At 38.4% G+C, this 288358-nt stretch overlaps 6 protein-coding genes, 1 long non-coding RNA gene and 1 pseudogene across 18 annotated transcripts; 4 read left to right on the top strand and 4 right to left on the bottom strand.

Moving 5' to 3' along the window:
* Positions 1-3481: 3481 nt before the first annotated feature.
* On the bottom strand, positions 3482-4240 carry LOC104610860 (uncharacterized). Its single transcript, XM_010277682.1, has one exon. It carries the CDS (start codon positions 4238-4240, stop codon positions 3482-3484), a length of 759 nt encoding a protein of 252 aa, XP_010275984.1.
* Positions 4241-8321: 4081 nt separating this feature from the next.
* LOC104610782 (Tetratricopeptide repeat (TPR)-like superfamily protein) lies at positions 8322-18854 on the top strand. 4 transcript variants are annotated; one of them, XM_088886570.1, is made up of 3 exons: positions 8322-10200; positions 10300-10377; positions 18554-18854. In XM_088886570.1, the coding sequence occupies exon 1, from the start codon at positions 8418-8420 to the stop codon at positions 10056-10058; it is 1641 nt and encodes a 546-aa protein (XP_088742696.1). In that variant the 5' UTR covers positions 8322-8417; the 3' UTR covers positions 10059-10200; positions 10300-10377; positions 18554-18854. The 4 variants fall into 4 exon arrangements, with proteins under 4 accessions (XP_088742696.1, XP_010275861.1, XP_088742695.1 ...); XM_010277559.3 differs by having other exon boundaries at positions 18226-18854; XM_088886569.1 differs by having other exon boundaries at positions 12655-18854.
* Positions 18855-27406: 8552 nt separating this feature from the next.
* Positions 27407-34375, top strand: LOC104610780 (glycolate oxidase). 5 transcript variants are annotated; one of them, XM_088903567.1, is made up of 13 exons: positions 27407-27832; positions 29007-29048; positions 29139-29275; positions 29604-29728; positions 30436-30482; positions 32081-32158; positions 32270-32394; positions 32527-32593; positions 32685-32747; positions 33353-33422; positions 33528-33628; positions 33716-33820; positions 33910-34375. In XM_088903567.1, the coding sequence occupies exons 2-13, from the start codon at positions 29028-29030 to the stop codon at positions 34108-34110; spliced, it is 1140 nt and encodes a 379-aa protein (XP_088759693.1). In that variant the 5' UTR covers positions 27407-27832; positions 29007-29027; the 3' UTR covers positions 34111-34375. The 5 variants fall into 5 exon arrangements, with proteins under 5 accessions (XP_088759693.1, XP_088759692.1, XP_010275858.1 ...); XM_088903566.1 differs by having other exon boundaries at positions 28972-29048; XM_010277556.3 differs by lacking the exon at positions 29007-29048 and having other exon boundaries at positions 27411-27832; positions 29094-29275.
* A 27875-nt stretch (positions 34376-62250) lies between these two features.
* JAZ8 (jasmonate-zim-domain protein 8) lies at positions 62251-63533 on the bottom strand. The gene is made up of 3 exons (XM_010277553.3): positions 63260-63533; positions 63048-63165; positions 62251-62603 (listed from the first exon to the last, which is right to left on the bottom strand). The coding sequence occupies exons 1-3, from the start codon at positions 63364-63366 to the stop codon at positions 62415-62417; spliced, it is 414 nt and encodes a 137-aa protein (XP_010275855.1). The 5' UTR covers positions 63367-63533; the 3' UTR covers positions 62251-62414.
* Positions 63534-89614: 26081 nt separating this feature from the next.
* On the top strand, positions 89615-92042 carry LOC104610778 (Tetratricopeptide repeat (TPR)-like superfamily protein). The gene is made up of 2 exons (XM_010277552.3): positions 89615-91488; positions 91664-92042. The coding sequence occupies exon 1, from the start codon at positions 90038-90040 to the stop codon at positions 91322-91324; it is 1287 nt and encodes a 428-aa protein (XP_010275854.1). The 5' UTR covers positions 89615-90037; the 3' UTR covers positions 91325-91488; positions 91664-92042.
* Positions 92043-93957: 1915 nt separating this feature from the next.
* On the bottom strand, positions 93958-168380 carry LOC104610858 (DUF1365 family protein). 4 transcript variants are annotated; one of them, XM_088904235.1, is made up of 5 exons: positions 168142-168380; positions 166699-166810; positions 129088-129180; positions 118904-119104; positions 93958-94379 (listed from the first exon to the last, which is right to left on the bottom strand). In XM_088904235.1, the coding sequence occupies exons 1-5, from the start codon at positions 168144-168146 to the stop codon at positions 94146-94148; spliced, it is 645 nt and encodes a 214-aa protein (XP_088760361.1). In that variant the 5' UTR covers positions 168147-168380; the 3' UTR covers positions 93958-94145. The 4 variants fall into 4 exon arrangements, with proteins under 4 accessions (XP_088760361.1, XP_088760358.1, XP_088760359.1 ...); XM_088904232.1 differs by lacking the exon at positions 168142-168380 and adding an exon at positions 167428-168038; XM_088904234.1 differs by lacking the exons at positions 93958-94379; positions 168142-168380 and adding exons at positions 94950-95077; positions 167428-168051.
* A 25863-nt stretch (positions 168381-194243) lies between these two features.
* Positions 194244-234329, top strand: LOC104590615 (uncharacterized). The gene is made up of 2 exons (XR_734132.2): positions 194244-194807; positions 233684-234329. It is a non-coding gene; the product is annotated as an uncharacterized LOC104590615 (long non-coding RNA).
* Positions 234330-257172: 22843 nt separating this feature from the next.
* On the bottom strand, positions 257173-260059 carry LOC104590616 (9-cis-epoxycarotenoid dioxygenase NCED2, chloroplastic pseudogene; annotated as a pseudogene). The gene has a single exon (XR_016085154.1). The product of XR_016085154.1 is annotated as a 9-cis-epoxycarotenoid dioxygenase NCED2, chloroplastic pseudogene (transcript).
* Between the last annotated feature and the right edge of the window lie 28299 nt (positions 260060-288358).

Genomic DNA, 288358 nt, shown 5'->3' with positions numbered 1-288358 from the left:
ATTATAAGCTAGTAGATGGGCATATGAGTTTGACAGTCTAGATATAGCATGTACATACTCAAAACATTATCATAAAAGTTGTACCTCCTATCAACATCTTCTTCTCTTTGGCATTCCATATCAGTCTTATTAAAATTAGAAACTTTTCCAATAACAGTTGTACCTCCTACCTTTGGTAGGTGAGATAATTTAATAAAAAGAACTTATTGGTTGAGGTTGATGGGGATCCGAACGGGATCTTTCACCTGCATATCCTACATTTATGTCTTTATCACACTAGCCCAAGTTGTTGATATGCTAAGTTTGCTTCAATACCAAATAACTAACATTTCATCTTATAGACTAATTTCAAATACAATCCATCTACAAACAACCGAGTATTAGGTTATGAAAGTTAATTTGATATGTTAATGGATATCATTCAATGCAATTCATATACATGCTTGTTGTACTTTATTTTGTGCTTTGCTGAATTATGTACTAATTCATTTCTCTGTATTAGTTGTAAATAAAGATTGAGAATTGGTTTCAGCTGCTCATATATTGATGCTAATCAATTTTTATTGGTCACAGGTGGTGGTGCTCTTTGGAATGTATCAAGTGATTTGGAAATGGAGCTTCAACATATCTACAAAACTTTGTTCTTCTCGATGGAAGTGGAACCAAAAGCAATATCATACTTTCAGATGTAACATTTATTTTGATCTCTCTTAATGGCGAATAAAGATAATGTTCGGTGTTTTTTGGACAGGCATATCATATCTACTAGGGATGATTTGTTGAATTTATTTTGCTAAATTCATATGTATAGTAATTACTGTAAATACCAAAAAAATTGTCATAAGGACTATTATGGTGTTGGTTAAATATTTTTGGACGATGGAGTTATTACTCACTTGGAGTGTTTTCGACAATGGCGTGATTGTTAATTCCACATTAGACTATGATTCAATATTGGCTTGATAGGCTAAAATGCCCAACTTAATATATATTTATGTAGATGGATGTGAAATGTTGAATGAAAAAAGTAAGACATGAGACCTTGTTCACCACTTCCTAAATGAACATTTATCAAACAATGAGGTTATGTAGGTGGATGTGACAGTTTGATGGGCTAAAATGCCAAACTTCATTCACGTAATGGTCATACATCCTTAACAACCACCTTAGTAAAGATTTACCAAGATGGAATTCGAGGTGTTGGTTAAGTTTATCTGAGAGAACATATCATCCGCAATTGGAACATCTGTTTCATATGAATTAACTAATAACAAATGGTGAAATAGTGTATTATTATGTGTTTACCCTTTCTTTAATGGCCATTTTCCAAGGACCCCATATTATTGAAATTTACTAGGTTGGCTCACATGACCATAAGTTGCCAAATAGCCATCTAGCAACAGATGTTGATCATTGGATCAACTACTCCCATCTCCCAGTGGTCACGAAGAAGAGTACTTAAATAATTTTGCTGATAGTGCCCCATCCTAGTTATCCTAATCCCATTCAATGAAAAGAAAGCTTTGCTAAATGTTGGGGAGGAAGTGGTTAAATTCACCATAGTGGAAACAAAGGAAGGCACTATGGTGAACGAAAACTGGCTCTTAAGGTGCAACCATTTGATTATATTCCATTTTACTGACTTCTATTGCAATAAGCAAGAAAGGTAAGCAAAAAACAAGCTTATATAGTTGAACTACAATTTTGATTTCAAAAAGAAATTAGAATTTGACATAAAAATTGTGGTCTAATTTTGGTGTTCTACAACGTGAATGTTTTTTCTTTCACTTGTTTTTGAAATTGACACATTGGCAAAAAACCAAACACTAGTTGTTGAACCTTGTCTTTATTTGGAAAAGCAAGAACAAGTTGGTTTTGTTCCAAAAACAATTCATATTTTTGAAATCATCAAAATACTGGTTTTTAGACAAACAACTCTTGGAATACAGATATTGTATAATTTATAAGATATACTTTTTAAATCTCTTGATTTTTTAAGGCAAAAAAGATCATTCTATTAACTTATGAACGTGACATACATGAAGACTCATATTCAGTGCATATGGCCCTTTCAGCCCTTTGACAAGTTGCATAAGCTAGAGTATGGGATAGTTGGTTCTTTTCTCTATTGACACATAATATTTGCATCCAAAAAAATACTTAACTAGTATATACTCTACAATATGTTTATATTGCCAGAAGAATCATGCCTGAGGATGATGGATTGATTTGACTACTAATGAGGCATCAGAATAGGGCAAAATAATGTTGAGTTTTTTATTTTTAGACTGCATCATATTTAGATTCCTAATGAGGAAAAGCACAAAACTACATAAATGGCGTTAGGCTCCTGGATTTATTTTCCTCCAGGTTGATGGTTCTAAAAGTATCTTGACTTTTAAGGAATAAACCTCCATTTACTAGCATCCAAGAAGATGCAAGCTTTGAGTGATAGGTGATTCAATGTTTAATTTATACTATAGATTATGTTGTTTGCAGATTCTTAGTAACAGCTTTATGTTATCCAAATACCCGTGCTATCAAATTGATGATGGGATTGAATATCCTATTACTTAGTTAAAATTAACTTTTAAGAGATCAACCCAAAAGTTGGTGCAAGTTTCTCACCTGGTGGCACAATAGGTATTTTTCTAAAGAAATATCAAAATCAAAGGTACAAGAGGGTTCTAAAAGCTGGTGTTTTCACTACTAATTCCAAGTTCTATTTTTGGCACAAGTTGCAAAATATTACTCCACTACTTACAAAAAATACAATTACTACACAAAAAATTTAAAGTGTAAGACATTTACAGTACCAAAAGACAAGACAAAAACCTGTACCTGTGCTTATAATACTTGGGAATGCATCCCACTAATCGATTGCAGCTCGACAGGTGCGTCGGTAGTGACCACTTTCTCCACACCGACTACAATGGATTTCCCTCATTTCAATTGGTTGTGATTCAATTCTTTTAGTCCTAGGTCGATCAGGTTGACGTTTTTGCTTTGGTGGCAACAAGTTCACAATATTATGATTAACACCACTGCTCATAGAAGAAACTGACTCATTACTGAAATCATGCATATCTGAATTAGGCATCGCATGTATGTGCTCGGAGTAAATTGCCTGTTGAGTTTCTTTCAAATAACACTATTCTACAAAATCATAAATGTTTAGGCCTAATAGACCAATGGCACGACATGCATGCACACATGGTAATCCAACCATTTGCCATGCCTTACATGAACAACTTCTAGAAGTCAGGTGCACCATTTCTTGTTTTCCCTTATAGCGAATTTTAAATTCATTATCCCCACATTGTGTGGATCTTAAATTTATGGACTTTGATATGTTAAACTTAAGAAAATCCTCTATATTAAGGCTCACTAACTGTTTTTATCCCTTAGCTTCACATTGCCTCTTAAATGTCAACTCTGTCATTTTCAATCGAATTATGTTGACTAAGGACATGATAGGTTGTTATCGTGCCTCTAACACCCATGCATTAAATGACTCTGCAAGATTAGATGTAAACTTATCATGTCGTCTACCCTTGAATAGAGAATTTGCCCAATGTGGCGGATCACTATCCAGTATCCAACCATAGATATCCAAATTCTGATTATGTATTTTACTGAGATAGAGATCAAACTTCACGGTATCCCTTGTATAAATTAATTGATTCACATAATCCTCGATTACCTCTTTTTTAGCCTTTAATAAGCGTAGACGGCGCATGCATCCCTTAAGGTTCTCCATCAAATGTCTTGAACAAAAAGCATGATATTCAGAGTCAAACACAATTTCTACTGCATGTCGAATGCTAGTGTTACGGTCAGAAACAATTACTACCTTTCGATCATCATTCAATTTAATTTTCAAATTCTCTAAAAACCAAGTCCAATCTGGAATTGACTTAGATGAAACAACTGCGAACGCAACTGGAAACCTTTGATTATTCGCATCATATGCATTGGTAGCTAATAATTGACCTTGATAGTTACCCTTTAAATGGGCCGCATCAATGAATAGCATTGGACAACAACCAACTCGAAAGCCATGTAAGGATGAGTTGAAAGCAACAAATAATTGATTAAACATACCTGAATCATCAACGGTAAAGGTAGCAACTGCTCCTGGATTAGTCTCAACCAACTTTTTGCACAACCAAGGAATAAGCTTATATGAATCATTTGCAAACCCATTAAGCAAAATCTTTAGCTCTCTTTCCCCTGCCATGTTTGTTTATGAGTCAGTGAAATGGCATGATCACAACTAAAATCCTTTATTATATCTGATGGAAGATACTTAAGAGAATCACGAATCTTTTCCAACAAAACAACACTTATGAATTTATTTGATATACGAAATTGACAACTTGATTCATTACCATCTGAATGTGTATGTACGAGACTATACTTATACACCCTGTATGTTGGCCCGCCACTAACTGCACTTGCTCGCATTTCCCATCCACAAGTGTTGACAGCACATCTACATTGTATGTATTCTCTACCATTCTTTAGAAACTTATATGCAAATCTTCTAGCAATGGAAAATTTATTTAGTGCATCCCAAAAATCATCTCCACTGTCAAATGTTTGCCCCACTCCAATTATCTCATGCTCCCAAACTGCTAACAAATTGGCATGATTGCAGATGTTAAGATCACTTGTTGATTGTCTAGAAGATGTTGCCAAATCATGTACAATATGTGCATGAGGAGACTTGGCTGAGTTTCAACATTAATTTGCTCTATGCCCTTCCAAAACACATGCACCTTTGCACTCTCATTATTAAACTCCAACAGATTTGAAAGGTCATGTGGCCCATTTAATGGCAAGAAGAATGTTTTGTATAATGTAAGCTCACGCTATTAGCATGAACCTTCAAACCACCACACACTTCATCAATAAATTCATTAAAATCTATTTGACTGTCAACACGAACCCCAATTATATTATCCTCAAAAGTGCAATAATATAATAAGATCTTGCGTGGAGTTATTGCCATTTCTACACAATAAACAATATGAAAACCTTGTCATAAATCAGAATAAAGACATGAACATATAAATTTAAATAAAGAGGCTATGCGATCTTGTAAATATTACGAATTGTGTATCTAATTTTATCACTGTGAATTATTCAACCCATATTAATCTTTTATCCCATTTAAATAAAGACATGAATATACTCTGCATTTCAGCATTTGTTTTTTTTCAAATATGATTTCTAAGGTAGATAATTTATAAATTTGAAAGGAAAAGCACTATCATCATTTCTTTCATTTCTTTAATATATAATTTATACATACTCTGTATTTCACCATTTACACTCTCTTTAATATATAATTTATACATACTCTGTACCATGTGACAATAAAAGAATGTTTAGAAGACAAACAATATCTTTTGACTTTTGAAAACAAACAATAAAGACATCCGAAAGCCTTTGGAAACAAACAATGTCTTTTGACAATAAAATAATACCTTGGTTTGTATTATCGGACAGCGATGGATGTTCTTTGGAGAAAAAAAATTATCAGATTTTGCCAGAGACTGGGCCAAATGTACCAACCTGGTAAGCATCATCTAACTTGGTAAAATTTTACCAGGATAGAATTAAAATGACAATTTGAAATATAATGGCATGCAAAAGCCATAGAAAAGAAGCAAGATCTTGTAACAATAAAAGAATATTTTGGTTTGTTGCTTGGGCTGCGATAGAGGTTGTTTAGAGAAAATATGATAAGATTTTTCCATTCGATTCTACGGGTATTAGTATGGGATCCATGAGATTAAGGTTGAACTTTTGGAATTCTTTATGGATTATCACCATCCTAATGTATTTTCTCCTAATGAATTTTATCTTATTCTTCAACAAAAAAAAAAACAAATCTTATTGGCCCCTTGGCAAATAAGGTGCAAAATGTGCCAACCCAATAACCATCACCTAACTTGGTAAAAATTTACCAAGATAGAGTTAAAATGACTATTTTTAATATAAAGACATCCGAAAGCCTTTGGAAACAAATAATGTCTTTTGACAACAAAATAATACATTGGTTTGTATTATCGGACTGTGATGGAGGTTCTTTGGAGAAAAAAGATTATCAGATTTTGCCATTCAGTTCTAGGGGTATTAGTATGGGACCAGTGAGATCAAAATTGGGTGATGACTTATCACCTTGCTAATGTGTTCTTTTTCCTAATGAATTTTATGTTATTCTTCAAAAAAATCTACATAACCCCTTGGAAAATGTAGAGAAAAATGTGCCAACTTGGTAAGCATCATCTAACTTGGTAAAAAATTATCAAGATGCAATTAAAATGACAAATTTTAACATAAGGAGCTGCAAAAGTCATTGCAAACAAGGATTATCAGTTGGCAATAAAGGAATATCTCAATTCGTTTTAACATAAGGAGCTACAAAACCCATTAATCATCATCTTTGATATTATTTCATTTACTTTGTGGAAAATCTAGGTCGAAGAAATGATTGAGCTTAAGAGTTGCTGCTTAATCCAAGCCATTGAATATATTTGTATGAGAGGGCCATTAGCGGTGCACTGGTAATGTCCAAGAATGCCAGGCAAGATAATGTTGGTTTCAGTTTTGTCCAAAACTGCCAAAGATTAGGACTTAATTCCGGATTGCCAATCCTTGGGATCATTGTAAGGTAAAGTCCCTTTATTGGATGATTGGATAAGAACTTATGTCTGGAATACGAAAACCAGGATTCAATTCAATGTAATATACACTGCAGTACTCTCTCTTATTTAGTTCTCTTGTGACAATAAATGAATATTTTGGTTTGTTTCTTGGACTGTGATAGAGGTTGTTTAGAGAAAATATGATAAGATTTTGTCATTCGGTTCTACAGGTATTAGTATGGGATTTGTGAGATCAAAGTTAGGCTTTTGGAAATTTTTATGGATTTTCACCATCCTAATGTATTTTTTCCTAATGAATTTTATCTTATTTTTCAACAAAAAAAAAACAAATCTTATTGGCCCCTTGGCAAATAAACTGTGAAATGTGCCAACCTAGTAACCATCACCTAATTACTATCTTTGATTTGAGGACATTCAACGTACAAACTAATGTTTCTCATTAACTAAATTTGGCTCTTTATAAGAGGAATTTGAATAGCATGCTGAGAAGGCAAACACCCTCCTAGAGTCTACAACAAAACAATATGTGATTATTAATGTTTGTTATGAGTGATTATCACTAAACTATCATCTTAATTTTGGAGAGACATTTTTATAACCAAAGTAAATTGACCCTCCATACAATAAATTTTACAAACACACACTTGCTTGATATTCTTTTCCATGTGTAAACTAATGTATACTCGTTCTCCAATGCACATTCAACAGGAATGAATCAACATCAAACACAACTTAACAATTTTTTTTTTATATAAAAACAACAACCTATTTACTGTGATAGAAATGTAAAGAGAACAAAAAATCAAATTTATTTGAAATGACTTTTTGATTGAGTATAACAAATTAAAATATCATATAAAGAGATTGTCAAAATACCTGTTAGTGGCACAAGTGTTCAAAATGATAATTTCCTCCGGTTAGGGAAGGCCTCTGGTTAAGATGGGCCTTCACTTGGTATAAATTGAGACAGGAATAGAAGTGAAAAAATCACAATGCTACCTAAAAATTTATAGGTAGAGGGAGAACGAGACAAAGGGAGAGCAGGAGAGCGATAGATGGGAGGGGAGACTGGGAGAGAGAGAGAGAGAGAGAATGGGGGCAAAAAGGGGGAGCAAGACTGAGGGGGGCGAGAACGGGAGAAAGTGGGGGCGACAGAGGGAGAGCAGGAGAGCGATAGAGGGGGAGGGAGCCCGGGAGAGAGAGAGAGAGAATGGCGGCGAGACAGAGGGAGAACGAGAGAGACTGATAAAGGGAGAGCGAGGAGGGAGAACAAGAGAGAGGGAGAGCAACCGAAGTTCAGTCATCTGCAGTCGAAGAGAAGAGAGTTGCGAGTGTGAGAGAACGAAAGAGAGAGAGAACAGGGAGGGCGGGAGAGAACAATGATCGTGGGCCTTAAGAGGATCATTTTAGTCTTTGCAATTTAAGGATAAATTTCAAAATAAAATTTTAAATAAATGTTATTGTGACATGTAATCGAAGTTGGATTGCCACATCACATGAAAAGCTTAAGTAGAAGTGTGATGCTTACATGGCATGGCTTATAATTTCAAAAGTTGAATTAGAGAGTAATTGTAGATTCTGTATGGGCCGGCCTGGTGTTCAGATTTCTACAAAGGGCCTTCTCGTATTTTCCGAAAAAAACCTTAAACCTTCTTATTCTCTTTCCTTGGAGTTCGCTAAAACCCTAACTATTTATAGATTTTGAGCTTCTATTCTCATGATTCAACTCATGCGTATCTTATGACCAGAAAAGTTCTGGAATTCTTCAGTGGACTAAGAAGAAACGCAAGATTTCCTGATTCATGGACTTGCAACAAGTTGCTTCACCAGATCATCACCTCGAACTGCGGCGATTTATCTTTGAAGATTCTGTTCGATATGATCTCCAGAGGATATACTCCTCATCTCTCTTCCTGCAATTCGATAGTCGGGTTGTTCTGCAAAATGGGTAATCTGAAATCGGCTGAATGGCTTATGAAATTGATGCCAAGTATCCGTTGTGTCCCCGATATTGTTAGTTACAACTGTTTAGTTGATGGGTACTCTCGCGTTGGGGATTTAGAGGGAGCTTCTTTGATCATGAACCGGATTCGAAGAGGTGGGTGTAAGCCTGACTTGGTTACTTTTAACATTTTTATTAATGGGTTCTGTAAACTTGGAATGCAGAAAGAGGCTTTTGTTTATCTGGGTTTAATGTGGAAATGCTACTTACCAAGTGTGACTACTTATAGTACATTGATTGATATGTTCTGTAAATTAGGGAATTTAGATATGGGCTATGCAGTGTTTAGGGATATGACTAATTCCGAAATATCTCCCAATTTGGTTACTTTTACATGTTTAATTGATGGGCATTGCAAAAATGGCAGTTTGGAAATTGCATTTGAGTTGTATGAGAAAATGTTCAAGTTGTCACTTACTCCAAATGTTGTTACTTACACTGCAATGATTGATGGACTTTGTAAGTGTGGGATGCTAGAAAGAGCTGATCGTTTGTTTGAAAGGATGTTGGAGGATGGTATTCGACCCAATCCAGCAACTTATACCTCGATGATAGATGGACACTTCAAGAAAGGGAGTATGGATTCAGCCATGAAATATGTAGCCCGGATGCATGAACAGGGGATTAGACTTGATGTAGCAGCATATGGAGTAGTCATCTGGGGCATGTGCAGTAAGGGTCGGTTGGGTGATGCAATAGAGATTAAGGAAAAGATGGAGAGGAAAGGGTTGAAACCAGATGAGATAATTCTAACCACATTTATAGATGCATATTTTAAATGTGGGAATGTGAAAGCAGCATTAGATATATATAGGGAAATGGTGGATCGGGGATTTGATCTGGATGTTGTAACTGCTTCAACATTGATGGATGGGCTATCCAAGCAAGGTTTTTTCCAAGAAGCAAGAGGATATTTCAGCAAAGAGAAGGCAAACAAAATTACATACACTGTGCTAATTGATGGGCTGTGCAAGCAAGGGAATTTAGATGAAGTGGAGGTGGTCTTTAGAGAGATGTCAGAGGCAGGATTCCTTCCGGACAAATATACATACACTTCTTGGATTGCTGAGCTCTGCAAGCAAGGGAATTTGGTGGAAGCATTTAGGCTAAAGAACATAATGGTTCAAAAGGGTATTAGTCCTGATCTATTCACTTTTAGCTCCCTTATTTGGGGTTTGGCTAATAAGGGGCTAATGATTGAAGCAAAACAGGTGTTTGAGGACATGCTGAAAAGAGGAATAATTCCTGACTTGGCTGTTTGTCAGGTTCTTATCAAGGGATACCTGAAGGAAAATAATAAGGCTGCAATTTCAGGCCTGTATGATGAGATGAGAAAGAGAGGAGTTAAAGTAACAAAAGCTGTAGATGAAGCTGAATGATTGTGACACCAGAACTGGAAGTTGGAGGTTTTTCACTACCTGAATCCTCTTTGAAGATCTTTGGTTGAGGCTACCTTATGAGTTATCTCCTTCACATTAAAAGATCATAAAACTATTAAAATACAATGTTGATTCCTCCCAGGTTATATTCCAAATTTAAGGTCTTATGTTCTTTTTTGTTTTATTTTCATCTAAGCATTAAACCGTTATTAGGTGTCTGACTAGTTTTCATTTGTCACAGGATATGAATTGGATCTTCAGTTTGGACTTTTTGATGGACTGGTCTGAGTGTTACTACAGTTCTGGTGAGAAAAAAGAGGTGATGCTCATGTCTCTTCACTTGTCTATTTGATATGATAATTATGTGGTATTGGATAAAGCTATTAAGTATGAAGATGAACAACATATCCTTGAATTTTGGTCAGCATAATGTCTTATTTTTCTATGAGATGCCAAGATATGTAGTGGTGAAGTCTCTGGAAATTTTATTTGTAATCCCTGTATATATTTTGATCATAAGATATCCATATGTATTCTTTTATTTTTACGTACTCAGTTTCATATTTCTTTTGAAACTTTGTTTGTATGCTTATAAACACTCAATAAGACTTCACCAAAAAAATCCAAAGTTATTGTTAAACAGTGGATTAGGAGATCTCAAGTGTATTTGGGGATTATATCTGTGATTGGTGAATGAATTGTAAATCTGAATAATTAGATTTTGGGTTAGGTATCATTGCTACTTGCTAGCCTAAATTATGGTTTGTAAAGCATGTATTATATTATATAATACACTTCCTTTAATAATAAAAGTTTCAGTTACTAATAAGAAAAAAGAGTAATGGTGCTTTATTGATATTCTATTTATGTTACACCTGCACCAAAAGATCAAATCCTTTGAATTTAGAACTATTGGTGTGTGTAAATTCATATATGCAAATGTTAATAGACATGATGGGTTTGGGTTGTGTTGATGATTGGTGTGGCTCAGTAATTCAACAATCCACAAATTGCTCCACACCTTTCATCTTGCTGAAATTTAGGGATCATGTTCCCATTTTCTTCTCTATAAAAGGAGCTTCCAGGGAGAGATCAAATGGTGTGGTGAGCATCAGAGAGCTCTTATATGGAGAGAGTAAAATTGAGAGAGCCACAGTTTTTTGAGTGATAAACGCATTGTCCCTTTTATTGATCGGTGTTTATTAGTAGTGCGTCAAGGCTTCGTTAAAAGCATCTCGGCACTATTAAGGTGGCCAGTTTGTAGTACTCTCATCAAGGGCATCAATAAAACAAGTTCTCCCTCTCCCGTGGATGTAGGTCACTTTGACCGAACCACGCAAATCTGGTGTCATCTTTACCTTCCGCTTTTGCTTTTATGATATGCTTTATAATTCGCATATTTCTCAATTGTTTTTTGAGTTTGCTTCCTGATCGCCATACTAATTAATCGGTAATTCGGAGTATTAATCCTAACAGGTTGGATTGGGTTGCTTAAGGGCTCAACCCTAACCCCAACCTGACCTTCAATCTAACCCAACTTTTTTTCTGAATACAAAGTAGATGCTACAAGTGTCAATACTGGTGTTAATACCTTCTCACATACTTTTGAAAGTTGATCTACCCTGGCCAATCTAGTGATACCCCAACCTGCTAATTTTTTTTGATCAATACCCCAACCTGCTAATTACTACAATAAATTGCATGGTGCCAACTTTCCTGAATGAAGTAGTCAGTAAAAATATATATTGAAAGATGAGGGAAGCTGGTCTGTCTCATTAGAAAAACTAAAGCATCTGTTGTCAAGGATCTATGTTATAACAAATGGGAGGAGTATTTGACCATGATGCCTTTGGATACTTGTTTCATGTAAAAATGGATTAGTTGGTATTTCTTATTTTTGGGTTTTGCCACTAAGATTTGGAAAAGAGCTATTAAGACATAATTATGACAAATATATGTTGTTAGGATTTACCTATTGCACAAATAAGTTACTACTTTTTTGTTGCCAGTAAGGGTGAGCATATTCTAGTTGAGACTAAAAAACTGAACCAAAAATTTTGGTTTCTTGTTTTTTTGGTTGAGTTATTTTGGTTTTAGGATATTTTGGTTATGGGTTTTAGTTCTCAAATTTGAAAATTTGGTTAACCAAAAAGGCAAAAAAAAATGACTAAACTGAATTTCATTGTGGAATAATATATAATGAAATTCGGCTTGGTTATTTCAGTATCTCCTTAATTCGGTTTTGATTTTTATTTTTTTTAACCAAATAAACCAAACGCTCACCCCTAGTTGCCGGGGGGAGAGGGAGCAAAGCTTTTCTTACTAAATCTCAAATTACCTAAGTGGTAAGAGCTTGATCACTATTAAGTTGTTGCTTAGAAGGATCCAGGAGATGCTAAGTGGCACTATACTCTCAATGAACAAAATTGGGCGTTTGAATTTCTGAGTATGAAATAAATGTTTGGAATGAGGTGGAACACTTAGTCTTTAAGTGGTGTTTGGTAAATCTGAAGTCTGAAGTCTGAAAAGCAAAAGAAAAAACCTTTGAAAAATTGTGAAAGTAATCTGTGGAAAATTTGCTTTTCTACTTTTGCAGGTGTTTGAATGTAGTGGAGTTCGACAATCTCAATGTTGTGATGTCTGAAAATTTTGCATTTTACAAATTTACCTCTGAAATTGTTATTTAAATAACAACAAATGAAAATGATTAAAAATATAAAAACAAAATTTTAAGAAATGATAAAATAAAGAAATTAAAAATAATAATAAATAATATTAATAAAAATTAAGCAATAATGTTAAAAAATATTAAATAGTAAAAATTGTTATAAAATAAAATAAAATGTTAAAAATAATAAAAAGATTAATAAAATATAAAATATTATATAATATTATCACTAGTCATTATTTTCCTTTGAACACCATCATCTAACAAGCAGAGTGACTACTGGTGCCCCCATTTCTCCTCTCCTTCTAGTACCACCAAGGACTGAATATAAATCTATGTGATAAGAGAACAACAGCAAGATTGATCACCACCCCATCCCACTGAACTCAGTTAGTAATGTCACTACTGTCCATTGACTGCTGCAACCCAAACCCACTGAAACAGAGCACCATCATCAACTCCTCTGTTCATCGACAGTGAGGAAGAGATGAGGGAGCACAAGCACCATACTCACTGGCATCTCCATTGTTCAAACCGGTTGGGTAGTTTCAGGTTTTTCAAATTAATAAAGGGGCAAGGGCGAAACCATCTCTTGTCCGCAACCTCCGAATGTGCTCAGAGGTAGTTTGAGTGCTTGACTACTGAACATTTGAGAGGCCTTTTTTGGCATTTGTAGGTGCAACCAAACAATCTCTTTCAGCGGCCGGAGGTCGATTCAGCACTACTGAATGCTGCCCCCCTAGTGAAACGTATGCTTTGGTTCTAGATGATAAGTCAAGAAGTATTGCAATGATAGCTTCCTATGAGTATTATACTATGGTGTTCTTGGGCATAATTAAACAGCATTGGCTTCATGCCCACTTCCAATCATACTCTAAGTTCTCAGATCCTAAATAAAAGACAACAATCAGGAAAAAAAGTCACATAACATTTTACTTATCAATAAAAAGTTGCATAACACTTTAATTGTTTATTAAAAGAACTAACACAAAGGAGATTAGTGGTATTCATTTTTTTGGGGGTATTTGGTGATATGCACCAAACTAATAACCCCCCCCCAAAAGTCGGTGGTTGTGGGAATCGATTCCGCTATACCAACTGAGCCACCCCTCAGTTGGCAGATAGTGGTTTAGGAACTTGGAGAACAGAAGAAAGAGGAATTTTATCTTTCACCCTTCCTTTTTGTATTAGTGTTGAAGGTTTTATGTATAATGCTGAAACTTGGAGAGCGGCACATTTTATTGATGGTTTTTAAGACAGAAGTGGGATTGGCTATCTCAGTGATTTAAAAGGTGTGCCTAGGCGAACAGGCGAGGCGCATTTTTTAAAACATTTATTTTAAAATTTAAGTTTATATTTTTATTAATATTATTTTTTTTTTGAAAAGGTAAAGTAAAGATTTATTGATCAGAAGAAAGCAACCAAACTGCTCACTGTTCAAGAGAGAAGTACAAATGAGGACAGCTTAAAAAACTCAGAAAAAATTAACAGCCCCTCAAGAAGCCATAATATCCCCCTTGAAAAGCAAATTGGAGCTCAGCCACCCTCTAAGTTCATCAACAATTAAATTTTTCACTCTTTCAACCTGAAGCTGTTTCTGATCGAAGATCCTCCTGTTTCTTTCCTTCCAAATCGACCACAGCACTGCTAGAGGGATTGCTTTCCACAGGATCCTTCCCTTTCTATTCATTCCCCCCACTTTCCGGCCTTCTAAGAGAGCCTTTACTGAATTAGGCAAGCATGTAGAACAATGAATTACTTTGAGAAAATGGGCCCAGGTTGTTGCAGAAAAATCACAATGAAGAAACAAGTGGTTTGAAGTTTCTTCACCCCTCCTGCACAGCATACAGGTTACATCTGATTGCACTACTCCTTTTCTAGCCAGCATAACCTTCGTCAGACGCTTTCCTTCAGCAGCCACCCAAACAAAAAACTTTACTTTAGAGGGGGCTACACTACCCCACACTAAAGGACTGGGAAAAGAGCTAGAGGACTCAGGCACCAGACTGGAGTAGAAGGATTTTACTGAGAAAACTTTAGTCTTTGATCATTTATCAAAAAAAAAAAAACTTTAGTCTTTGACCACCCCCAAAAACACTGTTCTGGAACTAGAGGAATTAGCCTGCATCTCTGTAACCTTGAGAACAGCTCCATAATCTGCGGGATCTCCCAATCATTGAAATCTCTTCTAAAAGAGGGAGACCAGACTGAAGAGTTTCCTGAACCAACATAGCAATCCACCACCAAGGCATCTTTATCCGAAGCCAGCTGGAATAAGACGGGAAACAACTCTTTCAAAGGAGGATCAGAGCACCAAGGATCAGACCATAACTTCAAACTTACTCCATTCCCTAACTTGAACTTCAAACCTTTCTGAAAAAGAGGATAGGCTTTGTAAATCCCTTTTCCACACCCCACAACCATAAGAGAGGTTAGGCTTTGCTAGAACCCACCCATTGCTATGGAATCCATATTTCTGCACAATAACTTGACTCCATAACTCATTAGGCTCCTGCAGAATCCTCCAAAACCACTTCCCAAGAAGGGCCATGTTGAAATTCTTCACATTTCTGACTCCCAAGCTGCCAGAATTGAAAGGTTTACAGATCTGATCCTAGCTGACCAGATGAAACTTTCTGGAATCTTTCCACCCAACCCACAAGAAACCTCTCATGATTTTTTCCAATCTTAAAGCTACCTCTGCCGGTAAAGGGAACAGAGACATGAAATACACAGGAATACTGGCCAAAACACTTTTCAACAGAACTATCTTGCCACCCTTAGACAGACACCTTGCCTTCCACGAAGCTAACTTGCTGGTCATTCTTTCCACCACCGGAGACCAAATGCTTTTGGAGGTACACTTGGCCCCTAAGGGCAGTCCCAAATAGGAAGAAGGTAGAGCCCCCACCCTACAGCCCAACAAATCAGCTAGGGGTTGCAAATTACTGACCTCTCCAACAGCTATCATTTCACTCTTAGCTAGGATAACCTTTAAACCTGAAACCACTTCAAACCAATAGAGGATATTCCTGAAAGCCAAAATCTGATCAGCTTTAGCCCCACAGAAAAACAGGGTGTCATCAGCGAATTGGAGAAGAGGAATTTCTTCCCCATTAGGAAATATTTCAAAGCCTGCTAAACATCCCCCCTCCACAGTCCTAGCAGTCATCCTACCCAATCCTTCCATAACAAAAAGGAATAAAAGGGGGGAGAGGGGGTCTCCCTGCCGCAAGCCCCTATAACTTTTAAAATTGCCTTTTGCCTGCCCGTTTAACAGGATTGAGAATCTAGGAGTAATAACACACCTTCATCCAGTTCCTCCACTTTTGCCCAAAGTGCATCCTCTTTAGCATGTAGTCTAGGAAAGCCCAGTTAACATAGTCGTAGGCTTTTTCCAAATCAATTTTGCACACCAGCCCCTTCTTCCCACTTCTTTTCTTTGAGTCAATTCATTAGCTATAAGAACACCATCTCGGATATGTTTATTATGGATAAAAGCCCCTTGAGACAAAGAAATAAGGGGATCCATCACCCTTCCCAGCCTTAAAGCCAACAATTTTGCAATAATTTTATACACGCTACTCAGAAGACTGATTCTTTTAGATCAGATGCCCCTTTCTTTTTTATAATATTATGTTTAATGTTTTTTTTTGCTTTTATTAAATTTTTTTGGCTTTTTTTGAATTTTCTGACTTTTTTTTTGTGTTTTTGTGCCTTATTTCAAAAAGGCGTGTGCCTCGCCTTCCACCTTGCTTCTTGGGCGCAAATTGGCCCCTACGCCTTTTTTGCGCCTTGCGCTTTTAAAACACTAGGTTATCTTGCACATTCTATATGTAGATCACACTAAGTTTTGTAAGTTTTTGTCAGGCAGAAATGAGGTTTATTTGGGGTTGGATCTAATAATAAGATCAAGAAACTGGAGAAGGTAGACAAGAGAAATACACATCAAAATAAATAAATAAATAAATAAATAAAGAGGTCTACTAGAGAAATAGAGGGGACTTTGATCAAGCCAATGGAGTTGAGCAAGGATCAAACTATCAGTAGGATACACCCGATACCATAGTTGTCAAGGCGACGCCTAGGCGACAAGACGCCCTTGGAGGCTCGCCTCGCCTAGTCGCCTAGCAGTTTTGTGTACTGTCTTATAAAATACTTTTACATTGTTACTTTTTTGAGATTATAATTATAAGATAGACATTATTGAACAAAAATATCATTTTTTGTGTTTATAAAATAGTTTCTTTTTATTATTTTCTTATTTGTTAGGGTTTAATCAACACAAACATTGCTAACTGCTGTATTGAACCCTAAAAGACTTCAGAATTTGAACCAATAAGCAAGGTAAAAACTTAATGTTTTGTCTAATCAACACATTTCTTCCTCCACATCTTCTTCTTCTTCCACCTCTTCTTTTCTTCTTTTCCTATAATAAAAATAGGGGTTCAGTCCCCATATTTTTTGAATTTTCTTTTCTTTTTTCTTTTTCTTTTCATAAATATGTTGATTTTCTAGACATAAACATGAAGTTTATAATTTTCCTATGAAAGTTATGGATAGTTATTAAGGAAAGATGGTTATGGAACCTAGGGAACTACCTAGGATATGTATTTTTCACTAAAAAAAATCCATCGCCTAGGCGACTAGGCGGCAAGGTGCCCCCCAGTTGCCTAGCCTCGCCTTGGCGCCTTGAAAACTATATCTGATACAGGATACCATATCAGTGGACCTGGAAACGCTTGGACTCCCACAAGGAGTTTTGAAATTTTGGCTGTTTGGTATGATAGAGGGAGGACATCCCTCTCATGCTGTTAAAATAAAAAAGGTAAAAGAAATAAAGAAAACAAGGGTGTGGATTTGGGGTGTGTATCGTATCAGTCATAATCAGTCATATCGACATGCATCGATACCCACTTTTGGGTATCAAACATATCAATATTTTGATCCTTGGAGTTGAGGTTAGGGGGTTGTGGATTTTGGGGGTGAGGAGTTGTCTCTCTATCCAGATCTAGGATTGGATCTAAGTTTTTGGGTAGGGAGGTGTGGGTTGTTCGGTTGTTGTCTGTCATCATTGTTTTATATTTTGTGTTGGTGCATTGCTTTTGTCTTTTGGGGTGGGTGTTTCGGTGATGGGGATTTTGATTGTTTAAGATATTGCTTCTTTCCCCAGCGTGATTCATTATCCTCTTTCTTGTACCTTCTTTTTTTTTTGATAAATAAAATCATCTTCCATTAATTCAATTATTGGTTACATGAAAATCCCCTTAAAGGCGCAAGGTGCCGCCTCTCCAAACAGCAAATACATAAACTACAACAGAGATTACATGAATGTTGATGTTAAACAAGAGTTACAGTTGCGCCCAGAATAATGTTTCCCTATTTGTCCCTTGTTTTGCCAAGACATCGACAAATGCATTAGCTGATCTCCTAACCCACTGTATTGTTATAGACATATTTCTTGTTAGCCATTTGAATTTCTTTAACTCATTTTTGTAGCTCCAAGTGACATCCTCCAGATAATCCCCTTCAACCAGTAGCTACTCCACACCCACTTCTTTATTTTTTCTTTAAATAAATTTTCTTTTACTATAAAAAAATTCCTTCGTGGAGCAAGAAGTTTGGAGGTGTTTCTACTCCAACTGTGAGAAACGACATTTGCTTCAGTGTCCCCACAAGGATTGAGTTTGTTGAGTGTTGTAAAATAAATCTATCTGCATATGCCTTTCGTAGCCACCCTTTGGCACAACTTTGTTCCATATGCCACAGTCAATCACAATGGTGCTGCAGTGACAACTTCGATCCCTGGGTTGCTTGCCCCCGGCAGGTTCAGGCATTTTCATGGGAGAAATTAGGAGAGGCCTTATGATCAGACTCCATCGCTTCCTTCTCTACTGTCCTATGGCACAACTAGGAGGGGCATTTTCATGGGAACCAATATGGCATATGCAGGTATTAATATTTTTGTTCCTGTTGTAAGGAGTTTACGGTTGTGCATCTCAGCCTTCTCAGACATGTGTTTGATTTAGAAACAAATTCATAATTCTATATTTATATAATGAACTCAAATTCGCCCCTGATTATACAAAATTCAAATATAATGAGAGCCTGGAAATTGTCATGATTAACATTTTGATTTTTGCTTAGGAAGTATTTACATTTTAAATATTTCAATGTTCTCTAGTACCTTTTTTGCCTGACCCCATATTATTGGGATAAGTATTTGGAATTTACAACTGTGCCCCACAGAAGGCGCCCCACAAACGCCCCACATGCACATCTCAGCATGCATTGGGAACATCTCCCGAAGTTGTCAGTGGGAGATGTTTCCAATACATGGTTGGGATATGCTGTGGGGGTTTGTGGGGCGCAGATGTGAATTCAAGTATTTATTGGGAAATTTTCCTAACAAGAGATGTGAGAATTTTATAGGTTGGTTATCTTTCTTCCATTTGTATTATCTGAATTTGTTTGATAGTTTTACTACACGACTTAGTATGGTTAATGGACATGCCAGATAGGCATAGCTAGAAAGTAATCTGATTGGATGTTAATATTGGAACTAGGTGTATTACCAAATCTGTGAATGCAGTGCAAGAGAAAGGAACCAAATATCATATAGCATAATGAACAATTTAACAAATAAACATGGAAACAATGTTCAAAATATCAATATGCCTGATACGCTGCAGTATCGGTTGTTTTTTTTTTTTCAAAGTCGGTTCAGAGGGGCTGGTTTAAGGTCTGTCCACCCCTGAACTGGTCAAAACCCCGATATGCCCTCTGTAGAGGCGTATCGGAAGCTCCTGATATAATATGTATTGGCTGACACTTGCACTGCATTCACAAATTTGGTATATACAAGATTCAAAGTATTCAAAATCATTTCTATTGGTAAGCTTGGATATAGATATGTATGATGATACGCTTTGGGTATGTATGAATATGGCCGAAAGAAATGGATACACGAGATACATTGGGGAAACTCTTATAAATCTTACAAATACATAAATAATAATAAATTTAAAGTTTAAATAATTATGAATAAGTTATAAACACATAAGAAATGTAAATTTCCATTGTCTATACAAAGAGATACATTACAATCTTCCATGGTCTATATAAAGAGATACATTACTATCAACAATACCGTGAGTATAAAACATATACTTATCATAAAATAATTTTATCAATAATCCATCTTATAGAATATAAGATAGTTCTTCCTTACCAAAAAAACATTTAGAATATATAAAATAAATGATTTTTATTGTTTAAAATTATCTTAAAATTAAAAACAAAATTATTTTTGCAACAAATTATTATTAGATCATTGAGCTTAAAAGATCATTGATAGATCCCTTTATTGTTATTTCTTGTAATGAAAATATTTAAAACATATAAAGAATCATTTATAATTTTCTATGGTTGTGAGAGTTTATAGAAATTGTCAAAAAATTCAGAAGAATCATCAATTATTGATTTATGTCGATGGTTATCATCTATGACTGCCAACATAGGTTGTATCGTTTTCATTGTGTTCCACGTATCCATACCTTTTTATACAGACATGATATGATACATCCTATATGGTATATCAGACTCCGGATCTCCTGCCCACAAGAACTCTGCTCATGCCTACCCACAATACACTACCCCCCGTGAATAGGAAACATCTCCCCTTGCATGATACTATCCAGAGGATGAGATGTTTTCCATGTGTGGTTGCGATAAACATGGGCAGAATTCTCGTGGACAAGTGATCCGAACTCTATATATCAAACATATTGTATCAATATTTTAAACTTTCACATACACCCATTTTCAATATTAACATCATTGCCTTTGTAACCTTTTTTATTCTTTGGTAAATTGGTTTTGATTAGCTCATACTTCAAAGGGCCAAATCCGAAGGCATTTAAAACGAGGTTTTTTGAAGACCGCAAAGGCAGACTACTATTAAAATTGCAAAGAAACCTTTGTTTTTCATATCTTGATTAAGGCTGCAAGTGGATCAGATCAAATTGGTCCAATTTGCATTGATCGATATTTGAATTCAAATTGAATCTTATTTGGTGGATTACAATGGAATGCTAAATAGCATTAATAAATTAGACAATTGATCAAAATATTATATTTTATTAACGAAATGAACTAAAAATAAATTTGATATTATGTATTATGAACAGAATGAATTGAAAATAACTTATCCAAACTACTAGATACTATATAAATTTTAAGTGTATACAAGCAAATCGGATGATATTTTATCCGATTGGATAGGGATAGACATTTGATTTAATTATAAATGGATCAAATTTGGATAGGGGAAGACATTTGTAGCACTAAAACTGCTTAAACTCATAATAAACTAAAGGAAAATTGTCTAAAATTCACCATGAGTTTTTAGCATTTCTCTTAAACTCGCCATAACTTTTCAAAATGTCTAAAACTCACCATGTCACTAACTTGATGTTAAACAGACTAACCGGTGTCAATATATTATCATTTTAACCTTCATAGAAAAATATAAAATATATACAACATAAATTAACGGGTGTTAATATATTACTATTTTAATATTTAGACATGAAAAAAGGAAAAAAGTTCAAAAAAATATTTTCAAATATAAAATACATACAAACATAGAAATTACAAAAAATTAAAAAATTATAGATATTGAAAACAAAATAAAAAATTATTTTCAAATTATAGAAACTATAGAAATTGAAAAACAAAATCAGAAAATAAAAATTGTAGAAAAAAACACAAAAAATTATAGAAAAACTCAAAAATTGTAAATAAATAACAAAAATACAAGAAAATTTATAGATTGTAGAAAATAGAAAAATGTAAAAAAACAGAAATTATGAAAAAATATTGAACATTATAATAAAACACAAAAAATGCAAAAAAAAAAACAAGAAAATTGAAAACTGAAAAGACCATTTTTCCTCTAACTCTCCATTCAAGGGTAATTTGGTCATGACAATTTTTATTTATGCTGACATGGACACCTCTGTTAAGAAGCTTTAGCGGTACACTAACGAAAGGTGAGTCTTGGAAAATAAAAACTTATTGACATGGTGAGTTTTAGTTATTTTGAAAAGTTGTGAAGAGAAATGTTAAAAACTCGTGGTGAGTTTTAGACAATTTCCCTAAACTAAATAAATTCATAAAAAAATACTTTATATATTAAAAGATTTTTCTTCTTTCTAGTACTGCAAGGTTATAGATATTTTTTTTGGGTAAATTCCCGATTAGTACCTTGTTATTTATAGTGCCACTTTGGTCTTTGAACTTTAAAATGCAACAATCCAGGTACCTAAATGTTCAAAATGTGCCAATTTAGTACCTACCATTAACCACCTATCAGTTATGTGTATCACCTAACATATTTTGTAACTTAAAACTTTTGATAATGTCAAAATTACCCTTAGAAATAAAACATTTCTTATCATCTTCCTCGAGAAAATGAAACAGAGGCGTAATCCCATCCATATGTTTTCCTGCCCAAGTTCTTTCTTGAAAGCGTCTCAAATCCTCAGATGTGTTTTTCGTAGTTGTTCAATTGAACTAATTTCAATTGCGTTCATCCGTGTGGCTCTATTTCTTGGTGACGGTATCAGGCTTGAAATTACTGATTCCGTAAAGCAGGTTGGTTGGGTGAACTCTTGGATCATACTTCATTGGTTGCCTATTGATTCGCCCTTTTTTTTATGAAGCATGCATTCCAGTGCTATGAACTGAAATGAAAGGATTTCATTATAGTTAGAAATGCAGGGAAATGATCCTCAAACTTTGCTTGGTCAAGACTAGGGGTATAAATGGATCGAATTCGAATCGGATCAGGCAATATCCGAATTCGAATCCAATTAAATATTTGAATATTCAATTCGATTAATTAATTATTTTAAATAATTAATAAATATATAAATTATTTATATAACTTAATTATTATATATGAATTATATAAAATATTTTATATATTATATATAAGAATTAAATAATCGGTCGAATTCGGATATTTATCGAATCGAATTAGGTCATATTTGAATTCGAATCCGATTAACTATTCGGTAAGAATAGGATATCTGAATTCGATTGATTAGATATTCAAATTATCTGAAGTCGATTCGATTATGTCGAATATCAAATTTGAAATCGGATTTTCGAATACCCTTGACACCCCTAGTCAAGAATCACATTACATGAGAATCTTGTAAAATCAACCTACACATGGATCGGTGCTTTGCTTCTCCATCTAAGCTTGAGCATCATTGTTTATGCTCGAGTACCTCCATGGTAATATTGGGTTCCAAAACACTCCAATGAGAAGGACTCGTTCCAGTACGGGTTGTCACTGGTTGATGGGATTTCTTCATTGCTAAGTCAGACTTCCCAGTTGTTTCCAGTAGAGAGATAAAATCTCACAGAGGTTTCTAGTCGATATGAAATCAAGATTTTTTATTCTTATATGATTCTTAGTAGTTGAGCCAAGAAAGATTTTGAGGGGCAACCATGGGGCTGAGAGAGAGAGAGCACTACTGAAACAATGCTTTATTACTACTACTGTTAGATTGTACCATTAGATGGTTGTAAAAGAAGATTTGATGACATTCGAAGGGCATTTATGTCTTTTTAAATGCCACTTAATGGCTAGTTAACGACATGTACTAGATTGGCACATTTTGAAAGTTAAGGTACTGAATTATCACATTGTAAAGTTGGGAGACCAAAGTGGTACTAGGTCCAAAGTAAAAGGTACTAATCAGGTATTTCCCTTTTTTTGACCAAAATCCAAAGTATGCATTAAAATATTAAGAAAAGTCTCATAAAATTCTAATGGGAAAGATTCAATGCACTCTCATGTATAGAACACCCCTTACAGCCTTGCATTGAGAATACCTCCGTACTTGTTAGGAGAGGTTGTTCAAACACTGTGAGCATGGGCTTGAACTGACTGAAACCGGGCTTGTTTCTGAAGTCCAATCCAATGGTCCATAAGATGAGCATGCGAGTACATCTCATTTTAAAATGATCACATAAAGATAAAAGCCAAAGGTACATTTTTCAAATCAAAAGATAAATGTGCACTCAATATGTCTGGTTTATCATCATCATAATCATCATTATATAGCCTTGCCTCAATCAAGTATACAGAGATCATGTTTTGCCATTCTGTGTAAGTAGTGTATCGGGATATTCTGCCAAGACAAGTATGCGACATGACTAAGCACAAGTGAACACGACAGTGTTCTATACACATGGGACTGTAGGTTCTTTGGAACACTGGCATGTTTACTCGTAATTGGTCATGTTGCCTGATTCACACACAGGTATTGGCAGCAGAACCCATGTCCTATTTAGTACCTGTTTAGGAGGGCTTTGGCCTTAGAGCAGCAGCGTCTGGCTTTGCAAGTTAAGCTCCACACAAAGCCTAAAAGCTATATTTGATTAACAATTTGAAAAGTTAGAATATACTTTAATTTAGTTAATAACTACTAAACATAATCATAAAGTTCAGTCAATGCAGTTCAATCAAAACTGAAGCCCAAGGCCCTCCCAAACAAATTCATAGGAGATTGTTTGATAATAGCTGAAGATATTGAACTGAAAAACTTGCTGTTTTATAGTTCAGTGATGTGATCTCCTTAATAGTTGAAACTTGAAACTAAGTTTGGGTAACTCATTACATCCTTGAAAATTTTATTATTTAAATATTTTAACAATTAAAAGTCAAAGCAATAAGTCTCAGTTCAGCAGCTTCAGCCATTATCAAATGGCCCCTTTGTGTCATATATGAGCGCTTAATATCATTTCTTAGTGCAATCCTTGTCTCTTCTCCTACTCCTTTCCTTTTATGTTTGGTTTATTAAAAATTAAATTAAAAATCTAACCCAAATATTTCATTCCATGATACCTCGGATTCCGGTGATTGGATGGTCAAATGTTTCTAAAATTGCACAATGCATTAGTCCTTCAGGTTTGGTCATACAATAGGATTCGCCGATTCGGTCCATGGGGTTGATCCAGAAAATTGATATCTTTTACGTATGAGCTTGGGCTGCAAGTTGGGCCGGGTTAAGTTGGGTTGAGGTCAACCCTAGCTCAATCCTAAATTTTAAACCCCAAACCTTAACCCTAATCTAATCCGACCTTCAACCTGATTTATCCAACCCTAATCTTAACCTAAACTAAATTCCTTCAACCCTAACCTAACCTAGGCCCAACCCAACCTTCTTCCCATCCCTTAAAATCTTGTAGAACTTCTTAATTTTAGATCTTAACTCAACTTTCATTACATATATTAATCTTATGTTTTATTAGTATTTGTTTACTGATGTTTTTATTGGTTCTTTAGGCTGTGTTTGGTTGCAATACAATTTTATTTGCACTAATACAAATGCATGGGAGTGCAAATGAAAAAAAAATACAAATTCTTATTTAATTTTGTTTTGGGTTTTACTTTATTCTGCTTCATGCCTTAATTTATTTCATTTGTAATGCAATCAAACAAATGAACTATGACCGTGAGACAAAGATCCCCCTTGATCGTTAAATCAGATGACGGAATGCGTTAAATTACCAAAATACCCCACTAAACTTTTTATATTTTCTTTATTTTTTTGCCCTATTTCTCTTAAAACCTATTTAATCTATTGTTTTTCCGTTCTTCTCTTCTTTTCCCCTCCCTCACCATCTTCTCTCATTCTTTCTCTCTCCCAATTCTCCGAAATGAAAAGATTGAAGAAACCCATTTCTCATCTTTCCATCTTCAATCTCATCTCTATAGCTGTTGCCGACAATGCCACAATCATAGGAAACTTCAATGCTTGATAGCCCAACAACAGATGCCTGCCCATATCACGGAGAAGATCGCCCAACTTCAAGCTCTTAGAAAACTTAGCCTACACGACAACGTTATCACAGACATGATTCCTACCTCTCTTGGGTTCCTCCCCAATCTGAGAGGTGTTTATCTCTTCAACAACCGACTTTCAGGTTCAATTCCTCCTTCAATCGCTGTCGATTGCCCCAGACTCTTGACGGTAGAACAGTAAAAAACGCATGCTAACAACAAAATTATATGAATGGTGCAGATGCCATCGATTCCTGTCCATTCCTCCAGACTCGAAGGAATGCCTGTCCATTCCTACGTTCTGGGCTAATTCTGCGATGGAATCACCTTGAAGCTCTGAAGATCATACCTATGGCTGCAGTTTCTGGTTTAGATCAAACTATTACTTGGTAATTCATAAGAATCTATCCTCTGTCGGGTTTATCCGATTATTCCACTCAACTAGAATGTTTCTTTCAATCTCTATCGCTTCTCCAGTGGTTTATGGTAATTGCAAGCTTGTTCAGACCGTGCATCTAGAACTCCTTCCCTTTTTCGCTTTCCTCTAATCTGTGTTTGATTACAGTAAAAATTTGTGCTTATATAAATGCATGGAAGTGCAAATGGGCGGTGTGTAAATTCTGGTTTAGTTATTCCCTTTTTACTTTTTTGGATGGAGCTTCTGATTAGGAATTGACAGGAACGAGAAATGACTGGATTCCCAACTCTGGCACGCCTGCACCGGAGGAGTGGTGCAGATGCCATCGGTCAACTCCATCATTTCAGTTTTCACCAACAGCTTCGCTGCCGTTCCATATGGCTCCTCTTCGCTTACAACAACATTATCCACCTATTCAAATCATTCACCTGCAAGGACCGGAAAGTAGAGGAAATTGTGAAGAAGAAAGGGGAGGAGAGAAAGGGGAAGGGGAAGAAGAGAGAGAGGGAAGACTTCGGAAGTCCGCTGCTGCTGCAACAGCTATCACCCCTGTTGTTCGTGTATCTTGAGGCTAGGGAAGATGAACACTATTTTTTTCATGAAAGATTAATGGAAGAGGGTGTCTTTGTTGCAAAAAAAAGTATGGGGGGCCTTTATAATTTACAGTGTTTGAAATGATTAGGACCTATAGTTTATAAAGAATTAGACTTATAATAGATCTTTTATACGCTGGGTGGCAAATAATAGAGAGAAGATAAAGAAATAAATGTATGATATAATTTAGTATTTCCAATTAGTATTAAGTGAATTGATTATCTTAAAAGAATTAAATGATAATACGTAATGATGGCTATGCAACTGTCATGCATCTAAACAAATTAATGTATGATATAATTATAAATATATATAAAGTCAGGTTTGAATTGGGTCAGATTGCTGAAGGGGTCAACCTAATCTTACCCGAAATAAAGTCAGGTTCATAAATTTCAACTCTAATCCTAACCTTTTTCGAATTTGATTTGAACCCCGCCCAATTTGCAGCCTTATTATGAGCCAAGACAAAATGGATTTTCTTACTTCTGAGTTCGAGATTTCCTGACTTCTGAGTTCGAGCGGCTTTCTTCTAAACAACCATGGTGGCAGGGTTGCACTCCCAGCCCCACTTTTTTGGCCCAATAAGTTCTTTCCAAGTGGCACTCAACCTTTTCCCTGTTTTTTCAGTGGACCTGCTCTGTCGGAAAAATGTTTGGATAAACCGTGTCATAACTGTAAGTGGCATATATGGTCTGGATTTGCCACTTCTGAAGCACAAAAACCGTCCAGACAAGTTATATGGACGACGACAACCCATAGTAAATCCCTTGAATTGCAATTCTCTGCTATTCAAAACATTCTGGAGAAGGTTTGTCATGATAATACTCTCTCTCTCTCTCTCTTTGAGCAAAGATAAGACAAAACTTCATACCCATATCAATTATAGGAGAGAGAGAGAGAGAGAGAGACGTTTCGTATTTTGAAAAATTTCATTTATTTTTTTCATTTTTCTTGGATGGGCTTGATGATTAACCAATGCTCTCGAACACACGAACAGTATGTGGTTGAGAGAAGACCCATTGGCATGAAAGGATGCGGTATCAAATGCACACCTCGAAAAACTGATCCACAAAACTGTAAATTCCTCTCAATAATCCCAACCGATTTGTCTTCACGTGTCCTTTTCCTTTAGCTCCCCCACCTTAGTTGTTTGTATTGTTCTAATTCCTCTCTTCAATATTATCTGCTCTTGTTTGCTTCATGCACACTTCTGCTTAGTCGACGAAGTCAAGGTTTGCTCTTCTTCTTCCTACTGTTTACATTTAGTTTATATTTCAGGTTGTTTATGTGGTAGGATTTGAATGATCAAAAGCTTTTGATTTCAGGCTTTCTGCTTATGTTTTTATTTTCTTTTTCTGTGCATATGAAAATTGTGAAAATTTGATCATTGTTTATTGCTTGGGTCTATGTTTTCTTGTATGTAAAAGAGTCTTGGTTTTTTTTTTCCAATCCAAGTTGTATTATTCTGCGATTGGGTTTTACCTCGATTTGATTACAGACAACCCAGTTGAATTTTTTCTCTAATGGGGTTTATCTGGGATTAAGCTCATCACTTACTGTTAGAGAAATGGGATTAACTGGAATTTGAATCAGACTGTTTTTCTCCTCTGGGGCTATCTGAAATTGATTGGTGTCTGTCTAAATGTGGTGTTTTTATGTTTCTAAGTTACTAGAACTTTTCCTGGAATCCAATCATGACCCTTTAACTGAGATCATGAATCCGAGCATACTTTGAATCTTATATAACTTTATCTAGGATTCTCCTTTTCAGTGTTTCAAGTGAATTCTTTTCTAATGTGATCCGAGATACAGGATTCCTATTTCCTTGCGGGAATGTGTAGATTTTCAGTAAACAATTGTATGTGGCTTTATCTGCGGTTTCTGTGAGCTTTAGCAGAAATTGATCCCAGAATGTGCTTTCTTTTTCTACAAGCTGCTTTTGCAAGAACCTAAGTTTAACCTGAGATCCATCATCTCTAATACCCACCTAGTAGATTAGTTCAGATCGATACAAGGTTGTGTGTTCCTGTTTGTATTATTTATGAGATTTATCTGAATTTGGTCTGCTTGTGTTGTTCTCTATATAGGTTTTATCAGTCTGATGTTATTCTTGTTGTATATGATACATTCCTTTGAACTTTCCTTAAATTTTAATTTTTATATTTGTGTGGACTGTGCATGTTGTTAATTCTCTCTCTCTCTCTCTCTCTCTCTCTCTCTCTCTCTTATTTGTTGTTACCTCCATTTCTTTTATTACCTGGACATTGATCCTGAATGTATACTTCTCTTATTTTTTCTGTTTATTGCATTTACAAATTCTTGCCTGCTCCATCTCTGTAAATTGGCTCAACAACTATTCTGTCCAAGATAGTAAATCAGAATTTGGTTTCAATCATTTTTCCTCAGTCTGTGCAAAGGTTGATCACTATGTCTAGGCTCTTGTTTCATGTGAGTATGTGTGGATCTGATTTAATTGAATTATATTGATTTTAGGTTATTGAAGAGCGAAGTTTTTTTTTTTTTTTTTCATTTGAGAAGATGGAGATAACCAACGTTATGGAGTATGAGGCCATTGCAAAGGAAAAACTTCCAAAGATGGTATATGACTACTATGCATCAGGTGCAGAGGACCAATGGACTCTTAAGGAGAACAGACATGCATTCTCAAGGATCCTGTAAGTGTTCATTATTTCTTTATGATCACCAAGAACCCAACTTTGGTAATAGGTAATGCTCTAAATTCGATTTCTCAATATTGGGAAAACTCCCGTGTTGGCATGTATTTTTTTATATGTCAGGTGCCTGTTGAGGAGAGAGGGGTTCTGGTTTTCTTTTCGTTTTGATGATTTGTGTGCATTTTTATTCTAACACTCAGTTCCATTCTTTACCATTTTTCTTTAAGTCTAGTTTCTATTCTCCGAATTATATTTTCCTTTAACAAAACATGCAGTAGAGTTCATGTGGGTGATTACTACTGATATCCTTGTTTGATTGCATAAATAGGTTTCGACCTCGTATTCTTATTGATGTAAGCAAGATAGACATGAGTACCACTGTCTTGGGCTACAAGATATTGATGCCTATCATGATTGCTCCCACTGCTATGCAAAAAATGGCTCACCCTGAGGGTAAACCAAACTTGAAACTGAGCTATGTACTTAAGAGATACTGTTTTAGGGTTTGGTTGATTTATACAATTGATTCTACTAGGCTTTGGTTATCTCAATTAGATACATATATTTGAAGTGCTTGTTTGGGTTTTCAAACAGTAGTTTTGAACTAAAACTTGGTGAAAAAAATCCATATTACATTTTGGGTGATGCAAGTTGATCCCCAACTCAGTTGACAACTTCAAATTAAGTTTTTGAAGTGAAATATTTTCAACATTTTCTTGAACCATAACACGGAATTTGAAAAATGTTGTTTATCTTTTCTATGTTTTAAAGAAATTTGGTCACTCAAGTATGCCCTAATCAAACTCTTGGTATTGAATCAATATGTAGAACTTTTCCTTGTACCAAGTTCCAAGGGATATTTTCAATTATAACTTCCACCACAATTAACAAATTTCTAATGTCTGAATTGAATCTAGAATCTTTTTTTTTTGTAGTTCAGTTGAATCTTGTGATACTTGATGAAGATATTTGCTTGTTTGGATGTGTTTCTGAACCCTGAGTATCTAGTATGGATAATATTTTTTAAGGCTTTTAGGAAGTTGAAAAACCCTGACTGGCATTGAAAAGGGATTCATTTAATTAATTGAATATTGTTAACCCTATCTTTTGACCAAGAAGGAATCAAAACATGTCTGAACCCAGGTTTAATTCTTATGCAGGAGAGTATGCAACAGCAAGAGCAGCATCAGCAGCTGGCACTATTATGGTTTGGTTCCTCACCTTTCATGTTTTACAAATTTTTAAAGCTAACCAACAACTATCAGCCCACAAATTTCAAAGTCAACATGTATTTCAATATTGTCAATTTTTTTTTTAAAGGGCCTTCATACATTATTGGTCCCAGCAATCTGGAGTCCTGGGAGGGGTAGACTGGATAACTGGATATGGACCTAACCTTTCGTTTATATCAGCACTGTCAATTTAAGCCAGAAAAAAAAGAGCAAATAGTTTCTAAGAGATTCAGGTCAAGGGTATTCCACATCTATTGGAAGTTCTATATATTTGATACATCACTTATAAGATCCCAAAGACGGGCTAATTTCTTTTTGGTTAGTGATGATCACCAAAGAGAATGTTAACAAAATAATGAATCAAACAACTTTTGTCCATAAAACATTTTTATTTAGGCCATGTTTGGTTCAGTTTTCATTCTTACCCAAGATGAAATTTTAAAATGGACAAGAATGGACAAAAATAGGTAGAATGAGAAAATATTGCTATGAACCAAGCACTTTTTTCCTAAAAATGAATTCTTTTCAGACTAACAAGTGTCCTATGTTGTTTGTTTTCATTCTTCAAAAAAAAAAAAAAAAGTGCCGGTATTCATAAACCGCCAGTCTCGGTCTCCAACAGTCAATGTTTACCAATTGGCATAGATGTTTTGTAAAAGCACTTTCACAAAATTGCTTTTATAAAAGTACTTTCGTATAAGTGCTTTCATAAAGTACTTCCGTAAAAGTGATTTTAGAAAAGCAATTTCATAAAAGTACTTCCATAAAGTGATTTTATACAAGTACTTCTATAAAAGTGTTTTTATAAAAGTGCTTTGATAAAAGTGCTTTCGCAAAAGTATTTTTATTAAAGTGCTTTCATAAAAGTATTTTTATAAAAGCGCTTTTTAAGTGCTTTCATAAAAGTGCTTTAATGTAAAAGTACTTTCATAAAAGTGTTTTAATGTGAGTTTTTTATAAAAGTGCTTTTGTAAAAGTACCTTTTTTACAAGTGCTTTCATAAATGTACTTTTATAAAAGTGATTTTGTGTAAAAGTACTTTCATAAAAGTGATTTCGTTAAAAATACTTTTGTAAAAGTGTTTTTGCAAAAGTAAACATCTATGGCAACAGTTTTGTAGGCATAGTTTCTTCAAAGAATGACAATGAGCAAGATGGGGCATGATTATTTTTCATGCTGCAGGCTGCTCAATTTTTGTGCTACGGGGCTGATTTTTCATTCTATAAAGATGTGGCCCATGGAAAAAATTTTGTAACCAAACACTCTAATGTTATTCATTCTTGCCCATTCTTGCCTAAAATGAGCAAGAATTAAAAGAATGAGGCCCAGAGCAGTGAACCGAACATGGCCTTAGTTTACAACTGATCTTTTAAACTTCAAATACTTGTAGAAATTCATCCTGAAATATAAAGTTTGCAGCATCTCTATGCAAACATGTTTGTGTTCTGATTTTCAAGGATACATTTTCAAATTGGTATTCAGTACAAACATTTTTTCCATTCATTTTGTGTTGCCTCATGGTTGCTACTTGACTGATGCATGTTTTTCACTCTATGCATTACCTGTTATCCAGACATTATCATCATGGGCTACTTCTAGTGTTGAAGAGGTTGCTTCAACAGGACCTGGCATTCGCTTTTTCCAGCTCTATGTAAGCTTCAATGATCCTTCTGTTGTCTATTTTTTAGTGATCTTCTTGTTGAGGTGTGCATTTCATTTTGTATTCTCCATCAGGTAAATGATTGTCCTGCCACTTGTTCAGGTGTACAAAGACAGAAATGTAGTTGCACAGCTTGTGAGAAGAGCAGAAAGGGCTGGCTTTAAGGCAATTGCCCTCACTGTTGATACTCCAAGACTGGGACGCAGGGAAGCTGACATCAAGAACAGGTGAGCCTAAAATTTGTTTATGCATAAAAGTTTCTTTGAGAATCAGGATGAACCATTTGCTGTTTTTAATGAGTAAACTTAGTTCTGCTATTTATTAAGAATCTACTTTCTTTTTCATTGGCCACTCAACAGATTTACTTTACCTCCATTCTTGACATTGAAGAATTTTGAGGGATTGGACCTTGGAAAGATGGATATGGTGAGTCTAAAACATACTGATGACTGATTAATTTATATCTATTGTTTACATGTCTTTCACTACATGGTTTCTTTTCTGGGGCCAAACACAGACAAATGATTCTGGACTTGCCTCATATGTTGCTGGACAAATTGATCGATCCCTAAGCTGGAAGGTATGTTTGGTGGAACTCAGTGATTCAGGTTCTTCAGATGGCAGAACATATTTTTTGTAGATCAATAAAGATGGATATTTGGTTCTTACTGTTACTCGAATTCTAAAGAATGTGTGGTTCTGAAACATAGGGGTGCCATGGGGTATTTTTTGAAACTGAACTGGTACTACCGGTTTTTGAAAATCCCTGAACCGAAACTGAACTGAATCAACCAGTTGATCGGTTTCGGTTTTTGACCAGTCCGGTTCTTCAGTTTCTCAGTTTTTTATATTTATAATATATATTTTATAAATAATTGTATAAATATTTAATATATAATATTGTATATATTATATATTATAAAATAGAATATATTTATATATAATATTATGATATATATTAAAAATTTATATATAGTACATATATATATATATATATATATATATATATATATATATATATATATACCGGTCGGTTCAGTTAACCATTGGTTTTTTAGGTTAACTGAAAACCGAACTGGTCCTTCAGTTTTTCAAAAATACTGAACCCAATCAGTTCGGAATGCTTTTTCGGTTTTCAGTTTTTATGAGCACCCCTACTGAAACATTACTGATGGATTTGGACAGGATGTGAAGTGGCTCCAGACAATCACCAACTTGCCAATTCTAGTGAAGGGTGTAATCACTGCTGAGGATAGTAAGTAATAAAATTTAAATTACTGCCTACTTCTCTAATTTTAGATGTCTAGCTGTGTACTCTCCAACAATGTTCTATATGTAACCCCCTATATTGACCATGCAGCAAGGCTAGCCATACAAGCAGGAGCAGCAGGAATCATTGTGTCAAATCATGGAGCTCGTCAACTTGATTATGTCCCTGCCACTATCATGGCTCTAGAAGAGGTACATTGCCTTAATGCTACCTTATATTTATTCAGATCATATCATATGGTATGTTAACAATAATTGGTTTTGTTGGATTAACTTTAGGTTGTCAAAGCTGCACAAGGCCGAGTTCCTGTTTTCCTGGATGGTGGTGTCCGGCGTGGGACTGATGTCTTTAAAGCATTGGCCCTTGGAGCCTCTGGCATATTTGTAAGTATATCTACATCATCATGTTGGCAAACCCCTTTATACTCTTTTTCGTTACCAATTTAACTATTTGTTCCTTGTCTCAATTTCAGATTGGAAGGCCTGTGGTATTCTCTTTGGCTGCTGAAGGTGAGGCTGGTGTAAGAAAGGTACTCCAGATGCTCCGTGATGAGTTTGAGCTAACTATGGCATTAAGTGGATGTCGCTCACTCAAGGAGATCACTCGTGATCACATTGTTACTGACTGGGACCAACCTCATCCTCTCCCTCCTCTCCCTTCAGCCAGGCTATAAACAGGCTTGAATTTCACCAACAGACAATCATACAAAAGAGTAGGTTAATAAGGTTAATCTATTTATGAGCCTGTTGTCATTGGAAGAGCTTTTTTTTTCTGATTTTTTGAGCCCAGAAATAGTTAAGAGAACTTAAGCTTTTGTGATGATTAATGGCACTTCATGAGAATGGCCTTTCTTTGTATATTCTTTCTTTAGACCAGGTTCTTGTTTAAAATGTTATACTTTCAACAGTTAAAAGAATACTGGTTCTACTTAGAAAATATAGAAGTGTGAGCTGGTAGTTGATACCTGAATTACAATAGCACCACCCAGAGAAAAGCTGAAAATAATCTAAAAATTAACATCTTTCATAAGTGGAAACCTTACAAAAGGAAGCCAGAATTAGAAATGTAGAGCTCTTTCTGTATGCACTGTGAAGTTCTCATTCTCAATAAGGGAGTGTGTATTTATCAAACGAACTGTGATAATAATGTCTGGGTAGACTAACATTATAGCAAGTCTTGATGATCTGTGCAATTATGTTTCGTTATTCCCAAACTTGGAGAGAAAATACCCAATAGTCAGTCAGTCTTAAGAGCTTTGAGCTCACATAAACTGTAGTTTGGGGAAAACTATTGGATTTTCTTGCATTTTTCACTAATGCATTGGTCATGATACCCTGTAGCCATTGGACCATGAAACTACCAAGTTCAGCTTGAGTTGGCATTAGAAGGGGTAATGTGTCACGGTCTGACACTGGCTTAGCCTTGCCTACGCTTGGCAGGCTTACGTTAAGGGACATCACCGTCATTTTCGCCTGTAAGATTTTTAGGAGAATTGATGCTATCTTTAGGCAGACCTCCAAAAGCTTAACGTACTCTTTGAGGAGGGGTGGTCGACCTCCTTGGGTGCCTAACCTTGGCACTCCTAGACCTTCATCCCTTGTGGGGCGGCCCTGGTTAATGGCTAGCATGGCTACCAGGGTTCCTCATGGGTGCACACATGCTCATGGGGATAGTGCATGGACCGGCATTGCACCACCGACACTCAAGGGAGGCTTGGCATGCGGGCCTGGCTCAAGTATGACCCTTCACCACACCAACTCCTTGCCCAAGCTGAATGAGCTATCCCGTTGCCCATAGTGCACGGGTGTGTTCCGGCCCAGCGGTTGCATATCATCATCGGCATACAGGAGACCCTTCACATCGGCACCAAGTCGCCTCTCATCATGACCATCCCCCTTTAGCACGTAAGTGGCGCCTCCCATGGACCGGCAAGAACCAGCCGAGTGCCCCGGCCATGAGCCTTAAGGTCATGATCCAACACTATTGACCATGGTGGAGCCATCTCATCGGGCAACTCCTAGCCTCCAAGCACACTTAAGGCTTGTCCTGGCCTGCCTTGGCCAAGACACCGCACGGGTTTCTTCTGCTGCAGAACTACCCCCGTGACAGTTGGTATCAGAGCGAGCTAGTCAATTGTTGCCACAGTTGTCAAAGCAGATTAGCACAGAGCCAATTGAAGCGGTCATCTCGACAAGTAGCACATCATGGGGTGCGGTCCCTAGGAACTTCCACTCGGGTTCAAGCAAGAATTCATATCAGGCCTGGTAAGAGGCATTCATCGTGTCCCCATTCCAATGACCCTAAAACAGCGCCCTGGGGGCAGACGCATGAGCCATTACATGGAAGGCATATTGTGGTGGTTTGAGTGGGGGAGTGCCATGCTTCCTCACAGACATCAGTTGCTATTCATTTTAGTGAGTTATGGGCGGTGTGTCTACATCTTGGTTTCATGATGGATGAACCATTGTTCCGTAGCTTTGTTTGAGGCACTACTAAGGCGGGGACAACAGTTCGAAATTGGTTGGTGTCGATGGTTGGTCAAGGAATATCACTGAATTGTCAGTTTTGCACAAAAATGGGTCATCAGTTGAAGCCACAATATTGGAATGATAGGAATGTGGGTACACTGGCCGTTGGAGCATGGCGGCCCTGCATCGGAAAGGTATCAGGAGGACATGCTCAGCTCAATAGGCGGAACACTTGCAGCAGCAACAACTCATCACAAGGCGAGTGCATGTTCGGCAACATCATGGGTAAAAGTTGCCACACTCGCGCACATTGTGGTCAGATCTCCTTGAGGCAGTAACACATTGGGGCCCCCTCGGAGCGAAGATGTAGCCCAAACCGACGAGGTGAAGTGTAGTTTCGAGGGCCAACAGAGCATAAGCCATGACTAGGTTTGAGTAACCTGCACATGGCGAGGTGAAGACCGCAAGCCAGCATGGTGAAAGGGTACACTCACGACACATAGCCAACAGCAGGAGTAGACCTATCACATCGTGTTCGGTAGCACCACCAAAAGCTACCAAGAAGAGGGTCGAAGCCTTGAGGTAAAGATGATACATGGGGCGGACCTCCGCGAAGCACCACACAATTTCTTCGAGGGCCCTTCTCACACATTTCAACGGCATAGACATTGCGTGGTTTGAGTAACATCAATATAGGGGGTGAAGTCCAGGCAGGCTGGCATGGTGAAATGGTTCCGTCCCCATAAATGGACACCAACATAGGCGAGACCCGGGTTGGCCAAGCGAGCCCAGGACTGGCAGTCAAGTGGATGGTGCGGGACATAGATGCCCATTCACAAGAAGAGCCATTGTCGAGGACGACAATGGATTGAGTGGGGGAGCCTGTCACGGTCTGACACAGTCTTAGCCTTGCCTACGCTTGACAGGCTTACATTAAGGGACATCGCCATCATTTTCGTCTGTAAGATTTTTGGGAGAATTGATGTTATCTTCAGGCAGACCTCCAAAAGCTTAATGTACTCTTTGAGGAGGGGTGGTCGACCTCCTTGGGTGCCTAACCTTGGCACTCCTAGACCTTCATCCCTTGCGGGGCGGCCCTGGTTAATGGCTAGCATGGCTACCGGGGTTCCTCATGGGCGCACACATGCTCATGGGAACAGTGCATGGACCGGCACTGCGCCACCAACACTCAAGGGAGGCTTGGCATGCAGACCTGGCTCAAGTATGACCCTTCACCACACCAGCCCCTTGCCCAAGCTGAATGAAATATCCCATTGCCCATAGCGCACGGGTGTGTTCCGGCCCAGCGGTTGCATATCATCATCGGCATACAGGAGACCCTTCACATCGGCGCCAAGTCGCCTCTCATCATGGCCATCCCCCTTTAGCACGTAAGTGGCGCCTCCCATGGACCGACAGGAGCCAACCGAGTGCCCCGGCCATGAGCCTTGAGGTCATGATCCAGTGCTATTGACCTTGGTGGAGCCATCTCATCTGGCAACTCCTAGCCTCCAAGCACACTTAAGGCTTGTCCTGGCCTGCCTTGGCCTAGACGCCGCACGGGTTTCTTCCGCTGCAGAACTGCCCCCATGACAAGTGGGCAATAGTAGTTCTTAAAACATGCAATGCAAAATGCAAATTAAGGTATCTTCGATTGTGTGAGCACTGCACACTAGTTTGGAATGAAAAGTAGAGTCACCATCCAGTATGAATATAATGGGTTCCATTTAAAAAACTTAAATTTTTATGCATTTCTTGAATTGATATGGATTTCTCTAGTCCGGGTTGTTTTTAACCCGGATAAGCAATTGGGGACTCAACAGAGGGGGGAAGCAATAGAGAACAAATCTGATTCCACTGTAAGAGATTGGGATGAAAACGTTGAGAGGAAGGTGATGAAATCAGGAAGCATCTCCTTGGAGAAAGCAGCTAAAGAAGATGTAGAGATTGGCAAAAGCTTGGGTCTATTTTTCTGGGGTGGCAAGGATTGCTAGGAAACCCTTCAAAGAGTTCGAGAGGAAGAAGAGAGAAGAAACTCTGAAGAAAAAGGAAAATGGAGGTGGGAGGTGAAATGAAGATGTCAACGGTCAGGAGGTGTTTGAAGGGGAAGATTAGGGCCCTGGTTCCACTAGGTTTGCTGATATTCGTAGCGTAGTCTTATCAGTTGTGAAGCTGTTTGGTTTCTTGATCCTAGAGGTGTTATAATTCCTTTTTGCTTTTAGGGAAATTGTCTAAAACTCACCATGAGTTTTCAGCATTTCTCTTAAACTCACAACTTTTCAAAATGTCTAAAACTCACCATGGTAGTAAGTTTTTATTTTCCAAAACTTACCTTTTGTTAGTGCACCATTAATGCTTCTTAACAGAGGTATCCACATCAGCATAAATAACAATTCTCATGACCAAATTACCCTTGGATGGCGAGTTAGAGGAAAAAGGGTCTTTTTCAGTTTTCAATTTTCATGTCTTTTTGCATTTTTAGTGTTTTGTTATAATTTCCAATGTTTTTTTTCTAATTTTTGTTTTTTTACAATTTTCTATTTTCTAAAATCTATAAATTTTCCTATATTTTTTGTTATTTATTTTCAATTTTTGTGTTTTTTCTACAATTTTATTTTTTGATTTTGATTTTCAATTTCTATAGTTTCTCTAATTTGAAAATAATTTTTTATTCTGTTTGCACTTTCTATAATTTTTTATATTTTTTGAAATTTCTGTGTTTTTATGTATTTTATATTTGAATTTTTTTTGAATTTTTCCTATTTTTCATGTGTAATTATTAAAACATATGTATATATTTTGTATTTTTCTATGAATGTGAAAATGGTAATATATTAACACCTGTTAGTTTGTTTAGCGTCAAGTTAGGGACATGGTGAGTTTTAGACATTTTGAAAAGTTGTGGTGAGTTTAAGAGAAATGCTGAAAACTCAGGGTGAGTTTTAGACAATTTCCCCTGTTTTCAAGTCTTATAGTTGGTGGAAGTTTTAAGTCGGTAGTCATGTTATCTCTCGGATGATAGCTTATCACCTTCCTTATGTATTCTTCTTTTTATTTTAATGAATTCTTATTTCACTTTATAAAAAAATATTATCTATGTTGTATCCAAGAATTTCTAGAATTGATATGATCCATTTATCACCTTCATTTTTTTTTCTTTCTGTTTAATTTATTTTGTTGCTATGTTCATTTGTTCTCTGTTGAGTTTCTCTTTTCATTCTATTCGTTGCCCTCTGTTTAATTTCTTTTTGTTTCTCTCTTCGTTCTGTTCGTTTTCCCTCTGTTCATTCTGTCCGCTTTGTTCTCTATTTGTTCTCCTTTTAGTTCTCCCCTATTCCCTTCTGTTCTCCCCAAGTTCCCATCTGTCAGTCTGTTTGATCTTTCTGCGGGCGTTTTGATTGGGAGTTTCTTCTCTAGAATCCTTTCTGCATTAACCACCAGTGGAAGCTGCCACTTGCATTGCCGTTCCTAGCGTTTTGGAAGGTAGCTTTAGTTCTCCGGCGTCTAGGACGGCAATAACAGTTCTTCCGGTATGCTGGTTGACAGTTATAGTTTTGCCTTCTTGGCGGATTGGTTTGGAGTGGGCGGAAGTTACAGATCTTGGCTTATGGCTTTGGAAGCCTGCCTTGTCAGTTATGCTCGCCATGTTATGGTGGTTTGGAGATGTACTTATCCACTTCTGTTGGTGATTTAAGTCACCTTGCTTCAATAGCAGGTTGCAAAAGTTCTTTTGATTCTCCTTCATCCATCTTTTTATTTTGTTCTTCTTGAGATTTGTCTTTGCACTTTAATTGACCTTGTTGGCATCTCTTTGTATCAATCTCTTGAATGAATGAAATATTTTAAGATTTAAAAAAAAAAGAAGTCTCTTCTCCACATTGTAGCATTCTTAAGCGCATGGGCCCTATCTATAAGGCGTATCAATTGACCCAATTTGGTCTTTGTTAGTCATTGTTGGTCCACTTTCAAATTGGTCTATTTGTGACCCAGTTTCGATGTCAACAATATAGGCATTTTAATTGATCCATTGAGGTCAATTGGTGTTCTGTTTTGGCCCATAGATTTTCCCTTTTTAGTTACCAACTTATGAACCACTTAAGATATGCTGCCAACAAATTGTTGCCAGATGTATTGGGATTTGGTAACATCTCCCATGAATAACAAGGGAGATATTGTCAATGTGCAGCAGTAATGTCCTGTGGGTACGGATGTAGGAACAGCTTGTGAATAGCAGATCGAACTCCCTCTCTCTCTTAAAGCAAGAGGATAAAAAGAATGCAATATTGTAGCCTTAAATTTGGGGAAAAAGATGAAAGTTAGGAGTCAAAATTTGTGGCAGAGATTTGCTTTCAATGAACTGGTTTCCAATTGTTGAACGTGGTTTAAGGTCTACTAATCACAAATAAGTTGATTCTTCTTTAGATGAAAAACAAAAGTGGTCGAATTCTGAAGGTTTAAAAACAAATGGGTTCTGTGAAGTGTGAATTTTTTTAAATTCTTAAGGCTCTGTGTTAGGTCCCAGTCAAAGCTAGAGCTGAAAAAAAGTATTCTGCTTAGGGTGAAAATAAACCACCAGATTTTATTGAACTTTCAACTGCCCTTCCATGCTGGTTGGGTGGTGTTTACATACAAGAAAATTCTCAACTTCCTTCCACTAACATAGCCACCGATTAAGGGATTAGCTTCTCTACCTATTCTTAAGTAATAACTGCTTAACCAAATTGACTGCTTCCTAAGGGGCCAACACCTTGGCTTTATTGACCTATTCCTACGTACCGATAACAAGGAAATAGAACAGAAATAGACTAACAAGAAAATGAAGCAGAAAAGGAAGGAAATCCGCTACGCTTTTCCAGATGCCACGTCACGCCTTGCATGGGCCATGCATGGTACGTTAATCGACGTATTTGGGATTCTTCATAGGTGTTCTCAGCGACCTTCGTGGCTTATCAATACCCCCCCTTTGGCTAGAACCTTGTCCTCAAGGTTCATGAATCTGTCCTTTATTTCTTGCGTGTTTTCCCATGTAGTGTCCTCTAGTGGAAGTTGTCTCCATTTGGTCAAGCTTTCCTCTATAATTTTAGACCCCTTTTTGATCCAACGGGTGTCCAGTATTTCCTCTAGTTCAATAGTCAAGTCACCATCGGTTAGTGGAGGTATTTCGTTACTAGCAACAATTGTGTTTCCCCATTTTTTCTTGAGAAGGGACACATGGAATACTAGTTGAATGCGTGAACCTTAAGGAAGCTTCAGTTTGTAGGCCATCTTCCCAAGTTTTTCTTCAATTTGATATGGTCCATAGAACTTACATGCAAGCTTTTGATAGGCACATTTAAACATAGAGTGTTGACGATAAGGATGAAGTTTCAAAAACACAAAATCGTCCACTTGATATTCAACGTCCCGTCATTTGGAATCTGCGAGTTGCTTCATCCGATTGTTTGCTGCATGCAAATTCTCCTTAAGCTGTCATAACAAGGCATCCCGAGATGCTAAGCTACGGTCCACTTCATTTACCGGACAAGAACCTTCATCGTAATGTGGGATTGTCGGTGGAGGCCTTCTATATAGAGCTTGGAAGGGGGTCATTCTGGTAGATGCATGATAGGTAGTATTGTACTAGAATTCAGCCCATGGGAGGAAGGAGTGCCATTTACGGGGCTGCTGGTACGCAAAGCACCAGAGATATTGATCAAGACAACGATTGACCACCTCCGTTGTCCATCCGCCTATGGGTGGTATGCGGAGCTCATCTTCAATTGTTTGCCTGATAATTTGAAGAACTTTTGCCAAAAATGACTGATGAATACCAGGTCTCGATCGCTTATGATGGATCGCAGCATACCATGAAGTTTCACAACTCCTTCAGTGAATTTTTCGGCCACCAATTTTGTTGTATACGGGTGGGTGAGAGCCAAAAAGTGTGCTGATTTGCTCAGCCTATCAACCATAATAAGAATTGAATTCTTACCATTTGAAGGTGAGAGGCCATCGATGAAGTCTATAGTGACATCATCCCATACTTGACAAGGGATTGGAAGTGGTTGTAGGAGTCCGGCAGGTGATAAGGTCTCATTTTTAGTGCGTTGGCACACTTCACAAGAAGCAACATAATTCTTCACCGCTTGGTGCATTGATGGCTAATAAAATTGTTGCGCTAGTCTCTTGTATGTCCGTAGTACATCTGAATGTCCACCCATTGGAGAGTCATGGTATTGTCGCAAGAGTTGTTGGGTGATGTGGGAATGAGGAGGCACCACTACTCGTTTTTTGTAGCAAACTAACCCGTTGCATCAGCTGTAAGGAACGCCCAGGTTTTCGGTTGCTTGTTGGCTAATTCTTTTCATGTAAGGGTTGTCACTAGCTTCGGCTTTGATTGTATCCCATAATGGAGTTTGAGACACAAACAAGGCATCCAGACTAGGACTGCCAGCCACCCGTGATAGTGCATCAGCTGCATTGTTCTCCTGGCCTGGCCTGTATTGGATCTCATAATCATAGCCAAGCAGTTTAGTTACCCATTTTTGTTGCTCGGGTGTGGCTACTCGTTGCTCCAACAAGTATTCGAGACTGCGCTGATCTGTTTGGATGTAGAATTTCTGGCCCAGCAAATATGGTCTCCATGTTTGAATGGCGTGAATGATTGCTAGCATTTCTTTTGCATAAACCGACCATGAGCATTTGGTGGCGCCCAAGGCGCAACTCATGAACGCAATAGGCCTTCCTTGTTGTGACGGAACTGCCCCTATGCCGTCCCTCGAAGCATCTGACTCAATGATAAATGGCTCATTTAAGTTTGGCATTGCGAGTGTTGGGGTAGTGGTCATTGCTTTCTTGAGTTCCTAGAAAGCATTTTCTGCCTCATCTAGCCACCCGAACTGCCCCTTTTTAGGAGATTGGTGAGAGGGCGTGCTATGATGCCATAGTTACAGACAAATTTCCAGTAATAACCTGTAAGTCCTAGGAACCCACGCAATTCAGAGATATTAGTAGGCTTAGGCCTATTCAGCATAGTTTGGATTTTGCCTTGGTCCACCTTAACCCCTTGAGGAGTTACAATATGGCCTAAGTATTCAAATTCTTGTACCCCGAAGGCACATTTGCTGAATTTGACAAAAATTGATGCTGCCTTAGTATTTCCAAAGCCTTTTGAACATGTTCAAGGTGCATGTTCCAGTTGGGGCTATAGGTCAAAATGTCATAAAAGAAAACAAGCATAAATTTACGGAGGTACGAGCGAAATATTGAATTCATGATTGCTTGAAAGGTAGATGGAGCATTACAAAGACCAAAGGGCATAACTAAGTATTCATAGTGACCATTATGAGTGCGAAAAGCAGTTTTATGAATGTCTAGGGGATGCACTTGAACCTGGTGGTATCCTGCCCGTAAGTCCAGTTTAGTGAAATAAGTAGCTCCATGGAGCTCATCAAGCATGTCATCTACTGTGGGAATTGGAAATCTATCTTTGATGGTTACGACATTAAGAGCTCTATAATCAGTGCAAAAATGCCATGAACCATCCTTCTTTTTAACCAACAAAACAGGAGATGAGAAAGGACTAGTGCTAGATCTTATAAGCCCTAACTTTAACATATCATGAACTTGCTTTTCAATTTCGGCTTTTTGGAAATGGGCATACCTGTATGGTCTCACATTGACGGGCTCGGTTCCTTCCTTTAGATTGATATGATGGTCGATTTCCCGTGTGGGCAGGAGGTGCGTCGGTTCTTGGAACACATCTTCGAATTTCTCCAGTAGTTGTTGCATCTCCGGGTTGACATCCTGTGATGTTGGCTCGGCTGCGGCTTGAAGGAAAATAGAAAACATTGAACTCCCTTTCCGTATGTCTTTGGAGATAGCTTTGACTGATGCGGTTTGAATTGATTACGCATCGATCCCTTGTAGTTTCTGAGTTTGGTTGCTCCATTGGAACTCCATCGTTAGTTGCTTCCAGTTGCACACTATCGTTCCCAGTTGTTCCAACCAATGGACACCTAAGACCAAATCCAGTCCCATTAGCGGTAAAGCGTATAAAGTGAGGATAAAAGGGATACCTTGAAGGAGAACTTGGACATTTTCGAATCTGCCTTGGCATTTCAACGACCTCCTACTTGCCACCTTGACATTGAACGGTTCGGTTGGTACTACGGGCAGCCGTAGCATATTGGCTACTCTTTCACTAATGAAGTTATGAGTAGAGCCACTATCAATTAATACAACCACCTCATAGGGTCCAATTTTTGCCATTACCTGCATTGTTTTATAGGCTGTCCATCCTGAGAGTGCATGGAGTGATATCTCGGGTTGTGGTTCCATTAGGCCGTCAGTTTCCTCCTCCTCTGAATAGTCGTCGCTGCCTTCTAACAGCAAGAGTTGTGATCCTTTACACTGGTGAGTCAGTGTAAACTTCTCATTACAGTTGAAGCATAGCCCTTGTGCCCTTCGTTTCTGCATCTTGTCCCAAGTGAGCCTCTTCATAGGTAGAGTCGTCTTGAACTTCGTTGGGGAAGGGGAGTCAACGATGGGTTGGTTGAAAGGCTGAGTGGCTTTCTGTTGGCGCATCAGTTGCTCGTCTCTCATCCGTGCAAGGCTGGTAACTTCTTTCAGTGACCTTGGTTTGAACATCCAGATGTTGTCAGCTATGTCTGGCTTGAGACCTCCCATGAACGTCCCGACTAAGGCTTTTTGTGTCCAACCGTGTACCCAGTTACCCAGCCGCTCAAACTCTTTTTGATAGTCATGTAAGGAGCCTACCTGTTGGATTTTTGACAATGCTTCGTCAAAGTCCTCACAATTGGTAGGACCAAACCGTGCCCAAAGTTCCTCTTGAAACATCTCCCATGTCACCTCCTTGCCTTCTTTCTGTTAGGATCTGCGCAACCATTGCCACCATTGGTTAGCCTCGCCTTCCAAATGGAAGGAGGCCAAGGACACCTTGTGAGATTCAAGGGTGCCTTGATATTCAAAAAATTGATCCACTCTTGTGAACCATTCGGTGGGGTCATCTCCGGCAAACCGAGGAAACTCCAACTTGGCTAATTTGGAAGAGAACAGCTGCCGTCCGACTTCGGAGTTGTCTCGAGATTCTTCTCTCACGTTGCGAGAACGTTCCGTAGGAGAGTTTGTCTTAAGTTCGAAGCTGTTGTTAGTCGATGCAACTCGGTTGGAGAGTAGGGCTTCCGATAATTTGTTGATGGCATCTTCTAACTGATGAAACTTATCAGATACGCCCACCTCCATACGACTAAAGTGATCTTGGAATCTTCCAAGTCCAGCCTCTAACCTCTCAATTCTCTCCTTGTTAGTAGCCATGGTACCTAGCTCTGATACCAAATGTTAGGTCCCAGTCAAAGCTAGAGCTGAAAAAAAGTATTTTGCTTAGGGTGAGAACAAACCACCAGATTTTATTGAACTTTCAACTGCCCTTCCATACTGGTTGGGTGGTGTTTAAATACAAGAAAATTCTCAACTTCCTTCCACTAACATAGCCACTGATTAAGGGATTAGCTTCTCTATTAGCTAGCCAATCCCTAAGCCATAGGAACATAACCACTTAACCACTAACAACCTGACCTATTTTTAAGTAATAACTGCTTAACCAAATTGACCGCTTCCTAAGGGGCCAACACCTTGGCTTTATTGACCTATTCCTACGTACTGATAACAAGGAAATAGAATAGAAATAGACTAACAAGAAAATGAAGCAGAAAAGGAAGGAAATCCGTTGCGCTTCTCCAGATGCCACGTCACGCCTTGCATGGGCCATGCATGGTACGTTAATCAACGTATTTGGGATTCCTCACGGGTGTTCTCAGCGACCTTCATGGCTTATCACTCTGTTTGTTTCTAGTCTTGCATCTATTCATTTGTAACTATGATTTGCACTCCTATTCGATGTAAAATTTGTCTGTCTCATTTGTACTTGTTAGCAGTGTAAATTTTTATCTTAAAAAAAAACTGATGCAAAATTTGCACTACCTTCCTCCTACCTTAATTCTCTCTCATATAAAGTGAGGACCACATCATTTTGCTTCCTATCTCACTCCTAAGTAAATAACCATTTTCAACCTCCATTCTCAGGCATACAATATGAGACTACCGACCACACCATTTTATTTCTCACAATCAAGGTCAAATTCTCTTGCTTAGTTCCATTAGACGTTGGTGGTGTTCAAAATTATACTTTATTGATTGTAATATCTTTCGCAATAGGGTTGAAACTAATTTAAGGACTGTTCGTGAATGTTTTTTTCCACTATTTTTGAAAGAGCAAATCTCTTAAAGTATTCCTAAGTTTTAGGAAATTGATACATATATATGATACATAGAATTTTTTAAAATCTCAATATTATCCTCTGTGGTCAATTTTATCCATTATTCTTCAAATTTTCAAAATAAAACTCAATAGATCCAGATTTTCAACATTACCTCTACTCTATATCTTCTCCGAGCTAAATCACAACCCTTGAAATCTTATGGGAAATCCATTTCCAATCAATGAACACTAATTTGACGCAACAAGATTAACAAACCATTCCCAAATCCTTGGCAGATCTCAGCAGAACCACTGCTCCACCAAACATAGAAGAATGGGTATGGACCCACCATAAGTTCAGAAGCTTAGGCTTCAAATGAGTTCAAATCAGCCCCTCACAAAATTACGGCCCCCCCCATAATGTCTCACAGTACATCCCAGCCGTGTATTGGGAACATCTCCCGATGATATACTAGAAGTTATGATGTCATCACCTGAAGAAGTTACCAATACACGGTAGGGATGTGCTGTGGGACGTTGTGGGGAGCAATCTTGTGGGGGGCTGATTTGATCTCGCTTCAAATGGATTGATCAAGTTACCGACAACATTCACTTTCCTATCCATGAGTTGATTGAGTTACTATAATGCCTTGGAAAGTATGAATAAACCAAAGAAGGCAGAAGAACAAGGAAAGCATTTGTCTCTATAGCTGGCTATGTACTTAACAATTTAAATAAAGGGTATCAATTGAACTGGATTTGGTCCAATCCAATCCGGTCCAATATGAGTCCATTACAATTGGACCAGGTCAAATCCAATACAATAAATATTTTGGACCAATCCAATTTAATGTCTGAATTGTCTAATCTTTCAATTTGGTTTTAATTTAGATTTGTTCCAATCTAAACCTGGTACATTGATACCTATATTCTTATTTTCTAACAATAGACTGGATGTTGGTGCAATCTGACCCAGTCCAGTATAAATCCACAATGGATGGATCAGGTCCAATCCAATCCAATAAATATTTGGACCATTGACACCCCTATTAAACATGATTCTCCTTTCAAGTGTTCAAAACCAGACAGGGATTCATCCATCTAATCTAAAAAGTCTTCGCTGCATTTTGGCATTCCTTATTTTAACGATTTATCTCCTTTTTGCAGTTAAAAGCTCAATATTCATAGCAGAGTTTTAACTGCAAAAATGAGGTAAGTCCTTAAAATAAGGAATTTCAAATGCAGGCTTAGTGTTTTCTGAGTCCACTATGATTTACGGTATTTTCCACCCCCAATTTCGTTTGATTTTGACCCAAAAAGATCTTGTCTTGAATCACCACCTTTCCAAGGTGAATTTGGGGCTTGAAAGTCCATTCTTCATTAATGACAGGAGGAAAAAATAAATCCATTCAAGATACCTAATTCTTGAATTGAGATTGGAGACAATCTGATCCAACGAATCAAACCGAGGTTGATGAGGCAGCAGAGACTGTGGAGGATTACCCATAAGAATGACGTTGGAGGTTTAAAAACGTTGTCGACAGAAAAGTCAAGCAGACTGGTTGTCTTGAATCACCACTTTTAAATGTTGTAAGTTTATTCAAATGTTTCATTTTAAATGATGGATAAAATAATCTTTTCTATCTTTCTTTCTGTTAGTGAACACTGACGTCAAGGGAGGATTTAGTCAATTATCAGAAAACTTGGGATACTTTAGACAATTTCCAAACAGTATGGGTAGAGTAAGTCAACTTCTTAAAACTTAGGGGTATTCTAAGAAATTTACCTTTTAAATGTTGTAATTGGGACTGTTGCCTCCACCTAAGCGTTTTTCAATGCCACATCAGCAAACCATGCTTTTCCTAATTTCCAATGCATGGTATGAGGAAACATTTTTTTTTTTGGAAAAACACCCAACAAACAGGTGATGTTTTCCCCCGTACGAAATTTCCTATGTGGCACTGTTTCCTGGAAAATGGCATTGGTTTTAAACATGGCCAAAAACACATTCTTGAACTGTGTTCTTTGTTTCAAAAAGCAAACAAGTTGGTTTTATTTCAAAAAATAAATCAAATTTTTAAAACCATCAAAATAATTAGAGAAATTGTCTAAAAGTCACCATGACTTTTCAGCTAATATTTCTCTTAAACTCATCATACCTTTTTAAAATGTCCAGGGAAGCCCATGTCATTAAGTTGACCTTAAATAAACTAACAGATGTTGATAGATTACTATTTTACCTTTTGCTCTATTGAAAATGGGAAATAAAGCAAAGCTTTGATAAAAAAAAAACAAAAATATATTTCAAATATTTCAGTCAAAAAATTGTCGTGCCCATTTTACATATATATTTAAGTAAAATGGGAGCTTCAAATAAAAAAAAAAATGCTTTGACTCAAATCAAACTCATCTAATGCTCCACATCTACTTGCACAGCACAACTGCCACTTTATCTTTTTTAATTTCAAATGCAACAAGAACCGAGATCAAGAAAAGATCTATAGTCAAGAAGAGGACATGTGGATTTATAGGATCCAATGTCCACTTCTATAGATGTTAGTTAGAACAAACTGTATTGAATAAAAAATATGTTTAATAAGGCTGGCCCGACATGTCATTCAGGGGCAGTTTGGTCGTAAAAATTGCACTATGCTGATTTAGACAATTTCTGTCAATGAATACTAACGGTGCTCTAACAGATGACGAGTTTTGGAAAACAAAATTTCACTGACATGGGGTTCCCTAATCGTTTTGAAAAATTAGGTGAATTTAAGAGAAATACTGAAAAATCATAGTAAGTTTTAGATAATTTCTCAAATAATTATAGTTTTCAAAACAAAAGCACTGACAATAAAAAGGTGATTAAATTCGTTAATTTCAAAACCTTGGCCATAATCAGGTGATTCAAATTATGTGAGTTGTGAAATTTGCCATTCCTAATATTTTATTATCAAAATGTGCATAAACATTAGCTCAACCTTTCATTTATGATAATTATATTAATGCAAATTTATTATATATAATAGACGTGAAGCGAATGGAAGTTCACCATCCAAACTCAGGCCATCTTGTCTGGTGGGCCTCTGTCTGTTGTTTTCCGAATGACTTTGAAGGGATAGATGGTTTTGGCACTTACTAACTTGAGGAAGAAATGATAAAAGGAGTCCGGAACATCTCTAGTATTTATATTTATTATATATGAAGAGATGTTCCCAATACGTTGTGGGATCGGTGTGCGACGCGCTAAATGAGGAGCGGATTCTAATTCTGTTAAAAGTGCTTTTTCCTCAATTTTTAAATGCAATTTAATTAGCTGCCAAAAAAAGTGGCTATTCTAAAAAACGTGTTGTTTTATATAGTAGTTTGCTTTTAAGCATGTGGATTTATTTGGCTAGAAATTTACAACATATGCTTGGAATCACTTTCTTTCAAAATTCAAATCATCACATTATTAATAATTTAATATCCATTTCCATCCTTTAGTTACCTAAATTATTCTCCAGAGAACATTGATTTCTTCGTGGAAACTTCAAAGAAAGTGTCCAAGGGAACATGCTAAAGTCTTAATTAATTATAAAAGCATGCCGTGTTTGGTCTTGTTTTTGTTTTCTTTTGTTGATTTTTATACCTATTGCAATGAAAAAATGCTTAAAATAAAACATGCATATGATATGGCTAAAAAGTGGTGGGATCTGAGGATTTTGGAATCCTTAAATGTGACCAGCTCATGTTCACATGGATCATTAATTCTTTTATGGGATTTAAAAAACAGCTCCCATCCTAGGGTATTAAGAAAGAGATTAGAGTTTAGAGATATCTCAATGACAATTGAACATTTTCAATTATACCCATTTGTGTCTTCACCTTTGTTTTCTGAATTAGGTAGGGAAGTGGCTGTATAGGATTTATATATGACATTTTTCAAGCCCAAGACTAGAAAAGGACATGAATTATTATTATTATTATTATTAAACCTAATTTTATCTACATATAAGCATAAATTTAAATGTTTAATACCATCAAATCTTGAAGGGAACAAAACATATCAGATAATAGGACTGGGGTAGACCCATATGTTTGATCCTGTTGTAATGGTCTAATGGATCAGAATTGGATTTTGATCAGATTCGATTTGAATTTGAGATTGGACAAATGGACACCATTTGCGGCCCTACCACCTGCGATGGATCAGTACTCTGAAAAATCTATTGGACAGGCAGGTGGTCAGACCACTAAATTTTGGCTCGGTTTACATTTTGGACCTCAAAATATTTTAAGAATAGCACACGAAGAATGGTTTGAGTGTAAAATTCATTTGAACTTAAGGAAAAAGAAAGTTATTTCTTCTATAAATGCATATAGGTTTTCACTTAGGTTATGTTTGGTTTAAAGAAAAAAGTAAGGGAAATGTAAGAAAACTTTTACAAACCTTGTATAGGTTTCCCTATCTTTTCCTTCCTTTCCCTATTTTTTCCTTCAAACCAAACACAATAAGTAAAAAGTTAAAAAGAAATATGTAAAATCTTGATCTTTGACTTTGAGACAAGTGAAATTGAAATCAGCAGATTTTATGATAAAAAAAGTTGGCCAATATTTCATTGTTTTTTGTCTAACTTTTAATGTTTCTCAAGTAAGTATTTAGTCAAGATTAATGACTAAATTAAAAAGGATAAATTATAGATAGACAGATGTATTTTAACTTAAACATTTTAGAAAACTTTAAAAGATAAAAACAGAGAAAAATATGTAACCAAAATTTCAAAAAAAAAATGAATGAAGTATTAAAGTTGTGAGAAAATTCATTTCATTCATTTTTTTTGGTAGTAAAAGAAAATTCATTTCATTCAATCTGGATGAAATGCTGGACTTTCTCACAGTTAAAAACCTTGATATATATGATGCAAAAAAAAAAAAAAAACAAAACAAAACAAAAACAAAAACCTTGGTATATACATGAACACATATAAATTAGAATTTTCTTTAAATGACCATCACTATTTCTGCCTTATAAGGGAAAAATGCTGCCAACTCAGACCATCTATTGGATGGTGAACCCTCTAAATTTTCCAAATGTACACCCTCTTTGACCACATCGATATTATACCCCACATTGCATTGGACAAGTTTCTGCAATGTTGTATAAATTACTCCCTTAATATTTAACTAAATATTCTCAAGTTACTTAATTATATATTTGCAAAAAATACATAAAATTTACTAGGCTTTAGAAAAAAAAAAAGAAAAAGAGTTCATCTCTCATGACATAAAAGTGAATTACATTTAGGCATAATTGAACTTATTTCTTTTTTTTTTGGTAAATATTGAACTTATTTCTTTGAAATATAACTTTTAACTTTTTGGTTGCCCTATAGTAAACAACGCATAAAATAAAATCCTTTTCAGTTGTCCAAACGTGAACCCTACTTTTCGGCCCGGCATGAGCCCTTCCCTCTTCCCCTTTCAATCACAAAAATAGAAAACAGGATAAAAATAAAATAAATGATGCCACCTAATAATAATATTAAAAGAATATAAGACAATTAATTAATATTTTATTAATGTATTAATATTAATAACATATATTTATACCATGGGCGTTCATCTTTTAGATTTAGAGAGGGGGAAAGTCACTCAATGAGATTATGCCAATATTGTTTTTTAGGATTTATATGTGGGATTCACAGAAAATTCATTCTCCCTACATTTATCGGGTGATAAATAACTTTCTCAGAGAAAGTTGTCAACACTTGCATTGAACAAAATTGTCCCTTTTAATAATTTTTTATAGCTAAAATGACATTTCTCATTTAGCAAGAAAATAAAAGAATATGAGTAAATTTACTTACCTGGGTATGTGTTTAGGGTTGTTAATGGATTGGGTTTGGACCAGGACCAATTAGAATCGAAACTGACCTAACATGAAATATTGAGGACCTGGAACCAAACCAGACCCGATAGGGTCTATAATTTGTAGACCCAAAACCGAACTGATCGGTTCTTGGGAATATTGGGTCTGGCCCAACGACCTGTATAATAAATAAATACATTTTATATATATTAAATATTATATATATTATACATTATATATTATATGTATATTATATATATAATTTATTTAATATTATATGTATATAGTTCAGGTCGAGTGTGAATTGATTCGTGATTGGGTGGAACCGATTCCAGACCGATAATAATTGAGATATTATATTAGAACCCAAAACCAATTTATCGATTTTAGTTCCTAGAACCAGAACCGGCCCAATAGATTTAAATCCATCGGGTCAAATACGACCCGTTGACAGCCCTATATATGTTTCGTAAGAAACATGTACCAGGTAAGTGCATTTACCGGTGGATTCCCAAAAAAGTAAAACAAACGGGGCCTACGTGTACCTTGTAACAAATAAGATTGTCATGCTAGAAAAAGAAGGGAGGTACTCTACGTTGATATCATAGCTCTTAAAATGTCATTTCTTACATATTTAAACTTGAGTGCAACATATGAGGATGATTATATAATTATAAACAACGCTGGCAAGCTTAAGATGCGGTTAGGACTAGGATTTCATTTAAGTGTGAAAGAATGAAACGGGGAGTGGGAGGAGCATAATACATTATATCATGGTTTTTGAATCGTCGTTGATTCGGATGGTCGAATCGTTTGGCCTGGGAAGTATCTAGGCAATCGGTTCTATTTTATCTTAAATTCAGTCCCTGGTAAAAAACCATTGAATCGGTTAATAATTATTGATTCGGGCAGTTGAATTGTCGACTCATCGACCTGTTCAACGGTTTTTTGTTATTTTTATTTTTAATTATTTTTTTTAACTTTTGTTATTAGAACAAGCTATTCATTCAAATCAAATGGTCGAACCGTCGACCCAGAAACAGATGGCCAGAATGGTTTCATTTCTGAGTCCTTTTTTTAAAACCATGCATTATAACAATCTTAACCTCTCAACCCCTCCCACTATGTATAATACATTAGAACTAGGATTTCATTCTTTCACACTTAACAATACCAATCCCACTCTTTATTACTTGTCAAAACAAGTTTGGTTGAGAGGTTAGGACTAATAAAAGGAGTGAAATGTTAGCTTGCTGAACTCAACTAGATGGGCTTCAGTCCTATTTCACGGGTAGAATTCATCATGGTCTTTAACATCCACTTGCAAATACCTAGTCCACCAAAGCTTAATCCAATCCCACCACCCCTCAAGAGAAGAAAGTAATTAATAGAAACCTAATAAAAAATCCCTGAGGTGGACTAAATTTTAAGGGACTGTTTGGTTTACAGTGAAAATCAGAACTGGAATGTTTATTTCTTTTGCCTATTTGGTTCAGTTTAGAATTGGAATCAGAATTAGTTGGAATGGATTTTCATTCCAAGGGGTGGGGGAGGTAATGGACATTCCCTCATATGGAGAATGTCATTCCAAGAATGGAGAATGGAAATGGGATTACAATTCTATCCAACCAAACAGTAGGAATCGGAATAGATGATTCTGATTCCAGACCCCTATTCCCACGAACCAAATGGACCCTAAATTTTCCAAAAAGAAAGGTGTGGGAATGAATCAAAATTCAAGGGGTAGTGAATTATAGGTGGAGCTCTTGGTAAATAAAACCCAAAAACTTAATAAAAATATCTGAGGTGGATTGAACTCTAAATTTCCAAAAAAAAAAAAAAGACTGTTTTAGGAGTAGGCCTGCCAATGATACCCAAAAATCTGAGGCCTGATCTGGCATCCAATCCAATTATCTCGGATTTGGATGATGTGTTTATGTAATCAGATTAAATTCAGATTTAGTAATCTACGTCTGATTAATAATTGGATTAGATTCAAATTTGATTCCATTTGATCCAACTAAAATTTGAATTCAATTATATTTATTGATTGATTTTAATATAAATTTTGTATGATTATATTTAAAATTATAAAAGATATATTTTATATATTATATTATATATGAATATATATAATAAATTCAGTATGTATATTTTCATTAATTTATTAATATATAAAAGAGTAATTAACTTTTTAATTTTTTATCTTAAAAAATTTAAAGCGGAGTCGGATTAAATGCAAATCCATTATGATTCAAATTCGAATCCAAGGTATTTAAATATGATCGGATTTCAGATCAAATTTAGATGCAATCTTTCTGTAATCGAATCGGGGACGGATTTTGTTGAATCTGATTACAGCCCTATTTACGAGTCATTCATCTAAATCTTCGGCTCAATTTGTAAGCAGTACAAATATAAATATATAGAGTGCAAAACCTTATATTTTTCATATATTTGTACTGTACGTATTTGTATTTGTACTCTTAAGTTAAGCCTTTATTGCCTTGTTTTTTACACGTTCCCCTTTGCTTTCTAGTAATACAACAGTAATTCTTGTCAATTATTTATTCCAAAGCCATAATTACTTTATTAATATACTGTCATCCATAAACAATTTTCAACTAACAAGATATTAAGTTTCACTTTACTGGATACTAATCAAGTACGACCAAACAAGAAGCTGGTTCATGTAGGGCCTTCCAACCTGTTTATAACGTCACTAAAATCTCAAGGTTCAAAATTTTGCAACATACCGACTCATGTTAATCATTTTGTATAATTTCGATAAAGACCCGAAGGTTCAAAATGATTAATCATGTTAATCATTTTGCAACATACCGACTCATGTCCCTGTATCCCTGGACCTACCAGCCTGTAAGGTTCAAAATTTTGCAACATATCAACTTATATTAGTCGATATATATCATTTCAATAAAGACCCAATATACGAAACGTATATATATATATATCGATATAGATACAGACCCGATACAAGTCGATATTCTAATGTATTGACAAATAGATTACCTATTAACTCTCCTTTTTATTATTGCTAATTTTTTAATTAATTACTATCCCTCTCATTAATTACTTTAATTACTCCTTTTCTCTCACTAATCTTTCTTTTATTGTTAATCCTTCTAATTAATTACTCTCTCTCATTAATTACTCCCTTTCTCTCATTAAATTGCTAATTCTAATCACTCTTCCTCTCTCATTAATTAGTTTAGTTATTGGGTTTCTAACAAATAAAGGCAATGTTTTGCCTTTAATATAAAAAAAAAGATAATAATTTTACATAATAACTAAAATAGGGTAATTAAAAAAAAATAGCAAGAAAGAGCACTACTCGTCTTCCTCCTCTCGCTCTGTATCCGTGAGTGGTTAAGGTCGCCGGTGACAACTATACCCGCGGACGAAACAATAGAAAACGGAAACCTAAAAGCAAAGCTCTACGGCCATGGCGGACGAGAAAACGGAAACCCAAAACAATGCCAGGGTGGCCATACTGGAGCTCACCAACATCATCAGCGTCCCAATGTCCCACAATGCCATCGTCCGCCTCAAGGTCGCCAACGCCATCCAGCAAGGTAGTTCCAACGTCCCTCTCTCTGCCTCCGATATTTTAGCACGTGTTCTACTAACTGGCGATTCCGAAAACCTCCAGTGCATCCTTTGAATGCTCACCAGCTACGACGTCTTCTCGGAGCACATCGCTGATGGCTCCTCGGAGCTAATGCAGAAGGCCATGTCGGGGGTATCCGTGCCGTTCGTGCCTTTCATGAAGGCGATATTAGAGGGCTACGATGGGTTCAAAGGGGTGGAACGCCAGAATGTTAGAAACATTCACATGAATAGAGAGCAGAGGAAGAAGACGAACAACAATGCTCTTTTTTTATATTATTTCAAAAACATTTACCCTATTTTAGTTATTATATAAAAATATTACTTTTTATTGATATTAAAGGCAAAAAGTTGCCTCTAGTTATTTCCTTTTTCTCATTAATCTTTCCCTTCTCTTCGGAGGTTTTGAATTTGAATTTCAAATTTGGCACGTCATTGTAATGCCTAATGCACATAATTTTGAGTGTAGAAACTAAAGTACAATTTCCTAGTTGAATCAGGCTAAGATGTTCACCCCTAGATGTTTGTCAATAAATGCTAAAATTAATTATTAAAATTACAAATTATATTGATTTTTGCAAATCAAAGTATATATATAAAATCAACCCGAAAAATAAACCGGTTAGGGGTCTGGTTCTCGGGTTGAACGGTCCAACCATTCGCACCGAACGGTCAGCCTGTTTTGGTAAAAAAATTAAAAAATTACAAACGGTCAGAACCGTTCGAATGGTTAACCGCCCGAGTTAACGGTTCGTTGACCAAAATCAACGGTTTTTGGGAAAAATCCAGTTTTGGAGAAAAACGAAACCGGTCACCTAACCAGTTCCCAGTTTTTCTAGTCCAATCGTCCAATTTTGAAAACCATGTATATATATATATAGAATATGTGTGTGTATTCATAGTGTATCTATGTGTATTCAAAGTGTATCCCAATATGTCTCTAAAAACTATCTTTCTAATACTTTGAACCTTAGTCACCCCCACCAACTAAACGGTGTAGATCAAGTCATAGGTGGGACATGTATGATGCATTCCATCAAGACTTAAGATCCATTGAACAAGGACCAAATATTGGTACCATGTATCATATTAGACATCTAGAATATTGATATGGATACTGATGCTTTTGGAAATGCAGGGATATGGACAAAAGGTATGGAAATACTTGGATATATTAGAAAAAGAAATGCAAATTACATAAATACATTAATAACATTAAATCTGAAGCTGAATTGCTTTTTGGGTCTAGTCCCAACAGTTTGGGTGATTCTTGAGCTGGCCTAAGGGTGCCACATGGCAGACTCCGTGGCCGCCCTCTTTGGGTTGCATCAACATCAACTGCGTAATGGGAGAGCACAACCAAGAAGGAGTGTCCCACATGGACAAGGAAGTAGACTCCGTCGAGGAAGAGGGAACTCCTTGAAGACCTCGACAGACAACCCTGGAAGCCCTCTTTGACCAGAACACGGATATTCAACTATAAAATAGGCATTCCCCACTCAAGGTAAGGGACTTCTTGGAGCTCTTCACTCATTACCTCTTTGCACTATCTCTTTGGCTTGGAAACAACATTGTCTCAACCTGCTCATCCTGGCCAACCCTTTTTACCCTACTAACTTGAGCGTCGGAGTGCCTACCTGAGGAATAACTCCTCGGGCCTCTGACCCTTCCTGTGGTTGTAGATCTTGGTGTGCGACTTTGTCCTTCCACCCCAACATCGTCTAGTTGGCAGGACTATTTGACTGCAGTCTTGATTCAAAACACCTTGGATTAGACAACATCAGATTGGCACTGTTTGTTGGAACCGTACAAAAAGCCAATCCCCTAACCTCTTATCGTACACCAAACTCAACAATGCCAAGGAACGCATCCGACTGCTCTATAGATCGCTCACCGTCTTGAGGATCCCATTTGTTCCGTATGCCTCCACCTTGAGAACCTCAGCCTCAAACAACGGTCGACCCTACCTAGTTTCAAGCCATGCAATAGAAGATCAATCGTATCCTAGCCATGATGGAAACACTAGGACAGCCGGCAGGCTCCCCTAGTCACTCACCTCGTCATGCATGCGCCTACCATGACCGATCCTCAAACTGATGACCCCAAAAGGCACCATGCAGACCAACAAAGGACCCAACCAAATTATGCGCGCCACCAGCCATCCTAGAAGTCTGATTCCCCATCACGGCATCACGCACACGATGCCCATAGCAGATCTCACCACTAAGACGTCACAATTCCAGCCCGAGAATAGCTTGATGAGCACCTGCAGTAGTCCCTAATCTCGATATCCAAATATAGCTTGGTTCGAGACCGTCATGCAACTCCGAAAGTAGAGAAGACCATGAATGCAGCCCCAATCGATCAGGAAGCTAAGATCTAGGACCTACGAGAAAGATTAATTGAACTGGAACGCAGCCAAGCAGACCACAGAGTGGCTCCTCCAACAACTAGACCAGCAGAACTACAATGCGGCCAACATTGGCCAGCCTCATGCAGGTGCGCCAGAAAAGAGGAGAGACTCTATGGGACTATTTGGCGAGATTCAATGTTGATGCCCTTCAAGTCTGAGCCCTAAACCAATCGGTGGCCATGGCCACCATCATGAATGGGCTATGCTCATCAATGTTCAACATCTCTCTATAGAAGAATCCTCCACCCACTCTAGCCGCGCTCATGAACCATGCACAAAAATACATGAACGCCGAAGAAGTTCAAGCGTTGTGCAGGGACGAGGAGCACCAGCACGACCAAAAGTTGAGAGGCCACAACGGTCAAAAGCCAGACCGAGAAAGTAAGAGATAGGACAATTGAGTTGATTGCAGGCTGAGAACCCCGTCGCCGATGTATCGTAACTTCACTCCACTCAATGCATTGCGAGCCGAGATATTTGGCGAGATTCAACGTTGAAGCCCTTCAAGTCTGAGCCTAAACTAATCGGTGGCCATGGCCGCCATCATGAATGGGCTATGCTCATCAATGTTCAGCATCTCTCTATAGAAGAATCCTCCACCCACTCTAGCCGCGCTCATGAACCATGCACAAAAATACATGAAGGCTGAAGAAGCTCAAGCGTTGTGCAGGGATGAGGAGGGCCAGCACGATCAAAAGTGGAGAGACCACAACGGTCGAAAGCCAAACCGAGAAAGTAAGAGATAGGACAATTGAGTTGATTGCAGGCTGAGAACCCCGTCGTCGATGTATCGTAACTTCACTCCACTCAATGCATTGCGAGCCGAGATATTGATGCAAATATGTAATAACAACTTCATTAGGTGGCCTGAAAAGATAAAAACCTTGGGCAACAAGAAAGATCAAGATAGGTAATGCGAATTCCACTGGGACCATGACCACGAAACTTAAAGTTGTCACGACCTTCGCCACCACCTGGAAGACCTCATCTGACACGGATACCTCCATGGTTTCACCGACATCAAAGTGCATAAGCCTAGAGAGAAGGCATGCCACGCCGGTGCGCCCCCAACCCGAGCTCTCCCCTTCAGGGTCACCGCCATCATCTCAGGTGGGATGGCCTCCGGGGTAGAGAACAGCTAGGCATGGAGGGCCCACATCGAGGAGTTTGAATGTCGAGAACTTAGAATAGCATTGTACAAAGTGTTGAAAACAACCCACTCCAAGCTCTAACGACGACCGGATAGCATTGTACAAAAATAAATAAAAGATTTTTCTTCGAAGCGTGAACGAGCAAATGCCAACACAGAGTTTGACCAAACTCTAAATGGCCTGAGAACACTGATCCATTGCACACGTGCTAGCCAGACCGAGCTCCAACGGCCAAGGCTGCTGACCTAGTGCGCGCATGGCACCTTGTGCGGACACCACACGCACTGACCAACCACGAAGAGGCAACAACCTTGTCAACGACCCAGCTGACCTCAAACAGTCAAGGCCTGACAATCACCACACAAGAGACCTGATTGGCCATAAACGGTCGAGGCCAAGACAAGCCCCCAATGGGCGCCACAAGAATGACGTCCCCGCCACAATGGCACGAGGATGGCCATCGAACTTCGCACACCCAATCGACTGACAGTTGGAGCAGAGTTAGTCGAGGACCACGGCTACCCCAATCAACGAGCGTAAGGCTCTCTAAGACCATGTGCCACCGAGCTCCCTAACAACATTGAGAGCTCGAAAGCACCTCAGCCAACATGAGACTGAGGCCATGAAGCCGAAGGCCCCAACCATCTAGCGTCAAGCCCAAGACCTTGGCCAACATGAGGTCAAGGCCACGAAGTTGAAGACCCCAGCCATCTAGCGTTAAGCCCAAGGCCTTGGCCAACATGAGACGTAGGCCACGAAGCTGAAGACCCCGGCCATCTAGCGTCAAGCCCAAGACCTTGGCCAACATCAAAATGAGGCCACAAAGCCATTCACCCCAGCCATATAGCATCAAATCCGAGACCCCGACTAGCCTAAGAACAAGTCAACATGGACCGTAGCCTCCCCCACCAAGATCGAGACCTTGCCCTGCCCAAGGGCCACCCAACCATGAAGACTGACACTAAAGAGGTAAAGCCCCTTGACGACCGACCCGCCAAACAACAAGTATAGAAGTAGGCCCATGGACCCTACCGACCAACCTAATTCTAAAGCGGAGCAACTTATAAAAGGATAAACAACACAGAACATTCTCGGCAAGAAGAGTAAACTTTCATTAATCGAAAGGATGATACAATGATTATAAGCCCGACATCTTGAACTGTGTACAACAAAAAAAAGAAGAACATCAGTCCAGGCCAACCGTACTATCTATAGGGTTCACCTCCTCAGGGGTGGTTGCATTGTCTTTTGGGGTAGGCTGCTCAGCTGGCGGTGCCTTAGCATCAAGGGGACTGTATTGCTCCACGGCCACGGTGATCTCAGGGTGCCCACGCATGACCCTCCTCTGGTAGTGAGCAAAGCTGGTTTGCTAAGAGTCCGTAGTGAAACCATCGAGGGCAATTTGGAACTCCTCGAACTCCTTGTACTTGGAGACCACCTCCTCCTCGGTCACCTTCTACGCCTTGTCGCGATTCTCCTTGAGCTCACATACGTGGCTCTTTAACCACCGCAACTCCTCATCTTTGGTCGTTGTCGCCTGCAAACGTGAGAACTCGCCCTCTTGAGCCTCAGCTATCTGACGAAGGGCATGCATCTTATCGACCAACATCGTCACTGCGTAGGCAGCCTAAAAACACAAAATCAATGAGTACGTCAAATCGAACCAACGAATAGAAAGGGCGGTGTTGATGCCTTACCGCGACAAACTCCCGAATGATCGTGCTCTCTAGCACCCTGCTTGTGTGGTCACTGGTCTCTCTATGGATCCCAGGAAATAAAATGCCCTTGGCCAGCTGCTCGGGCACACCTTCAACCTCCAAGGTGTCCTTCGGTCAGACACTCCAATTCGGCTTGTACATTTTGGCCCCTTCTTCTGCCAGACCCGAAGAGGGTGGGACCTCGAGACCTCCTCGGAGCACAGACCATGGTCGAACACATTGTGGTGGAGACCCATAAGAGCTAACGTCAACCACGTCGCCCTCCACCAATCTCAACCTCTTATGCAGCCAAGGAGTGGTGACGTCGGAGGGGATAAATAGGAGTTATTATATAATTTTTTGAGAATACTTAAATAATTCTTAATTTTTTTTTATTCGAACTTTCTTTAGATAGATAGATAAAAAGTAGGGGAGGGGATAAATAGGAGTTAAAGATAATTCAGGAGAGAAACTCTCTACTAAATTAGAGATGATTTTGGAGATAAATAAGAATTAAAAATAATTTAGAAGATAAATAGGAATTAGAGATAATTTTGGAGAAAGTGAGGGAAGTAGTTTAGGAGAAATTTTAGGAGAAGCGATTATTTAGGTTATCGGGAAAGTGCATCCCATTGGTTGTTTTGAAAATTACATGGAATCAAGGTTCAAAATATTGATATGCCTGATACGCCGGTAGGGACGTATCGAGCGTTTCGATACTCGTTGTTTTACTTTTTTTTATTTGTTTTCAAAACTGGTTCAGGGGAGATGGTCTAGGACCCTTCTATTCCCTGAACCGATCAGACCCCCGATACACCCACTGTAGGGGCGTATCGGAAGGGTCCCGGAACGATACATATGAGTCAATACATAACGATACTTTGAACCTTGCATAGAATAAAAAAAAATAAAAAATGAGAATTTCTTGACGACTTCATTTTAATATATATATATATATATATATATATATATATATATATATATATGTATATATATATAGAGAGAGAGAGATTTGTACTCCTTCCAAAGTCAGCCGAACGTAATAAAGTTTTGGATTGTAGAAGCAAAATGAATTTGGATTTTGAATCCTAGTATTCAAATGACCAATCCTGGGACGAATTTGAATTCCACTCACATGAAGTTCGCGGAATCTTTTCTATATTTCTCTGAATTCCTTTACATCAAAAAGTTCATTTTCAGACACAGATTCCAGCGATCCCCAACAAATCCAATCTGCCCATATTCCAAATCCACACTAATCAATTAGAAAAAGAAATCCACCCTACTCCAAACGCAACTGAAGTAGATTGGAATTGAATTCCATATTAATCAAGTTAAAAAACCAAAAATGGGAAAAAAAGGACAAAAAATTATAGTATTTTACTCTTTATCCATTCTCGGCACTACATAATTTACAAAACTATACTGCGATGAAGCAGTCATAGCAAAAAACTACAAGAATCTGATTCAGTCGAACACCTCTGTGATGATACCACCAAATGCAAATTAACCTGGTTAATGCTTGTAAGGCGATGCATCTTGCATTCTGTTCTTCCTCTTCTGCAGGAACCGTTGCAGAGATCGCTTCATCGACAGCCCCGGTAGGCTCTGGAGCTGAGATTGCAGAGGTGGAGAGAGAGGAGATCGAGGGGTGGTCATTCTTTCCCCCATTTCTCGCCTCGCGATGCAGATGATAGCTCTTGCCTGCATTTAGTTACAAGAAAAACACAACTTAGTAACAGTAGTTCTTATGTTCTAATCAGATTCAATAAAACCTGATCTGGGCTTAACTAGAGGGAAATGAAGGGTCACCATTACCTGCGACACCACCACGTTGGTGTGATGAAAGGCAAGTGATTTGGAATCTGTAACAATCAAGAATCCAAATCTAGAGACGTGGTAGGTTTTGGGTTGACTGAATTGAATAAAGTTCTTACCTACCCAATAAAGAAATCAAAACGTTTTCCTTCTGTTTTTTCCTCTGAGTTTTTTCTCATTTGAACGAGTCAAAACTGGGCGCCCTTCTACTATTCGACCCAACTCACCGGAGTTCGGTGTGGCAAAGGGGTAGCTCAACTCGATCTAATTGGGTGGTTACAGACTTACAGTTACAGATCAGTGGATGTAGAAGAAAGAACTAGAGCATACCTGAAGATCGGTTACATCGCAGACGCAAACCCGCCCGTTGTAAAATATGGTTAGTTGCTGCTGCTTCTGCTGTTGTGCTTGTTCTTGTTGTCGTTGGGTTCTAATGGATGCTTCCGACCTTCGATTAAGAAAAGAAAAGAAAGAAATGTTAATAAAACCTTGAAACTGATGTACAGCTGAGAACAGAATAAGAAGAAGAAGAGTGAACTTACAGGGAAGAGTTGTCGGAATCGGATGAAGGACGAGAACCCAGAGGGAAAAGACAGAGGTCTAGATTGCAGTTCCTCCTCAAAGCCAACGGCAGAGTAGACTTTGCCATCTCCAATGGAATACGGAGAGCTGGAACTCCGCTCGGAGAAGAAGGAGGAGAGAGGATGAAGGGTTGTAACTTGTAAGAGAGAGGAGAGTGTGATCCGATTTATAAAAGTAAGATGTTTGATTAAATTCCACAAAGGCAAAGGCAAATATTACTCAAACGTCACACAAGCGGACATGTGAATCGGCGGGAGAAATTTAATAGAGTAAAATGGCACGTTGATCACGTTATGATCTTATGGAAGAAAACCCACGTTTCGAAACAAAACTCCGCTGTTCCGTCCCCACACTCTCTCTCTCTCTCTCTTTTCTTTTATTCTTTATTTTCACGTGCCGAAGTCGATTAGGCATTTCCCCTTGGCAGTTTCACTTGACTCTTGTTTCTACAAAGTGGATGGAATTGAAATTATGCCCTTGATCTTTGCATAATTTCTCCACAAAAAAAAAAATGAACTTGGAAATTTGAGTGGGTCGCATGTTGGGTAACCACCGCTAGATGGGATTCGACGTAAGAAAAAGGGTAAAATATAAAAACCTCTCCTCATGTTCTATTTTAACAACAATCCCCTCTATTCCCGGCCAACTCCATCATTCTTTCGGCCTTTGGTGTTACCTTTTTTTAAGGTGAACGATAAATATCTCGGTGGGCCCTTGTTTATGAAGCTAAAGTATTGGAATGGAAATTCTTAGTCGAAAAACTAAAGTCTAAACTGGCGGGTTGGAAGAAGCGTACTCTCTCTCATGCTGGCAGATTTGTTCTTATTAAGTCCACTCTTCAAGCTGCTCCTCAATATATCATGCAGACCTATCTCCTTCCAAAGCAAACATGTTCGGAGCTGAATAATATGTGCAGAAATTTCTGGTGGTCTGACTCTGAGAATGTTGGTCACTGTTTTGTAGACCAAAAGCCTCTGGCGGGCTGGGCTTTCGTGATTTTGAGTTAGCCAATAAAGCCCATATCATGAAATTGGGTTGGAGATTACTTAAGTTCCCTTCAGCTTTGTGGGTTAAAGTCCTCCATGCTAAATACTTCAGGTCCTCCAACTTCTAGGAATTAAAATCAAAATCGGGGATATCCTACATATGGCGAGGTATTCTTGCTTGTAGATCTCATCTTCGCAAAGGGTGCCGTTGGATAATTGGTAATGGGTGGAGCGTTGATGCCTTATCCGATCCCTGGCTCTCTAATGTTGTGGATCTTTCTGTCCGGCCCCATAGAAACCCTCCTCTGAAAGTGGCGGATTTTATCAATCATCAATCAATGACCTAGAACCAAGCTCTGATTAGCCACATCTTTCAGCCACAAGCTGCACAAGAGATTCTCTCCTTGGCTCTCTCATTACATAGTAATGTCATGGAGGATCAACTTATTTGGTCTCTTACTCCCCATGGGCAGTTCACCACCTCTTCAGCATATAGACTTCTGTCTTCGAACCTGCCTTGTTCCTCTAATGTAAACTTTCTATATGGTGAATGCGAATGGCCAACATTTTGGAAAATCAAATGGATCCGCCCCAAGATCATGATCTTTATCTGGAGGGCCTTAAATGATGCGATCCCCACAAGGAATAAATTAAAGTTGTGGAGGCCCAAATTTGACTCTTGTTGCCCATTTTGCTTGTTTGACAAGGAATCAGTCGATCACTTATTCATATTCTGCCCAATTGCACAAGCAGTCTAGTTTGGTTCTGATTTGGGTGTCCATTCTGATCTATTCAAGCATTTCCTTGAGCTGATCTCTTTCTGGATTTTCCTGGGATCAACTTCTCTCTCCCCTCATCCCCCTTACCCACTGGCATTCTCAATCATTTGGCATCTTTGGTTGGCTCGCAATGCAGTTATTTTTCGCGGAGTTGTATGGCCTCCTGAACTAATTATCTGTAAAGCCTAGGAATCCTCTGTTGGGTTTTTGGATGATGTCTGTCCAACTTCTCATAACCTTTTGAATATTCTTGCCCCAGTCCCTCCTTGTAGATGGAGTAAGCCTCCGGCTGGTCTGGTGAAGATTAATTTTGATGGTGCAACCTCTCCTGTATGCGTAAGTGCTGACTGTATCATCAGGGACCATTGTGGAAACTTGATCTATGCTCGCGTGGTCCTTTCTTGCTCGTGTTCTGCTCTGGAATCTGAAGCCCATGCTGTGCTGGAAAGTCTCCTTTTTGCTATATCCTATGGAATTTCCAAAGTTGTTTTTGAGGGTGATTGTGCTACTTTGATCAACTTCTTGTTGGAGGATAATGGTATCCCTCCGAGGAGTGTGACTAAACTCTTTCTCAGTTGCAAGAATATCCTTAATCATCACCTGGAGTTCTCAGTAGCCTTCTCTCCTAGATTGGCTAACAGGGCGGCTCATGCATTGGCACGGTTTGGTTTGTCATGTAATTCATCCTTTACCTGGTCCTCTGCTCCCTTGTTTTTAAAGAAGATTGTACTTGTTGATTCTGCTTAGTAGACCCCTTTGTTATAGTCTCCCTCAAAATGTTCAAAATAGCCATACAATTACTATTGAGGCTGGTTCCTACTTAAAAACAATAACACTAGTAATGAAAGAGAATTTAAAGTTGCAGCTTTACCTTTAACGATTGATATGAAAGGTAAACTTAGAAAATAAATCAATTTCAAAAAAGAGATTGGAAGGGTTTGAGCTAACAATTCATATGAAGAGAAACTATAAAAGATAAGCATTTTGGTGAAGAGTAACTGTATGGGTATTTTGGACATTTTCATGCCTCTTTTTAGACGATTTTAACAAAAGGAGGCCTATTTGCAACCATATCACAAAGTTCAGGGGAGGTGATTGCAACTATCAAACTTCAAGGGAGGTTCTGGCAACAACCAAAAACTTCAGGGGGGTTCTATTAATTTATCCTTTTGAAAAAAAAAACCCTGCATTTTCCACTTACCTCCCTTCTATTATTGTCAACGCTCATTACCAAAAAAACATTATTGTCTCCATAATAGAGACTTTAAAGTTACAAAATTGTCCTTACTACTTGTTAGAGAATCTTTAATCAAAATGCCAGATGTACCTTTTTAAACTTCACTCAATCATAACAGTTTACAAAATGAAATTATTTTACTCTTTTTAATCTAACCTAGGGAATTTCACACACACATACACACGTTTCTACCACTTGGAGGGATTTTTTGGCTGATTAACACAAACCATTGGATTGATCTTTTTTTTTGGTGAAACATTGGATTGATCATATGCTTATACCAGTCTATATCAATGGACTACACAACAAGGGTATCCCTCTCTTAACCCCCAATCCCTAGTGAAGGCAGGATTGAATCCCTAAGTCTCCATTACAACCAGTCAAAAACCTTACAAGTAAACTAGCTGGAACCTTCAGATTTCCCAATTTTATTAGTGGTTTTAATTGCCAATATAAAAATTATTGGTGAAAATGGGCTTATTTTACAAACATGCAAGGTGTTTTAAGCCAAAGTATTTTTGTCTAAAAATAGAGTGAGAAGAAAAATTAAGACTCCTTTTGCATCATTAGGATTGCAACTCGAATTTAATGTAGCTCAAGTAGGATTCGGAAATTTGTTTAACCATTTAATCAGATTGGATTTAAAAATGTGATCCATTTATTAATCAAATTGAAGAAGCCAGGCCCAAGTTCATATTCCATGCCCTGTGGTTCAGATTGGACCCCTGCCTTGGATATGCCCCCTTATCGTAGTAAAGAATGATAACACGTAGATCTGTTCATGGGCCAGGCTCAAAATTTGAACGGGAAGTCCAATCCCAGAGTAGCGTAAAATGTTTATGGACTGAGCCCAAAGCCCCGCCCTGAATGGGTGGGGTGGGGAGCTGTCAGCACATTAACATGTTTTTTGCTGGCCACAAGTGCCGTCACCTAATCCCATAGGGATTAGACCACATGGTAAAGAAATAACCACACAAATAAGAGTTTGGATCTCCTACCTATACCTCATTATAGTTGTATATTGAGAATATCTCCCATATTTGTATGTTATCATTCATGAACAGATGTTCCTAATATACGATTGTAATGTCATTGTCATGTGGGTAGGCTTGGATAGAAATCTTGTGGGTTGTGGGTAGGAGATCTGAATTCCAAAAATAAGGGGTTGCGTTGACATTTCATCCCTCCTTTCGTCTTACCTAAACTGGTTCAGAGTTCACAAGAAATGATTTCCAAAGGGTGGATTCATTTTGTTTGGATCCATAGAATTCCTTTAAAAGCTTTCCCTCAATTTTATGTTTCTCTTTTATTTTTTTTTAAACCAAACATATAGCCTATGCATGTGTCTTTGATTATAGGGATATATTTTCGATGAAATCGCACTTTCCCTTACTTACCATTGATACCAAACTAAGCATCAAAGCCTAAAAACATGGGAAATTTCATCTTTTTTTTTTGTGACAGAATGAGAAATTTCAATTGAACCATCATAGTTTTGTGTTTCTTCCTTTTTAGAGAGTGGTTTGGATTTATATTTAGCTCATATATTTAGTGAGTGAACATATATTGGATTCTTTTGAAAGATTGGATAAGGATAAGATAGAATCTGATATAAATTCAATGGATAAGATTCGATTTAAATCCAAATACAAATGATATCCAATTTTGATTCATTTGTATTGGATAAAATCTTATCCACTAAATTTATAGCAGATTCTAATTGAATTTGGATTGCAAATTAATATTTAATGATATTAAAATCTTGAACAAAAAATTATCAAAATATTATATATTATTAATAAAATGAACTAAAAACGACCAATATTATATATCATTAATAAAACATATTCGAAATAACTTTTACCTAACTTGAACCAGTGACTTTTCAGTAAAAAACACAGCATTCAAACTAGTATAAATTTCAAATATACAATCATATATTCAAACTAGTATAAATTTCAAATATATAATCATGTATCTAATCGAATTTGTGTCACCCTTTAACTGGATCAAATTAGAATTCAGATAAACCGGTTACCATTTTGGGGGCGTTCTTTTTCTGGATTTTGAAAGGGGGAAAAGTTGGTCAATGGGATTTTGATTCCCATTGACCAAGAATTCCATGTTTTTTTTTTCAGATTTATGTGGGGACCAGGAAAAATTTATTTTCTTGGGTAGGTGGGTAAATAACTTTCCCACCTGAGGAAAAATTGCCAACACTTGAATGGGACAAAAATGCCCTTTTAATAATAGATTTTTATGGCTAAAATGGTCATTGCCTTATTTATATGGAAAATCAAAAAACATGGGTAAATGCACTTACCCAGGTAAGTCTTTCCTGGGAAATACTTACCCGACTAAGTACATTTATCCGGATAAGTAACTTAAAAAATGATTTATTATGTTTGTGAGCTTTTGATAAGATTTTTCTAGATGTTTTATACTAGTTATGTGTATTTTTCCACAAAAGAATATATGAAGTTATCATTTCAATAGTTCTCTCCTTTTCTGTTACTGGAAATTCTAACCCACCACGAGTTTATTGAGCTATCTCATTTTGAAAGGCCTAGCTAGTTATACCATGGTTTTTAAAATCAGACCGGAAAAACCGGTAACCGGTCAGGTTCCTGGGTCCGGTTACACTAAAAATCGGAAATCTTTAAAAAATGTTAAAAATTCAAAAAACCGTTTGACCCAAGTAGCGGTTCGTGAGTTCTCTTTTTTATTTTCAATGTTTTAAATAAAATAAAATAAAAAAAAAAAACAAAAAATAAAATTCCTTTAATATCCTCATCCCAAATCAATTAATCGAATGTAGGGTTAGAACCCCATTTTCGTCCTTCCCTCCTCTCAGCCCTCACACCCAACCGACCACCTACGACGGCCAGCACCTCCGACGTTCGACGGCGATACATACCGACCGACGGTGATTAACGGCGACGGCAAGTTTGCAACGGCGGCCAACATTTTTTGCGATTTACAGCATTTCCAGGCTTTGCAACAGGTGAGCAATAATGGCCATCCCTCACACCCAACCGACCCCCTACGGCGACCAGCACCGCCGGTGTTCGATGGCAAAACACAATGACCGACCGCGACTAACGGCGACTGGCGACAGTGGGTTTGTAGCGGCGGCCAACGTTTTTTGCGATTTGCATCACTTCTAGGCTTTGCAGTAGGCGAGTTTGCAGCGGTGGCCATCCCTCACACCCAACCGATCACCTGCAACGGCCAGCACCTCCGGTGTTCGACGGCGACCGGCAATGGCTAGCATTTTTTGCAATTTGCAGCACTTCCGGGCTTTACGGTAGGCAAATTTGCAGCACTTCCAAGTAAAAATTAGTGTAACTTTTTTTATCAATTAGGTAAAATTAATGTATATTGAAGTTTTTTACAGATCAATCTTGGTTAGCTGGTTGCATAGCAATCTAGCATTCTAGAGTGAATGCTCATATTTCTCTCCTTTTATTTTGGTGCCAGAGGAATCTATCTCTATGAATCTTGATTTTAGGTCAAGGATTTTTGCATTTTAGGACTTAACATTCTAGAGTTTTTTTTTCTGTATTATTTGTTTTATTTTTCTGTTTTTTTTTTCTGAATTTTTATGTGCTTTTTCTGTATTTTTTAGAATTTTTTTGTATTTTATTTTTATATTTTTTTATGTATTTTGTACTGTATTATTTTTTATTTAGATAGTTTTATTTTCTGTATTTTTTTGTTTTTTATTTAATTTTATGCTATTTTTTATTATTTATAAATATTTTTTTAATTTATTTATGACATCACGGGTTGAACTGTTCGACCCGGATGGTTGAACCATTTAACCGGAAACCGGTTCCTCGACCAGTTCTATTTCCGGTTCATTTTTAAAGACCATGAGTTATACTGTATAAGCATCCAAATTTATGAAAATTTTCACGTTTGGTGGTGCCCAGGGAGGAAGAGAGTCCTTTTCAAATTTTGTGGTTTTTCTGAATCTTTCAAATGAAACCAAAAAAAATATCAAACATGATGATGATATTATTTAAAATTCAACAACAACAATAATAACAATAACAATAACAATAACAATAACAATAACAACAACAACAACAACAAAAACAACAACAACAACAACAACAATAATAATAATAATAATAATAATAATAATAATAATAATAATAATAATAATAATAATAATAATAATAATAATAATAATACCCACTCACAGTCAATACAATTTCTCTTTTATAGTAAATCCTACCCACATCTATCATAGGATACTATAATTGTACATGGGGAGCATCTTAATATGAATGGTAACATATAAATATAGGAGATGTTCTGTAATGATAGGTGGGTAGGAAATCCGATTACTTTATAATTGGGTATCTTTCAACGTCAATCCCTGCATTGCTTAAATTTCTTTTGATTATATAGGTCCATTGTTGTTTCTATTTAAAAAGTTTTGAGTTGATCAATACACTAGTGAGAGATGCTTTTGTCACATGTAGACCCGTCATGAGCCGGATATCCCATTGCGCTTGCCTACAGGCTTGGGCTCAGGCTGTAAGTATTAGTCCTGCTTATTTTTCAAGTTGAGTTCGGGCTTTTTAAATAAGCCCAGTACGAACCTGGCCCAACAATATTATAAATAATAAAAATAGATATTAGGTAATAATTTGTATTTAGTGTGTGATTTTTAATTTTGTTTGAACTTATGTATATAATTGTATTTTGAGTAGTAATATGGAATTAGATAAAACTAAGATATTATATAACATATATTGGTTTGGGGCTTTGTATTAGGGCCAGGCTCAAGTCAATTTGTATTGTTTCAACTATAAAATGATCAATTTTTAAGGTATGCTATTGATACCAATGAATTCCTAAGGATGGGTCCATTTTGATTTCCAAGTGTAAGAGTGTAACAAATAGGCTATATGCTATTGCTATGTTTGGTTTGATAGAATAAATTCCTTTAAAACTTTACCAACTTTCTTTTTTGGTAACAGATGGGAGATTTCAATTGAACTATATTGGTTTTATTCTTCTTACATATGTTTCTTCCTTTTTAGGGGGTAATTGAGAGTATGTTTAGCTTAGGACTGTAATCAGATCCGATTCAAGTTAGGTTTAGCTACACTTGAATCCAATCCGAAATCCAAATGATCAGTCATGGATCTGATTCGAATTTAATTTGGCTCCACTTATATATCAAATCTAATTATTAAACTAATGTGAGTTTTAACATCCAAATTGGGTATCAGATTTTTTGACCCAATTGACAATCCTGATTTAGCGCATGTATTTATTATTTAGCGAACGTAAGGCTGCAAACATATTGAATCAAATTGGATAAGGTAGATCCCTATTTGATTCATTTATATTTAGATTTGAATGGAATCTAAAAAGTAAACAAAAATGTTCAAAATATTATATATTATTAATAAAATAAACTAAAAATGATTTTGATATTGTACATCATAAATAAAATATATCACAAATAAATTCTAATTCTATTAGACATTAACCAATGATATAAACATTCAAACCAATTTCACTAATAGATAGAATATAAATTTTAAGTATACATACTATACATTTAAATGAGATTATATTAGATGAGATAGGGGTCGATTCATATGCGACCCAATTATAAAGAATTGAATTTGTATCACCCTTATTAACCGGATCAAATTCGAATTGGGATAAATCGGATAACGTTTGCAGCCCTAGATGAACATTGTTTAGGTGTCTTCTATTGTGTTTATGCGCTTTGTTAAGATAGTTTATATAATTTTTATTTTCCAACATAGCACATAGGAAGGTATGAGTTCAGATTTAATTTCCTCCTCTTGCATCCACACATAGGGAATATCTCTGTACTTGAATGTTTTTATTTTTGGGGAGATGTTTCGATGCATGGCTATAAATGCTATGAGAGAAAATCCAGATTAACAAGGGAATTACTTTTTCAATGATCCCCAATGTGCGGCTGCAAGTGATATGAGATGGGTGTGAAGACCATGAACCCGGTTTGGCTGAAAACAAAATCATTCACTCCAGACTGGCTTACCTATCATGATTGAACACACCAGCATTCAGTATAGATGGGGCCCACATTGGCATGTTCAATGGTGATAGGTAACGGAGACCGGATCTGCTCCTCACAGAAGACGCCTCACACGCGCCTTACAAGCACATCCTACCATGCATTGGGAACATCTTCCGTACTTTTATATTATTATTTATGGGAGATATTCCCAATGCACGTGAGGAGCAGATCCCGTCTGCTCCTTTTACATGGTTGTATCGTTTTTCTTTTCCTTTTTATAGGAAATTCTGATCCACTGTGTTTTAATCGAGATATTCCTTTTTAAAGGGCCTTGTAGCTATATTCAATAAGCATCCAAATTTAATGTGCAATAATAAACTTTTCAGAGAATTTGACAAAAAAAAGAAGATGAGAGAAAGAAAATAAATGGATTAAAATTTTCACATGGGTTGCCGGAAATGCAAGAGGGTCCCTTTCAAATTTTGTGGTTTTTCTTTAAGCCTTTGAAAAATAGATAAACATCAAACATGATGATAATATTTTTTAAATTCATCCAAAACTTGCAGTGAAATAATAATAATAATAATAATAATAATAATAAAATCCACCTAAAACCAATTCAGTTTCCCTTTTATAACATGGGCATCTTTCCCACTTTCCTACAATGCGAAAGCTAAGGTTTTTCTCACAAGTAAATAATGTGGTAAAGAACACATGAATAAACAAGAAGGGTGCTTCCGTCTTTGGCCTAGCTGTGTTTTATGGCTGTTTGTGTTTTTCAAACATGTATATATGGAAAAGAAATCACATGGTGTTTATTGAAACACCTTTTTGATGTTTCCACAAACAAGTGCACACTGATGTTGTGTTCAGAAAAGTGAGCTGTCTGACCGCTTTTCTGATAGGGCAGGAAAAGTGAGCTGTCAAAACTCATTTCTGAGTTGTCACGTGCAAAAATTTTGAATAATAGAAATAAAGCACTTTAACAACACGTCAGCATTTTGTTTTGCATGCATGTTTCTACCATAAACATCACATGGCATGTATGATGTTACATTGCTGATTGAGGCAAATTAGAAACACAATAAAAGACAGCAATTCTAATTTTGATAGACGATCAAAATTAGCCACACAATTGCTTACATGCTTCAAAGAAAGAAGATTCATATAAATATGATATTGTTTGAGCTGAGTAGGATGAGTAGTAGATGAAGTGTCTTTGATGAGTTGTGAACTTGTAAAGGATTCAATGACCTATGTAGAAACTCCATGTTTTACCATTCAAGCTTTCTGCATCACTTTAAACTTTAAGTATACTTCAACTAATCTCTTAGTTGAATCGGAAATATTTTTGGCATTTCATAAAAGTTTGAATTTCAAATTTTAACATATAAGGTGCGTAGAGCCAAAAAATTCAAATCTGACAATACCAAAATCATCTAAAGCTAACACCACTTACCCCTTCATCTTAAGACCCAATGTTAAAACTCCGATAATCTAGTCAGGGTCATTTTGATTTTGAACATTAATTCACGTCAAATAAAAAATCCGAGACTTTTCTAATTGCTTCTATAAATATTTATAGAAGGGGGGTATTTAGGATACATCTTAACTCACGTCAAATCACCCAAACCTAACACCACTTACCCCTTTATGAGGTATGATAGTTGCTTTTTTTACCATTCAGCCAATTTAGTTCATCTTTTTATTTCATTTTTATATTTAATTTTTTTTTATTCTTATAAGTAGTGTAGGATTGGTTCATCAGCCTTCCAACGATGAATAGCATGTCTTTCATATTGTTTACATTGTAGTAGATTCATCTTTCGTTCAAGTATTTATTTATTTCTCTCCCTTTCTCTCTTACAATTAGATTCGATCATCATGTACTTAGCTTCTTGCATCATGCATAATTAAGCTAGCTAAATTCATGTCTTTGAATAGGATAAACACATGCCATTTTTCTTAAATAAATTTCAGACCTGTTAAGCATTTAGGTAGGTCATTAGCCAAAAATAAATAAACATTTAGGTAGGTCCTTTTTGTACTCTTTAAAAAGTGGTCAGCTCACACCGTTGCACCTTTTATACTTGATTTCAATTAAGAGTGGTTTTATTAGATCATTAGGAGTTCCTTTAATTTCTAACTATTTTTTAGCTAGTTCTTAATCTTATTCTTTAATCTTTTGTTCATCAATTTTGATAGTCATAATTTACTTTTTTTTATCTCTTAGTTTAATGTTTTATTTTTCTATTAATGATTAGATTATAGCTAGTTTTTTGTTAATTTAATAGTGTGATGTTTGTTACTTATTCAAGCCCAAAATTATTAAATATTTCTTAGAACATTGGTGAAGTAGAGGCCTGTTTAACTGGACATGTATGGGCTGCCTAACACCTTCCCACACCGTACCTTGGTCCCCGGACCCTAAAAATCACTATCTCATTGGGAAACAAGATACTAATAAAACAAATTATTTTTCTTGAAAAATCCTGGGTTTTCCTCAATTCCCATTTCCTAAAAATTTAGGTGATGACTCCATATTCCCTCATCTCCTTCTAGGTCATGTAGCCACAACCTGCACACACAAAGAGCCAAAGGCCTTGAGAGGTAGATCCTTGGGGAGGAGCACTTCGACATTCAAATCAGTGAAAGGATGAGAGGTCAACTAGGTCGAGCTAGGCTAGTGTTACGAGTTAAAGAGCTTAAGAAAGCAAGTGGGGTAGGAGTGGGCTAGCAATACAAGTGAAAGAGCTTAAGAAAGCAAGTGCAGTAGGAGTGTTATGGTAACAAGAGTGCAAAAAAACCCTCACCTTGGGTAATGTGCCCTTATATAGGTGCCAAGGAGTGCCATTGTGCTCCTCGTTCATGGGACATGTGTCAAAATGGTCCACCCAGAGTGGGATGAAGAGTTTGGGGAGGTATGCATCGACCTTGGTGGTTGATTGGCCTTGGCTAACATTCGCCACGTGTCCCACCTTGCACGGGACTTGTGGTGTGCATTAACATTGGTCCATTGGTCATATGGATGGATAGCACATCAAGCTCCTCAGCTCATTTGATCTTTTCTCTACATGCATGGCAATCCTCAACTTGGACAACTAGGGTGAGCATGGGTTGGTTTGTTTCTGTTCCAGGCAAAACCTAGAACCTATTCTTTAGGGGTTGGTTCCAGGTTTTTGGAAGTAGAACCTACCATGTAGGGGTTGGTTCCAAGTTTTTGGAACCATAAACTATCCTATGAAGATTAGTTCCAAGGTCAGTTCTAGCCTTGGTGGTTCTAGACTCTACCCGTGGAACCTATTCTTTCTTTACACCCCCCCCCTTCATAAAGCATGTCCTTTAAAAACTTGATTTTCAATAATGATAATATATAGTTTAAAACTTATATTGATTAAATTAAGTGATTTGATATGTAGATTATCATAATATATTAATATATGGTTCAAAATTTGTGATTATAATTTAAATTTTTTAAATACTACCTTTTACATTATTTATTATACACATTCAAATATTAAAATGAAAACAAATGATTAAATCATTTTAACTCAATGATTAAGTGAAACCATGGATTTTGTAACCATAAGTGCTTGGGTTCAAATCTTCACCAAGGCTATTTTGAGGTTTATTTTAAGACAAGTTCGGTTCCAAGGCCAAGCAAAATTTACAACCACATCACTTGTGCCTAAAGCCATAGTTTTAAGGATAAGGTATGGGGGTGCCCGGGAGTACTAGTCGTTACTAGGTTAGGTTGGCTGGTCAATCCTATTTTCCGATTTAGTCCATGCATTAATTACTAATGATTGGTGTGCATGTGCAAGAAATGAGATTTGGATTGGAAATTTAAACTCTGGGTCTTTCAAGTCATGGCATTTTTATTTCAAGCTAACCATTAGGCACTGACATGTGGCTAAGTGTAGGAAAGAAAAGACAAAGGAACATAATCTAGACTATCAAATCATGTTCAATTTAAGTTGTTGGTCATCCCTATAAAAGCAAAACACCATAGAAAGGTGCTTTCACCATTTAAGTGAAAGCGTCTAGTGGTGTTAAGTCAAAGTCTTCATCTAGGGTTCTTGGCTATGGATTTAAGGTCTTCTATATAGTAAGCTCTTGTCTTTCTGCTTAAAGTTATGTCTTCGCCTTCCTATTCATCTTCTTCATCTTTTGGGGAGAGCAATTCTGGCTCCAATAACAAGTTGGATAGTTTATCCTCCCAACACAAGGTGGTTAGGGTAAATGCTCCCGAAACCAACACCAATGGGGACAAAGTTGAAGTAGACATTTTGGGGTCGAGTCCAAGGAGGGTGAGGTCCAAGTGAAAGTCAATGAGGCTAGTGCCCCTCCAGTTGAAGTCAAGGTCTGCAAGGGTTAATGAGAAGAAGATGTCAAGGATGATCTTCTAGCCTTGTCTAAGTGGAGTTTGGTGATGTTCCATGCACCTTGTCTAAGGAGGACATGGTTAGAATTAGGGCATAGTACCACATTTATTCAGAGTTTAGGATTAGGTGTCTAGGAAGGGGGGATTAAGCCTGTCCACCTTGCCTAGGAAAGCTCTCTGTGTGTGACGACAACATTATGGATGGCCTCATGCTACCCTTGGATTAACAAGTAGCTGAGGTATTGAAGTTCCATAGAGTGCTCCTTGCTCAGTTGGTATCAAACTCCTTCAGGTACCATGGTCAAGTTGTTGTACTTTGCAACCCTTCAAAGGATTAACCTAACCTTTTGTTGTTCCACACCTTGCTCTTTCTGAAGAAGAATTCAAAACAAAGGGAGGACAACTACTTCTCAGCTCGCTCAAACTTAAAAGTCATATATGGGCCTTGTCCTCAATCCATGGATAGAAGGAGATGTTCTTATTCATCTCCTCTAGGAATTAGTGGCCCTTCCATACTGATCTCACTATCCCAAGGACCAAAGTGAAAACATCAGTGTTAGGCACTTTGTCCAACAAGGAGAAGAGTGACTTAGAAAAGAGGGCCATGATCAAGGTCAATGTCAAGGAGTACACCTTTGATTTGTTTAAGTACTGACTTTCATTGATCTTGTAGATTTTAACATGGCTTCCAAAGAGGAAAGAATGAGAAGGTTCACAAAGGTGGCAATAATGAAGAAGAAGACTACCTCTGGTCCTAAAGGAGGCATGAGCAATGGGAGTTTGGCTACAATCCCACCACGGCCCAAGAAGAAGGCCCACACCAAAGAAAGCAACATAGTGCTAGTTGTTGGCCCTATGTGTCTTTTTGATAATAAACTCATTGAATGTATTAATGACTGATGCTAATTGTAGCTATACCAAGCTAGAATGAAATTCTTTGGAAGCTATTACTCAACTTGTGATTCTCTAAAGAAGAAGAATTTCTCCCAAGACTTAGAAGCATCAAATTTCAGTGTTCTACACTATGTATCATGTTTTTAGTACTTGATATAAATCATTTGCATTAAATGCACTCTATGGGCTTAAACTTGACCAAATTTGGTTGACCTAACCTTAGAGATCAAGCTAAACTTGCGACCACATCAAAATCAATTCAAACTTTAGCATGGTCCTACCCAAGGTTCGAAGTCTCAAGACACCCGATATGCATGAACATGTGTATTGGGTGTTTCATACCCTAATAATTTTTTCATTTTAATTTAAAAAAATGGTCAAGGGTCAATCTTAGGCATAGGGCTAAAATAGAATGACCTAAGAGATCAAGTTGGTTTCAATTTGAATATATGTAAACTGACCAAAAACCGAATTGACCCACCATATTAATAATAATAAATTCCAGCTATATTTAGCTCTTTACTATTGCCTAAAATAGTTAGTCTTTTAATGCAATGGAAGAAATGGAAACATCCTTCACCTCCTCATTTTAATGAAAATTTTCTCTCTCTCTCTCATGCCACATGTCCTAATTCCATATTCCCAATATCTCATTAATCAATTATAATATTTTGACAATAGACTTTCCTACTTTTTCCTAGTTTCCAAAATAGTGACACAACCTGCAATGCTCTAGTCTAGAGATAAGAGTTTATTCCTCTCCGAGACTTCAATAGGAATAAGGAATAAAAAGACAAATTAAAAGAAGAAAGAACTCTATATTTTCTATGGTTGATCACCAGACCAAACTAAACCAAACCAACCAAAACCGATTCATCATGTTTGGATTGGTTTTCAAGAATGTTTAGTCAGTTTCAGGTGGTGTAATCCTCAATCCAAGTAGGTCGGTTCAGCTGGGTACGTTGAATGTAACTGAACTAAACCCATTGAAAATGGGATAAACCCCAAAAGGCCTTTATTTGTAATATTAGAAACCTGATGATACAATAGAATACACCTAATATGGGTTATATCATGTTGAAACTTTGAACCTTGGTCCTACCATAATTTCTCATTTTTTGTACTCTTTTTGCTTTATTTTATTTTTAATTTAAAACTTTGAATTACTAATTTTGTTTTCCATTTGATAGAAAATAAGAGAGAAACAAAATGAACCTGATGAATAATTGGAAGCTTGTCTCTTGTTGGTTCAATCATTTTAAGTTTCTCTTTCACCTCTTCCTGGGTTAGTGCTAGCTAGTAGCTATCTAATTTTGTAATGAATCAAATCAATCTAATAGTCCACCATAAAATCAAAGGGAAAAAAGACTTGGGAAACAAAAAAAAAACTTACTCAATAAAGTTGTATTTGATAAATGCTTGTACCTCCAAGGATAGTTTGTCATATACTGCTAATATTAATCTTTTGTTGTGATTAGTTCTCTAGCAAACTCAAGAAGAATCTGAGGTATATGAAAATGGTGAGCAAAAGATGTTGATTAGAGAAGAAGAAGAGTTTGAAATGTTAGGAAAATTGGTGATAGTGATTGGTTTTCATGGAAGAAGAAGAAGAAGAAGAAGAAGAAGAAGAAGAATCTAAAACGAAAACTCTTAAGTTTCTGAAGAGATTTAAGAAAATGGATAGCAAAGAAGAATGGTTTCACACCAACAAAAGGTTGAGTATGAGTGAGCTCTGAAACTATAAGCAAGTTGCTTAGGGTTAAAGGTTAGTCTTAATCGAATGCTAGGAGGAGATGGAGAAAGGCATTGCATATTTACCCTATTAGTCTTAATCGAATATATGTTTATATATTCATAATCATTGATATTATAACCCAATCATTGGATTAGGTTGAGCTACAATCGAGTTCAATCCAATTTTTAATCAGATTTCATTTGCCCCATCCATTTCTAATCCCACTAGATAATTGGTACATCCAACTTTGATATTATCAATTTGGATTTTGGATCGACCTACGGATTTTTAGGTATCGTACATTGACAAGCCCACTCCCGAACAAGTATTTAAGGGCATGTCACCCTAGATACAACTACTTTCACATTTTTTCAAAGCATTGGGAACTCTTCTGGGTTCTTGCATTTTTGCTCATCTACTCGACTACAACTAGGGGAATTACCTCAGGACTTCTAACATTTTGTTCTGTCATGTCGTTGAATCCAGCTCAACTCATCCAGCTCACAAAGATAATTTATTTGTTGTTTGCCTACCTCAGTTCAAACAGATTAGCACCACTAGGCACCAAACCAACTTTGGCACCAACTGCACTAGTAGCACCCTATGATGCCTCAATATTACAACCACTGCATGATTAAAGAGAAACCAGAGCCGTGCACCTAAGCTATCCTCACATACATAGAAATCTCCAAGACGATGAGAGCATGCTTAGTCAGTTTGGTTGGAACATCTAAGCCTGAATTTTGAAGGGATATTCTATTTTAATTGGATCTTCTACATATCACTCTCCTTCAAGGTGAACTCCTCATCTCCTGCACTGACTAAGGGCATAACACCCTCTTCAAGGTTTGACTCATTCTCAACGGTCACCCTGATCTCCTCATCCTCATCAGCCCCTCTGAGGACACCTCTACTTCAGCTATGGATTAAGTCCCAACTTCATCAACTTCATCACCGAGGACATCAACCTCAACCTTGGTACCAATACCCCTACTAACTTTTGTAACCTTAGACCTGTTCGACCTCTATCGAGGGTGACAAGCTACCCAACTCACTATTTGAGCCAAAGGCACTAGACTTTGAAAAGGAATTCGGATCAAAAGACACCGAACTAAAATAAGGGAAAAGTCAAGGACAAAGGTTCTAGACGAGGATGAAGACCCTAGCTGTTTTCAATTGAAGACTCAACGATGAATTGGAAAGTCTCATCCTTGCAAACCTTTTTTGTTTTATAGGGTGTGTTGATTGTGGTGTAAGAGACCTAAAAAAATCGGACCTTGATGGTGGAAGCATGGAATTTCAATATTTTTTCCAATCCAAATAAGATGGAATCAAATTACCAAGGAGAAAATAGTTTTCTCTTGGATCAATCTAGGATAATCAACCAATTTGATTAACAAAACATGGGGAAAATGTTACCAGATATGAATGCTATAAATGCAACTTCCAAGATGGTGTAGCATGCCCAAGGAATCACCCAAACTTGAGCTCTAAGCTGAAGATAGTGCAACTCAATTCAAGAACTCGATGTAGGTCTACTATGTGGGTATCAAACCTTGTTGAATTGCACTCTATAGAGAATATGGGTCAAATGGCCTATAGCCCACAGTTCTACTTTTAATTTTATGTTTATATTCTATTTTGTTAATGGGCCTGTTAACTTTAGTTTCTTTTATGTTTAATTTACTTGTAATTTCTGATTATTAGTGATTATTCTTTAATGAAAAAGATTAGGAAAATGAAGATATGTGTGAACAACTCTTCCCTTTCACCCTTTCTTCTCAATCATTCCCTTCCTCTTCTTCTCTTCTTCCTGTCTTCTTTTATTCCTCCTTTTTAATCTAATTTCTTATTTCTTTTGGGACTGTTTTTCTTCTTGGTACCAGAGCATGCCCCTCTTTTCTTTGTCTTCCTTTTTTATAATTCCCTACACATTGTGTATGGAGAATTGAATCAATAATTGATTGAAGAAGATATTCAGCCCAGTTGGTAGTGGTTTCTTGGAGAAAAGAAAATAATATGTTACATTTCAAGCAATTTTTGGAATTTTGCCCAAAAACCCTAATCAACTGGAGATTTTGTATTGCGGGTCCCATAAGAGGTTTTACCTTGGCACTTAGTTGTTGAAGGAGTCCTTGTTGATTACCTTAAATATCGATCCAAGCATAGCTCAGTTCTGTGAAGCCTACAAGGAGCGAGTACTATTTCTCTATTTCTCCTAGGTACCAGGTAAGGCGTAGTTGTGCTGATAGGGAACTGTGAAGGTTGGTACTTGGTGTTTGTATTTTCTATCGTCATTATTTGTCACTTGAAAATTTTTTTGGGATTTTTTGAGGAAGATAGATGTTTCTAAAGTTGAAAATATGTTGGTCTCAGGGTTCGAACAAATTTTGGGAGAACTTGTAGACTCTTTATCGGTTGTGACCATAGTCAAACTTGATGGGATTAACTATCTAGCATGGTCGCAATTAGTAATTGTACATGTTTGTAGTAGAGGCAAGTGGGGATATATTTCCGATAACAAGAAAGCACAAAAGGAAGATTACCCTTCTTATGAGAAATTGTTGTAAGATAATTACATTGTTATTGGGTGATTGGTGAATTCAATGCAACCCCAAATTAGTCAAAACTATCTATGGATGAATTTTGCCCAAAAACCCTAATCAACTGGAGATTTTTTATTGCGAGTCCCATAAGAGGTTTTACCTTGGCACTTAGTTGTTAAAGGAATCCTTGTTGATTACCTTAAATATCGATCCAAGCATAGCTCAGTTCTGTGAAGCCTACAAGGAGCGAGTACTATTTCTCTATTTCTCCTAGGTATCAGGTAAGGTGTAGTTGTGCTGATAGGGAACTGTAAAGGTTGGTACTTGGTGTTTGTATTTTCTATCGTCCTTATTTGTCACTTGAAAATTGTTTTGGGATTTTTTGAGGAAGATGGATGTTTCTAAAGTTGAAAATAAGTTGGTCTCAGGGTTCAGACAAGTTTCGGGAGAACTTGTAGACTCTTTATCGATTGTGACCATAGTCAAACTTGATGGGATTAACTATCTAGCATGGTCGCAATTAGTAAAGGTACATGTTTGTAGTAGAGGCAAGTGGGGATATATTTCCGATAACAAGAAAGCACAAAAGGAAGATTACCCTTCTTATGAGAAATTGTTGCAAGATAATTACATTGTTATTGGGTGATTGGTGAATTCAATGCAACCCCAAATTAGTCAACACTATCTATGGATGAATTTTGCTAAGGAAATATGGGATAGTGTTGTTGAAACCTATTCACAAAAATTGAATCTGGCTAAGGCAAGGGGATAAACCTAAGTAGTATATTTCTCAACGCTGAAATCCTTACGGCAAGAGATAGATCTCATGGAAGTTGATGTCTAGGAAAGTACAAACAATACAAAAACATATAGGAAATTAGTTAAGAGGAATAGAGTCTTTGAATTCCCGATAGGGTTTAATCCAGAAATTTAACATTACTAGGCAAAATATCCTATCTAAAGACAATGTATCTTTGTCTCAGGCTTATGCCATGATGAGCAGTGAGGAGAGTAGGAAATTGATTCATGTTCAATGGGCTATTCCGGTTGACCATTTTGCTAATATGGGGGTAAAACCTAAGGTTACTGCAGGGAAGGAGGTTATATGTGAATATTGCAAGCAAGGTTCAAAGTATCGATACAATACGCATTTCGGACGTATCGTATTGGTACTTAGAAATGGCCGAAATACCTTTTTTTTTAGTTTTTTTTTCAAAGTTTGGTTTTTTGGGAAGCTTAAAATGTGTTTTTTATTATTAAAAAAAGTTAGGGGTCCAAAACACCTAGAAACAAGCATTTTGGACCATATCTTTTTCAAAAGATACGATACGATACGCCCGACACGGGGCACGGGCGTATTGTATTGATACTTTAAACCATGATTGCAAGAAATCAAGACATACCAAGGATACATGTTGGAGGCTACATGTAGACTTTTTTCCATCTCACTTTAAAAAGAAAGCTGAAAATGGGAAGACTAGTAAAGCCAATGCAGCCATAGTTTCATCATAGTTTTAGATAATGACAGGAGTGCAACTGATGAGAAAGCCGCTAGTGAGTAGTTAGCTGTTATGAAGGCAGAGTATGAGAAATATGGAAGGATCATCAGTCATCTTGAGAGTGCAGCCACCCCCTTCAACTCTTCAGGCAATCCAACTACTTCTGCATTTTCTCATTTAGGTTTACGTGCTACTGCCAACCATGCAGCCATTTCAATTAATCGTAGGATCCCTTTAATTATAGATTCTAGTGCTTCTGATCAAATGGCAAACATTTCTACCATATTTAGTTCTTATGACTTACTTTCCAGCCGTGATAAGATTACCTTAGTCGATGGATCTCTTGTTCCTATCTCTAGCAAGGGAGTCATCAAGGCCACTGACTCCCTTTCCCTTACTTCTTTCCTTCATGTTCCTAAGTTGCATATGAATTTGATGTCAGTGACTAGCCTAACTAAATCCTTAAACTAGAGTATAACATTTTTCCATCTTATTATGTTTTTTAGAACCTGAAATCTCAGAAAGTGATTGGGAGTGGCCATAAGGTGAATGGAATATATCTGTTAGATACTCTTGGACAAAACCAATGACAGCTTGAGAGAGTTGCTTTTGGGTCTATTTCTTTACAGTCCTTTAGTGATGTCATTTTATGTCATTTCCATTTGGGTCATTTACTATTTTCTGCTTTTAGTCATTTACTCCAAAAGTTGTTTAAGGGAATTAACTTGTCTAGTCTTCATTGTGAGTCATGTGAATTATCAAAACATTGTAAAAGCACTTATCATTGAGTAATAAGATATTCACTTTTCCTTTTGATATTATGCACTCTGATGTGTGGGGTCCATACCACTTGCCTTCTAAGGGTGGCTTTTGATACTTTATCTTGTTCATTGACGATGTTTTCTTAGTATACTTGGTTATTTTTTATGAGATATCGCAATGAAATTCCCAATCTTGTGAGATAATTCCATGAATTTGTTCTTATCTAGTTTGATACAAGAACCAGGATATTTTGGTCCGACAATGCAAAAGAATATTTTAAGAAAAACCTCACTTCTTATCTCACTAATTTTGTAGTTATCCACCAGAGCTCATGTGTTCGTACTCTGGAACAAAATGGAGTAGCCGAGAGGAAGAATTGTCACTCCTAATCAATCGTATGCCATCCAGAGTTTTGGGATTTAAGTCTCCTTTTAATCTTTTTATCCAAATAAGGAGATTTTTTCTCTTCCCCTTTGGGTCTTTGGCTGCACCTATAATGTACAAATTTATAGTACCTAGATGCATAAGTTTGAACCAAAGGCCCATAAGTGCATTTTCCTTGTTTATGCTTCCACACAGACATGTTGTTGTTTTGATCTTAGTAGTGGGACTCATTATGTTTCAATGGATGCCACTTTTGATGAGTCTACTCCTTTTTGGTTCTTCTCAAGGGAGCATCATTCACAGGGGGAGTGTTTGTCATAGTTGTTTGCACTTCCCCTTTTGGTTTTTGTTGAGTTTTTTTCACTTGAGTCTTTTTCTATTGAGTCTAGAAGGGAACAATCATCTCCTAGTTCCTCCACTATTCATGTTTCTCCACCATTGCCACCTCGCCATCCTCTTATTCACAGGTGGTACTAATGGCAAAAGACTAGGAGTGAGCATATTGTTTCTCTTACACCACATGAGCCTCCTACACTTCCAGTTGCTGAAGAAACAATAGGTGCTGAGGTCACACCCTTGCAGCCTCCCTTCCCAAATCTTGATGTCTCTATTGTCATAAGAAAAGGTAAACAAAAATGTACTACACATTTCATTTCTAAACATCTTTCTTATGGTCTTATTTCTCCTTCATAGTAGTCCTTTCTTACATCTATTTCTCACCCTATACCTAGGTCTGTATCAGAAGAACTCTCTACTCTAAAATGGAGGGATGCTATGAGAACTGAGATAGAGGCATTGTACAAGAATGCCACATAGGAAGTGGTTGATTTTCTTGAAGGAAAGGAGCCAGTGGACTGTAAGTGGGTGTATACCATCAAATATCATGTTGATGGCTCTATTGAGAGGTACAAAGACTGATTAGTTGCAAATGACTATACTCAGACGTATGGGATTGACTACCTGAAGACCTTTGCCCTTGTTGCGAAGATGACCTCTATGAGGGTCCTACTATCTTTGGCAGCTCATTCAGATTGACCCCTCTATCAGCTAGATGTGAAAAATGCCTTCTTTAGGAGGTGTATATATCTTTCGCACTAGGGATGTATGGCTCATACATGGGGGGTAAGGTGTGCAAGCTGAAGAAGTTTCTCTATTGGCTCAGACAGTCTCCTAGAGTTTGGTTTGAGAAGTTTAGGGTTGCTCTTGTTAACATTGGTTACACACAGACTCAGTCTAATCATATACTCTTTGTGAAGAGGAGAGGTTCATTGGTGGTATATCTTATAGTCTATGTGGATGACATTGTAGTGACTGACAAGACTAGCACTGATGTGACAAGGATTGATGACCTTAAAGCCTTCCTCCATGCAGAGTTTGAGATCAAAGATCTAGGAGAATTGAGGTATTTTTTAGGTATTGAAGTGGCTCGGTCTGAAGATGGAATCTTCATATCCCAACGCAAGTATGTGCTAGAGTTGTTCATTGAAACAGGTAAAATGGGTGCAAGACCGGTGGCTACCCCTATTGATACGAGGCACAAGCTTTCTACTTCTGATGGAGAACTGTTGAAGGATAGGGAGTGTTCCAAAGGTTATTAGGGAAACTCCTATATCTATGTATACTCACCATGACATTGCATATGTTGTTAGTTGCATTTAGACCTGTTCATGGGTCGGGCTGGGCTTTCACTCTGTATTAACAGAATTTTATAAGGCCCAAGCCTGGGCTTGGGCCCGAGCCCGAAATTTAGCCCATACTATTAGCGGCTGAATAGAGAGAGAGATTATAAAGAAAAGAATAAAAAATGTATATATTAAATTATAAATATATATTTTAATAAATATTATATTATTTATATATTTTATATAATATATAAAATACATATTATATATTTTATAAAATATATAATGTTGAGTCGGGCCGGGCTTTTTTGACAAATCCCGAGCCCGGCCCGAAACACAGTCGGGCTTACTATGTTAGGCCCGAGGTCAGGCCCGCGGGCCTAATTACATGACCAAGCCCGACCGGGGTGCGGGCCAGGCCGGGCCGGGCCATCGGGCTACTCAGCCCATGAACAGGTCTAGTTGCATTAGCCAGTTCATGCACACCCCCAGAGATGCACATATGGCAGCAGTGGAGATGATTTTATGTTACTTTAATAGTACTCCAGGGAAAGGTATTCTTTTTGCTAAACATGGCCATATAAATTGGAAGCCTATACAGATGCTGATGGGGCAATCAACATTTATGATAGGAGGTCGAATTCAGGGTATTGTAGTATGGTGGTAGGTAATATTGTTTCTTGAAGAAGTAAGAAACAATCTATGGTTGCTAGATCTTCAGTTGAAGCAAAGTAGAGAGCTATGGCTCATTGAATTGCTTTGGCTTCGATCCTTGATGGAGAAATTAGGTGTTGAGTATGACAGACCACTAATGTTGTATTGTGGCAATCAGGCTGTCATTAACAGTTCCCACAATCCTGTACAACACGATAGAACCAAGCACATTGAAGTTAATAGGCATTTCATCAGAAAAAGAGTGGCTTCTAGAGAAATTTGTCTGTCCTTCATTACATCTGAAAAACAATTAGTTGATATTCTTAACAAGGGAGTCTCCAAGGCCAAGCTACAACATGATGCATGCAAGCTGGGCATGATTGACATCTATGCTCAACTTGAGGGGGAGTGTAGAGAAGATTGACCAAATGGCCCATAGCCCATAGTTGTGCTTTTAATTTTATGTTTATATTCTATTTTCTTAATAGCTCATAACTTTAGTTTCTCGTATGTTTAATTAGCTAGCCACCCCACTAAGGACTTACTTGTTATTACTAAGAATTTACTTGTAATTTTTTATTATTAGTGATTATTCTTTCATGAAAAAGATTAGGGAAAGGAAGAAATATGAACAACTCTTCTCTTTCACCCTTTCTTCTCAATCGTTCCCTTTCTCTTCTCTATTTGTTGTCTTCTCCTTTTTAATCTGATTTCTTATATCTTTTGGGACTGTTTTTCTTCTCACTCCATTGGGTTGATCGAATCTCCAATGATTTGCATATGTTAATCACTTTAAGAGTGTAGATCTTTTGTTGGAAAAACTTAAAAGTAAAGAAAGAAAAAAGAGCTTCCTTTCAACCTTAGTCAAACTAGGGTTTTAGGATAAATATTCTTTAATATATCTTATTCTCTCATCTCTCCTACACTCTATATAGAGCTGGACTCTAAGAATCCTAGAATCCTAAAAGGAGTTTCCTAATAGTTTCCAACTATTTTAAAGGGTTTTTAATTGGAATAAGCTCTAAAATTGTTTCCTAATAGCCAAGAATCCCAACAACTTAACCTCCTAATCAAACTAGTTAAGTTGCTTGTCAAACTTGCCTTATTGGGATATTATCAAAGCTTTCAAGCAAATGTTTATCCTCACATGACCGTCCAACCACCTTAACTTCTTCCTTATATGGTGTGGGACCCATCAAGCTCCCAAATTTGTCCGACATTGGTTCGGACCATATGTTGAAACACATGGGCCGAATTCACTAAGTGATACTTAGTGAACCGCCCTCACTCTAATTGAACTTCAACCCAACACTTTATTTCAAGAGGGATTTGAGTTTCAGCCACCCTATGAACCCAGATCCAATGGTTTAACCTGTCAAGAAGATACAGTGTCATACCCTTACGAAGTCTGATTGTTGAAGGTTTTTCCGGTATCATACACTTCTGACATCATTTATTAATTGTCCTTTTATGAGTAACTTGTTAACAAAATGTACTCATAAGATTACTATGTATGTTATAGATCTATGGATAATCTTTTAAATTCATAGAGTAATTGGAATTTCTTTTTCAATAATTATTTTTTTATATTTTAGAATTAAAAATAAATAAATAACAATTAATTATATTTTATGATCTAATCACAAGGATTGAATATATTGTAGATCTATGGATGACTTATCGTATCCATAGAATAATTCAAATTTCTTCTTCAATAATTATTTTTTGAATATATTATACAATTTTTTTATTTTTTATTTTTTATTTTTTGCATTTTTGGAATTAAAAAATATATAGTAATTATTTAAATAAAAAATAATTATTAATTATATTTTTACTTAGAAGTTATGACAATGCATGTCTTATGGTTGGATAGGATAGTTAGAACTTAAGAATTATAATTTATAAATTATAGTTAAGCATAGGGTTCCATATGTCTTTTAGCAATATGTGAGTCAGGTTTAGCCTAATACCATTCCCTACCCATACTCTTATGGGACTGTAAAATCCCAAAACCTATATTAAACCAAAAAACCTTTCCTATTGGGGCGGGTAAAGCAAGTACCCACCCAATGGGGTATTAATTGTCATCCCCAGTAGAGTATCAATTGTCCCAAGATGTTGTTTAATTAGCTTTAATAGTTTCTGGTCTGGTTGGGGAGGGGTTGTTTTCTCTTTTATTTCTCGTGGTTGTGAATTGGACTTCTACTTCTTGTTTGTGATTAGCCACTTATATCATTTGGATTCCCTATATGTAGAGGTGTAAATCGGGCTGTGCTGGGCTACCATGGGTGGCCCGTGCTTTTGACAAGCCAGACCAATCCATGAGAAGTATATTTTAAAAAAAAACTTGAAAAGAATAATAAAATAAATTAACAAGATAGACAAAAAAAATTGAAAAAATCTTAAATTTTATTTTATATGAATTTTGATGTATACAATTATTTATATGTAAAATAATAAAATGAAATTAAAAAAATTACGATTGAAATAAAATAGTATAATAAAATTGAAAACATATATATATATATAATTATTATTACATATGCATATACATGTAAATATAAATACGTATATAATTATATAATAGTCAGGCTAGGCCATGCCGGGTCACAGGCCCATGCCAACATGGCCCGCACTATCGTGCCAGCCAGTGGGCTTGAAAAGTCAAACCCAATACAGCCCTTACCTTCATGCCATGCTTAGCATGGCCCAATTTACAGTTCTAGCTATATGGAGAACATCGTGGAGATGTTTCCAATGTATAACTGTAATATCATGTGAGTAGGGTTATCTGAACTGGATCTGAATTGGTTGAAGAGAATTGGGATCTGCCCTCACTGAGCGATCCTCACACTAACTTTACAGCCACATCCCACCCTGTATGGGAAACATCTCAGTCGGTATGAGGAGCGCTTCGTGAGGACTCGATCGAAGAACCCTAAATAGTTAGTTAAAATAACTTTAACGGTCATCCAGACTTGGACGGATTACCGACTGTTTACCCGCCAAAACTCTTGAATGAAAAGGGCAACGTGGCATGCGCTTTCGTCGGGAATTCCTGCGGAGAATGGGCAGCCAAAATTTTCTCGTCAGTTAGATTCTTGGAGTTGACCAGCCACTAGAGAGCAGGGACTCAGAGAGTCGTCGACTCGTCGACAGTAGGAGGGATTGGGGAAGCAAGTTTTGTAAATTGCAGGTTGGTAAGGAATTAGTTACATGGGATCCCTTTCCTCCGGCCGTCAACGCTTGCTTTCTCACACCAAGCTGTTGGCCTCTCACGTAAACCAAGGCCGCTACGAGCAAGCCCTCGCCCTTTTTCATGTCATGCACACCTCTCCTCATCTCGCTCTCGACGCTTTTGTCTTTCCCCTTGCTCTCAAGTCTTGCGCTGCCCTCCACCGCCCACAACTCGGCGCCACCATCCATGCCCACACTACCAAGGCCGCCTCCGTCTCCAATCCCTTCATAGTCTGTGCCCTGGTCGACATGTACGGGAAGTGCGTCTCAATCTCTGCCGCTCGCCAGTTGTTCGATGAAGCTCCTCAACGGAATGTTGTCGTTTGGAACGCAATCATTTCACTCTACTCCGGCTCCAAGGATGTCGCCTCCGCACTCAAGTTGTTTGATCTTATGGATATTACACCCAATGCGTCAACTTTCAATTCGATCATTGCCGCATTGTCTGAATTGAGAAGTGGTTCTCCTGAAGCACTTGCCTTTTATAGGAGAATGCAGGTGTCAGGTGTAAAACCAAATTTAATAACAGTTCTTGCTCTCCTACCCGCTTGCGTTGGTGTGGCCGCTTTGAACCTTGTTAAAGAGATTCATGGCTACTCGATTAGGAATGGCATTGACCCACATCCCCAGTTAAGCAGTGGTTTTGTCGAAGCCTATGGCCGATGTGGGTGTCTTGTCAGCGCATGTTGGGTTTTTGAACGGATGTACGAAAGAGATGTAGTTGCATGGAGCGCCATGGTCTCTGCTTATGCACTACACGGGAAGGCTGAAGCTGCGCTGGCAACCTTCAAAAAAATGGAATTGGCAAAAGTAGAGCCCGATGGAATTGCATTTCTTGGAGTGCTGAAAGCTTGTAGTCACGCAGGATTGGCCGATGAGGCCTTGGGGTACTTCACACGAATGCGCACGCACTATAATGTTAAAGCTGATAGCAACCACTATGCATGTTTGGTGGATGTTTTGAGTCGGGCAGGGAGGCTTCACGAAGCTTACAAGGTCATATGTGCAATGCCAATGGAGGCGACAGCCAAAGCCTGGGGAGCTCTTCTTGGGGCATGCCGGACTTATGGAGAAGTGGAACTTGCGGAAATTGCTGCGCAGGTTTTGTTCGATATAGAGCCAGATAATGCTTCAAATTTCATACTCTTGGCAAACATCTATGCAAGTGTAGGCAGATTAGAGGAAGCAGAGAGACTGAAGAGGGAGATGAATGAAAGGGGTGTGAAGACAATGCCTGGTAGTAGCTGGGTTATTTGTCATGACTAACTCAATCAGGGATTGCTCTATGTCTGCATTGCTCAAATTTGACCTTTGGGGGTATATATCTTTGAAATCCATCCCATTCTTTTCGGTGGTTGAAGCTCTTGCCATCTTAACCATCTGAACAATGGACCAAGAAGGATGTCTCAACAACACCATGATAAGCACAGGTTGGTATTATTTATAAAAAAAGCACAGGTTGGTAGGCCGGATGTAGGCTGGGCTTAAGACAATTACTCATGAATCTGAAAAGTTTAGAACACCCATATTTATTTCTTTTTCATAAACTTAAGAATCAAATTTATCAAACAAATTCCTCTAATGTTCTAGATGGTTTGTATTCAGGACCTATTGATCAAGGTGACCCAGTGAGAGCTGAATTTTATGGCTTCTATTTCTGGGGTGCAAAAAGATAAGGATATGGGAATTACTAGGCTGATTGTTGAAGGGGACTCAAATATAGTGGTTGGCTGGTTGAAAAAAAAGGAGAAAGGGTTCTATGGAAATTCAGATATGATATCAAGAAATATGCAAATCCAAGTAAGATGGATTAGGAGGTGTGTGGGCGGGTGGATTAGCTAAGCAAAGAATTCATAGGCAGCATTTGTTCTGGGCTCAATGTTAATTGTGTGGCGGGATTTTTGATGTAAAGGGTCTGTGCCCTAACAACTTCTTGTTGTACCCTTTTGTTCTTTAAGTTGCTGATGAAAAAAAAAAAAAAAGAGTATTGACATAGTTTTAATTAAAAGGGCATGAAATTTTTTAACCAAGTTTGTTCAAACTTATAGAATTGACAGTCTAATAATGGAGAAAGAGAGATTGGTAATGGCAATGGGGGAACATTTGAATGGATCAGTAATTTGCCAGATGGCATTCTTCAATGCACCTTTTTTTCTGATCAGTACATTCTTCAATACATCCTCTCTGAGTTGTTGACCAGAGCTTCTGCAAGTACATTTATGAAGTGACATGGAGACCATAAGATGAAGAGTTTCTTGGGTTACTTCTCTCCTGATGAAAAGTATTTCCTCTATCCATCAAATGGATATAAGTTGCTGTTATGAAAGGTATGCAAAAGATTGATCTTGTCTTGAATACAGAATCTAAGTGTGACTTGATCCACCTAACGTAGGGACCATTTGATAACAGTTGAGGTGGCTGAACTGAAAAACTTATTACTTTGTCTTTTAGTGAATAAATTTTTAGGAGATTGTGGGCTCCTTAATGGCTGAATCTGAGGTTGGGTAGATTACTATATCCTTGAATATTTTATGTAATTGTTTTTATCCATTAAAAGACAAAGCGGTAAGTCATTCAGTTCAGCAACTTAAGCCATTATGAAATGGCCCCTTTGTCATTCAATATGGCTCAATTTTGGTGATGCTCGAGTTTCAAGGTCATACTCCCTTTAAACTCATCTTAATGTCATATAATGGATGGTTTACTCTCTTGCTTACTTTTTGAATACCAGTATCCTTAGATCTTATACCTGATAGACCATCATCAATTGAAGCATCTGAACATTTCTGATCCAGTCCATTATAGTATGATGGTGTTGGATGGTTCATTCTTTATATACACCACATGGGACAAGTGAAGCAGGAACTCTTTCTGGATTCAAGAATCCAACTGCCCCAGGAACACAGTATTTCTCTCTACCAAACATGACTTTTTGAACATTAAAATTCAACCACCTATGCAGGGCCTACATGGAATAGAAATGGGAAGTCACATCGTAGTCACATCGTAGTACCAATCACTCTCTTAGTAGCATGGCAAAAGACGTCTAAGCAACAGAAGATGTATGGTGTAGAGCTACCTCAAGACTTGTGTAGCCGAATTTTCTCTTATTAATGGCTCTCTACTCCACCTGCCCAATCAAAGCAACATCTCTTCTTTCTTGATCGTGGAAAACGACTCAGTTATTAGACCATTTGCAAGTATTCCTCTTAGATATATAATTTTTTCTAGAGACTAAAAACCTATTCAAGGACCTCACCTAACAGTTTAAGCTTTTAGGTTGAATGGTTCCTTGAGATGATATCAGAGCCTGTTTGACCAAGTGGTCTAGTGTTTGATCCCCACAGCCCCCATTATAATTAATTTAATTTCAGCACAAGGTATGGGTTGAACTGTGCTTATCCATGCTTCAAGCCCAATAGGATTTCGCTTGAGGGGGTGTGTTAGAGACTAGGAACCTATTCAAGGATCTCGCCTAACAGAGTAACAGATTAAGCTTTTAGCTTGAAAATTCCTTGATAATTTCATTCTTTTTCTCATCTTCTGTAATCTCTTTGAAGTATAACACCACACTTGACTAAGGAGAGAAACTTCTCTGCACCTGGCACTTAAGAGAAGAGTTGTCATCATCACCCTAAAAGCATGCCAGACATTAAATCTTCTTATTTTGGTAAGTTAGACACTAAATCTTTTTAAGAGCAACATTTAGTGAATGAAAGAGGCATTTCAATGATCCACCATGATGAAAAAGATGGAAAATAAAAGGACTGACAACAAAACCCCACTGTTCATGAATCAACACCTAGAGCCATTTCAGAGGAAATAACAGTCACAAGAATTTCATTCCAATTATCTTCAGGGATAATGCAATTTGTAGGATTGTCAAGGACACAGTAGACTTGAAAGAATTCGAAATTAAGTCAAGCTAATATCTTAATAGGAAACATGAAGATGTTTGAATCCAAGAACAGCAAAAATATCTTTTTGTCACTTCATTTTGTCCCCGTAAGATATTACTATTGGAAATAGATGAAAAGTTACAGATCTTACAAAATGAAACCCAATGGAGTAATTGATAACAACGTCTTTATCCCCACGGCCATTGAGCATCTCTCCAAACACACCAACGATCCTTGATGCTACTCTGATTCATAATACTAGAGTAACTGCTATCAAAGTTCAGATGACTGTTATCATCCTGTCCACTAATCTGACAGAATTGAAGTTTCCGGTTTCGGATGGAAGCTTCCTCTCTATATGATGGATTGGTATATCGTGGATGTTGTATGAATGGAACATTTTTCCACCAGAGCTTGAGAGCCTACATAAAATCATAGTGAAGAATAAAAAGATTAGTTCAATGCTAAACACTCAGACCATATCCCAGGACCCAGAAACAATCATCTGAACTCTGAGTTTGACTAGGTAAGCCATTAAAAGACATCAGTGGTACCAAAAAATGGTCCAAACAAATCATTCATTGTGCTCTATTTTCACAAAATCAGGGTCAAGAGAGTGATTCACTGAGTTTAAAGTCAATCACTAAGTTCTCTAACATTAGTTTACTCTTTAACAAGACCACTAGTAGGATAACAGGACTCATAAGTTTTATGAACTCAGAACATGACTACAATTGGTCAAAATAAATCCTGCACTATGCTCTTTTTTCACAAAACCAGGGTCAAGAGAGTTTTTCACTGAGTTCAAAGTTAATCAATATGTTCTCCAACAGCAAACGATGAACCTCCGTGGATACTCTGATTCTTAGCAACAGAAGCTGAATATCTAGAAAGCTACCTGAATTACTCATTCAGGTTGATGCCTAGGTCTGTAAATGGGCTGGCAGATTCCTTAGCAAAAGCAGGGGCAACAAGGCAAGAACTTGAATGGGGTTTACCAGGGCTGGGGAATGATTTGTAATATGTATACCAATCATGTATTAGTCTGTCAGCTGAATGTTGTTGTATTGCCTACACTGTCTGTCTTGGGAAAGTGTGGTTCATTATTTGTTCTTCAGTCCTGTTGATTATCAAAATAAAACATTAGTTTACCCCTAAGGAGATCACTAGTAGGATACAAGGATTTCATAAAGTGTTATGAACTAAAACTCGACTAAAGTTAAATTAAAACCCAACTCTAAATCAACTTCAAAACCAAGCCATCAGGGTTTCTAAATTCAGACAGCTTATCCTGCAGACTGATTTTTCAAGCTTTTACTTGCTTGGTTCAATCAAGTATCTATGGTTGTGAAGGAATTCTCTTAATTTGTTATTTCACCAAAATAAAATGGAAAAAAAATAATTTGCTGACTTTATGACTTGAACATCTCGACTTTGGAAAGAGAGAATTTTGAAAACTGATATCATTAAGGCTGTTGAATATAGCCCCCAAGAGGGGGCAAAAGCCCAGGTAAGCCCCCTAGCTCCCCAGATTCTTCAACTCCATCTTCTATCTAATTCTGATAATTTGGTCTCTTGAACATATGACCAAGTCTGGCCTTTCTTTCCTAATGGCGCTCCTTATAATTCACACTTCTTAAACCTCTCATTAAGGTTTAAAATGTTGATGCTGGTGGAAATGTCAATCGTCCAAATATAAGAAAATGTCAGACATGTCGAAAATATCTTATGGAAATATATTAAAAATTATAGTCATGGTGGAATCATTGTAAAATATGCAAAATATAGAATGATATTTTATGAAATGATAAAAGATGCATAGATACACCTTTTTAAATTATTATTTTGTTCCAAATGATTAAACAAAGCTAAGAAACTATGGTTGTAGACAAAAGAATATGTTTTGAAGTTGCCATGCAAACCTTAAGATTCAAAGCTTCATGATAGAATGAGTTAAAGCAAAATTTAAACTCATAGAAAATATAAGTGGTTGTAATAGATAAACCAAACAATATATTACACAAACAAAAACTAATATTTAATTTCATGTTTGAATTTAATATTGAGCTAGCTCAAAGTGGTAATCATGTAAGTTTGGTGGGCAATAACATTGTTATTCCGCATATCTACAATATTGTCACTAACTTATGTTATAATACTATCTCTTGTACTCCACATAGTGCCAGTAGTGCTCACTGGGGAATATGTCAATTGCAGTAAAATTTATGTCACTACCCATGGAAGTGGGAATGGAAATATGTCGTGGGAACTATCTCTTATACTCCACAAAGTGTTGATAGTGTTCATTGAGGAATATGTCAATTTTGGTAAAATTTCATGTCACTACCCATGGAAATGGAAATGTCGTGGAAATATTAGGGAAATTAGGGGGATTTTAAACCATCCCCTCACATTCCAACTTAGGATCTTCATTGAGTCAAACTAAAAGGCCCTGAAAATTTCCTTTAATTTCAGCAATCCCTTTTCCTTCTTTCCTTTCTTCTACTTTCCTCCTTTTCATAGGCTATTCCACATTTAAGTTTTTCGATCTCAGCCTCTTCCTTTTACTCTGTTTTCCTCCTTAACTTGAGTACACTTATGTTTCCCCTAAATTCTTTTCAACTTTCTTTCCTGCCCTTTTCTCTTGACACCCTTCTTGTTCAATTGGATCAGCTCTCTACATAACAAGAGAAATTGCTCAACCGGTGTTCTGCACTTGTAGAACAAACAAGGTGACTTACCCCAACCCCTTCTAATTTCTTCTCAACAACCAAGGTTGATAAGCTTTCTAAGATTAGATTCATTATTTTGCCCTCTTTCTTTCTCTAGGTCCTCAAAATCATACTTTTTCCCACCCCAATCAAAGTGGCACTTGAATTGAGAGCATTCTGGATTGTCTTCACTGCTACCATCAAAGTTGAGTTTAATGATGCTACTAGAGTTTAATGAAAGCTTATCAAAAGTTGACAAGCTTTCTAAGATTAGATTCATTATTTTGCCCTCTTTCTTTCTCTAGGTCCTCAAAATCATACTTTTTCCCACCCCAATCAAAGTGGCACTTGAATTGAGAGAATTCTGGATTGTCTTCAATGCTACTATCAAAGTTGAGTTTAATGATGCTACTAGAGGGTGGGAACCAAACAGGCCTAACCACCTCCTTATCTGGAGCAAAATCAGCTATCCCTCTCCACTTTTTCATCACTTCAATGCTATGAACATCTTTAAAAATATCCAATGACTTAACCCACTAAATCACCTTGGTGGTGATAGATTCAACGACAACTTCTCTGTTTCTTGCTTTTTCAAGTCTTTGGTTCCTCTCCTCCCAAATTGTCTAACACAGCACTGCCCTTGTGCATCTCCATAGTAGTCTTCCCCTCTTCTTTGACCAGCTTAGAAAAGTAGAAGCAAATAAGCTTTGTACATTAGGGGGGGTCCACCTACACCGAAACAAAGAAAAGAACCATTCGCAAAATGGAAGAAGAAAAAAGGCAGGAAACTAACAAGTGATAGCAATTCTCACCATTACCTTTGCATAGGGAACACCAGTGAGGGGAAAGGCACCAACTAGGTCTTTTTTCTTTGCAGTAACTCACAAGTATTAATTCTTTCCAAACACATTTCCTAGCATAAATCACCCACCCTAGGTGGAATAGGTTTACTCCAAATCTCATTAGAAGGAAAGGAAGACTCCTAGCTTTCACTCGGTCGAATAAAGGCTGAAGAAAAAAAGACCCACAAGAGAAGGTACCTAAAGGTGATGGGGTCATATTCCTCTTACCCACTTCCAAACACATCCCATCCAATTTTTGCAGGAGGCTAATGACATTGTTCATTTCACAATCATGAAGCCCTCTTCTAAAACCCAAATCCCAATTACACCTTTTTTTTTATCAATAACAGAAACTTTTATTAATAAAGGAGAAGGAAGAAGATACAACAGGAGAGGGGTCAAAACTCTTACCCCACCCTAAAAGAAAAACATCAAATTACAATACAGCCCAAAAGAAACTAGCTCTTCCCACCCCTTGTTTAGCTAAACAGTCTGCAAAAGAATTAGCACTCCTCTTTAACCATTGAAACTGAATTTGCATGTCTTGAGAGAGCTTGTAGATTTTCTTTTTTTCATTCGAGAATTTCCACATACTAACATCTTCCTTTTGCAGCCAATTAATAGTTAATTTAGAGTCCCCCTCCACCAGCAACTTCCTAATATTCATCTGTTTGGCTCTTTTTATTCCTTCTAATACTGCTGAAATTTCAGCTCTCAAAGAATCCCCCCAACCTATAGGTAGGGGTGAACAAAAAAAACCGAACCGACTGAAAAAACCTACAAAAACCGAACCGAATAATCGGTTAACTTCGGTGTTTTTAAAAAACTGAAGGTACTGGTTTGGTTTCGGTTAACCAATTTAAAAAACCGATGGTTAACCGAACCGACCGGTATACATGTTTTTCTATATATTTTCTATATATTTATGTATATTATATATATATTTTATATATTATAAATTAATAAATATACATTATATATATAAATATATATTTATAATATATTATTTATTATTTAAAATATAATATTTTATATATATGTATATTTATAATTTTTTATAATATTTATATATGTTTTTATAATAAATATTATAAAGTCAAAAAACCGAAAAACCGACGAACCGAACCGTCGGTTAACCGACTAGTTTCGGTTCGGTTCCAATTACCAGTTTTCCGAAAACTGGTACTACCAGTTCGGTTCACAAAAAAGGCCCATGGTTTGGTTACCCGAACCGTGAGCACCCCTACCTATAGGTCCTGAAAACATGGCCAAAACTCGACCACCTTCGTCCCTAAACACTCCACCTATACCTGAAGGGCCTGGATTTTATTCGCTGCTGCCATCAAAGTTCAATTTTGTGAACCCCAAAGTTGGAGGAGACCAAGTTGGAGCTAGGGAATTAATCAACTGAGCGGACCAGGCAACTTCTTTCCAATTTCTAATGATATCTCCTGCTGAGAATCCTTCAAATAGCTTCATAGACTTGACCCAGTGAATCACCCTTACATAGATTAAGTCAATGATGGCTTCTTTGTTCTTTTCTTTATCATGGAAAGTACGTTGGTTCCTTTCCTCCTAGACTGTCCAGCATACAACTGCTCTTACACATCTCCACAAGATTTTACCTCTCTTTTTTAAACCCCTCACTGAAGTAGAAATAAACAAACTTTACACACTTGGAGGAGTGGGGCACTTGCAACCAAAGAGAGAGAAAAACCAACACCAGATTTCTGAAACAAAAGGACAGGAAACTAATAAGTGATAACAGCTCTCACCTACTATTTGGATTAAACAAAGCCAAAAGGCAAGAAATAGGTGCTTCTCTACGGTTAGAAACTGTATAAAGTGAAGGGAATTGTGTTTGTAGTGATTCAATGCCCACCCAAACATGCTCCCGGAATTAAACAAAATTTCAAAGACTAGGGATATACCTGATATGAACTTCCAAGGTGAAGCTCTTGTAGCCCTAATAGAAATTCCGAAATCCCACCCATCCACCGCAAGACCATAAATGCTAACCATTGCCCTTGTCCACAACTTATCTCCATCCATCAGCAATCTCCAAAGCCATTTTCCCAAAAGCGCCATGTTCCTTTCTTGAATGTTCCCTAGTACTAAGCTTCCATATTCCTTGCTTCTACAAACTATCTCCCAGCTAACCCCATGGTCATTCTTTTCCTCCCCTGGTTTCCACAAAAAATCTCTCATCAACTTCTCTATGCTTCTACTTACCCCAATCTGGATTCCACGAGGCCAACATCTTAGTGAACCATTCTACCACAAGATCCCGAAACCTACATTCTTGGATTATACCCTAATGGTAAACCCAAATAAGTCATAGGCCATTAGGAGACAGTAAATCCCAAAATTTCTACACTTTTCGAAATCTCACTCTCCTCCATATTCACTCTTACCAAGCAACTCTTCTCCAAATTAATTTTCAAATTGGACATTCTGTCAAAAGTTTGCACCACCAATCTAAAGTTCCTTACTTTGCTAATTTCACCCTTCTCACAAAATAAGATACTACCATCAACAAACTACAACTGAGCTATTTGTACTTGTTTTCTTCCCACTCTCCAACCCTTTATTAAATTTCTCAAATCTTCCCTTTCAACGAGTCTCCCAGATATGTCAGCAATCAATGTGAAAAGGATGTGAAAAGGAAAGGAGAGAGTGGGTCCCCTTGCCTAATTCCTCTAAGGGCTGGAAAATGATTTATCACTGTCCCATTAACCAGTATAGAGTAATAATGACAAGTCTTAAAGCAACCCAAAATCCACCTACACCACCTGCTACCAAATCCAAAACTTTTCAAAACATCCTCCAAAAAGCCCCAATCCACTAAATCATACACCTTATCCAATTCCAACTTACAAACAAAACCTTCCTTCCCATATCTCTTCATATCCTCCACACTTTCATTAATAATCAGAATCCGATCAATTATTTGTCTCTCCCTAACAAAATCCCCTTGTTTTTGTAAAATTATGGAGGGAAGTACAGCCCCAATCCTTCGAAAAAAACACCTTAGTAATGATCGTGTAGAGGCTATGCACCAATCTAATTGGTCGAAAATCCTTAGGATGCATTGCCTCCACTTTCTTTGTATCAAAACAATGAAAGTTGAATTTTGACCTAGATTAATCACCCCTCTCAAGAAATTCCTCAAAAACTTTCAAAATGTCATCTTTTAAGATCCGCCAACAATCTTGGTATAAAGCCATGGTGAACCTGTCAAGATAACCCAAATCCCAAGTATAGACACCTCCGAGGTATATGCCTCAAGTGCAAGAGGTGTTCGCCTCTGTTTAGGATTAAAAATATATAATGTAAAGAAAAAAGGCTTGAGGGGCCAGATTTGACAGCTGGCTCACTTCACATTAATTAAAATTTAATTTATTATGAGGGGAGTTAAGCAACCACCCCACGTATGAAGAGTGGGGAGGTTGCTCTAACCTCCCTACCCATAACTCTCATCTATACAAGGGAGAGAAGAGAAGAAAAAATGGGCGGCAGATAGAGAAAAGGGAGAAGAGAAAGAGATAAAAGAGAAAGAGTAAAAGAAGATAAGAGAAAGGAAGAGAAGAAATAGAGGGAACTTTAGTTCTGCTGATTGAGGTGATTAAGGATAAATGTACACAGGTATAGATCTTATCTTTTTCTTCTATCCCTTTAAATTTTATCTATTTCAATCCTTACCTTCTCTTCTCTCTCTCTAGAGTTCTGTTAGAACTCAAAATCTTATTTCAATTTATATATATATATATATGGTGGATTCTATCCACCAAAAAAATGTGATAAAAACAGATAAAAAGAAAAGAGACTAGTACTTGGGGACTAACTATTGTTATGTTCGGTGGATCCTATCCACCTCAAAAGAACTTTCAATGGATTAATCCAATATTATAATAGATAAAAGAATCAATTGATAAATCTTTGGGTCCCACTGTCAGGATCTTATCCACTTAAAAAGGGGACAAATGTACTACTGATTTGCCACTTGTAAATGGCAAACCTTTGGGACCCAGTATCAGCGGATCTTACCCACCTGAAAAGGGGACAGATGTGCTGGTTTGCCACCTGTAACAACACATGTTGCCACTTGTTACTGATAAATTTTTGGGACCCACTGTTTTCAGTTTGCTGTCAACTATTACAAAGGGACCCACTATCATATGATGTGAATCTTATCCACCTTTACCACCTGAATAAAAACTAAAATAGTTTAGACTCAATTGGTGGATCCTATCAGCCTCAGTTATAAAATATATACATATATATATATATATGGATAAATAAAATATAATATGCTGTGAATTATCATGAGTACTGTTAAAACATTTAAGTTTAAAATAAGTCATGCTCACTATTTAAACATCATATATCAGTGGGGCCCACTATTTAAATATTCTAGTTCAGAATAATGGGTCCCACTTGTCAACGGGGCCACTGTTAAACTATTCAGTATAAAACATTAAAGTGGACCATGCCCATTATCAAACCAACCTAGTGGGTCCCACCTGTCAGTGGGGCCCACTGTTAAAATATTCAGTATAAAACATTAAAGTGGGCCACACCTGCTACCAAATCAACCTAGTGGGTCTCACTTGTCATAGGGGCCCACTATTAAAATATTTAGTATAAAACATTAAAGTGGGCCACGCCCACTACCAAATCAACCTAGTGGATCCCACTTGTTATAGGGGCTTGCTGTTAAAATATTTAAGTTTAAAACATTAAAGTGGGCCACGCACACTATCAAATCAACCTAGTGGGTCCCACCTGTCAGTGGGGCCCATTGTTAAAATATTTAGTATAAAACATTAAAGTGGGCCATGCCCACTATCAAATCAACCTAGTGGGCCCCACCTGTCAGCGGGGCCCACCATTAAAATATTCAAGTTTAAAACATTAAAGTGGGCCATGCTCATTATCAAATCAACCTAGTGGGTCCCACCTGTTAGTGGGGCCCACTATTAAAATATTCAGTATAAAATATTAAAGTAGACCACACCCACTATCAAATCAACCTAGTGGGTCCCACCTATCAAAAGTGGGCTATACCCACGATTAAGTCATCATAGTGGCCCCACCAATCAGCGGGGCCCACTATTAAAATATTCAAGTTTAAAAAATTAAGGTGGGCCACACACACCAGCATGTCATCATAGTGGATCCCACCCATCAGTGGTGCCCACTGTTAAAATAATTAAATGTCAAATGTCAAATTAAGTCACATCCACTATCATATTAGTATAGTGGGCCCCATTTATTTGTGGGGCCCACTATTAAAATATTAAAGTGGACCATGCCCACTACCAAATCAGTATGGTGGGTCCCACTTTTTACCGATTAATGGGACTCGCTGTTAAGATGTAAAAGTTTAAAATACACAAGTACACAATGGTGTATGGGTCCTATGACCTATCTACCAATTGTGGTCTCACTCATGGGTATAACCCACTAAGAATCCAAGCTGATGGGATTGCTTATACCTGCTATTGGGTTTAACCCTTACAAAGTAGCAAACATAGTGTATACTTGTACACCCTAATTCTACTCAAGTTCTTTTTTTTTTTGTGAATTATGATCAAAACAGCCTCATGTGCCAATTTTTTTCTTTTTTTTTTGTGTGTATGTGTGTTAAGGGGGGGTCTTGTAAAAGATTTTTATTTAAAATAAAGAAAAATGAGATTCTCCTTCCTTGTTTTCCTCCTCCCCCTCCTCTTAAGGAGGCTTATGCTTCTTACGTTCTAAGCTACGCCTCACACCTCTAAGTAGTATAATGCCTCATGTCACACCTCCACATTTTAAGACATTGAATAGAAATTCCATCCGCAAAGGCTCATCATCCAACATCTTACAAGCTTTGGTGGAGTCAAGACTACATATACTAGAAGGCTGATTCACCTCAAGGTCTTCTTCCAAATGCAAATCCTCCCAATCACTCTCTACGTCTAAGTCTTCTCGTACGTCTCTAAAGAACTTTGGATTAGGTTTATTCGGTGTCATATTATTTTCTCTCCCCATAGGCTTCCAAGCTAACGTACAACTGGAGTTCCCCCAAGAACATTTCTTCCAGGCTTTTGCAAGGGCATCTTTGAGCTCTGCTTCTCCATAGCACCAGAATGGGAGAGTTCCAGGGTTCATGTTGGACAATGATAGACCGACTAAATCATCCCCTAGTGGTCAAGTCCCACCAACTATCTGATCACTTAAAAGGTCATGTGACCTATTGGTTTTAGCTTTAGAAAGCACATCAGTTTTCCTGGTCTCAACCAGCAGTTTAGTAATTGCTGCCTTTTCGGAAAACTTGTTACACGATTTCCTTCTGATACCACCTTAGTAAAACTCTTGAAAGTAACCCTACAATGCACATTTAACAGTTCGGATATCACCACCTCTTTGGAAACCTGTCCAAGTGCTTTCAGAGGAGGGAATGGTTGGGTTTCCTTCTCTAAATTCAAAATTCATTTTTTCCTCTTGAACCAAGCCATCATGAGTGATGGCCAGCTTCCACGTCATCGTCATCTTCTTCCTTCAACACCCCCTTCTAGAGATGAGCTTCCATCGACAACAACAGCCAAACCTTGTGAATGGCATTTTCAGCATTCAACTAGCCATTCAATTTGAGGTGAAGGATCTAGGTCCCCTACAGTACTTCCTTGGAATTGAAGTGGCCCGCTCACAAAAGGGGATCTTCATTTCTCAAAGGAAATACATCCTAGATCTGTTACAGGATTCTGGAAAACTAAGGGTTAAGCCAGCTAACTCTCCCATTGATCCAAATCACAAACCAGGTAACTGTTGTGTTGAGGTTATCAAGGATGTAAAGCAATTCTAGAGACTTGTGGGAAGGCTCCTGTATTTTTCCATGACCCAACCAGACATTGCTTATGCCATAGGTGTTCTTAGTCAATTCATGCATCCTCCTAAGACCACACACTTAGAGGCAGCCAAGAGAATCCTCAGATATCTAAAGAAATTTCCAAGAGCTGGTTTGCTATTCCACAAGAATGGGCAATTGAAGATTTAAGTGTATACAAATGCTGATTGGGCTAGATCAGTTGATGAAAGAAAGTCCACTAGTGGTTATTGTTCTTTTGTGGGAGGAAACCTAGTCACATGGAGAAGCAAGAAACAAAGTGTGGTGGCTAGGTCTAGTGCTGAAGCTAAGTATAGAGCACTGTCCCATGGAGTGGTTGAAGCCATGTGGATAAAGAATTTGTTGAGCGAACTGGGTTTTCCAATTGATAGCCCCATGTCTTTGTATTGTGATAACAAGGCTAACATCAACATTGCATCCAACCCAGTTCTTCATGATAGAACTAAACATATTGAGGTTGGCAAATACTTTATCAGGGAGAAAATTGTTAATGGGGAAGTGTGCACCCCATATGTTAGTTCTAAGGAGCAACTTGCAGATATATTTACAAAAGGCTTACATCATTTGCAACATGATGACTTATGTGACAAGTTGGGCATGATTGATATCTATGTCCCAACTTGAGGGGGAGTGTTGAATAAGCTAGTCTTACTTTAGTTTAGACAAGGGCACATATGTAATTTTACATTGTTTTATTATTTGAGTGGTCACCCTAATATAAATATCAAAAAGGTTGGCGCCACCAACTGATGTTTTTTCTCTCCAAAACCTTTTTTCTCTTTTCTCTCTTCTCTCTTCTCCCTCATCTTCTCTCACTATTCTGAGATCCTTCTGTGTGTTTACCAAGAAAACAATATCCGAACCTAGACTCAAATAATCACATACCAATGATATCCCTAGTCTTTACCACGACAAGAACCCATAGATGGAGTGCTAACCACCCACTCTATCACCTCCCATCTAATTTCCATCAAGAAGGTTGCTTCTTCCCAATGTCAGAAAAATAATGAACAAAGAAAATGAAAGGATTGAAGTAATTTATTTGATATATAAGATGAGATTTTAATTGACTTTAAGATAAGACTTTACAAGAATCCCTTAGAGAGGCACAAGATGCTACCTCTCTATAAAAAGCAAAGAGCAAAGAAAATTACAATGGAACCCAAAACAATACATCCCTATTCACCCCTTGCTTAACCAAAGCATCAGCCATCCCATTTGCAAATCTCCTCACCCACTGTATCCTAAGATTCATATTCCTAGTAAGCCATTTAAACCTCTTCATTTCATTTCTGTAGCACCAGGTTATAGAGTCCGGGTCCTTTAGCCAGCCCACCACCACTTTTGAATCCCCTTCTATCACCAAATTTGCTAAATGTAACTCATTGGCAATCTACACCCCTTGTAGTGCTGCCAGCAACTTTGCTTTGAGAGAGTCACCCAAACCCGTGGGGCTGGAAAACAAGGCTATAAGTTTACCTTCTGAATCTCTCAATACCCCTCCTATACCTGAGGGGCCTGGATTTCCTTGGCTGCTCGCGTCGAAATTCAGTTTAACAAAGCCTTCCATTGGAGGTGACCATTGCATCCCAATTCCTCCAAACATCACCAATGGAGAATTGGGAGAACAACTCCAAAGTCATCACCCAATGGACCACCTTGACCATTGTACAATCCCTAATAGCTTCTTTGCTTCTCTCTTTTCCTAAGAAGATCCTAGCATTCCTTTCTTCCCATAGACACACCACAACTGCTCTAACACATCTCCACATTATTCTTCCCCTTCTTTTGGGCCACGAAAACAAAGAAGGTTTGAATAGCATATTGACCTCCGGTGGTGAAGTCCACCTACACCCAAACAAATCCAAATCTCTACAGCAAAAGAACAAGAGATCAGTAGGTGATAGCAACTCTCATTATTGGATTTACACAGTATGCACCAATTAGGAGAGAGACAAGAATTAGGCCTTCTCTTTTGTAATATATCTAGAGTATTAATCTTCCCATGCACTACTTCCCAACAAAAAGCTCTTACTTTGTAAGGAATGGGTTTACACCAGAATTCTTTAAAGGGAAAGGACAGAGGGTCTGAAGATATGCACAAAGTCTTAGACAAAGAGACACAAGAGAACAAACCCTTAGGGTGGGGGGCCCAAATACGCTTATCAGATTTATCAAGGTCTAAACTGACATTTTGAAGTAATTGTAAAAGGTACAAACAAGCTGAAACTTCACTGTCTCTTGGACCTCTCTGAAAGCCAAAGTCCCAATTGGGGCCCACAGGGAGTAAGGGAAGAACAATAAATTTAGACACATTCATTTTTATACAGGGATACCAAATATAAGGTAGAAAAGAGATCCTTCAGCGGACTACAGCCAACCCAAGTATCCTCCCAAAATTTAACAGAAGCCCCAGAGCAAACATCATACCTGACAAACCGAAGTTGAAAAGGTAAAGTGCGATGAATGACTTTCCATGAAGAGGCCAATGTGGCCCTGTTAGATACTCCTGCATCCAACCTCCCATTTATGCTTGCTATTATTTTTATGCCACAAACAATCTCTTTCCTTTAACCATCTCCAAATCCATTTTCCTAATAGAGCTTTGTTCTTTTATCTATATTTCCAATGCCTAAGCCACCCTCTTGTAGACTTCTACACAGAACCTCCCATTTGATCAAATGATCTTCTTTCCATCACCCGGCTCCCATAGGAAATCTCCCATTACCTTCTCAATTTTTTTAGCCTCCTTTTGGGGAATCCTGACAGAAAATAAATTGGTAGATTGGCAAGAGTGGATTTAACCAAAGTAATTCTTCCTCCCAAAGACACATAACTTTTCTTCCAAGCTGCCAACATTTTTGCACACCTCTCAATAATTGAATTCCAAAACCTGCTTTCTCTAGGGTTTGTTCCTAAAGGGAGGCCAAGGTTGGTCAAGGGCCAGCTAACTATGGGATGAAGCTCCTCAATCTCTCACTTGTTATAAATTAATGAACCTGATATAATTCAGGTCTGCCTTAGAGTTCGGCCTGACTGAGTTCAGTTATGTAGAAGAAGAAAGAGTGATAAAGAAAGAGAGAAAGAGAGAAAGAGAGAAAGAGAGAAAGAGAGAAGAGAGAATTCTGGTTCGAACTGAAAGAGTCAACTTGACTTCTCCCAGTCAGCTAGTAAGTATTTATACTATTATTAAAACATAACTGAAAAGACCTATGTGCCCTTACTTAAGTTAAGAGCACATGTTTCAACACAACATTACAGATCAGCAACATCAATCAAGGTATAAAGACAGAAATACCCCTACGCTAACACTCCCCCTCAAGCTGGTGAGTATATATCATATACTCCCAGCTTGTTACATATGTAGTCCACTCTTCCCCGACTCAAGCCTTTTGTAAATAAGTCAGCCCACTGATTTCCTGTATTAACATGTGTAGTGTCTAGCTCTCCATTCAGCACCTTCTCCCTCACAAAGTGACAGTCAACCTCAATGTGCTTGGTTCTTTCATGAAACACTAGATTAGAGGAGATATGAACTGCAGCCTGATTATCACAATAGAGCTTCATTGGAGTGTTAATGTTGTACCCTACTTCCTGTAGAAGGTTCCTTAGCCACACTAATTCACAAGTGGTATGCGCCATAGCCCTATTCTGCTTTTGCACTGCTTCTTGCCACAACCGTCTGCTTCTTACTTTTCCATGTCACCAGGTTACCTCCCAGAAACGTGCAATAGCCTGTAGTAGACCGCCTATCAGACATAGAACTGGCCCAATCAACATCAGAATACCCTTTTATTTCAAGTTTTCCCCCACTCTTGTATATCAGACCGCGACCCAGGGCCCCTTTTAGATACTTCACAATTCTCAGAACCGCATTCCAATGAGGAATCAGAGGTTTTTGCATGAACTGGCTTACCACACTAACTGCAAATGAGATGTCTGGTCTGGTAATGGTTAGGTAGTTCAGTTTGCCCACAAGTCGTCGGTATCTGCCAGGGTCTTCAAACACTTCACCCATATCACTGCTTAGCTTGGTATTTGTGTCCATGGGTGTTTCAGCTGGTTTGGCACCCAACAAGCCTGTTTCTTCCAACAAATTAAGCACATACTTCCTCTGGCACAGGTTAATCCCATACTTGGATCTCGCTACCTCTATCCCTAAGAAGTATTTCAGTTTACCCAGATCCTTTGTCTGAAAGTGATCCTGCAGATAAGTCTTCAGCCTGTCAATACCAATGCTATCATTCCCAGTAATAACAATATCATCTACATACACCACCAACAGTATTTTTCCTCCCGGAGAGTCATGACTAAATACAGAATGGTCAACTTTGCACTGTTTCATGCCAAACTTCTTTACCACCTCACTGAACCTACCAAACCATGCTCGAGGAGACTGTTTAAGCCCATATATAGCCTTCCTTAGTCTACACACCTTACCATCCTCCCCCTGAGCAACAAACCCTGGAGGTTGCTCCATGTAGACCTCCTCGAGTAAGTCACCATGCAAAAAGGCATTCTTGATATCAAGCTGATATAGTGGCCACTCATACATGGCTGCAAGAGAGATCACAACACGAACTGACCCTATCTTAGCAACCGCTGAGAAGGTCTCTGTGTAGTCAATGCCATATGTTTGGGAGTACCCTTTTGCAACTAATCGCGCTTTCAGGCGTTCAACACTACCATCAGGCATATACTTAACCGTATAAACCCACTTACAACCAACAGCTTGCTACCCAGGAGGAAGAGCAGTGAGGTCCCAATTATGATTATGATGAAGGGCTAAGAGTTCTTCTTCCATGGCACAACACCACCCTGGAGAGGCAAGGGCTTCCTGGACATCTTTAGGAACAATAACTGATGATAACAAGGTAACAAACTGGCGATGGGAAGCGGAAAGGTGATTAAGAGAAACATAATTAGAAATGGGATGAAGGGTGCAAGTACGTTTACCTTTCCACAAAGCAATGGGTAGATCAATCTCAGATGCTAAGTGGGGGTCTGGTGTCGGATCCATCGACGGAGATGTAGCCGGAGGAGTAGTAGCTGGTGCACGTGGGCGATGTGTATATACATGACGAATAGGTGGGCATTCAACAGGTGGTGGCACCGGAGGCAAGGATTTGGTCACGACTGGAACAAAGGGAGGAGGATCGACAACGGGAAGTGGAAGAGGAGGAGGTGATGAGAAGGATGAAGCATCACCAGACCCCAAAAAGAACGGAGTAGACTCAAAGAAACTGACATCAGCACACACAAAGGACCGTCGAGAACCAGGATGGTAACACCTATACCCTTTCTGGGTCCGAGAATAGCCAAGGAAGATGCACTTGAGAGAACGGGCATCAAACTTGTCGTTCCCGAGACCCAGATTATGGACAAAACAGACACACCCAAAAACTCTCGGCGTAAGAGGAAACAGAGACAAAGTGGGAAACAAGACCTGAAACGGAGACTGACCATCAAGGATGAACGTGGGCATCCGATTAATCAGAAAACAAGAGGTAAGCACTGCATCACTCCAAAAAGGTTTGGGAACATGCATGTGATGCATTAGGGATCTTGATGTTTCAAGGAAATGGCGATTCTTTCTCTCAGCCACCCCGTTTTGTTGTGGGGTGTAGGTACACGAGGTCTGATGTATAATGTCGTGTTGGTCTAGGTATTCCTGAAATGATGAGGATAAATATTTGCGGCCATTATCAGAACGAAAAACTTTGATGTGGGTACCAAATTGGTTACGAATTTCAGCATAAAATTTTTGAAAAATGGTAAACAATTCACTTCTTTCTTTCATTAAATAGAGCCACGTCATCCTTGAAAAATCATCCACAAAAATGACAAAATATTTGTATCCATTATGTGACATTACTTTATAAGGACCCCAAACATCTGAATGAACTAAAGAAAAAGGACTCGACACACGGTTATCAACCCTAGAACTAAAGGGAACATGATGGTGTTTCCCAAGAGAGCTGTTGAAGTTCTACCACCACCACCGTCAAGATAATACAGTCCACCTGCTTCATGCCCCCACCAATCTTCATCCCCGTCTTGAGATCCTGAAAGACACACATAGAAGGATAAAAGGTAATGGAGCAGTTAAGTAATTTGGTCAGCTTACTAACAGACATAAGGTTAAAAGGCAATTTAGGAACATACAGAACTGATGAGAGGGATACAAGATCTAGGTAAACATTACCAACACCACAAATTGAGGATGTGGAACCATTAGCAAGGGTAACAGATTGTGATGTTGAGCAATGAGATAAGGAGGAAAACACACCTGGAGTTCCAGTCATGTGATCGGAGGCTCCAGAGTCAATGATCTAGGGATTGGGTGTAGATGCTAGACAAGCCATACCTGAGTGAGCAAAAGTCGCCGTGTTCTGCTGTGATTGGATAAACCTCTCATATTCATCACGGGGAACACTCACCATCTCCTTCATGGGACCATCTGTGGATGTAGGAGGAAACTGGTCAGATGAATGATTCTCCTGTCTAAAGCTGGAACTTGAGTCACTGGTCGCGGCATGATTGGCCCAGGTTGAGGGAGGACCATGTAAATCATAACAATAGTTGATGGTATGTCCATCCATACCACAATGAGTGCACTTCCTCGGGCCTGAGCTATGTCCTCTACCACGGGCTCCCCCTGAATCTCTGCTCCCAGTACGACCACCACCACGATTATAAGTAGACCCACCATTGCCACTTCGGCCATATGTAGAACCACTACCAACACCACGGCCAGACTGAGCTCCCTGAGCTCCACCTCTACCACCACGGCCTCTCGATGCAGCAAAGGCAGATCTATCTGAGATATTAGAGTTCTCAGTAGATCCGATAGAAATCCTCCGAAGTTGAGCAAATACCTCTTCTAGGGACGGAAGAGCTGATCCCCCTAATATCTAAGCCCGTACTGGTTCATATTCAGACTTTAGTCCCACCAAAAATCTAGTCACATCAAGTTGTTCTCTCTGTTGTTGCTGAATCTTGACATCAGAAGTGAGAGGATGATAGACATTCAACTCATTACGTATGTTCCTCATGTTGGCATAGTACTCCTCAAGACTCTGATTGCCCTGTTGCAGATTAAAGTACTCTTGATAAAGCTGATAAACTCTGGTTGTATTGTCCTGCCCCGAATACAATTTCTTCGCATGGTCCCACACATCTTTGGCAGTATCAAGGAACATGAAGTTCACACTAATCCTGGGTTCCATACTGTTCCACAACCATGTGATGATCTGAGCATCCTCTTGCTCCCAGTCTTCATACTCGTGAGAGTCAGAGGAGGGTTTCTCCTCTCTAATGTGTTTTACCTTCTTCTTTGCCTTCAGAAAAACTTCAATGGATTTAGCCCAAGGCACATAATTCTCTCCATTTAACTTAATGGAGGTCATCTGAACATTCAGGTAGTTTGTAGGCACCATCACACTAGGTTTATAATCATTATTGTCTCCCATTATGTTGTCACCAATTCTGCACACTTGCTGACTTCTATTATCACTGAGATCTGCACACTCCACACCACTAGGTCACACCTGTCACACTGATTGCAGCACTAATTGTTGCTGGAATGTGTACTCTTTACACCACAAACCCTAAATCACACCTGTCACACTAATTTCAGCACTTGTTGTTGCTGAAAAGTGTGCTCACACCACAAACCCTACTCCTACAACTACCTGAAATCTCACCACTATATGATCATATCTCTTCCTTCAAAATGCACAAAGAAACCAGCATAAACCTTGATACTTACTGGCCGAAACCCTAGCAAATGGTCTGAAACACACCTTCTATTTAATCCATAACAGATACCATGCACTGAAGTCTCTTACCTTATTGCTGAAGTAACACCCATGCGAGTAGGAGAGCAGTCCACACACAACAGCCGCTTCACACACAACAGCCACACACAGTTCGGCCCTCTATTCTTCCTCTACTAGGAGAGGGCAATCTCAGAAATCACAGCAACCGACCACATACGACCTGACTGGAGGCATAGAGACCCCCAAGGGAAGAGGGCGATCACTCCTTTTCAGCCCTTTCCCTTATCTCCAGTCGAACACAGAAAAAAAAAAAAAAAAGAAAACCCTAGATAGGGTGCGCAGAGAATGAACCCTAGGCAAGCAGAAATCTAGGCAGATTTAACCTAGCTCTGATACCATGATATAATTCAGGTCTGCCTTAGAGTTCGGCCTGACTGAGTTCAGTTATGTAGAAGAAGAAAGAGTGAAAAAGAAAGAGAGAAAGAGAGAAAGAGAGAAAGAGAGAAGAGAGAACTCTGGTTCGAACCGAAAGAGTCAACTTGACTTCTCCCAGTCGGCCAGTAAGTATTTATACTATTATTAAAACATAACTGAAAAGACCTATGTGCCCTTACTTAAGTTAAGAGCACATGTTTCAACACAACATTACAGATCAGCAACATCAATCAAGGTATAAAGACAGAAATACCCCTACGCTAACAGAACCAAGGTACAAGAAAAGGTCAAATTGCATTATCTGTTGGTCTCCAATCCTAAGTGTATCCTGATTTGCACTCCTACAATTATTTCATTTTGTTGAGTTGGGCCTAGTTGTTTTTATTCTTATTTTAAGTTATTTAGTTAGGAAGTTGTTGGGCTTTAGGCCCATTAGTTTATGTTTTTAAGTTGTGACTGTTCAGCTACTTTAGTAGTCGCCCTACTAAGGGCATTCTTGTAATATCTCATCCTTTAAGTTAAGTATAAATTATAATGAGGGGTTGGCGGCTAGGGTTAATCTAAGAATCCTGGTTGACTTCCTACTCTTTTCTTCTCTACTGCTGAAATCTCCATCTTCTTCTTCTTTCCCTTCACAAGGAATTCAACTAAATCTGCAATCAGTGATTTCTACTTGGTATCAGATCAGGCTGAAGGTTCCTTGAGTTGTTTTCTCATGCAGCCCTAGATCGGCCGACTGGATGGTGATTTAAGAGGCTGATCGAAGATCTCAGGTAAGCCCAGTTTTTGGATTTTTTGGTGGATCTGTTTGCCCTATAGCTGGTCTAGGGTTTCTCATCAAAATCAGGAAAAACTGGAGAAAGGGGAAGAGTCATGTTTCTGTTGGACTCTTCAATTTTGACCTAGGAAGTGGCGCCCTAATTTTTTAGGGTTCCTTGGAGTTTTCTGTAGGGGGTGGTTCAAGTCCTGCCTGATTTGGAGGCTTCTAGAGAGAGCAACTACCTCTTCTCTCTCTTCTCCTGTCCTGCAAAAAAGGAATCCTTTGTGGGAAGACAATCTAGGACACCAGAAAGGTGTTGTTGGTTCCAGAAGTGTTTCGTTTGATCTTCTTGCATATTTCAATTATTTTCTTTACACTTTTTGAGAAGCATGGAGGGTCACGGAGTTGAAAATAAGCCCGGGAGTGAAATGGGAGTAGTGAAAAGAGGTGTTGGAGACCTTTTCGGGATTGGGACCATTACTACAGTTAGGTTGGATGGTGCATATTACTTAGAATGGTCACAATCTACAAAGATGGCCATTGGTGCTCGTGGGAAATTAGGGTATATCACTGGTGAATAAGTGAAACCCGAAACTAGCAACTCCCAGTGGGTACAGGAGAATTATATGGTGATGACTTGGTTGTGTAACTCCATGTTGCCCCATATAAGTAAAAACTTTTTATGGACAAATACAACAAAGGAAATATGGGATGGGGTTGCAGAAACCTATTCACAGAGGGAGAATGTTGCTAGGGCTTATCAGTTGAGAAATCAGATTATTTCTACAATGTAGGGAGATAGACCTATTGCAGCCTATTTTTCACTGTTAAAACACTATGGCAGGAGATTGACCATTTAGAGACATTTGCTTGGGAAACCACTAAGGATGCAGCTACTATCAGAAACATCTAGAGAAGTATAGGGCGTTTGAATTTCTTGCTGGCCTTAATCCTGAGTATGATATTGCAAGACAACATCTTCTTTCCAGGGACAGTGTTACTCTCTCCCAGGCATATGCCTTTGTGTTAGGGGAGGAGAGTAGGAGAGATGTGATGATAAAAAATCCTGTTTTTAATCAGTTTGCCATGGTGAGTACTGTGAAACTTAAACAAAGTAGAGATCGGGGTGGCAGTGAAATCAAGGAAGATAAAAGAGATTTGATCTGTGACTACTGTAAGAAGCCTAAACGCACAAGAGATACTTGTTGGAAGCTTCACCCACATCTTGGGCCGAATAGACTGAAAAATAAAAAGGTAAATGCTCACATGGAAGTTACTGGTGACATTCTGGCCCCTCCTACTACAGCTGCTCTGGAGTCTGTTGCAGCTGCTGCAGTAAGGGCCGAACTTTAGAGGTATGGGCAACTTCTGAACCAGCGGGATACAACCAGTTCCAGTCAGCAGCAAGCAGACAACAAGGTACAGGTGGTACTGGTGGAGTCTACTCTACTTCCTTTGCTCATACATGTAGTTCACATGTCACTACAAATTATGTTTCTACTTCAAGTAAGGAGGGACCTCCTTGGATTATAGATTCTGAAGCCTCAGAGCACATGATCCATAGCTCTACTATTTTTTCCTCTTACCAGCTCTGTTCTGGCAGAGATAGGGTCTCTACAGCTAATAGATCCCATGTTCCCATTGCTGGGAAGGGATCTGTCAAGATTAGTGATTCTATTTCCCTTCCCTTTGTCCTTCATGTTCCTAGATTGAGCACTAATTTGTTATCTGTTAGTAGTTTGATTAAGAAACCTGAACTGTTAAGTAATTTTTTCTCCTAGTCATTGTATTTTGCAAGATCTGGATTCAAAGAGGACGATTGGGAGTGGTCATGAAGTGAATGGAATCTACCTCCTGGATGTGCTTCCTCCTCATCAGAGTCATCATGTCAACAAGGATAGTGAGTCAGGGTCTGTGGGTCAAATTATGCTTTAGTATAATCGTTTGGGTTATTTACCTTTTTCTTCTTTGAGTCTTTTGTTTCCAAACTTTTTGAGTATGTTAGTTTGTCAAGTCTGGAGTGTGAAGGTTGTCAACTTGGAAAGCATTGTAGACATTCATCTAAACCTAGTAATAAAAGGTGTTCTTCTTCTTTTGATGTTATTCATTCTGATGTGTGAGGACCTTACCATGTTCCTTCTAAGGGAGGCTATCGATATTTTCTCTTATTTGTGGATGATTTCTCACGATACTCTTGGATTTACCTGATGAGATCCCGTGATGAAGTACCATCCTTGGTGAGGCAATTTCATCAAATGGTGCTAACACAGTTTGGAACAAGAATAAAGGTGTTAAAATCAGACAATGCCAGGGTATATTTTGAAAAACACCTTGCCTCATATCTGTTAGAATATGGTGTTGTCCATCAGAGCAGTTGTCCCTACAATCCATAGCAGAATGGTGTTGTAGAAAGGAAGAACAAACACATTGTTGAAATTGCAAGAAGCATGATGATCACATCTACAGTTCCAGTTTGGTTTTGGGGTGATGCAGTTCTCAAAGCAGTATATCTAATTAATAGGGTGCCCTCTCGTATACTTGGATTCAGCACCCCATTCAGTCTCATTTTTCCTGAGGGGAAGATGTTTCATACTCCTCTCAAGGTGTTTGGGTGTGTCTGCTTTGCACATATCCTTGGTCCTCACCGCTCGAAGCTTGATCCCAAGGCAAAGAAGTGTGTCTTCCTTGAATATGCAGAAAATCAGAAAGGGTATTGCTGCTATGATCCAATCTCTGGGAGCCGGTATGTTACCATGGATGTCACCTTTTTTTAATCCATATACTTCTTCTCAAAGAATCCTTCTCAGGGGGAGTGTTTTGGGGAAGTGAGTCAGCAATCTATTCCTCTCCCAGTTCCAGTCCCTGTGACTACTCCTGTGCTTGACCCTCCTGTGTCACCTACCTTACCACCTCCTTTGTGTCCTGCTTCTCAGCATTACTCACGACAGAGACTTCACAGGGAGGTTGGTTCAACTACAGCAAAACTCACATCACTTCCTGTTGGTTCCTTGGAGACTCCAGATTCAGCTGACATGGGTTCAAGTATTCCTCTTGATCCCCCTACTGTTTTAGTTCCCATTGATTCTACTAACCCTGTTACAGATAACCTCGATCTTCCTATTGCTCTCAAAAAAGGGAAGAGAAAGTGTATTGCTCATTGTATTTCACAGTACTTGTCCTACAATGGACTTTTTCTTCATATCGTGCTTTTCTTTCCTCTCTTGACTTTGTGTCTATACCCAAGAGTGTTACTGAGGCTCTCTCCAAACCTAAGTGGAAGACAGCTATGCAGGAAGAGATGAAGGCTTTGATTAAGAATCAGACATGGAACATTGTGGATCTACCAGAGGGAAGGAGACAATTGGATGTAGATGGGTTTACACGGTAAAATATAAGGCAGATGGAAGTATAGAAAGGTACAAGGCCAGACTTGTTGCAAAAGGGTACACACAAACCTATGGCATTGATTACTTAGAGACCTTTGCACTAATTGCAAAGATGACCTCTGTTCGGATACTTCTTTCTCTTGCTACCACATACTCTTGGCCCTTGTTTCAACTTGATGTGAAGAATGCTTTTCTAAATGGGGATCCGCAAGAGGAAGTGTATATGGATCTTCCTGGTGGCTTCTACAGTGATGCTAAAAAGGGAAAGGTATTCAGGCTTAAGAAGTCACTTTATGGCTTGAAACAATCTCCCAGAGCATGGTTTGACAGATTCAGAAAGGCCTTGATTGCTTTTGGCTACACTCAGACTCAATCCGATCATACCTTGTTTGTGAAGCGAAGGGGATCTTCGGTGTCAATCCTAATTGTTTATGTGGATGATATTGTTGTTCATTAACCATAGAATTTAGTGAGCGGCACCAAATCTTTCTATAGATTGCTTCTTTTGCCTCTTTCGCCATTACAAGGAATGACCCAAGTGAGATTGATTGTCTGAAAAGGAATCTACATAAAGAATTTGAAATTAAGGATCTTAGAGAATTGCGATACTTCTTAGGCATTGAAATTGCAAGATCAAAACATGGAATTTTTATCTCTCAAAGGATGTCTTGGATCTTCTTTAAGAAACAGGGAAGCTTGGAACGAAGGCAATTAGTACCCCTATTGATCAGAACCGTAGAATCAATGCATCAGAAGGTGAGCCAGTAAAGGACATTAGGAGATATCAGAGACTTGTGGGTCGGCTGCTATACTTGTGTATGACAAGACCAGACATTTCCTATGCAGTAAGTGTGGTAAGTCAATACATGCATGCTCCACGAGTCTAGCATTGGGAGGCAGTTGACAAGATTCTTGCTTATCTGAAGGGACAACCGGGCAGAGGCATATTGTTTACTGATCATGGATAGTTGAAACTAAAGGCTTACACAAGTGCAGATTGGGTAGGATGCCTTGATGACAGGAGATCAACTTCAGGAGTGTGCACCCTTTTTGGGGGTAACCCTTTCTCGTAGAAGAGTAAGAAACAAACAGTGGTGGCAAGATCAAGTGCTGAAGCTGAATACAGGGCCATGACACATGGAGTTTCAGAACTTCTCTGGATCCGTTCCCTATTAGAAGAAATTGGTGTACAGGCAGAAGAACCTATGATGTACTGTGATAACCAGGCAACAACTAACATTGTCCATAACCCAGTCCAACATGACCAAACTAAGCACATTGAAGTGGATAGACATTTTATCAGAGAAAGAGTGACTTCTAGAGAATTTGTCTTCCATACATTGCTTCTGATCTGTAGCTCGTTAATGTTCTCACAAAAGGTGTTGCAAAGAACAAGCTAGAGCATGACCTATGCAAGTTGGGAATGTGTGACATTTACTCCCAACTTGAGGGGGAGTGTTGAGTTGGGCCTAATTGTTTTTATTCTTATTTCAAGTTATTTAGTTAGGAAGTTGTCGGGCTTTAGGCCCATTAGTTTATGTTTTTAAGTTGTGACTGTTCAGCTACTTTAGTAGCCGCCCTACTAAGGGCATTCTTGTAATATCTCATCCTTTAAGTTAAGTATAAATTATAATGAGGGGTTGGCAGCTAGGGTTAATCTAAGAATCCTGGTTGACTTCCTACTCTTTTCTTCTCTACTGCTGAAATCTTCATCTTCTTCGTCTTTCCCTTCACAAGGAATTCAACTAAATCTGCAATCAGTGATTTCTACTCATTTACATAGCATATATTATGTTTTAATCCTACTAATTATAAAACCTCTTGCTTCTAAGGTATTTGTCCACAGTTAATTTTACATTTAATCTTTCATTAGTTTCATCAATTAAAACAATGAAATCAACAAACAGCATGCACCTCCTCCTAGATATGTTTAGTCCATTCAGCTTTGATCAGTGCAAATAAAAAAGGGCCAAGTGCTGAACCTTAGTAAAGACCCATTGTAACCATAAAATCTGATCTCTCCTACAGCTGTTCTAACTTCCAACATTGGTTTTAACTATCTTTCATGCAGTACAATTCTATCTACTTCTGCTCACTAGGTTCTATTTAAAGAAAAGGGCATGAAACCTCAATACCACTTACGTGCCAGTATATCCACAGAGCAACTTTTTGAGGCATCAACCAGAAGAACATTTCCAGATCATTCACCATAGAAGAAGAGATGCGCTGGGCTGTTAAAGTAGCTGTGAAATAGTCACCAAGATTGGGATGTTGAACTGAAATTGTTATGAAGATATTAGCCCCAGGTTCATTTGCTTTCATTTTCCAGTTTCCAAGCATATCCTGCATTTATTCCCCATAGTTTTCGTTCCAAAAATATCTCAGTAAGAGTGCATATGCAGCAACAAGCAGCAAATGATGGAATAAAAAACAACAAATTCCATAAAGCCATGCATACAAAAAATACCTTTTTGATCAGTAAAGGAAACTAATGTGAAAAAACTATATATCCCAAAGAAGAAAGATCCTTCGTTTGACTACCCTCTGTTTCAGGTGGTTCCTGGGGAAAACTGAGGTTTTCAAACATGGGGACTTACAAGGCTCTTGCAGGTCCAACTGACTAGACAATCTTAAGAGGAGGTTCTAATTAACAAATTGATGTTATCGAGGATTGATTGGATAAGTAATTTAAAAATGAAGAAACGTAGGGATCCTAGTAAATCTCTTGTTTGAAAGGGGGGGCTGATTGGAACTGGTCCTTCAAACAAATATAAGAGGGTGTATGGAAGAAGAGGGCTGAGCAAGAAATCTATTAACCAGAAGAATTTTTGTGGGGATGGTGATGACAGTCCAAATGTTTCTGCAGAGCGGGTGCTTGAAGGGGAGTTCAAGAGGTTGGGAGATTCTAAGGAAACAGGAAAAGAAGAGGAAGAATGCAAAGTCTTAGGGAGAGATGAAAAGAATTCTGCAGTTCTGGAGAAAGATTTTGGTGGTGGAATGGATGTGAAGAGGCTTGCGGATAGAGACATTAAAATTCTTAAAGATTTGGGATTTTTTTTGGGGGGATAGAGAGGCTTTTACTAGAAGAGCTTTCAAAGAATTTCAAGAAAGGAGTACGGAGGAGGAGAGGCGCAAGAAGACCACTTTGTAGGAAGAAGGGGAGGCATGGGATGAGGGAGAAGATCTGGATGAGGATTTTGTTGGGGAGGAATAATGTTGGTTTTGCGAGGAATTCTTCTTTTTGTTTGGGATTCGGGTTGGACACAAGTGTATTGATTTTGCTGTTTGGGATTTTCTTTCTCTCTCGAGTGATTCCTTATGATCTTCCTCTTTTAATTTTTTTATTATCAAGAAAAAGTCATTTGAAAGTACATAGTTTCCAAGTTTTTCTGGATCTGGAAAGGTGTTTAATTAATTTTACAACACACCCCCCCCTAAAAAAAAAAAAAAAATTGAGAAGAATTGGGTGACTCACCCAATGGCAAGCAAATGATGTATAAAATTTGCAAAATGGCAAGACATGTAAAGAAGAGGCTGAAATACAAAAGTCAAAATGGCAAAAAATGATATGCATAAAGAAGACAATATGGCTAAAAGACCAAAACTGTAAAAGGGAGACACATAAAAATACCTATTTAAGCCTTAATCTTCTCTTATTTGATTTATATAGTTGTTTGCTATTGTTTTTTAGCCTAAAATGTGCAATTATACTTCTAAAGATTCCTTGAAAGTTTATTAACTAACTCCATATTTTTTAAAAACTTTCCTATTTTTTTTTCAATTTCCTCAATATCTTAACAAAATATCCCCACCTCTACATGGAAAAGTGTCCAATGATATCAAAATTACAAACCATGCTCTTGTTAATTATTATTCTCTTCTTCTATTCTCTGAGATCTTTCCTCTTACTATTAGTTTTATCTTTCCTTCTATTCTACTAAGAAAATTTTCTAATTGTTTCTCTTAATTACCAATCTTTCTACGCTCTCTACATTCAGAAATTTCTACAGCCAAAAATCTAATATACATCAGCTTTTCTTCTAACTTCCAGACCAGAAATCTCTATCTAAATTCATCCTTTGGACCTATCTATCCATATCTTAAATCATTTTCTGATCACTCCTAGCTCACTGCTGCTAAATCTATAGGACTCTTCCCTTCATATCCAAAAACACATTTTCTAACTCAAATGCATACTTCTAAGAAGTTTCATCTCTCTCTCTCTCTTATATATATATTGCATCGTGGAGAGAGGCTGAGGTGCAGCCTCACTCTAAAAGAAAGAACAGCATAAAAATTACAATTGAGCCCAGTACAACTGTTCCCTAATTACCCTTAGCTAAAGAATCAGCCAATGCATTGGCCTCCCTCCACACCCATTGGACAACCAGATTCATATGTTGTGTTAACCATTCGTACTTCTTCATTTCATCCCTGTAACACCATATCACCGAATCCAGATCTTTTAGCCAGCCCACCACCTTGGAGTCCTCCCCTTCAACCACTAGATTGTCCAAGATCAGTTCTTTTGCAATCTTAATACCTTGTAGGACTGCATAAGTTCAGCCCTTTAAAGAGTCTCCACTACCCACCGGTCCTGAGTAAAGTGCTACTACATTCCCTTCCTTGATCTCTAATGGCCCCTCCAATTCCAGATGGGTCTGGTTTGCCTTCACTGCTCCCATCAAAATTTAATTTCAGAAAACCTTCAATGGGAGGTGCCCAATTCACATGTATCTTATCCTTCTATACTGAACTAGAAGCCACTGAATACCAGTTCCTCCAAATATCATCAAAGGATAACTGTCGAAACAAATCCAAGATTAAGAGCCAATGTATAACCATGGTCATTACAGTCATAATTTGTTGTTTGCTTCTCTCTCTTGGAAGATTCTAGCATTTCTTTCTTCCCATAAAGTCCAAATAACTGCTGCTCTAGTACACCTTCACATTATACACACACACACACTTATGGAGATCCCTTTTTTTTGAAGCCTGATAGGCAAATTTCATTAATAAATGCTCATATTACAAAGTAAAAACAATCAGCAAGAAAAGTGAAAATACAACACTGGAAAAGTGCACTAAATTTGCCTAGCAAAGGAGGTAACCATGAGCACTGGGAGAGGACAGCTTGAGAAAACCTCTACAAATTATTTATGTTCACTTATGCAGGATGCATTAGCTATGTGATTTAGAGATTAAAACTTGAATTTTCTTCTATTGGAATGATGATAGAAAAGGACATGAGACATATAACCTAAATAGAGATTATCCCATCAAAATGCATCTAGAGATGAATTACAATGCAAATAGTGATCAATGCTTAAAAAAAAACAAAAAAGTGAAGCTTTTGAATAAATTAAAAGTTCTACAAATAATATTAAACATTAAAAGAAACAGTATGTAGTGAAGATGGGTCAAATGGCCCATAGCCCACAGTTATGCTTTATATCTTGTCTGTTAGTTAATGGGCCTTTTTTCTTATGGGCCTGTAGAGGTGTAAAGTGCCATGCCGAGCCAGCATGGCTCGGCTTGTGGGCAGCCCGCGCAAAGTGTGGGCCGTGCCGTGCTGCCCCGCGGGCCGTCGCGAGCCGTGCCGCCCTCCCTGGTGAAAATTTTGGGGGTGGGCCTGGCACAGCCCACGGCCCGGGCCCGTGCCGTGCTGTGCCATGCCGCGGGCCGGGCTGGCCCATGGGCTGAGCCTTGGGCCAGGTTGGGCCGTGTATCGGGCCAAAGCTACTTATTTAAAAAAAAATAGACAAAAAACTTAAAATTTTAATTTTATATGAATTTTGTGTATAAAAATGCTTATATATGCAATAATTAAATAAATTAGTATAATAAAATTAAAAAAATATTTATTTTATTAATACATTATATACTATATGTTATTATATAATTATTATTTATATAATAATATATAACTATATATAAAATATATATGGGCTGTGTCGAGCCGTGCAGGCCCGTGGACCTAAAACCCCAGGCCCAGCACGGCCCATGGACCGTCATGCTGGGCCACGCCGGGCTGCAAGCAGCACGGCCCAATTTACACCTCTATGGACTTGTTTAGTATTAGCTTTATTTTGTCTTATTTTAATCAGCCAACCACCCCACTAAGGGCTTACTTGTAATTTACTGTTATTTAGTGATTAACTAAATTAATGAAAAGATTAGGGAAGGGAGAGAGTACGAATAACTCATCTCTTTCATCCCTTTTTCTTCCATCGCCTTCTTCTCTTCTCTTCTCTCTTGTTGTCTTCTCTTCTCTTTTCTTTTCTCTTCTCCTCTCTTTATCAGTTTTGTTTATTTTGGGGGTTGTTTTCTTCTTGGTATCAGAGTGGGCTCCTCTTTTCTTCTTTTTTCTTTTTCTTTTAATCCCATACACAATGTGTATAGAGAACTGAATCATTGATTGAAGAAGATATTCAGCCCAGTTGGAAGTGGTTTCTAGGAGAAAAGAAGATATTCTATTTACTCTTCAAAACAGGTATTTGAAATTTTGCCTAAAACCCTAGACAACTGGAGATTTCTGATTGTGGGTCCCACAAGAAGTTTCACTTTGGTGCTCAGTGGTTGAAGGGGTCCTTTGTAGTTTTCTTGAAGATCAATCCAAGTAGAGATTGATTCTGTGAAGTCTACAAGGAGCGGTTGCCAGTTCTCAGTTTCTGGCTGTGATAAGATTACCTTGGCTGATGGCTCTCTTGCTCCTATCTTTGGCAAGGGAGTCATCAAGGCCACCGACTCCCTTTCACTTACTTAAGCCCTTCATGTCCCTAAGTTGCACACTAATTTGATGTCAGTGAGCAACCTAACCAAATCATTAAACTGCAGTATAACATTTTTTTCCCTTCTTACTGTGTTTTTCAGGACCTAAAGTCTCAGAAAGTAATTGGGAGTGGCCATGAGGCGAATGGAATATATCTACTAGATACTCCTAGACAAAGCCAATGACAGCCTGAGAGAGTTGCTTTTGGGTCTTCTTCTTCAAAGTCGTTTAGTCGTATTATGTTATGTCATTTACATTTGGGTCATTTATCCTTTTCTGCTTTGAGTCATGTATTTCCAAAATTGTTCAAAGGAATAAATATGTCCTGTCTTCATTGTGAGTCGTGTGAGTTATCAATACATTGTAGAAATACTTATTCCTTAAGTAATAAAAGATCAAATTTTCCTTTTCCATATTGTGCAATCCAATGTGTGGGGGTCATACCACTTACCTTCTATGTGTGGCTATTTATATTTTATCTTGTTCATTGGCGATTTTTCTCGATATACCTGGTTATTTTTTATGAGATCTTGTGATGAGGTTCCCAAACTTGTGAAACAATTCCATGAATTTGTTCTTATCCAGTTTGATATAAGAATCAAGATATTTCAATCCGACAATGCAAAATAATATTTTGAGAAAAACCTCACTTCGTATCTCACTGACTTTGGAGTTATCCACCAAAGCTCTTGTGTTCATACTCCATAATAAAATGAAGTAGCTAAGAGGAAGAATCGTCATGTAATTGAAGTTGCAAGGAGCATTTTGTTTGCTTCACATGTTCCTACAAAGTTTTGGGGGATGTTGTTCTCACAGCAACATACCTAATCAATCATATGCCATCTAGAGTCTTGGGTTTTAAGTCTCCTTTTAATCCTATTTATCCAAATAAGGAGATATTTTCTCTTCCCCCTTCGAGTCTTTGGCTGTACCTGCTATGTACAAATTTCTAGTACACAAAGACATAAGTTTGAACCAAAGGCATGTAAATGCATCTTCCTTGGTTATGCCTCCACACAAAAGGGTTATTGCTGCTTTGATCCTAGTAGTGGTACTCGTTTTGCCTCAATGGATGTCACTTTTGCTGATTCTACTCCCTTCTGTGGTTCATCTCCGGGGAAGCATCATTCACAGGGAGAGTAGTCTTCACAGTTGTTTGCACTCCCCCTTTCGGTTCCTATTGAGTCTTCTTCTGTTGAGTTCAGAGGGGAACACTCATCCTCCAGTCCCTCCACTATTCTTGTTCCTCCACCATTACCTCCTCATCCTCCTACTATTCACAAGTGGTACCAACGGCAAAGGGCCAAGAGTGAGCAAATTGTTTCTCCTACATCACATGAGTCTCCCACACTTCTAGTTGCTGAAGAGACAACAAGTGCTGAGGTCACACCCTTGCAGCTTCCCTTTCCAAACTAGATGCCCCTATTGCCATAAGCAAAGGTAAACGGAAATGTACTGCACATTGCATTTCTAAACATCTTTCTTATAGTCTTATTTCTTTTTTTTTTTTGTTAATTGAAAGAAATTTATTTCAGCAATGATATATAGTACAATGTCCCCAAGGAGAGGCACGAGATGCAACCTCTCTAAGATAGTTAAGTACAACTTTCCAATATAATAGAACAAGTTACAATGTAGCACAAAAAAGATCTTCCCTGAAAACCCCCTGTTTGGCCAAAGAATCAGCCATAGTATTAGCTGATATGCTTACCCATTTTACCTCAACTCTCATATTACTAGTTAACCACTTTTCTTTTTTGATGAGGTCTTTGTAGCCCCAAATGGTAGCATCCAGGTTTAGAAGCCACCTTGTTACTATTAAGTCCTTAAGTTTGCTGGACTGGGAGCAGGTTATTAAGATACTCCCAAACACAGATTATTAATAATAATAATAATAATAATACTAAAGAAAAAGGGCTTTCTTATAAGCCCAGACAATCTTATTGATGGGCTGAAACTTTTTAGTAAAGAAAGGGGCCTACAATCTGGTTTAGTGAACAACAGGCCTCATGTTAATTGGACTTGTTTGTAATTCAATAAGCATTTAATGGGCCTACAGTAGAGCCCATTTAATGGAACAACAGGCTCTAAAAGAATAAATCCATATTAATTAATTTATTGTGAGGTGTCCCACTTATTTACAAGGGGATGCAACTTGTCTTATTCTAACAAGAAGGCTATTTTCCCTCCTTTAACCACTTGGAGTGGGGGACACATGTCACCCTAGGGGAGAGAGTTATTTTCCCTCCTCTAACCACTTTAAATGGGGGGACACATGCCATCCTAGGGGAGAGAGTTTTCTTCTCCCTCCTTAACCCACTAAGTGGGGGGACACTTGTCATCTTAAGAAGGAAGAGTTTTCTTTTCCCTCCTTAACCCATTTTAAGTGAGGTGACACTTGACACTCTAAGAAGAGGAGTGGGGAGTTACTTAACCACCTCCCTTCTCTATATAAACCCTTCTCCTACAAGGAGAAGGGGCTAATGCCATTTTTGTTGGCTAATTCTATTCAGTTGATAAAATTTACAGCAACAAGAGATAAACCAAAAGAGAAAGAAGAGAAAATTGTGGTGTGGAAGAAAAGGGAGAAGAGGAGAAAGAAGAAGGTAGGGATTGCAGTATTCCTCCTCCACCTCTTCATTATGATACTCCTACAACTTCCTCTATTAGACTTATCTCTTTCCTTATACTCCTTTTACACACTTTCCTTCTTTGTTGTTATGATTTCCTTTTTCTTCTTCTCCTTGTCTCATTTTAATCATATGTGAGGGAGACAACCATCTACAACCTTGTTCATGAAACTTGGTTGATTATGGTTCCTCACAACCTATTAACCTATGTGTGAAGGGAAAAACCATCTACAACCTTGTTCATGAAACTTGGTTGATTATGGTTCCTCATACCATGATAAATGCACATAACCACAATTTAAAGGCCTTTGCAGCATTATTGATGAAATATGACTTTTTATGATACCTATTTACTTGTTATGTATAAAAGTTTGTTTATTTATTTGCTTGTTTTCTCTCAAACAAAGAGGGAATATATACCAGAATTTTCAAAGGAAAATTTTGTAGAAAAATAATATTTAGTTTAGTCTCTATTCATTGGTACTTGAATCAGAATCAAAAGGTTTTCTCTACCCCTAGCAGAGATGTAATTAAGGGAATATCTACGTGATTTCTCGAATGGGGATTACCCAAATAACAAAAAAAAAACCTAGTTATTAGTCTAATTGGGTGAATTATGCTCCACCCCAAGCTGGTTAGCGATCTGAATTCCTTGTACAACAACTAGTTTTTCCACCTTTGTAGAGTCCCCCACTCCCACCTGTCCTGAGAGGAGATGATGTTGCTATCCTTATTCCTCAAGACACCCCCCCATACCTGAAGGCCCAGGGTTACCTTGGTTGCTCCCATCAAAATTTAACTTGATGACACCTTCTAGAGGCGGATCCCATTCTAACAAACTTCTATTTTTCTTTGTAGAAGTATTAGCTATTACTAACCAATTTCTCCTTCATATTATTCATTTCTTTCCTTTGTTTCTTCTCACCCTATACCCAGGTCTATATCAAAAGCACTCTCTACCCCATAATGAAGGTATGCTATGAGAACCGAGATAGAGGCACTACACAAGAATGATACATGGAAAGTGGTTGATTTGCCTAAAGGGAAGGAGATAGTGGGTTGTAAATGGGTTTATACCATCAAATATCATGTTAATGGTTCAATTGAGAGGTACAAAACCCGGTTGGTTGCAAAAGGTTATAAATAGACGTATGGGATTGACTACTTGGAGACCTTTGCCCCTGTTGCAAAAGGTACAAAACCCCTATTGCAAAAGCTCATACAGATTGGCCCCTCCATCAGCTAGACGTGAAAAATACCTTCTTGAATGGAGAATTACATGAGGAGGAGGTTTATATGTCTCTCCCACCAGGGATGTATGGGCCAAATATGCAGGGTAAGGTGTGTAAGTTGAAAAGTCTCTCTATGGGCTCAAACAGTCACCTAGAGTCTAGTTTGAGAAGTTCACAGCTGCCCTTGTTACATTTGGTTGCCAACAAACACAGTCTAATCATATCCTCTTTATGAAGAGGAGAGGTTCATTAGTAGTATACCTTATAGTCTATGTGGATGACATTGTGGGGACTGGCACTAATGTGACAGGGATTGATAACGTTAAAGCATTCCTCAATGCAGAGTTTGAGATCAAAGATCTAGGGGAATTGAGGTATTTCTTGGGAATCAAAGTGGCTCGGTCTAATGAGAGCATTTTCATATCTCAACACAAGTATGTACTTGACTTTTTTCACTGAAACAAGTAAATTGGGAGCAAGACCAGTAGCTACCCCTATTGATACAAGTCACAAGCTTTCTGCTTCCGATGGAGAACTGTTAAAGGATAGGGGAGTGTTTCAGAGGTTGCTAGGGAAACTGTTGTATTTATGTATGACTCGTCCTAACATTGCATATGTTGTAAGTAGCATTAGCCAGTTCATGCATGCACTTAGAGATACATATGGCAATAGCAGAGAGGATTTTATGTTACTTGAAGAGTACTCCAGGGAAAGATATTCCTTTTGCTAAGCATGAACTGAAAGCCTATACAGATGCTGACTAGGCAGGTAACATTGATGATAGGAGGTCAACTTCGGGGTATTGTAGTATGGTTGTAGGTAATATTGTTTCTTGGAGGAGCAAGAAACAATCAGTGGTTGCTAGATCTTCAACTAAGGTAAAGTACAAAGTTATGGCCCATAGAATTTCTGAATTGCTATGGCTACGGTCCTTGATGGAGGAATTGGGTGTTGCATATGACAAGACACTGATGCTGTACTGCATTGCTCACAACCCTATACAACATTATAAAACAAAGCATATTGAAATTGATAGGCATTTCATCAAAGAAAGAGTGGCTACTAGAGAAGTTTGTCTACCTCATTGCATCTGAAAAACAGTTAGCCGATGTTCTTACTAAAGGAGTCTCTAAGGCGAAGCTACAACATGATACAAGCAAAGTGGGCATGATTGACATCTATGCTCAGCTTGAGGGGGAGTGTAGTGAAGATGGGCCAAATGGCCCATAATCCACAGTTAGGATTTATATTTTGTCGGCTAGTTAATGGGCCTGTTTAGTATTAGCTTTATTGTCTTTTTTAATCAGTCAGCCACCCCACTAAGGGCTTACTTGTAATTTACTGTTATTTAGTGATTAACCAAATTAATTAAAAGATTAGGGAAGGGAGAGAGTACGAACAACTCATCTCTTTCATCCCTTTCTCTTCCATTGTCTTCTTCTTCTTCTCTTCTCTCTTCTCTCTTCTCTCTTCTCTCTTCTCTCTTTACTAGTTTTGTTTATTTTGGGGGCTGTTTTCTTCTCAATAGAAAATAACTAATATTACAGGACCACAGAAAACCAAGGATACAAAATTCTTGAATAAGTGTAAACTATAAGTACGAAATGAATGACAGCACTTTAGGACAATGAAACCAACCAAAGACCCAAGATTACCTGAACCAAAGAAAAAAATGAAAGTAAATAAACATACCATAAAAGGACTGACATGTAATGGTTTTGCCACTAAATCTGAGTCTGGGTTGAAAATAAATGACACCCTTTCACCCCATGGTGTATTTGTTACCTAAAAGTAAAACAGAAATAATCAGTGAGCAAATATTACTAGCTTTACAGAACAAAGTCTTATTAAATAGAAATTGTCAGTAAGTGAAAAAACATTATTAATAGTAATTATAAACAGTTCCTTTCATCAGTAAAATAATGCTTATACAAGCAAACTTATTCTCCTTTTACATTATACGATTGAGTACACGTGTACCAACATAAAGAGATAAATGATGCTCCTATACCTTATACTAACTCCTCACCCAGAATTTAAAAAGAAAAAATCTAAAAGAAAAACCATTCAAACATTGAACTGCCTATTGAAGGAAAAATAACCAAATTATCTAGCAAACCTAAACCTACTAGATAGCCCAAGTTATGAAATAAATCTAAACCACAGCTAGAAAAGGAAAGCCATTAGCAGTCTGGGAAAAATACCTACTCATAACAAGCAGATAAAACAGTTGGTAAGAAATTTTAGTTGCACCAAAAACATGTGCCCAGTTAACGAGTCCAGGCATCAACTTGTTAGACAGTTGTATGCCCTTAGCTTCAATCAGAAATATGTACATTATGAATTTATTGTAAATGAATAAAGTACACATTTGATTCATGTTCCTGTGGTGTGTTTCTGTGTAATACCCTTAAATTGGACACTTAATGAGACTTGTGTTAGTTTAGAATGTTCACAGCCATTGGGTAAATCTGGGGAGACTGACACTGGTGTGCTGCCAACTGTTGGGGTGGCTTCAGCTACCAGGGTGAGACCCGAAGCACATGCAGTGTAGGATTAATAGAAACTTTGAACCGGACCAGATTTCCAGTATTGTCCTAGACCTTGGAGATAGATGGGCAAAACTGGAAAATTACACCTAACCCCTAGACTCGATTATGATACTACACTAGGTGTCGGATTGGGTTGTCTTTGATGTACCAATCAGTGAGATCCTTAGCGGGGGTCAAAACCTGGGTATGTTGGGACAGTCCGAGAATTCATCTGAGTGGGTGATCATAGTGACAGGATCAGCCCCTTTGTCGGACAAAGGTAATGATCGGGGATGCACTCTCTCTGATGGAAACCAAGACTGCCGGCAGCCGATTTCAATTGTTGAGATTTTATTTTGCAAAATATAATTATATAAAGATATATATATGTTATGGTTTCGAAATGATTTGCAAAAGGTTTTAATTCCCGGGATCCATGTAAGCAGAGAGTGCAACACTGTTCCTTGCAGTCAAGGGAGAGGTCCTCCCTTGTCGGGCAATGTTTGATCATTATGGGCTGAGAGGTTAAGTGTAAGACCATTGAGGATAATACCTGATGAGCTAATCTTGCATCTGCCCACAATCCCTGGGTGTTACAATGTGGCTTGGCCCAGGGACCACTTAGGGTAAGTGTTGGGCCCATAGAGCCCATAAGATGGGTTTCAGGGGGTGCACTGTCCATAACAGTGTATTCGGCCAGGCCTTGTAACAAAGGCTGGGCTGAACCCATGTGGCTGATGTGTAGATCAATGTTTGGGTCCCACGCCATACAAGGAAGCCCAACTGGGCAGCAGTTTGGAAGGCTAAGTGAGTACATAACCTTAAATGGGCCTTAAGCCCATTTCGAACTGGGCTGATTTGATCAGTCAATTAAAGGGGGCGAATTCTGAGATGAATCAGCTGATAGGATTGGGCCTAGACCCCATCCACTTAGAGAGTCCAAGATCTAAATAAGATTTAGATCTGGAAGCCTCCTAATTAGATTAGGAGATGGCTGATCTGATCTGCAGATAAGATAAGGGTTCTCCCTTATCACTTAAAGGGACTTCTAATCCAAATATATATTGGATCAGCAGCTCCTAATAGGATTAGGAGCTGATCCCTTTAAATCTATAAAAGGAGGAGGGGGCGGCAGCCTTTATATATGCAACCTAACACTCTTGTCTTCAGAGCTGAAATCACAGAAGAGAGATTTTTGCAACCTCTACAAAATCTCTCTTGTCGCCTCCTTCTTGCCGCCACCATTACCATTAGTTCAATCTCCAGTTCTTGGGAGAAATCAAGATCTGATCTTGATACCAATCTTTTGGGAAAAGATTGATTGGAATTGTACTCACAAACCATCTAGTTGATTCTTGCAAAGGGTCAAGTTCTTTTGAAGAACATTGCTAATTCTACTCCATCCTGCACTGCGCCATCTTCAGTGGGAGCAGTCTTTGGATCCTTCCTTGGGCGTGAACACCTCCATTGGGAGATACTAATTCTCCGTATCAGGTATATCCTCCCTCTTGCTCCTTTTGGTTCAGATCTGGTTTGGTTCATGGTTCAAGATTGATCCTTGAAAAATATGTTTTTCTAAAATAGGGAATTCGATTCCCTGCAAAGATGGGAGAAATTTTTTGAAATTCGCCCAGTCCATTCTGCAAGACTTGGGCGTCCATGTGACGGATATCCCATCCTTCAAGTGGTATCAGAGTCAGGTTCAAATCTTGAATCAATTTAATTCAGATTTGAACCTGCGCAAATGGGCAGAAAGTGTTCTACCCAATTTGCGCAAATAAGTGTTTTTGGGAATTTACTCCCAAAATTATGGGCGAATAATCTGAAATTAAATTTTATATAAATCTGATTATTGTTTAGAATAGTTCTTTATGATTTTATTGATTTATGGGTTGTTCGTACAAGAGGAGATCGAATTCTTGGTTTGCGCAAGGAACCTGCAAGATTTGCAGTTTCTTGATTTACTCATTACATTTGGTCTGTAAATATTTTTTTTTATTTTTTTAGACTCAATGTATTAGGTATTCGATCTGATGTAATTATAATAGAAATTAGGTTTTCTATTTTTTTTTTTGATCGAAGATGGCGGCGCAAGGAAGGAGATTTCGCAGATGGGACATTCGCTACCTGCGATTTGCAGTTTGTGAAACTGCATTCTATGATCTAACCTCTGTTTTGCATGATGGATTGTACGAACAGCCCTAGATTGACTGATTTTTGTTTCATCAGTTCTTTAATTTCAGATTATTTTTTTGAATTAAAGACCAAACCTTAGACCCATTCGAACCAAGATTGGTTCAAATTGTTTGGACCGAATCTAGGGTTCGATCAAGGCTGAATATCAGCCCTATTTTTTTTAATGGGCCTAAGGATTGATAATTAATTGGATATTTAATTCGGCCCAACCTGTAAGGCCCAGTTTTAAATTGTTAAAACTGCCAAAAAACCACTTCAAAGGATAAAGCTATATGGGCCGAACTAGGTAACCCTAATTCAGCCCATATACCTAGATGATATTAATTGTTAATATTATGGATTAAAATGGGCTTCAAATGGGTTTTTACAGATAATTAATTGATTGGATCAATTCCTCCCTACATGTGATGTATGGATGTGTGATGTGCTACGTTCATGGGCCATAAGTGCTTAGCCCATGCAGATTCGATAGTGGCTCTTGCGCACACCATGGCTGAATGCACATCATTGCCAAGGTGTCCCCTAAGGTCATTGGATGACCTCCCTCAATGGTGGACCCCAAACCTCCTGAAGAGGTTACGTGCGGAACCCTAGCCGATTTAGGCCCACCAAAATCTGGCTTTATGAAAGTCAGTGAGAGCCACTTTGGTTTGACCTAAAATAAACTAGGGCGTAATTCTTGTTCCCTCCAGTAAATATGAGTGCACGTGATAGGGAGATTCATATGATGAACTCTCTAAAGGCCTTCCATCATTAGCATGAGGATGGGTCCTTCAGTAATGAGGAAACGCACCAGAAAATGGGCTATCCATTTGCTGATGGGCTTGTCCAAGTGTTTCATAAGATGATAGCGGCGTCATAGACCGATGTGGGAGGGGCTTCACCAAAAAATGGGAACTCTCTCACGAATATGATGGGTGAGCACTCACTGGACAGAAAGGTTTACCTGAAAACGGCTCTGAACCTTGTCTGACAGAGGCCAAAGGGAAAACTCATATAATGAGTGGATATGATCCTTTACAGAAAGGTGGTGGGGTTTTGCAGCTGAAACAGTTGGTTCCATGCACCCTATGTGGTTTCCCACATTTCCAGAGACAAGTCGCTGTCTCCGTCCCTAAGAAGGAGGGAAAACTCAGAGATGAACAAATGGGAATGGAACATAGATTAAAATCCATGTCTGTGATATGGACATGAATCAAATAAGGTTGTGGACTGATATTTGCTGTTTTATCAGAAAATGGCAAACGGACAATTTGCAAAGCTTCTTGACGACAACAAGCTTAAGGGCCCAAACTATCTCGACTGGTACCGTAACCTAATGCTGGTTTTAACATCTGAAAAATTGGACAAGGTAGTCAAGTCTCCTGCCCCGGAGCGTTCGGGTGATAGGGCTTCTGAAGCCCGTAAGAGAGAATTCCAAGATTGGGAGGATAAAAACTCCCTAGCCCGCTGCTATGTCGTTGCTTCTTTGGACAACTCAATACAGAGACAGTTCGATCAGATCGAACTCGCTAAGGACATATTGGACAGTCTGAAAACAATGTACGAAGAGCAGAATCGTTCTACTCGGCAGAAGGTCTTGAAAATGTTCATGACCGCTCAAATGTCCAAGGGGCAGAAAGTTCACGACCATTGTCTTCGGATGATGGGATACATTAACGAGCTGGAAGCCCTTGGATCCGGGCTAGATCTTGGTACTCAAGTGGATGCCATTCTGAACTCCTTGCCCTCTTCCTTCAATAAGTTCATATTAAACTACAATATGAACAAGCTGAATGTCAGCGTCCAAGAGCTCAGCAATATGTTGCAAAGGGCCGAGGACTTACTTAAGAAGGATGAGCCTGTGGTGATGCTTGTTGAAACTAACAAAACGGGCAAGAAAAAGAGGAAGGCAAAGAAGTCTCAGAAGAAGACTACCAAGCCCAAGAAGCAGAAAAAGGACAGGACAGCAGATGCATGCCACTTCTGCAAACAAACCGGCCACTGGAAGAGGAACTGTCCTCAGTACCTGGAATCCAAGAAAGGTAATTTCGAATCTTGTGTCACAGAAACCAACTTATTGGTGGCTTCTGCTTCCTGGTGTATTGACTCCGGGGCTTCAACTCATGCGTGTAACTCACTGTAGGGGTTCAAGGTAAGCAGAAGGCTGAATGATGGAGAAGTGATGCTCTACTTGGGGACTTCTACAAACGTTGCAGCTACGGCAATAGGCACCATAGAATTAAAATTTAGAGAAGGAAATATTGTATTTAAAAATTGTCTTTTTGTGCAAAATCTAAGAAGAAATTTGATTTCTGTCTCAAAACTGTGTGCGGATGGATATTCTGTCTTTTTCAGTAATACGATTACTATTAAAAGAAACAATAAATTCATCGCATATGGGGAACTGGAGAACGGTCTCTATGTTCTACATCCTTCTCTAGAAACTAACATAGCCGAAACTACGTCGGCTGAAATCCCCAAGAAAAGAGCACGTGATACAATTAATCCCACGTGCCTGTGGCATTACAGACTTGGCCATATCGGTATTGACCGAATCACAAGACTGGTAAAGGATGATCCTTTGGATTTTCTAACTGTAGAAGATCTTCCCACTTGTGAGCCTTGCCTTCAGGGTAAGATGACAAAGAGGCCATTTAACGGTAAGCCTGAAAGATGTACAGGCACGCTTGACCTTATACATACTGATGTATGTGGTCCCCTGAGTGTTAGAACCCGTAACCAGCACGTGTATTTCATTACATTCACCGATGACTATTCTCAGTATGGTTACGTGTACCTAATGAGACATAAGTCTAAATCCTTTGAAAAGTTCAAAGAGTTCAAACAAGAGATCGATAAACAGTTAGGGAGAGAAATTAAGTCCCTTCGATCAGATCGAGGCGGCGAATATCTCTCTGACGAATTCAGGGACTACTTAAGGTAAACGGGATAGTATCACAGTTAACTCCTGCTACACCATAACTTAACGGTGTTTCAGAGAGGAGGAATAGGACCCTATTAGATATGGTCCGGTCACTTCTCATCAATTCAGAGTTACCCATATCTTTTTGGGGATACGCATTAGAAACTGCGATATACGTGCTGAACCGGGTTCCAACCAAATCGGTTCCTAAGACTCCCTATGAGCTTTGGACCGGAAAGAAACCAAGTATACGACACTTGAAGATTTGGGGTTGTCCGGCTCACGTTAAAAGAATGAATCCGGACAAATTGGAATCCAAGACCAGCCGTTGCCTATTCGTAGGCTACCCAAAGGGCTCAGTGGGCTACTTATTCTATGATCCAAGTGAGCAGAAGGTGTTCTGTAGTCGGAATGCACAATTCTTGGAAAATGACTACATCCTAGACAATCTTCGTCAGGAAATTGTTCTTGATGAGGAGAGCTCAGATGCCCGGGTGTCCAGGCCACCGGTCCGTTTTGGTTACGATCAGGATAGTTACCTGGTTGAAACCTTGACTAGTGAAGAGGATCCCATGACTTATACGGAAGCTATGTTGGACATAGACTCCCTTAAATGGGTAGATGCCATGAGAGTTGAGATGGACTCAATGGAGACCAATGGAGTCTGGACTCTAGTGGATCCGCCCTCTAGGGTAAAAGCAATTGGTTGCAAATGGATCTACAAGAGAAAGAAGAGCCCCGATGGCAGGGTTGAGACCTATAAAGCTCGTCTAGTGGCGAAAGGATACACTCAGAAAGAAGGCATCGATTATGAGGAAACCTTTTCGCCCGTGGCCATGCTTAAATCCATTAGGATCCTGCTAGATGTAGCAGCTTACTATGACTATGAGATTTGGCAAATGGATGTCAAAACTGCGTTCCTGAATGGAGATCTTGCTGAAGATATCTATATGCAGCAACCGCAAGGTTTTGTAGCTGCGGGTCAGGAACACATGGTCTGTAAGTTGAATAGATCCATATATGGACTCAAGCAAGCTTCTAGAAGTTGGAACATCCGATTTGACTCTACGGTCAAAAAGTTTGATTTTGAGCAGAATCCAGATGAACCTTGTGTTTACAGGAAGACCAGTGGTGACAAGGTTACGTTTCTGGTTTTGTATGTAGATGACATTCTACTCATTGGGAATGATGTAGGAATGTTAACTACGATAAAAGTATGGCTATCACAGCAATTCTCCATGAAAGACCTTGGAGAAGCCTCCTATATACTGGGTCTTCAACTCTATAGAGATAGATCGAAGCGGATAATAGGATTATCCCAATCTGCTTATATTGACAAAATAGTCAAGAGATACAGCATGGAAAACTCCAAGAAAGGAAATATTCCTTTCAGGCATGGAGTCAATCTCTCCAAGAAGATGTCTCCAAAGGCCTCTGAGGAGATCGAGAGCATGAAAGACATTCCCTATGCCTCAGCCGTAGGGAGCATCATGTATGCCAGGCTGTGCACTCGTCCTGACATCGCCCAGGCAATGAGTGTAGTAAGTAGATTCCAGGCCAACCCAGGGCAGGAGCATTGGATTGCTGTGGAATGCATACTTAAGTACCTTCGAAAGACAAAAGAGTTTTGTCTGGTATTCGATGGTAGTTCACTACAGATCCAAGGGTATACAGATGCGGATTTTCAGTCGGATCCGGATGATAGAAAGTCTACATCTGGATATGTTTTCACGATAGGATCGTGTGCTGTTTGCTGGAAAAGCAACAAACAGGAGTCCACAGCAGACTCCACAACCGAGGCCGAATACATTGCTGCAAGTGAAGCTGCCAAGGAAGCCGTGTGGATGAAGAAGTTCGTTCACGAATTGGGAGTAGTTTCGTTCAGCACATCACCCATCCCATCGTTGTGTGACAACAATAGAGCGATTGCTCAGGCTAAGGAGCCACGAGCCCACTCGAAGTCGAAACACATCGAGAGAAGTACCACGTACTCCAGGAGATTGTTGGTAGAGGGGAAATCTTGATACAGAAGGTAGCATCAGCGGAGAATATAGCAAAGCCATTGACTAAGCCACTGACACAGAAAGTGTTCGAGAAACACGTGGAAAGTATGGGACTCCGACTTATACCAGATTGGACCTAAGTGCAAGTGGGAGCTGTTAGACAGTTGTATGCCCTTAGCTTCAATCAGAAATATGTACATTATGAATTTATTGTAAATGAATAACGTACACATTTGATTCATGTTCCTGTGGTGTGTTTCTGTGTAATACCCTTAAACTGGACACTTAATGAGACTTGTGTTAGTTTAGAATGTTCACAGCCATTGGGTAAGTCTGGGGAGATTTATCCTGCCAAAGCTGACACTGGTGTGCTGCCAACTGTTGGGGTGGCTTATCTCAGCTACCAAGGTGAGACCCGAAGCACATGCAGTGTAGGATTAATAGAAACTTTGAACCGGACCAAATTTCCAGTATTGCCCTAGACCTTGGAGATAGATGGGCAAAACTGGAAAATTACACCTAACCCCTAGACTCGATTATGATACTACACTAGGTGTCGGATTGGGCTGTCTTTAATGTACCAATCAGTGAGATCCTTAGCGGGGGTCAAAACCTGGGTATGTTGGGACAGTCCGAGAATTCATCTGAGTGGGTGATCATAGTGACAGGATCAGCCCCTTTGTCGAACAAAGGTAATGATCGGGGATGCACTCTCTCTGATGGAAACCAAGACTGCCGGCAGCCAATTTCAATTGTTGAGATTTTATTTTGCAAAATATAATTATATAAAGATATATATATGTTATGGTTTCAAAATGATTTGCAACATTGTTCCTTGCAGTCGAGGGAGAGGTCCTCCCTTGTCGGGCAATGTTTGATCATTATGGGCTGAGAGGTTAAGTGTAAGACCATTGAGAATAATACCTGATGGGCTAATCTTGCATCTGCCCACAATCCCTGGGTGTTACAATGTGGCTTGGCCCAGGGACTACTTAGGGTAAGTGTTGGGCCCATAGAGCCCATAAGATGGGTTTCAGGGGGTGCACTGTCCATAACAGTGTATTCGGCCAGGCCTTGTAACAAAGGCTGGGCTGAACCCATGTGGCTGATGTGTAGATCAATGTTTGGGTCCCACGCCATACAAGGAAGCCCAACTGGGCAGCAGTTTGGAAGGCTAAGTGAGTACATAACCTTAAATGGGCCTTAAGCCCATTTCGAACTGGGCTGATTTGATCAGTCAATTAAAGGGGGCGAATTCTGAGATGAATCAGCTGATAGGATTGGGCCTAGACCCTATCCACTTAGAGAGTCCAAGATCTAAATAAGATTTAGATCTGGAAGCCTCCTAATTAGATTAGGAGATGGCTGATCTGATCTGCAGATAAGATAAGGGTTCTCCCTTATCACTTAAAGGGACTTCTAATCCAAATATATATTGGATCAGCAGCTCCTAATAGGATTAGGAGCTGATCCCTTTAAATCTATAAAAGGAGGAGGGGGCGGCAGCCTTTATATATGCAACCTAACACTCTTGTCTTCAGAGCTGAAATCACAGAAGAGAGATTTTTGCAACCTCTGCAAAATCTCTCTTGCCGCCGCATTTACCATTAGTTCGATCTCCAGTTCTTGGGAGAAATCAAGATCTGATCTTGATACCAATCTTTTGGGAAAAGATTGATTGGAGTTGTACTCACAAACCATTCAGTTGATTCTTGCGAAGGGTCAAGTTCTTTTGAAGAACATTGTTGATTCTACTACATCCTGCACTGCGCCATTTTCAGTGGGAGCAGTCTTTGGATCCTTCCTTGGGCGTGAACACCTCCATTGGGAGATACTAATTCTCCATATCAGGTACATCCTCCCTCCTACTCCTTTTGGTTCAGATCTGGTTTGGTTCATGGTTCAAGATTGATCCTTGAAAAATATGTTTTTCTAAAATAGGGAATTCGATTCCCTGCAAAGATGGGAGAAATTTTTTGAAATTCGCCCAGTCCATTCCGCAAGACATGGGCGTCCATGTGATGGATATCTCATCCTTCACAACTAACATAGTACTCTTAAATTTCACCCACCCTGCTACATCTCCAGATCTCTATGTTTTGGTCACTTAGATCCAGATTGATGAGAATATGAGCAATAAGGGTGCTCAAGAAAAACCAAAAAACGGAGCAAAAAAGTGTGGATAGCCAAACCAATCGATTAAGTTTCGATTTGGTTTTTGTAGAGATACATCTATTTAGTGTGTGGTCCAATACAAATCTGGCATCATTGATTACTGTCAACTTGGTAGCTGTTGACAGGTGTACTATATGTATTGTACACAGGTTTAGTACCAGCAAGGGTATTTTTGTAATTTTACAGTCCTATAGTGTAGTACGGCCAATATAGTATAAATACAATGCTTCACTCGACTGAAGTAAAACTCTTGAGGCCTCAGCTCTGTTGCCTCTTCTTTTTCTTCTTCTTCTTCTTCTTCCTTCCTCCTTTCTTCTTCTCCTTCTTCTACTCAACATGGTATCAGAGCAGGACTGTCCAGGCTTGGAAAACAACCAGCCGAGGTCTCTCTCCACTGCTGCGTAGAAGCTTAGTCCTGATGCTCGAAGACAAGGAAGAGGAAGTATTCTCTAGTGCTGCTGCTAGTCTCCACTGTCGAGTAGGGTTCTGCTACAAGAAAGCTGACTGTTCAACTTCCTAGCGCAGAAAAAGGGTTCTGCTACAAGTTTTTTCTTCTTCTTCCTTCATCCTTCAGCCTTAGGTGCTGGTAACTGGAGTTGCTCGGCTAAGAAGACTATAGAAAACCATCCCAGATGTACGAGGGAAAGTTCTGATTTGAAGAGATGTTCGAGTCCTTGACTATATTGCCTATTCACAGTTCGGGTGACCTAGGTACTGAACTGTTCTTTTCTATTTATGGTTCTCTTCTTGTACGACTGTTAAAGTTCCAAAATCTGAGTAGGGACTGTCCCCCTTCCTCTGATTGTGTGTTGCCCTATTCTGCTCTCTAAGGGACTATTGATGAACCCTAGACCCAAAGTGACTGTTCGGCTGCCCTGGAAAGTGGATATCAGTCGATTAGGTGTGGTGAACCACAACTCATATTGCTGTTCCTACTGAGTTTTTTTTTCAGCTGAGAAGTTGTATTAAAGTTGTAAAACTGTAGGTCATTCAGACCTGGTTACACTGCAAGTGCAGTTCGTATATTGTTCAGTGGACTCCTACAGAGTGTAGGTCATACAACCTGTACTGTTGCTGCAGTGTTTGTGCTTGGTTCCCTGTGAAACCGAAAATCTGCAAGTGCCTTGTTGTGGGCTCAAGATCTACCTAAGAAGCAAGGCTCAGATGTAATTATAAGACCCGGGCAACAAGGTACCAAGAAACACCACATGGCCAATATGGTTACTCGGGAGAATCAGCCCTCCACTTCTACTGTGACTCAAACACCACATGGCCAACATAACTACTCTGTATCTGACCCAAGGGAGGATATTGTAAACTCCTTCTATGACCATTTGGACCTTTATGGTAGAGCTATTCGCTAGATGGATGCTCCTCCCACCACCTCTTTTGCATCCACATCAGGTAATCCTGCCACAGCTTTCCATGTTGCTTCTCACGACCTTGACTCTCCATGGATCATTGATTCTGGGGCGTCAAAACGCATGACTGGTATGTCTTCTTACTTTCAAACTTATCACCCTCTTTCCGGAAGAGATAAAGTGAGACTAGCTGATGGATCATACACTTCCATAGCTGGTCAAGGAACTCTCTCTCTTACCCTCGGCCTTACTCTTTCTAATGTTCTTCATGTTCCAAAATTCCCTATGAATTTGTTTTCAGTCAGTAGTGTTACAAATTCCTTAAACTGTTTTGTGACCTTTTTCCCTTCCTATTGTGTAATTCAGGATCTGGCCTCGGGGAGGACGATTGGTAGGGGGCTTATGGTTGATGAACTCTATATGCTGGAGAATACGGCTGGCCTTCATGTTACAGAGTCTATGAGTCAGTTCAGAAAGAGTAAAATGTATTTGTGGCATTGTCGTCTGGGTCATTTGTCTTTTGAGTCCCTGAAAGTTGTTTTCCCAGAACTGTGTAAGTCCATGTCTGTTTCTAATTTTTCTTGTCAAACGTGTCAATTAAGCAAGCATTGTAGAACTCAATTTCCTCAAAGAAATAGTAAATCTGAGTTTCCTTTTCACATTGTGCATTCTGATGTGTGGGGCCCTGTTACTTTACCTTCTGAGAGTGGCTACAAGTACTTCATTACCTTCATTGGCGATTATTCCAGATACACTTGGGTATATCCAATGCGAACCCGTGAGGAAGTACCAAAAATTATCCAAGATTTTCAACGGATGGTCTTCACCCAATTTCAGACCGAAATCTAAATATTTCAATCAGACAATGCAAAAGAATTTTTTCATAGTGACCTCACGGAATTCTTTGCTTCACATGGCTCACTTCATCGGAGCTCTTGTGCCCGCACGCCACAACAAAATAGTGTGGCTGAACGGAAGAACCGTCACCTTCTTGAAGTGGCACGAGGTTTACTACTCCACATGAATGTTCCCAAACGATTTTGGCTTGAGGCTGTCATTTGTTCTACATACCTCATTAACTGAATGCCCTCTCGTTGGTTAGAGTACAAAGCCCCACATCAGCTTCTCTTTCCTAAGGCCCCTCTTCTTTCTATTCCTCCTCGTGTTTTTGGTTGTCGGTGCTTTGTCCAAAACCTATCTCCCACCAAGGGGAAATTGGATTCTCGTGCTATCCCGTGCATATTTCTTGGCTACTCATTCCCTCAAAAAGGGTATCGTTGCTTTGATCCTGTTTCTCGGAAATTCTATGTCTCCATGGATGTTACCGTTTTTGAAGATGAGCCCTTCTTTCCTATTTCTCCTCAGGGGGAGTGTAGGCATGAGAAACTAGTTCAACTGCCGCTTTTTCATACTCCTTCTCCCCCTTCTCCTTCTGATCCTCCACCTTTCCGTGTTTTTTCTTGTCGTCGTAAAGGCCAACCAGGTTCAAGTGCTGTGGAGAATCCAGAAGTCGTACCTCAAATGCCATCAAATTCCTTGGAGGAAGATCATACTCACTCAGGTAACTTGACTCCCAACCTCCCTGTTGCTAATGATCTTGACCTTCCCATTGCCCACAGGAAAGGTGTTAGCTCGTGCACCACTAAACACCCCATTTCCAACTTTGCTTCCTATGAGAAAATCTCACCTTCATTTTGTGCTTTTCTTTCCTCCATTGACATTATCCCTATTCCCAAGAATGTGGCAGAAGCTCTCTCAGTCCCAGAATGGACGAAGGCCATGAAGGAAGAAATTGATCCTCTTCATAAGAATGGCACGTGGGAACTTGTTGATCTCCCTAAGGGAAAGAATCCAGTTGGATGTAAATGGGTGTTCACTGTTAAGCATGGGGCTGATGGAACCGTGGAGAGGTATAAAGCTCGTTTAGTGGCAAAGGGTTTTACTCAAGTGTATAGGGTTGATTATGCTGAAAACTTTGGCCTTGTTGCCAAAATGAATTCTATTGAGCAGGAGACCAAGGAGAAGAAGAAAAGAAGAAGAAAGAAAAAGGAGAAGAAGAAGAAGAACAAGAGGTAACTGAGTTAAGGCCTCCACAAAACTTAGCTTCAGTCGAGTGAAGCATTGTATTTAAACTATTCTGGTCGTACATAACAATATGTCTACAGAATTACAAAAATACCCCTGCGGGTACTAAGCTTGTGTACAGTACATATAATACACTTGTTAACACTCCCCCTCAAGTTGGGGCATAGATATCAATCATCCCCAACTTGTCACAGAGACCTTGATGTCTGGAATGGTTTAGCCCTTTTGTAAATAAGTCTGCTAGTTGGTCTTCAGAGCGGATGTATGGAGTGCATACTTCGCCTGTAATGATTTTCTCTCTAATAAAATGCTTGTCAACTTCAATGTGCTTTGTTCTATCATGTAGTACCGGGTTGGCAGCAAAACTGATAGCTGCCTTGTTGTCACAGAGTAGAGTCATGAGTTTACCAACTAGAAAACCCAACTCTCCCAATAGATTCTTTATCCACATACCTTCGGCTACTCTGTGTGCCATTGCACGGTACTCAGCTTCAGCACTGGATCTAGCTACCACAGTTTGCTTCTTACTCCTCCAAGTAACAAGGTTCCCTCCTACAAAGGTGCAGTAACCACTAGTAGACCTTCTATCACTTTGAGATCCAACCCAATCCGCATCTGTGTAAATTTCAACTCTCAAATGTCCATGTTTCTAGAATAATAAGCCAGCACCCGGGAACTTCTTAAGATACCGCAGTATTCTCTCCGCTGCTTCAAGATGAGTGGACCTAGGTGCATGCATGAACTGGCTGAGGACACCAACAGCATATGCTATGTCTAGACAAGTCATAGAGAGGTACAACAGTCTCCCTACAAGCCTCTGAAATTGCTTCACATCCTTAAGAGGTTCACCTTGGCTGTCACTTAACTTGTGGTTGGGGTCAATGGGAGAGTCAGCTGGTTTAGCCCCAATCTTTCCAGTGTCCTTAAGCAAATCTAGGACATATTTCCTTTGGGAGATGAAGATACCCCTTTTTGATCAGGCAACCTCAATCCCAAGGAAGTATTTGGCGGGACCTAGATCTTTCACCTCGAACTGAGTGGCAAGGAAGCCCTTCAAACTTTGAATTTCATCCTTCCAGTCACCAGTAACAATTATGTCATCCACGTATACTATTACGGCAGCCATTTTACCTTCTACTCTTTTTACAAACAGTGTGTGATCTGACTGGCATTGCTTGTATCCCCTCTTCTGGACTGCAGTATGAAATCTGCTGAACAAAGCCCTTGGTGATTACTTCAGCCCATAAAAAGACTTCTTCAACTTGCACACCTTTTGTTCACTTCCTTTAGCAAAAAAACCAGGGGGTTGAACCATATAAACTTCCTCTTCAAAGTCACCATTCAAGAAGGCATTCTTGATGTTGAACTGATGTAGATCCCAATTCAGATTGGCAGCAAGAGAGAAAAGGACTCTAATAGAGTTCATTTTGGCAATAGGTGCAAAGGTTTATGCATAATCAACCCCATATACTTGAGTGAAACCCTTTGCCACTAAACGAGCTTTATAAATCTCCACGGTTCCATCAGCCCCATGCTTAACAGTGAACACCCATTTAAATCCAATTGGATCCTTTCCCTTAGGGAGATCAACAAGTTCCCATGTGCCATTGTTATGAAGAGCATCAATTTCTTCCTTCATGGCCTTCAACCATTCTGGTACTGAGAGAGCTTTTGCCACATTCTTGGGAATAGGGATACTGTCAATGGAGGTAAGAAAAGCACGAAATGAAGGTGAGAATTTCTCATAGGAAACAAAGTTGAAAATGGGGTGTTTGGTGGTGCATGACCTAACACCTTTCCTGTGGGCAATGGGAAGGTCAAGATCATTAGCAACAGGGAGGTTGGGAGTCAAATTACCTAAGTGAGTATGATCTTCCCCCAAGGAATCTGATGGCATTTGAGGTACGGCTTCTGGATTCTCCTCAGCTCTTGAACCTGATTGGCCTTTACGACGACAAGAAAAAACACGGAAAGGTGGAGGATCAGAAGGAGAAAGGGGAGAAGGAGAAGGAGTAGGAAGAGGAGGAAGTTGAACCAGTTTCTCCTCGTACCTACACTCCCCCTGAGGAGAAACAGGAAAGAAGGGCTCATCCTCACAAAAGGTAACATCCATGGACATAGAATTTCCATGAAACAAGAAAAAAGCAACGATAACCTTTCTAAGAGAATGAGTAGCTAAGAAATATGCACGGGATAGCACGAGAGTCCAATTTTCCCCGGGTGGGGGATAGGTTTTGGACAAAACACCAACAACCAAAAACACGAGGAGGAATAAAAAGAAGAGGGGCCTTAGGAAAGAAAAGCTGATGTGGAGCTTTATACTCTAACCAACGAGAGGGCATTCGGTTAATGAGGTATGTAGAACAAAGGACGGCCTCAAGCCAAAAACGTTTGGGAACATTCATGTGGAGTAGTAAACCCCGTGCCACTTCAAGAAGGTGACGGTTCTTCCGTTCAACCACACCATTTTGTTGTGGCGTGCGGGCACAAGAGCTCCGGTGAAGTGAGCCATGTGAAGCAAAGAACTCCGTGAGGTTACTATGAAAAAATTCTTTTGCATTGTCTGATTGAAATATTTGAATTTCGGTCTGAAATTGAGTGAAGACCATCCGCTGAAAATCTTGGATAATTTTTGGTACTTCCTCACAGGTTCACATTGGATATACCCAAGTGTATCTGGAATAATCGTCAATGAAGGTAATGAAGTACTTGTACCCAGTCTCAGAAGGTAAAGTAACAGGGCCCCACACATCAGAATGCACAATGTGAAAAGGAAACTCAGATTTACTATTTCTTTGAGGAAATTGAGTTCTACAATGCTTGCTTAACTGACACGTTTGACAAGAAAAATTAGAAACAGACATGGACTTACACAGTTCTGGGAAAACAACTTTCAAGGACTCAAAAGACAAGTGACTCAAACGACAATGCCATAAATACATTTTACTCTTTCTGAACAGACTCACAGACTCGGTAACAAGAAGGCCAGCCGTATTCTCCAGCATATAGAGTCCATCAACCATACGACCCCTACCAATCGTCCTCCCTGAGGCCAGATCCTGAATCACAAGAGGAAGGAAAAAAAGTCACGGAACAGTTTAAGGAATTTGTAACACTGTGACTGAAAACAAATTCATAGAAAATTTTGGAACATGAAGAACATTAGAAAGAGTAAGGCCAAGGGGAAGAGAGAGTTCCTTGACCAGCTATGGGAGAGTATGATCCATCAGCTAGTCTCACTTTATCTCTTCCGGAAAGAAGGTGATAAGTTTGAAAAAAAAAGGACATACCAGTCATGTGTTTTGACGCTCCAGAATCAATGATCCATGGAGAGTCAAGGTCGTGAGAAGCAACATGGAAAGTTGTGGCAGAATTACCTGATGTGGATGCAAAAGAGGTGGTGGGAGGAGCATCCATCTGGCGAATTGATCTACCATAAAGCTCCAAATGGTCACGGAAGGAGTTTACAATATCCTCCCTTGGGTCGGATCCAGAGTAGTTATGTTGGCCATGTGGTGGTTGAGTCACAGTGGAGGTGGAGGGCTAATTCTCCCGAGTAACCATATTGGCCATGTGGTGTTTCTTGGTACCTTGCTGCTCGGGTCTTCTAATAACATCTGAGCCTTGCTTCTTAGGTAAATCCTGAGCCCACTTCGGTTTCCCATGGAGATCCCAACAAGTATCTTTGGTGTGTTGGGGCTTCTAACCACAATATTTCCTTATCTTTTGCTTTCTTCTGGAGATCCCCTCTCTTGAAAGAAGGTCCACCACTAGTAGAGAGACCCCCCTTTGCCGCCAACACAATTGCATCCCCTCCGGTGCTGTTCATCAAGTTCCTTCTGCTCTCTTCAGACTGGACAAGAGCATAGACTTCCTGAATTGAAGGAAGATCATTAGAACTTAGAATTTGTACCCTGATGGGTTCATAGGTAGGATTGAGACCATGTAAAAAGGCAAACACCCTTTGCTGTGAGACAAGTTTCTTATACAATTTTGCATCTTCCTCACACTTCCACTCAATATTCTGGTAATGGTCCAACTCCTTCCAAACAATTGTCAAGTCAGAGTAATAAACTGATAAATTCCTCTCCCCTTGTATACAAATAGACGAAGTTGTTTGCAGTTGATAAATCTTGGCATAGTGTCGAAATTCAGAATATGTGGACTTTGCCTGATCCCAGATCTCATTTGCAGTTTCAGCCCACATGAAGTTCTTCCTTATTTGCGATTGCATGGAGATCAAAAGCCATGACATAACCATATTGTTCTCTTGATCCCATCTATCATGTTCTGCATTTCCAGAAGGTGGTTCTTTGATTCTTCCATTTATGTAGCCTATTTTTCCCCTTGTAGTTATGTATAGCTTGATCCCCCTTGACCACTCTAGGTAGTTTAACCCGTCAAGAGGAACAACAGCCATAAGGAATGATAGGTCACTGTTCCCACTCATTCCATTCAGCATTGTGGATATTCCGAATGTAGCTGAATCTTCACTACTCATGATTCTAAATTTAAAAGTACACAAAACCAAAGCACGGTCTTATAGAGCTGCAATAGTCCACAACTAGACACTTGCTGATTTTCGGGCTCACAGAGAACCAAGCACAAACACTGCAGCTGCAGTACTAGGGTGTATGACCTACATTGTGTAGGACTTCACAGAACAATATATGAACTGCACATGCAGTGTAACCAGGTCTGAATGACCTACAGTTCGCAACTTTGATACAGCTTCTCAGCCCCCAAAAAAAAAACACAGTAGGAACAGCAATATGAGTGGTGATTCACCACACCTAATCGGCTGATATCCACTTTCCAGGGCAGCCGAACAGTCACTCAAGTTCTAGGGTTCATCAACAGCCCCTTAGAGAGCTGACTAGGGCAACATACAATCGAAGGAAGGGGAACAGTCCCTACTCAGATTTTGGGACATTAACAGTCGTGCAAGAAGAGAACCATAAACAGGAAAAAAATCAGTTTAGTACCTAGGTCACCCGAACTGTGAATAGGCAGTACAGTCATGGACTCGAACTTCCCTTCAGGTCAGAGCTTTCCTTCGAACATCTGGGATGATTTTCTAGAGTCCTCTTAGCCGAAGCAACCCCAATTACCAACAAAAATAAATGTAGCCAAACCCTTTTTTTGCACTAGGAAGTTGAACAGTCAGCTTACTTGTAGCAGAGCCCTACTCGGCAGTGGAGATTGACCGCAGCACTAGAAAAGCTTCCTCTTCCTTGTCTTCAAGTATCAGGACTATAGATCCTACGCAGCAGTGGAGAGAGACCTCAGCTAGTTGTTTTCTAGGCCTGGACGGTCCTGCTCTGATACCATGTTGAGCAGGAGACCAAGGAGAAGAAGAAAAGAAGAAGAAAAAAGGAGAAGAAGAACAACAACAAGAGGCAACTGAGTTAAGGCCTCAACAAAACTTAGCTTCAGTCGAGTGAAGCATTGTATTCATACTATTTTGGCCGTACATAACAATATGTCTACAGAATTACAAAAATACCCTGCGGGTACTAAGCCTGTGTACAGTACATATAATACACCCGTTAACAAACTCTATTAGAGTCCTTTTTCCTCTTGCTGCCAATCTGAATTGGGATCTACATCAGCTTGACATCAAGAATGCCTTCTTGAATGGTGACCTTGAAGAGGAAGTTTATATGGTTCAACCCCCCGGTTTTTTGGCTCAAGGAAGTGAACAAAAGGTGTGCAAATTGAAAAGTCTTTATATGGGCTGAAGCAATCTCCAAGAGCTTGGTTCAGCAGATTTCATACTACAGTTCAACAGAGGGGATACAAGCAATGTCAGTCAGATCACACACTGTTTGTAAAAAGAGTAGAAGGTAAAATAGCTGCCCTAATAGTATATGTGGATGACATAATTGTTACTGGTGACTGGAAGGATGAAATTCAAAGTTTGAAGGACTTTCCTTGCCACTCAATTCGAAGTGAAAGATCTAGGACCCGCAAAATACTTCCTTGGAATTGAGGTTGCCCGATCAAAAAAGGGTATCTTCATCTCCCAAAGGAAATATGTCCTAGATTTGCTTAAGGACACAGGAAAGATTGGGGCTAAACCAGCTGACTCTCCCATTGACCCCAACCACAAGTTAAGTGACAGCCAAGGTGAACCTCTTAAGGATGTGAAGCAATTTCAGAGACTTGTAGGGAGATTGTTGTACCTCTCTATGACTCGTCCAGACATAGCATATGTTGTTGGTGTCCTTAGCCAGTTCATGCATGCACCTAGGTCCACTCATCTTGAAGCAGCGGAGAGAATACTGTGGTATTTTAAGAAGTTCCCGGGTGCTAGCTTATTATTCCAGAAACATGGACATTTGAGAGTTGAAATTTACATAGATGTGGATTGGGCTGGATCTCAAAGTGACAGAAGGTCTACTAGTGGTTACTGCACCTTTGTAGGAGGGAACCTTGTTACTTGGAGGAGTAAGAAGCAAACCGTTGTAGCTAGGTCCAGTGCTGAAGCTGAGTACCGTGCAATGGCACACAGAGTAGCCGAAGGTATGTGGATAAGGAATTTATTGGGAGAGTTGGGTTTTCAAGTTGGTAAACCCATGACTCTGCTTTGTGACAACAAGGCAGCTATAAGTATCGCTGCCAACCCGGTACTACATGATAGAACAAAGCACATTGAAGTTGACAAGCACTTTATCAGAGAGAAAATCATCATAGGCGAAGTATGCACTCCATACATCAGCTCTGAAGACCAACTAGCAGACATCTTTACAAAAGGGCTAAACCATTCCAGACACCAAGGTCTCTGTGACAAGTTGGGCATGATTGATATCTATGCCCCAACTTGAGCGGGAGTGTTGACAGGTGTACTATATGTACTGTACACAAGTTTAGTACCCGCAAGGGTATTTTTGTAATTTTACAGTCCTATTGTGTTGTACGGCCAGTATAGTATAAATACAATGCTTCACTCGACTAAAGTAGAACTTTTGAGGCCTCAACTCTGTTGCCTCTTCTTCTTCTTCTTCTTCTTCTTCTTCTTCTTCTTCTTCTTCTTCTTCCTTCCTCCTTTCTTCTTCTCCTTCTTCTCCTGCTCAACAGTAGCAGAGCCAAGTCTAAAATTGATTTTGTAGAGAAGATAGGCCGAATGGCCCATAGGCTGTTTATTCTTTTATTCTTTCTTACTATTTATGTTCTTGTCTATAATGGGCCTTACTCTGGGCCCATCCTTTCTATGTTATGTTCTGTGTAAATTCTTGCCCAACTAAGGGCCTCCTTGTAATTATTCAATGTTTATCTTAATAAAATGGTGTTAGGGTGTTAGAGAGAGAGAAATGTTTGAAACTCTCATTCTCTAAACCCTCATTGCCGAACTCTCAAGGTTTGTTTTCTTCATGGTATCAGAGCAGGCCTGAACTTCAGTATTCTAGGGCTGGAAGCTTCAGCTCGTGTTGCCTGATTCTTGGAGGTCATTGGAAGTTGCCAGGAAGAATCAGAGAAAAAAGGGGAAACAGCTCGGTTCCTGATTTGAAGCTTAAATATTGTAAGTTGTGCTCAGACTTCTGGGTTATTTTTTTTCTTGTTCTAGACTGTTAATCTCCGAAGTTCCTTTGGAAACAGTACAGATATTCAGGTATCCTCTGATCAGGTTTAATCTAGAGATTTCTGGGTAGTTTTCATTTCTTTTTTGGACTGTCAAGTAGTCAAAATACCTCTGAAATCAGTACTGCTGTTTATTGTCCTTTTTGGATTGTTTTTGGGCCCCTGTACGGACTGTTCTTTGGGGCTGTTTTCATCTTTGACAGTGTGGGCTTCTCTACTGCCCACTCTGTGTTTGTAAAAAGGTCTCTTCGACAGTAGGGACTGTTCTCTTCCCTTGTGGGGTACAGTTTGGAAAGTACCTAAATTTTTTGTTTAGAAAAAGAGCTTGGACTAGGTACACAGTGTTTGGTAGTTTTCTGATTTATTCTTGAAGGCCGAACCAAGTTTGTTGGTGTCTCGTGCTGTCAACAAAGTGCTGCCTCTGTTTTTGGGGCTCTCACAGCTTAGGTGTGACTCAGCTTTGTGTATTGCTGCTTGAGGCTGGTTTAATACAGCCCTCGTTCATCCTCATCCGGTGTTGTTTGGTTGAAGTTTGCTGAATCTTATTTGAAGTGGTTAAAAGGATGGACTCATTAGAGATTGAAAACAAGAATGTGGCTGAATTCGGACAGGTTCCGGGAGCTCCTGTTGACTCTATTGACGGTGACCACAGTCAAGCTAGATGGAACTAATTATCTAGCATGGTCACAATCGGTAAAGATTTATATATGTAGTAGAGGAAAGTGGGGGTTTATCTCGGGGAGCAAGAAGGCTCCCCCAGAAAATGATCCATTTCATGAGAAGTGGATCCAAGAGAACTACACTGTTATTGGGTGGCTTGTGAACTCAATGCAGCCACAGATCAGCCAGCACTATCTATGGATGAATTCAGCAAAGGAAATCTGGGATAGTGTTGCTGAAACCTATTCCCAAAAACTAAATGTGGCTAGAGCCTACAAGTTGAGAAGTGATGTGAAGAATTTGAGACAGGGGGAGAAACCATTATCTGTATACTTCTCAACCTTGAAGTCTTTGTGGCAAGAAATAGACTTGATAGAAGCTGTAACCTGGGACACCACTAATGATGCAGAGACCTACAGGAAACTGGTTGAAAGAAACAGGGTGTTTGAGTTCTTAACCGGACTAAACCCAAAATACGATATCACAAAGCAGAATATTCTATCCAAGGAGAGTGTCACATTGTCACAAGCTTATGCATTGGTGAGCAGTGAAGAGAGCAGGAGGGCTGTCCAGGTTCAAGGGGCTGGTTTTAGTGATCACTGTGCAAATATGGGGATTAAATCTGAAAGGGTTGCTGGGACTACTAGTGGCTCTGGAAAGAAAGAAGTGGTATGTGAGTACTGCAAGAAGCCGAAGCACACCAAAGATAAGTGCTGGAAGTTACATCCTGATCTTGTTCCAATTCGGTTTCAAAAAAAACATGATAGTAAAGGGACAGGAAGTGCAAATGTGGCTGCTGAGCCAGATAGTGATAAGTACTATACTGAAGAAATGTCTGTGTGTGCACAGTTGGCAGCCATGAAAGCAGAATATGAAAAGTTTGGAAAGATGATCAGTCATCTAGAGGATGTGACTTCTTCCAACCCTTCAAGAAATTCAGCTCATTCTGTGTTTGCTCATTCAGGTACAAGGGCATTTGCCAATCATGCAACCACTTCAGGTAATCTTAAGATCCCTTGGATTATTGACTCAGGTGCTTCTGATCATATGACCAACCTCTGTACCCTGTTTGTTTCATATGACTTGCTTCCTGGACGTGATAAAATCACTTTAGCCGATGGTTCACTTCCCCTATTTCTGGCAAGGGAACCATCAAGGCTACAGATTCCTTGTTCTTACCTTCTGCACTTCATGTACCTAGACTAAATACAAATTTATTGTTTGTAAGTAGTCTAACCAAGTCACTCAACTGTTGTGTAACCTTCTTTCCTTCCTACTGTGTTTTTCAGGATCTGGAGTCTCGGAAGGTGATTGGGAGTGGCCATGAGGTGAACGGAATATACCTGTTCGATACTCCGGGACAATGCACTGATCATCCTGGGAATGTTGCTTTTGGGTCTGTTTCTTCAGAGTCTATTAGTCGGATTATGTTGTGTCATCGTCGTTTGGGTCATCTGTCTTTTTCTGCCTTGAGTCATCTATTCCCTGAACTGTTTAAGGGAATTAGTTTGTCCAGTCTTCATTGTGAGTCTTGTGAGTTATCAAAACATTATAGAAACAATTATCTTTTGAGTAATAAAAGATCTTCTTTTCCTTTTAATATTGTGCATTCTGATGTGTGGGGGCCTTACCACTTACCCTCCATGGGTGCTACAAATATTTTATCTTGTTTATTGATGACTTTTCTCGGTTCACTTGGATATTCCTAATGAAATCCCGTGATAAAGTTCCAAGACTTGTAAGACAATTCCATGAATTTGTTCTAATCCAATTTGATACCAGGATTAAAATCTTCAGATCTAACAATGCAAAAGAATACTTTGAGAAGAACCTATCCTGCTATCTCTCAGACATGAGGGTTATTCATCAAAGCTCATGTGCTAGGACCCCAGAACAGAATGGAGTTGCTGAGAGGAAAAATAGGCATATTTTTGAAGTTGCAAGAAGTATCTTATTTGCCTCCCATGTTCCTACAAGGTTTTGGGGTGATGTCGTTCTCACTGCTACCTACATTATAAACCGTATGCCATCCAGGGTTTTAGGGTTTAAGTCTCCCTTCAATCTCCTTCATCCGGACAAGGACCTTTTTCCTATTCCTCTTCGTGCCTTTGGCTGCACCTGTTATGTACATGTTCCAAGTGTCCAAAGGCATAAATTTGAACCAAAAGCCCACAACTGTATCTTCCTTGGTTATTCCCCCACACAGAAGGGTTACTGTTGTTTTGATCCAAAGACTGGCACTTGGTATGTCTCAATGGATGTCACCTTTAATGAGTTTTCTCCCTTTTATGGTTCCTCTCGGGAAGGACATTGTCCACAGGGGGAGGATTTGTCACAGGTGTTTGCTCTTCCTCTTCCTGTTCCAGTTGAGTCTTTTGACAAGTCTGCTTCTCTTTCAAATGAATCAAGGGTGGATAATTCGTTCCATTCTCCCTGTCCCAGTGTTCTTCCTCCTTTACCTCCTCATCCTATCCTCAATCCCAAGGTGTATCAAAGGCAAAGATCCAGAAATGGGCAGGTTGTTTCTCCCACAACACATGAGCCTCATATGCTTCCAGTCACAGATGAGACAACAAGTACTGTTTCAGCACCCTTGGAGTCATCCTTCCCTGACCTTGATATTCCCATTGCTGTTAGGAAAGGAAAACGGAAGTGCACTGCTCACTGCATTTCCAAGCACCTTTCTTACAGGTTGCTTTCTCCTTCATGTTTGCCTATCTATCTTCTGTTGCTTCTAACCCTATTCCCAGGTCTGTGTCATAAGCTCTTAATATTTCAGAATGGAGGGATGCTATGAGGTCTGAAATTGATGCCCTACACAAGAATGACACATGGGAAGTGGTTGATTTGCCTGAAGGGAAGGATTTAGTCGGTTGCAAATGGGTCTTTACTATCAAATATCGAGCTAATGGCACCATTGAAAGGTACAAGGCCAGGCTGGTTGCAAAAGGCTATACACAGACATATGGGATTGATTATCTAGAGACCTTTGCACCTGTTGCCAAGATGACATCTGTGAGGGTTCTTCTATCTTTAGCTGCTCACTTTGACTGGCCCCTTTATCAATTGGATGTGAAGAATGCATTTCTGAATGGTGAATTACATGAGGAGGTTTATATGTCTCTTCCTCCAGGGATGTATGGAACTGATATGCAAGGAAAGGTATGCAGACTGAAGAAATCACTTTATGGACTAAAACAGTCCCCTAGAGCATGGTTTGAGAGATTTAGAACAGCACTTGTTAACTTTGGTTATGTGCAGACACAGTCTGATCATACTCTTTTTGTGAAGAGGAGTGGACCTCAGGCAGTATACCTCATTGTGTATGTAGATGACATTGTAGTGACTGGTAATGATGTTTCAGGAATTCATGATCTCAAATCTTTCCTCCATACCGAGTTTGAGATTAAAGATTTGGGGGAACTAAAATACTTCCTTGGCATAGAAGTTGCTCGATCAATGATGGATTCTTATCTCCCAAAGGAAGTATGTTCTTGACTTGCTCTCTGAAACTGGGAAGATGGGTGCTAGACCAGTTGCTACTCCTATTGATATGAGTCATAAACTCTTTGCCCCAGATGGGACATTATTAGAAGACAAAGGAATCTTCCAGAGGCTTCTTAGGAAACTTATGTACCTATGCATGACTCGGCCAGATATTGCATATGCAGTCAGTTGCATTAGCCAATTCATGCATGCTCCTCGAGACACTCACATGGCAGCAGCAGAGCGAATCCTGTGTTATTTGAAGGGCTCCCCAGGAAAGGGAATTCTGTTTGCCAAGCATGGTCACATGAAACTTGAAGCCTACACCGATGCTGACTGGGCCGGAAACATTGATGACAGAAAATCTACTTCTGGGTATTGCAGCTTGGTGGTTGGTAATGTTGTTTCTTGGAGAAGCAAGAAACAATCAGTTGTTGCTCGGTCTTCAGCTAAAGCAGAATACAGGGCCGTGGCACATGGAGTCTCTAAACTTTTATGGCTAAAATCATTGATGGAGGAACTTGGGGTTGAGCATGACAAGCTAATGATGTTGTACTGTGATAATCAGGCTGCCATCAACATTGCTCACAACCCAATGAAACATGATAGAACTAAGCATATTGAAGTTGATCGACACTTCATTAGAGAAAGGGTCTCTTCGGGTGAAGTATGTCTTCCTTTCATCACATCTGAAGGACAGTTGGCAGATTTTCTCACCAAAGGCATTCCCAAGGCAAAACTTCAGCATGATACTGCCAAGCTTGGCATGATTGACATCTATGCTCAGCTTGAGGGGGAGTGTAGAGAAGATGGGCCGAATGGCCCATAGGCTGTTTATTCTTTTATTCTTTCTTATTGTTTATGTTCTTGTCTGTAATGGGATGTTATGTTATGTGTAAATTCTTGCCCAACTAAGGGCCTCCTTGTAATTATTCAAAGTTTATCTTAATAAAATGGTGTTAGGGTGTTAGAGAGAGAGAAATGTTCGAAACTCTCATTCTCTAAACCCTCATTGCCGAGCTCTCAAGGTCTGTTTTCTTCAGATTTGGATTCTCATGTAGTCTTGATCCAGTCGGTTACATGAGAATTCTCTAGGGCTGGAGTTTTTGGCTTCTATTGCCTGATGCTTGAAGGTCATTGGAGTTTATAGGAGGTGCCCAAGGTGTGAGATCTTGGAGATTGCCCGATGACCAGGAAGAGTCAAAGAAAACAGGTCAGCTTCAAGTTTAGGGTTTAAACAATTGATTAACGATGGTGTTCAGTTTTTTTCTGGGTAGTTTTTACCAACGTTTTAAAACGCGGAAGCGTGACGTGAGGCGTTCCACTACCTAGAGGTGTGAGGCGTAAGCCTCCTTAAGAGGAGGGGGTTATGAGGAGGATGAAAAGGAAAGGGGGATCTCATTTTTTCTTTATTTTTAATAAAAAACTTTTATATTAATAATCCAATGGAGAGAGCGGATATCTGTTTTACACTTTCTCCAAGGCTGATTCTAGGGTTTTGTCTGGGACTTCTTCTCTTGGACTGTTTCTTGTGGATCCTTTTTTTTTGTTTTGTTTTGGGACTGTTGGACAGTTCTTGGAGGGACTGGTTTGTGTAGAAGAGGAGATTTGTGAAGTTTCTCTCGACTTGTGGATCAATTGAGGTTTTTCCAACATGGAGACAACTAGGAATGAATCCAAATCACATGGGAAAGGACTTATGGGGAATAGAAGTGTTAATGACAATAACTCTTTTCAGATTACCATAGTAAAATTTGATGGAACAAATTATTTGGAGTGGACTCAATCAACCATGATGGCCATTGGAGGAAGAGGAAAACTAGGATATGAGACAGGATATACTAAGAAACCAGCAAAAGAACATGCTAAGTGGGTGCAAGAAAACTATCATTTTATGGCTCGGTTGTGTAATTCCATGCAGTCTCATATTAGTAGAAACCCTTTGGGCAGCAAAGGATATTTGGGAGAATATCAAGAAAGCCTATACTCAGCCCCTCAATGTTGCTAAAGCTTATGAGCTGAAAAGTGAGGTGAACAACCTCAAACAAGAGGAGAAACCTGTATCAATTTTTCTCCATTCTGAAATCTTTATGGCATGGGATTGATCACTCGGAGACAATGGAGTGGGAGAGCCAAAAGGATGCAACATCATATAGGAAGCTTGTTGAGACAAATAGGATGTTTGAATTCTTAACTAGACTGAATTCAAATCATGATATTCTGAGACAACTTATTAGAGATAGTGTCACCTTATCTCAGGCCTACTTACTAGTACGCAGGAGAAAGTGGGAGGAAGGTTATTTTGCAATTTTCACCTATGGAATCAGTGTTAGCAGCTCTAAAGCCATAGTGTAGAGATGATAAGAGGAGGTGAAGGAGGAAAGAGATAGGTGATTTGTGACTATTGTAAGAAGAAAATACATACCAAGGACTATTGTTGGAAGCTTAATTCTCATCTTATTCCAACAAGGCTCAGGAATAAGAAAGGGAATGCCAATGCAGCTGCTACTACAGAGCTTCTATCCACGACCAACACTAGAGCTAGTACCCTAGATGCCTTGGCTGTAGTCAAAGCTGCTTTAAATCAGTTGGAGAGTGATGTTGGCATTATTGGACAGTTTCAGACAGCTTTTTTTTTATCAATAACACCAGCTTCATTAAATTAAGAGAAAAGAGGGAGTATGTATACAAGAGGGGAGATAAAATATCTTAGCTCCCCAAATACAGAATACAAAGAGAATACAGAGAGAAAAAATTAAAAACTAGCCCAAAATACAGACTCCCTATTCACCCCTTGCTTGGCCAACCCATCCGCAAATGAGTTGGCACTCCTCTTCACCCAGTTGTATTGGATCTCAATGTCCCTACACATCCATAAGAACTGCTTCTTTTCATTGTTAAAGTTCCACAAACCACTGTCTTCTTTCTTCAACCAGTTAACCACCACCTTCGAATCACCTTCCAGGATCAATTGGCTGACATTTAATTCCTTTGCTCTTCGAATTCCTTCAAGCGCTGCAAGGATCTCAGCCCTAAGAGAGTCACCTTCTCCAATAGGGCCAGAAAATAGAGCAATAACAACCCCTTCCTCATTCCTGAAAACTCCTCCAATCCCAGAGGATCCTAGATTCCTTACACTGCTGCCATCAAAGTTCAACTTAATGAAACCCAAGGGGGGAGGGTACCAAGAGGGACAAAGAGTCCTCTTGCATCTAGCAATGGAAGCAATCTCTTTCCAGTTTCTTAGCAAGTCATCCATAGGAAAGTCTAAAAACAAATCCAAAGATTTCAGCCAGTGGGCAGCCCTTAAAAGGAGTCTAACAGTTCTTCCAGTGTTCTTTCCTCGTCTAAAAAAATACATGAATTTCTTTCTTCCCACAATGACCAGCACACTGCTGCCCTAATATTCCTCCACATAGTCTTCCCTTGCTTCTTAGGCCATCTAAAAAAATGAGAGAACAACCTTTGGACACTCTCCGGAGGAAACCAATAACACCCAAAGCAACACTAGCCTTTTTTGGATTGTAGATTCGGGTGCCTCTAACTATACAAACAATTTGTCTTCTTTATTCACCTCTTATTAATTGTCCTCTAGTAGAGACAAAGTATCCATTGTCGATGGCTCACTTGATCCTATTTTTGGCAAGGGGGGACACATCAAAGTGTCTAATGCCATTTCTTTGTCCTCAAACTTGCATGCTCCTAAGCTTAGTACTAACCCACTTTCAATTAATAGTGTTACTAAAAGTCAAAATTGTTTAGTGACATTTTTCCCAATCATTGTGTCTTCCAAGATTTTTTTATCAATAACAGAAATCAATTTATTGATGGATAATAAATTTACAAATCCGGGTAGAGGTAAAGAGGCTTAGCTCTCCTGAAAAAGAAAAAAATCAAAGAGGATTACAATAAAGCCTAAAACATATGTTCCCTTCCCACCCCTTGTTTTGCCAATGTATCCACAAAAGCATTTGCAGTCCTCTTCACCCATTGAAATTGAACCTCCATCCCCCTAATTAACCATTTAGCTTCTCATCTTTCATTTGCATATTTCCGCAATCCATTGTCCTTCTGTAACGAGCTTTAAGTCTCCTTCAACAATTAGCTTATTAATACTCATCTCGTTTGTTTTTCGTAAACCTTCCATTAAAGCACATATGCCAGCTCTGAGAGAGTCACCATTCTAAATGAGGCCTGAAAACAAAGCAATCACCTTTCCATTCTCATCTCTGAACACCCCACCAACACCCGAGGGCCCAGGATTGCCTTCACTACTTCCATCAAAATTTAATTTTACACACCCTGGGCCTGGTGGAGACCATAAGGGAGAGGTAACTGATGAAAGAGGAGCAGAATTTGCCACTTCCATCCAGCTATTCAAGAGCATAACTGTAGAGACATCAACAAACATATCCAAAGACTTCAGCCAATGCATCACCCTAACCAATGTTACCTCAATGATACCTTCTTTGTTCCTTTCCTTATCAGAAAATGTCCTAGAGTTCCTCTCTTCCCATATAGTCCAGCAAATGGCAGCCCTCACACACCTTCACATAAGCCTACCCCTTTTCTTAGGCCATCTAAGGAAAGAGGTGGTAAACAAGCTTCATATATCCGGTGGAAAGGTCCACCTGCAACCAAATAAAGAAATAAACCATTCCCATATATCAAAAACAAAAGGACAGGAAATTAGTAAGTGGTAGGAGCTTTCACCATTAGCCTTGCAGAGGGTGCACCAAATTGGGGACAAACACCAATTTGGCCTTTTCTTCTAGAGTATCACATGTGTTACATCTTTCCAGGAATGCCTCTCAACAAAAAACTCCAATCCTTGGAGGGATCAACTTACCCCATATTTCCTTAATTGGGATATACTGGATAGAATTGTTGGTCTGTTGTGCCAAGGACTTAAAGAAAGAAGCACAAGAAAAAGCCCTAGAGGGGGACAAAGTCCAAATTCTACTATCCCTTTTTGAAGGGTCCAAAACCACCCCATTCAAAATCTGAATTAAATCCACAACAATACCCAATTATGACTCACTAAGGCCTCTCCTAATGTAAAGAGACTGGCCCGAATGGGCCTTAACAGCCTTTCGTGTGATATCCTTTATTTTATCTTTTATTTTATGTTGATGGGCCTCACTTAATGGGCCTGTTATTTGCTCTTATTTTATTTTCTTTATCTAACTGCCAAGTTGGCCGCCCACTTAAGGGTATACTTGTCACCATCAATTTTTTCGAGATTAATAAAATAGGGTTAGAGGAGAAGGGTGATTAATTTGACTTCTTCTTCTCTTACCTCTTCTCTTCGCCATCTTCATCTCTTATACAGTTATTCAGATCTGTTCTATTCTACTAATCACTAAGTTTAATCTTGATATTAGATGATTGATTTACATCTTGGTATCAGAGCAGGTTCAGTTCCTCTTCCTTCTTTTTTCTTTGTTCCTGTACACTCTAAAATCAAGAGAGTGTATGGAGAGATAGGTTCTCTATAGTAAAGAGAATCACTTGCCTAGTTGGTAGAAGGGTTTGGAGAGTTTAGTTCTGGCTAGATTTTGCCAAGAAATGATGTTGTTTTGCTGCTGCCCAAAACCCCCAAAACCCTAGCCGACTAGAGATTTTCGAGGTTACCAGGAAAGGTGAAGCTTGGGTGTGGCGCTCTGTGCTTGGAAGGTGTCTTGTGACTGCTAAAGGAGGGCGGTTCAGGTTTGGAAGAGTTTGGGTTAGTCTAGTGGGTGCGGCAGTGTCTTCTCTCTTCCTCCCATCTACTAGACGGAGCAAAACCCTAGTTTTTCAAGCACCCAAGTTCTGGTTTGACTTCAAGTAAGTTTGCATAGTCAAAATTTTATGTTCTTTTGATTTCCGTTTGATTAATGGAGGCATACGAAAGTGAGTTCAAGCAGATGCCAGTTTCTGGACCTGCTTCAGTAGATTCCATTTTGACTGGTGTTACCACAATTAAGCTAGATGGGACGAACTATGTTGCTTGGGCACAGTCTATAAAAATCTATGTTTGTAGTAGAGGAAAACTCGGGTATCTCATAAGCAGCAAGGTGAAACCCGAAGAGACAGACCCTGAATTTGAAAGATGGATGCAAGAGAACTATACTATTATAGGATGGTTAGTCAACTCTATGCAACCCCATATAAGCCAGCATTATCTCTGGATGTCTTCGGCTAAGGAGATATGGGACAGTGTAACTGAGACCTATTCACAGAAACTGAATGTAGCCAGAGCATACAAATTGAAAAGTGATGTGAAGAACCTGAGACAGGGAGAGAAGAGTGTGGCAATCTACTACTCTATACTAAAATCCCTATGGCAGGAAATTGATGTTATGGAGACAGTGGTATGGGAGAGTAAAAATGATGTTGAAATGTATAGAAAACTAGTGGAGAGAAATAGGGTGTTTAAGTTTCTCACTGGACTCAACCCTGAGTTTGATATTATCAAACAGAACATTTTGGCCAGGGATGAGGTTACTCTTTCACAAGCATATGCTATGATAAATAGTGAGGAGAGTAGGCGGCAGGTGCAGTTGCAGAGTCCATCTACAGAACATTTTGCACATGCGGGAATGAAACCGAAGGGCCCTACTGAGAAAAGAGAGCAGATGTGTGAATATTGCAAGAAACCACGGCATACAAAGGACACCTACTGGAAGGTTCATCCTGAACTTCTTCCTGATAGGTTTAAGAACAATAATAACCCTAAGAAGGGCAGTCAAGTGGGAAAATCCAAGACTGCTAATGCTACTACAGTGCCTGAAGGGAGAAGGAAAGCGAAGAAAAATCAACTATTGAGCAGTTGGCTGCAATGAAGCTGGATTTTGAGAAGTATGGGAGGCTCCTAAATCACCTAGAAGCTACGGTTTCTTCAACTCACCCTTCCAATAGTACATCATCTTCATCGGCTTTTGCTCACTCAGGTACTCGTGCTTCTACGAATCATGCTTCAGCCTCAGGTAATCATAAAATCCCTTGGATTATTGATTCCGGTGCATCAAACCATATGACCAGTCTATCTAACCTGTTTTGCTCATATGGTCCCTCTCTGGGAAAGAGAAAATATCCCTTGCCCCCATCTCTAATAAAGGTGATATAAAGACCTCTGACACCCTGTTCTTATCTTCTATTCTTCATGTCCCTAAGCTTAACACAAACCTCTTATATGTTAGTAGCTTAACAAAGTCAATGAATTGCAGCATAACTTTCTTTCTCACTCATTGTGTTTTTCAGGACCTGCAGTCTCGGAGGATGATTGGGAGTGGCCATGAGGCGAACGGAATATACTTGTTGGACACACCAGATCAAGCTTTGGGACCACCTCATGAAGTTGCCTTAGAGTCAATCGTGTCAGAGCCTATTAACAAAATTTTATTATGTCATTTTCAGTTTGGTCACTTGTCCTTTTCTGCTTTGAGTCATCTATTCCTAGATATGTTTAAAGGAGTGTCTTTATCGAGTCTTCATTGTGAATCATGTGAACTGGCAAAGCATTGTAGACATTCCTATTCAATTAGCAATAAAAGATCATTTTCTCCTTTCCATATTGTTCACTCCGATGTGTGGGGGCCATATCACATGCCAACCATGGGGGGTTATAGGCACTTTATCCTTTTTATTAATGATTATTCATGTTACACTTGGATTTATCTCATAAAATCCAGGGATGAAGTACCAGCTATTGTGAAAATTTTTCATGAACTCATCCTCACCCGGTTTAATACCCGTATCAAAATATTCCGCTCTGACAATGCTAAGGAGTATTTTGAGAGAACCCTCTCCACCTATCTTGAAACTTTTGGGGTTATTCATCAAAGTTCTTGTTCCTACACTCCACAACAAAACGGGGTGGCAGAAAGAAACAACAGGCATGTGGTTGAGGTTGCCAGATCCCTCTTATTTGCATCCCATGTTCCTATAAAGTTTTGGGGAGATATTGTTCTTACTGCTACCTTTCCGATCAACCGTATGCCCTCTTGGGTCCTTGGCTTTAAAACCCCTTTTAGTCTTCTCTTCTCGGATGAGGATTTCTTTTCTCTTCCTCTCCGTGTGTTTGGGTGTACTTGCTATGTGATATTCATAGTCACCAAAGGCACAAGTTTGAACCTAAGGCTCATAAGTGCGTGTTTTTGGGATATGCTTCCACACATAAGGGTTATTGCTGTTTTGATCCAGTTCGTGGCACCCGTTTTGTATCTCGGGATGTCACCTTTGCAGAGTTGACTCCCTTCTTTAGTATTCCTCCTGAGGGGGAGAAATCTGATGAGTACTTTGCTATGTCTCCAGCTGTTCCTCTTCCCATCCCTTGTGAGTCCGATTATGGGGTGTCCACCTCTTCCACTGGACCTACCCCTGATGTCCCTGCTCCCCCTCCTGCTTCTGCTCCTGCTCTCCAAAGGTGGTACCAAAGGCAGAGATTCAAACATGTGCAGGTTGTTTCCACTCCTTCAGAAGAGCATCTTGCCACTCCCATCATTCTTGAGGAAACAGGTCAGCCCTCTACTGACCCATCTCAGACTGTTCCAGACCTTGACCTTCCTATTGCTCTTCGCAAGGGCAAGCGGAAGTGTACAGCCCATTGTATCTCCAAACACTTATCTTACAGCCTTCTCTCCCCTTCCTACTACTCTTTTCTTGCCTCTGTTTCTTCCCATGTGAAACCCAGGTCTGTACCGGAAGCTTTATCTCAAGTTGAATGGAAGGAAGCTATGATGACCGAACTTGATGCATTGCATAAGAATCATACCTGGGATATTGTGGACTTTCCGGAAGGGAAGGAACCAATGGGTTGTAAATGGGTGTTTACTATTAAATATCACTCTGATGGCTCTGTTGAGAGGTTTAAGACTCAGTTGGTTGCTAAGGGTTACACCCAAATGTATGGCATTGACTATCTTGAGACATTTGCTCCTGTAGCTAAGATGACTTCAGTCAGGGTTTTACTATCTCTAGCAGCTACTTTTGACTGGCCCCTACACCAGTTCGATGTTAAAAATGTCTTCTTGAATGGAGAACTGCATGAAGAGGTCTATATGTCTCTACCTCCAGGAGTGTATGGGAAAGAAGTGAAAGGCAAGGTGTGTAAACTACACAAATCTATTTATGGTCTCAAACAATCTCCTCGGGCTTGGTTTGAGATATTTCAGGCTGTTTTTGTCTCTTTTGGCTACATTCAAACACAATCTGATCATACACTGTTCTTGAAGAGAAATGACTCTCTGGTGACCTTCTTGATTGTTTATGTTGATGATATTGTGGTCATGGTAATGACATTGAAGAGGCCAATAAACTAAAAGGATTTCTCAACTCTGAATTTGAAATCAAAGATTTGAGAGATCTTCGGTATTTCCTGGGCATTGAAGTTGCTCGATCTAAGGATGGTATATTCATATCTCAGCACAAATATGTCCTTGATCTTCTTGCTAAAACTGGTAAACTTGGAGCTAAACCCATCTCCACTCCCATTGATCCTAATCATAAGCTTTCTGCCACAGATGGTGAACTTTTGTCTTATAAGGGAATGTTTCAGAGACTACTTGGGAAGTTGTTATACCTTTGCATGACTCGGCCAGATATTTCCTATGCAGACAGTGTTATCAATCAGTTTATGCATTCTCCCAGAAATACTCATCTAGCTGCTGCAGAAAGGGTTCTGTGCTACTTGAAAGGTACTCCAAGGAAAGGTATTCTATTTGCTAAGCATGGTCACATGAAGCTGGAAGCCTTTACTAATGCAGATTGGATAGGATGTATTGATGACAGAAGGTCCACCTCTGGTTATTGTGCTCTGGTTGCTAGGAATATTGTGTCTTGGAGGAGTAAGAAACAATCAGTAGTTGCTAGATCTTCAACTGAAGGAGAATACAGGGCAATGGCTCATGGTGTGTCAGAATTACTATGGCTACGATCCCTTCTAGAGGAATTGAGGGTGGACTACGAAAAACCAATGATGCTCTATTGTGACAACCAAGCTGCTATCAACATTGCACATAATCCTGTTCAACATGACAGAACTAAGCACATTGAGGTTGATAGGCATTTCATAAGGGAATGAGTCTCTTCAGGAGAAGTTTGTTTACCATTTATCACATCAGAAGAACAACTGGCTGATATCTTGACCAAGGGAGTTCCCAGGGGGAAATTGACACACTATATAAGCAAGCTGGGCATGATTGACATCTATGCTCAGCTTGAGGGGGAGTGTAAAGAGACTGGGCCAAATGGGCCCTAACAGCCTTTCGTGTGATATCCTTTATTTTATGTTGATGGGCCTCACTTAATGGACCTATTATTTGTTCTTATTTTATTTTCTTTATGTAACTGCCAAGCTGGCCGCCCACTTAAGGGTATACTTGTCATCATCAATTTTTTAGAGATTAATAAAATAGGGTTAGAGGAGAAGGGTGATTAATTTGACTTCTTCTCTTACCTCTTCTCTTCACCATCTTCCTCTCTTATACAATTATTCAGATCTGTTCTATTCTGCTAATCACTAAGTTTAATCTTGACATTAGAGGACTGATTTACATCTGAACCAAATCCCAATCATACCCAAATTTGACCTAGAAGGGACCAAAAGATCATACACACACTGGCTTTGAAACGGGATAGGGAGAATAAAGAGGGAAATTGGTCCTTCAGGGGTACCTCCCCCACCCACAAATGTTCCCAAAATTTAACCTAATTACCAGAGCAAAAATCATACCTGATGTATTGTAGAAACGAGGGAAGAATGACATGTATGCATTTCCAATGAGAGACCATGTTAGTCCTTGCCACAAGCCCAGAGTCCCAGCCATCATCTGCCTATCCATGAATACTCAATATTTCCTTAGTCCACAACTTATCCCTATCCCCTCCAAACCTCCACAACCATTTCCCCAACAGGGCTTCATTTTTCTTCCGGATATTGCCCAATCCCAAGCCACCCTCCTCTCTACACTTGGAGACTATCTCCCAACTCACTCTATGATCTTTCCTTTCCTCCCCTGGCTCCCATAAGGAATCTCTCATCAACTTTTTCAGCGCTACTTATTTTTCCTGGGATTCTAAACACAGATAAGTAATACACCGGCAAGCTAACCAATGTAGACTTAATCAGAATGATTCTACCACCCAGAGATAAATAATTCTTCTTCCAAGAGGCTAGCCTTTTCATAAACCTATCAATTAATAGGCTTCAAAAATTGTTATTCTTCGGGTTATCCCCTAAAGGCATCCCAAGTATATCATAGTCCACTGTGACACCTCACAACCCAAAATCTCAACCCTTTCCCTCATCTCCCCTTCTTCCATGTTCACCTCTACCACACAACTCTTCAAATTTCTGACCCATCTCACATCCTCCCCTTCATAGAATAGGATTGTATCATCAGCAAATTGTAGATGTGTGATAGGTAACCTGTCTCTTCCAACCCTCCACCCCCTAACTAGGTTCCTCGAATCTGCCCTCTCAATTAACTTCCCCAACACTTCTACTATCAAAGTAAAGAGAAATGGGAAAAGGGGGTCCCCTTGTCTAATTCCCCCAGTGGCTAGGAAATGATCCACTATAGACCCATTCACTAGGATTGAGTAATGACAAGTCTCAATACATCCCAAGATCCATTTGCACCATTTTACTCCGAAGCCAAAGCAGCCCAACACTTGCATTAAGAACGAAAGTGAAGGGTATTCCATTCCTTAATTTTTGCTCCTTCAATTTCCAATGAAATTTCATACCCTCCCCATTGGCCCTTGGGGCACTCCCATTCCACCAATCCTTAACTAGCTCCTTAAAACCCGGGTGGGACAACCACATATTCTCAAATCTGAAAGGTGATGGCCCTCTATTGCCAATATTCCCCCTCATTAAAACAATGAGCCAATGATCTAAGGTTACCCTAGGCAGAGTTCTAGATGTAACCCCCCCCCAGTGCTCCTCCCAATCTGTTGTCAATAAGATTCTATCCAAGGGATTGGCCTACAATTAGCAGTTGGAATCCTTGTGGTTTAAGAATATAATAGGTTTAGATATAGTAGCATGGATTTGATTTGCAGCCAATCCAAGGGATAGGCCTACAATTTAGACTACTCAACTTGATGAAGATAAACGGCTTTTTCACATTGATCATTTCTCACTTCCTACGACTATATATGATATTCTTGGTTAGACAGACCAACCTCCAAGCTCATGTATTTTGGATTGTTGACCTATATGAAGGATGACCTAACATTTTAACAAAATTGAATGTAATATTTTATTATTTCAAATGTCCTCATTGACAAATACACTCAAAGACAACTAAGAAAAGAGTATCAAAGTTCCCTACCTCAGCAATGCACCTCTTCAACTGGGGGGTTGTGCCTTCGAGATCATAACAATAATATACACTTAATGGATTTTGATCATATCCCGCACTAGAAGGTATTGTCAAAAGGAACCTACAAAAGAAATGTACAAGACATTGAGTCAAGTTCCAAAAATAGAATTGTCTAAAAAAGGGAAAGGAAACTTAAAAACCAAAAAGAAGGCACATAAATTTTGCAACTGGATCAAAATATCCTAACTTGTTTTCAAAGGGGGATAAGTAAAAAGGGGGAAGGCAATAAATAAATGAATTACAGTTCCGCACTTCTAAACTGGTATATAGATCATTTTCAATCTGAAAGTAGCAAAAACAGCTAAGGAGATAGGTAGAGGCTATCAGATAAATAAAACGTCTTAATTCATTCCTAGTTCCAGACTTCCGGTTACATATTACAGTTCTTTCCCACCACCTGCATCGGTTTTATTTGTTGATAAATAGTAAGTTCATTTTAATCTGGTTGAAATCCGGTTACTTTTCCGGCTTAAATTCCACATTTCGCCAAAAATCACTCAACTTAAGCATGTAAAATTGAAATCTAAAGCTAATCCACCTAAGTCACTGCAGCCAAACCGAGAAATCTAACCCAAAGTATATGATAGAATACATGTTCTTCAGTAACGAGCAAGCCTTTCTGCGTATTAGTTTAGCTGCTGACACTGTATAGAGAGAGAGAGGGACTAGAGAGGTTACGCTGGTCCGGTGGTGCCGGTGATTTGCCGGGCTTGGTGGGCGGAGAGGTGATTACGAAGATTGCCGGGTTGCGCGCGGTCGAGGTCGATGAGGGCATACCGAACTGGGTATCGAAATGCGTGGTGGACGGGATGTCTGCGCTCGTGCCACACCGTGCCTTGGTAGAGAGTTACTGCTTCAGCTCCGAGGGAGTAAAAGCAACTTCGTCGCCGAAGGAGGAAGGAACGGAAGAAGAGAAGAAGAGAGAGAACGGAGGATGTCACAGAGTTGTAGATGACGGAGAACAGCAGATACAGTACCTCCATCTCTCTCTCCCTCTCATCTCTCTGTCTCGAAGTTAAGTCCACATAATTGTGTGCAACGTTACGTGTTAGCTTACGTCTATTGGAACGGCCTTTAATTAATATGGATGTAATTTTTAACTAATATTTTTTTAAATAAAATTAAAGCGAACCAAACTCCTCCTCCGTTGTTCTCCCTCGCTGTAATTTATTAGCTGATTCCCATCGATCTAGCCAGTCAAACTTGAAGACGCAAAACCTGATCTATATATCAAAACCCCCTGTATTAAATTTCCATCTTTTGGATTCCTTGTTCGTTTCTTTAAGCCACAATCGGTCCCTCGCAGAGGAGGAATTAAGTGGATAAGAACAAATCAATCGGATGCAAAATAACTAATTAGATCTTGTATTTCTACGAGTGATTTGAAGATACCGCATCGGTGGTGAGGTCAAAATGGAGAGGAACAAAGTAATGGCGTACACGTACAAGGACTCCGTTCTCGAGCCATGGAAATGCCTGTCCCACACAAATCAACGAGGGTCCTATTCAAGTTTTAATAAAACTCTGAGCGGAAGATGATGATGACGATCAAGGTCCTCCCATTACTCGGACAAGAGCTCGAGGTGAGTTAGAGAACCCGGGTGATATCTTGGGCTTGAAACTCGACATTGAAATCGATAGGGTCATGCTGTACGACGTGCAATAAATGGGAGCTCACATCGTCTGTCCCCTGGTGAGCGACTCCTACGGCATCACAACACGCCGCGTGTCCTCTCAAAGCTTTAGCTGTTGAGAAAATTTGTGGAAATGCCGCGTTAACTTGAGAAAGGATAAATTAATAATTATATCTTAATTTATTTTGACTAAAGGGCGTGTCTTCTCAACGGTCTATGCCGTTGGGCCCCAACAGCCAAAGTTAATCCCCACACACGGGCGCCTCTGCCTTATGTGGAGCTAATGAGTCGGCCATTAGTTTCCATTACGCCCAAAAAGTGAGTTTGAACTCATCTTTCACTCCTCTCTTTCGAATATCTCACTCTATCACTTGAACTCTCGACTTATGCTCTTTGAAACCCGCCGGAGCTTGTCGAGTTCGAGTTCCCTCTTTAGATGTCGACGATCATTCTGACATATATATCAAAGGTATATTTTTCTCTTTCTTAGTTCTGATCTCAATCTCTCACTCCACTATCTTGACCTACACACTCTGGAACTCAAATCACCCAATCTGCTTCCCCGTTGGTAGATGCAAGTGTGGTTTTCTTAGGCTTTATGTTTTTTAGGGAAAATTCCACTTTAATACTTGAACTTTGGGGGTAGTGTTAAATTAGTATCCAAATTTTCAAACATGTCACTACAGTATTTAAACTTTCAAAAGTGTCAATTTGGTCCCTACCATTAACCGATCATCAATTATTTATTGAAAATGTCAAAAACACCTTTCAAAGACACTGTTCATTGTCTTCTACTATGAAACTGAACAATTATCTTCAAAGAAAAAGAGAGAAAAAACATGAAATATGATAGAGGAAAATAATAACTGAATGCAAAGAAAAAACTAAACAAAAATGCATTTCAAATCTAAAGCTAGAAGACAATGACCTCATTAGTCTTGAATCTCAAACACCTTAGCCAGTTCAATTTCAAAGTAGAAGGCAATGAATAGTGTCTTCTTTTGAATGGTAGTTTTGATATTTTCAATAGATAATTGATGATTGGTTAACGGTAGGGACCAAGGTTTAAAATTTCGATACGATACACCCAATACGGGGCATTATCGTATCGTATCTTTTAAAAACAGATACAAGATGCGCATGGAAATCGAACGTCTTGTCTTTTTTTCATGCATATCTGACCGTATTGGAGAGTATCAGAGGCATATCGGGGGTGTATCAGAATGTACTGGTAGCGTATCGACAACAAAGAGAGCCAAAAACTAAAAAAAAAAGGGAAAAGCAAGCTTATTTTCTTGAAATAAGCCTTCTTTCACCCCCAAATGACTCTAAAACTCCAAACCTCATTCCTAGAGTGCTAGATTTGCAAAAAAAAAAATGCAAGAAACAATGGTGAATCGTTAATTTTTTAAAAAAAATTTCAAATTTTGAAAAAATATGGCAAAAAATAGGTAATTTTTTTATAATATATTGTGATTTCTTTTTTTCTTGAATGTTTAAATTTATGTTGATCTGCATTTCTTACATTCAAAATCTTTTTTTGTGTGTATTATAAATAAATTTATGGAAATTTCATGGAGATATTTGGGGAAAATATAAATTAATAAAAAATTTGAAAATGTAAATTTTCTCTGCCTATAAAGACCAAATATGCTTTACATCTATGGATTTATCTATAATACCCATAGAGCAATTGAAATTTCTTCTTTAGTATTTTTTTATCTTTTATATTTTTAGAATTAAAAAAATAATATAATTAATTATATTTTATCATTTGATCACAACAATTGAATATATTATAATTTTGTGGATGATCTTTCATATCCATAAACCAATTGAAATTTCTTATTTAATAATTATATATTTATTTTATATTCTTAGAATTAAAAAATAAATAGTTAATTAATTATATTTTATCATTTGATCACAATGATTGAATATATTATAATTCTATGGATGATCTATCATATCCACAAAGCAATTGAAATTTCTTCTTTAATAACTATTTTCTGAAATATATTATATAATGTTAATTTATTTTTTATAATTTTTGAAAATAAATAATAAATAATTATTGATTATATTTTCACTTAAAAATTGTGTCAATGCATGTTTTTGTTATGGACACACCGCCCGGTAGCACACTGCGAAGCAGTCACAGGCAGCGGCACGCACAGCAGCACGCACCACCCGGCAGCGCGCAGCACGCACCGCACGACAGCGGCACACACCACACGGTAGCAACACTGTGAGACGCGCGCGTCGCCCGACAGTAGCGGTAGGGCGGGGCCCACACGACAGATCATCAGGGTGGGCCCACACTTATCTTGCCACATCAGCTCTACTCGCCAATGCGCCACCAGCTATACCAATCCTTATCTTTATCTTATCTTACCTTAAGTAAGAGTTATGTTACCATTAGGAGTAAGTAATTAGGAGTTTGAGTTCAAGTTCGAGTTTGAGTTTAATTAGGAATTTCCTTTTGTAATCTCCTATTTAAGGAGCCACAAATTGAAGAAAAGGCATTGAATTTTCGATCAAGAAAAGCGCTTAGGAGAGTTAGGGTGATCTCTTGGACAAATCACCCCCTAGTTCGCCACAATAGGGTCAGCAGGCAAAGGGAAGGGCAAGGGAAGGCTAGGAGTTTTCCCCGTGGACCACCCCGTGACGAGATCCTACGCGCGGGCCCATAATAGTTTTATGGTTGGATAGGAGAATTGAGTTTTTTCCATCCCATAAAACATTAAAACTTAAGAATTATAATTAAGCATAGGATTTTTAATGAAATTATAATTACCTACAATGTATTTCTTCATAAAACCATTAAAATATATTAATTTAATGTATATACACTTCATTGATGTATATTTAATGTTATTGATGTATTTTTATGATTTGTTAAAGTATTTATAGTATTTCCAAGTGTATCTTAGTTTTTCTCCGATACGCATGCATATCCAAGGCATATCCCGATACGTCTCTTAAAATTGCCTTTCTGATACTTTGAACCTTGGTAGGGACCAACTTGACACTTTTTAAAAGTTTAGGTACTGCAATGACACGTTTGAAAGTTTGGGTACTAACTTGACACTATCCCCAAAGTTCAAGGTACTAAAGTGGAATTTTCCCTTTTTCTATTTGTACTTAACCCACTCCCCTTTTCTATGTTGTCAAGCATACAACATTAGGGTTTTACTGTTCATATTGAATTTTTTCAGCCCGATTTTAGTTGTTACATTATGAGAAAATTCCCGATTTGCACCATGTACTTTGGGCCTAGTGCCGCTTTGGTCCCCAAACTTTTAAATGTGACAATTCAGCACCCAAACTTTCAAAATGTGACAATTCAATACCTGTCGTTAACTAATTGATAAGTGGCATTTGAAAAAAGACACAAATGCCCTTTAAGTGTCATCTAATTTTCTTTATCAACCATCTAAACATTGACAAAAAATCAACAGTCCCAAATCCTTACCTCTTATATTCAAGAAAGTTGGGATCACTAGAATGCCCGCTCAAACATGACCCCAACTATATTGAATGGAAGAGGCAAGGGTTTGGGACTATTAAATTTTTGACAATGTTTAGATAGTTTATAAAGAAAATTAGATGACACTTAAAGGGCATTTGTGTCTTTTTCAAATGCCACTTAAACGGTAGGTTAACATTTGATTAACGATAGATACTGGATTGTAACGTTTTGAAAGTTCGGGTATTGAATATTCACATTTTAAAGTTTGGGGCCCAAAGTACAGGGAACTAATTGGGAATTTCCCTTGCATTCTATCACAAATACAATTTTAATACCTGAAACCTAGAATGCAGAGGTGGAAAAAGAATACTACACTTAGACTTTTGATGAGGGGGAAGGACGCTAGATGATCCAACTAAGCTCCTTTAAGGGACTCCATCAAATGGTGCAGTTACATGTCATGATTTTGTGCTTTCTATATATCACAAGTCAAAACAAAGCTCATGATTTTGTGCTTCCAAACCTTAAACCCCAATTCAATGTTCCACTCATATTTTCTGTCAAACAAGCATAGCCTAAAAGAATAAATTCTTTACTATGAGGTATCCAATTACAAGTGGTGGAACTCTACCGGAATGATCGTCCGTGTCAAAAGAGGAAACAATGGTTCGTATCAAACGGACTCAAATGTGTATTACCTTGTATCGCATTGTATCGGTTGATACGCACGATACACCCTCCATCCATTCAGTAATCTCCATAAAAATGTGAATGAGGTGATTCAAACTCAGGTCACCTCATACAATTTAGAATTCACTATGTTTCCAAACTATTAGCCACGATTCATTTCATGATATAAAGTAAAATAAAAAATTTTATTAACTTTTTCTGTTCACATGCAATTTAAATAAAAACACATATTTATATTTAACAACTCTAACTAAAAATTAAAAAATAATAGTTAAAAATAGTATTTTATAAACTAATAGAATAAATAATGTATCAAATCCACATTTATATAAAAAAAGATGATTTTTAATATCAATAAATTTATACAAATAGAATAATTATTTTAATACTTAAATTTTATAAATTTGCACATGGTATAAATCTTAAAATTTTTATACACTTTTATTAGTGTTGAGATGTAAATTTTGGACCCAATATGAAATGGAATTGAATAACAAAATTTGGGACTAAGAAAGATTTGGATGGGACCTCATGTGAAGTATAATTAGAAAATGGGCCCCCTAATGTATTCCCACAAAAAGAATTGAGTGGAGAGGTACCATTAAATCCAAACCCAAGAGTGTATTGGGTAGGGCCCATTATAAATCAAATTGAATAAGAGCAATGAATACCTACCACGTAAATGCTTGAATTTTGAGACAAAGCCCACCATTAATGGCAATTAGAAAGATTTTCTTAAAATCAATTAGAGAGATTTTCTCTAATCAATTTTAGTGAGGCCCAATTGATTGGCAACCATTAACAATTTAGTTAAAAGGAAAATTTTATTGGCTGATTCAAGGAAGATTAGCTTAACACAATTAATGGATTTCCTTCTTTACGTGGGCTCTAATTTCTTGACAAGTGGAAAACCTCTTCCAATCAACCTTATTTATACAAAGATCACCAATTTGGTAATTGGAGATCTCAAACCAGCAAGCCTACAAAATAATACAATCCTTAATTGAGAGAATCCCATTTAAAAAGGAATTCACACTATAGGATCCTTCATGGATTAGCCGAATTTGGAAGTCAAATTTGGCCAAATAAATCAAGAGTTGTATGAACCCAACCCCCTTTTGCCAAGTGGCACTTGGCTTTAAATAGGAGGGGGACAAATCCAACCCCTTTCCTTATAAGCTTTTAAATAAGATCACCAATCGATCCTTAAATATTAAATCAGCAAGATTGTGGGTCCCCCCAAATTAAATGCATGGTTCATATCTGAATGAATAATTGGGTGGGCTTTTCACTATAAAAGGGGATGGGGGTTTTTTAGTTCGGGGGGTCTTTCTCTCATTCGGCTCCCCCTTTAACCACCGAGTTCGTCTCCGACTGCTGCCGCTCTTTTTGAAGAAGGAAAAGAAACAGGCTGCACCAAGATCAAGGAAGGAAGAAAAAAGACTCCAACTCTTCAACTATTGAAGTATCAAACTTGTTATCACATCAACCCGTGAAGTTCTGATCTTCAAATTCCTGTGATCCAAAAGGCTTCCGTCAAATCTACAAGCAAGGACATTGCTTTCAACTGTTCACATCATTGATTGTGCGTGAGTAAATTTTAGTTTGCATAAGTTTGAGCGTTACTTGCTTCTCCTAATTGCAAGTTCTAGTTGCGGTTTCAGATTTCATACAAGACGAGAATCAGATGATCTTCTTTGCCAAGAAAAAAGAGAGTTTGTATCCCACTTAAATTTCTGCAAAAAATATTAAATTAAATTCCTTTGAATTTGTCTACATTTTTCTTTGTGCTCCAAATCTACAAGCAAGGACATTGCTTTCAACTGTTCACATCATTGATTGTGCGTGAGTAAATTTTAGTTTGCATAAGTTTGAGCGTTACTTGCTTCTCTTAATTGCAAGTTCTAGTTGCGGTTTCGGATTTCATACAAGACGAGAATCAGATGATCTTCTTTGCCAAGAAAAAAGAGAGTTTGTATCCCACTTAAATTTCTGCAAAAAATATTAAATTAAATTCCTTTGATTTTGTCTACATTTTTCATTGTGCTCCAAATTTAGCATGAAATTTGTGTTGACAATTAGTTATTAACTAATATTTTAATTTAAATTAATAAGTAATAACAACATATTTATTATTTACAAAAAATAAAAATATTATACACAAAATATTAAAGAATATAATATTAAATCGAATCTATCAAATCCACTAATCTACATTTATTTCAAAAAATGATTTTTTATTTCATAAATTAATATAAATAAAAATATTAATAATGGAATAATTATTTTAGTAATTAAAAACTATGAATTTGTATATGATATGCATCTTAGAAATTTTTAATTTAAGATTATATTTTTATAAATTAATAGTTGATATTTTAATTTGCACTTGAAATTTTAATATTTAATTGAATTTTTCTTAATGTAAAAAAATTAAAATAGCAAAATAAAAAATAATTGATATAATAATTAAAATATAATAGGTGCATATGTTTAGTGTCTTGGACTCTTGATTGATGCACTATTACTAAAATTATGCATCCCGGTTCATTAATCATAATATATTTCTTCATATATATCCTTAATATTTACATTTTTATGTATTTATATATTAGTTTGTGATCATTTTGATCTTAAATTTAGTATTGTCAATATATTTATGAAATTAGTATGTATTTCCCTAACGTATTAATATATTTATGAAATTTGTATGTATTTCCCTACCGTATCCATGTGTTTCCATCTTTTTCATCCATATCCATGTGTTTCCAAAGCATATTTGCATCCGTATCCATATCCAAGTTGTCTGATACGATACCCGATACCAATACTTTAATCATTTGATCTGAGTTTTAGAGAGTGCAGGTCGAAATAGAGGAGTGAGATACTAAGATCATAACTGAGAGTAAAGAGGAGAACATACCTCCGGTGTATCTCCCGGAATGGTTGTCAACATCAAAAGAGGGAACTCGAACTCGGCAAGCTCCGACAGGTTTTAGAGAGCACAAGTCAAGAGTTCGAGTGAGAGACTGAGATTCAAGAGAGAGGAGTGAGAGATGAGTTCAAACTCACTTTTTGGGCAAAAAATGGGATCCCATTAGCTCCGCACGAGGCAGAGGTGCCTGCGTGTGGGAGGACACACGGTGTCTTGTGATGCCATGGGACGTTTTTATTGCGCAAGTTTGTGGGGGGCAAATTCGAACTAGTGATAGAAAAATTTTTGTCCCATTCAATCTAATTCATATACATCGCCTTCACCACCTCAATTTGAAACTAATAGACGAAAGGCTCTAATGGCAAGATTGATGCCAAACTTTATGAAAAATAATTAATCCTAGCCAAATATCCTTTCTGCGCTCTCTTCCCCTCCCTCCCCACCACAGATATTGTTGCAGTAACATGGAAATTTAAATATCAAAGAAAACCTTACAACTCTAAGCTTAACTAGCATAGTTTAAGCTCTCTTCTTGTCTTCTTTTCGAGTGAGCCGTCATGTTCTAAGCCTTTTCATTTTTAGTTTCGGGAAAATGATTGATCAGCCCAGGGTCAAAATTTGTAGGCTCAAAGTACTGTCAGGGTAGGTGCCAGCTCGGAATTGATGCCAATTCACAGGCAGGCGTTGGTGCATAGAATGTGGGTTATTGTCCATTTGAATGTTTATAACTCTGTAGTGTAAATCTGCATTGGGCAAATCCATACTTCTCTGATTAGTTTTCTTTAATTGTGTTAAGTTTGAGAGAGAGCGAGGTGAACCTCGAGATAAGGAAAGAGTCATGCGCATAAAGGAGGAAGAGCTCCCAGACTCAACCTCCTCTGAGTATAGGGAGTTAGTTCAACAAACATTAGCTGCCAAGGAGACTTTTACTCCCACCCAGTTAACTATAGCTGACCTACAACACATCAGAGCTGAGTATAATATCCTAAAGTCATTTAGGTTCAAACTTCCTACTATAGTGGGAATGAAGTTTGTGTTTATGAGCCAACTTTCGAGGGTAGGCTAAGGTTCCCCATTCTAACCCTCATTACCAACATTTTAAACCACTATCTGATAACTTTAGGGTAGCTCTCCGTTAAAACCTTTAGGATAGCTATAGGTGCGGCCTCCATTGGCAAGCAACATGACCTCTCAATGGACATCAGCACATTCAAGTCTTTATGTTTCATTAAACATCACCCCAATCAAACCAAACACTACTTCTCCTTATGACCTTTTTCGAAAAATCATTGGAGGATCTTCCATCCAAGGTCCCAAAATGGAAGTCAAGTATTTCTTTGTAGTACAAGAGAGGGCCTTGCCTTTTATAAACAAGTGGAGTACTACTGTAGGAGACTAGACGGTGATGCACTAACCAAAGAAGCGCAACAGGTTAGGGATTAAATTAAACTAGATTTGAAGGCCCCAAACTACTTAATTGAGGCTACACTGGTGAGAGTGGGTTTGAGCCCAAGTCCGCAAGGTAGCTCGCTCCCCTACCCCCCGGTTTTCTTTAGTTCCTTTTTATTAAGAGGGTGTTTGGTTCCGTTTACGTTTATTCAATAAATGTTTATTGATGGTGCCACATAGGCACCATTTCAGCATTTTCTCTCTCTTGCTCTTCTGCATACATCGAAAATGTAAAAAGTGAACTTTGGTTTATGTGCATGCCAACTGTTTGTAGAAGTTATTTTTTGAAGCTTCCACAAATGGCTAGGTGTTTATTGACTGTTACGCAGAAGTGGCGTCTAGTTGTCATAAACAACTGCAATTATTGCATTTCTCAATTTTACCAGCAAATAAAGTACAAATGTTTATTCAATAAATGTAAACGGAACCAAACACATACTAGGTTATCTTACCTGGTTCCATGTTGTGCTTTGCTATCAAGTGACATGGTTGGAGACTATATAGTTGGGGTCCTTGCTGCAACAAAGTCGGAGAAGCGAAAGTTGACCAAGGGTGGATCCTCTCGAGTTGCTGAGAAACAAGCTCCCATAGTCGCAACTCCGATGGTTTCCAAGGTCATTCCTATAGATGTCAATGAACCAATGGTCCTAGGGTCTAAGGTGACGTTTGGTACCGTTTACCTTTATTTAGTAAATGTTTAGTATGTGTTTGGTACCGTTTATATTTATTGAATAAACATAGAGAAATGCAATAATTGCAACCGTTTATGACAACCGGGCGCCACTAGGCACCAATTCAGTGTAACAGTGAATAAATGCCTGGCCATTTGTGGAAGCTTCAAAAAATAACTTCTACAAATGGCTGGCATGCACAAAAACCAAAGTTCACTTTTTACATTTTCAATGTATACAAAAGAGCAAGCGAGAGAAAATGCTGAGATGGCGCCTATGTGGAAACATTAATAAACGCTAAATGAATAAACATAAATGGTACCAAACATCACCTTATTGATGATGCCACATAGGCACCATCTCAACATTTTCTCTCTCTTGTTCTTTTGTATACATCGAAAATGTGAAAAGTGAACTTTGGTTTATGTGCATGCCAGCCGTTTGTAGAAGTTATTTTTTGAAGCTTCCACAAACGGCCAGGCATTTATTCACTGTTACGCTGAAGTGGCGCCTAATGGCACCTAGTGGTGCCCAGTTGTCATAAACCGTAGCAATTATTGCATTTCTTGGTTTTACCAGCATATAAAGTACAAACGTTTATTCAATAAACATAAACATTACCAAACACATACTAAGTAAGTGTCAAGGACCGAAGTTGCCCCAAGGATTGATCAAGTAGCTTCTTCTACGACTCAAGGTGTTAAGGCTCAGTCGTCCACCTCTCCTTCAAATGAAGTTGGGTCTTCCACAGCTCGAGCTGAGGAGATGGTCTATTTTCCCACCAAGAAGACACCTATCTAGAACCCCTGATGGAAAGTTCAGAGTGGTGATCATGTTTGAATCACAAGGTGGCCTATCAACTGAGCAAGGGTACAGTCATCTCCCAACCGAAGATGGAGATGAGGAACCTTCCCCTAAAGGTCCTTTGTAATTTACTATTTTTCTTATTTGTGAGGGACATAATTGTTTGTTAACACTTTTTAGAGTTAATATAATTTGTTCTTTTTAGGCAAGTAAACATACACACCCAATTCAAATAAGTGTTGTTTAAACTACTCTAACTTGGTATCAAAGCAAGTTCAATATCACTTCCTTTAAACACAAAATTCATTATTGGTTTTTAAGACTTCTGGAGTTATTATAAGTTTCTCTTTGTGATTGTTTCGATTAATACAAGGTGAACTACATTTTCTAGGAAAAACGGCCTTTAAATCATTGTTCTTGCTCTCTCTCTCTCTCTGTCTTAATCAACTTATCTGTTAGGGCTGAGATTTTGCATCTTGAGTCGCCTTAAATTCATTGTTACACCTATAAAATCTCGTGGAGTTTAGATTTTTCTTGAAGGAGTTTTGGTCTAAATAAGAGGAGTCAATTTTTGCTAGAATAGGATGCCCTTGGACTAGTAATCTTGTGTTTTTTTTTTCATTTAGATGAACTTTTAGGGCAGAAACTAGATATTTTGTGACACCCTTAAATTTCCCTTCCTCTTAAGTCTTGTGGTGAATTTAGGAAAGTAATGCATTTATAAATGGAAATAAGGGCTAGAGTATGAATTTATTAGGGAAAGTACCCCATCTCTTGATGCCATCCTTGGTGAATTGTTGAGAAAAGAAACCTATCTAGTTACTTAGTTGACTATTGGTGGAAAGCTAGATTCTATGATGGAGTTAGTTATTCTTGCCAATAAGATGAAACATAAGTGCAATGAATGTAAAGAATATGGACATGTTGCTTCTAGTTGCGAAAAAAGGAACATGTATACTTATTGCAAACTGCATATATAGACATTACTTGATGTCCTACCAAGCCACCTAAGGGCCAAAATCAGGGTCACAAGAAAAGTTTGCTGAAATAAGTGTTTAAAAAATAGGACTGGACTATCTTATTGAACTTATTGAACCATGACCTGAGGCCTTTGCTGGTTTGGTCACACCTCAAGAACCGTAATGTTTAAAAACCCTATGAAAACTGGATGATCGTTCGGTTTAACGAAAAAACTGGTGAACTATTCCTGATTTCATGAAATTACCTGGGCCACTAATTAAGTAATTGAAATTCTAAAATGAGTGTAAGAAGACTTAAAATCATGACCTCTTATTTTCATATATTACTTGATTACCATTAATCCACCTCTTTATTATGCTATTTAATGACTATTTATTGCATATATTATTTTATTGTACACACATTTTAAAGAAAATGTAAATTAAGAGACTTGAACTGTAGTGAAAATTGGCTGAATGGGCCTTAGTGTTCTTTATTTCTTTTAAGTAGTATTTAAAAGTCATGTTTCTTAGTTATAGGCCTTCTTTTATTTTATTTATTTTATTTCTTTAGTGTTGGCCACCCCATTAAGGGCAACCAAGTAATTGTCCTCGGACAAAGAATTATTAATAAAAGTGATGAAAGGGGGTTAGAGTAGAGGTGTAAATCGGGTCGTGCCATTTGCGACATGGCACAATGGCACGCGGGCCATTCTAGGCCCGATACGATGCTCTGTGCCGTATTGGGCCTGGGGTTTGGAGACCATGGGTTGGCATGACCCATCACGACATGGCCCACGGGCCCGTAGCAGGCCGTGCTCAACTTACCTAAGAACTAGCTTAGGGACCCCCCCAAACGACTAGTTTCAGCTTTTTGGGTTTTTTTTTATAGAATTACCCCTCAACAACTATATAGGGGGTATTTATGTATTTTGGTTATAGGGGATAAAAAATGACACAAATGCCCCCCAACAGCTATATAACAGCTAGTTTAAGGGGCATTTTGTGTAAAGTGATAAATAACTTTACAATAACCAAAATACCCCTCCTAACAACTAAAAAATGACTAGTTTTTAGGGTATTTTGGGCAATTGAATTATTTTCATTTCCTATAAATAGTTATATCCTCCACCATTCTCATCACACCAATTCAACATTCTTTGAAATCTGAAGTGATATGAACTCTGATTGGTTGATTCTCCAATTCTCAACTTTATTGAAGTTTCAATAAGAATAAGGCTTGCTCAACCAGCTCAAGTATCTTAAGTTAGCAATTTGCGAGGCTTGGACTATTGGAATTGAAAGGCTTCAATCGTTGAAATCAAATTGGGATTCCAAACCAGCAATCCAGGTAAGTCCAATTAAATTAATTTTTATTTTTTTTAGAATTTAATAAAATGGGCGGCTCCTCTCGAAACCAATTCCCCAACATGTTCAATGTTGATGATATCCAGTCGCATCATGATAGTGTTAGCACTGATATGGAAACTATTGATATTGATGGAACTTCCACCCCTAGTACTGATACTAAGGGAAAGAAAAAGAAACCCTTTAAATTGATTAGCCCGGTTTGGAAAATATTTAAAGTAAAAGATGTTGGGTGGAATGGAAAAAGAGTTGTTTGCCAAAAATGTAGGAAAGACTTTAGCTATTGTAGTAAGGGTGGTATTGGCCATTTGAGCAGACATTTGTTCACCCATGAAGAAGAAGAAGAAGAAGAAAGAAGAAGAAGAAGAAAAAGAAGAAGAAGAAAAAGAAGAAGGAAAGAAACAACACACACACAAATTGGGCAAGGGGTTTTGGTATATTTAAATATTCTCATGAAAAAATGAGGCAAGAATTAGCAAAATACATTGTACATGCTGAACAACCATTTTTGTTAGCTGAAAATACTAAACGTGAAAAGTGGTTACATAATTCTGTAAATCCACAATATAAAAAAGTTTCTGCGAATACTATTAGATCAGATGATTTAAAATTTTTTTATTCATATAAGCAAAATTTAATTTATATGTTATCAAATCTTAATTCTAAAGTTGTAATTACTTTTGATATTTAGACTTCTAAATTTAACATAAATTATATTTGTGTTACCAATCATTTTATTGATAAAAATTGCCTTTTAAATAAAAGAATTTTAAGTTTTATTAGGCTTGAATAGCCACATACTAGTCCAGCTATTGCTGTAAGCATTTTAAATACTTTACATGCTTATAGAATTGAGAATAAATTATTTTCTATTAGTTTATGCTAGTAATAATGATTCAACAATAAATATTTTAAAATCTTATTTTAAACCATGTTTAAATGGTAAATAATTTCATACCAGATGTGCATGTCACATCTTAAATTTATCTATTCAGGAAGCTTTAAATATTATTTCTACTCATATTTCTAAAATTAGAAATTTTATTATATATATTAAAAGTTTTGGATCCAGAAAACAATATTTTAAATATTTATGTCAAAATTATGATTTAAAATATAAACATTTTATATTAGATGTTAAACATAAATGAAATTCTACCCATGCTATGTTAGAAAATTGTATTTCTCATAAATAAATTTTTACTAATTTTTATAATGCAAAAATGCCTAATGATATTATATTTGAGGAAGATTAGGAAATGACCATTTGTATAAGAGATTTTTTTAAAACATTTTTATGATGCAACTAATGACTAGTTGTAATTTCCTTATCAATTAATGGTGATTAGTGATTGGTTTGCAAAATATAGAAACAATGTACAATTTAAAAGTATTGTTGAAATAATGGAAAATAAATTTAAAAAATATTGGGAGAACATTTATCCTCTTTATTGTTTATCTACAATATTAGATCCTAGGATTAGGAAAGATGGTTTAAATATTTTACTTGAACATGTTGTGAAAATATGAATATTGAAATTGGAAATAAAAAATAAGAAATTAATAGTTTATTATTTGAAATGTCCAATTTATATAAAACTGAAGTAATAGGAAATAATTCTACAAGTTGTATAATTGCATCTTCTACTTTTGAACTTGAGCCCAGTAGTAGAAAGAAAAACTTTTTTATTTTATAAGTAGAAGGCAAAAATCTGCTATCCCAAAAACAAGTTCATTTACTGGACTTAATTTTTGTTTACAAGCAAATTTTTCTACTTTAGGTGAGGGAACAAATAATTTTGATATTTTAACCTGGTGGAGTGAATGTTCAAAAAATTATCCAATTCTCGTCACCATGGCACGTGATCTACTAACTCCTCCGGTGTCTATAGTTAAATTAGAGTCTTGTTTTAGTGCATGTAGTAAGGTGTTGGACGACAAGAAAAACTGTATGAATGATGAAAATATAGAGATTTGCATTTGCTTTAAAGATTGGTTGGATGCTGAAGACAGATTACAAGACAAAGGAGAGCATGACGCTACACCCGATATTTCACTTGAAGAAGATTACGAAAGTCATGAACAATAGTTGTATAGCATTTTCTCAAATTATTGTAAATTTTGTTTTAATTTTATTTAATTTATTTGTTATTTTTTAACAATGTAATTTTGTATTTTCAATTTGTAACTATATTGTATTTTTTATATTTTATTAATTTATTCCATTTTCTAATTTTCATATTTCATTCATCCAAGTATCCAACCATTGTATGCTTTGTAATTTGTACCATTCAAATTTAAATGAAACAAAATTCCTTCCAACTTGTTATTTCATTCTTATTTGGTTAAGTCTTTTTTCATTAACTTGTTAGATTTCTCATTTCTTATTTTTTCAAATAGTTCATAAAACTCAATGGAAAGTTAAATATTTTAGTTTTACACTTTTACTTAGAAAAGAATAAAAAAAAACAAAAAAAAAACCAGTTTGACCCGGTTCGGCCCATGCCTAAGGCCCGACCTGTGGCCCAGGCCCGTGGCACAACACGAGCCTGTACGGGCTTGGGCTATGGGCCGTGTTAGGCCGACCCCCCAAGTATATCCCTGGGGAGGGCGGCACAATTTGCAAGCCAGCACGGCACGGCACGGCCCACACTTTGCATGGGCCGCCCACCCTAGTACGACCCGTTTTACACCTCTAGGTTAGAGAGAGAGAGGGAGGTTTGAATTCTTTTCTACTTCCACAACCTATTGCTGAAACTTCTTTCTTCATCTTTCTCTCTCTCTTTTCTTATTTTCTTACATTATTTGAATTATTGTAAGTGTAATTTTCAACTTGGTATCAGAGTGGGTTCTCACTTTCGACTTTTTTCTCCTTTTTTACTCGTACATTGTGTGTATAGAGAATTGATTGGTTGATCAATCAGCTACCTATGCAGCCCAAGAAGGTTTTTGGTGAATTTTGTGGCAATTTTTCATCCATAGTTGAAGCCTAAGGTAGGTTCTTGGAGATTTTTCTCGAAAACCCTATATAATTGGAGAAAGCTTGTTATAGGTTGTAGAGACAGTTTGAACCAGGCGCTTGGGGATTAGAGGTAAGACTTTTGATTTCTATTAGGGGCAGTTTTTGGGGTTGAAAGGTTGTTCTTTGCTTAGAACAATAAATATAGCCTAATAAAGACCTAATTTGATTTTTATTTGCACCCATTTACTCAATTGAGCAAATTAGAGCAGAGACCAAATATTCCACAGATTCCGAGTTTGGACATGGGGGGTCAATGGAGAATCTTTTTGGGGCTATGACTACTGTAGAGTTAGATGGGACCACTTATTTAGCTTGGTCTCTATCTATTAAGATACATGTGTGTAGTAGAGGAAAATGGTGTTATATTATCAGGAACAAGAAGAAAACAGAGGAGGATGATCTTACCTATGAAAGATGGATGCAAGAAAACTACTTAGTAGTGGGTTGGTTAGTGAATTCTATGTAATCACACATTAGTCAACATTACCTGTGGATGGAAACTGCAAAATAAGTGTGGGATAGTGTCACAAAGACCTATTCCCAAAAGCTTAATGTTGCCCGGGCCTGCAAATTGAAGCATGATGTGAATAATCTTAGATAGGGGAAGAATCCCTTAGCAATATACTTTTCTATGCTGAAATCTCTTTGGCAAGAAATTGATCTGATGGAGACTATTGTTTGGGGTTGCACAAAGGATGTAGAAACATATAGGAGGTTAGTGGAGAGAAATCGGGTCTTTGAGTTCCTCATCAGACTTAACTTGAAATATGATATTGTGAGTCATAATGTTTTAGCAAAGGATGTGGTGACTTTGTCTCAGGCATATGCTATGGTGAGCAGTGAGGAGAGTAGAAGATAGGTTCAATCTATTAAATTGTAGGTTATCACTATGCTAATGTTGGGATGAAGCCGAAGGTTAGTATTAGGAAGAAAGATTTTTTTTGTGAATACTACAAGAAGCCTAAACACACTAAAGACACATGTTGGAAGTTGCATCCAAAGCTCATTAAAGGTGGAAATGCAAATGTATCCACCTCTTCACAAGGTGAACAAGGACAGAGTGGAGAGAAATTAGTGGGAGAACAGCTTGCAACCACTAGGGCTGAATATGAGAAGTATGGTTGAATCTTCAGTCACTTGGAGTCCACTGCTATAGCTCCTTCATAGACTATTCCTTCATTTGCATATGCTCACTCAGGTATTTATGCCACTACATATCATGCTTCTATCTCAAGTGCTCATAAAACCTCTTAGATAATTGATTTTGGTGTTTTCTGACCATATAACTTGTGTTTCATAGTTATTCACCTCTTACCAACTTCTTTTTGGCCAGGATATGATATCCCTTGCTGATGGCTCCCTAGCCCCTATCACAAGAAAGGGATATTAAGACCTCTAATGCCCTAACCTTATTATCTGTTCTTCATGTACAAATGTACGTAAACTTAATACCAATTCGCTTTCAGCTAATAATTTGACTAAATCCTTGAATTGCAGTGTGACCTATTTCCTTCATATTGTGTTTTTTAGGACATAGAATCTCAGAAGGTGATTGGGAATGGCCATGAAGTGAACGAGATCTATCTGTTAGATATTCCTGAGCAGAGCCAAGTACAACCTAAGAGAATTGCATTTGTTTTAGAGTCCATTAGTCGTATATTATGTCATACTTATTTGGGCCAATTGTCATTTTCTTCATTGGGTCAGTTGTTTTTTGAGTTATTTAAAGGAATTAGCCTATCGAGTCTTCATTGTGAGTCTTGTGAGTTATCAAACATTGTAAGAGCATTTATCTTTCAAATAATAAAAGATCAATTATTCTTTTTAATATTGTTCACTCTGATGTGTGAGGGCCTTACCATTTACCATGTACGGGTGGGTATAAATATTTCATCCTATTTATTGATGATTTTTCACGATATACTTGTGCAATAGTTCCATGAACACATACTCACTCAGTTTAATACTTACATCAAAATATTTCAGTCAGACATTGCTAAGAAATATTTTAAGGACCTTAACTCCTATTTTGAGAAGTTTGGGGTTATTTGTAAAAGTTATTGTGCCCGCACTCTACAACAAATAGAGTAGCATATAGGAAAACAAACACATGTGGAAGTTGCAAGGAGTATTCTTTTTTCTACCAATGTTCTTGTGAAGTTTTGGGCTGATGTAATTTTAACAGCTATCTACCTTATTAACCGCATGCCTTCTTGGCTATTGGGGTTAAAATCTCCTTTTGGAGTCATCTTTCATGATGTTGAGATTTTCTTTAATCCTTTGAGGGTCTTTGGTTGCACTTGTTATGTCCACATTCCCAGTTTCAAAAGACACAAGTTTGACCCCAAGGCTCAAAAGTGTATCTTCCTTCGTTATGCCTCCACATAGAAAAGGTATAATGGTTTTGATCCCATTAGTGACACTCAGTTTGTTTCCATGGATGCCACCTTTGTAGAGTCAGTTCCTTTTCATAGCCATCATTTTGAAGGGGAGAGATCTCTCGAGTTGTTTTTTTCATCCCTTCCATTGCCAAATCCAGTTGAGTCTTGTGTCAAGCCCTCCATAGTTACCCCCATTCCCGTGGAGGGATCCTCTCATTTGAGGTCTTCCACTCCTGCTCCTCCCCCTCCTTATGTTAGTCCTCTAGTTGTTTCCACTCATTCTATTCTCTAGAGGTGGTACCTGTGGAAAAGGGTAAGGAAAACACAAGTTGATCCCACACCTCCAGTTGAGTCTTAAGCACTCCCGATTACTGAAGAGAGGACATGTCCATCACCTCATCCACCAGCATCCTCGTTTCCAAACCTTGACTTATCCATTGCTTTGAAAAAAGGTAAGAGAAAATGTACAACTCAATGTATTTCCAAACACCTTTCTTACAACTTGTTGTCTCCATCCTACTATGCCTTTCTAACCTCCATTTCCTCTCAAACCATCCCAAAGTCTGTTTCAGAAGCCTTAACCACACCAGATTGGAGGGATGCTATGAGTATTAAAATAGAATCCCTTCATAAAAACAATACTTGGGATATTGTTGATTTGCCATATGGGAAGGAGGTTTTCACTATAAAGTATCATGTAGATGGGTCAATTGAGAGGTATAAAGCTCGACTTGTTGCCAAGGGATATAACCAGGTATATGGGATAAATTACACTATGACCTTTTCTCCATTTGCTAAGATGACTTTGGTGAGAATTATTTTATCCTTAACAATGAGCTATGATTGGCCTCTGTATCAATTTGATGTTAAGAATGCATTCCTGAATGGTGATCTCACTGAAGATGTATATATGTCCTTTCCTCTTGGTATATATGGAAAGGAAATGCTGGGTAAGGTGTGTATATTGAAGAAATCACTTTATGGGCTGAAACATTGTCCACGTGATTGGTTTGATAGGTTTAGTGCTGCCTTTGTTCAATTCAACTACACTTAGACACAATCAAATCATACCTACTTTGTTAAGAGAAAAAGCACTCTCGTGACATTTCTTATATTTTATGTAGATGATATTGTGGTTACTAGCAGTGATATAGAGGAAGTCACTGCTCTCAAGAAGTTTCTTAATTCTGAATTTGAAATTAAAGATTTAGGGGAGTTGCGATATTTTCTGGGCATTGAGGTTGCTAGGTCCAAGGGATGTATATTTCTCAACGGAAGTATACGCTAGACCTTCTTGCTAAGACTGAGAAACTTGGTGTTAAACCTGCCTCTACCCCTATTGATGTGAATCATAAACTCCCAGCTAATGATGGAGAACTATTAGCTAATAGGGGAGTGTTTTAGAGATTACTGGGGAAACTTCTTTATCTATGTATGACTCATTCAGACATTTCATATACTGTGAGTGTTATCAGCCAGTTCATGCATGCTCCCAAAGACACATATGGTTGCTGCAGAACTCAGGAAGGGTATATTATTTGTTAAACATGGACACATGAAGGTAGAAGCATATATAGATGTTGATTGGACAGGAAATGTGGATGATAGGATATCCACATCAGGATATTGTGCTATGGTAGCCAGAAATTTTATTTCCTGGAGAAGTAAAAAGCAATCATGGTTACTATATCTTCAATTGAGGTAGAGAATAGAGCTATGGCTCATAGTGTTTCCGAGTTGTTACAGCTAAGATCTCTCCTTAATGAGATAGGTGTTTCATGTGACGAGCCACTGGTGTTGTATTGTGATAGTGAAGCTGCTACTAACATTGCTCACAACCTAGTTCAGCATGGTAAAACTAAGTACATTGAGTTAAACTAACATTTTATACAGGGGAGTGGCTTCAAGAGAGGTGTGCCTACATTTCATTGCATCGAAAGAGTAGCTAGCAGATTTTCTAACTAAGGGAGTCCCAAAGGCAAAGCTTCAACATTATGTAAGCAAGCTAGGCATGATTGACATCTATGCTCAGCTTGAGGGGGAGTGTAGTGAGAATGGGCCGAATGGGCCTTAGTGTTCTTTATTTCTTTTAAGCAGTATTTAAAAGTTACGCTTCTTAGTTATGGGCATTATGGGCCTTCTTTTATTTACTTTAATTATTCCTTTAGTGTTGACTACCCCATTAAGGGCACCCACGTAATTGTGCTCAAACTTAGAATTATTAATAAAAGTGATGAAAGGGGGTTACAGAGAGAGGTTTGAATTCTTCTTTTATCTCTTCACTTCTTTTCTTCTTTCACAACCTATTGTTGAAACTTCTTTATTCTTCTTTCTCTTTCTCTATTTTCTTTTTTTCTTGCATTATCTAGATTATTATAAGTGTAATTTTCAACTCTCGGTCATTTGCTTTAAAAATTAAGGAAATTGTCATCCATCCACTTTATTTAAGTATATTAAAGGTTGTAAAGTATTTTATATATAATGTTTATATAACCCATAATATATACATATGCCATGTCAACACAGTTCGACCTCCAGTTCAATCCCAATTGAACCTCTTACCCGAACCCTTCCCTTCTCTGGTTCTATGACCGATGCAATTCTTTGAACATTGTTAGTATGATGCTTCTGTGATTTCCTCTTCCTTTGGACCGAAGGGTGATACATCTAGTGTTTTCACTAAGGAAAAAGTGTGACAACTTGTATTCTCTACAATCTCTTGTTCTAAGCCATTGAATTGTTTGGTAAGTCTTCTTCTAAATGTTCCTCATCTATCCATATCTAGATCATCGACTTTTGTGCCTCCAGTCATATGATAGGGGCAAACACAAATTCTAGTCAGTCTCTTAAACCCCCACCTATGAATAAATGCATCGTTATTACTAATGGTGAAAAACTTGATATAACAAGACATAGTGATTTGTATTTGTCTACCTCTGCTACTTCTTTATTTCACCTTCTGGAAACCCTTTTTGTACCTAAATTCATTGCTAATTTAACTTTTGTTGGTCATTTAGTTGATGATGGTAATGTTGGTTCCTTTTTTCATGATGGTTGCTTAATATAGGACCTGGCACTAGAGTAGTAAAGGGGAAGGGGTGTAGGTTGGAGTGGTTGTTTGCCTTGGATTTTGTATAGTCATTGGATTCTTATTGCTTATTATCTACTACTTTGAACTCTGAAGTTATTTGTAGAAACAACTTTTGGCATCTTTAGAATAGATGATTGGGCCATTCTTCTACAAATAAACTAGATTTTTAGTTTGAGTAAAAGTCATGTCTTGTCTTTATCTTCTAATTTAGAGCATAATAATGTTCATTTTCATGTTATACATCGTGATGTTTGGTCATCTTTTGTGGTTTTAAACTTAGATATAAATACTTTGTTTCATTTATTGATGATGGTACCAGGTGCACACGGGCTTATTTATTTATTTTTTGAGAAAGAACTTGAAGGTATTCCCTACATTTAAGTTATTTCTTGGTGAAAATCCTACATTCAAATTTAGGAGGGAGTATTATGATGGAGATTAGGTGCTTTCTAAACCATTTTGAAAGAATAGGGAATTAAATCTAGGAGATCTTGCCTTGGTAGCCCATAACAGAACGAGGTGGTAGAACACAAGAATGGGAATCTTTTGAGTATGATGAGGACCCTTCTTTTAGACTTCCATACACCTAATTCCGTTTGAGTGGAGGTGGCCAACACTACTTTGTTTCTTATTAATTTGCTTCATTCATCTATGTTATACAACTCTTCATCTTATGAATGCTTGTTTTATTGTTTTCCTGATTTTTGTACAATAATAAGCTGAAACATAAGTGCAACTCTTCATCTGATTTTTGCCAATATACTGAAACATAAGTGCAATGAATGTAAAGAATATGGACATGTTGCTTCTAGTTGCAAGAAAAAGAACATGTGTACTTATTGCAAATTGCATATATAGACATTACTAGATGTCCTACCAAGCCACCTAAGGGCCAAAATCAGGATCACAAGAAAAGTTTGCTAAAAGCAATGTTTAAAAAACAGGACAGGACTAGTTGATTGAACTTATTACTTGAGGCCTTGGCTGGTTTGGTCACACCTCAAGAACCGTAATGTTTAAAAACCCGGTGAAAACTAGGTGATTAACAAAAAAACTGATGAACTGGTCTCAATTTCATGAAACTACTTGGGCCACTATTTAAGTAATTGAAATCCTAAAATGAATGTGACAAGACTTGAAATCGTGACCTCTTATTTTCATATATTACTTGGTTACCATTAATCCACCTCTTTATTATGCTATTTAATGACTCTTTATTGCATATATTACTTTATTGTACACGCATTTTAAAGAAAATGTAAATTAAGTGACTTGAATTGTAGTGAAAATTGGCCGAATGGGCTTTAGTGTTCTTTATTTCTTTTAAGTAGTATTTAAAAGTTATGTTTCTTAGTTATGAGCCTTCTTTTATTTTCTTTACAGTGTTGGCCGCCCCATTAAGGGAATCCAAGTAATTGTCCTCGGACTTAGAATTGTTAATAAAAGTGATGAAAGGGGGTTAGAGTAGAGGTGTAAATCAGGCCGTGCCATTTGCGACAAGGCACAACGGCCCGCGATCTATGCCATGTTGGGCCTAGGGTTCGGAATCCACGGGTCGGCATGACCCATCATGGCATGGCCCGCGAGCCCGTAATGGTCATCTATTTGTAGGGTCATTGGAGTCTTCTTTGTCATCTATCCTTCTATACAACATTTCTAGGTCTACATGAAGAGGCATCAAACAGCTCTAGCCCCTACACTGCTTCCCCCTCCACTTCCATTTCTTGGTTCTTTGTCTCCTATTGATCCATTAAGTACTCCACTCTTTTCTACCCCCGATTAATCACCCTCCTCAGATCCACTTACGTCATTCTACTTGTGTTTCACACTCACTTAATTACTATGGCAACCCGTTCACTCTTAAGGTTGAGTGCCCTAACAATAGATACTCTACTATGGGGTGGTGTGTTTTTCTTGGAGACTCCTTGGTATCATTTCAATAATTGACTGTTTCTAAATCATCTACTAAGGCAAAGTACTACACAATGCCTTATAGTGAATTGTTGTGGCTCTGTGCTCTCTTGAATGACATTTGGTCTTTCTTAATCTTCTCCCATCCCTCTTTATGGAAAATAATATCAGGGAATTAAAATTGCCTTAAACCCAGTATTCCATGAAAGAAAAAAATCATATTGAGGTTAATTGTCACGATCTTTATCTTGCGGGCCATATATTACCTTTCCCTAGTGTCTATTGGTCTTCAACTAGTAGATCTCTCTACCAAATCTCTAACACGTGGTTGCCATCAATTTCTTAGTGACAAAGTAATGATTATTTCCCAACATTAGTTTAAGGGGGGTGTAGAGATATGGGGTGATGGGACCATGTTTATATTGTACATTTCTTTATTCTATCTTGCTGTATTTTCTCCTTTTTTTCTTCCTTGTATGTATTTGTATTTTACTATTTTCCTTGTTTGTGAGGGGTGTAATTGCCCTTTCACATTAGTTAGAATTAATATAATTTGTTTTTCTAGGTGGGTGAATACTAGGGGTATAAGCGAGTTGAGCTTACTTGTGTGGGCTGTTTGAGCTTCATAATAACCGACTTGAGTGGCTTGCGAGCCTAATCACTATCATAATAAAATATTTTTAATATATTTGTATTTATAAAATAAATAAACATTAAATTTTTTATATTAACTTATTTATAATACAAATGAATACATTTATAATTGACTTTCAAAAATATATTTTTATTTATAATATTTATAATATTAATTTATTTATAATGTTTAATATATTTTTAGTTTTAATCTACTTAATGTTGATTTATTTATAATCTTTAATATTAATTTTTTAATAATCGGCTCAAGTCAAGCCGAGCTCAAGTAGGTCAAATGAATCAACTCGAGTCGAGTTTTCGGGCTCTATATTTTTGAACTCGATTACATCCTTAGTGAACACACACTTGATTCAAATCTATATCACTTGAATTGCTCTAACATATATATCCATCAAATAATGAATGAAGTGTTGATCATATACTATCCTTCTCTGATACCCATAGCAGGAATTTTGTAACCTGATTCATTCTTGCTCATTCTTACCCACAATAAGTAAGAACTAAAAGAATGGAGTCTATAGTAACAAATCAAACATAGCCTAAAGATTTAAGTTAACATTGTATAATCAAATTTAGCTATTATGACTTGCACTAAAACCAAAGCAAGTATTTCCTTTATATAGTACCTGTTTAAGAGCATGTGCTATGCATTTGTTCAATTAAAGATGGGAAAAACCTCACACATATTATACTTTGATTTTAGTGTTTATAACTTGCACCAAAGTCAAAGGCAAGTATTTGGTAAAAATTTATAATTATTAATAAAGTAATAAAAATAATGTTATTAAAGGAAACTATATTGATAAAGATATATTAATTTAAAAAGTTAGATTTTATTAATTTAAACTCCATTTAAAATAATAAAAACTAATACCAACTTAGTAATTTTGAAATTAACTTTTACTATTTTAAAATCCATTTAAATGGATTTAAGTGAATATCAATTTATGATATTAGAATGAGAAGTCTACTAAAACGTTTTTTTTTTTTTTGTTCTAAAAAACAAATAGACTTGAGCAAACTAAACTCTGCAATCATTGGTAACCTGGTGACAGCAGCACAATATGCCAATAAGCTTTATTCTACGCACACAAGGTGGCAACCTACTTGATTAGTAGTTCTGCTAATCCATCGAAAGAGCAAGATGAAAAGCTTCTAGGTTCTAGCCAATGGTTTGATATAAAAAACAATTCGGTAGGCCTCACTAAGATCCGACTTTGAGGGAGAACTGATTATTTCCTGGAGTTACATTATTCTACCATCACTGCCGATGAGCCACAACTAATTAAGAGCATCCATTCATCCAACGGCAAGGCTTTCCTTGGAGCAAAAGGCCTCCAAGTAAGAACAAAGGAGGGTTGAACCTTTGCACCACCAGCTGGTATTAAGGCACCAGAAGAGGGTCCGGTCCGTTAACAAAACCAATCAAAGTTCTGTTCTAAGAAGAGGACATTGATGCATCTGTATTTACTTGAACCCAACCTCTTGGGAGCTTTTTCCCATGTGGAGAGAGATCTTCCATTTGAGGAATTGGCATTCTCGTCCAGGGTGATCGAATTGTGTCAGACAATAGACATAAGTCACATAACATATAAAATAATGCTTATGTTGAACTTAAACTAGTTCACCCTAATCTAGAATGTTAATTATAAGGCTCCTGCTTTAATTTCACTCAACAATATGAAATATTCTAACTAGGCCCGTTCATAAATCAGGCTTGGGCTCGACTTTTGCCAGAGCCCAAAACAGTGTAAAATTGGGCCTAAAGCCCGCCCTATAAACAAGTCTAATTCCAACCCAAAATACTACTTTCAAAAGCAACATAGGGTATGACCATATCACTCTCCAAATTAAATATTGGAGTTTAATGGCTTAAAATTACCCATAGTCCCACCCAGGTGTAGGATAGAGACCAGATGAACATCTTGGGTTGGGAGAGACACAGGGACTTCAATCATTTAAAAATGAAATGGAAATTTGAACCCAACCCAACCAGTGCATCTTCGTTCAATTACATTATTGTAATACTATCGATTTGATTGACAGGGCCTGTTCGTAGGGGGCGACTTGGGTGGGCCCTACTTAAGCCCAAAACAATTCAATTCGAAATTTTACATGGATTGGTTTGGAATTTTCGTCTTGGGTTGGGATCGAGCTCAAAAATTTGTGCTAGGCCCGGGCCTAATCTTAGATAATTCGAATCCAATCCAACTATACACATTCATATATATATATATATATACATATTTACATATATTCATATATTTATGCATATATATTTATATGTACATACATACATGTATAATTTTAAAACAGATTCATTGACCAACATGAACCCAACCAGAATATCTCAAATTACAATACGAAATGAGCTTGAATTACGAACTCAATCTGGGCTCGGGCTTTAAATCCGAATCATCAGGGTCGGGTCAACGCTGGTTTAACACTAGCCGACACACTGAGATCCTTTAGGCATTGTGTTGTGTCCAGATTCTCTACCGAAAGAAGGTAATTGACGTCGGAAGGGATGACACCATGTGATCTATCTACAAATAAAGGCATGAAACATTCAAAGCTGACAACCAATCAACTGGTATCAGAGTTAAGTCTTAGTATATTTGGCAAGTAAAATGCAGTTAGATCCAAGAAAGCTCTGGGTCCCAGACACAAGATTAAGTTATCTCAAAATGGGTTCCATTCATGAATCATACTGATTACTGAATATCCTGGTGGATTATTGTCAACAGTGTTGGTGAAATCAAAACAAATATGGCAGAGAGATTCTCCAGAGACCAAGAGAAGGTGAAGCCATGAAGGGTAACTGGGCAGCAACAAAACAGAAGACCAACGGTTTCTGAATATTTTATTGATTTCCAAATACAAAGTGGAGTCCACAGAATCGTGATAAGTAGGGAGACAGTCTGGTAAGCGGTTTGGGTTGAGAAGGGGAAGACAGGTCAGTTACTTCAAGTCCCACCGCAGAAAAACACATGACCATGCATCCCTCCTGCTCAGGGGTACGTCTAGTTGTTTCTTGTTTGCTTTTTATATAGACAGAAATTCTGTTTCAAGTTTGTACTTTGCCTTCTAGGTTTTGTTCTTATCTGGTTGATTCTGTCGCGTATCTGTCTGTTCCTTGTTTGTTTATTTGCATGAATGCCTGTGTACCATACCTTTACTGCTTGTTTTATTCCCATATAGTAGATTATAAAGAAACCCTTCATAATGTGCTCGTATCCTCCATAAGTTTTACAAGTTTTTGATATGGTTTTTTTTTTTTTTTTTGTTTTTCATGGGTAAATTTCATGCTAGTTTCTAACTTTTACAGTGGGAAAAGGAATTGTAAGAATGAGATTCTATTTGATTACGTAGGTATCATGCATATAAAAGTGACTTAGTTGGACAGTCACGATGGGTTGTATGGTGAGTGCTTGTCAAATATAACATAAAACGAATGTCAGAGCATTGCCAGATATAACATCAAACACATTTTATATAATACACCAAAACCTTATCCTTCACAGGTATCCTGCTAAATCTTCTGCTGCATGTATGTGGCAGCTGGTTGTAGATAAGGTTGCTGAGATGGAAATATAGGTACTTATCACTTAGTGGTTGAATAAGAGTGGCTGATAGAATGAAGAAGATCTAAGGGGATTTTTGATTTTATACGTGACAAGGATAGGAGGAAGAAATATCATTTGTTGAAACAGAATCGAGTATGTATACCAGAAAAGTTGGATGGACTGGTTGTTAGGAGAATTAACTTTTTGATTGAAGCTCTTTTTGAGACACATGATTATGAAGGTTTGGGACTGAAAGGGAAGCATCATGTAGAAGAGGTCTTGTAAGTATGGGGTGGTTAGATTTGAGTGGGAGTGTGGGATTTGAGAGAGGTTTCTTCTACTTATGGTTTGTGTTTGGGGGGGGGATTATATTTTTTCAATTATTATTTCCAGAATTTACTAAATTTAGGGTGGGAGATGGATTTGGGATTCATTTTTAGGATGATGAATTGTGTGGTGTTTGAAGATTTCACTTGTGTCCTAGACTTTGTCATTTAAATTGAAAAGGATATTATAATCAACCAATGTAAATAACCAGGTTGTTGGGCTCCAATTTTTAGATTAGTTTTGGTGGATAGAGAGTTAGAGGAATTATTTTACTCTTTCTGCCGAGGAAGAATATAACAAAACCTCTTTCTCATCATTGGATTCAAGATAGTTTAAAGAATGAAGCATTGTTGTTTTTTGGCCACATTTTATCACAATGCCATAATCTGAATCAGGTGGATTTTTTAATACTAGTGGCATTTAGAGCTTTTCTATTACCCTGAGGAAGATGCATTTATGGTTTGCTTGGTCTTGACTCTTGACAACATTCTTGTTGCTGACCATTTAAAAAGTAGAGGGTTCAAGATACATTTCAGGACAGTTTATCTATGTGAAATATTTTCTTCATGACCATCCATATTAGTAGTAAGAAGGCAAGAACTTTCTAGAGAATTGTTGTTTTTGCGGTTTATTGGGACATTTGGAGAGATAGAAACAAAATGAATTTTGATCGGAAGAAGTGAGGCTTCAAGATACCATGCTCCCAACTTCCCATATTAGAAGTCGTATTCTAATATTATTATTATTATTGTTATTGTTATTATTGTTATTGTTGTTATTATTATTATTATTGTTGTTGTTGTTGTTGTTGTTGTTATGAGATTTGATGGAGTGGAGAGCAGAGCAAGGAGTTGAAGGGTCTTTCACTGCAGCCACAAGATGGAGAGCTGAACTGAAGATTGAAGCTAAGAAGTTGCCGCTAGAGGAGGGTAAGGTTACAGGACAAATCACTCTAAAGATCAGAGAGGAAAGTGAAGCAACATTTTTTTTTTTAATTGGAGAAGCCACACAATGATTGAAAGGGTTTATTGATGGGGCACTATATTCCATCAAAAAAGTGGGGTGGAAGTGTTGGTATCAAGAAGAAGGTATCTAGCAGAACTTAAATGTAACCAGAAAAGATGGTTTGTGGTGGTAGTGGAATTCTTTGGATACAACAAAAACAACTTGTTTGTATCCCAGAAGGTAAACGGGGTCTGGTTTGGAAGCTATTGGTGCAAAGGATACAGGTTTCTCTACTGAAGAAGGAAGGGGAAACAGCTAACAAATCTGGGTCCGGAGGTGAAGAAACAAAGGCCAAACAATTGCAGGCCTCTTTGGAATCAAGTGGGACAGGAGAGAACAGGGGGAAGGCAGAAGTTGATTCACAATCTGAGAATCAACAGCTTCTTACAATCAGCAGTTCATTCAAATTAAAAAACTGCTGTTCGAAAGTGACAAAGAAGGTTGGGGAGGAGACATATTGTTAAGGTTCCATCTGATGTGACAGATTAAGAGAGTATAGTAGAAAAAAATCAAATCTAAAATGGGAATTCAAGATTGAGTCTCTATCTTCCTTTTGGTCAAAGAAGAGCTTTACTGGATGTTGGGGATAGGGTGATTGAATTCTATACTTTGGAGACTGGTCTGGGACTAATGTTGACTGAAAACTGGTCCCCTTCTTGTAACAGCATTGATTTGGGTAAAAACAATTACTTTCTTGAGCCTATAAAAATATGTGAGAAGAAGAAGATTGTAGGGGGCTTCAATGTAGATCAAAAGGGTTTTTGAAAAGAAGATGAGTGGGAACCATGTGCTATCAAGAGAGTTCATCTATTGGTTTCCCCGTGAGTTGGAAGAGAGAAAACCCTTGGTGCTTCAAGGGTTAGGTAGACAACATCAGAATATACCAACCATTTGTAGTGCGACCAGAGTTCCCATCCTTCATTGGAAATGATCCCACTCCATGGATTTTTAAAGCTGAGAGGTACCTTAAATTTCACAACACTCACAACAATCAAAGAGTTCTTGTTGCTTCATTTCACTTGGAGGGAGAAGCCGTTTTATGGTTCCAATGGTTTCGATGATCCCACCCCAAGTATCTTGGGTTGACTTCACTGAAGCCCTATGTGTTCATTTTGGACCATTGGGATTTGAGGACTTTGACGAAGACCTGTCGAAACTTTGGCAAGAAGGCTCAGTCAGAGGTTTTCAATTGGAATTTGAAGGCTGGCAACTGGGGTGTAAGGTCGGATGGAAAAAGCCCTGTTAGGATGTTTTGTCAGAGTGTTAAGATGTGTCGAATAGGGGTAGTTTAGTCTTCTTCTGTTTATTAAGTAACTTGCTTATGTGGCTGTGTTATTAGAGTTACTCTGCCCCACACTTAAGTAAGGGCATTTCTGTCTTTGTAAACATGATTAGAAGCTAATATAGATTAAGGGGGTCAACTAAATGGGTTAACCATCAGATTTTCGACTGACCCCTCTGCTTCTCTTCTTCTTCTTCTTCTTCTTCTTCTTCTTCTTCTTCTTTTTCTTCTTCTTCTCCTCTTCCTGTTTGGACTACTGTAGCTGCATGGTTTGAGAGTTCTGTATCCTGGTGATGGCGTTGAGGGAGATCTCGGGTTCTAGTGCTGTGGGTTCCTCCTCGTCTTCCTCCAGTTCGTCTACCAGGAGGCAGAATAGCCGCTTGCATCAGTGCCCGACTGAGTACAGTTCGTCGCAGTTGAAGCATTGGCCTCTTGCCCAGCGCTCCGCCATCTCAGCTCTAGATAAGCGTTTGATGGGAGGTGCCGTCATGCTGCTTCCTATCCTGGGTGACGATCTGGAAGTGCTACCTGTGTGAAGCCTTTGTTCCCTGTTGGCTGCCAAAGAAGACCCTCTTCCAGTTGTTTTCGGGTTTGTCCATGAAGTCGCTGAACGCCCCATGCTGAAAGACCCTCAACTGATCTGTAGCTTGTGCTCGAAAGCGCGAGCTAGGTTCATGGCGGTGACCAGGTTGGGAGGGCTTTGCATTTCTACATCGACTCTCAGGGGCTCGACTAATCCAGCAGTGAACATATCCACCTGCTGATCTGGGCGCACTGAGGAGGCTCTAGCGGCGCACTGAGGAGGCTCTAGCGAGAAGAGTATGAAATTGCCGCTGGTACTCGGCTACGGTCCCGGTCTGCTTGAGATAAATTAGCTCCCCCAATGGGTTGCTTGTCAATGGGGGCCCGAACCGGAGGAGGCAGTAGGACTTGAACTGGTCCCAGCTAAGTCCTGGTTCCTCCTGCTCTACCCGGTAGAACCAGAGCTGTGCTTCTTTTGTCAGATGAAACGCGGCCAGACTGACCTTATCCCTCTCCTCCGTGCGCTGATTGCGAAAGAATTGCTCGTAGCGATACAACCATCCCAGTGGGTCGCCGCTGCCGCTGTATGAGGGAAACTCCAGCCGACTATACTTGGGTATGACCGCTGTTGGGGTGGTGATCTGTCGTTCGCCGGATGCCTCCGCCAAATCTGGTCGGCGGCTGTTGGTGGTGGTTGCCCCTTCAGGGCTCCTCTCCCTGGTGGAGAAATACAACTCGAGTAGGCGACGAAGCTCTCGGACATCTTCCTTGATTTCTCTCACTTCCGCGTGGTTCTCCACGAGTCGGTGTTCCAATTCGTGGACCCTGGATGATAGCTGCTCCATATCGCCCATGACGTTTGGCTCTGATACCAAAATGTTATGGGCCCGGGCGTAGGATCTCGTCACGGGTCGGTCCACGGGGTGAACCTCTAGCTTCCCCTTGCCCCTCCCTTTGCGTGCAGACCCTATCGTGGCGACCTAAGGGTGATTTGTTCAAGAGATCACCCTAACTCTCCTAACTCTTTCCTTGACTGAAAACTGAATGCCTTTATTCTCAATTCGCATCTCCTTAAATAGGAGATTACAAGAGGTGGGAAGGACTCCCTGTAGAATTCGACTACTTGCAGATAGAGATAAATCACACTTTAAGATCAATCAGACTCCTACTTCTAATAGATAAATGAAACTCTAGAAGATAAGGAAAACTACTAAGGATAAGATAAGATAAGCTGAGAGCTGATAAGATAAGTTGCCGCCTTGTGGGCCCCTCCTCACTGCTGCTGCCGACGGCTGTACGTCCTCCCCACGAACGCATCCACAGCATGTTGGTTGCATGGTTTTAGGTTCCACGACTCTTGAACTTTGCTGGCTCTTATGGCAGCGAAGAAAGACACGAAATGGAGGATCAAGAAGAGGAGGTAATTGAGCCTAAGTGTGTTTCTCCTCAACTTACTCTCCCCCTGAGGAGAAATCGAGAAAAAAGGTTAACTCTCAAAGAAGGATACATCCATGGAGACATAGTACTTGTGTGAAGCAGGGTCATAGCAATGGTAACCCATTTGAGATAAGGGGTAACCGAGGAGAACACCGAGAATGGCATGAGGATTGAGCTTACCACAGGTAGGGGACAAATCATGAACAAAGCAACGACACCTAAAGACACGCATTGGAGTAGGGGATAGAGGATCTGTAGGAAACAACAGTTGATGTGGGGCCTTATACTCTAGTAACCGAGATGGTATACAGTGATGATATATGCAACACACATGACAACATCCATTCAAAAGTGTTTCAGAACATTCATATGGAGTAATAAACCACGAGCTACTTCGAGGTGATGGCGATTTTTTCTTTTAGCGACATCGTTTTGTTGGGGTGTCCTAGCACAAGAACTCCGATGAAGAGATCCACACAAAGCAAAGAACTCTCTGAGATCACTATGGAAGTACTCCTTTGCATTGTCCAATTGGAAAATATGAATCTCTGTTTGGAATTGAGTAAAAATCATGTGTTGAAAATCTCTCACAATCTTTGGCACTTCATCTCTAGATCGCATAGGATAAACCCAAGTATATCTAGAGTAGTCATCAATCAAGGTAATGAAATACTTATGTCATGTCTCAGAAGATAGAGTAATAGGGCCCTAAACATCAGAATAGACAATATGAAATGGAAATTCAGATCTTTTATTTCTTAAGGGAAAAGAACTTTTACAATGTTTGCTCAATTGACATGTCTAACACTGTAATTCACTAATTGATAAAGACTTAAATAACTCTGGAAACACAAGTTTTAATGGCTCAAAAAGAAAGATGACAAAGATGACTATGCCATAAGTAGGCGTGACTCTCATTAGATGAAATTAAGGACTTTGTAGTCACAAGACTAGCTTTATTCTCCAACACGTAGAGACCATCCATCATGCTTCCTCTACCAATCGTCTTCCCCGAGGTCAAATCTTGAAAGACACATGAAGAAGGAAAGAAGGTAATTGAACAATTCAAGGAGTGAGTAATAGTGCTAATGGAAAGTAAATTGATAGGTAATTTAGGAACATGCAACACATTAGATAGGGCAAGATCGAGTGGAAGAGATATGGTTCCTTGGCTGGCTATGGTGGAGAATGATCCATCAACCTGTCTCACCTTATCTCTCCCTAAGAGGTTGTATGCTTGAAATAAAGTTGACTTGCTAGTCATGTGGTTTTAGGCTCCAGAGTCAATTATCTAGAGGGAATCAAAAGTATGAGATGAAACATGGAAAGCAGTGGCAGTGTTACCTGATGTAGACGCAAAGGTTGTAGAAGAAGTATGGCCAGAGTCCATCTAGCGAAGCGTTCTACCATATAATTTCAAATGATCACGAAAGGAGTTGATAATCTCTTCATTGGGGTTAGAACTAGGGGCTTGCTCCTGAGGTACCATGGGACCGTCTCTTGAGATGGCACATTTGCTGAGTTATATTTCTTCTGATTCTGTTGGGTTGGCTTTTTACTCTGATCAAATGCTGATTTCTTACTCAATTCTTGAACCCATTTAGGCTTCCCATGGAGGTCCCAACATGTGTCTCTAGTGTGCTTGGTCTTTTGACAGTGAGTGCACCAAAGTTTGTCTTTGTCATCCACTCTCTTTTGTGAATCACCCTTCTTAGAAGAGCCTTTGACATTTGAATTTGTACCTCCTCAGACAGCTAGAGCAACTGGTTCCCCCTCTGCACACAATTCATCACACATCTTTTGCTCTCTTCAGATTGAACTAAGGCATAAACTTCTTGAATTGAAGGCAAGTCTTTATTTCTCAAGATCTGTACCCTAATAGACTCATATGTAGGATTCAGCCCCAAAAGAAAAGCAAATACTCATTGCTGGGAAACAAGTGACTTGTAAGCCCTTGCGTCTTTATCACACTTCCAATTCACATTTTGGTACCGATCTAGTTCCTTCCATTTTGATGTCAGATCTGAGTAGTACGCTAAGAGACTTCTCTCCCCCTGCTTGCAAGTGGAGGATTCAGCTTGCAGTTGATATATCTTGGCATAATGCCTCTGCTCCAAATTGGTAGATTTCGCTTGTTCCCATATTTTAGAAGTTGTTTCAGCCCATATGAATGTTTTCCTTACTTGTGGTAGCATGGAAACCAAAAGCCATGACACCACCATACTATTTTCTTGGTTCCACCTGTCATATTCAACACTTCCAGTCTTAGGTTCCTTCACTTTACCATTGATATATCCTATCTTCCCCCTAGTAGTAATGTAGAGTTTAATTCCCCTAGACCATTCAAGGTAGTTCAGTCCATCAAAGGGAATTACAGCCATAGGAAAACTCATATCCATCCCCCACTCATTCCGTTTTGACCTCCTGAAACCCCAAAAGTTGTAGAATTCTTAGAGGACATGGTTAAGGACACTATTTAGTTTCAACACACAACTTAGGATCCCTCCTGACACCAAAAACAAATTCCTAGAAGCACCCCAAATAAGCAGTTCACATGCACACAGTTCGGTTTGGACACAAACTGAACACTGACCAGCATCAATCCTCCAAAAAAAAAGGTTTAGATTGATTTCAGACCTGTATGGAATCAACAGTTCCGGTCTACCAGGCTTTCAAGAGTGTTTAAGTGTGTTAACCACCGGAGAGATCCTTATAATATTGTAGTCACACCAAAACTGGGAAATAACAGGTCATCCGTGACCTAGATTCGGTCCAAACAGTTTTGGTCCAATCTAGTATGGAATTGTCCGAAACTGATTTTCAATTCAAGAATTAATACATGAAAGATCTGAAATTAATCATTTTGATTTTAAACAATCACAAATCAAGTATGGACTGTTCGCACCACCTGCAAAACAGAGGTTAATCACTAGGGTTGCAGTTTCACAAACTGCAAATCGCAAAAAGCGATTTCTCCATCTGCAAATCTTCAGCGCCGCCTTTTTCTTCATTCTTCTTTAATCAAGAAAATAAAAAATTACAGAAATCCTATTTCTATTAATTAATTCTTGATCAAATCCTATACATCCAGTCTAGAAAATAAAATAAAAAAATTATTTACAGACCGAATTGAATTAAAAAGGATAAATGGAAAAAGGGTGCGCAGACCATCTGCGCCAAATCTGCACTGCGATCTCCAGGTTCGAACAGTCCATTAAATCAAAATAAATAAAGAACAGTTCTAAATAAATTTTGGATTTAACAAAAATTAATTTTAGATCAATCACCCTTAACTAGAAACAGTTTCTTGAAATAAAGAAAACAATCTGCACAAACCTTGGCAGAACATCTTCTGTCCATCTGCGCAGGTTCAGATCTGATTTTCTTTTGGTTCAAGATTCGAACCTGTGGCTCCGATACCACTGAAAGAATGGTAGGATCCATCTAATGGACGCCATGAAGGTTGCGGAATGGGTGGGCGAATTTCAAAAATTTTCCTACCTTCTTCCAACTGGGAATCATATTCCCTAAATTTAGAATACAATATTCAAGGATCCTACTTGAACCATAATCGAACCAGATCTGAACCAAAAGGAAAGGGAGGAATTATACTTGATCCAAAGAAGCAGTATCCCCCAAAGTTGGTGTTCACGCCCAAAGAGGACACCAAGATCCGCTCCTGCTGAAGATGACACAGCTGTATGTGGAACGGAACCAGCAGAGTGCGTCCTACACACTGGATCCTTCGCAAGAATCCTCTAGAAACTCTAAGCACCAGATTTTTTCAGCCTTTTCTGCAAAGCTGATGTCAAGAAACAATTTCTTGATTTCTTTCTTCTTCAAAGATTGAATCTTGTAAGGAAGAATGGCGGCGGCTGGAGGAGAACTCCTGGGATGAAGATGGCTGAATAGCTTCTCTTCTTTCTGGAGTCTATATGAGATCCAATCTCTATTCGCAGGATGCTTTCTTGCTTGCACAAAAACCCTTGTTTGAAATCTGATATTGATCTCTCTTAGGGTTTCTCCTCCTTTCTTCTTGATTAAGAAAACCTCCTAATTAGGAGTTATCCCAATCCAAATCAGTATTTGGATAGGGGATGATCTTAATCCTATCTTCAGATTAAGTTAGCTTACTCCTGATCTTATCAGGAGGTTACCAGATTCAAATCTGATTTGAATTTGGTCTCCCAGAGTGGATAAGGTTAAAAGGCCCAATCCTTTTCTAACTTTAATCCCAGATACGCCCCATAGATGGGTGATCATATCAGCCCAGCTCGAAATGGGCTTTTGGCCCATTTAAGTGTTCAGTGCTTAACTAGTTTCCAATCTGCTGCCTAGTTGGGCTTCTTTGTATGGTGTGGGACCCAAGCATTGATCTACACACCAGCCACATGGGTTCGGCCCAACCTTTATTACTAAGCCCAGCCGAATACACTGTAAAGCTCGGTAAACCCCTGAGCCCATCACATGGACCCTATGGGCCCAACACTTACATTAAGTGGTCCTTGGGCCAAGCCATCTTATAAAAAACCCAGGGTATGTGGGCAGGTGCAAGATTAGCCCATCAGGTACTATCCTAAATGGTCTTACACTTAACCTCTCAGCCCTTAATGATCAAGCACTGCCCGACAAGAGAGGACCTCTCCCTCGGCTGCAAGGAACAGTGCCGCACTCTCTACTCACATGGATCCCGGAATTAAAACCATTTGCAAACATTTTGAAACCGTACATATACATATATATATATATATATCTATATTAATTTTGCAAAACAAAATTCTAACGACTGAAATCAACTGCCGGCAGTTTGGTTTCCATCAAAGAGAGTGCATTCCCGATCATTACCTTTGTCCGACAAAGGGGTTGATCCTGTCACTATGATCACCCACTCAGATGAATTCTCAGACTGTCCCAACATACCCAGGTTTTGATCCCCGCTAAGAATCTCACTGATTGGCATATCAAAGACTGCCCGATCCGACACCTAGTGAAGTGTCATAATCGAGTCTAGGGGTCAGGTGTAACTTTCTAGTTTTGCCTATCTGTCTCCAAGGTCCAGGGCAACATTGGAAATCTGGTCCGGTTCAAGGATTCGAGTAATCCTATACTGCATGTGCCTTGGGTAATACCCTAGTGGCCGAGATAGGCTATCCCAACACTTGGTGGCACACCAGTATCAGCCTTGGCAGGATAAATCTCCCCAGACTTATCCAATGACTGTGAACATTTAAAACTAACACGAGTCTCTATAAGTGTCCAGTTTTAGGGTCTTACATAGAATTATACCAAACAACAAGAATCAAACATGCACTTTATTTATTTACACTAAATGTCAAAAGTACATCAAATCGGATTGAAGCTAAGGGTATACAAAACTGTCTAACAGGGGGCTGAAAATGGATTTAGGGGGAGGAAAGTGAGGATGAACTGATGATAGATGAGATCCATAAGGTAGAGAAGACTTGTGACATCGAGAATGTGGTGAATGGGTAAGTGGAAGTCAGAATAATTCTATGTTTGTTTTTCTTAGGAGGGGAGGAGTTTGCAAAAGAAGCCTTCAGGTCAATGGAGGAAAGGATTGGGGAGAATGAGAGTACGGTTGCTCCTATGGTTGACTACAATTCTGGTAACTCAATAATTCAAGAGATGAAAGAGTTTGTTGGAGGTTGCGGGGATAGCATCAAGGATCCAGAAGAAGAATTGGAGGGGGTGGTGGGCTCAGAACTCTGTGGGGAAGTTGGAGGAAGCTGTGGGAACTTTAAATACAGTTAGAAGATTCAAAACTCTAAATAATAGAAGTCAACATAAGATCTTAGTTTCTAAGGTTTTTGCGAGGATAAATGGAGGTTTGTTTGGCATCAGGCCTAACAAGCTCGTCAGAAAACCCAAAAGATCAGTCAGAAGACGACAAGAAGACTGCACTCAAAAAACTGATAAGAAGAGTTATTGATCAGTTCTCAAAAAACTGATAAGAAGAGTCAGAAGAGGACAAGTAGACTGCACTCAAATAATAAAAGATCTACTTTTCCTTTCCATGTTGTCTTTTCTGATGTTTGGGGCCCTGTAAACATACCCACTGAGGGTGGGTACAAGTACTTTATCAGTTTTATTGATGACTATTCGAGATACACTTGGCTATATCCCATGCATTCGAGAGAAGAGGTACCCAAGATTGTGCAAGAGTTTCATCGCATGGTTTTCACTCAATTTCATGTTGAAGTCCAAATCTTCCAATTGGATAATGCGAAGGAGTATTTCTATCATGACTTAGCCGAGTTTTTCTCCTCTCATGGATCTCTTTATAGAAGCTCATGTGCCAGAACACCACTGTTATAATTCAGGTCTGCCTTAGAGTTCGGCCTGACTGAGTTCAGTTATGTAGAAGAAGAAAAAGTGATAAAGAAAGAGAGAAAGAGAGAAAGAGAGAAGAGAGAATTTTGGTTCGAACTGAAAGAGTCAACTTGACTTATCCCAGTCGGCCAGTAAGTATTTATATTATTATTAAAACATAACTGAAAAGACCTATGTGCCCTTACTTAAGTTAAGAGCACATGTTTCAACACAACATTACAGATCAATAACATCAATCAAGGTATAAAGACAAAAATACCCCTACGCTAACACTCCCCCTCAAGCTGGTGAGTATATATCATATACTCCCAGCTTGTTACATATGTAGTCTACTCTTCCCCGACTCAAGCCTTTTGTAAATAAGTCGGCCCACTGATTTCCTGTATTAACATGTGTAGTGTCTAGCTTTCCATTCAGCACCTTCTCCCTCACAAAGTGACAGTCAATCTCAATGTGCTTGGTTCTTTCATGAAACACCACCGTCAAGATAATACAGTCACAATCCAAAACAAAAAGCTGACTCAAGGACGGAACCAAGGACTTCAAGACTTTGAGCGACGGATGACCAAATCGGCAGTGCCACTGGAGAGGAGAAAGAGATGACTGGAGAGCTGTTGAAGTTCTACCACCACCACCGTCAAGATAATACAGTCCACCTGCTTCATGCCCTCCACCAATCTTCATCCCCGTCTTGAGATCCTGAAAGACACACATAGAAGGATAAAAGGTAATGGAGCAGTAAAGTGATTTGGTCAGCTTACTAACAGACATAAGGTTAAAAGGCAATTTAGGAACATACAGAGCTGATGAGAGGGATACAGGATCTAGGTCAACATTACCAACACCACAAATTGAGGATGTGGAACCATTAGCAAGGGTAACAGATTGTGATGTTGAGCAATGAGATAAGGAGGAAAACACACCTGGAGTTCCAGTCATGTGATCGGAGGCTCCAGAGTCAATGATCCAGGGATTGGGTGTAGATGCCAGACAAGCCATACCTGAGTGAGCAAAAGTCGCCGTGTTCTGCTGTGATTGGATAAACCTCTCATATTCATCATGGGGAACCCTCACCATCTCCTTCATGGGACCATCTGTGGATGTAGGAGGCAACTGGTCAGATGATAGATTCTCTTGTCTAAAGCTGGAACTTGAGTCACCGGTCGCGGCATGATTGGCTCAGGTTGAGGGAGGACCATGTAAATCATAACAATAGTTGATGGTATGTCTATCCATACCACAATGAGTGCACTTCCTCAGGCCTGAGCTACGTGCTCTACCACGGGCTCCCCCTGAATCTCTACTCCCAGTACGACCACCACCACGATTATAAGTAGACCCACCATTGCCACTTCGGCCATATGTAGAACCACTACCAACACCACGGCCAGACTGAGCTCCCCGAGCTCCACCTCTACCACCACGACCTCTCGATGCAGCAAAGGCAGATCTATCTGAGATATTAGAGTTCTCAGTAGATCCGATAGAAATCCTCCGAAGTCCAGCAAATACCTCTTCTAGGGACGGAAGAGCTGATCCCCCTAATATCTGAGCCCGTATTGGTTAATATTCAGACTTTAGTCCCACCAAAAATCTAGTCACATCAAGCTGCTCTCTCTGTTGTTGCTGAATCTTGACATCAGAAGTGAGAGGATGATAGACATTCAACTCATTACGTATGTTCTTCATGTTGGCATAGTACTCCTCAAGACTCTGATTGCCCTGTTGCAGATTAAAGTACTCTTGATAAAGCTGATAAACTCTGGTTGTATTGTCCTGCCCCGAATACAATTTCTTCGCATGGTCCCACACATCTTTGGCAGTATCAAGGAACATGAAGTTCACACTAATCCTGGGTTCCATACTGTTCCACAACCATGTGATGATCTGAGCATCCTCTTGCTCCCAGTCTTCATACTCGTGAGAGTCAGAGGAGGGTTTCTCCTCTCTGATGTGTTTTACCTTCTTCTTTGCCTTCAGAAAAACTTCAACGGATTTAGCCCAAGGCACATAATTCTCTCCATTTAACTTAATGGAGGTCATCTGAACATTCAGGTAGTTTGTAGGCACCATCACACTAGGTTTATAATCATTATTGTCTCCCATTATGTTGTCACCAATTCTGCACACTTGCTGACTTCTATTATCACTGAGATCTGCACACTCCACACCACTAGGTCACACCTGTCACACTGATTGCAGCACTAATTGTTGCTGGAATGTGTACTCTTTACACCACAAACCCTAAATCACACCTGTCACACTAATTTCAGCACTTGTTGTTGCTGAAAAGTGTGCTCACACCACAAACCCTACTCCTACAACTACCTGAAATCTCACCACTATATGATCATATCTCTTCCTTCAAAATGCACAAAGAAACCAGCATAAACCCTAGCACTTACTGGCCGAAACCCTAGCAAATGGTCTGAAACACACCTCCTATTTAATCCATAACAAATATCATGCACTGAAATCTCTTACCTTATCGCTGAAGTAACACCCATGCGAGCAGGAGAGCAGTCCACACACAACAGCCGCTTCACACACAACAGCCACACACAGTTCGGCCCTCTATTCTTCCTCTTCTAGGAGAGGGTGATTTCAGAAATCACAGCAACCGACCACATACGACCTGACTGGAGGCATAGAGACCCCCAAGGGAAGAGGGCGATCACTCCTTTTCAGCCCTTTCCCTTATCTCCAATCGAACACAGAAAAAAAAGAGGAAAACCCTAGATAGGGTGCGCAGAGAATGAACCCTAGGCAAGCAGAAATCTAGGCAGATTTAACCTAGCTCTGATACCATGTTATAATTCAGGTCTGCCTTTGAGTTCGGCCTGACTGAGTTCAGTTATGTAGAAGAAGAAAAAGTGATAAAGAAAGAGAGAAAGAGAGAAAGAGAGAAGAGAGAATTTTGGTTCGAACTGAAAGAGTCAACTTGACTTCTCCCAGTCGGCCAGTAAGTATTTATATTATTATTAAAACATAACTGAAAAGACCTATGTGCCATTACTTAAGTTAAGAGCACATGTTTCAACACAACATTACAGATCAGCAACATCAATCAGGGTATAAAGACAGAAATACCCCTACGCTAACAACCACAACAGAATGGCGTTGCTGAAAGGAAGAACCGCCATCTCCTTGAAGTTGCCTGTAGTATGATGCTTCACATGCATGTTCCAAAATGGTTTTGGGTTGATGTTGTGATGGCTGCAACTTATGTTATTAATCGCATGCCATCGCACCTCCTGCAATACAAGGCCCCACATCAACTTCTTTTTCCTCAATCCCCTTTATTTTCCATTCCCCTACGTGTGTTTGGGTGTAAGTGTTTTGTTCATGATCTTTCTCCCAGTCGGGGTAAATTGGATCCCAAATCTGTTCCATGTGTTTTCTTGGGTTATCCCTCTTCCCAGAAAGGTTACAAATGCTTCAATCCGGTCACACATAAGTACTTTGTGTCGATGGATGTGTCCTTCTTTGAATCTGAACCCTTCTTCCAAGCCTCTCCTCAGGGGGAGAATAGTGTGAAGGAGGAGAGGCAAGCTCCAACTCCTCAAATTCCTCTTCCCTCTATTCCTGACTCCTCTCCATTTCGTGTCTTCTTGAGGCGCCATAAGGGACAACTGAACTCAAAGGCTGTGGAGCAACTTGAGACTATACATCCAGCACCATCTGACTCCTTGAAGGAAAATCTAGGTACCCTTGTTCCTTTTGTTATTACTGAACCTATTACTATTGATGACTCAACTAATGATCTTGATGTCCCAATTGCTCATAGAAAAGGGGTTCAATCATGTACTACTAAGCATCCTATTGCTTAGTTCTTGTCCTACAAAAACATTGCTCCCTCATTTAGTGCCTTTTTGACTGCCATTGATTGTGTCTCCATTCCCAAAAGTATTGTAGAACCCTTATCTATACCTGAATGGACAGAGGCAATGAAGGAAGAAATTAGTGCTCTTGACAAAAACAACACCTGGGAGTTGGTGAATCTTCCTAAAGGCAAAGAGCCAGTGGGATGCAAGTGGGTATTCACAGTAAAGCATAGAACGGATGGGTCTGTTGAGAGGTAGAAAGCCAGGTTAGTTGCAAAAGGGTATACTCAGGTGTATGGGGTTGATTACGCTGAGACTTTTGCCCCAGTTGCTAAAATGAACACTATTCGTATTATACCATCCTTGGCTGTTAACTTTGATTGGGAGCTCCACCAACTGGACATAAAAATTTGCAATATTAAATGGGGATCTGGAAGAAGAAGCGTACATGATTCAACCTCCTGGGTTTGTAGCACAAGGGTGTGAAGGGAAAGTCTGCAGACTAAAAAAATCTTTATATGGTTTGAAACAATCCCCAAGGGCTTGATTCAATAGATTTCACTTGGCCCTTCAGCAAATTGGGTTCAAGCAGTGCCAATCTGGCCATACTCTATTTGTCAAGAGAAACTAGAAGAATGTTGTGGTATTAATTGTCTATGTTGATGACATTGTGATTATGGGGAATTGGGACTCTGAGATTAAAAAGGTCAAAGAATTCCTTGCTATGCAGTTTGAGGTGAAAGATCTGGGATAACTACGTTATTTCCTTGGTATTGAGGTTGCTCGCTCAAAAAAGGGCATCTTCATTTCCCAAAGGAAGTATGTGCTAGATCTCTTGTAGGACACAAGAAAGTTAGGAGCAAAGCCTGTAGATTCTCCTATTGAGGAAAACCATCGGCTTGGTGATTGTATTGGAGAACCCGTGATAGATGTCAAGAAATTTCAAAGGCTGGTAGGAAGACTTCTCTACCTATCAATGGCTCAGCCAGATATAGCTTATGCTGTTGGTGTACTTAGTCAGTTTATGCATGCCCCAACATCCACCCATTTAGAGGCAGCTGAGAGGGTTCTCAGGTATCTGAAGAAGTATCCAGGAACTGGGTTACTTTTCAAGAAACATGATCATATGAAAGTGGAGGTCTACATAGATGCAGATTGGGTTGGGGTAGTTGATGACAGGAAATCAACTAGTGGATATTGTACCTTTGTTGGTGGAAACTTGGTTACTTGGAGAAGCAAAAAACAAAGTGTTGTGGCCAGATCTAGTGCTGAAGTTGAGTATAGAGCCATGGCACATGGAGTTGCTGAAGTACTATGGGTAAATAATTTGATTGGAGAGTTGGGTCTCTTTGTCAATGGCCCAATGTCTCTCTATTGTGACAACAAGGCAGCCATTAATATTGCTGCCAATCTAGTTCTTCATGACAGGACCAAGCATATTGAAGTTGACAAGCACTTCATAAGGGAGAAACTTGAAAAGGGGGAAGTCTGTACTCCTTACATAAGGGGAGAAACTTCATAAGGGAGAAACTTGACAAGTCTGCACTTCATAAGTTGACCAAGCATATTGAACCGGTGTACTCCTTACATCAGTTCCAAGGAACAACTAGCAGATGCTCTTACAAAGGGCCTTCACTATCTACGGCATAATGAACTATGTGACAAGTTGGGAATGATTGACATATATGCTCCAACTTGAGGGGGAGTGTTGTAATGTGTAGCGGCCTGTGGCCTAGTAGGGGCATTTCTGCCCTTTCCTCTTGTATTTCTTATGAACTGTCGCCCTAAGTTTAAATACTAACTTAGGCACCGCCAGGTCTAGAATTCAGAATACATTCTTCTTTTTTCTCTCTTCTCTGTCGAACTACAAGTTTATTTCCTTATAGGGTCTCTTTTGTTTCTATTTATATTGGGCTGATTATTTAATGGGCCTGTTGGGCCCTTGCTTTCTTTTCTTTCTTATTGCAGTTGCTTACTAGGGGCATATATGTAATTCTATCATCCATTATCATCTGCTCATATAAAACATAATGGGGCATCAGTACACCTCCACTATTTCTTTTTTTCACCAAATAAATCAAACAATCACCAGGGCCATTTCTGGTTTGATTTACTTCTTGGCATCAGAGCAGGTTCCTTCAATTTCTCCTCTTTGAAATTCCATATATTACTAGTATTAGCGGGGCGTATGGAAGTTTGAGTGGCTAATCATTGTTATATCAAGTTGTTTGTTTGGTAGAGGATTTTGGAGAGTTTCAAAGCCCAGGAGTTGGTATTGGAGTTTTCTTACCCAAAATCAAAAGCAACCAAAGAAGTGGAGGTAGGATCAAATCGGTCACCAAGGAAACAGATTGGGGCTGGTGGTTTGTGCTTCATTGGATTATTTTCAACTCATTTGGAGATCAATAGGCATTGGTGGGGAATCTGGAGTTTTTCAAGTATCTTTGAAACTGAATTTTGAAGCAATGGAGCAGTTTGGGAATGATCCAAAGCGAAACATGAAGTCTAGGGTTGTTTCTATTGGGTCTATAGAGAACCCTGCAACCGTATAACCACCATTAGACTGGGTAGCGTTAATTACTTGGAGTAGGCTTAGTCTATTCATATCTATTTTGGTGATTGTGGCAAGTTAGGTTACATTATAGGTAGTATAGATGAATTTGATAGTGTAGATGCTTCTCATGATAAGTGGGTGTAGGTTAACTACATGGTTATATCATGGCTTATGAATTCCATGCAGCCTCACACTAATAGAAGCTATGTGGATGAAAACCAAAGAATTTTGGAATGGTGTTGTAGAGACTTACTCCCAAACAATGAATGTGGCTAGAGTATATCAATTAAGGAGTGAAGTGAATAATCTTAAATAGGGGGAGAAATCTCTTAGGGGCCATTACTTGGTGTAATGGTAAAATCTCAGGCTAGCAAGTGTAAGAACACAGGTTTGAGTTTGAGGGCAGCCACTTTGTGCAAAAAAAAAAAGCCAAATATTAGGACTGTACCTATTCTACTCCTCCCAAGACCCCAAATAGCTAGGACCAATATTAGGTAATGACAAGGGGAGATATCTTTTGCATTGTGTTTCTCTACTTTATAGTCTTATTAGGAGGAATTGGATCACGTGTAGTATGTAGAATGGAGTTATCTTAAGGACGTTGTATTTATAGGAACTTGGTGGAGTGACAAGGTGTTCGAGTTTCTCACAAGTCTAAATCCAAAGTATGACACCACGAGACAACATATCCTCACTTATGAATAATTGTTTCTCTCAGGCATACTCTCTTATTCATAATGAGGAGAGTAGGAGGCAAGTTATGTTATAGGCAATGGTTTTTATCATTTGGCCATACTAGTATGAAGTCTAGGGGGAGTTCTGGTCCAATTGATTGTGGTGCTGAGAAAAAGAAGGAAATTTTCTATTTGTTCTACAAGAAACCCACACATACAGGGGAAACTTGCTGAAAATTACGTCTCAATCTTGAGCTAGCCAGTTTTAGAAATTATAGAAAGGATGGTAAATTGGTAATGCAAATTTGGCAACAACACTAGATGAGCAGAGATTTTGTTCTGAGAAACCCACTTGATTGTCATTTTAGACTAGAAATTGCCACAACAGAATTTGAAAAGTACAACAAATATTTGGGGCATTTGGAGAATGTTGTAGGAAATAACTTGGCTAGCTCTTCATAACCAATGTCCTTTTGATTATTGACTCTAGTGATTTTAACCACATAACCAATGTATCCAACCTTTTTTTCAATCAACTTATTTCTAGAAGTAAATGTAGGAAGTGTAGAATTATACTACTAATCATGTAAGGATATGAAAATAAAATAAAAGAAACAAGAAAGAATTTATCGATTGAAGTGTGTCAGAGACACTATCCTTAAGTAGAATTTCACCTCATTTGGATCAGGTCTAGCACATAAAAGGTTGTATGCATTTTACTAAAAGATTCAATAACATTGATGGTACTTGGTAACAATGCACTTGAAAATGTATGGATACGGAAGTAGAATAGCAGAAGTAATGTGGAATTGTTTTTTGTATGTGCTTAATTTCATCATCCCTAGGTTTATATAGACCCAAAGCCACCTATGAGAATGGATACAAACTAAATAAGACACTAATGAAAGGTTGTAAAACTTTGAAATGAATTTTAAAATAAGTCATTTAGAATATAATAAAGACACTTGAAGTTTTAAAACAAAAAATCATTTAAAAATATTTTTTTGAGTAAACAGACATACACATGCACTCACACTTGTGCCTATGACCCAACTTGGCCGAGCTTGGCATAGCTTGGTGTGTACACACTTGTGATAAAGATTCCCCAACACCCTTGTTATGCAGGAGAGAAGAATGGAAGAAGAGAGAAAAGAGAGAGAGAAGAAGAGAGAAGAGAGATTTGAGAGCAAAAAAAGATTGTTGGCGGCGCAACTTTTTTAATATATATACTAGGGCGACAACAACTAAAATAAAAAAGAGTAAAAGTACAATAGTATCCCTACGGTACTATACATAGGAAAAATAACAGCTGTTAACACTCCCCCTCAAGTTGGGACATAGATGTCAATCATGCCCAACTTGTCACATAAATCATGATGTCGTGAGTGGTGTAGTCCTTTGGTAAAGATGTCTGCAAGTTGATCCTCAGAGTTGACATAGGGAGTACACACTTCCCTTGTGATAACCTTCTCTTTGATAAAATGCTTGTCGACTTCGATGTGTTTAGTTCTATCATGTAGCACAGGGTTAGCAGCAATGTTTATGGCTGCTTTGTTATCACAGAATAGGGTCATAGGTCTGTCCACTGGAAAACCCAACTCACTCAACAGATTCTTTATCCACATAATTTCAACCACTCCATGAGCCATTGCTCGATATTCAGCTTCAGCACTGGATGTAGCTACCACACTTTGCTTTTTGCTTCTCCAAGTAACAAGATTTCCTCCTATGAATACAGTAGCCACTAGTTGACTTTCTGTCATTTAGTAATCCTGCCCAATCTGCATCAGTATACACTTCAACTTTCAAATGTCCGTGCCTTTGAAACAACAAGCCAACACCTGGAAATCTTTTAAGGTATCAAAGGATTCTTTCTGCTGCTTCAAGATGAGTGGTCATAGGGGCATGCATGAACTGGCTAAGGACACCAACTGCATAAGCAATGTTTGGGCGGGTCATAGAAAGATATAACAATCTCCCTATAAGTCTGAAACTGTTTCACATCCTTGATAGGTTCACCTTGGCTGTCACCTAATTTATGGTTAGGATCAATAGGGGAATCAACTGGCTTCACTCCCATTTTTCCTGTATCCTGGAGTAAATCTAGGACATACTTCCTTTGAGAAATGAAGATACCCCTTTTTGAGCAGGCAACTTCAATTCCTAGGAAGTATCTTAGAGGACCTAGATCCTTTACTTTAAACTGTATGGCAAGAAAACTCTTCAACTTTTGGATTTCATCCTTCCAGTCGCCAGTGATAATTATATCAACATATACTATCAAAGTAGCAAATTTACCTTATCCTCTTTTCACAAACAATGTGTGATCAGATTAACATTGCTTGTATCCTTTCTGCTGAACCGCTGCACGGAATCTGCTGAACCAGGCTCTCGGTGATTGTTTCAACCCATATAAAGACTTCTTCAACCTGCACACATTTTGTTCATTGCCTTGAGCCTGAAAAGCAAGGGCTTATATCATGTAAACTTCCTCTTCAAGGTCACCATTCAAGAATGCATTCTTGATATCAAGCTGATGTAGATCCCAGTCAAGATTAGCAGTAAGAGAGATTAGAACTCTAATGGAGTTCATCTTGGCAACGGGTGCAAAAGTCTCTACATAATCAACTCCGTACACTTGTGTAAACCCCTTTTCCATTAAACAAGCTTTATACCTCTCCACCGTGCCATTAACCCTATGTTTGACTGTGAACATCCATTTACATCCAACTGGATCCTTTCCCTTAGGAAGATCTACAAGTTCCCATGTGCCATTTTTATGAAGGGGCATAGCATATGTGTATTCAGGTACTGAAAGAGCTTTTGCCACATTCTTAGGGATAGGGACACTGACAATGGATGTAAGAAAGGTTCGAAAAGAGGGTGAAATGTTTTCATAGGAAACAAAGTGGGAAATGGGGTGTTTAGTGGTGCACGATCTAACACCTTTCTTGTGAGCAATAGGAAGGTCAATGTCATTAGCAACGGATGTATCAATTGCAATGGGGTCAAGGACATCAATGGGAACCAAGATACCTGAGTGAGTATGGTTCGCGCATGAAGAGTTTAATGGCATTGGAGGTACAACTTCTGGATTCTCCACAACTCTTGAATTTGGTTGGCCTTTGTGACGGCGGAAGAAGACACGAAAAGGAGGAGGATCAAGAAGAGGAGGGAGCTGAACCGGTTTCTCCTCATTCCTACTCTCCCCCTGAGGAGAAACAACGAAAAAAAGGCTCACTCTCAAAGAAAGAGACATCCATGGAAACATAGAATTTCCGAGAAACAGGATCAAAACAACGGTATCCCTTCTGAGTGAAGGAGTACCACAGGAATATGCAAGGAATAGCACGAGAATCCAATTTTCCACAAGTGGGTGACAAATTTTGGACAAAGCAACGACAACCAAACACACGAGGAGGAATGGGAAGAAGGGGGGCCTTAGGAAAGAGAAGCTGATGTGGGGCTTTGCACTCTAACCAACGAGAGGGCATACGGTTGATGAGGTAGGTAGCACAAATGACAACCTCAAGCCAAAAGCATTTTGGGACATTCATATGGAGTAGTAAACCCCGGGCCACTTCAAGGAGGTGTTGGTTCCTTTTTTCAGCAACACCATTTTGTTATGGTGTTTGGGCACAAGAGCTACGGTGAAGTGAACCACGTGAAGCAAAAAATTCCGTGAGATCACTATGAAAATACTATTTGGCATTATCTGACTGAAAAATTTGGTTTCAGTTTGAAATTGGGTGAAGACCATCCGCTGAAAATCTTGGATAATTTTTGATACTTCATCCCTGGTCCGCATGGGCTATACCCATGTATATCTAGAATAATCATCGATAATGGTAATAAAATACTTGTAGCCACTCTCAGATGGTAAAGTAACAGGGCCCCACACATCAGAATGAACAATGTGAAAAGGAAATTCAGATTTATTACTTTTTGAAAGAAAATGAGTTATACATTGCTTACTCAATTGACAAGAGAAATCTGAAACGGACACTGACTTAAACAATTCTGGAAACACCACTTTCAAAGACTCAAAAGATAAATGACCAAGACGACAATGCCATAAATAAACTTGACTCTTACAGGATTGACTCTTAGACTCTGTGACTTGAAGACTAGCCTTATTCTCCAGCATGTAAAGTCCATCAACCATACATCCTCTACCAATCGTCCTCCCCGAAGCCAGATCTTGGATCACACAGTAAGAAGGGAAAAAGGTCACTGAGCAGTTTAAGGAATTAGTAATATTACTAACAGAGAACAAATTAATGAGAAATTTCGGAACATGTAAAACATCAAAGAGGGTAAGGCCGAGAGGGAGAGAAATGGTTCCTTGACCAGCTATGGTAGTGTATCATCCATCAGCTAGTCTCACCTTGTCTCTTCCAGAAAGAAGGTGATAGGTTTGAAAGTAAGAGGACGTACCAGTCATGTGTTTTGACGCTCCAAAATCAATGATCTAGGGAGTGTCAGGGTTATGAGAAGCAACATGGAAAGCTGTGGCAGAGTTACCTGATATAGACGCAAATGAAGTTGAGGGAGGAGCATCCATCTGACGAATTGCTCTACCATAGAGCTCTAAATGGTTACGGAAGGAATTTATAATATCCTCCCTTGGGTCAGATCCAGATGGATGTGTCTGAGTCACAATATGAATGGGGGGCTGATTTTCTTGAGTAGCCATGTTTGCCATAGTGTGTTTTCTTGTACCTTGCTGTCCTGACTTTTTATTCATATTTGAACCTTGCTTCTTATTTAGATCTTGAGCCCATTTCGGCTTCCCATGAAGATCCCAGCATGTGTCTCAGGTGTATCGGGGTTTCTGGCAATGAATACACCACAATTTGTCCTTGTCATCCATCTTTTTCTGAAGATCCCCCTTCTTAGAAGTATTTCCCCCACCGGTAGTAACACTCCCTTTTGCTGCCAACACAACTGCATCTCCTCCAGAACTGTTCATCAAATTCCTTCTGCTTTCTTCTGATTGTACAAGAGCATAAACTTCCTGAACTAATGGAAGATCCTTGCTACCTAGGCTCTGGACTCTGATAGATTCATATGTAGGGTTCAAACCATGTAAGAAAGCAAACACTCTCTGTTGGGAGACGAGTTTTTTGTACAGTTTTGCATCTTCATCACACTTTCAGTCCATACTCTGATAATGATCTAACTCCTTCTAGACAGAGGTCAAGTTTGAGTAGTACCAAATAGACACCTCTCCCCTTGTTTACAAGTATATGATTCTGCTTGTAACTGGTGGATTTTTGCATAGTGTCGCAGTTCCGAATATGTTGATTTTGCTCGTTCCCAGATCTCATTTGCCGTTTCAGCCCACATGAAATTCCTTCTTATTTGAGGTTGCATAGAAACCAAAAGCCAAAGACATGACCATGCTGTTTTCCTTGTTCCATCTGTCATATTCAGCACTCCCGGAATGTGGTTCTTTGATTCTCCCATTAATATAACCTATCTTTCCCCTTGCAGTGATGTACAACTTGATCCCTCTTGACCACTCTAAATAATTTAAACCATCAAGAGGAATAACAGCCATGGGAAAGGATAGGTCCACACCCCCACTCATTCCATTCAGCATTGAGGAAACACTGGATGTAGCAGAATCTTCACCACTCATGATTTCAGATTAAAAAACAACTCTTAAATGGGGTACACAGCCTCAAAGAAATTCAACATTGAGGGAGAACGATTTTTTTTTTCTTCAGAAACACACCTTTTGTAAAAAAACAGGTGCTGTTACAGCACTAACAGGTCATCCCTTGACTTACAAGCTCAACACAAGTGTTGCCACAGTGCATTTAGGTCATCTTTTGACCTACGCATTAACAGGACTGCTGTTACAGCAAGTACTGGTCACTTTCTGACCTTCGGTTTACCATAAAAGCTGCTGTTGCAGCACACAAAAAGGTCCTCACAACCTACAGTTTCATAGGGATCAGTCGACCCCACAAAAAAGGAAAGAAAGAGGTGTTGATCACCTCACATCCAATCGGCAGACCTAGTACAGGTTCTGCCCTGGCACACGACCAAAAAAAAACGGTAAGAGAGAGAGAGAAAAGTTACTTCAGTGTGTGAGATCTTCAATCAGCCGAACAACAGATGAGGGCAGCAGATCTGGAAATCTGGTGCGAAGAAGGAAAAAACTGTTCACTCGACTTCTCCTTTCAGATCTGATAGTCCCGCTCTGATACCATGTTATGCAGGAGAGAAGAATGGAAGAAGAGAGAAAAGAGAGAGAGAAGAAGAGAGAAGAGAGAACTGAGAGCAAAAAAAGATTGCTGGCGGCGTAGCTTTTTTAATATATATACTAGGGCGACAACAACTAAAAGAAAAAAGAGAGTAAGAGTACAATAGTACCCCTGCGGTACTATACATAGGAAAAATAACAGCTGTTAACAACCCCCAAGCATGGGAGCAATCATATACATATGCTACCCATTTGAGTCCTTGCCTTAGGGAAACCAATTCCTAAAAATAAGCTTAGGAAGCATCCTACTTCTATGTGAGACCCAATGAATTGGTAAGAGAAACTAAAAAGCTTCAAAAGTTTTGGAAGGAAAATCAAAATTTAGCTAAGGTTGCAAGGTGCATATTTGGCATGTACAAGCATGTGAGAAAAGAAAGACTAAACTACCCTTTAAAAATTTCTAAATTACACACAATAAATTAAAAAAGAAATACAAGAGGAAAAAGATATCTATGGCTGATGGCTCCTTTGTTCATATCTCTTGGAAGGGAGGTATTAGGGTCATTAAGAGTCACCTTTCTGTCTTCATTTCCTTAGACTTGACACTAACTTGTTTTCTATTAGTGGCCTTACCAATTCCTTTAATTAATTAATAACCTTTTTCCTCATTGTTATGCTTTCCAAGACCTAAAGTCTTAGAAAGTGATCAGGAGTTTCTACTAGATGATCATGATATATCTTCTAGATGTGCTTGAGAGAAGCTTATCAAAGCAATAGAGGGTGGCCTTTGAGTTAACTTTTCTAAATCAATAAATCGTACCATGCTTTGTCATTGTCTATTAGGTCATTTGTCTTTTCTTCCATGAGTATGTTAATTCCTCAAATATTTTAAGGGGCCAATATTTACATTTTGCATTACGGAGTTTGTCAGCTTTCCAAGCATTGTAGAGATGTTTATTCTTTACATAATAAAAGATATTGAAATTATTCACTTTGATGTGTAGGGTACCATTTACTTTTAATGGGTGGTTATAAATGTTTGCCGAACTGAACCTGTCAAGTGAGTAGAGAAGAAGAAGAGGAAGAAGAAGAGGAAGAGAAGAGGAGAAAGGAAGAAATGTTTGAATGGGCACTGTTCATCAGTCGGCCCTGTTCACTTATATAATAACAATACATAAAGTTACATAAAAGGACCAGGATGCCCCTGATTAGTGATGGGACACCCAGTCAAATAAGACACTAAATAAAAATAGGCACAATAACTAAGGCCCATTAACTAAAGATTTAATACCCAACCCAGACAAGAGGATGACAAAATATCAGCCGAACCAACACTCCCCCTCAAGCTAAGCATGGATGTCAATCATGTTTAGCTTGCCAAGTAAGTCCAAGAATTTCACTATGGTTAGCCCTTTAGTTAAGACATCTGCAATCTGCATCTCTGAGGGAGTGTAAGGAATGCAGAGTTTTCCTGAGACTATTCTTTCTCTAACAAAGTGACGGTCTATCTCAATATGTTTTGTTCTATCATGTTAAACTGGGTTATTTGCAATGTTGATGGCAACCTTGTTGTCGCAGTACAACTTGAGAGGACACTCAATCTTCACTCCCAGTTCACCAAGAAGAATCTTAAGCCACAATAGTTCCGCAACACTATGAGCCATAGCTCGATATTTAGCCTCTACGCTAGACCTGACAACCACATTCTGTTTTTTACTTCTCCATGTAACTAAATTTCCTCCAACAAAGGTGCAGTATCCTGAGGTCGACTTTCTGTCACTCACAGAACCAGCCCAATCTGCATCAGTATATCCTTCAACTTCAATTTTATTGTTTTTTCTGAACAGAATCCCTTTCCCAAGGCAAGACTTCAAATATCTGAGAATCCTTTCTACAACTTTCATGTGAGGAATTTTTGGATTGTGCATGAATTGACTGACAACATGAACAACATAAGCAATGTCAGGACGAGTGAGGGACAAGTAAATTAACTTCCCCACTAGCTTTTGGTATCTTTCCTTAGCAGGGTAGTCCTCTCCTACTGACTCCTGTAGACCATGGCTTGGTTCTATTGGAGTATCTGCTGGCCTGCACCCTAACATGCCTGTCTCTTGTAGAAGGTCAAGGGTGTATTTCCATTGACATATATAGATGCCCTCTTTGGATCTAGCAACTTCAATCCCTAAAAAGTATCTCAGTTGACCCAGGTCTTTGATTTCAAATTCAGCAGCTAGGACCTCCTTCAACCTTTTAATCTCTTCCTTATCATCCCTAGTAATTACCATATCATCTACATAGACGATAAGAGCTATAAGTTTCCCATTTCTCTTCCTTATGAATAGGGTAAGATCTGCCCCGCTTTGAGTATAACCACCTTTATTCATGGCTCCACATAGCTTCTCAAACCTGGTGGAGGATCCATGAATACCTCCTCATGTAGATCACATTTAAAAAGGCATTCTTCACATCCAACTGATGAAGCTCCCACGAGAAATTTGCAGCTAATGATAGTAGAACTCTGATAGTGTTGAGTTTTGCTACCAGAGCAAATGTTTCTTTGTGGTCAATTCCTTCCTTTTGAGTAAATCCCTTTGCTACGAGTCTAGCCTTGTATCTTTCAATGGACCCATCCTCCCTATGCTTCACAGTGAACACCCACTTGCATCCAACAATGCCTTTCCCTTCTGGTAGATCTACTAATTCCCAAGTCCCTGCTTTCATTAAGGCCTTCATTTCTTCATTCATAGCCTCTTTCCACTTTGGCTCAGACATTGCCTCTGAGTACCTAGTAGGAACATGGACAGAAGAGAGAGCAGACACAAAAGAACAATAACGAGGGGACAAATGTGAGTAAGACACAAAATCAGCAATGGGGTGTCTGATAGTACAAGAACGGGTAGACTTACGAAGGGTAATCGGAAGATCCACGTCAGAAGAATTGATAGGATTACCTTGAGTTACTGAGACAGGTTGAACCGAGTCCAATTGGTTGCTGTCATGAGTTGGAGGACTCGTCTTCCTTCTATTGTAGGTGATTCTGATAACTTTCTACTGCCTACTGGAGTCTTTAGTAACATTTGCAACATCACTAGTAGTAGCTGGGCCAATGGGAGCCTCACTAGATTCACTTGGGATACTACAACTAGGAGGATCAAGAGGAGAGGATGGAAGATCCGAGGTAGAGAAGGGCACAAAGAAGGAGGGAATTGAGACTCAAAGAACACCACATCTTTTGTGACATATTTTTTCTTGGTGACTGGATCGAAACACTTGTATCCCTTTTGAGTAGGAGAGTACCCCATGAAAATTCCCTTCGTAGCTCGAGGATCCAATTTGGTCTTCTTCAGATCCTTGACATGTATGAAACATACACACCCAAAGACCCTCGGTGGATGAGAAAAAACAGGAAGGTGAGGGCAAAGAACAGAAAATGGAGTCTTCATCCCCAAGACCTTAGATGGCATTCGGTTTATCAGATATGGTGCAGTAAGGATTGCTTGAGACCAATAGGCTTTTGGAACCTTGTTCTAAAATAGTAAGGCTCGTGCAGTCTCCAATAAGTGTCTATTCTTGCGCTCAGCAACCCCATTCTGTTGGGGGGTACTAGCACAAGATGATTGGTGGATCATTCCCGCACCCTCCATAAACAAGTTTAGGACCTTTCGAAATATTTAGCAGCATTATCTGACCTGAATTGCTTGATTTTCTTGCCAAATTGTGTTTCAATCATTTTGCAAAATGCCATGGTTACCTACGACACTTCATCTCGTGTCTTTAATAAGTAGATCCATGTGCATCGAGAGTAGTGATCAATAAAACTGATAAAGTATCGATAGCCATCAATGGAGACAATGGGAGAAGGACCCCAAACATCAGAGTGGACTAAGTCAAAAGGTGCTTGAATTTCATTACTAGAAGTTGAATACACAGTTCTACACTGTTTTGATAATTGACAGACTTCACAGACTAACTTTTGACTTGAAACACCTTGGAACAATTTCAGAAACAACATTTCCAATGACGAAAACTATAAATGACCTAGCCTAGCATGCCACAGGTGTAGCTTAGTTAATGACTCCACATTAGATTGACCACTAGTAGTAGATGTTTGTAGGGTCGAACTGATGTCTGCATCAAGGTAGTAGAGGCCTCCACGCTCATGACCGCTCCCAATCGTTCTCTTCGTCAAACTGTCCTGAAAAACACAATGAGTAGAAAAAAAGGTTATGCTACAGTTCAAGTTCTTGGTAAGTTTTGAAACAGATAAAAGGTTTGAAGAGAGATTGGGAACATTCAAGACAGATTTGAGTGAGAGGTCCTTGCTTAGGTCAATCACTCTTTTCCCAGATATGGTAGAGAGGGAACCATCAACAACCTTCATCTTGTCTTGGCCAGACATTAAATGATAGGAAGAAAATAAAGAAGACATGTGAGTCATGTGGTCAGTCGCACCGGAATCAATAATCCAGGAGGCTGGATCAATGGAACTAGTTGCACTAAAGGCGGAGACAATACCTGATCTGGAAAGGGAGGTGTAAGCAAGGGAATTTGTCCTTAGGCGGGCCAGTGCCCGGCTAAGTACCTCTACCTCATCAGCTGTGAAATCCATAGACCCATGTCCTTGGGAACTAGTAGTCTGTCCCATGGAAGAGGAAGCAACTGTGGATGAGTGTTTGGAACCTCCATCACTATGACTTGCTGCCAGGTTCCCACTTGCAGATTGGCCCTTCTGGTGCTTCTTATCTTTCCTCAATGCAGTTGGTTTCAGATGAGGATAGAGAACCCAACAGGTCCTCTTTCACATGCTTTTCTCCCCCACAGTGAGTACACTTCAGGTGTCTCTTGTCAGAGAACTTGTTCCCCCTTTGATTTGTAGAAATTAGGGCTGAATGTTCTATAGACTGTTCAGCTAGTTTAGTCTGAGCATCAACTTGCATCTCTTTTCTTCTCACCTCTTCATTTCTCACAAGGTAGTAGACATGATGTAAGTCGGGCATCTCATCTCTTCCCAGAATTTGGGACCTTATGTTCTCATATATTGGATCTAGGCCACCCAAAAATTTGAATGCTCTACCCTCTTCAACTTGTTTGTCATGTTTCTTCTTGTCTCTGGCATTCTCCCAGTCAATGATGAGGTGGTGATCTAGCTCTTCCCATAGTCCTTCTAATGTAGCAAAGTATGTTGCAACACTCATATCTCCTTGCCTCAGGGCAGAAATATCTTGATTCAGTCTATAGATTCGGGCATTATTTTTTTTTTCCCATAGGTCTTAGACACCTTTTCCCATATCTTGGCAGCTGTGGAGAAGTGTTGAACGGTCCTAGCTACCCTTGGAGTCATTGAAGCAAGTAGCCAGGACATGACTGTAGCATTCTCTCTTTTCCAAATAGCATATTCAGCACTCCCTATTTCGGGTTCTTTCTTCTGCCCGTGCAAGTAGCCGGTAAGATCCTGGGATGTGATAAAGAGCATGGCTGAAACAGACCATTCCCTAAAGTTGTATTCATCTAGCAACACATTTGTTATCTATAGGCTGTGCAGATTTGGGTTCTCCAGATTAGGAGACCTCCCACTAGCCCTAACATCTCTAGAAGACACTTCCTCGGATATGGAATACATCTTCTCCGACTTTCAAGAGTACCAAAAAACTGTCACACAAGTTATATGAAACCACTTCAGACTTACGGAGTTTGCAGCACTGTAAACTCAGACCGGAGGGTCTGTATAGGGCTGAAATACCAAGTTCCACTCTGCTGTACTGCTCTAACTACTACTGTTGCAAGCTGCCACCAAACTGCTGAAGCACCAAACTGAAACCCTTCTGCTGTGTTTAGCCACTGTTGCCGCAGCCTGGGCCTTGCTGTTGTGGCTTCTACCACGCGCTAACCACTGCTATCACAGGCTGAACCCTCACCCACGAACTGTTCTAGGACTGCTGAGATCAGTCCTCTCTTCCAGATCTGTTCTACACAGATCTCACTTAGCCGAATGGCTACAACTTGGTGTGTGTGTCTCTTAGGGCATCAGCTACTAGGACTAACTCCCCTTGGGCCCTACAACCAAGGGAAACCCTAGATATAGGTTCTGTTGGGTTCTACGACCAGACCTAGGGTTTCTTTGCAGTACCAAGATAGGGAGAAAGGTGAGAGAGATGCGAGGCAGCCGCTGTAACCAGGTGAGTTTTAGTGCTCTGATACCATGTTTTCCGAACTGAACCTGTCAAGTGAGTAGAGAAGAAGAAGAGGAAGAAGAAGAGGAAGAGAAGAGGAGAAAGGAAGAAATGTTCGAATGGGCACTGTTCATCAGTCGGCCCTGTTCACTTATATAATAACAGTACATAAAGTTACATAAAAGGACCAGGATGCCCCTGATTAGTGATGGGACACCCAGTCAAATAAGACACTAAATAAAAATAGGCCTAGTAACTAAGGCCCATTAACTAAAGACTTAATACCCAACCCAGACAAGAGGATAACAAAATATCAGCCGAACCAACAATAAATATGTCTTCTTGTTTATTGATGACTTCTAGAAATACATGGTTTTATCTGATGCAAATTCTTAAGATGAAATTCCCAAAGTAAAATAGTTCTATTGTTTGACTCTCACTCAATTTGATACTTGTATCAAAATCTACTATTCTAATAATGCTAAGGAATATTTTGACAAAGGCTTTATTACCCATCATTCTAATGTTGAGACTATTCATCATAACTCTTATGTTTACATCCACCAAAAAAATGGGGTGGTTGAAAGGAAAAATCGACATATACTTGAAGTTACAAGAAATATTATGTTTCGTTTTAAGGAAAAAGCAACATATACTTGAAGTTACAAGAAGTATTATGTTTGGTTTTCATGTTTCCATTTGGCTTTGAGGTGATGTAATATATATTGCAGCATATTGGACTAATCGTATGCCTTCCAAGGTACTTTGGGTTCAATAGAAAAGTTTGGACAACCTGTTTTGATATAAAAACTGTAAAAGAAAGAAGAAAAGGTTTCGGCTGGGAAAGAGAGAGAAGAGAGATAGAAGAGAATGGGAGAAGCTCAAAATTAGGTCTGGATGCCCTTTTCATTAGATTACATACTAATAATAAAAGAGATTACAAACTTCTCTTGATGTCAAGCAAGTCAGATGCAACATATGGCAAGCAAACTTCTCTTGATGTCACCCTTTCCCTTATAAAGTGTATCCACTTTTATTATGCTTCGTCCTACCATGTTGAACTGGGTTGTGGGCAATGTTAATTGCTGCTTGATTGTCACAATATAGCATCATAGGTTCTTTGGCCTCAACTCCAATCTCCCCTAACAAGGAACGGATCCAGAGGATCTTTGAAACACCATGTGCCATGACTCTGTGTTCAGCTTCTACACTTGACCTTGCCATAACTGTTTGTTTCTTACTCTTCCATGAAACTAAATTACCTCTAACAAGAGTACAAACTCCTGATGTAGATCTCTTGTCATCTAGGCACCCTGCCCAATCAGCATCTGTGTAAGCCTCTAACTTCAACTGTCCATGGTCAACATACAATATGCCTCGACCTGGGTGTCCCTTCAAATAGGAAAGTATCCTGTCAATAGCCTCCCAATGCTGAACTCGTGGGGCATGCATGTATTGACTCACCACACTTACTGCATAAGAGATGTTTGGTCGTGTCATACATAAGTATAACAATTGCCCCACTAGCCTTTGATATCTTCCAACATCCTTCACTAGCTCACCCTCTGAAGCATTTATCCTGTGGTTTTGATCAATAGGTGTATCAGCTGCCCTTGCCCCAAGTTTTCCTGTCTCCTGTAGATCTTGAACATACTTCCTCTGTGAGATAAAGATCCTATGCTTGGACTTTGCCACTTCAATGCCCAGAAAGTACTTCAACTCCCCAAGATCCATAATCTCAAACTCTTTGTGCAGATTCTTTTTTAGGGTATCAATCTCACTCAAATCATTTCCTATGACTACAATGTCATCCACATACACTATCAAAACTGATACTAGTGACCCCCTTCTCTTCACAAAGAGTATGATCAGATTGTGTTTGAGTATAGCCAAATACAACCAATGTAGTTCTAAACTTGTCAAACCAAGCTCTCGGTGATTGCTTTAAACCATATAGAAATTTCTTCAACCTGTACACCTTTCCTTTTTCCACATTATTGTAGAAGCCAGCTAGAAGGTCCATATACACCTCCTCATGCAAGGACCCATTGAGAAAGGCATTCTTCACATCAAGTTGGAAGAGTGGCTAGGAGTATGTAGCTGCTAGTGATAAAAGAATCCGAACTGAACTCATCTTTGCCACTGGTGTAAAACTTTCCAAGTAATCTATGCCATAAGTCTGAGTATACTCTTTTGCAACCAGCCTCGCCTTGTACCTTTCTATACTTCCATCAGCCTTGTACTTCATTGTATAAACCCATTTGCACCCAACTGTCTCCTTGTCATTAGGCAAATCCACAATCTCCCATGCCTGATTTTTAATCAATGTTTCATTTCCTCATGCATAGTTGTCTTTCACTCAGGTTTGGGGAGAGCCTCACTAACACTCCTAGGTATAATGACAGAGTCAAGGGAGGAAAGGAAGTTCCGGTAGGAAGGGGATAATCCACTATAGGAAAGGTAGTGTGAGATGCAATGAGCAATACACTTCATTTTCCCTTTTTTGAGGGCAATAGGGAGATCAAGGTCATCTGCAATGGTGTTAGGAGCAGGGGTAGTACTATCAATAGGAACTAAACCATCAGGAGGAACAAGAGGCATACCTGGGTCTGTGTTAGTCAAACCTGGAAACTTCGATGAGCTGATAGGGAGTGACGTGGGTTCCTTCGTTGTGGAATCAACCTCCCTGTGCTGTCGTAGGCGTTGTCATGTAAAACACTGAGAGACAGGACGCAATGGAGGTAGCAAAGTGGGTGAGATAGGTAGGTCAGACACTAGAGTAGACAAAGGAGCTAGAATAGGAAGTGGTATAGATTGTTCACTTCCTTCTCCAAAACACTCCCCCTGAGAAGAACCCCCCGAGAAAAAAGGTGTGGACTCAAAAAAGGTAACAACCATAGTAACATATCGACTCCCGGAGACTGGATCATAAGAACAACACCCCTTTTGATTTCCCGCATACCCAAGGAAGACAAACTTCTTCGCCTTGGGATCCAACTTTGAGCTGTGAGGACCAAGAACATGGACAAAGCATACACATCCAAACACCCTTAGAGGAATATGGAATGTCTCCCCCTCAGGAATAAGAAGGCTGAATGGAGTGCTATATCCAAGGACACGAGAAGGCACCCGATTAATCAAGAACACTGCTGTAAGTATTGCATCACCTCAAAACCGAACTGGAACTGCAGAGCTCAACATCATGCTTCTTGCTACTTCCACAATATGTTTGTTCTTCCTTTCTACTACACCATTATGTTGTGGAGTGTATGTATAACTGCTCTAATGGATAACTCCATGCTCCAATAGGTATGATGCCAGGATTTTTTCAAAGTATTCATTGGCATTGTCTAATCTAAACACTTTCACTCGTACCCCAAACTGTGTCAGCACCATCTGATGGAACTGTTGAACCAGACGGTACCTCATCACGGGATCTCATCAAATATATCCAAGAGTGCCGAGAATAATTATCCACAAACAGAAGAAAATACCGATAACCACTCATAGAGGAAACATGGTATGGCCCCCACACATTAGTATGAACAATACTAAAAACAGAAGAACATCTTTTATTACTTGCTTTAAAGGAATATCTACAATGCTTTCCAAGTTGACAGCCCTCACACTCCAAACTAGACAAACTGACAGACTCAAACAATTTGGGAAACAAAAAAACGCAAAGAAGCAAAAGACAAATGTCCTAATCGATTATGCCAAAGCATAATTTGACCCACTGACTTTGGCTTAATACTTCGGCTGACATGATGACTCTGATGACTGGGAGGTGCATTAAGAAGATAGACTCCATTCACCTCACGACCACTCCCAATTGTCTTCTTTGATTCCAGATCCTGCAAAACACAATGTCTAGGGGAAAAATCACTAATCAATTCAAATTCTTTGTCAAGCTATTGACAGATAAAAGATTAGTGCTCAGTTTAGGAACATGAAGGACAGAAGGTAGTTTAATGGTATTAGTTATCCTGACAAACCCTTTCCTAGCAATGGGAACATGTGATCCATCATCTATGGAAACTCTATCTCTGCCAGAGCAGAGGTGGTATGAGGTGAAAATGTTAGTCATATGTTCTGAGGCTCCTAAGTCTATAATCCAGGGAGGTCCTCCCTTACTTGTAGTAGATACATAATTTGTAGTGGCATGTGAACTACCTGTGTGTGCAAACAAGGTAGAACCTCCTGATCCACCTAATAATGAGTTGGAATTGGCTGTATCCTTCTGATTCAGAAACTGCCCATATCTCTCCAATTCGGCCTTCACTATAGCTGCTGCATCAGACTCTAGAGAGGTTGTAGTAGGTGGCCCTGATAAATCACCAGTTACTGCCACAGTCACATTTCCCTTCTTATTTCTGAGCCGGCTCGGTACAAGGTGGTAAAGCTTCTAGCAGGTATCTTTGGTATGTTTAGGCTTCTTACAGTAGTCATAGATCAAATCCCTTTTGTCCTTCTTCCTCGGTTCATTTCCACCCTTGTCCCCACTTGGCTTAGGCTTCACTTTGCTAACCATAGCTGATTGCTCAAGGTCTGGGTTCCTCATCATCATATTCCTCCTACTCTCCTCTCTAGGCACAAAGGTATGTGCCTGAGAGAGAGTTACACTGTTTCGGGAAAGAATATGTTGTCGTGCAATATCATATACTTAGGGTTAAGTCCAACTAAAAGCTCAAAAACCCTATTCTTCTCTACCAGCTTCTGATAAGTTGTTGCATCTTTGCTACTTTCCCAAACCATAGTCTCCAAATGGTCTATCTCCTGCCATAAGGTTTTGAGGGCTGAAAAATAAATAACAACAGACTTATTTCCCTGCCTAGTAGCAATCACCTGGTTTCTTAACTGATAGGCTCTAGCAACATTCTCATTCTGTGAATAGGTTTTTGCTACTCCATCCAAAATCTCCTTAGCTGTGTTAGCCCATAAAAAGTTCATACTTATATGGGGCAACATGGAATTGCACCAAACACCTTCCTGGAACCCTAGAAGCCCCTCCCTCCAAAGATTCCTTTTTCCGTCGGAGCGGGAGAAGAGAGAGAAGAGGCTGTCGCTCTTTCCAGAGACCTTCAAAAAGGCTAGGACTTGAACCGCTCCCTTCAGAAAACCTCAAGGAACCCTAGAAAACTAGAGCTCCACTTCCTAGGTCAAAATTGAAGAGTCTTACTAAAATAGAACTCTCCCCCTTTCTCCAGGTCTTCCTGATTTTGGTGTAAAACCCTAAACCAGCTACAAGGGATTGCAATTCCACCAAAAAATCCAAAAACTGGGCTTACCTGAAGTCTTCGATCAGCCCTTTACCTTATCATGCAGTTGGCCGATCTAGGGCTGCATGATGGAGCAACTCAAGAAATCTTTAAACTTGCTCTGATACGAAGTAAAAAAGTTTGGACAACCTTTTTTGATATAAAAACTGTAAAAGAAAGAAGAAAAGAAAGAGAAGAAAAGGGTAAGTTGGCTACTTGCGAGAACTTAAGAACACTCTTATCTTAAAACATAAACTAATGGGCCTAAGGCCCAATAACTCCCTAACTATGCTATGTAAATAAAAAATATGTTATATCAGCCCAAAACTCAACAGGTTCAAATCCCCCTTTAGTCTCTTCTTTTCGAATTAGAAATTGTTTTTTATTCCTCTTCAAGTCTTTGGTTGCAAATGTTATGTTCACATTCATGGTCTTTATCAGTCTAAATTTGAACTAATCCATAAAGAGCTATCTTTTTTGGTTATGGCTGTACATGAAAGGGTTTTATTTTGATCAAATTAACGGTAGTTGGTTTATTTCTATGGGTATCGTTTTTGTTGAGTCTATTTCCTACTTAAGGTTCTGCTAATGGGGAGATAGTGACTTGCTTGATTCCTTGGATATTCCTCTTCCTATTCATATTCCTTCCACTTCTATTCGTTCTGATGATCATACTATTCCTTGTTCTCTTAGCCCAGAAAGAAATGCAAGTGTATTAAAGAAATAAGAGGATTGTTCCCACTACATCAGAAAAGCCTGCTCCACCACCAGTTATTAATGAGATTACAGGTTTAGGATCTTTAGGTAGTGCTTGATTCCTAATCTTGATATCCCTATTGCTTTAAGGGTAAATGACATTCTACTATTCATTGTATCTCTAGATACCTATCTTGTAACCTTACATCTCTGTTCTATTATTCCTGTCTTGCATTTCTTTCTTATGTGTCGGTAGAATGTAAATGGATTTGCATAGTTAAGTATAATGTTGATGGGTCCATTGAGAAATAAAAAGCTAAACCAGTGGCTAAGCGGTATATTTTGATGTATGAAATGAATTACTTGCAGACTTTTGCTCCGATTACCAAAATGAACAAAGTATTAGTTATATTATTTCTTGCTAGTATATATTCATGGCCTTAAACAGTCACAAGGGCCTAGTTTTAGAGATTTAGAGGGAACTTATTATGGGTTAGATATACCCCACCTCAGTCTAATCACATGCTATTAATTAAGGAGGAAGGGTACCCTTTTTACTGTTCTCATTGTTTATGTTGATGACACAGTTGTTATGAACAATGGTTTGTAGGAGATGGACAAACTTACGTGTTTTTTCAGTGCAAATTTTGAAGGGGCTAATTACTTAAATATACCCTGTGGTTTGACTAAAATAATTTAATATACCTTGTGGTTTGAAAAACTACTTAAACATGCTTTGCTAAAGCATTTAACACTAAGATTGATAGAGAAGAAATAGGACAAAATTGCCCTTGATTGTTCATTAAATTTTCAAAAGATGCTCCTCCTGATCCCACACATGTTCTATGGCTCTAAAAAATTCAGAATCTAGGATTCATCTAAATTAACCATATAAATCACTAATTAAAATCTAGGTTACAAGACACCCCAGTTTCCACGTTTCGATGTGCATCAAAGATTCATCTAAATTAATCATATAAATCTTTAATTAAACTTAAAGTAAGGTGTACCATTGGAATTTTGAGTAGAGAGGAATTCTGCTTGTGTGGTTTTGAGTGTGAATGGTTCTTGAGTTGGTAAGTTGGGTGAGGTTGGACTCTATTTTTCCTTGATTGAATATTTATGTGGTTTCAAACTTTGAATTAATTTCCTCTTCTTGTAGGTGGAGAGCTAGCTTCATTGTATTATACTAGTTTCTTTGCTGATTCTCTTGTCAATGTTTTAGTGGAAGTGGTTCTAACTGTTTGACTTGAGTAAGAAAATCACCAGTATTAGGTTTGGGTTGTGTGATATTCACTAGGAAAACTATCCTTGTTTGTGTGTGTGATTTTTAGTGTAATATGAGCTCGAAATAATTTCGTCCATCTAGGAAGAAAATCCCTAGTTGATTAGATTTGGGTTGCATAGCTTGAAGAAGATGAACAATATAGAGGGGTAAAACTGGGATTATAAAAGAATTTAATATGCATGTGAAATGACCCTAAACGTTTCCTTGATAGATAGCTTATTTGTGTTATGTGGGGCTATCTTAGAAGGCATATCCAAGTAATTTTGCAAATTATAGGGTAACCACAGGGTATGATTAAGTAAGAGGACCATAGGGTAACCACAGGGTATACTTGTGATCAAGGCAGTTAGGTCTGATGCTGGCATTTTTCATATCCCAGAGGAAATGTGTTGGATTCTAATTAGGGGTTAAACTAGTATCTACTCCTATCGGTTCTAATAATAAAATGTTTACCTCAAATGGTGAGTTGTTACAAGATATGGGAATGTTCCAAAGGTTGGTTGGTAAACTCATTTATCTATGTATTGCATGTCCTGAAATTTCTTTTGTTGCAAGTGTGATCAGTTAGCTTTTTGCATACTTGGAAATACTCATTTGGCAACTGAAAAGGGAATTTTATGCTACTTGAAGTATTAGCTTGGCAAGGGAATTCTCTTTGCTAATCATGGACAAATGAAGATTGATGCATACACTAATGCTGAATAGGCTGGTTGTGTTGATGATAGGCATTCTATCTTTGGTTCGGTTGGTGGGAATTTGGTGTTTAGGAGCAAGAAATAACCTTTTGTGGCAGTCATTTGCGGAGGCCAAGTATAGGGCAATGGCTCGGGTGTATTAGAATTATTGTGTAGGTCTCTTTATCGAGAGTAGGGTATTACTCATGAGAAGCCTATAATATTGTATTCTGATAATTAAGCAACTATCAATATAACTCACAGTCTCATTTAGCATGATTGGACAAAACACATTGAGATAGGAAATTCATACAAAAGAAAGTTGCCCCTCGTGAAGTTTGCTTTCCTTTCATTTCATTTAATGAGCTGCTTGCAGATGTCTCCAGAAAAGGAGTTCCTAAGCCTTACTTGCATAATTATGCAAGCAAGTTAGACATGATTAACATTGCTTAATTTGAGGGTGAGTATCAATGTATTGAGCCATGAGAGATTATTTCCTTATTGGATTTCTTTTATTTTATTTTATTTTATTTTTATTTACAATTGATCTGATTATGTAATGGTCCTGTTGGGCCTTTATTTTCTGTTCTTTGTTATTGCTGCCATCTACTAGTTGCAGATTGTAATTCTATCATTCATTATAATATGCTTATATAGAACATAATGGGGCATTGGAACAGCCCCACGTTTTTCACAATTTCACTTCTCTCACGTAGAATCATCTTCTTCTATTCTCCCTCTCTTTTTTCTCTTCTGATCTGTTATTCTTCTCTTTTCTCACCAGAAAAAAATCAAACAGATACAAGGAATATTGCTGGTTGGATTTACATCTATTTTCACATCCTTGAATAGTTATATTTAATTAGTATTTAGTATAATCAGGATAATTGAAAAATCGTCCTTCACAATTTTGTGTTATAGGAATTTCACGATATCTAAAAATTCTCTTACTTAAGCATGGAAACAGTAGGTTCTATTTTGGTCTTTCATGGATGGTGATGGATCCTTATTTATTTCTGCTGCCTAGGGAATTGAAGCAACTAGGGATGTAATTGAATCGATCTTTAATCAAATAGTTTAGGCTCAAGTTTGATTAGGCTCGATTCAAGTTCAATTTTAATTAAGTTCAAATCAGGTTTGAATTTTGGGGTAAGCTCGATTAGTTATTTGAATTTGAGCTTGACCAATAAAAAGTTCAGTTTAAAAGCTTGTGAGCTTGGCTGGATTAATTATATATATATATAGAGAGAGAGAGAGAGAGGTATAAGCATGCTTTTTATGTTTTTTAGTAGCTCTATTTCTGTTCATTGGCATGTTAGTAGACTAAGATGGTTTGGTCAGATGCATAGAAGACCATCAACAACACCTATAAGGATATGTAATTTGTTGTAAGTTGAAAGGACTAGAAGGGGTAGGGGCAAAACAAAAAGAACATAGGTGGAACCATAGAATTAGATTAAAATGATTTAAGTGCCACTTATGTGACAATGGACATGACATTATATACAGATCGGAATGGCAAAGCAGGATTCATGTATAGTTGGGATAGGCTTGGATGATGATGGGCAAGCTGTAGGGCACCACTTGATGGGTGGTAAATACCAGCGTGACAAGTTGGCATAGTCCGTCAGTTTGAAATAGGTGTTGGCATGCTTGTTTTTAGATGCCAGCAGACAAGTTGGCATGCTTGTTAATTAAGGTGCACTATACTCTTCACCGCATGTTGGCATGCTTGTTGAAGATGCCAGCTAACGTAATCGATAGACTCCATATTCCATAAGGTGTTGGTTGATGTCACAGAATGTTAGGATTACAATTAGTAATTGAATTCGGAGTCTATGTTGTAATTGAATCAGGAGTCTCCGATACCTTACATCTTATCCTTGTAAACATAGGATCTCGACTGTATATATTTCGGCATTCCGAGTAAATAGAAGAATGAAAGTAAAAATCAGAGAAGCTCTGGTTTTTCATGGTATCAGAGCCAGGGCACTCTGGAGATCAACGGCGGCAGCGACGATCGATCAGCGGCGACTTCGAACTAGTGATTAGTGGCGACTTCGGATCAGTGATCAGCGGTGACAACATTCTGCGTTGTGCTTCAGTCTGACACTGTGTTTTTCGGACAAGCGGCAACACTTCGGTGATCGTCGTCTCCTTCGACTTCGAACTAGTGATCAGCGGCGACTTTGGATCAGCGATTAGCGGCGACAGCGTTCTGCCCTGTGGTTTTTTAGTCTGGCGCTGTGCAACGATTGATCAGCGGCGACTTCGAACCAGTGATCAGCGGCGACTTTGGATCAGCGATCAGCGGCGACAAAGTTCTGCGTTGTACTTTTCAGTCCGATGCTGTGTTTTTCGGAAAAGCGGCGGCACTTCGGTGATCGTCGTCTCCTTCGACTTCGAACCAGTGATCAGCGGCGACTTCGGATCAGCGATTAGCGGCGACAGCGTTCTGTCGTGGTTTCAGTCCGACGCTGTGTTTTTCGGACAAGCGGCGACACTTCGGTGATCGTCGTCTCCTTCGGAGAACAGTGACAACATTTCTTCTAGTTTCTGAAGTATCACTATTCATCGTCTTCTTCGGTGAACAGTGGCGGCACTTCGAGTTCTTTCGGCGAATCAACATTTTGCGGCAGTTTCTCTTCAGCGGCACCAACACTATACTCGACATGGCTGAAAACAAGGACCAGGGCAGCAGTCAATGTCCAGGGAACGTGATCTCACCCTATCTTCTATCAACAAATGACAATCCAGGGAGCGTTATCACACAGATCCAGCTTAGAGGTGACAACTATGATGAATGGGCTCGGGCAATAAGAACGGCGCTGCGAGCCAAGAAGAAATTCGGCTTCATCGATGGATCAGTGAAACAACCTTTAGAAGATTCAGTGGAATTAGAAGATTGGTGGATGGTGAATTCAATGCTTGTGTCATGGATTTTGAATACGATTGAACCAAATTTACGTTCAACCGTAACATACACAGAGATTGCGAAGATACTCTGAGATGACATAAAGGAGCGATTTTCTGTTGGTAATGGACCACGAGTCCAACAACTCAAATCTGAATTGGCGAATTGCAAACAAAGAGGTATGACGATTCTGAATTACTATGGCAAACTCAAGATGATATGGGAGGAATTGAGAAATTATGAGCAATATCCCACTTGTCAATGTGGTAAGTGCAACTGCGACATAAGCAAGGCATGGGATAAGTGAAGGGATGAGAGATCCATCCTATGGACGCCCAAAAGATTGCGGAATAAGGGGCGAATTTCAAAAATTTTATCTCTCCCTTCAACTAGGAATCGTATTCCCTATTTAGAAAATCATATTTTCAAGGATCAATCTTGAACCATAAACTGAACCAGATCTGAACCAAAAGGAGTGGGAGAGGATTATACCTGATACGGAGAAATACTATCTCCCAACGGAGGTGTTCACGCCCAAGGAAGGATCCAAAATCTGCTCCCACTGAAGATGGCACAGTGAAGGATGGAGCAGAATCAACAATGTTCTTCAAAAGAACTTGACCCTTCGCAAGAATCAACTGGACGGATTGTGAGTACCGCTCCAACCAATCTTTTCCCAAAAGATTGAGATCAAGATCAAATCTTGATTGCTCCCAAGAACTGGAGATCGAACTGAAGGAATGGCAATGGCAGGAAGGTGGCGGCAGGAGAGAATTCACAGTATGCAGGAAATCTCTCAATCTCTCTTTCTTTAAGAGAAGAATGCTGTTGATGATGTAAAAGGCTGCCGCCCCCTTCCCCTTTTATAATCTCAAAGGGATCAGCTCCTAATCAGATTAGGAGTTGCTAATCCAAATCATATTTGGGTTAGAAGTCCCTTAGTGATAAGGGATAATCCTTATCTTATCTGCAAATCGGATCAGCTGTCTCCTAATCTAATTAGGAGGTTTCCAGATCTAAATCTTATTTAGATCTTGAACTCTCTGAGTGGATAGGGTCTAAGCCCAATCCTTTTAGCTGACCCACTTCAGAATTCGCCCCCTTTAAATGACTGATCAAATCAGCCCAGTTCGAAATGGGCTTAAGGCCCATTAAGGTTATGTACTCAAAAAACCTTCCAAATTGCTGCCCAGTTGGGCTTCCTTGTATGGCGTGGGACCCAAGCATTGATCTACACATCAGCCACATGGGTTTAGCCCAGCCTTTGTTACAAGGCCTGGCCGAATGCACTGCTGAAGACAGTGTACCCCTTGAAACCCATCAAATGAGCTCTATGGGCCCACCACTTACACTAAGTGGTCCCTGGGCCAAGCCACCTTGTAACACCCAGGGACTGTGGGCAGATGCAAGATTAGCCCATCAGGTGTTATCCTCAATGGTCTTACACTTAACCTCTCAGCCCATAATGATCATACACTGCCCGACAAGAGAGGACCTCTCCCTCGGCTACAAGGAACAGTGTTGCACTCTCCACTTATATGGATCTCGGGAATTAAAACCTTCTTGCAAACAATTTAGAAACCATACATATATACTTTTATTTCTTATATAAAATATATTTTGCAAAACAAATCTCAACGGTTGAAATCGGCTGCCGGCAGTCTTGGTTTCCATCAGTGAGAGTGCATCCCCGATCATTACCTTCGTCCGACAAAGGGGCTGATCCTGTCACTATGATCACCCACTCAGATGAATTCTCGGACTGTCCCAACATACCCAGGTTTTGACCCCCGCTAAGGATCTCACTGATTGGTACATCAAAGACAGCCCAATCCGACACCTAGTGTAGTATCATAATTGAGTCTAGGGGTCGGGTGTAACTTTCCAGTTTTGCCCATCAATCTCCAAGGTCCAGGGCAATACTGGAAATCTGGTCCAGTTCAAAGATTCAATTAATCCTACACTGTATGTGCCTAGGGTCTCACCCTGGCAGCTGAGACAAGCCACCCCAACTGACTTGGTGGCACTACAGTGTCAGCCTTGTCAGGATAGGTCTCCCCAGACTGACCCACTGGCTGTGAACATTCTAAACTAACACGAGTCTCATTAAGTGTCCAGTTTAAGGGTATTACACAGAAACATACCAAGGGAACATGAATCAAATATGTATCTTTATTCATTTACAATAAACTCATAAAGTACATCATTCTGATTGAAGCTAAGGGCATACAAAACTGTCTAACAATAAGAAGAGGATGAAGAGAAACTTCATCAATTTTTGATGGGGCTAGATGACACGGTCTATGGAGGTGTGCGTTCACATATACTGAGTACGGAACCCTTGCCAAATTTGAATCGAGCCTATGCCATAGTGGTTCAAGAAGAGCAAGTTCAGACTATGACGCGCGCAAAGGAAGAGAAAGCTGAAGTTGTGGCCTTCGCAACCCACACAGGAAAGAGGCAAAGCGAGGGCAGAGACAAGAACACAGTATGTACTCACTACAACAAGACAGGCCACGATGTAGAGTCTTGTTTCCAACTGATCGGCTACCCTGAATGGTGGGGTGTTCGGCCGAAAAATAATACCCGTGGAACAGGCCGAGGGCATGGTGGACAGAAACAACGAATAGGGGCAGGAGGAAAAGGTCGTGACAGTCAAGCTAAGGCCAATACAGCCAAAGCCTCTGTGCAAGGCAATACGTCTCAAGGAGAATCAATCAATGCAGCCAAGACTGGGTTAAATGGACTGAGCAGTGAGTAGTGGAACATGTTACTCAACCTTTTGAACACACATAAAGAAGGGAGTCAACAACTAAGTAGTAAGCAAAAATTGTCAGAATGGATAATAGACACAGGGACCTCTCATCATATGACAGGAAACCTCAAGTCAATGAGAGACATAAAGAATATCATTCCGTGCTCTGTCGGGTTGCCAGACGGGAAAGCGACGATAGCAGAAAAAGAAGGCACAATTGCACTGGACGATCACTTGAAACTAACTAGTGTTTTATATGTGCTTAGTTTGAATTGCAATTTACTTTCTGTATCACAATTAGTTGAGGAATCGAATTGCATCGTCCAGTTCACTAACAAATTCTGTGTGATACAGGATCGCACTACGAGGATGTTGATTGGAGCGGGTGAGCAGCGAGAGGGACTCTATTATTTCTGGAGCATTGCATCAACAAGAGCAATGAAGACTATAGAGAGCAGAACTTCGGATATTTGGCATCAAAGGTTGGGGCATCCTTCTTATAGAATTATTAAATTGCTACATTTTCGTACTAAGCATATTGACAGTAGTAAGGGTTGTGATGTATGCTTTCGAGCTAAACAATGTCGGGAAGAGTTTGTTCCTAGTAATAATAAAGCATCCGATATTTTTGAGTTCATTGTGATTTGTGGGGTCCTTATAGAACTGCAGCTTCTTGTGGTGCATATTATTTTTGACCATAGTGGACGATTTTTCTAGAGGTGTTTGGATTTATCTTCTGATTGATAAGAAGAAAGTGGGACGAGTCATTCGAAATATTTTTGCTATGGTTCAAAGGCAATTTAACAAACCTGTCAAGGTGATCCGTACTGACAATGGGACTGAGTTTGTTTGCTTGGCTGGTTATTTTGCTGAAAGTGGCATTATTCATCAAACCACTTGTGTCGGGACCTCTCAACAAAACGGGAGGGTTGAACGCAAGCACCGCCACATACTCAATGTTGCCCGCACCTTGCGCTTTCAAGCTAGCTTGCCTATTGATTTTTGGGGGGAATGTGTCTTGACTGCATGTTATCTGATCAATCGGACACCGTCCATTCTGTTAAAGGGAAAGACTCCCTATGAAATGTTATTTGGGCGACCTCCTTCTTATGATAATGTGCGAGTCTTTGGTTGCTTAGCATATGCGCACAATCCTGGTCATGGAGGGGATAAATTTGTTAGTCGAAGCAGAAGGTGTGTTTTTGTCGGGTATCCTTTTGGGAAGAAAGGATAGAGCTTATATGATTTAGAATCTGGCATGCTCTTTGCTTCTAGAGATGTTACTTTCTTTGAGCATGAATTCCCGTATGCACACAAAGTGGATGCACGGCCAAACAAAGCACAAGATTGTGAAATAAGTGGGACAGATAAGGTGTTGGTACCATCCACTTCTTCCCCTGGACTTGCAAATGGCGAGACAGAGACTAACCAGCAAAATGAACTCGCAGAAGGAGTCCGTGTAGAAGAAGGAACCCACGTAGACCCGAATACCAATGCAACCATGCATCCTTCTGATGTCACCACAGAAAATGCAAGCGAAGACAGACCTGACGTCACGGGGGGTGGCAATGTTGAGCAACAACAGCACTTTGATACTCATTTGGGGCGTGGGCATCGATAGAAACAACAGTCCACAAGGTTAAGAGACTATGTGCTTCATACCACACAACGCTTGAGTCCCTCTCTGCGTCCCTTTGCAAGCTCACTCGGCCAATCACATTCTACAGGTAGTCCTTATCCCATAGATAACTATGTGAACTGTAACAAATTTTCTTGTCGACATCGTGCTTTCTTGGCCGCTATCACTGCAGGAGTTGAACCCACTTCTTTTGCTGAAGCCGTAAATGATGAAAAATGGAGGGATGCTATGCAGAAAGAAATACAGGCACTTGAAAATAATCAGACATGGACTGTGGAGCCTTTGCCATCCGGAAAACGAGCCATAGGATGCAAATGGGTTTATCGAATCAAGTATAACGCTGATGGTACAGTGGAAAGATATAAAGCTCGTCTCGTGGTTTTTGGGAACAAGCAAGTTGAGGGAATTGATTATAATGAAACTTTTGCCCCAGTTGCAAAAATGGTTACTGTCCGTACCTTCCTTGCAGTCGCAGCAGCTAGATATTGGGAGCTTCATCAAATGGACGTACATAACGCATTCTTGCATGGTGATCTACATGAGGAAGTCTACATGCGAATGCCTCCAGGTTTTCAGTCAGATAAACCAGGTATGGTGTGTCGGTTGCGAAAATCTCTGTACGGCTTGAAACAAGTGCCGAGATGTTGGTTTGCTAAATTAATCGCAGCCTTGAAGACATGTGGGTTTCAGCAATCATGTTCAGATTACTCCCTCTTCACCTTTCGTCAGGATAGGGTGCATGTGCTTGTTCTCGTATATGTGAACGATATTATCGTGTCAGGTAATGATCGTATGGCAATTCAAGTCTTCAAGAAATATTTGAGTGATTGCTTCCATATGAAAGACTTGGGATCATTGAAATATTTTTTGGGCATTGAAGTTGCCCGAAACTCAACAGGAATTTTTCTGTTACAACGAAAGTATGCTTTGGATATTATTTCTGAAGTTGGTTTACTTGGTGCAAAACCTGCTCCTTTTCCTCTGGAGCAGAATCACAATCTCGCCTTGACAGACGGGGCCCTCTTGTCTAATCCTAAGCAATACAGACGCTTGGTGGGGAAGCTTATTTATCTCTCAGCAACGCGTCCAGAGTTGTCTTATTGTGTGCATGTTCTGTCCCAATTCATGCAACAACCACAAGAAAGACATCGGGAGGCTGCATTGCGAGTGGTGCGCTACTTGAAAGGAATCCTGGTCAAGGAATTCTCTTGCGTTCAGATTGTGACTTGTAGTTATATGCATGGTGTGATTCAGACTGGGCGAGCTGCCCTTTGTCTTGACGTTCTCTGTCTGGGTGGTTTGTTATGCTTGGGAAATCGCCGATTTCCTGGAAAACTAAGAAGCAACACACTGTGGCTCGTTCTTCAGCGGAAGCAGAGTATCGGCTCTTGTGACACATTCAAACCCAATGCGTTTATATTGTGACAGTCAGGCAGCCTTGCATATTGTCGCAAACCCAGTGTTTCATGAGCGTACGAAACATATTGAAGTTGATTGCCATTTTGTACGGGATGAGATTCAAAATGGCTGCATATATCCTGCTTATGTGTCGACTACCGTTCAACTGGCTAACATTTTTACAAAGGCACTGGGTCGCAAAGAATTTGAGTACTTTCTCCGCAAGTTGGGCATTCACAATCTGCATGCTCCAACTTGAGGGGGGTGTTAGGATTACAATTAGTAATTGAATTCGGAGTCTCTGTTGTAATTGAATCAGGAGTCTCCGATACCTCTTATCCTTGTACATCTTCTTATCCTTGTAAACATAGGATCTCGACTGTATATATTTCGGCATTCCGAGTAAATAAAAGAATGAAAGTAAAAATGAGAGAAGCTCTGGTTTTTCACAGAACCAAGTCCAGAACCAGTCTTCATTGCCTGAGCTACTAACCGCAACCATCAATTGCCTACCAAAAGGTATGGACATACCTGCATGATGGCAACCAATGTGTTTCTCCTTGTCCCCAACTGCAAGATGGAGAATCCTTTCGGACAAGATGGACCATGGTTTTAGTGAGGCAGTCGAACCGTTCAACCTGGGAATCAGTCACTTATGGTTTTGTTTTTTACCTGGTCAAGATTTCCTCAGAAAACCATTGAATCAGTACTCGGACAGCCGAACCGTTTAATCATTCAACCTGAACAACAGTTTTTGGGTCGTTTTTATTTTAATTATTTTTTATTTTTAAATTTTAAAAAATGTCAGGCTGACAGTTCAGACCGATGAGTCCAATCATTTGGCCCAGAAACTGGTGACCAAATGGTTTCATTTCTTGATTGATTTTTAAAACCTTGATTCAGACAAATTTGTTGTGCACGCATATGCTAAAATTTATCCATGTGAACGATGGGTAATACAAATTCATGGGTTGTTACCTTTTGGGCTTCTTGCATGGGTTGATATGGTGGAACGGATGAATTTTGCAACCGGGTCATTTATGGTTCACTTTTTCTTTTGTTTGCTAACGCTACACCTCTGAATTCTGGACACTGGAGGGTAAAATTTGTGCCGGGACCACTTAATTTTACTATCCCTCTTTCTTCATTCTCCTACCCAAAATAAGGTGAGGAAAGGTGAGGACCACATTCTATTACTTCTCTCCCAACAAACGAAGTAAATCTGAATAAAAAACTTAACCAAAATTTGCACTCCCATGCCTTATCAAGAGGGGCCAATTGAACCTCTGACTGCTCTTAATCATAGAATACAAATCATATTAATTTGTTTTATATTATAGCGCTTTTTACTCAAGACAAAAACATAATGGTATAATGTAGGCCCCTGATGTGCCACATTAGTGATCTATGTCGACAACTTTCTTCAGATCTATAACCCATCATATTTATATGCAATCATGCATCTATATTTTTATATTTTAGTTATAAGGTGGATGATACACAGGAAAACCCTTTTTTATGTGGATTGTGGACATCGGAATGGAGGGTCATGTGGATGAGGCATGCACTGAGGTCAATAGGTCATCCTTACACTACAGTAAATTGCGGAGTCTGACGTGGCATCGAATGGACAAATGGGAGGGAGACACATAACCTCTCATTGAAAAGGACTCAAAAATACCTGTTTCTTTTATATACCCCACCCATGCTACTCGGGTTAGGGGACCGCTTATCTCCTTTTGCCACGTAGAACCCTTGTCTGTTCCATTATTTTTCTCCTTATTACAAGAAGTCCAAGCAGTTAGCAGCCCAGATATAGAGTTGTACTGCCTGATGCATCAATGTTTCAAATCCAAGGTGGCCCAATCACTGAGCCCGGATCTCCTAAAAGCAAAAATCATGCGAATACCCTAAGAGCATGGCATCGAGCTGTACAATGGGAACATTCCTGTACTTAAATGTTAAATTCATGGAGAGATGTTCCTGATGTGTAGCTAGATGTTATGCTCCAAGTGTATTAACACGCTTTTTGCTTTCAGGAAATCCTGTCTACCAATCACTGTCGATCGGCCAGCCAAATTGGAGGAGTTCCTTTCTCTTAGCTTTCATGACAGTTTGAGGTAGTATATGGGAAAGATGAAAGGGAAATTGGCCTTGTGGGCCATTGTAGATTCTGCAATTGTGGGTGTGGATGGTAGAGTATCAAAATCTTATATTTGGTTGCGTTCTCTAAAAGGTGGTTCTCTTCCCCATTTAACACTGCACTTGAATAGACCATTTCCTCTTTTCTTTGTTTGTTTTCTTTTGTTCTTGATGCAACCCAATGAAAGGCTTGCATTTGAAAGAAAATAACTAGAATTCAAATCCTTGTAGCATGAATAGAATGGGCGTGCAACATGATGCTTTTCTAACCCACAGCATTTAGCCATTTACGCCATTGTTGTAGGCACTGACTTGCCTTCTGGACTGGGAATTCACTTTGCCATTCAGGACTCCTATCGAGTCATCCCAATATGTGAAAAATCTAGGGGTGCAACTCGGGTTGGCCTGTGTTAACATTTTACTGCCTCAAACTTATGCCATTGAATTGATTCAGGTCAGGCCATTCTAATTTTGACAAAAATCCCAACCTGAGCTTACCCAAGTTGCACCCCTACAGAAACCTAAGTTTAGTTTGTTTTTCCTTCTGAGCAAGTAGGGATGCCAATTGGTCGGATTAAGTGGTAAAAGTCGGTCTAATCGATTTCAGATTGGGTTCAGGTTGAGGTGAACCTCTGCAAAATCTGACCGTTGACAGTGTAGCATTGAAAATGGACGGGTTCAAGTTGATATTACTCGGGTCAAGTTTGGATTAAGCCGAATCAATTCTGACCCATTGACATTCCTACGGTCAAGTGGGTTTGTACCACATCCTCCCTCCCCCACAAGTTGGTCTTCTCTTTCTTATGGAGCACTAAGTGGCCCCAAGTACCATGCTGTAATCCATGAGTATTGATTTTAAGTGGGTCCTAATTCTGTCAATGGGTCAGGTTGGGTCCTCCCAAATTAATAAATAAATATATAGAGTCAGTTCTGAACTGTCCCAATTATTAATCAGAACTATCGGTTACACGGTTACACCCGATAAGACCCAGTTGTAGTTGACAGCTCTACTTTTACCGAATAATTTGACAATAAACCTACTCGTGTTAAATTGACACATTTGAACATGATAATATAATAATATTAAATATATCATGAGAAAGATGGATATTGGATTACAAGATTCTTTGCAATAGTTATATATAGTCAGTCAGGTCTTTATCAGTTTGAAATACGACCAAAACTGGTCCTGATCTAATTATAATGTGAATATAATATCAAATCCTAGAACCAATCCAATTATGATTGGAATGCATAATGAAGAACCGGATTTATATAATAGGGTCAGTTGCTTGATTCATATTCCTTATATAATTTTTGGAGTCATCTTGAAGAGGAAGGTGCTGGTTCAAGAAAAAGACTCTTTGTATAGTCATAATTTTAAATTTTGTGATTGTTAAAAATTAATTAATAGTAGTAAAGTGTGCCTCTAAAATGCCTTATTATGTTGTATACATGCGTGTATGCGTATACATATAATAGTAAGCCTCCATACTCTTTTTATAATTCTAAAGAGTGTAAACGAATTCCTATTAAAAAATTTAAATATGTTTAGTAATTTTCCAATGTGAGACAAGGTTTTAAAGAAGAGAACACGTTCAAAACTGGTTTTAGTGTGAGATTTAAAAACAATTTTCAAGATGTGCATATATATGTGCATTTTCATATAATTAATCAATCAAACCCTGTTGAATTTAATCTTTAATGAGATTAAAATCCAACATTTGTAAGATTATATTATATTGTTTAAAAGTTATCAAATTTCTAAGCCAATATATGGAAGAAGAAGCCAAAATTTAAGTCCATATTCAGTCTATCCCTCCAATTAAGATCATGGGTAATTGAGACAAAGTGGCTTTTTTTCAAATATATATATATATATATATATATATATATATATATATATATATATATATATATATATATATAAATTCTTCTTTATTTTAAAAATAATAAATTTCCAATCCAATCTAAATCTAATACATCAAGAAGTTTAATATCAAAATTTTAATTTATAGTTTCAATAATCGGATCGAATTCGGATGTGACTCAACTTCTACCCACAATATGACAGATAACTGTATGTACTACAAAGTGGAGTGTCTAACTCAGTTGACTCATGAATGGACCAGAATTAGTCCAGGTCTTTGCCCAGGCTTATTTGAACAGGAACCAGTCTATGGCCTACCTGGATCCGATCCACCGACCAATCTTTTTGGATCGGACTCTGTACCTGCAGTCAAAGGTCTGTGCCGTGTGGGACGTCGGACAAGAAAATCCACACCGCCCATTCGATAGAGATTAGAGAAATCTCTTTCCGCGTTGCTTCGTTCAACGTGTATCGTGCATTTCCTCTCGTGTGAATTTAGAAGAAACAAATCCGTTCTGTTTCAGGCTTTCAGCATTAGCTGATAGTTATGGAGCCCCCTACCAAGAGGAGAGGACTGACGAGAGATGATGTATGTGAAAGGAGGTTTCCCAATTTTGCCAGCTCAGCTGTGTAATGGGGGAGATGGATGGAGAGGACAATTGTTGGTTAAGATAAGTAATGAATGAAGTCTTTGCATTTCGGTGCTAGATGGGTTTGTCGTGGGGATGGAATCTGGCTTGGCTTGGGATTTGCAGGCCGGCCTTAGGGCCGATTTAATTACTGATTTAGGGGGTGCTGAATCCTCGGTTGAGTCACTTTCATTGAGTGCCCATTTGGGAGGGATTAAAAGCAGGGAGTATTACTGAATACTGACTTTCTATAGTGGGCTCCACATTTAGCTTAGTTGACTCTTTTCAGCTCAATCTTTTAAGGAAGGCTTTCTGTTTTCATCTTCATGCGGCAGCTTCTGGCTTTGTGATGAGGTGGATCCTACATGGAACCCTTTGGGAGAGCTTCAGCATTGGTTGAGAGACCGAATCAGCCCCCTTCACAATGTCCCACAGTACATCCCAGTCGTGTACTGAAAACATTTCCTGTTGACTACGATATCATCACTCCTGATATTATCATTGGGAAATGTTGTCAATACATGGTAGGGATGTGCTGTGAAATGTTGTGTGAGACAGTTTTGTGGGGGGCTGATTTGAACTCATTTTAGAGTAGCTATCATACAAAAAATAGTTTTGCCGGAAAGTTGATTTTTCAGCTCATGTAAGCAAGCCTATATTTGCCTTCTTTTGAATTTTCACATGCAATTCTAGAAATAATTTGTGAAATCCCTCCCATATAGGAACTAAAGGAGAGTTGGGATCATGGGCCAACAAAACAAGTTCTAATACCCTACCAACTTGATCTGACACCATAAAAGAGGGACCTGCCATCTATGAGATTTGCAGTGTTAAATGTTATTGGTAGGGTGTTCGAATGCAATCTGGACTCCTAAAAGGGCCCTAAGCTGCTTTGGAAAATCCACTGATGAAAAGGCCATAAACTAAGGGCCTGTTTGAGAGGGTTAACATAGCTTTAGAAAGTGAATTTTTTGGCTCATGTATGCCATAAAAAGCTTAACGGCATCTTGGGTTTCTGAGCTCATGTAATGCTAGAAACAGTTGCGGGAAATCCCTCCCAAAATTTGGGCTTTCAATGTCAAAATCTCATGAAAAGGCCATAAACTTAAAGCATAGAGTATAGTTCATGTGGGCTCTTTGTGTTTTTCACCATTTCTTATAGGTAGTATCGGCAGAGTGACCTTACAAAGCCCAAACAGGCACTCTCCCAGCCCCAATAAGTGAAGATGTCAAGAGCCTTTCTACAAATCATTGTGATGTAATGTGTTAGAAAATAGGTCGACATGGTCAAGTTTTAACCTACTTGAGCTTGAAAGGGCGCATCTTCTCTTCCACCCACCCTCCAAACGACAGTAAAAGTGATTGTTTTCATAGCAGAAAACAAGGAAAAGAAAGAATACTGTAAATTAAAAATGATTATAGGCCCTAGGTAGATAATTAAAAGTGATGGTGGTGGTAGTAGCAAAACTATTTCAAATTTCACTTGGAACTTGGAATTCAACAGAGAGGGTTGTTTGGAGACAATTTTCCTTTATAGCACTGATTTTTCTTTGTATAAAAAGAATGACATGGAAATTTTGAGTCTGGATCTACTACCCACAAACGCTATTTGCAAATCATAACTGTGCGAATGTCTCCCCATGAATGACGGTTGAGATGTTCCCGATGCATGGCTACGATTCTTGGATTTTTTTTTAATTTGTAAAGTATCATCATTTATCTTATATAAAGTGGGGACTATATCATTTTACTACTAGAAAAAGAAAAAAAAAAACCCAAAGAGCGATGAAACTTGAACCAATGTAAATGAAATTTGAACCACAAACAAAATGCCATGCACTCTCCTGGATTTATACCAATGTAAATGAAATTTGAACCACAAACAAATGGAGCCTTAACCACCTCATTTGTCTAGTCAAATAAGCTTAACCATTCAAGGAGTTCTTCATTTTTGTGTCATTTTCCATATCTTTTCCTTTTGAATTTGGACTGCTACTGGTTAGAATTGTGTGTCAAGCAGTCGTGAAACACAAGTTGGATCTGACCATCATCTCCTATGAGTTATGCCCTAGCCACCATCCATGACGCTAACTGCAGTTTTGCAGTTTCACTATCTCTGATTTAGGCTTGACAATACAAAACAGATTTCCCTGGCTTTTCGCATGTGGAAAAACCAGGGTTACGAGTGCTTTGGCGTAGCAGCCTCGGCCGGGACCAAGAAAAAATCCTTGCTGTCATGGCTCTACCATTGAAATGGACAACCACAATTTTCACATGATGCAGTGGAAGTAGGGCCTCTGTAGCACTTTTATTTTCTTTCCCTTCAGTACTTGATTTTTCTTGATCTGACATATTAACCAAACTTATATTTTATCTGACCCTACAACATAATCAAATGTGTTGGACTTGGACAACTTTCTCTTATCATCAGTACTGTCAACCACAATGTATGATTAGCTTAGTCGCTGTGGTTTTGAGATTTTAGGGGGTATTCTCCTATCCTAGGGGCCATTTCTTCTTGTAATGGTAAAATCTGGGGCTGTCAGGCATGAGAATTGCGGGTTCAAATTTGAGAGCAGAATAATGTCAAATGTTAGGACCGTGTCGGCCAGTCCACCCCTCTCAGGACACTAGATAAATATATGTGGTGGGACCAATATAGAGTAATGGTCTCCTTTTAAACAAATCACAAGTCATAACCATTTGGTTTGAAAACAAAATTGGTTCCTTAAACACGGGAAACATATAAGAATTTGAAAACTGAGCCTAAAAAACATATTCATCATTGTATATGTGTTTTCTGTTTCTAAAACCGAAAGAAACCATCATAAGTATGGATTGCTTTTTAAAACAAAACCAACTGGTTTTCACTTCTCAAAAACAAAATCGTAATTCAAGAATGTATTTCAAGTTTTTTCACTGAGGCTCAGTTTGGAAGGAGTATAAATACAAATATGTAGGGTACAAATATATACAAAATTTAATACTTTACAAATTTGTATCTGTGTTCCTTCCAAACTGAGCTTAAATACAAATACAAATATATATAGTGCAAATAAATATAAAATAATACAAAATATAAGGTTTTACACTCTACATATTTACATTTATACTCTTTCCAAACTGAGCCTGATGTACGATTTCAAAAACAACTGGAAACAAAAACATTGTAGTAGAACGCTCCCTAATTAGTTTCTTGGTACAAAATATATCAAATGATCGATTGAAGATCAAGTTATGAGCACAGATCCAAAACAGTTTGGAAGTTGTCTTGCTGAACTGAAGTACAGAATAAGCAAAGTTGGTATTAATAAAAATGTGTGGAAATTAGTACATGTACCGACCTTATTATCTTCTCTGGGTTTGGAGTTGTTTGGTCAATTCCTTTAGATTTGAAGAATATATAAGGTCGGTCCTGTTGATGCAAATGTGTTTGTCTTAAGAATGTGCTTATATATATGTGAATGCTTTTGATAAATTAATCCCTTAAAATTGGGCGAAATGAAGCCTATTTGACCGACTACCACATGGAAGAGGACACACTTTTGTATTTTCTTCTCGAGTCTTTTGGGTTTCTTGAATTTGCTTCAGTGCCCACTAACCAAAAGGGTTTGGAAGAGAGACGATTTTAGTATTTATTTTGCTTATCCATGGAGAGAATAGACTCATTAAAATTTGACAAGCATCCAATGGAAGTGGGGGAAGTGAGAGTGGCCACTCCCCCACCTTCTCTCTCCTCTCTTCTATTGTGGGTATACAAGTTTCAAGCTTATACTGAAAGGGGGAAAAAGTACATAAAAAACCCAATAGAAAAGCTAGCAGTTTTGGAAGAAACACTGACAATGAGAGAGTGTTTGGTGCCTTTGAGCATGATGATAGAGATGTGTCTTTCTACAAGTATATTTTAATTGGATTAAGTTTTAATCTTTAGAGAGAGAGAGATTATTTATTGTAATGAAAAGGGATTGACTGGTTACTGATTGTAACAACAGTGGAAGTGGATGATTAACTATATTATTATATACAGTTTAAGAGGAGGAGAATACATCATATGGTCCATTGGTACCAGAGTAATAGTGATAAAGCTTCTTCTCTTTCCCTCCTGTACTTGTCATGGGGAAATGTTTTCAATACACGGGTGAGAGATGCATGGGGTGTCCTCTATGCGATGCCAATTTGATCTCCTTCAGTGATGGCAAGAGTTCACTGACTTCTCTCCGGTTTCATTTCATTATATTCCAATCTAGGGCACCTAGAGATATTTCTCTTGGATTTGGCTTCTGCTTTTGGGGCAAACCTTCATGTTTTATGTGTCACGTGGGGTTCACATGGGCCTCTTTGTGTGAAAGGGAGGGTGGAGGATGACAGTTTAACTGTGTTTTATAGTATTGAATGGACTCTTGGAGTTTCAGACAAAGCATAAAAAGCATCACTTTGTCTTCTGCTGGGTGAAGCATTGAATGCTTCTGAGCCAGTATTTGAGGCTAGTGGTGGATAATATAACCTTGTCAAGTAAATGAAGATAATTCATGGCCAATGCCCCCTGGTCTTCATTATGGTTGGAACCCATTTTCCTCATAACAGACTTAAGATTTGAGAGAGACAAGACTCCTGCAAATTAATACAAGGTGGGATTTGGGTGAATGTTAAGCTGATTCAAATGTTCTAATTAAATGATGGGCGTTTTTGAATGTTTTTCTTAGAACTGTTGGTGAATACACATTCATTTTCTACAATAAAGAATCAGAGGGTTGGCAGTTTGGGTATAATGTACAATTATACCCATTAATGGAAGAAAAAAGTATAATATGGGAAATGTTCATGTAAAATTCGGTTTCAAAAAGGAAAAAATATGAAGAGAAAATTGGTTAAAAGTATATATGCGGTAAGGTAAAAAGATTGGTTAAAAATAAATATTTTAATAAGTTGTATTTTTTATTATAAGAAAAGATTATGTTACCTTTTAAAAAATATAGAATGAAAATCTTGCCATATTTTCTGCCCAAATTTCTCATTTTTTATAATATATAAAAAATAAAGCATTCCTGTACTTTTTTTTTTTGAAAATCTTCATTATTCATGTATCATATATGTTTATTAAACATTATCATATTTCTCATATCTTCTAATGGTTCAACATTAATTCATTTTCGGTAACAAAATTCAAAATTACATGCAATTTGTATGGTCAACACCTGCTACAGGAAGACCAGAGGCAGGCATCAAGTAATTAAACAAGAATAAAATTACTAAGCATGGTTGAAGGTAGAGAGAGAGAGAGATTGTCAATTTCCTACTTTGTGTAAGCTGAATGAAAATACAGTAATTCGATTTTATGATAAGTAAGCATCAAAGCTTGTGTCCCTGTCGGAGTTACAAACAGTGAAAGGTAGAAAAGCGCCTCCTCCAAAAGGCCAAAACCATTCCAACTCTGATTCATTGTTTTGTTTCCGCTTTTGCTTTTTAGCTCTCATTCTCTTCCATTTTTGTTTGCATAATAGATAAGCCAATTTGGACATGCATTTAATTCTCTTTTTCTAGTTGCAAATGATCAGCGTCAAGTTTGATCCATTAATATTTATTTATTTATTTTTTGAAGTCTGATCAGGCGAGATCCATTAATATTTAGGGGCATTCTTTTTTTTTTTTGGATTTTGAGAGGAGGGAAAGTTGGTCAATGGGATTTTGATTCCCATTGACCAAGAAAGTCATGTTCATTTTTCAGATTTATGTGGGGCTAGTGAAAGTTTATTTTCCTAGATATCACTTACCCCTCATATGTGGGTAAATTAACTTTCCCATCTAGGGGAAAGTTGCCAATACTTGAATGGGACAAAAATGCCCCTTTTAATAATGGAATTTTTATGGCTAAGATTGTCATTGCCTTATTTACATGGGAAATAAAAGAACATAGGTAATTGCACTTACTAAGGTAAGTATTTCCTGAAAAACACTTGCCCAGATAAGTGCATTTACCCGGGCAAGTGACTTACCGAAAAGCGAACGGGGCATTAGATTTGATTCAAATCTGAACTATGGCTCCCCTCCACCACCCTCTAGTGCTCTGCCCCTCAACAAAACCTCTTGCATGTTTTGATTAATGCCACCTGATTAGTTGCCATTTTTATGATACCGGTTAATTGGCTATAAGTTTTTCAAATATCATGTCTTTCTAGTGTCACAGTGAAACCCTTTTAGACCTTAAAGTTTCATTTTCCATAACACTTTCAAGTTTCAACCTCCTCCCTCCCCTCCCCTAGATTGTTTTTGTTTTTACTTCTTAAAAATTCTCTCTCATATCTTTTCACTTTCTTAGGGGGCGTTCTTTTTTTGGATATTGAGAGGGGGGAAAGTTGGTCAATGGAATTTTGGTTCTCATTGACCAAGAATCCCATGTTCTTTGTTCATATTAATGTGGGGACCAAGGAAAGTTTATTTTTCTGGGTATCTTTTAGGTTGGTAAATAACTTTCCCATTAAGGGGGAAAGTTTCCAACACTTGAATGCAACAAAAATGTCCCTTTTAATAATGAATTTTTATGGCTAAAATGATCATTTTCTTTTTTACTTGAAAAATAAAAGAACATGGGTAAATACACTTACCTGGGTAAGTGTTTTACAAAATAAACTTATACAAGTAATTACATTTACCTGAATAAATAACTTACCAAAAAGCGAACAGGCCATAAACTATTGAATTCACAATCTTATGTTAGTTTTTATTTTTATTTTATCCTGTTATTTCATACAACAATACTAATATATCATTAATAAAATGAATTAGAAATTTAACTTGAAAACAATTTCTATAAGGCTATATGAGAGAGAGAGAGAGTATTTGATGTCTACATTGATCAAATTGGAAGCCTAATTAAAAAGGGTAGATCTGTGGTTTATCGAATGTATCATGCAAAAAAAAAAAAGGACATTGATCAATGATATCTTTGGTTTGCGACATGAAACTACATTTTTATAAAACATAAATCAATGATAACTAAAATGTCTTTAATGTGATTAATTGATATCTAAATTTAACGAGCAGCTATTTATTACCTTATTGGTATCTAATTATTATCGGTGAATTCAAAATTGAATTCATTGATAAGATCAGACTTTATTCAAATTTGAACAAAACTAATGATACAATTTGCAACTTCTTTTTGTCCCACATACACAAAAATGGATTGAATAATTACTAAGACATATGCTGAACATAACCATGTGAGGTACAATTTTGGAGCAGATTGGCAAGATGCAATAAACAGAGTCAACTCGAAAATAACTGGATCATTTAGAGCATATCCAAATGAGCCGCCATTCTTCTATCGTCCACTTACTTTTAAGGTGTTATTATTCAAAGCAATTCAATCAATCAATCAATCAATGAAAAGTTATCCCAAATTATCCTCTGGCCGGCTAAGAAAACAATATCATTAAATAATTATATAAGTTATGTTTGGCTGTCGAGGATGTATGCTTTTAAAGCACAAAAACAATAATCCCCAATTAGTGATTTAGGGCTCAAAAGTGTTTTAGCTTTTGATTATAATATTTTTGAAAGTTTTTTAGTGTAAAATACAAAAATCTCCCCTTAAATTTTGACAATTATAAAACCCTCGCTTATAATTCATTTTAACAAATACATCTCTTGAACTTTTGATAAACTCAACAAAAACCTTCTTTCTATTACTGTTACATATGGAAAACGTTAGATTGATGTACCAGTTTATTTTAAATATCTCTTCTACTTTTTTATAAATTATTTTACATGTAAAGTTACTGAAATAATCCCATTTTAACTTAATAAAAAAACATATTTCAATAATTTTATATGTAAAATTACTGAAATGATTTTTAAAAGAGGTTTTTATTGAATTAAAATGAAGTTATTTCAGTAATTTTGTATGTAAAATAATTTATGAAGTGGTAGAATGGATATTTGAAAAAAATTAAAACATCAATCTAATATTGTTTGTGTGGGACAATAACGAGTGGAACAATAACGAAAATGAGATTTTTGTTGAATTTCTCAAAACTTCAGGAAAGGTATTTATTAAAATGAAATCATAGGGAAGGTTTTTATGATTGTTAAAATCTTGAGGGGAGATTTTTATATTTTACCCCTTTTTTTTATTCTACCGTCGTAAACTTAAAAGTACATGTTTATTAAATGAAACCTTAATGGGGGTAATTAATGTTGGTTGAGTGAGAAACACGTTAGGAACCATGAATCTCTCCTCACTAATAAGCTGATGGTCGGCTGTAAGCGACCTTTTCCCCTTAATTTGATTAATCAATCCATGCTCTCATGCTCTTACTTCTCTCTTTCAGTCCTAGAGCCGTTACCCACAAAATATGGACGTACTTAATCCCATATAGCTCCACGTCCCCACAGAGAGAGAGAGAGTGGTCCGTCTGACATGGGCTGCACCAGTATACTTACATTGATGGTGAATTGCATCGATGAGCTTTGAGAAAAGGGAAAAAAGGGTCGGCTGGTGTTTTCATCCCAACAAATATATTTCTATACATGGATGTTTGACAGTTAACCATTGACTAAACATCTTCATATATATATATATATATATGACAGAGAAAGAGATTAGTGGCATACCCATGAATGATAATGAGAAATTTTATGGATTTGGTGAGGAAAATTGAATTGGGTCGGCAGAATTTGATGATTTGTGAAGTGGGGTTTGAAGCAAAGAAGTAGAGATTAATGGTTTTGTGAGAGAAGTTGCTTTTGAAGTGGAGTTCGAAACAGAGAAAAAGTGGGACTTTTTCTATTTAACTTAATAATAAAGGTGGAGAGAATGAGAGCCTAGCGTGTAACTATCTTTGCTTTCACTATTTTTTGTTTTTTTATTTTGCTTTCCAATTTGCACTATAAGTTATGGATGGCATCACGGCAGCCGAATCGAGTCGTTCCCAAACAACCGACAAAAACGTCAAACTCTTCTTCTCTTTCCTTCCAAAGATTTTCTTTTTTCTTTCTTTTTCTTCGATTCAATATACACTAATTTCTGGGATTGTGATTTGGGCACTCTCTGTTTTTGATCCTTAACCTTAAGGATACCTCTTTCAAAGAGACAAGATTTATTCTTTACGGGAAAAAAGGTATTACTTTGTCTTTTCTTCTCCACACAGCAAACTTAATTTGGCCCGTTTATAGAGCTTAATTTGTGTTGTGCCCCATCTAAATTTATTAAATTAGAATGAGGGTGTGCCCAAATCACCACCCAACCCATTTTCCCAATGTTAACACTGTGGGCTGGCCTCAACTTTCAGCTTTGACCTTGTTGCCACCACCCAGCACTCCAGCAGCAATCTGAGGAGGAAAACTCACCTCACCAGCATAGACTAATAAAGATCCACCGCCCCATTTAGAAGGGATTCAAAAATGGAATTTATTAATGTTTCATATTCATAGATCAATTATCAGTTCATACATTTTGGAAAAAAATTCTCAGCAATTATCAGGCATTTGATGTACAAAGGGAAGAAACACAAAATATTACAGCCTTTCTACCCCTTTCACTCCTTAATTTGCAGCCTACAAATGAAACTCCAATTATTCTATTATATATATATATATATATATATATATATATTTGCATGATACAAGTCTTTCATTATCCATTTCTCTAGCATCTTATGATAAACGCTTATTTTAATCATCTTATCATAAACATGTTGTGTCGGGATTTTGTTTGTATCGTCGGTACCAAATAAAGTTAAAAGAAATAGGGTTAACTCAGGTTGGCATCTGAGTAAGAAAATTAGCCCATTCCTGTCACACTGCAACATACAATATTTGCATTATGCGACTATATATAGTGAGTTGGTTTGTGTATATTTATATAGATTTTATTAAAATTTAAACGAACCCATACTCAATTTTCATTTTTCACCACTAATTTTAGCAAATATTTATCAAAATAACAGTGCCCACATCATCATCAACGGTTTAAGTACAAAATTAAACCGCGTAAATGTAAATACTGAAATGGGGGTTATTCATAAAGAATTCCATGAAAACCCCATAAATTCCCCTTCTTGCCCATGTCCCATGCCCTTCCCTACAAATTCCTGGAAGCATAGGAGAAATGAAAATCAATATCAAAACTTTTAATATTTTATAACAAGCAAAATGAGAGGAGAGAGAGAGAGAGTGAGAGGCAGAGAGCAAGGTTAATGAAAGACATCCTCTGTTTTTATGTTACACAAAGAACAACACATAGACATCAATCAAGTACACAAAGAGAACAGAAAGTGGGGAAGCAAGAAAGAAAGAAGAAAAGAATAAACAGAAACCAGCTGAGCTCCATCTCTACCTACAGTCCAAAAGCTACAAGCTGGTTTCTATCAAAACTTCTCTCTCATGCTGAAAAAGAAAAGAGAAAACTAAGCAAAAATGAAATTTGAAGAAGGTAGAGGTAAAACCCAGAAAGGGGTTGTGATTTGTGATTCGTGATAAGTGGAGGTGTTGGGAGAAGACTCCGGGGATGTAATCCAAAAGTATCCCTCAGGTAAAGTCTCCTCTGTACTAGGACGGAATTAAGGGTGTGCCAGAATCTGTAGGCTTTAGACCTGTTTCTCCAAATCTTTGGAATTTATAAACGTGCCGTGGAAACCGTATGGAACTCGAGAAGGTAGCTTGACTGAAGCTTCCAACTGTAAATTAATGGCGTTTACAATCAGAAGCTCTGATTTTGATGTCTTCTCGTCGTGCATGAAAGCCAGTATGTAGCCATCATCTTCTCTTTCCGAGTTGTTGGGGTCCCTCGGCAGGAAGAATGGCTCGCCACCGTAGCATCGGTCTCCATAAATGAACTTGTTCACTTCTCCGGTGGTGAGGTCTACCTTGGCGATGCCAGAAACTCTCGGCCATGGCTCGGCAATTGCTAAATAGGTGAACTGGGTCTTCCTCCCCAATCGGTTCCGGTTCACCATTCCGGCTTCCAAGTTCAATTGTTGGGAGTCGGAGATGATGGATCGACGGGTGGACTTACCGGTCCTTAGATTGAGACGAATCTCTGAGAGAACGCTCTTCAGACCCTCTTCGCATTCGTTGAATATGGAGTCCGGCGGGGTCATGCAGGAACCGATGACAACGACCTCGTCGGTCTCGGGCTCCTCCCAAGCGTTCCAGAGGTGGAAGCAGAAGCAATCGGGCGCTTCGACCCATCTGATCCCCGAAGCGTTGACGGCGTTCTTGTCCAAGATTCCGAACCGGGAAATCTTGTTCTTGTCGTAGACGACCGGAGAGCCACCTTGGATCATCTCCTGGAGCTTGAACACCACCTGCTGATCGGGTATCACCACAAACCTGTCGGTGATTGCGAAGTCGTGCATCATGGTGGGCTCAGCAACAGGAATCTCGACGTCAGGTGACTTCTGGCCATCTGGGGAGAAGCTGAAGTACTTAAGGTATGGCTTCTGAACGACATCGTAGCTGAGAGCAAAGAGCTTGCCCGAGACTGGGTCGAGCTTGGGGTGAGCAATCATGGCGGACCGGAGCTGACCCTGGAAGTCGTAGCGGCCGACTGTCTCAAGGTCACCGGAGGGAGTGATACGAACTTGGTAAGGGAGATCGTCCTCGGACATGGCAAGAAGACGACGGTTAAAATAAACAAGGCCAGCGTTGGCAACTCCGGTTCCCTGGGTGTGATCGACAATCCCGAAAAGTCCTCTGGCATAGAAGAGAAGGAGCCGAGCAATACCAGAGTGGCCGTGAAGCTCACCAATGGCCTTCGGAAAGACAGGGCGGCCAAGGGCTCGTTCCTGAACGAAACGCTGCGTCTCAGTGAAGCGGCAAGCGTAGCTAGCGGAGCCGTCGTGGATGCTAACAGCGTGAACCATGCCGTCACCATCGAAGAAATGGTGACCGGCGACGGGCTCGAACAGGGGATTGGCGCCGTTACGAACGTAGACGCCTTGAATGCAATCGGGGATACGGCCAGAGACGGAGAGGGAATGGGAGACAGGTTGCTCGGGCACTGGTGCGAAATTGCCGGCGATTTGAACGGTTGGGTCGGCTGTCTTGGGGAGTGGGTGCTGGCGCTCGCTGGATATCAAGGCGGCCTCGACGGCATCCAACGCCATGGCAGCAGCACGTTGGAGCAGATTCCACTGTGGAGGAGGAGGAGCAGGCGAAGCCTTATTGGTGTTGTAGTTGGCGGGGAGTGACGATGATGAATCTTCTTTGTTTCTGGGTTTGGGTTTGGGCTTGGGGAGGGTAGTAGTACTAGTAGTAATAGCGGGAGAGGGAGTTGTGGAGGAGGAGGATTGCTTTGGGAAACGGAGCAGTGAAGGAGTCTGCAGAGAGCAATGGAGATGGGCTCTTCTACTGGGCCTCTTTAAGCTTATGGACTTGGAACTGCAGCCCAAATCCATTAATGAAGAGGGATGATGAGCATGAGCTCGTTTGGGATTGACCCATGTGCTAGAAGTTGTAGCAGCAGCTGCTGAAGAAGCCATTGTTTTTGAAGTCTTGGGATGGGTTGGGTTGGGATCTAAAAAGAAGTCTGCTCTGTATATCTCTGTATTAGAGAGAGAGATAGAGAGGTACTAGAGAGTGAATGAATGGTTGCTTTTGATGCGAATTTATGTTGCAATGGAATTGTGTTGTGAGATATTGATGTTTTCTTTTGGTTTTTGGAAGAAAAGAAAAGAGAGGGAATGAGTGAGAAGGGAGAGGAAGAGAGAGGTGTGATTTGAAGAGAGAAGTGAGGGAGGTATATATAGAGTTGGAGACTGGAGGAGGGAGAAGAGAAAGGTCATAGATAGAGGTCCTCCTCGACATCTATGGGATGACCACGTGGTTGATTTGTGGAAAGAGCACTCCCCATTGATGTTAGGATTAAAAAGAGGCAGAGCAAGACAAACCTGCCTTAGAAAGTTTGACACGACCCCACCCCTCTCTCTCTCTAGAAAGTCGTTTATTTATGAGAGAGATTTGAGTTATTAGGAGAGAGTTCCTTGATTTTTGAACCATGGCACGTAATAATATTTGTTATTCAGGTCAGTATACAAAAAGCATATAAATAAATCTCCTCTCACTCTATTCACTAAAGCCTATGGTAAATTATGGTCCTTTTCTCCTTGTATTCCCTCTTCGAAGAGGTCATCTCACCCACGTGGCCGTCTTCTCTCTTCCTTCCCTTGAAATCTAGGTCACATCACTACCCCACACCCCTGCCCACAAACACATCTCTTTCCCCCCTCTCTCTCTCTCCTCCTCCTCCACCACCACCACCTGAAGACGTAAAAATTCTTTTTTTTTTTTTCCAAATGAAACCCTTCACTGTTTGTTTATGCTTGGCATATACCACAGAGGGAGATCCAAATAATCCAAATGATAAAAACAATCTCTAGGGTGTTTTATTGAATTAATGTTAAGGATTCAAGAGTTATGAGAGATATCTAGAGATAATGCAGTTCCTTAATTGTTACTTGTGATTGAAAGATCTTGGATTAAATGTTTGGAAAACTTAGATGGGATATCATTTCAAGAAAAAAAAAGAAATTAAATAAAAAGAAAAACTGATGGGATGGTGTTGTCCAATTTATTGCTTTTCTTCTTATTAATTAATTAACTATTTTTGACACCTTTTGCCTTTTTTTCTTTCTTTCATAAATTAACTATTTTTTATCCTTGCAGGAAAACTTAGATGGGATATCATGTGCATTTACATATGAGATGACAATGATACTTAGGGATTGTCACTTTCTAAATATTTCATCAGAGGGAAGGGTAAGCTAAAAGTTAATTTAAGTGCTAGAACTGTGATAAAGGATTGGCTACTAATTAGAGTGTCCTATTTATAACTTCTCTCCTTAACATTTTGTTGTGAAATATATTTTTACTAGATAAAGAACCTTTTGACAATGCCAACTTTTAGAAATTTATTCAACTTCCAACTCGGGTCAGATTTCTAATAAAATCTACAAGAGGCTTAGTATAAGATGGTGTTTAGTATCGATGTAATTTTTGGAAGAAACGGTTCCAGTTCAGCATTGGATATAAGTTTAGCAAAAAAATGCTTAAAAAGTTATTTGGTAGAGCCGTTTATTTATTGAAAATCATGTGAACTGTTTATTAAAAAAAAGACTAGTTTTGATGTTTTTCATTTTCCAGACCAATTTTTTACTGTTTGGCTTATATGATACTTAATGGCGTCTAGTCGTGCCTAATGCGCTGAGGTATAAAAAAGCGTACAAAATGTTTAAAGTAGATTTTGTCTCGTTTTTCAAGACAAAATCATACAAAACCTTCATCTTATAAACACCATGGATACCAAACAACCTCTAAAATTAAAAAAAAAAAACCTTAAGAACATAAAAACTAAATGTCTACTCTTTTGGGTGGCAAGGAATGGTTAGGTACCCTAGGAAATGGCATAGTCCACCCATTCACACTGTCATTTTCTTTTAGCATATATCTCTTGTATAAAGATATGTTTCATCCTTCACAAAACACTGAGTTCTTTCTATGTTCTTTCATCATTTCCTTTTAGGTAAAGATTCTTCCTCTCCTCCTATAACTTAATGCAGTTTATTATTATAAAAGGGCTCCAAACCAAAAGCCAATCATCAAATAATAAACATATCACCACCCTTTTCCATTCTAGGACTACAACATCTTTTAACACATTTATAAACACCAACAGGCTGCTGAATCCCCTTACTGATAATGTCACAGATGACACTCAATTCAATCTAAGGAAGGTATATGGAATTTATTCGAAATTCATCCACGTGTCCACATGCGAGGTGGCTGATACACTTGTTGATCAGACGACCCTTTTTATTTATTTCTGAAAATTTATAGTCAGTCTGGTGGTATATTAATAATCTAAGCAATGATGGGCGGCTTTCTAGTGCACCACCCTTCTTTTTTTTTACCTTTTCATATTTCAATATGAAACTTTGTTTATTGTTTGTTGTTTGATTAAGGTTTCATGCATTTGGCATTCCCTAGATTTATTTCTTTTTTGTTGCTAAAATGTTTCTATGAATATTAAATTTTTAATCACAAAAAAAAAAGATAAATCCTTAAAATAAGAAATGCTAAATGCAAGCTAAGATTCCAGTTTTTAAGTCATCCCTCTACTACCAAACTATGAAACAACATTCCATAAATGACCCACAAAAACCTATACCCATAAGCAAAGTAATTTTATTAAAAATTGCAGTTCTATTATTAATTGGTGCTCGATTTAATTAAGAAGATTAGCCCAAAGGGTTTTGCCCTAATTGGGTTAGAGTAGTATTGCTTTTCAGGCTCCGTTTGTTTGTGATACAAATGTCGAATTGGGATATTTATGTATTTCAGTTTGTGTTTGCAACCGTTTGTTTGATGCATAAAAAAGTAATAATTATCAATGCAAAAATGCGTTTTCTGACACTTTTGTACTCTGAAAAGAGAATAATACTGTACCTATTTTTTGGATACAATTTTGTGTTCTTTTGATAATTAATTTTTCAATCAAAGTTAAGACATTAAAGTATATGATATTTGAAACATTCAATGATGAACTCACACTTTTGCATGATTTTAAACAAACAAGATGAATGCAAAAACGATTTAAAATGTGAACCATATTTGCATTCATGAACCAAAAAATAAGTAAATATGTAATGTATATATTTGCATTGCAACAAAACGCAGCCTCAGTGTTTTTTCTTTTCTTTTTTTACTTTTGAAAGAAGAAAGAGAACATTGCCATTTTTTTGTGAATAATACATCCTCCATAGCATTGGGTACGAACTGTCCATCTCTGACCCATAATACCAGTTGAATTGTGGTTCTAGATAGTTAGCTATTGAACTTGAGTCAGTGTCATCACTTCCTTAAAGCCAAGTGATGGAACATCTATTATCACATCTCATATGCGCTAGCTAGCTGTGTGACAAACTGGTCTTTCTTGGCTTTGAGCGGCCATTTGATGAGTGCAGAGCTCAGACAGTTGCTAAAGGCTAAAGGCTGAGGGCTGAGGAACTTTGACATAAAAAGTACTACCCACTTGACACAAGATTGACACTTGACAAGAGTTGCTTACACTGACGTTTCTGAGATTAAAATTGAAGCGCCTATATATTCAGGGCTTGGGTGATCCTTGCTGAGTCGTCATTCAATTGACAGTCTATAAAGGTACGTACCTTCAACTAACGTTGGTGAATAGGATCTCCAAGTGGCATGTACGACATTGACAAATGTAGGGCTTTTATGACTTTTGAGATGCCACTTGGAGGCATGCAGTAGTACACCTTAAAAAATTGTACATTTTTAGTACATCAGTAAATGATAACTTGGCTTTCTCTTTTCACATCTCCTAAGATGTTTTAGATTTAGCAAGCAGAAAATGAAGCTGACTAGCTAGAAGCATCTAGTATGTACTATATATGTAAAATGAAGTGGGTTAGGTCCACGGCAGCTTATTCTCTCTCTCCCTTCGTCTCTTAGATTCAGTTTGGAAGGAGTATAAATACAAAGTGCAAAACCTTGTATTTTACATTATTTTGTATGTAATATTTGTATTTGCATTCCTAATATTAGGCTCAGTTTGGAACGAGTACAAATACAAATATTTAGAGTGCAAAATCTTTTAATAATATTTATATTATTTTCTATGTATTTATACTGGACATATTTGTATTTGTATTCTTTCTAACCTGAGCCTTAATTAACTTCTCAATTAGAGGCTTAAGATGGAATGAATTCAAATGATCAAGTCAAAGTAACATTTAAATTCGAATTCCATTAAATAATCTAATATATACTGGTCGAATTCAAATTGAATAGAATATGTGATTATTTAATCAAGTGTATATATATGCATATGTATATATGTATGTGATGATGCGCAATTCGGCCGGTCCTAGTTGTCAACGACTTTGCCTCTGACTGGAACAACAGGGGCCTGAAACGGAGAAGCAAGTGGGGGATCTCCGGGGAGGAACCCGGTGATGGCGCAAAGTTCACATACCTTGTTCTTGGGGGGTAGAGAGCCTTTTATAACCACTTCGCGCACTCACTCCTAAGCTTCTGTCAGGTCGGGTATGATTGCCTCTGCGCTTCTCCTAGTTCGTGTGTCATCACCTCTATTGGGGCAGAACCGCCACTGCTCTCTTTGTCGGAGCCGTCTCTATAACTGGAGATGGCGGTGGCAGGTGGCTGTTGAAGTGCGGTTGTCAAGCGTCAGATCCCAAGTCAGTCAGGTGTGCCGCCCCTGGGTATGGACTCCTTCGGTGTCAGGTATGGTACGGTTGTTCGGTTCGGTGTCTTGGAGGCGAAGTGCTGGAGTGGTGTGCGAGGTGAAGTCTTGAGTTCGGATAGAGGTATGGCCCGAACTGCCATGGGTCAGGCCAGTTCGGGTTGTTGCCCTTTGTGTTCGTAAGGCTCGGGGCCTAAGGGAGAGTTTGGGTTCCTTACGGGGAGTTCGGGCTCCTCGCAGGGAGTTCGGGCCGCTGGTTTCTCTTTTCGGAGCTTGCGCCTTGGCGTGCTGTTGTGCCGAGCTGTTGCCTTTGCCACGTGTTGAGTGGTTACGAGGTCGGGCCAAATTTTCCTTCATCAGTATATGTATAATGATTAGTTTGGATATTTGTCAAGTTGAATCAGAACATATCTGAATCCAATTTGATTATGTGAGATCTTAAATCTGAACTCGGACTTTTGGGATACCATTAGTTGAATTGTTTACACCCCTGTTCTCAACACCCTCAAAATTTTATGCTTTTTTAAATTTTTGAAAAATAATAAAAATATCAAACATGGGGCTGTGTTAAAAGATGATCATGTTTTAGATGAAGTGACCAACAGGTTTTCTAATAAAAAAAAATTGAATCGGTTGTGGGTAGTCCATGAGTTTGACTTTTTGACTATGATACTAGAAAGATATGATATCGAAAAAAATTATAACCAATCGACGAGTATCATAAAAGAGGTGACGAATCAGGTGGTATTCATCAAATTCAGGAGATGATTTAATTGGTCAAAACTCTTCCGATATACCATGTCTTTCTAGTATCATAGACATAGAGTAATTTCCAATAGATGTGGGGTTATTTTAGAAAACAAAACCATCATAATGATCTCTCTCTTAGAAAACATGGACATCTTTAATCTTTTTAACACAGTGCAAGGGTCTCTTGTAATAGTCAAAGAATTTAAGTTAATTTAACAAAAGGACGGAAAGAAAGCGAAAGAAAAGAAAAAGAAATAGTCGTAGTTGTTTTCCCTGGTATTCAAGAAGAAACCATGTGGTTAGGCATAATCTATGGGAGGTTAGCCAGGGTTATAAGAGTCCGTGGTCCACGAGGCTGGAAGAATCACATGTTGAGGAGCCGAATGTGGTTTATTTATTCCCCTTCTAACATGGTCTAAGCCATCATGCCTTAAGCAGTTAGTTAGACTTTGAACTAATAATATTGTCAGGATTGAAGAAGTTGGTTATTGTCGTTAGTAGCAGTTGGGCACATGAGATGTGCAGAGATGAAAAAGGAAAATACTCCTAAATGGGCAATTAAACTAATATATGGGGATTGATCAATGAAGACATTAATGAGATCTGGGCCATCTGAAATTTTAATATTTGAATTGGTTGAACCTAACCAGTAACCATTATTAAGTTATAAGTGAACTGTGATATCAGATTTGAATAACATGGGAGGCTTGCATTTTAAGAAATGAGAGAGTACTCCCACTGTGTTATGCTTAATTAATTTATATATAGGGCAATGTGATACTTAGAACAAAGTGTATTAACAAAAGATCTCCCTATTTTCTTAATATTGCTAATCATAGAAGGATCTGAATTGCAGAATAAACATTTGAGCAATATTATTTGTTTGATTCAAGGTGTTGTCAGTACCGGAAAATGGCGGTTATGCCGGTGCCGCCGCTCATTTTCTTGTCATGTGAACATAGGGCTGATTCCATGGAAAACTCCCAGAATGAATGAATTAAATAATGGGGAAAGACTAGAGCAGATGGTCAGAGGTAAATAAAGGGAACTTGAGAACAATCCTTATGAGTCTCTTAAAACCAAACCAAGATTCAAAATATCGGGCGTATGGGTACTTAAATTAATGCTTCTTTATATATATTTTTTTTCAAAATTTGATTTTTGGGCATATTTTAATCATATTTTTTATTAAAAAAATAGTAGTTTTCGAAACACCTGTATCGTAAAGCCACCAATACGATATGATATGCCCAATACCGGGGTATATCATATCAAAATTTTCAACTTTGCTTAAAACAATGAATTTACAAATGAAAGTGAGCAGATCATGTAAATGTGTTTTCTTGACACCGCTAATCATAGAAAGATCTGGATTTTAGAACAATCATTTAAGCAATATTATTTGTTAGATTTCAAGGTGTTGTCAGTATTGGAAAATGGCGGTTAATCCGGTGCCTCTGCTCATTTTCTTATCATGTGAATTAGGTCTGGATCCATGGAAAACACTGAGAATAAATGAATTTAAGAATGAAGAAGACTAGAGCAAAGGGACTAAAAAAGAATCTTTATAAAGCTCTCAAAACAATGAATTAAAAAAATCAAAGTGAGCAGATCATATGAGTGTAATAACAAAGAATCTCCCTATTCTCTAATTAATTAACATTGCTAATCATAGAAAGATCTGAATTTTAGCAAATATTTAAGCAACATTTCTTGTCATGTTAGCATAAGCTGAAAAATAAATTTTAAGAATGAAGAATACTAGAGAAGATGCACAAAAGCTCAGAGATAAATAATGGAAACTTAAGAAGAATCCTTATAGAGCTCTCAAAACAATGGAATTAAAAATGGAAGTGAGCAAATCATATGGAAGTGAGAGAAAAATATATTAAGAAACATCAAAAGCATATGGGCTATCATTTGTGATCACAAGAGCCGCCTGTGTTTGGTCATACCCTCCAAGGATAGCAGTCAAATGGCCCCATGTGACACACGTGCAAGGGGACCCCTTATGAAATGGGGCTTCAGGTGTTGGATCTCATTCGTCCACGTGTGCACATGGTGGCACATGGATATCCCCCCCTTCCCCTATAACCTATTGTTATTCCAAGGCTGATCATCCACATCATTGAGTCAAATGGAAGGGAGTATCCAATGGGCTATTAAATAGTCTTTCTATTTGTTTTTTTCCTACCCTCTTGTTAGCTCTCCCAATGTAATATGGTCTGGAAGGAAAGATGAGGCAAGTTTAAATTTCAAATTCTTAGTTTTTGGTGGGCCCCCATTTCATATTCTCAATGCCCAACAGTCAAACTGGGTTGTAATGCATGAGAATGGGGATGCAAAATCTTGTGGTCTTCTTTCTTCCATAACCCATTTCATTGGCTCTTTTTTATTTTATTATTTTTGATTAATAATTTTATAATATTTCCTGTATTATGGATAATACACTGGGAAAGGTGCACACTGTCCAGCGATCATGTGTATCAGCAAATAATATATGGAGGATTCCCTAACAGACCTACCTCACCAGAAAAAACTACCAACTGCCAAGGCCCACCTAACGCAAGCTCCCATGCATGTGTGTTATTCATTATAAACAGCACTAATCCTATTTCCTGTTATTTGAAACTGAGAGGGTTACATGGCTCAGGAATACAACATTGGGGCCTCTCTCTGGGACAGTTTGATTCCTTTTCCTCCTCCCTTTGTACTCATATGATCACTCTAGATCAATGGAGAGTGCCCATACCTTGTTGAGAGAAGTCAAGTCAAGAGCTGCACCAGAAAAATCCATGAATCAATTCTAAATGGTTCTTTTAGACAGGAAAGAGGACCAAAATAAATCAATCTCCATCTTGGACCATAGACAAATGATTAGCATATGCATAGAAGCTCAGACAAATGTAGGAAGACAACTCAGAGAGAGAGAGAGAGGGGGGGGGGATCATTTAACAGTGTCAAGAAAGAGTATCCCCCATGGCCCATTTGAATGTTGTATTGTTTGCACATGGAAGCATAGATTATGGAGAGAATATGAAGTGGTTGGGCATATCATTGTGGGTGGGGCCTTCAGAATCCAAGGAATTGTGGGATTGAATCAACAGCATTGACCAAGGAAGAAAGAGTCATGTGTACTGTTTCAAGTGGCAGTTCTTATTTCTCAAGTTCAGACTAGAATGTTAATTAAAGCCCCATGAGATCCACTATTCGTTGTGGTAATATGTGGATGAGGGCTACTCTTAAGTCTTTACTGAGGTTCTTATTTTTCAACCCAAGAAAGGTGGAGAAGTAGGCATATCTCCATAATGTGTTGAAGAAATTTTTGGCCATATCTTACCATGGTGAAAATGAAAGTTCCTATATTACTGCCTTTCTTCTTGAATTTTTCTACTAAGGGTTCCACAAGAACAGGAGTCTCAGTTTTGTTAATGAAGCTTCATAGAAGATAGCATTTGAAGTGCAAAACTAAGGGTTTATATTAATAACCATGAAAGAACAAGTAGATGTTGGACTCCAAAAGCCATCTCGTCAAATTCTAGTGCTTTCTGTCATTCAGTCTAGATCATATAAACACCAAAGCATTGAACAAGAAGGAAAATTATCAGTACCCTTAGATTTAAGGGTCATTTGATATCAGCTAACTGAATCATTTATTGCTTTGTCTTTTAGTTAATAAGTTATTAAGGAGGTTCTGAGCTCTTTAATGATTGAATCTAAAGTTAAGCTAGGTTGATAATTATATCCTTCAATATTTTATTATTTAATTATTTTATCCATTAAAAGACAAAAGCAAATAAGTCATTCAGTTCAGCCACTTGAGCTGTTATCTAAGAGATTCTTTGATTGATATTTTGACTAGACACTTGAAATGACCTAGATGATGCATTCGTATTCGTGACATGTGCATCACGCATCTAGACTATATCAGTCTTTGCTACATATATGTAACTAAGGGTGCCAATGGACCAGTTTTGGATTGGACCCAGTCCAATCTAAAGTCACTTTGGATGGACTGGACGGACCAATAAGACATATTGGATTGGATTAATCCAGTTCAAAATATTTATTAGATTGGATTAGACCTGGTCCGTCCATAACAAATTTATATTGGATTGAGTTGGATTAAGCCAATATTTGGTCCATTGATATAAGATAAGAATATATGTGTCAATGGACCGGGTTTGGGTTGAAACCAATCTAAATCAAAATGAATTTGAACAAATTGGACGGTCTAGACATTGAATTGGACCAGTCCAAAATGGTCCAAAACATTCATTGGATTGGATTGGACCTGACCCATTTATAATGGACTCACATTGGACTGGATTGGACTAGACCAAATCCAGTCCAATTGACACCCCTATATGTAACAACCAATCATCTCATCAGTAGAGAAATAAGCAAGCAAGGTACATTTGGATTTCCCTCCATGAAAATGGTTTGCCTATTAAGCTTAAGTAAATCATGCTAAGTAAAAAAAAACTTTTAACTGACGATAAGTAATTTTGTTTTTTTTTTTTTTTTGGCGGGGGAGAATGGCTGTTTAGCCAGGATTAGAATTCATAGGCCCAAAGTAAAGTTGGGATAGGTGCCAGCTTGGAATTGATACCAATTCACGGGTGGATATGAGTGCATAGAGTATGAGTTTTTGACCATTTGAATGTTTATTAATTTGTAGGAGAATTCAAAAATTTGCATTAAGCCTGTCTGTACTTTTCCATTTTTTTGATATTAAAATACTGGCCTTGTGCCTCCGTAGGGGCCCGTAAATCATTTTTCTTTGGCATGGTACAACACTTTTTCAACAACTATTTAATAATTTTTCTCTGGTGGTGGGAGCCGATAGCGGGGCTCGAAATCGCATCTAGGAGGCCCAATAAATTTAAGGGAAATTTATGGTTAACTCTCCCTCCAAAATTTTTATTGGTTTTATGAATATATTATTCCAAACTCCCACTTATGCTATAATACCCCTTTAAATTGCGATGGGTTCTCCTACCTATTATTATTCCAATTGTACAAATTCATAAAAATTTCTAAAATGAAGAAATAAAAAAAATCCCTTGATTTTCATTCAGTTCAGTTGTATCAACACATAACTTGTTAGAAACGTCAGCGGAGGTATAAATATTTTACCCTTGCATGATTCAAGGGTAATTTGAGTATTTTAAAAAATTTAGACCAACAGATTTATATTTCTGATCAAGTTTTTAAGGTGAAACTAAGGGAAGGGATCAATAAGCAGATTTTACACCAAAGGTCAGGGACTCAGGGGAGGTCTTTGTAAAGTTTAAAGGTGAGGGGAGGTTTAAGTACTTATCGAAAACAAAAACGTAAGGGGAAGTAGAAGTATCTTACCCAATATTGTATGGATTCTCACTTAGGCTATGTTTGGTTAAAGAGAAAGGAAAGAAAACATAGAAAAACCTATACAAAGTTTGTAAAAATTTTCTTACATTTTCCTTCATTTTCTTATATTTTCCTTCAAATCAAACACAACCTTATTCTATAGCACCATTTTTTACATGTGTGTTTTTTAATGTACATAGATCAAATTTGTCCGGAATCGGCTCTCCAGCTGTAGCATCGAAAACGGTGCTGGTTGCCCCATCATGTTACAACAGTAGGCGAAAGAGAGATGGATGGAGCCAATTTAGTTGTGCTTCAGCTTTATCTAAGCAAGAGCTTCGGTAGCAATGCTTGAGCTGGCAAAGTACTGTGATGGGGCCACTTGGTCCTAAGCCCATTCTGCCCACTGATAAACTCCATCGCCCACTTTGAAAAGATGTCTGTGTCAACCTATCTAGTCCATTTCATTTCCTCACACAGTTTTAGATGGTGAATGTTAACTAACCCTGATTGCCAAACATCTTCCAAAGGCGATGACCCATTTGAATATCACATCCAGAGATGATTCCCAGATCAATAACTCCCCCGCATTAGGTGAAGAAAAGGTGTAATTATTCAAAGATTGCGAAGAAAAGCTGAAAAGGTTGGCAAACCCACCCACAAAACCTTGTATAGAGAATTAGAGAGAGAGAGAGTAGTCAAGATTCAGGAAGTGGATGGGAAATGTAGTCAACACGTACCTGAATTATTGATGAAATGAGAATGGGCGTTAGGACCCAAAAGGATGTGCATATCTGAAGATAAATCTCTTCCCACTGTTCAATTGGAGGTGAAGTGTTTGATGTGTTGTTACAATGAGGGGGGGAAGAAGGAAAAAGCGGCCACGCCATGACGCATCTCATCACATCAATGGAGATAATACTTTTGAAACAAGAGGCTTTGGGGGGGAATTCCGGCAGTTACTACAGCCCAAATGGGCTTCCATTACAGGCCATTTCGTTGTCACTTTTTTGTCTGGGGGCCCACCTTCTCATTTGTAGCCCACAACTGGCTTTACACTTGGTCACGCATTGACAGTGAATGGTCTTGCGAGGAAAGTGAATTGCTTAGAGCCTTGGACTACTGGTCAAATAGCCTGTTCAGACATCCAACCCCAATTGGCCACGCCAACCTCCACTGCTTATTTAAACGATGCTTTTGGTATGTTTACAAAAAAAAAAAAAATGAAAAAGCAAAAGAAAACCGACTTTCAGGTTAACTGTTTTAGTTAATCTCAATTAAATACTCTTAATTAAGCTTTTTTTAGTGGGGATGTGAAGATCTTTGTATGTCGGTATGGGGCAAGGCGGGTTATGTACTCTCCTGTTTTTGTGTTTTATTTTTAAATTTATTTAATAAAATTTAAGGTGAGTGCCCCTCCACATAGAGTAAAGTTTGGAGTTAATACAAAAAAGTCTTTTAAGTTTTTATAAAAGAAAATTAGTATTAAGCTTCATGTATCAACTGGGTTTTGTATTAGTAATTAGCTATTTACTTCAAGTAGTTAATATGAATTCGGATTTGTTCCTTATTTCACACCAATCTCACAGTATGTTGCAGCTAGCCATGCATTAGAAACATTTCTCCATGAATAATAACATACAAGGAAGGAAATGTTCTAGATGTATAGCGCCTCCAAGTTTTACTGGTGTGAGAAGTACTTTATGAAGAGCAAATCCGAACCCGTCAAACACCCAACTACATCTAATGACATTTACTCACTTCCAACATTTTTCTTCCTGCCCATGTCTAAGCTTCTATCAAAAAAATTGGCAAGTCTTAGTCCTCATTTATCAACTAGGGTTTGTATTAGTAATTAGTTATTTAGTTCCAGAAGTCAAACACCCAATTACATTTAGTGACATTTACTCATTTCTTACACTTTTCTCCGCCTGCCCATGTCTCTAGTGAGTCAGTTTCAGGCAATTGTTTTTTACTTAACTAGACCGCAAAAAGAAATCAAGACAATCTGTTTGAGATTTTTTTTTTCCTGTTAAGGTGATCTGTTTGAGAATGAATCAATTATTCTTCCCCACTTTTAGGGTTACGACTAATTAATTCTCTATTTTTACATTTTTCTTATCAGGCCCACTCTACCTCTACTCTTTCATTTTCATGGTTTAATGAGGCATTATCCTCCAAATATTTCTTAGTTTGTCTTGTGATTTATAAGACGAATGTTGATATGATCATATAATCTAAGAAAACTTGTTTGGCGTGGATGGAGTTAGCAATTTCACATCACATGTCATGACAACTCTCATGTAACAAGCTTGAATCACATTCATTTACATGGTGTTTGGCACCGGAGCATTTTACAAGCGTTCCATTTTACAGGTGAGCCCCAATTTACAAGTGTTTTGTTTAGTTCAACTATTTTTTTTTTTGAAAAAAAAAAAAGAAACGGGATTTAGGCTGATTGGGCAATTGAAGTGATTTGACTTAATATTACAATATATTTATAATGACAATTGCGTGATATCTCAAAAAGGTAATAAGCTTTTTCCAAATTTCAATGTGCCATATCACCAGGGCGATTCGGGATCACTAAGGCGGTTCAAAAAATGTTTCAAGAAACCCCTACTTTTCCAAATTCCAAAGTTAATCACTATAAAAACATTTTTTTCGAAAAGAAAGATTGCCAAATATAATTTTTTTTTGCCGATTCCATTTAATAGCTGATGTGGTGCATACGATACATCAGCAGAAACAGAATGCTTCTGATGAAACGCTCCAAAGCCAAACACCCACTTAGATGTATATTTCTGACAAAGGTTACTTGTGGCGCTGGCCTCACTATGCTAAACCAGAATTAGCTTTCCATATAGATGTTATAGATTTGAAGGATAACTACTACTTTGTACTACTGCATCTCAATACGGCAGAACATGTATTATGTATCACTCACAACCCCATTAACTGGCCTTTTTAGATGCTTACGTGTTGCTATTATTTGATTGTAAGAGGCGGAAAGAACAAAGAATAGAAAGGATATGAGAGCAAGAAAAACAAAGCACTTCCCTATCCCACCCTAATAATATATAGCAAGCAAGTAAAAGAAATCCAACTACGCTCCCTAACCCGCCTTTTTATAGCAAATTTGCCTGTTGGTTGACATGTACAAAGAAGACTTAGCTTAGCAAGTGGTCTATGATCTCTTAACCAGTCACCACCCATTTGGAAGCATTTTCCAAGTCATGAAACTCAAGAAAATTATGACAAAAAGAGGGGACAGAGAGTGCGGGCAATTGAAATTCTTCGTGATGATGACTACTTTGATCCCTGGGGAGTTTTGAAGAATTCCATTCATATAAGGCTTGTTTAGATTCCATCATTGGTCAAAGTTATTAACCTATTGGTGTTTATCCCCAAACCCTAGTTTAAGAATTACATGTTTCATTATGTGTTCATGTATAAAGTAATTAGTATGTACTCTTTAATCCCTGGTCATTGATTTAGAACAACCATAAAAAATAAAAAAAAACATTCCATAACTTTGAAAGAAAAAGTTTAACATGCTTTAAACATGATAACTGTGAGATTCTAAAAATGTCATTTTCAACCTCAAGAAACAAATAGAGCCACCTTAGCTCACTACACTAGGATGGTGAATCCCTATGTGAAAATTATTTTCATTTGAATAGTTCCTACAAATATTTGATAGTGACTTCATTTTGGCCTATTCAATATGAAGATTTTAAAGTTTTAGACAGGAAGAGGGAAGGGGTTAGGCATCCCTCCTCTCTTATGTAGTGAATTCTCCATACTTTACACTTCTATTGCACAAAAATAAATAAATGCACCTTGAAGTTCAATACAAAAAAGCTTCTCATAATATTCCCAACAATGTAATCACATATAAAAATAAAATAAAGAACAATACAAATTAAACTTTAGCAATGAAAGTATTATTTGCTTTTTTGCCAACCACCCCCATCCAATTTTCAATTTAAGGCCCATAAAAAACGGTGGTTCTTAACTCTTGTAAACATGATAAGATGAACAAATACATGGATGAAACTTAGGGTTGTTTGTTTCCTCTTAACTCTTATCTTTTAAGAGGAATCTTACAGATTTAAGAAGAAAATTGGTGTTTGTTTCCTCTTATCTCTTATCTCTTAAAGAGTAATCCTACAATCTTTTGTTTTCTGATAATACCCCCAAAACACAAACATCACCAATACCAATATACCTCTTAATGTAATTATTGGACTTTCAGACATCAGATATCAGAGCAAACAAACAAACCCTTAGACAGATCAGCCGACAACCACTCCATTGGACGGCAACCTAGGTTAGGCAATCGTGTTTAGCTAGGAAACCAAAAGGAAGCTAATCCTCCAGATAAGGAAACCACAAATTATCTACGATTGTCAAAGTTGATGATGGATGATCTTAATGAGGTGAATAATAATAGCTCACTACAAGTTGATAGGCTTACACCCATGATTTTAGCTAACAAAGATCTTATGATTTCAGGTCAAGGTGTGGAGATCCATCCTTTCTACCTTCAAGTATGGGAAAATTGTTAGCGGCTTAGGTAAGTTCTTGGGGCTTAGCTTGGGGTTTGAGAGGGAAATTCTTAGTGAGGCAAAGGGTTGTTTTTGTAGGATTCAAGAAAAGTCTAGAGGTGTCATTTGAAGGCATGGGAGGTTGATATTTTAGGCTAGTCATAAGGAAATTTTTTGAACTATTTTTCTTGGTTTGTTTTAGGATCATGCAGAATCTTTGGATAGATTGTTTAAAGTATTTAAAGGATGAATCTCAAGGATAGGTTTAGAGGTTTTGGATATATTCAAGGTGGGATTTGAGATCAAAATGATTACTTTGTGAGTGGTTTTATGGATCAAAGGCCTATGGGGGACTTTGAGAGTTTTTGTTTAGAAATTTTGAATTGGACTGATGAGTTAGGGTAAGAGCAGGGTTCAAATTTTGACATAAAATCAAGAAGGGTGGCCAAAATTGGATGGTGACAATTAACTGAGTCAAATTATAGTTAAGAGATCACTACAAGTGTAACTATCTATTACTTGTTGGTTTCCATTGTTGACTCTGTTTTTTTTTTTTTTATGATAATAAACTCATTGAAGTTACTGATGTGATTAGATTCTAAGTGTGTAGATAAATTCATGTTTCCTCCAAGTTCAAAGTGTAAAAAAATACAAGAGAAGACCCCATCTTTATATTGAAGAAAAAATAAGTTCAAATGAAGATTAAGAGTTGTATTTTTTAGGCACTTGATGTAATCAGTTGCAAAAAACTCAAAATAGGCTCATCTCAAACCAACCTTGGCTAAACAAACATGTTAGAGACTAATGGTTAGTTTATCTGAACTCTTAGGCATATTCTTGGATCTTATTGTGTAAAAATCATGTTTACATCTTGTGATGGACTAAGAAGTGAAATCTCAAAAAGTTGTTAAGAAATTTGAATTCAGGAAACCTAATTAAGAAGTTGACTACTTGAGATAAGAAATTGACTACATGTGACTAACCGAGTGAATAATGCCTAAGGAGTTGACTTGTTGAAACAAGCATTTGATTGCTTAGTGATAAAATTTTGGACTTCGTTTAGAAGTCGACTCGTTGAGCTAACCAGTTGGTTGGTTAAGGTACGTAGCTAATCAATTGCTTTGCACACTAAACTCTTTTGACAACTTGTTTCTAATGGTTCTTTCCTCTTTGTAAATGGATTGAAATCATCTCCAAATTTCTTTAACTAAAGAAATTCGATGACACAATGCTGGGGCGGAGCCAGGGGTGGCAGAGGGGAGCCATGGCCCCCCTTATGCCTCCAAAAGTGTTTTAGAAGGCATGGGAGTGCGCCTCTAGGTGAGGCGCTCCCAAAACGTCCTGAGGAATATGCCAGAGGCGCTGACAGGTGCAAGAGGCGCTGACACCTCGATAAGACCCCCCTTTCAACTAATGTAATGCATCTTTATTCTTCTTAATATAAAAGATTTTTGTTAACAATAAAAAAAAAATGAGATCCCCCCTTCCTCTTCATCCTCCTCCCCTTCCTCCTCCTAATTCCCCTCCTCTTAAAGAGGCTTACACTTCCTTGTGTTCAGGAGACTTACGCCTCTTGCGTTCTGAACTACACCTCACGCCTCTTGCGTTCTGAACTACGGAATAACAAAATAGGACTTGTGTAGGAGGCCCATATAGCTGTGGTAAGGCTTAGATGATGATTTGTTCACATTCATTTTTGCCACGCTAATAGATTTGAAGGCCATCTAGTTTAATATATCAATAAACTTTCTAGTGAATGCAAGAATTTCAGACAGAAGAGTTTCATTCCAACCTGATGCTAAAGAACTTTTTAAATTACATTTGCAATTTAAGCTAATATTGATCCAAACCTTTATTTATTGCTTGATTAAAGTTACATGGTCAATTTTATTTCTTGATAGATATAAAGTCATATTTGCAAAATATCTTTCATGATCTTCCATGGATAAAGGTAGTATATATAAATGAATGGATAATTTAAACTAATTAATGGCTCTAAACATGCATGTGCAACCTTTTCTCCTCTTTAATTAAATCCATACTGTACTTTGAAATGTCAATAAAAAACAAGGGCTTCTATAAGATCACCCCAGTATAAGTAAATATGTCTAAGATTTATGTAAAGAAAATCAATAAATTAAACTGAAAAATTTCCAGCCTTTTCTATTTCAAATTATTAAAACATGCATAGAAAACTAACAATCTTAACAAACCAACAGCAGAACAGTTGATAATTGATAATGGCTGACAGAATCTCAATTGAACTTTGTGAGCAGATAGGACATGGAGGTGGAAGATACAAGAGAAAGTTTCCAACGGTCCAGGGGCTTCAAACTACTTTTTGAAAATTAATTAAGCCGGTAATCTGCTGCCACGTGCACTCAAGAATCCCCTGACTTGTGAAAGTATGAAACACTTGAGCACGAGTTTTAAGGACCACACCCACGGTCCACGGCCACGTGTACACGCTGAAGTTTGACTGATCTCTGACTCCTGAAGTTCAAGAAAGAATCACTGGGGCCCATTTCGTCTGTTGGACCTGTCGACTACGCCAACACTTTGCTTGGGGTTTTGGCGTTTTTGGCAAAGTGGGGTGGAAGGCTGGAAGCTTCACAACCTGTTGGCTGTTGGCACTTGGTAGTTTGCTGCTCCGAATGCCCAGCCTATGCCCATTTGACACGTGTTTTATGATACGGGAAAGGCATAATATCGAGGGAGAATGACAGTTCAGCCCAAAATCAGAATTTTTAAACCTAAAATACAGTTGAGATGGGTACCAGTTCGACCAGACATTAATACATAGAATGGGGGTATTTGACATTTTGAATGTTCATAAATTTATAGTGGAATTCAAAAATAACACCCATGAATTTTGATAAATAACACTTTCATTACAATTTTATGATTTTAATTGATTGATAGAAAGTTTTTCAGATATCATATCTTTTCCATATCCAAACCCCCTCCCATTTTGTTTCTACAACTTTTGGTCCATCACCCTACTTATTACTTAATGCCACGTCGCTTATGGTGCGTCGAATGGGGTCGGATGCATCCATACCCGAGCCTTAATTAACGGATCCTACGAGAAAAACTTGGCTGTCAACAAAGCTCCTCTGAATGACATGTTAATTCATTCAACCTGGGCTGTTCACTTTTGACAGTTTGGGTGGCTTTTCAAAGAAGTCACATTTGCTTCCACGCATCTCAAAAACGTGTCACGGTACATTGGGAATATTATTGGGAGATATTCTCAATACACGGTGAAATATGCATATGAGATGTTTTTGGGAATGTTTTGTGAGGGGTAGATGTGAACTCCTTTTTCAATGCGTACGAGAGTGTTTTTCCTTTCTAATTAGGCTTTTAAACCGGCATTTTTTGAATAAGTACATTTGTGACATTTTAAGTGAGTTTTTATTTATTTATTTTTCTTTATAAAAAGGCTTCTCCAAACTGTAAGAAGCCAAGAATCCAACATTTTTGGATTCTTTTAAGGCTGCATTTGGGGTGTGGGGGACGCTTTTCTTCTCTAACGGGCTTTTTAATAAGCACTTTTGAAATAAGTGCTTATAACAGAAGCACTTTTTAGCATTTGGTGGTAACAAGGTTTCTCTTTAAAGTATAAAATGTGCTCCTCATAAACATAAAAAGGGTAGAAGCCATGGTGCTTTTGGCTTCTTAAAAATAATAAGCCCAAAAAGCACTTATTAGAGGGCCCACCAAATGCAGCCTAAATGGGATTTTGGGGCGACAAAGTGCTTTTTGGGCTTCTTTTTATATAACTAAATGCCTATTTGTGATTTTTTAAACCATAAAACCAACAAACGCTTAATATAAGTTGCCCCAAACACAGCCCAAAGAAGTTGAACCGGCTTAGTTGAATCTTCAGCTTAGCCCTCTCAGACGGTTCTAATTCACTCAACAAGGCATCTAACACTTGTATGATGTTACAAGGAATTTGTGTGAACTAATAAAGTGACATGTGAAGAGAGCCCTGTTGATAGTAGCACATTGTCGAATTTAAACAGCTAAGAGGGCATTTGGCGCTTTTCCACACCGTCTTCTGGGTTTTCATTGTTCAAATAGTCTCAATCTTTAAAGACAAGACCCCAAAGGCTCAGAATGTCTTTTGCCAATCGAGTTATCAAAAGATTTACTTAAAAGCACTTGCCAAACAACTCTTTTTAGGACTCAGATTTGTTATTCATGAGTTGTTCCCATATCTCTACCCACGAGACATTACAACTGTTCATTGGGAATATTTCCTTTGTGGGTAGCAGATCCCAATTGCCCTTTCCATGGATCCTTGTGTTTTCCTCGGCATAATTAGAAGACAGAATAATAATAAAAAAGAAGTCTAAGAAATGGGTCCCATCACTTGCAATCAAGGTTTTAAAAACCGACCAAAAAATGGAACTGTTCTGGCCACCAGTTTTTGGGTCAGCGGTTCGACCGTTTGGGTCAAACGGTTCGAATGGTTTAAATATTATAAATGGTGATATGTCATCTTACCCATTAGATTGGAATATTAGGGTAAGATGCATATAAATAGAAGAGAAAAAGGGTTTCATTGTTTGAGAATGAGAGACTGCCAATGGGTGTGAGAGTTTAGGAGAGAGAAGAAGAAGAAGAAGGAGGAGGAGGAGGAGGAGGAGGTGGAGAAGGAGGAGGTCGGCTGCAGCGTTGACGACGATGACGATGACGACGGCGATGTTAGATATGAGATTTCTCTCAGTCTCAAATCTATCATCTAGACTCTTAGCCTTCTCTTCCAGATCTCTCTCACTAATCTCTTAGCCTTCTCTTCCAGATCTCTCTCACTAATCTCTTAGCCTTCTCTTCCAGATCTTAGTCTTCTAGATCTTAGATTTGAGATCTCCCTCAACTTATCTCTCTCTTCTCTCTCTCTCTCTCTCTCTCTCTCTCTCTCTCTCTCTTTCTCTAGTAGATCTCAAATCTAAGATCTGAGAGATTTGTCTTTTCATTCAAATATGGCTCTTATTTAATAAACCGCAAACTGTTCTCTGGGTCAAATGGTTCAACGGTCAAACTGTCCAGGTCAACGGTTTGTTGACTAATTCAATGGTTTTGACCAAAGATCAGGTTTGGGGTAAAATGGAATCGGTCGCATGAACAGTTTCCGGTCCGAATAGTCCAACTGTCCCGGTCAATGGCGGTTCGAAAACATTGCTTGCAACTAATGGATCTGTCTGCATAGATAAGGCACAAACAATCAAGTTTTTTTTATTGGGTAGCCAACCAAAAATTCAGGTTGAAACACAATAGAGCAATTCTTAAAAGCCTGAAAGACATCATACATAAATCAGATGGCTGATTTACACTTTTTTTAGGTGGCGTTTGGTAAATCTGAAATCTGAAAAGTTAAAAATATATTAAAAGTGTCTAAAATATGAAAAGAAGCATAGATGCTTTTCTACTTTGTAGAGGTTCTGAATAGATAAGGTTATTTGTGTTGGATCAAACTTTTGGTATTTTAAATTCCCTAATTTTACTATTTTACCCCTAAAACAATTATTTGATAATTTTGATATCAATTTGCACTATTTTATAAAGAATAAATTGTTAAATTCAAAAACAATATTAAAAATATGAATAAGTTATAAAAAGTAAAAAAAAAATACTTTATTAAAATAATAATAAAATTGAAAAACACATATAAACTTATAAGTTAAAAGTAAATAATTAAAAGTTAAAGTAATAATGAAAATAGTAATAAAGTCCATGAAGTAATGAAAAAAATATTTAATAATTAGCAAATTAATATCTTAAAACTATTAAAATATTTAATAATTAATAAAATTAAAATAATTAATAATAAAAAAATATAAAATATAAAATATAAAAAATTAAAAATAATTTATTAAAAAATAAAATTGGAAAGTATGTATAAATTTATAAATTAAAAATAAATTATTAAGAATTAAAATAATAATAAAGTCTATGAAGCAATTAAAATTAATATTTAATAAATTGAAAATTAATATCTTAAAAACTACTAAAATATTTAATAATTAATAAAAATAAAAATAATTAATAATTAATTTTACATCGGTTGTAAGGGTGTTCTGTTTTACATTAGTTGCAAAGGCAGAGAATGGGGTGGAGACAGCGACAGTGGTTGGGAGTGGAGAAGGGATGGAGAGAGAGAGAGAGGGTGTTAACCGCCACTGTTGAGAGTTGCAACAGCGGTGGCCGGAAGACAGGGGAGAGAGACCATGGCTTCACAAAGGTCAAGATTACACTTGATGGCTTTGTAGGGTAGAGGGACCATGGCTTCATAGGGGAGAGAGACCATGGACTCGCTGCTGAGAGTAACACGATGATGGCTAACATGGAAATAGCCAAGATTACGCTTGATTTGAACCATGGCTTTGGAGAGGTTGAAGTCGAAGCTGCTGGAAGGGTTAATGCCATAATTAGTTTGTGGCGCCTTCGCCATCAACCCTGCCAGTAGTTTTCCTTGGTTTCCAATCTGGATAGAATTACAGAACAATGAGTTGATGGACCCTAGTCCCTAAATGGCAAAACCTTACACCCAACCCCAGCTCCAAAGCTTTCTAGCGATTGATCTCAGAGAGAGAGAGAGAGGGAGAATGGGATTTGAGAGATTATTTTCTTTCGGACGAGTTCTCCATCGTAGGGTTTTTTCGAGTCTTCCACCACCATTTCCTTTCTTGTTCGATGGCAACAGCTTGAATGGGCTTCTATTGAGTTTAAGTGGGGGTATAATATATCATTATTAAAAATAATGAGGATATTTTAGACTTTCAGCCAGGTCTGAAACACACCTAACCACTTTCAATGCCTGGCCTGAGTCTTAAGGTTTCAAATCTGAAAATGTATTTTAAATCCTTTTTCAGACTCAACCCAAACATAAATGCCATCTGTAAAGCAACATTTTCAGACTTAAAAAATCTGAAAAGTATTACCAAACACCACCTTCATTCTTGCTCTTATACTTTCCTTAAAATCCATATACTTTTCGTCAAAATTCTACTATGCAGATAGCTAAGAGCAAAACAGTAATTACCTTCGATACCCATAATCCAAATTATATTATTTTGAAGGAAATCTCCTTGTGAGGTACAATTATCTAATGTGAGGTACAATTGGCTAAGAGCAAAATAGTAATTACCATGATTGCGACCATAGAAATTGGGACAGAAAAAGATAGCATGTGAAATTAAATATGTGGAAATCATTCATTTTACTAATTAAGCCTTGTCTTGACCTTGATGTGAGTTCACCATCTATCAATTTGATTAATATTTTAATCAAATGTGATGTAATTTTACATAATTATGTTAGGCATGGAGTTTGGACAAATGTCACCTGGTTAGTAGGTTAGAATGTATCATCAATGAAAAAGAAAAAAGATGATTTGATGATTAATTTTGGCCATTTGAATTAGTAGAATTTTTTTTTTCAAAAATTATTTAATGTTGTTTCTAGCTACCAACTATCTAATACGACTAAATGGTTGAGCACATGTAAAGATGTTGATTTGTGCCAACCAAATTTTAATTGAGATTCATTAGATATTCAACCCTAGTCATAAAACAATGCCTTCTTTTTTCTTTGAGGCATAGAGGAGGGGAGGGTTTTATTGTCAAATGCATTCATTTCTTGACAAATTACTTTTTTGAACATTTCTTTAATTATTATTATTTTTATTTTGGAAGCACTTAGGCTAGATCTGTTCAACAAAAAGAGAGTTACAGGCTTACAGCTCTCTTGGACTTTTCTTTAACGAAGTTTCCTTAAAAATTTCCTGTATATGTTTTGTAATGGATTTCAATGCTTAATTTCTTAAAAATAAATTCTCATCAATCTAATCCAAAAAAAATCACTTAATTAATTAATTACCTTCTCTTTTATTGTCCTTGAGAATTAACTACTACACCTAAAAAGTACATTTTCTACTCTTATCAGTCCATCACAAAGGTTATGCCAAAGATATATTTTCCATTACACTTCTAGTGCTAATAATTCTCTTTCAGAGAAGTTTATCTCATGTCTTATTTTACCTCATCTTATCTTGTTTATTACCTTTTGAAATGAGTTACTAGAAGAGAGAGTTGATGGCTTGATTAATGAGGAGATATAATCAAAGGAGCTAATCAGAAAGAGAAGAAAGAGTTAATGGTGAGTTAATGAGGAGAGATAAAAGTTTTAAATATGACTGTTGGCTATTTAAATTATTTTGTTCAATTTCAAAAATAAAAACTTAAAAACACAAAATAGAGAAGGGTGGGGATGAAATCAGATGTTAATAAACATTTAAGATAACCACCCTTCCGCCGGAAGTAAAGTTTGGATTAAAATTTTACAAAGCAATAGGTAGGTACCTCCATTCAATGTTCCAACTATGACAACTATGATGGTGACAATGAAAATTTTGATTGACAATGATACCATGTGCAATTTGTGGAGTTCATCAAGTTTACCATGCTCTTGTCTTGATGGTTTGAACTCATCGATCATATCTGACGAAAGGATTTGATAATATGAATTTTGAGATGACTGAGTTGGGATTTACCGACGTTCACCCACCTGCACATTGAGAACATCTCTTGTATTTTATATCATCGATATTTCCAATGTTTGGTTAGATGAATGTGACTAGCTAACAATTTGTTGTGGTCAGCAGATTCAGACTTGAGATGACTATGAGAGAAGGTCAATCTTTATATCGGCTGCATTTGTTTCAAGGATTGGGTATAAATTTTGCATCCTGTTCATTCTTCCCTTTTTTGTTTCTTTGTACACATTTACACCTATTAAGCCTCCTTTTGTTTGCAGTGTAAATTTGGCACCAGATCAGTTTTACATTCATTGTTTGTGGCATGATTATATAATTTGCACTCTTATGCATTTACCTCTCAATGCAAACAATTGAATTTCACACGCAAGCAGAGCCCAAGAGGTAAATTTTACATTGGGACCACATCATTTGCATCTCTCTCATATAGAGTGGGGACCAAATTATTTTACACCCCTATAAACAAACAAAGACGTACGGGGACTAAACTGAATTTGTAGCCAAGAAGAGAGAGACCCACCTGAACCAACATTAATTCTACTAATTTGTTTTACCTCCTAAATGATTTACCAAATTTGGACTCAAAACAAACACAACCATAATAATTTTAGGCATACCAACGATGAGATCTTCAAGACCAAATGTAGTAGGATTCGATGATTTTGACCATTTGAATTAGTAGAATTATTTTCCTTCAAAATATTTTGTATGATAATTTCTACGGACTAGAGTGATAGAATAAGATTGAATGGTGTCTAGTACATTCTATGATATTGATTTGTGTTCCATCACTTTAAAATGGATGCATGCATTAGCTATTAAAACCCTTAACGTATGATGAATGTCTGCACATGCATGTCGACATGAATGTCTGCATATTAATTTTTACGGTTGACGCGGGTCATTGCCATGGTGTTTAGCTGACAAGAAGATTTTCTTGAAAGACCAAACTTTGTTTTCTTTAGTTTTCAAAATAAATAAATAAATAATGCATATCAATTGCAATGTGCCAATTGGCTGATTGTAGCGGAGAGTCGGGATCAAATCCTGTGTGTCAATTTTTTGAGAAAAATAAGTTTTTTAAACCTATTTCAGTGATGTTTCTTTAGGCTGGGAAGGTTTTTGTGGGTGTGGGATGAGATGGAATAAGAAAGGGTAAATGAGTAGAAAAATTCTGCATTCCATTAATTAAGTAATAATACTTTTTATTATTTGTATTCTCTTACTAATTAATTATTAATTATTAATATTTTATTAATTAATTATATAATTATGTAATTAGTGATTTATGAATAATAATGAGTTAATTAATTATTAATTATTTTAAATTAATTAAAATTTATTTAGTAAGTTAATTAATAATTCAATAATTATTTAATTACTTAATATTTTGTTGTTAATTATTAAATTATTATTAATTGACTAATATTTTATTCTTTGTTTTTCATTTATTTATTTATTATGTAATTAAATTGTTTTATTAATATCTTATTAAATTACTTTTTTATGTTAGAGAAGTTTCCCCTCATTTCCCACTTGTTTTTACACCAAAATGGTGTAACTCCACTTCCCAAGAATTAAGAATTGTAATCGCACTTTTTTCTCATTCCATCTTATGACACCCCACAAACCAAATATGAGAAGGGAAGAATTAATATTCCTTTTTTCCCTTTCCATTCCACAAACCAAACAGAACCTTAAGAACTGTTTCAATCAAACTAATCTCACCATTCACTTCTTAATTACTTTCTAAATTTTTATTCTTGAGAATCAAGTTCTACTTCTAAAAGTACATTTTGTACCCTAGATGATTTTCTAACAATTTCCTTTTGCGTTTACCTTCTCATTAAATAGGTATTAATACAATATTTAATTCCAGGGGGGGGGGTAAGAAAATAAGTTCTTTTTTTATGATTTTCTAACAATTTCCTTTTGCATTTACCTTCTCATCAAATAAGTACTAATGTAGTATTTGCTTGAAGGAGGGTAGAGAGAGAAGAAATGTTTTATTGTAAAATAGTGGGGTCAGTTTAATTCATCTCATTCTATATTGTTTTCCAATGCTTTTTCTACATTTCAAGAGATAAAATAAAACGAATTGAAAGGAAAGCTACCTCCCTATGTTGTCTTAAATTTCTTCTCTGTTTTGGTTTCCTTTGTCAACCACATTCAGGAAAGTCACTCTTTTCTCTTTTTCCCTTTCTCTTTGCAATCAAATGGAGCATAAAAGTTTTGAAGTCATCAATGAAAATTAAAAGCTTTCACCACACGCTTAACAACACAACATAGATTAGTGATGATAGATGTGCACATTAAGAAATATAAGAGAAATAAGGAAGAAAAAAGGTGTCCAAGAATTAGGTGGGAAATCCTAAAATGAGAAAAGCAAGCTGAATTTAAAAACAAGTTGGTACTAGAAAGGAATTGGAATTTAGATAGAAAGGTTAATGATATTTGGCTTGAAATGGAAAATAACATAAATAAAGTGGTGAAATGAAAGGACAAAAAAATTAAATGAAGCTAAATGTTGGGCTTATGATGAGCTTTACATAAATTAGAGACTAAAGAGGGAGAAAAAGGAATGTATAAATTGGCAAAGCGTAGAGAAAGAAAAGATAGGGATTTAAACCATGTTAGGTGCATTAATGATGAAGATCAAAGAACCTTGGTAAAAGACAAGAAAATTACACAAATATGGAAAAACTATTTTTGTAAAATAATTAAATGAACAATAGGGAAAGAGTGCTAATGGAAGAGAAGCTAGAAATAATAATAATGTTAAAAATAATACATACATTTGTAGAGTTAGACCTATTGAAGTAAAGAGGCACTAAATAAGATGAAGAATGGAAAGGCATTAGGACTTGATGGGATTCTTATACAAGTGTGGAAAATTATGGGAGTGATAAGCTTGTTGTGACTAACTAAACTATTTAATAATATAGTAAAAGAAAATAGTAGTATGGTGCCTATACTTAAGAACAAAGGTGATATACAAAGTTGTAATAACTATCAAAGGATTAAACGCATGAGCCTTACTATGAAACTTTAAGAGAAAATAATTAAACAAAGATTACAGTTTGAAACAAGTGTATTAGAGAACAAATTTCGTTTTATGCCAATGAGATCAACCATGGAAATTAACTATATTTCTTTTAAGATGATTAATAAAAAAGTTAAGAGAGAAGAAAACAGATATTCATATGATTGTTCATTGAAATAGAAAAGGCTTATGATAGATTTCTAGAGAGATAATATGGTGGGTCTTGAAAAAGAAAGGGATTCAAAATAGGTATATAGACCTAATTAAGGATATGTATATGGGAAGCAATCAATGTTAGAACACCAATAGGGAGAGACTTCAGATTTTACAATTATGACGAGTCTTCACCAAGGTTCAGCATTAAGTCCTTATCATTTGCATTGATCATAGATGAATTGACTAAACATATTCAAGAACTTCTATTATGCATATTGTTTGTGGATGACATTCTTTTAATTGATCAAACTAATGAAGGATTAAATGTAGAATTAAGCTTATGGACAAATGCCCTAGAAACAAGAGGTTTTAAAATAGGTAATAGGGTAAATTACAAAAAAACCCCTGTACTATGGGGTTAGTGACAAAGACCCCCTGCACTTCTTTTTGCGACAAAGACCCCCTTGAACTTTGACTATTGGACAAAGATTCCCTTGGTCATTAAGTCAAATGATGGAAGGCATTAAATTACCAAAATCCCTCACTAAGCTTTCTCTATTTTCTTTCTCTTGGCATTCTCTCTTAAAACCCGAAAATACTTTTAATCATCATCCAAAAAATAAAAAATCCAACTTTCTTTGGTGAGAAATCTCTGGCAGTGAGAAATCTGAATTTCTCACAAGTGGTCTCGCTAGAAAAGGAAAAAATCTCCGACAAATTGCAACTACAAACCAAAACTACAAGAAACTTCATTTTTCACATGGAAACTTGATTTGTAAGTCCCAAAAAGAAGCCCAACGCCATGTACTATGCCAACATATTCCCTCCTCCACTTCCACATTGGCTAATTTGGTTTGGTGGCTATCAATCAAATTAGCCACATTGACCCTTGATCTTGAACCAATGTATCAAACTAGCTAACCTTATAAACACCTCTTTTGGGGTTATTATCCTCTATTGAGGATTTGTTCCATGGTAATTAGTGAGGCCCACTTGTCATTAACAGGTTGAAGAGCAACATATTGCTTTGACCCCAAGGGGCAGATCTACAAGAATTCAAATTCCATTAGTTGTCATCAAGTCCATTTCATCTTTCATGGCATCTGTCCACTTCACAAAGTATATGTATAACTTTGCCTCTATATAAGTTAAAGGATCTACTTCACTATCATTGGCTTCCTTCAAGTATGTTTCTTGGTCATAGTCATATTGGATAGGAAGTCTAGACACCCGAGTAAATCTTTTAGGTAGTTTGAGATCCACATTAATCTAGTATTGTTGGGACTCTCCAATTGCGTTGACCGTCTCTTCCATAAAATACTTTTGATTGACAAACACCTTTTTGTTCACTAAGATCATAGAACATGTAACCCATAAAATCCTTTTGAGTAGCCTACAAATAAGTACTTATTGGTTATAGATTTCAACTTGTCAACACTTATCTTTTTGACATGTGTGGAAAATCTCAAAATTTCAAGTGTGTAACACTTGGCTTTTTATATTCCAAAGCTCATATAGAGTATTTGGAACCGACTTGGTTGTAACCTGGTTCAACAAGTATAATGCAATTTGAAGTGCATAACCCCAAAAGGAGATGGATAACTCAAAGTGTATAAGGAAATACCTTATCACATATAATATGGTTTGGTTTCTCCTTTTGAATACAATATTCAACCAAGGGTTAGGTGGTGGTGATAGTTGTGATATAATTTCATTGTTCTTCAACTAATCCCTAAACCCA

The sequence above is a fragment of the Nelumbo nucifera genome, chromosome 4, assembly GCF_055504915.1.
Source record: "Nelumbo nucifera cultivar China Antique chromosome 4, China Antique-T2T, whole genome shotgun sequence".
NCBI lineage: Eukaryota > Viridiplantae > Streptophyta > Magnoliopsida > Proteales > Nelumbonaceae > Nelumbo > Nelumbo nucifera.
This window is presented reverse-complemented; position numbering and strand designations above follow the sequence as displayed.

Bases quoted from the DNA above. Each gene is read 5' to 3' on its own strand.
- LOC104610860 (XM_010277682.1), bottom strand. From the start codon at position 4,240: ATGGCAGGGGAAAGAGAGCTAAAGATTTTGCTTAATGGGTTTGCAAAT.
- LOC104610782 (XM_088886570.1), top strand. From the start codon at position 8,418: ATGACCAGAAAAGTTCTGGAATTCTTCAGTGGACTAAGAAGAAACGCA.
- LOC104610780 (XM_088903567.1), top strand. From the start codon at position 29,028: ATGTCTAGGCTCTTGTTTCAT. The intron at 32,748-33,352 runs GTATGTTTGGTG...GGATTTGGACAG, and splicing joins ATCGATCCCTAAGCTGGAAG to GATGTGAAGTGGCTCCAGAC. The intron at 33,423-33,527 runs GTAAGTAATAAA...TTGACCATGCAG, and splicing joins TGTAATCACTGCTGAGGATA to CAAGGCTAGCCATACAAGCA.
- JAZ8 (XM_010277553.3), bottom strand. From the start codon at position 63,366: ATGGCAAAGTCTACTCTGCCGTTGGCTTTGAGGAGGAACTGCAATCTA. The intron at 63,166-63,259 runs GTAAGTTCACTC...TCTTAATCGAAG, and splicing joins GATTCCGACAACTCTTCCCT to GTCGGAAGCATCCATTAGAA. The intron at 62,604-63,047 runs GTATGCTCTAGT...AACTAAATGCAG, and splicing joins GCGATGTAACCGATCTTCAG to GCAAGAGCTATCATCTGCAT.
- LOC104610778 (XM_010277552.3), top strand. From the start codon at position 90,038: ATGGGATCCCTTTCCTCCGGCCGTCAACGCTTGCTTTCTCACACCAAG.
- LOC104610858 (XM_088904232.1), bottom strand. From the start codon at position 167,732: ATGGAGGTACTGTATCTGCTGTTCTCCGTCATCTACAACTCTGTGACA. The intron at 129,181-166,698 runs GTAGGGAACTTT...TTTTACTTTTAG, and splicing joins TGAAGAGGTGCATTGCTGAG to GTAACAAATACACCATGGGG. The intron at 119,105-129,087 runs GTATGTTTATTT...GAATAAATGCAG, and splicing joins TACATGTCAGTCCTTTTATG to GATATGCTTGGAAACTGGAA.